This window comes from Oculina patagonica, chromosome 11, assembly GCF_052425735.1.
Source record: "Oculina patagonica isolate OP01 chromosome 11, crgOcupat, whole genome shotgun sequence".
Taxonomy (NCBI): Eukaryota; Metazoa; Cnidaria; class Anthozoa; order Scleractinia; family Oculinidae; genus Oculina; species Oculina patagonica.
Genome location: NC_135768.1, coordinates 5,486,217 through 5,774,574, shown reverse-complemented (window position 1 = coordinate 5,774,574; position 288,358 = coordinate 5,486,217). Strand labels below are relative to the sequence as shown.

The following is a 288,358-nucleotide window of genomic DNA, read 5'->3' as shown; positions in this document are numbered from 1 at the left end:
TCATGTTTTCAAGCCGCTCTCGATTTTTTCCGTTTTATTTACCCAAGCTAGTTTTTCGATAAAAGCTAAGATGAAGTGATACTTTTATTCAGAAAAATAGTTTTGACAGCCTAATCCATGTACCAGATTGACTTTTTGGCTCACGAAGTTGACCTAAATTTAGGCGTGATGCAACATGGCCGAAGCGTATAATTTTGAAAATTTGATAAAAATTCAGATTTAAATTTTATTTTGATCTGACAGCGTTAATTAACTGTTGATTGACGATTTATTAATACTGTGAACCAGCCTTTGCTGCTACGGATCAATTTTTTTATGCTCGCCTTCGAAAAAAGTGGTATTTTAGAGCCGAATTTGGCGCTTCGAGCGGCCAAATTCGCAAAGCCGTCTCGACGAAAAAAATAAAAATCGAAACAATCTCAAAGATACATTTTTGAAACAAGTTAGTAGAAGCCTTTATCCTGACAAAGTTTGAGAAAATCGATTTTTTTTTATCTTGCATAGGTACAGGCGATCCTAAGAGCAGGATGCTCTTAAAATCTTGGTGGGATGTGGGATATGATTTGTTGCACGCGTTTGTCTGACCATGTTGACGTATCCCTCGCGAGTTCGCGTGTCACGCATTGATATCACGAAAGAAAAGCATGTCATGTAGTGTATTATTAAAAACCATCGTTTTGGATGTTCTAATTACAAGGCTTACGAAATTAATCCCTTCATATACAAAGACTGCAATCGTAACCTTTCATTAACACCATAGATTGATGTCTGATTTCTCTTTACTATTTCGTAGCAGATATAGGAATGCTTGCCGTGAGAACACAGGAACTGATTCTCACATTTGAATAATTTGCCTGATTTGTAACGAAACTGAAATTCTTTCACAAAGAGTTGTAGAAAATGTGGAAAACAGTTTGGGGAAATTGAAGTTGAACTTGTACCGTGATTAGAAACAAAAAATAAAGCAAGGTCAACACGAAACAAAGTCTTGTGAACCTTTTTACTAAGGGAAGGACCATTAGAAATAACCGGAGGGGGGGGGGGGTAACTTCTCCCCAAAAAAAATCCTGCATGGGAAACTTGACTAAAAAAAATTCCTGCAAGAGGTTGTGGCTTAAGAGAATATTCGTGCAAAGGAGAAAAAAATTCCTGCAGACAAGTAGGACTTAAAAACAGAATTCCTGCACCAAAAATGTTTTATTCTCCTCCCCTCCGGCAATTTCTAATGGTCTATACCTAAATCGAGCTATTCATGGAAAGTTGTTTTTATAATACAAGGGTGTTGATTGCTCCTGATTCCCAAAATTTGACCCTGTAAACAGCTTATACTAAGTAAGCAGTCTGCTCGGCGCTTCAGAATTATTGTATTCTGCCTCAGAAGCACGCAGAGAGCTGCAAACAGAAAGAATCCTCAAGAGAGGAGAAAGGACTGTGATCGAAATTGGTAGATCGGACTATTTTACACGTACAATACCTTCCTTTTTATGAGTACGGTAATCAGTCAAAAAATAAAATAGACCTGCACTGGTGTTGTTGCGATACACGACGCTGAAATGTTACAAATGCATTAATAAGCATTCGACGTAAGTGGAAAGTATAAGTCAGCTATTCCGCTCCCCTGCAAAATCAGGGGAAGCTACATAGGTTTTATCAACAAAGTTGTGCAGGAATCGATATAAAATGAATTATTGAACTAGCTTTTTCAGTTCGTAGTGAAAATCATTTGCGACTTGTTTGCAAGTTTATGGATCTCACCTTTGGCTAGACTACCAGCAGCTCTCAAATCTCCGACGAGTGGAACTGAAAACACCCCAGCGCGCGAGAAAATCTCTTCGCACAAGGACACGCGACACGCGACGCGCGTGTATTCTCGTGCGAAGGTATTGTCCCGCGCGCTATCGTGTTTACCCTGAGAACAAAAAGTCTAATAACAAGTTTAATAACATCTATTTTTAACATTTAAATATAAACAAAAGATTTGGTTCCCGAGAAACAATGTACACTCGAAGCCTCAAGCAGCTCCACTCTTAACTCACAGCTTTTGTTCATACACATCAAAGCAAATGAAGAATTGTTTCATTTCAAAAGCAATTCATAAGTATCCATTATGGCTGACATTCGTTTTCTACAAAATGTTTTATTCTTACAGCGGCTAGATTAAATGATACTACAAAAATGTAGATGTCTGATTTGAGAGGAATATATAAAAGCCAAAAAACACTGTACGAAATAAAGAGGAGATCTAGGCCCAACTGTAGTTAAAGGGACTGTGTCACGGCTGATTGAAGTTCATTTTATTTAGTTTTGCCAAATACTCGCTATGAATCCTACTGTTTGCAAAGGAATTACTTCTATGTATCTAAATGACAAAACCATAGCTTCATTGTCTCCAACTTTGTCTCCCGGGCAATAAAATTTAAAGTTACAATCAAACGAGATTAACATTGAAAACTGTTCCGCCGGACCATTTTTCAAAAACCCATATCGCAATCCGTTTCAATCTTCGTCATTTCTGGCCATCCGTACCTTCTTTTGTATTTACTGTGCTATCGAAATGTCCCTTCACGATTTTAAGAGGTTATTTTTATATTTCACTAAACTTGAAGGTCATTTTCCCATGCCTTAATTTGGCAAAAAATTCGTGACACAGCCCCTTTAACAATACTGTTTTTGTTTTTAAACAAAATTAACTCTTCAACCGAGAAGGAAGTCAGTTAGTAAGTTAATAAAAGGATTGACTGTACTACATGTTTTCTCCTATCAATCACCTTATCAAATCTAAAACAAACATATTACAAAAAGATCGTATAGATAACTAAAGAAACTTATCTGGTATTTTTCAACAATAAAAAGTACTTTTCTTTCTAAAAAAATTGTCTTGAAAGTTTAGAAAAGTGCAAGTCTCTAAACGAAAATAATGTTGCTTTCAATTTGAGTAAGACTGAGGTTCTACTTTTCAACAATTTACCCGGCATTATGTTATATTTTATTACATTTTTGAGCACGTATAAAAACTATTACTTAACAATGACAATAAAATGACTATATATACTACACCATCCACATGCAAGAGTTTCAAATTTGCTTCGCCACATCAACGTTCATTCAAAAAACTTGGCCGGATAGAATAATCTTCACTCGAAAATCTGAATACGATTGTAGTTATAATCAGACACAGCAATACGACCATTACTAAGAACTGCTACAGACAGCGGGGAATTAAATTCTCCTAATTTACTGCCATTTGTTCCAAACTTGCCGACAAACTTTCCATTCAGTTCAAATACTTGTATTCTATCATTACGTGTATCACAGACCATCAGGTGTCCTAACTTGTTCACTGACAAAAAATGGGGATATTTAAAATCACCCTTCCCTTTACCACGTTTTCCAAACTTGTATACAAAGTTTCCATTCCTGTCGAAAACCTTAATACAATGGTCAGCAACAGACTGACTTGCTTTAGTTTGTTGCAGTATTTTCAAAGTTCCAATTTCTTCAGTGTTGACAGTCTCCAACATCCTATAATTTTCCCACGACAGCAAAACTTTAAATACCTTTTAGTTGAGCTCAGCTTCAACAACTCAAGTCTTCCAAGATTGTTTTAACGATTTTTTATCAATTGAACGACTTCAGGTCACTTCAGGGTTTATACTTCATGTTAAAAGTTTATCAGTTTTATCCAACGATCGATAATTTGAATACCTAAATTTCACGCTTGATCTCAGCGTTTTGCGTTGCCTTTTTGACATTCAAGTGATTTCTTTGTTTGCTTTTCCACCGCTGCAAAAGTTGTTTGCTTCTTTGCTTCAACAACTGCAATTTAAGTTGTCAGCAATCCTTTGAACGTCTCTCTTTACGTCTTCGCCTTGTTGTATCAGCTAAGCAAAGTCTTCATCAAGTTGACTAACAGCCGTTCATCTAATTAAATTGCGACTTTGTGTTCCCACAATTATCAATTTCTTCCAGTCTAAAACTTTTGTACTACGCGCTCTAAAGCGTGACCAGAACGATCTATCAAAACACAAGTTTGGCAAACTGACGCCAAAAACTTTATCGGGCTTTTCTCAGTTTCGGCAATTGCTGAGCGAAGATCGTTTTGGTCGTCACTCGTTACTTCACAGTATGTAAATTCAATCCCCGAAGTAACAAGGAGTCTTGTAACTTGTATAGAAAACCACTTCCTGATGTATATGTATGATACATACGAACCAAGCATGAAAGCAGACCCCTGATGCGCCCAGTTAAGCTCGCTAATAGATGTCACTCAACCAGTAAAAACAACGTAGACATTCTACAAAACAATTTTAAACACCTCAAAACAAATGACTTTTTAATTGTTCATGAATTGTATTGGGTTGAGGTAGGGGGGTGCTTCATAGAGATGGGAGACTAATTAAAAAATTGGATTTGAAGGCGGGAGGCTCATTTATAGAGAGTGGCGAATATTGGGGGGGGGGTGCTTGTCCGTCCTTAAAAGTGACGGGGGGGTAATTTATCCAAACAAGAAGTGTTACTGTGTTAGCACAGAAATTGCAAGATTGTACACTTGCGATTTCAGGGACCGCGCAGAGGGAGGGGCCAGGGGGGCTTAAAAATAAATAAATAAAATAAAACAAAAAATAATAACAAAAAATAAAAAAGGAAAAGAATTGCAAAAAAAATCGTAATTCGTTAGGGACAAAAGTTACTGGCAAAGTAACGCGCAGATGAATTAACAACAGACATTGTCATAATTATTTAGATATGTGGGGCGATAATTATCAAATTATTTTTCAATTTTAACCTTGTGCTAGTACAGGTTTATGTTTTTTAAATGGCTTCATTCTGCAAGTAGACCTCTCAGGAAAACGTTTAATTTCGTCATTGGTTAATTTAGATCCCAACTCGTGACTGGGTTAAGTTTTTAACGTGATTCCCAAACAAATTGTTCGGTTGTCGAGTCCAGTTAATAATGGTACGATTTTATGCCGCCATTATGTCCTAGCTTTTCATCACGGTATGCAAACTCGTACTGGTAAATCTGGCAACCAGTGCAGCTGGTAAAAGATCGTTTTCGACTGCCCGGAGATTAAAAACATGGCTTCTTTCAACAATAACCCAAGAGCTATTTGGCAATCTAACGATTTTAAACAGTCACAAAGAAAGAACAGACAGACTTCCTCTTCTTGACAATTAATTGCAAACGAATTTCTGGTCCCAGATGTTCAAAGGGTGGGTAACGCTATCCACCGGATAAATCGCTACAGTAAATATCAGCCACTGTCTAATTACTTCACCGTTTTGTTTTACTTTTTTACACCGTTGACTTCACGGCAGCTCAGGTACAATCGTTGGATCTGGGTTATTTATAGTAATTAAAGGTTGATTTGAGTAGTACAACAATTTAATATTTCAATCTTTCGATAGTGAATTTAAAGATCCGACAGCAACACAGCAACAGCACTGAACTTTTGGGAACTAACATTTAGTTTGCTCCATATGAATGCATTTCCAGTCATTTTAGATGTATTAAAATCGTAATTTTGAAGCCTGCCCCTCCCCCCCAATTTTGCTTACGCGTTCGTCTTTAGCCCCCCCCCCCCCCCCCCCCCAGTCAAAAACTTGCTGCGCGGTCCCTGGATTTTCGTCTGCTGGAGTTTGTTGGGTTTTACAAGAGCTTGATCATAGCATGGTGCACAAGTTTTTCAGCTGATAGCAACTTAACTATGGCCTTCTAAAAAGTCAGCCTTTATAACCTTGTAAGCTTGACCAAGCTTGCTGTTTCTTCAAGCTCGAGAAATAATAGACGCCTGTAAGGACTGGGCTACGTCAAAATCAGCCTAAAACAACACGCGAAGTCCAAAAACTTTGCATTCAGTCTACATTTGAACTCTTCTAAGAATCAAATGTGGGTTTTTCCGATACAAAGCTTTGGGTTTTGCTTAATAATATAATAATAATAATAATGATAATAATAATAATAATAATAATAATAATAATAATAAAGATTTACATAGCGCCATATCCATGGCTCATGGCGCTTTACAATAAAAATGTTATTAAAAAGTGAAATTTACTTAAAAAATTTACATCAGTGATAAAAGGAAAAACTAACAAATAAAATAGCTAAGCTGTAAAAATGGAAATAAAAACTAAGAATCATTAAAACCTTTAAATGAAAAACTAACTCATTAACTAACTAACTTAACTAATTAACTGAGTGACTAACTAACTGTCTGACTAAACTATCTAATTTGTTTAACTGACTAACTAAAAGTCTAATTGTAAAATTTGTTAAAAAGGTATGTCTTTATACAAGTCTTAAAATCTGATAGCGAGCCGCTCTCTCTTATATAGTTCGGGAGAGAGTTCCATAGGCTAGGTGCTACAAAAGAGTGTTGTAACAAAAATCATTATTAATGAACAAATCTAGCTCATAATTTACGTATGACTGCATCCATGTGAGCGACTCAGAAAAGTGAAAAGACAACATAGAAGGCTGACGACTCTTATAGAGAAGTTGAAAAGCCTGTGAGCACGGCCGTGTTCAAACAATGTGAACTGTCTCGTCATTCCCCTTTCCTTAGTATCAAAACGAAAGACTAAGAAACCAAGGGTTTTGTATAAAGAGGGTTCGAAGAACCGGTCGACTACATTCAGTGATTTGAAAGGGCGTAATTTGTAACTTTAATTTATTTTATGAGATTTTGTGAAGCATATACATGCAAAAATAATCGTAAAAATGTCCACGTTCCGGCATCTTCTTGACACCATTCTCAAGACTAAAATAAAAAAAATTAAATATGCAATATCCTTAAAGAGTTTCAAATTTGCATAAAGCAAAAATTCTTACGTGAAAACGTTTGCACGGACAGAGTCCGTTTGCTCTCTTTAAGGATATTGCATACTGATTTAATTTTTTAATTTATTTTATCCTTATGCATCCTCGGAGACCCAGGGGCAGTTAGTGGGGCGAAACGAAGGAATAAACCGGGCAGAAATCGCTACGATTTCTGCCCGGTTTATTCCTTCGTTTCGCCCCACTAACTGCCCCTGGGTCTCCGAGGATGATCCTTATGTATTATCCAGGTATATTTGAACTTCACTGTCTATAAATGAACCAAGTAGCCTTTTTTTAAAGATGTTCCAAAGAAATCGACGATTGAACTCAGAAAGTAGCTAAAAAGTTCTAAACAGCTTGCCGTGTGTTACTCTGAAAGTTTAGAAAAAAAAAATTGCCAAGACCTTTTTCCACCTCTCCACACATGATCGTCGGCGTTAATGTCATATAGGAGAGTATTTTAATGAACTGAAAAGTTGAATTGTTACTTTCTTTGAAACAAGTCGAAGTAATGAAAATGACTACACTACAACTGGAGGAGAACCGCACCCAACTAAAGGGAGGGGAACATAAAATACTTCAATACCTCAAAGCATCAAACAACTGCATTTAACTTAAACTTTGTTTATTCGCATTATCAAAGTAAATGATCACTTCACAATTATTTTACATAAAAGCTTTCTAATGCTGTTCACTATCACTTACGTTTCTTTTCAACAAAACTTTTCATTCTTTAAGCGGCTTAATTATATTTTTAATAAACTCCAGCTATCAATGACCCCCCCCCCCCACCCCCAAAAAAGACATAATTTACAGATACAGTTAAACTTCGTTTATGTAGACACCACAGAGACCAAAAAGTGTCTGTATTACCGAACTCTCCTTGTTAGTTGTTAAAGTGGATAAATTTTAGGAAAAATTTATCAGTGAACTACGGACCAACGCCACTTTCCGCAACAACGAGGTGTCCGTATAAGGAGGGAGGCTCGACTATAGAACTGTAACTAAGAAATAGTGATCAATAGTGCTATTGAGTTCAAGAAAAAAATTAAAAATCTTCAACCCATAAGTTAGTAAGTTTTAATAAGTAGTGGTACTTCTTTATATTTTCTTTTCCATAACTTGATACCAATAATCTGCTTAGCTCTAAAACAGATTTGTGCCAAATATATCTTCAACATAACTTAATGTCCAAGAAAACTGGTTATCTTGTGTTCTTTCAATAAGAAACAACACTTTTCTGGCTTAAACTGAGAAAAGACTTAAAAGCTCAAAGAAAAGGGCGAAAATGCCTTAAAAGGCACCAACTTTGGTACTGCCAGGCTTCTACATAAAATTCAAAACATATAAAAAAATTAATGTTCTTTCTCTTGTCACTATTTTTCCTTCATAATGTAGAGGTTCTTTTTTTTTAAAAAAAAATTCATTATGTTCTTGCTAATTACTTCTTAGTTTTCAACACATTTGTACCTAAGTCTAGAGATTTACTTATCCATTCCAATCACCTGCAAGAATTCCAATTTATCCTCTACAACCCCACCTCAACCCTCCACCACCCCTTCCACAGAAAACAATATTCAAAATTTTAACACACATAAACTACTGGCTTTATATCAAGTCATCTGCATGAGAACTACCTTTTAGACTGTTAATGTTTGCAAGATACAGAATCTAACAAATTATACAAATTGAAAACTACAATAAATTTTTGAAACTATTTAGAAAAATTTGACAATAACTACTTTTCTGTTTGTTTTAAAAGAAATTTTTACTCTGAACTCTGAATTCGATGGTTTCTCCACTCAGACACAACAATTCGGCCATTACTTAAAACTGCAGCAGAGCGTGGGGAAGTAAATTCTCCTAAATTGCTACCTTGTGTACCAAACTTTCCAACAAATTTTCCATTCAGCTCAAATACTTGTATTCTATGATTTCCTGAATCACAGACCATCAGGTGTCCTGACTTGTTCACTGACAAACAACTTGGATTTTTAAGCTCCCCGTCCCCTCCACCCTGCTTTCCAAACTTGTACTGAAAGTTTCCATCCCTTTCGAACACTTTAATGCAGTGTTCATCAGAGTCTGATACTATGAGATATCTATCACACTGAACGCAGTGAATAGGAGAGGTGAAAGAGCCCTGCCCACCTATCTTCATTAGAAACTTGCCATCAGGAGAAAAAATCTTTATCAGTTTGTTACCACCATCAGCAACAATAATATTCCCATAACTGTCTACAGATAACCCCCGGGGATGAATGAGCTGCCCATCGAGGCTTCCTTTCCCATCAAACATACCTACGTACTTACCCTCCCCACTGAAAATCTGTATCCTATGATTTAGATTGTCTGCTACAAAAATATTTCCATTTTTATGAAAAGTTATTCCTGTAGGATGGTAAAATTCTCCCGCTTTGTCACCTTTCCGACCAAAGGATCTCAAGTAATTTCCATTACTGTTGAAAATTTGAACTCTGTGGTTGGACCATTCAGTTACAGCTATCTCGTCCTTAGGATTTACTGCCACACCCCAGGGAAAGTTAAACATTCCAGCGGAAGAACCTTCTTTTCCGAAAGATAAAACGGGTTTTAACTGAAATGATTTTACTCGAATTTTACCTGACAAGAAAATGGACTATCACGAACATGCTGTCCGTTTACCTTTACAGTCACTTTGTATCTACCTTCATCTCTGAGAGAATAGCTGATGTTGTAGCTTCCATCCTTATTGTCATTTATTCGCATTTCCGTCGCGCATTCTCGTCCTTGTTCGTCCGTGATCTCCACCGTTACACGGTCATGTTTATTGTAACACTGTCTTCCTTCACAGTTTCTTGTGGTCAGTACAAATTGTGCTTCACCTCCAACAGTTCCTTCTTCGAGTCCTTTGCCTTCAGCAACAGACTGACTTGCTTTTGTTTGCTGCAGTATTTCCAAGGTTCCAATTTCCTCAGTGTTTACAGTTTCCAACATCCTTTGATTTTCCACGAAAACCAATTTTGGAAGACATTTCAGGTCACGGTCAGTTGGCTCGGTTTGATCAACTCCTTCCAAGATGGTTTCTAATGATTTCTTCAGTTGGATGACTTCAACATTTGTACTGCGTGTCAAAACTCTATCAGCTTTTTCCAGCGATGATTTGATCGCCTCTATTTGCTGCTTGATCTCATTTTTTTGCGCTGTTAGGCTTTCAAGGGATTTCTTTGTTTCCGTTTCCACCGCTGCAAAAATATTTTGCTTCTGCGCTTCAAGGGTGGTAATTAAATTGTCAACAATTCTTTGAACATCTTGCTTCACGTCTTCGCCTTGTTGTATCTGCTTCGCGAAGTCTTCATCCAGTTGACTAACAGCGCTCATCTTTGCTTGTAGAATACGCTTGTGTTCTTCAATCATTGATTTCATCTCGATCTTCTGCCTTTCAGCTTCTTCTTCAATGTGATTGAATGAGTGACCACTGTGGTCAACGGTAACACAAGTTTGGCAAACTGCCATTTCGCAGTTCTTGCAAAAATATTTAAGTTCTTCTTTCTCGTGCCGTTGCTTTGCACAAAACACGGGTCGCTTTAACACATCTTCGTAGTCCTTGTCTTGAAAGTCTTTGAGCGCCAGAACCCTGTGATTGTTACTGTTTTTCATGATGTTGTGCGCCGTCACGCATTCTTGACAATACAATATGCAGCACTGGAAACAGTACGAACTGTCGGAGCTTTTCTTGTCGCAATTTCCACATCTTACTTGGCTGCTTTTGCACTCTTTAATGGCGAGCACATCAATCAAGCCGTTCAGATAAAAACTGGTTGGAAGATCTTTCAGATCGCCACTTTCAGGTATTCTGCTAACGGCTTGGCAGTTTGGACATCTAATCGTGTCTCGGCCATGGCTCCTCCGTAAAAACTAAAATCTTAAACTAAGATGATTGGCATCTTACATAAGATAACCACCATCTACAAAGAAGACTAAAGTGATCTTAGTTTAAGATAATACATCTTAACTTAAGACAAGTAAAGTCTTACGTATTTGTAAGATTCAAATCCATCTTAATATAAGTTTTTGAATGGGTCTTAAAATAAGACTGGTCCGTTTTATAATAAGATTGTGTCCTCTCATCGAAGATTGCTACTTCTTACTTTAAGATTGCAGACTCTTAACTTTCTCATTTAAAGAGAAAGAACATCTTAAATTAAGAAGGTCGTTCGACTTAAATAAATTTTAAGATGATTTCAAGATCGGTAAGATGGTGTCATCTTAACTAAGTCATGTTACGTCTTAAATTAAGAAAGTGGGCATCGAAGTCAATGTGGAGGATATAACCGTCTGTACATGCAGTCATGTGTGCAAAGGATTTTATGGCATGTAAGGTCGAAATGTAAAAATTTTGGTGCCGTAAATTTATCACGGCCAAGAACCAGAATTCAAGTGATATCATACCGACAAAGCCGAAACTTCCAAAAGAAACGGTATGAACATTTGCGACTTTCCGTTTCAACCTTTTTAAGAGGACAACTTCAGCATTTTTCGTAATTATCTAATTTCCGGAAAGTTGATGTTTCTTATCAAAATAATTAAGCGGGATTTTCCGTCGCATGAAGGAGAACGTTTTACTGACCGCCATTGCTCTTTTACGTAAGGAGGACCTCTCGGGAAACAGTACAATTTTTTGATTGGTTTATTTCGATCCAAAATGGCGTCAGCTATATAAACAGCGCTACTCATGTTCCTTACATTTTATTACGGCTGGTATGTTTTGTCCTTGACGAAGATATGTTTTCACACTTGGAGGAATTTCCAGAGCTGATAGAAAAGAAGGAAAATTTCTGGAGTTAGAATTGGTTAAACGACTGTGTGAGGGTGAACTGAAGCAGATTTGAATTCACAACAGCACTCGGCACAGATGTAAGCTCCAACTACGTTCGGCCGTCAAACGAAAACAGCTAAGGTCTACATCTTCCTTTTTGTCTTTTTCTCTGTGTATGTTTTTGCTTGAATTATATATATACGCTTAATAAAGTGTTTGCTACTATATTTGTTGTGCTTGTATTTTTGTATGGTTTATCGAAAAACTGTGTGTTAAGCAAGCCAGGTTTGTTCCACCTTGGTTCGCTCGGTCACTCCGACGCGCGTATTCTAACAAGTCGGAGTGACCGTTATTTTTGAAATCACCAGGCAGTTGCATTGGACCTTAATCTTAAATTAAGACAAGGAACATCTTGTAAGAAAGATATGTTTGAATCTTAAAATAAGACGAAAATGAATCTTATCTAGGCACTTCGTATTTAAGACGTTATGAAACTGAAATTAAGACATAAAAAATCTTACTTTAAGACTGCCGTTCTTAAATTATATCCTTCCAACCCAACTCCTGCTTAAGTAGTTATTATCTTAATTTAAGACGATTTTTAATCTTGATTAAGATGAAGCGTCTTAAATTAAGTAAAAATTCCCGTCTTATCTAGGCACCAGTCGCTAAGATGAAAAAACGTCTTAATTTAAGATTTTAGTTTTTACGGAGTCGTTCTGTGCCATTGTTTCAAGCAATGCAGGCAGAAACTGTGTAAGCAAAGAAGATGCTTTGGATCCGTAAAAATGTCCGAACACACCGAACAAGACACTTCTTCACGGAGATTATAAAGCAACGTTTTGATATCCATGTCGTCTTCAGAAACAAGCGAGCAAAGGAACGATTTCGCGGAACTCAACACGAAACAATGGAGTCTTGTGACTTTCCTTTTTTAAGCGATGACGTATAAGCGGTGACGTCATCGCTTTATGCCATCGAACGACCGATCGGATCTTTTTGTCCTTTTGTCTTTTTGTCTTTTTGTCGTTTTTGCGCGATCGAACAGAAATCAAGTTAACTTAACAAGAAATCACCGCGTAAAATACAAAAGCAAATATTCCGGTGCCGTTAGAAAGGAACACTACAGTGTATAAACGAAAGAGACTTATTATATTCGATGAGTTCTAGTAGATTTAGAAGACAGACATTTTTAAATTCGACCACACAGGGCCGCGTGAGCGAGATACCGTTTGACCTTAAGCTTGCTGGCGTGTATCGTATGTTGTTTATTGGCGTCACGCTACAGTATAACGCGCGATCGAACAGAAATCAAGTTTAACTTAACAAGAAATCGCCGCGTAAAACACAAAAGCAAAATATTCCTGTGCAGTTAGAAGGGAAAACTACAGCGTATAAACGAAAGAGACTAATTATATTCGATAAGTTCTAGTAGTTTAAGAAGACAGACATTTCTAAATTGCCGCTGTGATCGAAATACCGCGTGTATCGTATGTTGTTTATCGCCGTCACGCTACAATACAACGTAAGCTTGGTCAAGGCAACAAAGGGAAATGTAAAAATAAAAAAAATAAAATAAAAATAAAATATTACTGTTGGTCAATTGAGCAAATCTACGTCAGTTCTCTGTTGTCTGTTGCAACACATTTATCATTGTTTATCGTGTGTAAATAAAAGCACGATCGACAGGAATTGATGTCACGTGGGTCAAGTCTTGGCTCACATGCTTTGCGACCGCCATTTTAGGTGTCTTAGGTGGCTGCGAGAAAGTGTGGTTTTCTGCTTCAACGGAAATCTGCTGTCTGTTGTGATTGCCGTACGTCAGGTATCAGAAAATTTTGCGCCCACTTACAAACACGTATAAAGAGATCATCGTACATACATACTGATACAATTCGATAAACACGCATTCGCGCAAGGGTCCATATCAAATTGTCGTTTGTTTACGCCTTGTAAGCGCTGTTCCGGCTGGACCTCTGCCTGTCATTGAAATGACACTGAAAGAGTACTGTAAGAGCACTGAAAAGACACTGAAATATTTGTCAGATTTGTCAGACCTGAAACAGCTGAAATATCTGGTGACTTTAGTGACTTATTGACTGTCGTGACTGCTGCATGATCCTGTACGAGAAAGCAACCGTAAGAGATTGAAAAGGTGAGCTATCTGAAAATTTTGTTTTGCATGAACGTTTATTGATACCGTTTATCATGGTGTCTTTAATGCGATATAGAGCAGCCGTGGGGCTACATTATATTCGTTTGAAAGCTAAAGAACATTCAGATCGTATGAGAGGGAAATTCTGGTGTACGCTGTTGTTTTTGTTTTACATGGAAACGCTATATCTGCCAACATTAAAAAGAGTAATCCGCTCGTGGCAAATGACTTATTACGCAAGGCTTTGGTTGACTCAAATGTGTTTGTATCGTTTCTATATTCCACTGTTGATTCGACTTGCAAATGATGTGGAAATGAATCCTGGGCCTTTCCAAGTTGTAGATCCGTCAAAAACTGTCACGGCTGATTATCATCAAGGTGATGTTTCACTGTTTGGACCAAATGCTGGAAAACAGTGTGTCGCGATGTGCTTAACTGCTGTTGTTTACAGTTTCAAAAGTAAAGCATCATGGAGTAGGGATATGCTTAATGAAATACTCATTCAAGGCAATGTACTTTATTCTCATATTAGTAATTCAATAGGAAAAGACTTTTTGTTGCTATCTGAAATTCCTTCGGCTTTGTCAATTAATGACGAAGACTTTTCCATTAATTTTAGTAGCAGTTTTGCTGGTGATTTACACATGTCTGATGTTAGAGACTGTTATGTACCATTGCAACATGCATTAAATATGTTAATAAAAGACTATGATGCCTTTCTGTTGACAATTGAAATCAATACAGTTGCTATTGTTATTGACAACAAAGGTCATTATAGAATTTTTGATTCTCATTCACGAGATACCCATGGTAATTTTGCAGTAAATGGAACAGCCATAGTGTTGGAATTTAATGATATAGAGGAAATGGTTCGGCACCTTCAAAACTTTTACAAAGAGAAGAGTTTAGTCCCATTTGAAGTCCTGGGTGTTAAAGTTAAAAATTTATCAAGTAATCAGAGCTGTAGGTACAGCAATTCTTCTAGTCTGTCATTTATGTCAATAGGCAATGCTATAAGGTGCAATGGGTCACATTATCAAGTATCAGATTTTCACCATGTGCCAGATGAAAATGGTAATCATAAAAGAGCTTTAGAGCAAGCAAGAGTTACACGTAATGAGTATGCTACATCAGAGCAAAGTCAGTGTCACAATTTACTTGAATTGGAAACAGAAAGTGAGTCACTATAAAATGTAGGTAATGATATCAGGAAGAGGAAACAAACTCAGTCAATAGAACACAAAGAAGGCCCACTTAGGATGAGAGAGAAAAAAATTAGAAAAGAAGGAGTTAAAACTGAAGGTAAAAATAAAAAAAGAACATGTATGTCACAAAAGTACAGAAAAAGGTATGAAAAGTGGAAAAAAAGTGAAACCAAGGAGCAGAGAGAGAATAGATTAAGAAACTGTCAAGAACAGAGAACTAAAAAAAAAGAAACTGAGAGCAAGCAACAGAGAGAAAATAGGTTAAGAAAGTATATGGAACAAAGAATTAGGAAAAAGGAAACTGAAAGCAAAGAACAAAAAGTGTTAAGGTTAAGGAAGGCTCGGGAACAAATGAGAAAAAAGCAAGAAACTGAAACCAAACAGCAGAGAGAAGATAGGTTAAAGAAGGATAGAGAACAAAAAAGAGAAAAACGTCAGCAAATTGAGAGCAAAGAACAAAAAGTGTTAAGGTTAAGGGAGGCTCGCGAACAAATGAGAAAAAAGCAAGAAACTGAAACCAAACAGCAGAGAGAAGATAGGTTAAAGAAGGATAGAGAACGAAAAAGAGAAAAACGTCAGCAAACTGAGAGCAAAGAACAGAAAGTGGTAAGGTTAAGAAAGGCTCGGGAACAAATGAGAAAAAAGCAAGAAACTGAAACCAAACAGCAGAGAGAGGATAGGTTAAAGAAGGATAGAGAACAAAAAAGAGAAAAACGTCAACAAATTGAGAGCAAAGAACAAAAAGTGGTAAGGTTAAGGAAGGCTCGGGAACAAATCAGAAAAAAGCAAGAAACTGAAACCAAACAGCAGAGAGAAGATAGGTTAAAGAAGGATAGAGAACAAAAAAGAGAAAAACGTCAGCAAACTGAGAGCCAAGAACAAAAAGTGGTAAGGTTAAGAAAGGCTCGGGAACAAATCAGAAAAAAGCAAGAAACTGAAACCAAACAGCAGAGAAAAGATAGGTTAAAGAAGGATAGAGAACGAAAAAAGAAAAAAACGTCAGCAAACTGAGAGCAAAGAACAAAAAGTGGTAAGGTTAAGAAAGGCTCGGGAACAAATCAGAAAAAACCAAGAAACTGAAACCAAACAGCAGAGAGAAGATAGGTTAAAGAAGGATAGAGAACGAAAAAGAGAAAAACGTCAGCAAACTGAGAGCAAAGAACAAAAAGATAGGAGATTAAAAATACGTCGGGAATCTGAAAGAAGAGTAAAGAAAACTGAAACTAAACGACAGAAAGAAGAGCGGTTAAGTAAAAGGAGAGAAGCTCATTTAAGGAGAAAACAATCTGAAAGTGGCAAAGTTCAGAATATTGGAGGTGACTTAAAGCAAACATCTTATGATCAGCTAATCGTTAATTTTCACAAACTTGTTGCTACAGGGCCAACACTTGTCTGCACATGTTGTGATCAATTGTGGTACAAACACAGCCTTGTCAGAGTTGAAACTGTGCTGAAACTTGATAATGAAGCTGTGTTGAGATGCATAGAGGACAAAAGAGCACTGTTGTACAGTTCAATGGGTTTGCCATACTTGTTATAATCACCTAAAGCAGAATAAAGTCCCTGTATGTGCAGTCCAAAATAAAATGAGTTTTCCATGTAAAACTGACCATTTAGACTTAACAGAATTAGAGTGGAGACTTGTATCACCACGATTAATCTTTCAAAAGATACACGAAGCAGCTAGAGGAAAGCAGTTTAAAATTCATGGCAACATTGTGAATGTTCCTGCTGATGTCATTAACACTGTGAATATTTTGCCAAGGCTATCAACTGAAACAGACACTATTAAAGTGCAACTTAAGAGAAAATTAAAATACAAGAACTATGTCCTATCTCAAAACGTAAGATCTTCCAAAGTTTTTGAAGCAGCTAAGTGGCTGACTGAAAATGGTGTACTGTATCAACAAGAAAGCATCAAACTGAACCCAGATTGGAATGATTTGTTCACAGGATGTAAAGAAAATGACATATGTAATGATAGTGCTTGCAGCAGTTCAAGCAACATTAGGGAAGTGTGTGTGCCTTCAAATAAGTCAGTGAATACTACTGTACAATCATTTTCAGAAAATGGTGAATTGTTTTCATTGCAACGTGATAACGTTTTTATTTGCCTTGACTGTGAAGAAGTTTTAATAGATGTAATGAGTTTAGAAAATCATATTTTGTATGATCATGGAGTAGAAACTGATAGTGAGTGTTATGAGCAGAGTAACTGCAGTCCAATTTTTCATCAAAATGATTGTGATAGTAATGAAGTGGTGTTTTTTTGTTCCTTGTGTAGTGCCTGGGAAAAAGAGCAATCACTTTTTAGTATGCACATGGCCATTGTACATGATTTACCACCACTGAAAGATGACGAGTCATCTCCTGAATTCCGTGAAGCAACAGGAAATGTAAGTACTTCCGCTGTGGTCAAACTTTTCAGATATAAAATTCTTGACCCCAAAAATGTTGTTCTTGTGGAAGTGTGTTCAAAAGGGTATGGACCAGCAAACACTATCTCTCTTAAAGCATTAGTAGGTATACCAGTGACTCTAAATATGTCGAGATGCTCAGGTAGTGGACAAGATTTGCATTTTCCTAGTAGAGATCTTTCTAAGGATTCGCGTCCTACTGAAGAAGAAATCGAAGATTCTTGGAATGAGCTGGATGAATCAGAAATGTGTGCTGGTACTTTGGATACAATGTTAACATCCCCAGACTTTATAGAAGATTATGAACGTGAAAAGGTTTTGAACATTGCACCAGGTGAAAGCAATCATCCAATGAGTGTGTTTAAAGACCAATATTGTGAAGAGCTAGCATATCCTGGTATATTCTGTGGTCAAGCAAGAGCGGATAATAAGGATAGAAATGTGCCAGTGTATTATAGTGACATTTGCAAATCAGAGTTAAGGCGTTCTGATCGTAGAGTTGCTCAGTGTATTGAAAATATTTTCTTTAAACTAAAAAAGCTACAAATGAAAATAATCTTAGGCAAGTGCCAGATTGCATTACGAAAGCACAAAACAAAAGGAAAGAGACTGACAGCAGGGGAGTTAAAGAAGGAAGGTGCTTTAGACAAATTAGTTCATTTTGATGAAGGCTATCGATTTCTAAGAGCTCTTCGTGGTTCCCCGCCATACTTTGAGAAAGCTAAAAAGGATTTATTTGCCATGATAAGACAACTTGGAACTGCAACACTTTTCTGTAGCTATTCTGCAGCTGAAACAAAGTGGAATCATCTGTTAAGGATGTTAGGTGAATTGACTGATCATAGAATATACAGTGATGATGAATTAAATGCATTGTCGTGGGAGGAAAAATCAAGGCTAATTCAAAGTGATCCTGTCACATGTGCAAGACATTTTGATTTTCAAGTTCAGCAGTTGATTGTAAAATTTTTGCAAAGTGACTGTGCGCCTCTTGGAAAAATAGCAGATTGGTTTTATCGAGTTGAATTTCAGCAACGTGGCTCACCACACATTCATATGCTTTTATGGATTGAAGGTGCACCAAAGTTTGGTAAAGATTCGGATGAAAAAGTCTGTTATTTTGTTGACAAAATAATCTCTTGTTCAAAACCTGCAGGTATTTGTGAATTAGGTGAATTGGTTTCTCGTCAGGAACATAAACATTCATTTACCTGTAAAAAGAAGTTCCAGAAACAATGCAGATTTAATTTCCCACAGCCTCCAATGAAAAGTACTCAGATTTTGTATCCTTTGAGTGATGTTAAAGAGATGGGGGGGGGGCCAAAAAGCAAATAATGGGGTTTTTTTTCCCCTAATTTTTTGAAAGGCAAAAGCCGGAAAAACCGCCCCAAACCGATTACCATCACACCCCTAGAGATTAGTCTTTCGAACCAGCACAAAGCAACTTGGAAAGAAATCAGTGAGCAACTTAATGATATGAAGGAAGGAGACAATATTTCATTTGAAGAACTTCTTGCAAAGCTTGGTGTCAAAGAAGAAGAATATATTCTTGCCATTAGATCTTCCTTAACTAGGGCAACCATATTTTTGAAACGAAAGCCAAATGAACTGAGAATCAATAATTATAACAACCACTGTCTGCTTGCATGGAGAGCTAATATGGATGTTCAGTTCATCCTAGATATCTACTCTTGTGCAATGTATGTTGTTTCCTACATATCAAAGGCACAAAGAGGTATGAGTGAACTTTTAAGAAAAGCATGTGAGGAAGCCAGAGAAGGAAATTTGGGTATTAAACAGCAAGTACGTGACATAGGTAACAAGTTTTTAAATAGCGTTGAAGTAAGTGCACAAGAGGCAGTGTATATTGTACTTCAGTTACCAATGCGGCGCTCTTCTCATGAAGTGGTGTTTATCAATACGGCTTTACCAGATGAAAGAGTTTGTCTTTTGAAATCAATTGATGACATTCAGCAGCTAGAAGATGAGTCTGAAGATATTGAATCAGGTGGCTTGATAAAAAGGTATACTAAAAGGCCATCTTGTCTAGAGAATGTGACATTAGCTGATTGGGCAGCCTGGTATGACAATAGGAAATCAAGTATTAAAAATTCACAGAAATCCAAGAATACTGATGTTGATGGTTTGCCATTAGAAATATTTGATGATGACAACAACGAAGATTATGTTAGTACAGATATTACTTGTATTAATGAGTTGAAATCAAACAAGAACCAAAAAGAAACTCAGAAGCGGTCAAAGGCTAGGGTAATAAGGTGTGTTTGGTTTAATAAAGAAAGTCATCCTGAAAAGCACTATCGTGAGCTGCTCATGTTATTTACTGCTTGGAGAAATGAAAATACTGATTTGCTAGGAGACTGTGAGAGTTACCAGAAGCGATGTCAAATATTAAAAGAACAGATAAATGATCAAATGGCTCAGTATGCACCGTATAGTGAGCAGCTGGACCAAGTATTAGATGATGTACAAACTATAGAATGCAGTGATGATATGTGGGATTGTGTAGCTCCAAACACACAACATGTAGAACTGAATCACCTTGCAGAAACTGAATGCGAACGTGTATGCAACACAGAAGAAGTTAGGAACTATGATCTTTCTGAAGATCTTGGGATTCCTTCGAATACTGAGAGTTGTGAACGTAATATCTCGTTTGATGAATTGCCAGATGAAGAGTACAGGGAAGCTGTTCGTTCTCTTAATGTTGATCAAATGAAATTTTTCTATCATGTTTTACACCTTGTGAAGACAACTAATGAACCCTTTTATTTGTTTCTGTCTGGTGGTGCTGGAGTCGGAAAATCTCACTTGACTAAAGTGCTGTTTCAAGCAGTTTACAAATACTTAAACACAAGAGCTGGTGAAGATTTTCATCAAATTAAAGCTATTCTTGTTGCTCCAACCGGTAAAGCTGCTTACAATATTCAAGGAAGTACAATCCATACTGCATTGTCAGTGCCTGCAAACCAGTCCTTGAAGGTTTATAAGAAGCTTGATGCTAGTCGTCTGAACTCCTTAAGATGTAAATTTGCTAGTGTGAAGATAATTTTTATTGACGAGGTATCAATGGTAGGAAATTCTATGTTTAATATTCAGATTAATAAAAGACTGCAGGATGTCATAGGTACAGCTCATGATTTTAGAGGAGTGAGTATTATAGCAATCGGAGATTTGTTTCAACTCCAACCTGTATTTGATGGGTATGTCTTTGAAGATTTGGAAAGTGATTATGCTCCTTTAGCAGTTAATCTGTGGCAGAAACATTTTCAGATGTTTGAATTGCATGAAATTATGCGTCAAAGGGAGAGTCGTCAGTTTGCAGAAATTCTTAATCGGCTACGTGAGGGTATTCACACTGAGAATGACTTGAATGTACTGAGAGCAAGAGTCATTGAAGATCCTGAAGTGAACTATCCCAGACATGCTCCACACTTATTCATTCAAAACGACAGGGTTGACGAGTTTAACAGGGCAGTTTACAATTCTGCAGCTGGTAGAAAATATATTGTAAAGGCAGTTGATAGTGTCATTGGTGCTCAATCTGAGGAATTGAAGGCACGGTTACTGAGACAGGTTCCAGATGATCCACGAAAAACTATGCAATTAGTCACTCGTCTTGCAATTGCAGAAAATGAAAGGATTGAAGTCTGTCAAAACATCAGATTAGATGATGGGCTTACAAATGGTAGTGCAGGTTTAGTGAGATTTATTTGTCTGCTAACTTCTGAACGCCCCGATGGAGTTGTTTGGGTTGAATTTGATCATGCTAAAGTTGGAGAGAAAACTCGAAATGAAAATAGAAGTCTTTACAGTGATAATATCCAACAGAATTGGACACCAATAAAACCAGTTTGTGTAACATTTTTTGTAGGGAGAAGTAAAGCTGCTCAAATCGTTCGAAAACAGTTTCCTTTACGGCCATCAGCAGGAAAAACTATTCATCGTTCTCAGGGTGACACTGAAACCGAGGTTGTAGTTGATCTTACTTCAAGACGAGCTATTCCTCACATTCATTATGTTGCATTAAGCAGAGTAACCACAATTGATGGATTGCATATAAAGAATCTCAATGAAAAAAAGATAACTGTGAGTAACAAAGTTAAAAAAGAGATGGAGAGATTGAGAACAGCAGCTTATCTTCGACCACCCTTATTATCTCTCAGAGACATCAGTGATGATTTTGTCAAGATTGTCTTTCTTAATGTACGTTCCTTACACAAACACATATCAGATGTGAGAAATGATATTAATGTAAAGGCAGCAGATGTAAATGTCTTTGTTGAAACTAGGTTGTGGGTGTTTGACCAAAATGTTGAATATGATATCAATGACTTCTCTTTGTTTAGAAATGACGCATTTTTTGATAGGCAATTGCATACACAAAGACCATTCTATGGTACTGCAGTTTATAGCAGAGCTCAATGTAACGATGAATATCCTAAATGTCAAAATATGTATGGAGTTGAAATTACAATCATAAAAGTTAAATACCTGCCAGATGTTGTTATTGCTGGGATTTATAGATCGCCAAAAGTGCCAATGAGATGCCTACTTCAAGCATTGAGAGAACTTCATTCCATTATATCAACAGAACGTTTTCATATAATACTTGGTGATTTTAACATTGATGTTAATAACGAGGTACAAAACAGTAGTTTATATCATCAAATGATTGTATCATATGGATACAAACAACATATTTCAGGCTTCACCACTGATAACAGAACTACAATCGATCACATTTACACAAATATAAATGAATCAAGGGTCCAAACTGGTGTTCTTGAGACATACTTCAGTGACCATAAAGCTGTGTGGATAGCAACCAAAAGAGAGTAGATATATTTTTGTAGGCTATAATGACTCTAGTAACTGATTAAAGGAAGTAATTTGAAAGTATGTGCCCAGAAAGAAAGAAAACTTAAATGAATTAAGTGTTTTACTTGAGTCCCATTATAGTGTTCTAGTTGTTAATCTCAGTGTCTGATCCAATACATGTTAAGGCTTCCTTTGAGCCCTTTGTGACCCTTTGGGTCACAAACTCTTAATAATTTCATTGCATATTAGGTAAGTATAGATGTTAATCTTTTGTTCTGGTCCACTATACTGTACGTGCATGTTACACGTGTATGTTCACATCTAGTTGTAATTATATAGTTCAGTATATTCTATTTTGTAATAATTTTAAATGTGTTACTACATAATCAGTATAACACTGTGTATAAATTATAAGTTAGTTTTACTAAATTTGTAATAACGATTGATATCCTCTTTTATTCTTTTTATACAACAGAAATGCAAACCAATAAGAAAATGTACAAGATATGGTCTTCAAAGTATTCACTGACTGCCATGTGCTGACCTACTTGCTTCAACATATTCACTCTGCACACTGTCAAGAGACACTATGTATGTGTGTTAGTGCCCACAGAAATGTAACTGGTTACAACGTTACATATTCAGCATTGCAGCCCTTATGATCAGTGCCAAATATATTCAAACAAGACAGAGGAAATACAATGTGGCAATACCATCCAAGTCAAAGAATCTATGCTTTAACAACTCCTCGTTTACCAAAATACACTTCAATGTACAGCCACCACTGGTTATATCAACTTTTCTTTACTGCACTCTACTTGTACTGTGTGTATTGCAGAAAAATGATAACAACATTTTGGACTTACATGTTTGGACTTACTGGACATATTTTGCATCAGAGATCATACAGTCATTGTAGTCAAGTAATAGCTGCGTTTAAACAAGACACAATCAAATTATGTGTACATACATGTACATTATTTCAACACAGTACAACCAGAGTTATGGCAGCTTTCCTGGTTGTATAGTACACTTGAAAAAACCACGCTGCATTTTTAACTGTATAAAATCGTCTTAAATGAAATTTGGGGAGAATTGTACAAGTGAAGTACCAATGTTGTGATCAAAGCAACTCATTATCTGTGTTTTATGAATTAATAGTGGTTAGAAACTAAACTTCTAACTTCAATAAAGAAAACCATCCTTAAAACAACTAATTTGAGAAATTATATTTACCTGACCACTCCTCTTCCCCCTTTATAACAAATAAGTATGCATGTGCTGTAAACAATCTATACCAGTTTGCAGAGAAATTTTATTCTCTCATTTGTAAACTAAAATCTCGCTTTTATTAACGACACCAATGTCAGCATTAAATAACTGAGGCGTCCAGTGGCTTCTAAACTTATTTGCTCCTTCCTATAAAGCTGGCTATCAAGTAGTATGGGCAGATAATAACCCTTACCGTACCCGAATAACGCCTAAAAACAGTAAGCAGCCAGGGTTCAAAACATGTCTAAAGGTCGGGACACACTAGGCGACAAGTCGCAGTGACAGGTCTCTGCGACCAGTCGCATATTAGAAGCTTCAAGCAGAAGCTGTGAGAACTATACCCGTCCTTTAACTCTTTTTCTTTTAAAAATCCCATATTGAAACGTCATCGCTTCTGCACGCATTGCGTGCCGTTTATTAGCTCTTCTTGGAATCGGCTGCACGAACCAATCATGGAACGTTGCTTGAGGGGCATATTTGTCATTATGTCTTGGATACTGATTCCCAGGAATTTGACCCTGACGAATCCAGTTAAAAGCTCGCTGATATTAAAGACCTGATAGATGTCACTCAAACACTTATCAGACTAAAAATATAAGATATAACTGTTTGTTACTCTTTATTTGAACTTTTTTTCTTTATCAATAAATATGATAAAAAAACTTCACTCTGTTGTTTTTTAACATCAAGCGATACGGCTTTGAACATAGGGATGGCGGGATGCGGGATGGAGCTTAAAATCCAGGCGGGATGTGGGACATGAATTGTAGCACGCGCTTGTCGGACAAACACAGCGTCTCAAAATAATACTTGACCTTGTTGAAGAATATAATCTCTCGCGAGTTCGCGTGTCACGCACTGCTATCACGAAAGAATTAAAACCATTGTTTTGGATGTTTTAGTAACAGGGCTTACGAAATTAATATCTTTATACGTCTTATACCCTCTTGAACTATTTTTTTTAGTTCGTATTGGGACTCATTTGCAACTTTTTTGCAAGTTTATCGACCTCACCTCCGGGCCTCACCTTCGGCTAGACAACCAACAGTGCTCATTAAAAGTGGAACTGAAAACACGCGAGCGCGCAAAAAAATCCCTCAACTTCGCACAAGCACACGCGACGTGCGTGTATCCTCCTGCGAAGATATTTTCCCGCGCACTCTCGTGTTTTTTTCATCCCTGAAAACAATGAAGTCTAACCTTCTGCTCGCAAGTCCAATAACAATTTGTTTGTTTTTTTACATTCACAAGGTTTGGTTTGCCGATAAGCAATGTAACATCAAAGTATAATAATTTATAATAATAATTTATTAATTTATATTGCGCTTTTTAACATATAAATGAGCAAAAGCGCATTACAATATTAAAACTTAAAAATATTAAAATATACTAACTATATACATTACAATATTAAAACATAACAATATTAAAATATACTAACTATATACACATTATTGACTAGATCTAAAAGTTAAAAAAAGCTAATTACATCCATTTCCTTAAGTCACTGATACATCTCTCCATGGTACACACGGCCTCCGATTGATCTGTTGGACTATTGGGATTGAATGACAGGTAGAGCTGAGTGTCATCAGCGAAACAGTGGGCGTCGGGCAGGTGGGCTTGTACTATCTCGAAGAGCTTGGAGGCGTAAACCACAAACAGAAGCGGACCTAAGCAGCTCCCCTGTGGAACACCGAAGCGCAGATCGAAATTGTCTGATGTAACCCCATCGAACAAAATGCGCTGGCTACGCCCTGACAAGTACGATGAGAACCACGCCAGAGCCTTTCCACGTATACCGAAGCTCATAGTCAAGCGTCGTAGCAAAATCTCGTGATACACTGTGTCAAACGCAGCACTTAAATCCAAAAGGACGAGTAGCGTGACGCGCTGCGAGTTCATATTCAAGTGAATGTCATTAGCAACTTTGACTAACGCTGTCTCCGTACTATGATACTGACGATATGCGGACTGCAACTGCGGATAAAGACCCGACCGGACTAGGTGGTCGTATGTCTGATTGAATACAGCGCGCTCAGTGAGCTTTGAAATGTAGGCTAAATTGCTCTCGGGACGCAAGTTCTTAAACATTGAATCTAAGCCCGATTTCTTCAACAACGGTATGACCACGGCTTCTTTCCATTTCTCAGGAAAAATTCCTGACTCCAAAGAGATGTTTATTATCCTAGTTATCACTGGAATAAGAGGCTCAATGCAGGACTTTAGTAGTGGCGTTGGAATAGATCAAGGCAACATGATGTAGATTTAGAGTTTGCAATGAGCATGCGCACATCATCCTCGCTAAGCGGCGCAAATGCTTCAATAACTGGTGGAATCGGTAAGTTACTATTGGTACCACTATCGCTATTGGTATCAAGCAGCGTAACTCTTATCATTGTCTTATGGTCTTAACTCGCACTTAAGGTTATTCACATTATCAAAGTAAATGAAAATTTTACAATTCACTATCGTCCATTATCACTGACATGTCTTTTCTACAAAATGGTTTATTCTTAAAGCGGCTAGTATAAATGATACTACAAAAATGTATATGTATTTGAGAGGAAAATATAATAGCCAAAAACCACTGTACGAAATAAAGAGTCCCGACTGTAGTTAACAATACTGTTTTTGATTTTTATTTAAACAAAATTTACTTTTCAACGAAGGACGTCAGTCAGTAAGACAATAAAAAGGATCGACTGTCCTACATGTTTCTCCTATCAATCACCTTAAAAAATGGAAACCAAACGTATTACAAAAAATCGCAATAAGAAGTACTTTTCTTTCTAAAAAAATTGTCTTGAAAGTTTAGAAAAGTGTAAGTTCCTAAACGAAAATAATGTTGCTTTTAATTTGAGTAAGACTGAAGTTTTACTTTTTAACAATTTACCCATTATGTTTTAATTTAGTACACTTTTTTGGCACGTATAAAAACTATTACTTAACAACTATACCATCCACAGGCAAGAGTTTCAAATTTGCTTCGCCACATCAACGTTCATTCAAAAAACTTGGCCGGATAGAATAATTTTCACTCGAAAATCTGAATTCGATTGTAGCAGGGTCGTAACCAGGTATATGGGATCAGGGATCACAGCCTTGGGATCGGGATCACAGCCCCGGGATCGGGATCATGGACCCGGGATCCCGGATCACAAGTCATGGGATCCGGATCGGCCAATCAGATGGGATCAGAATGGAATCAGGGATCAAATGTTGCCACATTTTGGGGATCAGGGATCAAAATTTAGAGCTAAAATTTGGGATCAGCGATGAAAAAATATACCTGGTTACGACCCTGATTGTAGTTATAATCAGACACAACAATACGACCATTACTAAGAACTGCTACAGACAGCAGGGAATAAAATTCTCCTAATTTACTACCATTTGTTCCAAACTTGCCAACAAACTTTCCATTCAGTTCAAATACTTGTATTCTATCATTACGTGAATCACAGACCATCAGGTGTCCTGACTTGTTCACTGACAAACAATGGGCATATTTAAAATCACCCTTTCCTTTACCCCGTTTTTCAAACTTGTAAACAAAGTTTCCATTCCTGTCGAAAACCTTTATACAATGTTCACCTCTGTCTGACACTATAAGATATCTAAAACCACACTGAATACAGTGGATAGGAAAAGTAAGAGAACCCTTCCCGCCTTTCTTCATTAAAAACTCGCCATTTGTAGAAAATGTTTTAATGAATTTGTCACCGGTATCAGCAACAATAATATTTCCATCACTGTCTACAGATAAACCCCAGGGATTTAAAAGCTGACTATCGGGGGTCCCTTTGCCTTCAGCAACAGACTGACTTGCTTTAGTTTGTTGCATTTTTCAAAGTTCCAATTTCTTCAGTATTGACAGTCTCCAACATCTTATAATTTTCCCACGACAGCAAAAAAGTAAATACGTTTCAGTTCAGCTCGGCTTCAACAACGAGCAACGCGAGTCCTCCAAGATTGTTTAAACGACTGTTTATCAATTGAACGACTTCAGGTTACTTCAGGGTTTATACTTCATGTTAAAAGTTTATCAGCTTTGTCCAACGATCGATAATTTGATTACCTCTATTTCACGCTTGATCTAAGCGTTTTGCGTCGCCTTTTTGACATTCAAGTGATTTCTTTGTTTGCTTTTCCACCGCTGCAGAAGTTGTTTGCTTCTTTGCTTCAACAACTGCAATTTAAGTTGTCAACAATCCTTTCAACGTCTATCTCCACGTCTTTGCCTTGTTGTATCAGCTTAGCGTAGTCTTCATCAAGTTGACTAACAGCGTTCATCTAATTAAATTGCGACTTTGTGTTCCCCCAATTATTTATTTCTTCCAGTCTAAATCTTTTGTAATACGCGCTCTAAAGCGTGACCAGAACGATATATCAAAACACAAGTTTGACAAACTACCGCAAAAAAATTAATCGGGCTTTTCTCAGTCCAATTTGCTGGTTGAAGATCGTCTTGGTCGCCACTCGTTACTTCACAGTATGTTAATTCAATCGCCGAAATAAAAATGAATCTTGTAATTTGTATAGAAAACCACTTCCTGATGTATATGTATGATACATACGAACCAAGCATGAGAGCAGACCCCTGATGCGCCCAGTTAAGCTCGCTAATAAATGTCACTCAACCAGTAAAAACAACGTAGACATTCTACAAAACAATTTTAAACACCTCAAAACAAATGTCTTTTTAATTGTTCATGAAATGTATTGGGTTGAGGCAGGGGATGCTTCATAGAGAAGGGAGACTAATTAAAAAAAATTGAATTTGCAGGCGGGAGGGTCATTAGAAATTGGAGAGTGGGTGGGGTGGGGGTCTTTTTCAAGCTTAAAAGAAACAGGAGTACTTGATATATCCACAAAGTGTTGACAAAAAAATTGCAAAATTGCAAACTTGCGATTATTTGGTGTTGGTTTTTGCAATTGGTGATGTTTAAACTAAAGAGAGAGAGAGAGAGTAAACTATTTGAAAAATGGGATTTGTAGGCGGGAAGCTTATTAGAGTGTGGCGGAGATGAGAGCAGGGGGGTCCGAGCTTAAAAGAGACGAGAGGACTTAACGGGGGGGATTTGCTTAATGAATCCAAACAAAAATGGTTAGCACAGAAATTACGAGATTCTACACTTGCAATCATTGGAGTGTTAGTCTTTGGATTTTACAGGATGCTTGATCATGATAAACATGGTGTTTAAGACATGTGTTTCAAGATCGTGAGTTGAAAGCAACTGTTGTCTAGTTCTATAAAGCCATACCTTAGCATCAAACACACCTGATAATTTTGAAAAATCTTGCTGTTTCTTCGAGCTCGAGAATCAATGGATGCCTGTAAGGACTGGGCTACGTCAAAATCAACGTAAAACAACGCGCGAAGTCTTAAGACTTTGCATTCAGTCTATACATGTGAACTCTTCTAAGAATCAAATGCGGGTTTTTCCGATGCAAAACTTTGGGTTTTACTCAACAAAATGCAATGTAGAACAAAATCATTATCAATGAACAACTCTAGCTTAAAATGTACGTATGACTGCATCAAGCGACTCAGAAAAGTGAACAGACAGCATTGACCAGGGCCGTACCTAGGATTTTTTGTCTGCGGGGGCAAGTTTTCCTGGCGGGGGCCACTGTTTTTTTAGTTTAGCTTTTTATCTTTGATTCTAAGTTTTTAGTTTGCCTGGCGGGAGCAGCTTCCCCCCGCGCTAGGTACGGTTCTGTTGACTCTTATAGAGAAGTTGAGAGGCCTGTGAGCACGGACGTGTTCAAACAATAGTGTGAGCTGTCTCGCCAGTCCCCTCTCCTTAGTATCAAAACAAGAGACTAAGAAACCAAGGATTTTGCATCAAGAGGGTTCAAGGAACCGGTCGACTACATGCAGTGATTTGAAAGGGTGTAATTTGTGACTTTAATTTATTTTATCTTTATGTATTATCCACGTAAATTTGAACTTCACTGTCTATGACCGAGTAGAACCAAGTAGTCTTACAGATGTTCCAAAGAAAACGACGATTGAACTCAGAAAGTGGCTAAAAAGCGCTAAACAGGTTGCCGCGTGTTACCCTGAAAGTATAGAAAATATTTTGCTGAGACCTTTTTCCACCTCTTCACACATGATCGTCGCCGTTTATGTCATATAGGAGAGTATTTTAATGACAGAAAAATTGTATTGTTATTTTCTTTGAAACTAGTCGAAGTAGTGAACATAACTACACTTATTAGTTTATTTTTACAAACGCAAAACTAAAGGAAAACCACACCCAACTTAAGGGAGAGGAAAATAAAACACTTCACGAACACAACGCATCAAGCAACTTCATTTAACTCACACTTAGTTTATTCACATTATCAAACTAAATGAAGATTTTACAGTCATTTCAAATAATAAGCTATTTATTATTATTCATTACCATTACGTCTACAAAACATTTCATTCTTAAAGCGGCTAAATTAAATTTAATTCCAATAAACTCAAGCAATAAATGAATTCTCAAAAAAGTACACGATTTACCGTAACAAACAAACTCTTTTTATACAGACGTCTCGGGAAGCTCTTCGTGTTAAAGCGGTTTAATTTAAAGAAAAAAATTATCAGTTAACTACGGACCAAAGCTACTTTCCACGATATAAACGAGAGGCTGTATTAAGGAGGCACGACTGTAGAACTGTAACTAATAAACAGTGCTTTCGAATTTAAGCAAAATTAAAAAAACTTCAACCCGTAAGTCACTAAGTTAATTACAGCAATGTTCACTGTACTATATATTTTTGTTTGCATAACTAGCTGCCAATTATCTGCTTAACTCTGAAACTGAGTTGTTCCAAATATAACATTCAGATAATATTAAAGGACCAAGAAATTTGATTAATAAATATACTTGTCATAAGAAACAGCATTTTTCGCTTTAAAATAAAAAGAGCCTTTAATTAAAACCTCAAATGGTTGCTGCTAAGCTTCTACATTATCGGTTCAAAACAAACATGTATTTTTTCTCTTCTTACTATTTAACCTTCAAAATGTTAAGGTTCTTTTAATTTTATCAACAATAAATCCAATTTGTCCTTATAATTTCTTAGTTTTCTTAATCACTTCCACGTTAAGAAGCTATTGTTAAAGCAACATAAAGTTGTTTATAGTGTTAACAGGTCTATATCTTATTTATATTACTATACTAGTCTAGAGATGGACATATCCCACAATCACCTGCAAGAATTCTAATTTACCCTCTACAGCCCCACCCCAACCCACCCCCCCCCCCCGCCTCACCCCTAAAAAGAATTAAACAAAGATAAACAAACCAAAACCACTGGCTTAATTTCAAGTCATCTGCATGTGAACTGCCGTAATTATTGATTGTTACTGTTTGCAAGATACAGAATTGAACAAAGTTTACAAATTGAAAACTACAATAAAATTTTGAACATGTTAAGAAAAATCTGACAATTACCAAAAGAAAGAAGAAAGAACAATTTTTACTCTAAAACCAGAATTCGGTGGTTACTCCAGTCACACACAACAATTCGGCCATTACTTAAAATTGCTACAGCCTGGGGAAAATTAAATTCTCCTAAATTGTCGCCCTTTGTTCCAAACTTGCCAACAAACTTTCCATTCAGTTCAAATACTTGTATTCTATGATTACGTGAATCACAGACCATCAGGTGTCCTGACTTGTTCACTGACAAACAATGGGGATATTTAAAATCACCCTTTCCTTTACCCCGTTTTCCAAACTTGTAAACAAAGTTTCCATTCCTGTCGAAAACCTTTATACAATGTTCATCTCTGTCTGACACTATAAGATATCTAAAACCACACTGAATACAGTGGATAGGAAAAGTAAGAGAACCCTTCCCGCCTATCTTCATTAAAAACTCACCATTTGGAGAAAATGTTTTAATGAATTTGTCACCGGTATCAGCAACAATAATATTCCCATCACTGTTTACAGATAAACCCCAGGGATTATAGAGCTGACTATCGGGGGTCCCTTTCCCATCAAACATACCTAAGTACTCACCCTCCCCACTGAAAATCTGGATCCTACCGTTACCTTCATCTGCTACGAAAATATTGCCGTTTTTATGAAACGCTATTCCTCTAGGATAATTCAATTCTCCAGCTTTATTACCTTGCTGACCAAAGCCTTTTAAGTTATCTCCACAACTGTTGAAGATTTGAACTCTGTGATTAAGACTATCAATTACAGCTATCTCGTCCCTGTCATTCACTGCCAACCCCCAAGGACCCTGTAACATTCCATCAGACGAACCTGATTTTCCAAAAGATAAAACAGGTCTGTACTGAAATAACTTAAACAGTGCTTCACCTCCAACAGTTCCTTCGTGGAGTCCTTTGCCTTCAGCAACAGACGGACTTGCTTTAGTTTGCTGCAGTATTTTCAAAGTTCCAATTTCTTCAGTGTTAACAGTCTTCAACATCCTATAATTTTCCCACGACAGCAAAAATTTAAATACCTTTTAATTCAAGACGGATTCAACAACTCAAGTCCTCCAAGATTGTTTTAACGACTTTTTATCAATTGAACGACTTCAGGTTACTTCAGGGTTTATACTTTATGTTATAACTTTATCAGCTTTGTCCAACGATTAATAATTTGAATACCTCTATTTTACGCTTGATCTCAGCGTTTTGCGTTGCCTTTTTGACATTCAAGTGTTTTGTTTGTTTGCTTTTTCACCGCCGCAAAAGTTGTTTGCTTCTTTGCTTCAACAACTGCAATTCAAGCTGTCAACAAACCTTTGAACGTCTCTCTTCACGTCTTCGCCTTGTTGTATCAGCGAAGTCTTCATCAAGTTGACTAACAGCGTTCATCTAATTAAATTGCGACTTTGTGTTCCCACAATTATCAATTTCTTCCACTGTCTAAATCTTTTGAATTACGCACTCTAAAGCGTGACCAGAACGATCTATCAAAACACAAGTTTGACAAACTGTCGCAACAAAGTTCATCGAGCATTTCTCAGTACAATTTGGTGGTTGAAAATTGTTTTGGTCGCCACTTGTTACTTCACAGTATGTAAATTCAATCCCCTAAATAACAAGGAGTCTTGTAACTTGTAATAGAAAACCACTTCCTGATGTATATGTATGATACATACGAACCAAGCATGAAAGCTGACCCCTGATGCGCCTGGTTAAGCTCGCTAATAGATGTCACTCAACCAGTAAAAACAACGTAGACATTCTACAAAACAATTTTAAACACCTCAAAACAAATGTCTTTTTAATTGTTCATGAATTGTATTGGGCTGAGATAGGGGGTGCCTAAAAGAGAAGGGACTAATTAGAAAAATTGGATTTGCAGGCGGGAGGGTTATTAGAGAGTGAAGAGGGGGTAGGGTCCTTCCAAAGCTTAAAAGAGACGGGAGTACTTGATACATCTACAAAATGTTAGCACAGAAACTGGTAGATTGTACACTTGCGATCATTGAAGTGTTACTCTATGGGTTTTAGGGACCATAAATTAGAGGGGGGAGGGCTGGTGCAAACATGAGGGCCACTGTTTTTCATGCAAGCACAAAAGGGAGGGTCAAACAATTTGGTACATGTCATTAAGCGGGGGCTATGCAACGTTGCTGGGATCATGGAGTCAATCTAGAATTCTTCTGAAGTCACAGTCAATCTTCTGTAAATATGATATAGAACACATTCTTTATTTGATGACTGTAGAATATTAACATGAGTTTTTAATAACTTGATACATCTACAAAATGTTAGCACAGAAACTGGTAGATTGTACACTTGCGATCATTAAAGTGTTACTCTATGGGTTTTAGGGACCATAAATTAGAGGGGGGAGGGCTGGTGCAAACATGGGGAGGGCCACTGTTTTTCATGCAAGCACAAAAGGGAGGGTCAAACAATTTGGTGCATGTCATTAAGCGGGGGCTATGCAACGTTGCTGGGATCATGGAGTCAATCTAGAATTCTTCTGAAGTCACAGTCAATCTTCTGTTAATATGATATAGAACACATTCTTTATTTGATGACTGTAGAATATTAACATGAGTTTTTAATAACGGACTTATTGGTCCTATGTCTAGATTCTCTCTTGAGTTGAAAAAACAGTAAATTAAAATAATTGTAATACAGTTATGTAAACTAGTCACTAGGGGGGAGCATGATAAATAATGCAAACTATTTTGGAGGGCCAACAGTTTTTCTGCACCTGGAATGGGGAGTGCCCCTCCAAAACTGGTAGGCCAAAATTAAAAATGCATCAGCCCTCCCTCCCCCCTTCTATTTTATGACCGGTCCCTTATAGGGGTTTCCACAAGTTGCTCGGCAACTTTTTGGCAACTTTTCATATTTCGAGCAACTTTTTCCCCTTCGAGCAACTTTTTTCCTCTCGAGCAACTTGTTGCATTTTGAGCAATTTCCAGACCGAAGATCTCCGAAGATTATCTGAGTGTTGTTCAAAGGCCATACGAACGTTTCCGAAGATTTTCGAGGAACATCTGAAGACGTTTCAACTTTCGGCTCATTCTGCATTAAAACATTAGAAAACTTGTCACGAAACATGATGTCATCGATATCTTCACGATTTTCCTCAGTTAAAGAAAACCTTGTTACTTAACATATTTTCGCCTTAATATGTTATTTAGATACTTCTTTTGCTGTAAAATTGCAGAAAACGGCTTAGAAATCTATCCCTCAAAGGGAAATTAGCATAGATTTTGAGAAGTTCTCTTGATTAGAAGCAGCGTTTTGGATTTTTTGGAGCAACCTTCGAGCAACTTTTATTATCAGAAGCAACTTTTTTTGGATTTTTGCGGCAACTTTTGAGCAACTTTTTAAGAAATTACGGGCAACTTTTTGGGAAATCTCGAGCAACTCGTGGAAAGCCCTAGTCCCTTACAAGATGCCTGATTTTACCTTGGTGATCAAGTTCTTAAGCTCACAGCAACTTTTGTCTTCTAATAAAACACATTATCAAATACACCCGATAACCCTGTTTTCGCTTTGCGCTCGAGAACTATTATGGATGCCCATAAGCCGGACTGGGGATGGCTAAGCTTGGTTGAATTGATCTACGTCAAATTCGGCATAAAACAACGAAGACCTGGGTCTCTCTAGTCAGAAGTATTTCTTTTAAACTCTTCTGGCAACTAAATGCGACGTTTTCCGATACAAAAATTTGGGTTTTGCTGAATATGATATAATAAAATGCAACAAGACCTAAGAGCAAACAAACATTGCATGGTGTAAACTGTCTCGCCATTGCCCTTTCCTTAGTATGAAAACGAGAGAATGGAGAACCAAGTATTTTGTTTAAAAGAAGTTTGACTTCGATGAACTGGCCGACCACATTTTCCTCGACGGGCCACAAGTTGTGTGTTTTGTATTATTCACTTATCTGAACTTCGCTACGACCGCAGAGAACCAAGTAAACTGAAAAATGTTGCACAAAAAACGGCAATTTATATCAAAACTTCGAAATGAGAAAATAGCAAAAAAGCGCTATACAGCTTGCGGCGTGTTGCCGTACGTCATGTAGGAAAATTTTCTGCAGAGAGTTTTCTCCACTTACGTCATATACTTACGGGAGAGTATCTTGATAAAAAGAAATATTGTATTGTTACTGTCTTTGAAACTAGTCGAAGCAATAATGTTTTTGGCACTCTTGGGTTTCTTTTTTAAAACGGGAAGCGAGAGGAGAACTACACCCAAGTAAAGGAAGAGGAACACGCAACACTTCAAGAACTTTAAGCATCAAACAACTTCACTTAACTCACACTTTGTTTATTCACATTATCAAAGTAAATGATATTTAAGAACAAAACCTGTTCATTATCACTGACGTTTCTTTTCTACAAAACGTTTCATATTCTTAAAGCGGCTAAATTATAGTTCCAATAAACTCAAGCCATAAATGAATACTTAAAAACCTATTTATTTACAGATACAGTTGAACTCCACAGGGCCAACAAATAAAGTGTTCATATTACCGAGCTTTTCGTGTTTTAAAAGCGGATTAAATTTAACAAAAAAATTATCAGTGAACTAGGAACCGAAACCACTGTCCGCGGTAACGAGGTGTCTTAATAAAGGAAGGAGGCTCGACTGTAGAACTGTAACTAAGAAATAGTGCTATTGAGTTTAAGCAAAATTTATAAATCTTCAACCCGTAAATTACTGAGTTAATTAAAGCAATGTTCACTGTACTATATATTTTCGATTGCATAAGTAGATTCCAATTATCTTCTTAGCTCTAAAACAGACTTGTTCCAAATATATCGTTAAGATAACTAAAGGTCCAAGAAATTTGGTTATCTTGTATTCTTTTAATAAGAAACAGCACTTCTCTGCCTTAAAACTTAGAAAAGCCTTTAATAAAAGCTCAAAGAAAAGAGCGAAAATGCCCAAAACGCCACCAAATTGGTACTGCTAAGCTTCAAAATAATATTCTTAACATACATCTATACTTAACTTTATCACTATTTTTCCTTTGTGACATACAGATTATTTTTATCAACAATTAATCCATTCTGTTCGTTATTACTTCTTAGTTTTCTAATTAGCTACTGGTATAAAGCAACATAAATATAAAATAATACTGTTAAAGGAGCTACGTCACAAAGATTTTGCAGATTTTTGGTCTAAACTGTTCTGAAATTAGTGGTAGGCAACATTACCCTTGAGAAACATTATCTTTGAACATCTAAAGGTAGAAATAACCTTAATTTGCGGATAGAAATCACACTACGGCTATATATATCGATTTTATTTGGAAGGTGCGCGGAAACTAGAAAAGGTAAGCCTTAATTTTTCTTATCTAGTTGCAATCAATTTCCATCCGAGCCAAAGATGCTCGTTAACAGCTTCAGTGCTCTAATATAGCAATTTTTTAATAAAAATGGACTAATGTTTTTAAGTTTCATGCGACACAAATACAAATTTTGGCTGTTCAAAAATCTGGTAAAATCAGTGACAAAGCCCCTTTAGTAGGTTCCTATCTAAATTTATATTTCAAATCTACAGATGTTCTTACCAAGTCACATCGCCTGAAAAAAAAATCTAAAATTGCCATTTACAACCCCGCCCCAACCATACTGAAAAGTCAAAGTTACGAAAACCACTGGCATAATTTCAAGTCATCTGCATAAAAAAACTGCCCTCGTTTTAGACTGTTACTGTGTACAAAATACAAAATCAAACAAATTTTACAAATTGAAAACTGCAATAAAATTAAAGCGGCTTTTCTGTTTGTTTTGAAAGAACAATGTTTACTCTAACATCTGAATTCGATGGTTATTGAACTCAGACACAACAATTTGGCCATTACTTAAAACTGCTGCAGAACGTAGGGACTTAAATTCTCCTAAATTGCCGCCCTCTGTTCCAAACTTGCCAACAAACTTTCCATTCAGTTCAAATACTTGTATTCTATGATTATCTCTATCACAGACCATCAGGTGTCCTGACTTGTTCACTGACAAACAACTAGGACTTTTAAACTCCCCGTCCCCTCCACCCTGCTTTCCAAACTTGTACTGAAAGTTTCCATTCCTGTTGAAAACTTTTACACAATGTTCATTAATGTCTGACACTATGAGATATCTATCACACTGAATACAGTGGATAGGATAAGAAAAATAGCCCTGCCCACCTATCTTCATTAGAAACTTGCCATCAGGAGAAAAGATCTTAATCAGTTTGTTACCTGTATCAGCAACAATAATATTCCCATCACTGTCTACAGATAAACCACAAGGATTAGAGAGCTGACTATCGAGGCTTCCTTCCCCACCAAACATACCTAAGTACTCACCCTTCCCACTGAAAATCTGGATTCTATGGTTATTCCAGTCTGCTACAAAAATATTTCCTTTTTCATGAAAAGTTATTCCTGTAGGATAGTTAAATTCTCCCGCTTTGTTGCCTTCCCGACCAAAGGATCGTAAGTAAATTCCATTACTGTCAAAGATTTGAACTCTATGATTCCTATGATCACTTACAGCTATCTCGTCCTTAGAATTTACTGCTACCCCCCAGGGATGATTTAAAAACATTCCCGAAGACGAACCAAATTTTCCAAAAGATAAAACAGGTTTTAACTGAAATGATTTTACCAGACAAGAAAAAGGACTATCACGAACATGTTGTCCGTTTACCTTTACAGTCACTTTGTATCTGCCTTGATCTCTGAGAGAATAGCTGATCTTGTAGCTTCCATTCTTATTGTCATTTATTTGCACTTCCGTCGCGCATTCTCGTCCTTGTTCGTCCCTGATCTCCACCGTTACATGGTCATGTTTATTGTAACACTGTCTTCCTTCACAGTTTCTTGTGGTCAACACAAACTGTGTTTCACCTCCAACAGTTCTTTCTTTGAGTCCTTTGCCTTCAGCAACAGACTGACTTGCTTTAGTTTGCTGCAGTATTTCCAAAGTTCCAAATTCTTCAGTGTTGACAGTCTCCAACATCTTTTGATTTTCCACGAAAACCAATTTTGGAAGACATTTCGGGTCACGGTCGGTTGGCTCGGTTTGATCAACTTCTTTCAAGATTGTTTCTAATGATTTCTTTAGTTGAACGACTTCAGCGTTTGTACTTCGTGTCAAAACTCTATCAGCTTTTTCCAGCGATGATTTGATCACCTCTATTTGTTGCTCGATCTTGGTCTTTTGCGCTGTTAGGCTTTCAAGGGATTTCTTTGTTTCTGTTTCCACCGCTGCAAAGATATTTTGCTTCTGCGCTTCAAGGGTGGTGATTAAATTGTCAACAATTCTTTGAACATCTTGCTTCAGGTCTTCGCCTTGTTGTATCTGCCTCGCGAAGTCTTCATCAAGTTGACTAACAGTGCTCATCTTTGCTTGTAGAATACGCTTGTGTTCTTCAATCATTGATTTCATCTCAATCTTTTGCCTTTCAGCTTCTTCTTCGATGTGTTCTAAGGCGTGACCAGGATGATCCATCAAAACACAAGTTTGGCAAACTGCCGTCTCACAGTTCTTGCAAAAATATTTTAGTTCTTCTTTCTCGTGCCGTTGCTTTGCACAGAACACTGGTCGCTTTAACACATCTTCGTAGTCCTTGTCTTGAAACTCTTTGAGCGCCAGAACCCTGTGATTGTTACTGTTTTTCATGATGTTGTGCGCCGTTTCGCATTCTTGACAATAAAATATGCAGCACTGGAAACAATATGAAGTCTCAGAGCTTTTCTTGTCGCAATTTCCACATCTTACTTGGCTATTTTTGCATTCTTTGATTGCAAGCACATCAATCAAGCCGTTCAGGTAAAAACTGGTTGGAAGATCTTTCAGATCGCCACTTTCAGGGACTCTGCTAACGGCTTGGCATTTCGGACATCTAATCGTGTCTCGGCCATGGCTCGTTCTGTGCCATTGTTTCAAGCAATGCAGACAGAAACTGTGTAAGCAAGGAAGATGTTTTGGATCCGTAAATATGTCCGAACACACCGAACAAGACACTTCTTCACGGAGATTGTAAAGCAACGTTTTGATATCCATGTCGTCTTCAGAAACAAGCGAGCGAAGGGACGTTTTCGCGGAACTCAACACGAAACAATGAAATCTTGTGACTTGCTTTTTTTAGCTCTTCTAGGAATCGGCTGTTTGTTATAATAATTCTTTCTGTTGCACGAACCAATCATGGAACATTGCTTGAGGGGCATATTTATTATTTCGTCTTGGGTACTGATTCCCAGGAATTTGACCCTGACGAACCCAGTTGAAAGCTCGCTGATAAGACCTGATAGATGTCACTCAAACACTTATCAGACTAAAAATATAACTGTTTGTAACTCTTAATTTGAAACTTTTTTCTTTATCAATAAATGGGATAAATAAAGAATACTCTGTTGTTGTTCAACATCAAGCGATACGGCTTTGAACATAGATTTGGCGGGATGCGGGATGGGGCTTAAAATCTAGGCGGCATGTGGGACATAAATTGTAGCACGCGCTTGTCTGGCAAACACAGCGTCTCTAAATAATCTTTGACCTTGTTGACGAATATATTCTCTCGCGAGTTCGCGTGTCACAAATTGCTATCACAAAAGAAAAGCGTGTCGAGTAGTGCATTACAACCATCGTTTTAGATGTTGTAATAACAGGGCTAACGAAATTTATCTCTTTTTATACCATGGCATAGAAAATACAGCCAATCTGAATTCAGGTAAGCCGTTTTATAATCGACGGTATTCAACTCAACCTTCCCACCGTGCGCTGCGATCTTATTCTTGACGAAATTTAGTCGGCGTATTTTCTATGGCATGATCGGGCATGATATCAAATAGTTACACAACAATTTCTCGTGGTATACTATGGAATATCCCACTTGTCACTTGTATTTTCTTGGTATACACACTCGCCTAAAGGCTCGTGTGTATACCGAGAAAATTCAAGTGACTCGTGGGATATTCCGTAGTATACCACTCGAAATTGTTGCATATAAACTAGTATATATCCTCTTGAACTATATTTTTAGTTCGTATTGGGACTCATTTGCAACTTTTTTGCAAGTTTATCGACCTCACCTCCGGGCCTTTCCTTCGGCCAGACAACCATCAGTGCTCATTTAAAGTGGAACTGAAAACACGCAAACGCGCAAAAAAAATCCCTCAACTTTGAACTCTTCGATTATAGAGCTGACTATCGGGGGTCCTTTTCCGGCCCATCAAACATACCTAAGTACTTGCCCTCTCCACTGAAAATCTGGATCCTACGGTTTCCTTCATCCGCTATGAAAATATTGCCGTTTTTATGAAACGCTATTCCTCTAGGATAATTAAATTCTCCCGCTTTATAACCTTGCCGATTACGGTTGGCAACCCTTTTGAATCTTTCTTGACAATAAACTTCACTCTTTTGGATTCACGGACATGCGATAGTCTAAAAGTGCTTCTCAAAGCTAAAGGTGTCGTTAACTACCAACAGACTACAACACCATATTGTAGCGCAAGTATGTCGGGGCAAACACAGCCTCCCGGGCGAGTGATCCTTGATGCATTCCTCGCGAGTTTGCACGTTCCGCATTTGTAGCTCTGATAAAAACAAAATGCTTGTATATGTAATGGATAGTTATTTTGGATTTTCAATAACAAGGGTCAGGAAATTAATCCCCTCATATACACACCCACACTACAGTGATTACTGTGTAATTCTCTTTACTGTTTCATGGCAAATGTAAGAATACAGGTTTTGAGAATATAGGAACTGATCTTAACACTGGTGAAGAGTTTTGGCAAAAAAAGGAATTTTCCCAAAAAGAATTGTAGAAAATGTATGAAAACGGCGAGGAGAAAATTAATGTCGATCTCACCCTTAGGAAAGTGAATAAACGGCACGCAACGCATGCAGAGGCGATGACGTTTCCGAGGGGAATCTTAAAAAATTTCAGGAAATTTGTCAAAAAATTAACGTTAATAAAAATTGCTGACGACTTCTGTGTTGAACGATTATTCAACAAAGTTGCGCTTGATATCGAAAAACGATATACGATACAGTTCTAGCGAGAGGCATAGGTCAAGGGCTGTTTCGTAATTGTTTACATGACACAGACCGACAACACAGGCCCATTGTATTAATAAACGTAGAGATGTGATCATGTCTGTTGACTGAATTCAATAGAACTCCTCAAATATAAAATTTATCTCTTTCGTTTATACTTTGTAACAGTCCTTTCTAACTTTCCAGAATTATTTTACTTCGTGTTTTCGCGGCGATTTCTTGTTAACTTGATCTCCGTTCGCGTGACATTAATTCCTATTGTGCGTTCTCATTCCCATTTGGTTCTCTTGATCGGTCGACCGCGACAGAAAGTGGTGCAGATTCCCCCCCCAAGGCCTCTACGTAAGGCTTGACTGACGTCATCGCCTAAAAATCCTTCGTTTTCGACGCGACTGTAATTTGTAACAGCTAGCTGAGTTCAGTTTAGAGGATATTGTAAACTCGCCTTAGGTCTTGAGTACTGATTCCCAGGAATTTGACCCTAACACACCCAGTGTAAGCTCGCTGATACATGTCACTGAAACCACTAATCAAAACAAAAGATTAGTTTTTGAAACTTTTTATTTCAAATACTTATTTTTTCTTAATAAATAAAATTCACTCCGTTAAGTTTTCGCACAAAAGACTGGCACTCTTTATATTTAAAAAAAAAAAAAAAAAAAAGTTAAACTTTTTGGGGCTTTTGAAATGAAACTCGATAGAGCAAGAGCAGAGCAAAGTCCTTTGAGGGGTTAAGACTGCTATGCCACCGAGAATAAAAACACAGCCGCTGAAACGATATAAATATACAATCGACTATTTACAATAAAAGTGCAATTGCGCAACCGTAACTTGGATTGTCACGAAACACCTCTCGCACTACGTGTTGCGTGACATTGAAAAACTAATTCAGTTTCTGCAGTTGGTACTTTTGTACTGAAGTCTTTCAAAATTGCAATTCTACACAGATGACGTCACTCGTCCAGTTGACAAAGTAGAGCCACCCCGCGAGTAATCCAGTAGTCCGCTGGCTGTACAGACGGCAGATTCACAGACGTGACATAGTTTGTGGTGTGACCAGTGGACGTGAGAGAGCTGGCGCGAAGAGAAGTTCTGTACAGCGGACAGTCGTACCAGTCCATTTCTTCTTCTTTGTCTTCTTTTCCTTTCGCGTCAGGTGTTGTTGATGAGGTTTGCTGAAAATTGGCAAGAAAAAGAAAAAGTTATTTATTGAAAGTAACTGTTCGGACCTGGCGAAAAGAAAGCAAATTGGTGCGGAAACATTGTTCTAGAAACAAATAGCGCCATCAAAATCTCACGAGAAGTTATCTTTTTAAAACGATTCAAAATCAAGCAAATTCTTGTATCCGACAAGCACGAATTTCCAGCGAGCTGAACAGGTATCTCACGCGCCTTAAAGAAACCTAGTCAGCCACGCCTTTGTTTCTGTTTACATACGAAAATTTCTGCATTATATTTTTTCGCGGAGCGTGTCTAAAGGAAAGAGATCACATTAAACTGCCAAAAGTAATTAAACGGACTTAAAGTGCAATAAGATTTTGCTTTGCCATACAGTTTTTAAAATTTCGATGGCATCGAAAATGGCGGAGGCTTACTAGGATCATTTACGTTCAACTGATAACTTTCACTCTAAACAAACAAAAGAATAGAATAACTAGCCAAAAATAAACACCGATAATTTTGAAACGCATTTGTAGCAGTTTAAGACCTCAATAAAGCAAACGCACAAGGATGGACGAGGATTTCTTTTTAACATACCAAATGTCCGAATATAGATGGCAGAGAAAATGGCGGAGGCTGACTAGGATCCTTTAACACGAAAGCGATTGTTTATTAAATTATTTCTCCTTTAATCAAGCTCTTGGAATTTGCAGGTTCAAACGTAACATTTATCCACAGAAAACTCAGTGGAAATAGGAAATGGACCGTTACAGTATAAGATAAATACAAATAAATACTAAATACTAGATGGATGATCCGGCCGTTTTCAAAGAATTTGCGAGGAATTGCTCTGCTCCAATTTTTTTCTAATAAGAGAAAACATCACCTGTGTTGGAGTGACAAGCACTTCCGGCAGAGGGTAAAACCGCTGGCCAGAGAGAGACTCTTGTAAGCAGCCCTGTGAGGTATCCCATGATGCTCCATCCAGATAAAGACCAAAAATTACAGAACCTTCTTCCGGGGGAGTACCCTGGGGAAAAATGTAGAGATTACTGATTTGATGTTCTATGTTAGATGAGAGCAGCAATAAAAATCTTTTGATGACAACAAAGAGGCCTTTTGAAAGCCTTGTGAAAGGTAGAGATTATATTTAACTCTAAGCTAGACTGTCGTCTGTGACCATTCAAATGAAAGCTTTTGAGCAGTACTTTCATGTGGTACTGTTTATTATGCTGTACAAGGTGGTTCTAACTTTATAGTCTGTGGATGAAACCCTAGAGTGTGACCACTGAAATGAAAGCTATTGAGCAGTTCTTTCATGAAGTACAGTGTATTATGCTATACAAGGTGGTTATGACTTTAAACTCCCTAGTTTGTGACAATTCAAATAACTTATTGACATTTGTTTTCCGTAGTACAGTGTACTAGAGTTCATTTCCAACCGATGATTACTTTTAATTAATTATCAATGCCTTTCGTCTGTTTAAGAGTTAAGCCAGATTATAAGCCTCGGAACGAGGTTGGGTACATTTGAGAAATGTTCTCACCTGGAAGGCGACTTTTTTAAAATCAACATTGCCTTCACTGTGAACTCTTTCGTCATTTGTCCACTTTTCTTTCAATACTTGGTAACAGAAGCTCAAAGAGTCAACTGGGACGTTGCGCTCACGAGCATGCGTCTGTAATATGGCTGTGAGAAAACCTGGTAAAGAACGAAAAAACAATGAATGTTTTGCTACTGAAATAACTGAGCCCGAAATATAATTTGTACTAGAAATCTTTGTTTTCATTGCCATTTACCTTTTTGTTTTTGTTTTTTTTTTGTTGGGGGGGGGGGGGGTATAAACTATTATAAAGACGGCAAGGAAATATTTCAGGAAGTATGCCATTTTTTCGCACCAAAGTTATAACGTTGATTCTGTTTAGTTTGCTATTATCTTAATTCAAAATTGAGAAAAAAAAAACATTATTTTTTATTACTGTGTTCAGAACAAATGTAAAAGTGTTCACTTTCAAGTCAAACAATAAACGAATTTCTTTCTTTCTTTTTCAATTTCTTTTATGAACCAAACAGAAACAAGAAAGGCAAAGATTTGAGCGAAGATTAAACTTGAAAAATTCAGGCTAATTTTTTTCTCAAGATGATGTAACTGGCATTTACGCTACCTTGTGGGAAAAAGAAAGCAGGCAACCAGAATGCATTAGGGTGATCACGTGTTTGAGAGACGGACATCGATGATTGGCTGGACGTTGGTGTTGACGTCACTCCAGGTTCACGTGACATCCGGGACTTGGACGTTTTTTCTTGTCTGACCAAGTCAAGCCAACCGCTGAAAAAGTCCACTCTTTTGGCCAGATTGTCTACCCAGGCTCCCAGCGGTTTGCATGATTCATACGCTGCTTGCTTAATAAAGGGAAATTATACATATTTATTATCTAAAAGCGTAGAGCAAATAAACTTATTATTGTTTTAGTAGACTTCTAACTTATTTTCCTTCAAATAAAGATTCACAATAATGTTTCTGCATATGAAGTAGTATAAAGCTTCAAACTTTTGCGTAATCGCGCACGGACTCAATAGTCATTTGAAACTTTCGGTTTTTACACGCGCTCATCAGTTTATTCAACATTTTCGAATGTTTTAGCCGCGTAACAGTGACTGTTTTCTTGGGAATTGAATCATTTAGTAATGTTTCTTAACCTCCTCCGTAACTCCAGAGAAACGTAAAAAAGTTCGTCCCACGTTGTAAACGACCTCCAATTAAAAATTAACCGTGAACCCGATGTTTCTAATAGCGAATAGTCTCATTGTTTTAGTGGAAACCTAGGAACAAAACGGAACAACACAAACACTACGAAAGTGATAGTTATCTGGTACCTTTGTTTTATCGTTGGTGACGTCTGAGCAATTGTGCACATGCGAATCCTCTCGAAATGAGTAGCTCCGGTAAGAAGAGAGAATCGATCAATCGATCTGACTGACTTTCTCACGGCCGCATGTGATCTCCAAAACTACCATGTTTACTATCAATTCTAATGCCTTGAAAACTATCTCTTAAAAAAAAAATCTGCCCAAAAGCCTTGGTAGTCAATTTGCAAAATTCCCAGTGTTTTAAATATCCAGGACTTGGAGTGATTTCTTTTGAATGAGGGAAAATTTTATTCAGCAAACACCGCCATGTTTACTTGCCTAGATGGCAAAGGTTGCATGACTTAGAAGCCAAGCCTCGAGATGTTATATTCACCGCCTAGCGCGGTGAATATAGTGTCATAAACCGAGCTTCTCGACCAATCAGAATCTCCCATTCTTGAATTCACCTTTAGAAATTATACTAATGACTGATAGTGTACGATAGCTCAGCACATCAGATTGCAGAATTTGCATTATAATAAAAGAATAATTCTTCTTATAGGCAATGGTCAAGTTGTCTTTGGTGTTATTTAATTTCGCTTGTAAAATTCATTAACTATTCATGAGGGTGCAAACCAATCCCAGGACTGTATTCAGATCACATGTACACAACTATAAACCCCAATACAAATCAAACAGTAGAATTAACTTTTGATACAGACTCCTGCTCAGCTAATTAGTTTTCATTAACTTTTGATACAGATCTCTACTGATTCGCATAACAAAACTTTGCATTCAATTTATTGTTTTCATTTCACAAGTAGAATAAAATATTCGCGTCCGATCTGTATTGGCGTTTACAATGGCTCGCCTATCGGCTCGCCATTGTAAACGCCCATACAGATCTCCCGCTCATATTTTATCTACTACATAAAACGGAAACCGAAAAAAGAACTTTTGTATGAAACCTGGTCTGGCTACCACTGATTTAATAAACGTCGAGTTGTGTAATACGTATGTGTAAGGTGATAGATACTTCAAAGAAAATGCAAAGCAAAAAAAGAGTTAATATCGTAAAAAATGTTGTGGTTAATCATCGTTGTAGAGTACAATAATAATAAAATATTTTTCGTTTGTCTCACGACGTAGTCACTTGTGATGTTGATCGCGACGTTTCGACTGCACACTGCTAGTCTTCATCAGGCGATAAAGTCGTCTGGTCGGGTGTAACCTTATAATGCACGCTGCTGTGCTGTGATTGGTTGGTTTTCAACAGCTGTGATTGGTGCATTTCGATCCCTTAGCGGTCCGCTGTCGTTCAGTTCCCCTGAAGACTAGCAGTGTGCTGTCGAAACGTCCCGATCTTCATCACAAGTGACTACTTAGTGAGACAAACGAAAAATACTTTATAATTATTCTAAAAAGAGTTATTTCGGTAGAATCGAGCGACAGCGAAAAAATGTTTCATGCAAACACTTGAAACACTTTCTAAGACAAAGGACATTTTTGTAGTTACATACCTCCCAAGCCTTAGGAACACGGTTGCTAAGTAACGCATTGTACGCTTCCTCTAGCTGTTCAGACATGAGCACTTCACCCTTAACTGCCAATCGCAATGATGAGAGTGACGTGTAAATAATTCCCAACAACCGGTCAAACCGGTTTATTTCCTGCCTCAAGACTGTGACGTAAACTGACTGATCGGCGTGATCAGCCAAAGGATCCTGGGATAGTTTCTTTTGACTCATCTGCTTCAGGCGATCTGGAGAAATAGACCCGAGCCTTGGGTCCATCAGACCAGCGGTAACTCCATCGGAGGTAGAGTCCACGCGTTGGGGAAGGTACTTTAAAGTGTCACTTACAAGTTCTAAGACAATGTCATCATTCGTTTTGTTTGAACTGTTATAGAAATGAGAAATAAAACAAGTTAAGCGCATCTTCTTAGGGACGGGAGAGAAATGACTAATTAGTGGTGGCCGCTTAACTCGGACATCCGAAGTGTGACGAGGAGTCCCACTACACAATACACATCAAGTGATAAGCAGTTTGGTTTTGCATTACAACACTTAATGATTGGTCTATAAAACCCGCGTGTGTCTCTCTCTCTCTCTCTCAACAATTTAGAAATAAAATCTTAACCAATCGTGACTTGCTCACACACGTTTTTCCGCGCTTTGTGCAGGCTACATGTTTTTGCTTTGAGTTTTAATTGGTTCACTGGATTGTCTGTGTTCTTCGCTGGTACCCATTTATACTCCTGGGTCAAGAGAGGCGCTGTGAGAGTTAAGTGCCTTGCCAAAGAACACAACCTTACGACCCCGGTGAGACTTGAACCAGGACTTATCGTTCCGAAGTCCAAAGCACTAACGATGAAGGCATTTCCGCCGCACACTGAACGGATTAAAAATGCTTTGTTCAATGAACGTTTTCGTGTACGTTAAATACTAGACTTGCTCCAAGTCACTAGTTTTTTTTTTCTTTTTATAAAAAAGAGTTATTTGAATAAATCGCTTACAATAAAAATAATATAAAATCGAGCATTGAAGACCACGCGGAATCTATTTGTTTGTTTGAGTGCGTTAGCGCGCGAAACTCTTTAAATCCACGAATGGCTCGTTTAACGCGTTTCACTATCAGCCGCCATTTTATTAAGCAGTCTCTTGCGAAGCAAACAAGCGACTTCAAGCAAATCTAGCTAAACACAAACTGCGTACCCTACAGCTGCCGTGAGCCTTGGTTGAGCTGCCAGCAGGTCGGCCGTGAGAGCTCTGCCCTGATTGGCAAGAAAAGCTGTGTCAGCATTATGGTCCATCCCGAATAGTTCGGGAGCGTCGACAGTAGGCAGGCTTTCAATGTACTCACAACATACTGACAATGATATTTCAGGGGGTGGTGGACGATACACCTGTATAAAAGACAGTAGCGATTGTGAGTGGTAGGCTAAATCAAGTTCTTTTATTCTTTGCAAGGGGATACCTGGTAAAATCTGTTATCTCTCACCTGATTGGTTTTGGTTTACTGGATGCGATTTTGTTCAAAAAGTGGGGTCCAGTTAAACACCAGTAACATTAAAAATAATTTTCTCCAGTTCAATCAAATTAAATCATATTATTACAGAATGATAGGCAAAAGTTTTCCTAAAGTTTCATAGACATCGCGTCAAAGCCGAAACAGTTATGACACAAAGTTTGACATGGACGAGTGCGCCTGGAATAACCACGGAGCCACCTCATGTTTCGGCGGCGAGTGTTCACGCTTAGATGCAAGCGACGGTAGTTATGCTCATGTGCGGTGTTATTCCAACGATTTTCCTTAAAAGTGCTCTTGTTTCAGAGTCATAAACTACAAAGAAATCGACGCAGATAGCACAACAAACACTCACATAGTCCACTGTGTAACCATAGCTCTCTTGTAAAGCCATTGGAGAGTAAAACTTTCCCAGAATGCTTTGCAGGCAGCGTTGGTCCCAGTGGTCTGTAACCCGACCGCCATATACAATCTCTCCAGTAAGGTATTTGATGGCTTTCCAAGGTACTTCGTGGTGCTCTGTTAGTAGCATATGCAGCATCAAAATTGATACCTATAGCATAAAGAGTAAAAGTCAAGTCGGCTTTTAAGCCTACTAGATTTCTGAAGTATAGAGTGTGTTCATGGCGGCCATATTGAGGAGTGAAACAATAAAATGATTTTCCTTTGGGGAAAAAATCATTTTTATGCAAATATATTTTATTGTTTGGCTGCCATGAAAACACTCCACAAAGTAACCAGGAGTATTCAACTACTGACTCATAAGCTGGAGGAATTAAGGAAAAATGTAACGCTTTGTGTTATTGCTTAGTATGTGAGGTGACACTAACAATACTAGCTCAAAAAATTAAATGCTAATTCGCTGATTTTGATATACTGAATGCGACGAGGTTTATTCCACGGCTTCTTCGACGTGTCCGTTTAACCATAACACTTAGCAAGGAAACTAAACTCAAGTGCATGAGGATTTTTTTGTTAGCGTAACGCTAAACTAATTAATGTACTGTCAAAATATTTCATGAAACTATTTGTTGAAACCGTAACCTATTTAATGGAACTCTATTAAAACTGTTTTTGTCCGGCCTCAAGAGTCCTTATGGGCCCGATGAGGATAGGTGAGTAAGTATTAAAACTGTTTGATGTGACGTTAAAATTGAATAATTACGGTACTTGACTGATTATTTTTGAAATACAGCCAACTCTCTCTGTCCGCTCTGTAGAGAGTCGAAGTAACACGACACCAGTAATTCTGAGATAATAAAGCTTAACCTTTGCACAATGCAACAAACCTTTGCTTACTGCAACAAGACTAAAATAATAAAAGGCCCGTATTTGCTTGTTAAAGCAAAAGTTGAGAGCTTCTACGCAAACTGTAAAACTGTAAGTAGAAAACGACCTCTTTAGTGCCCATACACGTAAGCAGAAAAGCAATGTTTTTGGTTAGTAAGCTTGGTATACACGTATCCTTAGGTTGCTGACTTTTCTTTTAGGTCAATACGAAGTTTGGAAGTATTTTCACTAATAATACATGATAAAAAAAACACTTCTCAAGTGTCCGTTAATGATTTCAAAGTGTCCATTGTCCGTCTTAGAGAGGTGTCCGTCTTATAGGGAGTTTGGTTACAGTAAAATGACTGAAAAACGGCAGGGACCGTCACCAGGTGTCCGTCTTATGGAGGTGTCCGTTAAGAGAGAGTCGACTGTACCGCCATACATAAGTTATTTAAAGACCCGGGGGGGGGGGGGGTACCCAAAAAAGTTTTGTACGGGGAGGCTCCGCCCCGAGCTCTTACCCCTTACCCTTTTATATACCATTTTGCCAGAAATTGTTCCCCTTTCGTATACCTTTTAATGAAAAAAGGTACCCCTTTCATATACCTGAAAGTCATGGTATAGAGTTAAAACATGACGTTTTCTTGTCATTTTTAAGTAGCGCTTTATAAATTGAAATAATACAGCCATAAATTGCATCTGTTCGAAATATTTTAATTGAAGGCCCTTTCAAAAACCTAAATGACAGATTTCCATACCCTTTTGTATACCTAAACTTGTGGAATCCCTACCCCTTTTTATACCTGAAGCCTGAAAAAGGTACCCCTTTCGGGCGGAGCCTCCCCGTATAGGCCATTATAGGGAGTAACCCCCCCCCCCCCCTGGGTTTAAAGAAATGACCAGCAAATACCTCCAGATCCGAAGCTGTGAACTCATACGGGATATTCCATCCCAGGGCTCCAAACTTCTTTCTCTCATGCACGACTGCATTGAAAAAACACAAACCAAACAGAAGTCTCTTCCAAGCGGGCCCAGGACCCGAGTCCTCCCAGACAGACTCGGTCACCACCCCGCCCACTCCCCCCAGGGAGCGGAGCAGGTTGGCTTTCATGCCTGGGGGAGGCTCGACTGTCATCTACGAAAAATAAAAATCATTTGTGAGCAACATCTTGAAGACTTATGTAAAATACTTTCTTGATGTTATTAAATTCTCCTAACTAATTCTGGACAAAATGTATGAGGGCAAGTTGAGAAAGAACTCATGTGTTAATCACAACAGATGGCATAAAAGTTAAACAACAGTAAACACCTTAAGTCCAGCCTGTAAGATGGAGACTGGAAAAGAAGGATCTGGTTTGGAGCTCAGCCACATTCGAAAGTTTGGATCCACTTCTGTTTCTGGACGCAATATTCTGAAAATTACCAAAACAAAACTCTTACATCAAACTGCTCTGAGCAGCCTTGTTAGTAATAAGAAAGTGATTAACCTCCAAAAGTAGGTTAGAGTCTGCATTCGAGCCTAGTGATCCATCAGGCCAGAGCTTATCCCGATCTCAGTAGCATTAAGCGACTAGGAGTATTGCTACTCCCCCCTGGATGAGATGCTATTCCATCGCAGGGTTACCTCCAGCAGTAAATTCGCCAGTACCTATTTATACACCTGGGTGGAGACAGGCACAGTGAAAGTAAAGTGCCTTGCCCAAAAACACAACGCATAACCCCTACCAGGGCTTGAACCCGGACACCTCGACCCGGCGTTCTGCACGCTAACCATTAGACCACTGCGCCTCCCAATTCCGCTCCAAAATTATTTTCTGTTTAAACAATTCGGTCCTACTTGAGAAAAATAACGACAGTATATAGTTTTGCTTCTCAGATACCATTCTATCTGTATTCAGCCTTTATATGCAATGATTTTACAAACATCTAAAGTGTCGATAAGGTGCAGATTGACAAACTGACAAAAAATTCTAGTATGCAAGGTGTTGAACGTTTTATAAAGCGAGGTATCACAATATTCTTACTCTCCGCTCCTCTTACCTTCGCACAATCATCTGAAGACGACACAAAAATGATACAGCATCTTACTCTTCCCTCCCCTCAACTTAAACAATTCAACTCAACTTAACAATTCTTACTCTACCCTCCCCTCAACTTTTCACAATCATGTGAAGACGAGACACAAATAATAAAGCATCATGACAATTCCTACTCTACCCCTCCCCTCACCTTCTCACAATCATCTGAAGACGCGGCATAAATGAAGCAGCGTGATGACAATTCTGTAAGAAGACCCACTTTCCTTTCTGTTGGTATGCCTTGGTGATAGCTTCCTCAGCTCTCGGCCCCTGACCCCTCCCTAGTGAAATCATGTCCAAATGTAGTGTACTTCCTCGAGTCTCTCTGGCAAACCGCATAAGCTGTGACGTAGGATCTGAGCCTGCGAACAGGACAGAACGTAGCTTGTCAGGTTGCTGATTGGTTTTCAGTTCCGCGCGAAAGTTTGGAACCGAGAAACAACCAATCAGACGTACTACACAAATTTTTGTTGAGCTACGACATCACTATGACATTTTTCAGGTGGAATCTTTATAATTAATAACAAAAATAAGCGAAAAAATGACGTTTCGGTGTCATCCTGGCACCATTATCAAGTAGAAAATGTGCGAAAGTATTTATTTAGGCTTTCAACAGACAATGCACTCATAACCAGTGTTTGTCACCTCACTGGAATGAACATGAACATGAACGCTGAACAGTTAGTATTTTAATCTTAATTAATTTATTCATTTTCGCACCTCCATAAATTAGTTTCTTTTCGAACATTTTTTCTACTTGATAATGGTGCCAGGATGACACCGAAACGTCGTTTTCGTTTATTTTTGTTATTAATTGTATTTCCAAATGTAATCTTATAGGAATCTTTATACTTGGACTAATACTTCTATGGGATAGTCCTTTTCCAAGAAGAAGGACTTTCTTATTCTTGTTTTCCAAGCAATACAACAGGAGCTTAAAACACAAATGTCAAGTAACGACGTAAACTTAACGGAAAACGCGAAGTGGATTTATTCTAAGGGAAAAGTTTTTTTTTCGGTCTTTTTACCAGTACTAGACAACAAAAACGTAACAATAGCCACAAAAACCGTTCGACGAAATTTGCGTCACATATAACGGGTCTAAACCTTTTTTCCTTGAGTTGAAAAGAGGTAAAACCTTCACTAGTCGACTGGCTAACAAATGAATTATGACTTTTACTTCTCTTAGTCTATTACAGTGCAACACTCACTAAACAGATTACCCAAAACTCTTGTTTGAACGTTCATTTTGGAGTTAAGTATAGCTGCTTGACGCAATCATCTGCCATTTGATATTTATACATTACGTATGTGATTGTTGTGTTATGCCAAACAAGTCTTAAGATGTAACTTGCATTAAAGCTCAACAAAACAAGATGTGGATTAATAACCTAACTAGAAGTAATTTCAACTTTCCAGAGAAACGAAGCTCCAACTTAGCAAATTCACATTAAAACAATTACCTGGAGACAGGATAAAGATGAGTGGTTTCCGATTGTTAGACTCTTCAAAAATCTCCTGCAGATCAAACCCAACACTCGTGACAAATTTGGAGCCCATTTGCTCTTTAACAAACAACCTAACAGACTCCACCAGGCATTCAGGCCGTAACACTTTGACGATAATAAGACGCTGGAAACTTGTAAGAATGGAGGCATCCCAGCCAAGGTGAGGAGATTGACGGTCTTTACCTGTGAAACGAAAAAAAAAACTATAACTAGGGATTTCATTTCATACAAAAGAAAGAATGTTTCGTGTAATTATTCCCGCAGAAATACCAGAACTATGCGCGTAAATAAATACTATGCGTCTCTCATACAACTGTTTTCGTTTTGAAAGATTCACAAAAAGCTCATAGGATGTTTGCTTCCATTGGCAAACTTCTTTAAGTAACAACAAGAAAACAGTATACTTATAACTTTTTTTTCTCAAATTTACTTTATCGTCTTCTAATTTTGTACCAATTCCAACAAATGTCTTTGCACATGCGATGTAGTCGTAAACCATTTGTATTTTTTATACTACAATACAGTTGAAACTCCTGTGAGCGAACAACCACAACCACCAACAACCACCTACAACCACCACTTAATTCTATCCCCAGGGTAGCCTTTATGGAAAAGTTCAACTGCACGTGACACAGTAAGTTGACATTGCGTGACATCTGAAATTGCGTGACAACTGTGGTTTTCGTATTTGTTTGACCCTAGGGTAACGTTGTGGAAGTAAATAGTGTGTCACAACACTACGTACCGTCTGTCTGTGTAGATCTATCATCCGTGAGCCTTGGTTCATTTTCGAGAAATGCAAACGGATTCTCGCTTGTGGAAAACTTGCTCCAAAAGGCGCCATTGACAGCGATGTTACTACAGAGGCCAGAAAACGCAGGAATCGACGCTGACAGCTGAAGACATTCCTTCCACGTGGATTCGTTGATCCACTTGGCAGGTGACTTGTTCATTTTAGACATGTACTGACCCATCGTCCCTGCTGCTTTCATTTGATATGCTGCAAAACAAATTCAAGAGTCACCATCACACAACGGGTATCTAATGAGGAAACCTAAAGGAGGCGAGGAGTGGGGGGAGGGGGGGGAGGGGGTGCTCCGCTGGGGTCCAGAAAACCTATCTCGTGTCCAAAAGGCACCCCCACTAGTAGTTAAGTAGTAGCAAAGTGTATACCTCATCTCCGAGCGGAGGTGGAGAGGAGTTACTTATTTTTTAAAACGTCTATCCGAGATGTAACCACTGGACAAAGCGCACAAAAAACCGATTCTGACCTGCCAGATTTTCATTAATATGAAACTGACTTTTTCATGGCATATTGTACATTCAAAAGCTCTGTAAACTTTAATCTAAACCTGATTAGGCAACGAAATCCCGGGTTCTTTAACAATCGAAATATCTATCATGATGAAAATTTAGAGTCGGTGGGTGCAAGCGCCGGTGGCATGGACGTCTAGGGAGGTCCGGAGATATTTTTTCCGGGAAAATTTTTGAAAAATCATGTTGTTGAAGTCCACATTTCCTGCATTATATTAATCGGCATTTTATAAATTGGTAACTGGGTAATTTCTTTAATTTCAGAGCAAGATGTTTTCGCTTTATAGATGATCACAACCCTTACCCTCGTGACTTCCGTTATTAAATTTGTTATAAGTTAAGGAAAGCAAGGAATTTATCGCACTCCAACCTGTTTTAGTCACTGATCCTCTTTCAAACTCCTCTTCATTCTCGAGCCTGTCCGTAATAGCAGCGACCGCTGATCCACGAAGAAACCAGTTCCACTCTGCCTCGTGAATAGCTGCATCACGTGACTTCACCATATCGTGACGCACAATACCCACGCACAGCATGAAAGAAAACGTCAGTTTGTGACGCGCGAAAAGCGCGTACGAAACGACGCGGTACACGCTTTCCGTTAAAAGCTCTACTAAAGCCTGGAGATACTCGGGTAAGGCGTTTGCATCTTTTGGCCGAATGACGGTTTGCTTTCGTTTGAAGCCAGGTCGGTTCACTGTTGACACCTGAAGCTTGTCCTTCCGGATTGGTCGAAGAGTTCCCGCGCTGCCGGGCGCGATAGGTGACTCGCTTCGTTGCGCCTGAGCAGGGTCTTGAGCTGATTCGATGCAGTTTTCAAACAGGTCTGTGAACCAGGGGAGAGAGAACTGGTACATAATATCCACGTATGCTAGATCCGTGAGGACAAAGTACAAAACCGCCCCGCGGGTGGCCACGGGAAGGTACTTCTCTCGGCTCTGGTTGATCTTCTCCTCGGTGTCTTCTGATTGGACGACGCGCAAGTGAATGACATCGGCCATTTTCTTGCTCTCGTCCAGGGTCGTGATCAGGTCTTCGTCGTCCAGGATGTTTCCACGTGATGAGTGAAGCAAGGACAAACATCGATCTTCCAATTCTCTCAACTTGTAGCGATCCGTGACCAAGCCGTGTAGCAGCTCCTTTCTGCTCTCCTCCAGCTGAGGTCTCTCTTTCTGCACCACGCGTGACAGCAGCTGGTCTTGCAGTCCATCGAGCGTGACGGTGAAGTTGATGACCGAGACTTTAATGCACACTTCCGGTAGGAAGTGCGGGTTGGCCAAGGGCGTGGTCATGTATAACCGGAAGTTGCTGTTATATTCGATCTCGGTGTCACCAATCAACATGATGGCTTGATTGCCTCGCTGTATCGTGTTTTTACCCAGGATTGGGTTGAGCGACGGATCTAAGTTTTCACTCAAATCCTGAAAAGAAAGAAACAAAACATCAAGAGAATAAATGATATACTGAGGCCATTTTAGAACAGTCGAACCTCTTTAATACGGACACCAAACGGACAGGGAAGAGTGTCCGTATTATGAAGGTGTCCGTAGTGCAGGGGTAGAGTTTATATGAATTTTGGTCTCTTTCAGACCAGGCTCACTGTCCGTAATAGGGAGGTTTACGTATTATAGAAGTAGCCGTTAGAAGGGGTTCGACTATAATAGGATGTCAGCATTACAGAGGTAGAGTTTATATCAGTTTTGGTCTCTTTCGGACCAGGCGAATCGTCCCGCAATAGGGAGGTGTCCGTATTATTAAGGTGTCCGCAGAGGAAAGCTTCGACTCTATTGTGGGATAGCATCTCCTTCGCAGCATGGATCATAGACCGTTTTACAGATATTGATTTTGCCCCCAGCGCATCCTATAATATATATTTTTTTCTTTTATTATTGTAACTGCAGAATTATCACAATAAAAGAATAAATCATTTCAATAAGCATTATAGGATACCAAGGGGGCAAAATCAGTATGGTCGCCGTATACGTAAAACTGCCTATTCTAAGGCAACCAAGCCAAAGCCCATCTTCAGGCGCCCATAGTAACAAGCCAGGAACCAATGTGTGAAAGATATACCTACCAATGAATAAATACTTTTAAAAATGGGAGGGTGGGAGGGCAAATAAGCGATCAAGAAAAACAGTGGATAAAAAAGCACATGACATCGCCCCTTGACCTCTTCTCCAAACAAATACAGTCTTACTTCTCCTAATGGACACCTCTGCAATACGGAAACCTCTCTATTACCGGAAGTTTACCTAGCCCAAAAGAGACAAAAATTCATATAAACTCTACGAGTCCTGTAAATCGGGCACCTTCATAATACGGACGCTCTTTTTTGTCCCTTAAGTGTCCGCATTAAAGAGGTTCGACTGCACAAGATTATGCACCGAACACTCATGAGATTAAACTCACCTCGACCAAAACAGGTTGGCCTAAGGGAATAGCGCTCTCTAACGTCCTGAGGTAACTCGGATCTGAGGCCTTGACAATCTTGAGCCCGTTATCCTTTTCGGTCTGCGTGATCCACTTAGACGCTTGCTCTTGCGGGTCAATCAAGAGCGGCCAGCGGCGGCAGTGCTTAATGAGTGTGGCATTCTCGATGGAATGTTTATCGTGTGGTAAACCCTTATTGAGCCATTTCTGTATCTCAATTGGCTCCGAAAGAAATTCGGTCAGTTCAAAGTTGTCGGATACTGGGATATTCTCTGTTTTACAGAGCTGCAGCCAGTTAGAGAGAAGACGGTGTCGGTAGGATGAGGTGAAAGCTCCAAGGTAGGCCACAGCCGCTGATGAAACCAGCGTGTCACCGATCAGTCCTTGTGCATGGTCCTCTTCAGAGCTCACTGAGTTGCTCCAGCGAACCTGTGAAAAAAACTTTAATTAAGTACACGTACTTTCTGAATTTGTTCACGAACTTCTGCCGTGGTGGAACTTCAACCTTAGTTACAATGTTGGTGCACAATTCGTTGAGTCAGGTAACAGCTCTCGCGAGGTCCTACGTGAATGATGACTCGCTACCCTTTTGAGAGACCAATAGAACAAACAACAGAAACAATGATCCTAGTCCCAAAATCAGTAGCAACTGCTACACAAAAGGACCAGAGAATTACAAGCTTACGAGAGCTGTTACAATAGTTAGGGGCGGGAGAAAAAAAAAAAGGGGGGGGAGGGGGGGGGGGGTAAAAGGGGGGGAAAAAAAAGAGGGAAAAGGGGGGCTAAAAAAGAAAGAGGGGGGAAAAAGTAAATATCCTGGGCCCCCGAATTAAGGAAGAGGGGTTATTTTGGCTTTTGAGCGTGTTTTCCCTAGTGGGAAAACTGCCTTTGTTTCATATTGTCTCCTTCTCTCTTGCACTTTTCAATGTTACCTAGAATAATATGCGTACAAGCCAAAAAGTGCGTGCTCATTGTGCTGACGAACAGTGAATCAGAGAAAAGCGGGATATCAAAAACAGTGTCCCAGATAATGAGCTACTAAGCAAGACAACAATTAGCTACCCCTCCCTCCACCGTACCTGCTCTTCGGCTAAGGCCGCCGTCAGCACTGAAGCCCTCTGCAGCCTGATAATGGTAAGCTCCTTCTTCTGTTTCAGCTCCTCAAGCTGCGCTACGCTGTCGTCATACTGCTGCTGTAGCAACTGAAGCTGTTCTTGAATCTTCAGCAGACTTGACTACAAGACAAAATATCAGCCTCAAAGTTCTCCTTACTTCTGTCAATACGTTCCTTATGATTCATCTTGAGAGAATTTCTTATTGCATCAACCTTTTAACTCTTTTATTCATCCAAACAACTTTTTGAATCTTTTATTCATCCTAAGGGAATTTGTTATTGTATTAACCTTTTAACTCTTTTAATCATGTTGAGAGATTTTGATATCGTATCAACTTTTTTACTCTTTAATTCATCTTGGGTGAATTTCAACTTTTCAACATTTTCATTCTCGTAACTTTCACAGCGGTTTTTTTTTTTATAACTAACGCTGACTGAAACCAAAACAAAGGAATCACGTGTGACCAATCACAACGCATTTGCATACCGCCGAAACCAGTGCTCACAGTAAGATGTACCAACCATTTAGGAACCCATTTCACGCTTTACGCTCGTATTGTTTAGGAGAAGGTGCAAGGTTAACAAACGAAAAGCTACAGTGACAGTTTCAAGCCATGCAAGAACGGAAAAACACGCGTACCGAAAAAGATGGCGACTGGTACATAAACCTATAATTCCTAGCGCATGAAAACCCTAAAACGCTCATACAAACGCACAGGAAACTTAAAAAAACTTCAAACTCTACATTAACAATGTTGTTAGTACAAGGCCGAATTTCGCAGAAACGTCGCTGTCTTTGTACCCTAGTGGCTGTGTTAGGTTCGCAGGGTATTGTGGTAAAATGTACAGTCGCCATCTTTTTCCGTACGGTGGATTGGCTTTCCTTTTACTCTGATTGTGATTAGGAAGAGCAATAACAGTGCGGAGCAAACCTACACCAACTAAAGAAAGGTAATTACTTACAAGAAAAACTCTTTACAACACAATACTGTAAGCAAAAACTTTAAAATCACTCTTCACCCTGAGAGTAACAAATGCACCCCCTTGCACTTGAATTATCATTTATACCTGTTTTTGTTGCAAGTTTTCTTTGGCGATCGCAAGAGCAACCTGCGCCTCTTCACATCGCCTCTGTTTGGGTTGAACGATCTTGTACACCTCAGCATAATTCTCCAGCGCTAATACCCACTGACACATGGACTTACAAGCCACTGATATTTTGCCAACTGCCTCTGGGTTGAACTCTGGATGTTGAGTGTACCGCTTTAAACGGGTGAATACCTGGAATAACGAAGGAATCAAGTTCAAGCAACAGGAAAAATGGTTATTATTGACCGCAACAGGAAACATGGTTGTTACTGACCAAGTGTGAAGTCCAACTGTTGAAATACTAACCAGGTTATTTTTCGTTTTGCTCGCTTTAAAAATCAGGAGTTAATAATATTGACGGCAGCGAAAAACGTAATCGTTAGTTAGGTTTGGAATTCACAGGCGCAGAAATTCTCTTTTAAAAGAAACCATCGCGAATTACTTATCCGGTGCATTTCAACAGATTAATTATCAAACTCAGAAATAACGGCACGAAAACTTACCGCTTCTTTGGCACAACTGACCAAGCAATGATCGTTGTATTGGCTTGGTACCGTACTAGTGACCTACAATGCTATAAGCCTCTTGAAAATTTGCTGAAAACTTCTAAATCAGAAATAATTAAAAACTCACGAAGTACTTGTGTACTCATCAACATAAACTCCTTTCAAAGCTCTTATTTGTAACATTTTTTATATGTTCTTTCGTTGAAAGTTTGTTTTGCAAACCGAAATATCGGGCAAATATATTCTACAATTCTTTTATTTTATTTTGGTCTCAATCTCTTTTCCTTGAGATAGGGGTCAGCTTTCTGTTTTTTACTAATCCAGGTCTTCAAAAGATACGGCACTTTTCATTGAGTTTGTCGTTGTGGACTTGCCTATATTTGAGTTTTTACACTCCTTACAGGACACTTCACAAATCAGTCATATGAGGTACTCACCTTATCAGGGACACTGTTCTTGTCATAACTAACAAGCTTCTTCAAAAATCCCTGATCACCCAACAGCAGTTTAGCCGAGTTCCAATCCGGCTTCTGCTGGAGCAGAACACACACTGCAGACAGCACTGTCATGACCATAGTGGGGGGCTTGGTGTACACGCGGATCTCGGATATGTCGGATTTGTCCAACGCGTCCAGCGCGGCAATGGCTGCCTCTAGCTGTGGTAAGGCTCCCTCTAGGTCCCTCTGAGCTTCATCCGCTATCGCCTGGACTCTCGTGGCTTCTTCGTTCATGATTTCTTCTTCTTTTTGTACCACACTGTGTACCTGGTCTACGGCTTCTTGGTCGCTGGCTAGTTGTTCCAGGAGCTTTTCTGTGTCCTGTATGTGACAAGTGAAAGGGGCTGAATGAAAAAGACATCTGGACAAATGAAAGTGCAGAGTAGACTACCAAAAAAGATGGTAGACTGTCCCCTATTGTTTCGTGAAATCGTAGAGGTCAATCGTTGAATTGGACGGGCCGCCATCTTGGTTTCTAAAGACGAGCGAAAACTGGGCCAGGGAAGAGTGCAAAATGCCCGTGGGTAGGGGCGCTGAATGTTAATAGCGTGGGGGTGGAGGAGCGCCCCCAGCACCCTTACTCACTGGCATTTTGCACTCTCCCCTGCTTTAACTCGTCTTTAGAAACCAAGATGGTGGCCCTTCGAACTCAACGATCGACCTCCACAACTCACCTGAAAAAATAGGGGACTGTGAACAGTCTAAAAAGATGGCGACTTGTACATTTACCCATAATTCTTAGTTTGCGAAAACCCTAAATAGCTTATTAAAACGTACGTGAAAGTTCTAACAACTTCAAACCTGGCATTAACAATGTTGTTAGTACAAGTACAAAGGCAAATTTCGGGGAAAAAATATGGCTTGTCTATAGTACCTATTGGCTGTGTTAGGTTCACAAGGTATTGTGGTAAAATGTACAGCTGCCACCTTTTTCCTTACGGTGGACTGGAAGAAAATTTGTGAGTAAAACAGTAAAAGTGCACGGAAAAGGAACGAAAAACGTCGAGTTTCAAGGTAATCATTGACGTAATATATCAAACACAAGAGACAGTGTTTCATCAGGATATCCAAACATCGAGAAGAGAGTTGAAAATACGACGCGCAGCGGAGTATTTTAGACGACATTCGAGGTGTTTAGATATCCCGATGAAACACTGTCTCTAGTGTTTGATATATCTTCTCAATCGGAAAAATAAAATCGTAAAATCTATGCTAATTAAGACCGGGTATCAAAACCTCCTTCACGGTTATGATTTTCTTTGTTTTAACTTGACGAATTATTAATGAGTTTGCGAAGCACCAAATATTAAGTAACGGCAACTTCTAAACTGCATACCTTAGCCTTTTGTTCAAGTTTAGGTCCCAGTTGTAGCAACTCTGTCTTCATTGTGGCGACCAAGGCATTTGACTCTGAAAGCTTCTGCAGCCCCGTACACAGTCTCTCTCGGTTGAAACTAATCTCAGCTCGCTTCTCGTTCAACTTGGACAGATAAAGACGAACAAACTCCAGGTAGCTGGTTGGAGTGGTGTAATACCTGGTAGGAGTGGTGTAATCCAAAGGATAATTTAGAAATGGTTTTGCACGCATTAATTACCAGTAGAATTGATTATTCTTTATGGACTCCCAGATTGTGAAATAGCTAAACTGCAGAGAGTGCAGAACGCCGCGGCTAACTTCGAGTCGCGCAAACATGCTCATATCTCGCCCGTTTCACACGAGTTACACTGGCTACCTGTTAGATATAGAATCCATTTTAAAATTTTACTTTTAACTTTAAAGGCTCTCGATAGCATGGCGCCAGCTTATATTAGTGTAAAATTAATGTAAGAAAGCACGCACGCTATTCACTGCGCTCTATAAAGTCAGGCACGCTTTAATTGCACCCAGCAGGGAAAATGAAAGTCTTTTGGTGACAGGTCTTTCAGTGTATCTGCGCCTACACTTTGGAATGCGCTTCTACCTAGCCTGCGAAATATTAGCTTTTTTATATATCTCGTCTTAAAACATCTTTTTAAATTAGCTTTTAACCTTTAGATCTTTTCAATAATATGTAGATATTTATTATATTTTATTATTTTATGTACATTTTAATATTTTAAGGTTTTAATATTGTAATGCGCTTTTGATCATTTTTTTATGTTAAAAATTCATAAATTCATAAATTATTATTATTATTATTATTACCTCCTGCGCAGTTCATCGTAGAATTTCTGAGTTTCTTCCTCTACGCTCTGGAAAGCTTCAACGAAGACTTTGGAGACACTTGCTATTAAGGCACTGTTCGACTCAGGATCTTTACCTAATTCGGAGGTCTCCAAAAAAGACACTGCGACCGATTGAAGAGCGTCGAGAGGCCACTTGTCAAACCAGTCGATTGTACAGCAGTTTATCAGGGGTGGGTACAGTCGACAGCGTCGGCGGAAACTTGATCCCGCAGGGGTGGTGGAGAGGACCATGTGTAGATTTTCTTTGACGCGTTGTAGAAAGAATTGAAAGATTCCTTCCTTGGTATCTTGCACGCCTTGACGGATGGCTTCTTTCTTAAGATCCAGGGAAATGCGCTCAAGGTCCTCATGATCGAAAAGACTGGATATTTCACCTCCGCTAAGGAAACTTGTGACATCTTCAAGGAATTCATCCTAAAAGAAGAACGATACTTAGATCCCTCCCATGCAGTGAAAACAATCAGAAAACATATTCCAATAGAACAGGTTGCTTTTTAAAGCGTGGGTTAGTTTATTACGGAATCACCGAACACAAATCCATTTATTGATAGAGAGAGTGCTTGGAATGTTTTCGCAACAATGTTTCCCAGTTTAGGCAGGCCTGAAGGAAGGCATATGTTTTGCTGTCCGGGTGGCCAAACTTGGAAACACTGTTGCGGAAACATTGTTTCTTGTTATGTTTCCTAGGTGGCTAAATTAGCGGGAAGCAAAAAAAAAATGTTTTGCTTCCCGGGTGGCTAATTGAGGAAACAATGTTCCAGGAACAAACTGTCACGCATGCGCACAAACTAGTCAACATTGCTTCCATGGTGGCTAAACTGGGCAACATATGATTTGGAGGCACAATTTGTGTCCGGGAAGCAAAATGTTTTTGAGCTGAGGCAGAAACATTTTTTGTTTCCGTGAAGCAATATTTGTTTCCGTAACATATGTTTCCCGTGTGGCTAAACTGAAAAACATTTGTCTCCGCAGCAATGTTTCCTAGTTTAGCCAGGCCTTTATCAGTACTAACCTTAACCAAATTGTCTGTTAGGAACAGCACGGTGTGGTGTCCTTTCACTCCAGCCCTTACAAATCCCTTTTTAAGATCGTCCCTGAACTCCATCAAGTAATACGTGCGTGATACGTAAGGTCGTAAAAACACGCAGTCTTCAATAAACGCGGCTAGCTTAGCGACCGTGGCCTTGCCTGTACCACCTATCCCTACCATCTGCATGTGCTTCCCGGGCTGACGGAAAACACGTGCCGCTCGTGTCACGTGCTGGATTGCCATGTCGAAGAATACAAAACGGTGCTCTACACTACCCCCTGACAGGTTGGCTTTGTCGTAGTATTCCTGGATAGGAATTGAAGAGTAAAATCGATTATTCAATCGTCTGCGTGTCTAAGATTAGCAAGAAAATGGATATTGTCTTTCCCCTCTAATCCATTCCTCAAATGGACAGGTTACAGTGTAAATGTTTAAGTTCATAAAAGTCCGAATTTAATGATGACCTCGAACAAACCAAGTCAAGTTAAGAATTAATAAAGAACACAAAAAGAGATTTTAAAAAAAATCGCCTCAAAAATCTAAGGGGAATCAATCATACCGCCTAGTTCCCTAATCCACCCTTGCACTGCTCAAACGATAAGTAGCCAATTAAGCTTTAATTTTGCGGCCAAACTAAACTTGACTGGATTCGAGGACAGTTTTTTAAAAAACTTGAGAACTCACCTTAAAAATCTGAAACAATCAATAATACTGCCTAGTTTAAGTTCAATCTATAACCCAAGCGAAATGTCTTTGAACATGCCACCTTTTTGGAAACAGATGGTCTTTGTAGTCACCTCCCCCTCCCAACTCCCCACACAATGTTGAGAATGATCTCTCCAAGCCAGGCCCAATATTCTAACGTTGCTTTGTGGGGGGAGGGGGCGTGACAGAAAATAACAACAGAGGTTAAGATTTGAAAACAAACAAACAACACCAACAAAGATAACGAATACCAACCTCTAAAATCTGGGGCAGTCGATCGTACTGTCTTACAAAGCGATACGCTCGAGCGCCATGACCAGAACCTGCATCCAGAAAGTCTCCAAAGATCAGCGGAGTCTTCTCCAGCTCCTCTGCAGTCCAGCGTGTTTTAAACCCATTGTGGAGCTGCTCTGACAGCAGTTGGTAGAAGTATCGGCGGTCGGCGTCGTTCGTGAGTCGATCGTGTAACACTCGGGAGGCTTCGTGACCGAGAAGCTGGGCGCAGTGGTCACGTGATGTGATGACGGATGGATGAGCCTGAAGTAAGCCTTCTATTACCTGAAAAAAAAGAAACGACACGATTCTAAGAGTAAGTAGGTGAAAGAAATTAACTTTGCAAAATTTTAAAGCTACATTGTTGTTCACAAAGAAGTTATTGGAGGAAAGAATATTTAGAAAACTTTTTAAATGTGCCCGCCATTTTCAGCTTTTGTAGGCGAAAAACTCGAGATATCGTTCAAAAGATGTTGTTGCTTACATTCCGATACTGTAGAAGAATTATGAATTATGAAAACTGTACGGCGAAGGGAAACCTTATTGCATTGCTGTCAGTTGTGTTACCGGAAGTCTGTTAAACAACCTTAATCAGTTTCACAGTGATCTCTTCCGTTTAGACACGCACCGCAAAACCTGTATTACCGAAACTCTCGTGTGGAAACAAAGGCGTGGCTGGCTAGGATCCTTAAAGTTTTCGGCATCATTTTCTGTAAAGCCATGTCATAGTCCAAGAGTAAATTTAGGGATAGATGTAAAAAAAACGTCAGCCTGCTTGCTTGCTTTCTGGCTAGTCTTTTTGCGTTGCGTCTTTAGGTGACACATTCTTTTATCGCAAATCAATAAAATGTTTTAAGAAAACGTGACCAGGTGCTGAGGCTTATGCGGTTTTCAGTGATATGCGAACTCTGAAATTCAATCCTCGACCAACGGTTTACGCTTTTTGCTGCAGTCAATCATCTTAGCGGACCTCTCGGGAAACAGCCGTTCACTGCAACACGGTCAAAAGGTCTTGTCTCTTGGTTGTGATTGGTAGATCTCGATCCATTTTGTTTGTTTCTGTTTTTCATGGTTCGTTAGCTGCTGCCATAATTATGACTGACGGCGGCAAAAAACGCAATCGTTAGTTGGATTTTCAATTTCAGAGTTTGCATATCACTAAAAACCGCAATAACACGTCCTGCCCTTATGTTATGTTTGTACTCATTTACCTTGTTTAGATCTCGCAGATTAAAGGTATAATGAGATTTAGCCGGGGTGGGGAGGAGGTTCGCGCTCAGTTCGAAGTACAGTCCCATAGCAGTAGAGACCAGGTCTTGACAAGCGTCCCGCACCTCGGGTGTGAAGTCTACTTTCTCCAAGAAGCGTCCTAGCTGTGTGGTGTAAATGTGATGCAGCCACTTAGAGGATGGATGTGGAAGATAGAGCACACTGGAAGGCAAGAAAAAGGGACATTCTAATCGGCAGAATTTATTTAACAGTCACTAGCTGGGAATGTGTAGGTAACCCTAGGAAATTTGTAGGTCACCCGTGGGAAATTTGTATTTCACCCGTGGGAAATGTATAGGTTGTCTGAAAGCGATGTTTAGGTTACCCGTGGGGAATGTGCAGGTTACCCGAGGGGAATGTGTCGGTCACCCGTGGCGAATGTGTAGGTTACCTGTGGGAAATGTGTACGTCACACTTGGGAAATAAAAGATAGTTTCATTCAAGAAGACTTTGACGTAGACATTGTATTCCGTCCGCCAAACGTTCAGAACTTTTGCGTAGACTACAGAATTTTCGCTAAATGTAAAGTACAGTCCACCCGCTTGCTAGCAGGGTCTCTGCTCGACGATTAGATAGAAGGATAGAAAAGTAAAGGAGAACTCTTCTTATCTGTCTTCCTTTCCCTTTCTAATCCCCAAGCGGAGTACCTGCCGACAGACTAACAGCACAACCTAAGTTGCCTCACACCTACGTTTACAAAAAAAATCAAAACCAAAGTAATCACTCTGGCCAGTCACAAAGGACATAGACAATCCAGTAAACCAATCAAAACTCAAAGCAAACGGGTGGAGCCAATATAAAGCGCGGGAAAACGTGCGCGAGCGAGCCACGGTTGGTTTAGATTTCACTTCTGATTGGATGAGAAATTGGCGCGACATTTTTAAACCAATTACTAAGCGTCACAATAAAAAACCAAAGCAAACGCGAATTACTTTCGACAATCAAGTGAAAACCGCTCTAACTGACCGTTGAATACAAGTTAAAAGCAACAACATCAAAATACGCTACTGTGAAGGAATTTCGTAAAAGGCGCCCATGTTCGCAAAAGAGAGGTGGCCCCTGCAGTAATTTAAAGTTACTTATCTGGGATATTCATACTGATTGCCGAATAGAGAGTGACTGCTTCACACAGCTCTGTCTCTGTTCTGCTACATGTGTATAATCGTTGAACTAAGATCTGTGTAGAGTCGAATTTTGGGACAACTTTCTTACCTGAAATGCCTTAGGAGTCGATCATTGATAGTACTTCTCCCACCCCCTGGGGGAGCACAAGCAGCTAGAAGTGTGACGTCATGGACCTCCTTCCACTGAAGCTTGTTCGAGTCGTAGAATCCTCTGGCGTCCAGGAACTGACGGAGCAACTCGAGAGGGGGCTGGGAATGGTATGGATCAGGTTGAGGCATATTGAGGTCGTCAACAAAGAGAAGAACCTGTACGAACAAAACAAATGGATTGACTCATATTTCTATTTGTTCAAAAGGCTTTTAAGTGGACTTATTTTGGGGTTGGGAAGGGGGGATTTATTAAATTATGTAATACAACTGCTGGGACTAACCCTTGTAAGAGTATTCCGGAGGAGTGAGAGAACTTAGGCAGTACTTTTAGTAAACAAAACACTTTATCTAAGACCAAGGCAATAAAGTAAGGTAAATGCAAAAAGACTTTCTCTCCGACCAGTTCGCGTGTGTGTAAGTCATGTGACCAAATACTATCGGAGCGGGGTTAGCCGTATTATCGAAAGGAATTTTGCTTTTTTAAAAGTATTTCGGTTTATAACTGCAACGGATATTACGTGTGAAAAATATTATTTGTGTACAGGAATACCGCATGGTAAAACCCTTTACATTCTCGTCCCATAGCCCTTTTCTTTTCTCCTAGCCAGCGGGGCCTCGGCACGAGAAACGAAGGGCTGGGGGACATAGGATTTTTGATTTGATTGATTTGAATTGTTTTGATATTCGTTTGAAACAAAGAAATGAAATCTTGAATGGAAGTCAAAAACGACATGACTCTCTCACACTGTGTATAGAAACATCGCGACTGCATACAGGAAGACCGGAAGTCATACAATTTAGGACTAGAAAACCTGCGTCTCCAGAGCCCTTCGTTTCTCGTTCCAAGGCCCCGCGGGCTAAGAGAAACGAAAGGGCTATGGGGACGAGAATGAGACAAACCTTCTTTCCTGGTCTTGGTCCCAGTACATCTCTCCCTCTCTTTACCAGTTTCGACTCGATGAACTTCCGTGCCTTGGCAGAGCTTGTGTAAGCTGAGAAATGCATGGAGTTAAAAACAACCTCAGAGGAACGTGCTTCTTCTCTTACTCCTTCACTCGATGTCATATCAATAATGCTGTCAACCAGATTTTTCTTGCCTGTTCTGAAAACCGCTCCTAGGATCGTTCCGGTACTCGTGCCAGTCCCACCCGCTTGAGACAGCCGGACTAACGTGTCCTGGATCAAGGCACTCTTTCCTACACCGGTTTCTCCGGTTAGCAAAACCGGTTGTCCGTTCAATGACATCAAGGCGACCAGAAAAGCGTAGCGAACAGTGTCAACGGTCGGGACAAGGGAACGATCGATTTCTAGTTGATTTTTCAGTGGCGGTGGATCGTCGAGAGTGTTCAGAGTATCCGAGATGGCAAACTGGTTGGAAACCGCTTTTGCTATCAGTGCCCGAGTGGAAGGTACTAAATTGCTCCACAAGGCAAACTGCCCGCTCTCCATGTCAATGTAATAGTTGGCCATACTTTCGTTCCCTGGAGGTAATCGCACTCCTAACGGGGAGTCGATATCAAACAGGTCACGGACTAAAGTGTCAAACATTTGCCACACTGGCGGAGGACCATCATTCGCAAAACTATCTCCAACTTCATCATCGTCTATGACAGGTTGAGAATGAAGATTACCACCGAACGCCCACGTGTATGCGAACACAAACACCTTTCCTAAAAAGCTCAAAAGCTGCGAAGGATTACGCTGGATAAATGACAATTTTTTGGTGTGGCCATCCTGCTCGGAGTCGTCGGCAAATGTGACGGTTTTAGCCGAAGTTGTTTCCGATATTTCTCCGCCATCTTCGGCAGTGTTCGGGGCTCCGCTTACGGTGATTCCGCCCTGACGGTTGATGATTTCCACGAAGCCACTGATTATGTTACACAGAGTGGAAACGATGCTGAGATTTGGCGCTGTGATGTATTGGAGCTTGTTGTAGGTCGAAAGAAAGCGAAGTCCTAAGTCAATACTGTGTTCAAACAACTGGAGAAGATGGTCGAACGCTTCTGGAGGGAACTATGAGAAAAAGAAAAAGCAATAACACATTTAGTGACTTTCAGGGTTTATCAAATATGGTGACAAATCAAGAAACAACTAAAAGAAGGAAAAAAAGGAATAATACATTCAGTGACTCTCAGGGTTCATCGAAAATGGTGATAAATCAATGCAAGAGACTACCACAACGTCTATTTCCTTGTGTGATTTGATATGAGATGATTGCCCACATTTGTATTGGGACACTGCGGAATACTTTAAACGTAAGCCCGTCTTCTGGAGAATTTTAACCAAATATTTAACAGTCAATCAATTCCAGCAGGGGAATGCTTTTAAAGCATTCCGACTCACACGGTGAGTTAGCTCAGGGGCACCCAACGGGAAAATTTTAATATAGGTGTCGGAACACCGTTTTTACGTTATAAGTGTCCTTTTGTAAACGCTAAGAAAAGTGTGTCTTTTCGGATAAACTTTCAAACCACAGAAAATTTTAGGGAACGAAACATTATTACCCGAATTTACTAGCCGCTGTTGCCTTCTCGGAAATCGTAGCTGGCCTTTTTTCGTGCCCAAAACGACATTTTTCTCTCGCCGAAAACAACAGCCATTACTTTCCCCCATGTCACGAAAGTTTGAGCTGTACAAATCTCCAGTTTTTCATCACACTTCCGAAAAATCGTAGGCGAATATAGGCGAACAGATATTCACCGAAACGGTCTGTTGGGTGCCCCTGTTAGCTCAAACTGGAACGTACACACCATTTTTAATAACTTAAAAGCTCAATGAAGTATACTAAAGTAAGGTAGTGTTCTCTAAAATTCCTTCGACAATGTTGCAGGTGAGAATTTACTAAACCACTAAAACACCTTTTCCATTCGCTTTTGTTGGATATGAGGCGCATGCCCTTTACTTGGAGCTGCGCCCTTCGTTGGTTATTTTCTCACTGCATACAAAACGTGTACTCTTGGAATAACTTTTAATTATACTAGTAAGAAGTTATTATTGGTGTGAAGTCTTCGTACCTTTGTTTGTTCCTTTAGTCTTTGAATCCATGTTTTAACATATGGTCTCCAACCGAGATCTTCAGGCTCCTACAGACAGATGAAAACAGCAATGAATTACGAAGAGACTACAGTCAACGCTCTCTTAACGGACACCTCTCTAAGACGGACTCCTGGTGTTGGTCCCGTCCCTGCCGTTTTTCAGTCATTTTACGGTAACTAAACTCCCTATAAGACGGACACCTCTCTAAGACGGACAGTTGGAGCCGGTCCTGACGGTGTCCGTTTTAGAGAGAGTTGACTGTACACTAAAATATCAGGAACATAAAATAACACCTCCTTACAAGTCAAATCTATTCATGTGAACAAACTATTTCAGACGAAATTGGATTACTGGACAATGTGTTACCTCTTTCTATCTTGTTTGTTACCTTATTGTTACCTATTTTCGCGGGAACTTAATTTCGCGAAAATGGAACGGGCGTATTTCGCGGGACTTTATTTTCGCGATTTGGTCAAAAATGCGTAATTAGCATAAAAAATACAATAAAAAACTTTAAAATAAATTTTCGCGGGTCTTTAATTTCGCGATTATTTGAAAATCGCGAAAATTAAGTCCCGCGAAAATAAGTAACAATAAGGTACCAGTATTCATATCAGTCAAAAGTCAAAGCAAAGCACAATTGGCCGCTGTGAACTCCACACAGTGTGCCGATATTTCGTATGATATTCACGAAACAGGCAAAAAACTTAGAAAATTGTACAAATCGTACTGCACAGTAGCTTACCATGTACACCATTCCACAACGACTGACAGTAGCTGGAGACGCCATCGCCAGGTTATCAACCTCAAACAAGATCCGCATTCCGTGACCCATTCCTATCCGCTCCCCATTAGCAAGGCACAACACCTGTCACGCAACAACGAAAATACAGTGTAACGCAATTCATTTTAAATGTCACGCATACATAAAACAAATATTCCAAGGAGCTTTTTGACGAAAAATTTTGTCATGTTTTGGGTGCTCAAAATTAGCTGTAACGCGGAGGACAACTCAAAAAGACTTAACTCATGTAAAGAAATATCAAACAATTCACCGTACCTTGGTATCATCCAAAACAGTGTTCAGGTTCTCAATCCAGAGTGTGTCCACTGGTCCGTCCAAAACAATCCAGTTCCACGACACTGGTGTTTCCTCTCTGTTGATAGTACTGGCTTCTTCCACCACAGTAGCTGTTTCAACTGAAGTGTAGACAAGAACTTATTTTATTTTTTCTATTTTATTTCGTCTGTTAAAAATTAAGCAGTTTAATGTCGTTTTACGGACGATTTCCGACCAGGAGTTGTCAAAGATTTCCGAAACTTCATGTTCCTCTCATAAAAAAAGTGCTAAATAGCTTTCATTAAATGAATGGTTACACACTAGGGTTTCATCGACAAACTCAAAAGTTAGAACCACCTTGTACAGCATAATAAACAGTACCACATGAAAGTACTGCTCAACAGCTTTCATTTGAAAGGTCACACACTAGGGTTTCATCCCAAACTTAAAAGTCAGAACCAACGAAATAATTTGCAAGGTCCTTTTAAATACCTAACTGACAGTTGTCCCTACCCTTTTGTATACTCAAACTCGTGAAATCCTTATCCTTCTTTATACCTGCAGCCTGAAAACGGAACCCTTTCTGGGCAGTGCCTACCCATATGGCCCACTGTAGGGAGTACCTAGGGTTGTCCCTAAGATACTCGGCAACTTTCGAGCAACTTTTTGCAATTTCTAGACCGAAGTTTTCTGAAATTGTCCTAGTGTTGTTCGAAGGCCATATGAACATTTCTGAACATTTTTCGAACTTCAGAAGACGTTCAGGACGTTCAGAAGATGCTTCAACTTTCGAATCATTTAGCATTAAAAATTCGTCAGCAAACACGATCATGATGTCATCGGTATCTTTACGATTGTTATTAGCAAAAGAAATCCTTGCAATTCAACAAATTTTGGCCTTTAAATGGTTTTTTAGATATTCCTTAGCATGAAAATGCTTAGAAATTTTACCTTCAAAGGGAAATTAGGAGAATTTTCTTATTTAAAAGCAACGTTTTGAATTTTTTGGAGCAACTTCCGGGCAATTTTTTAAGAAGTTTTGAGCAACTTTTTGGGAAATGTGAGCATCTTTAGGACAGCCCAAGGACAATCTCGTCCCCAGAGGCTGCGATCTTTTTGGTCTGCGCCAGAGATCGGGACCTCTGGTCTAATCTGAAAGCCCGTCGCCAAGGCGACCAAATCTGATTGGCTGATGAAAACTTGTTCGTTTCATCACAATCTCCGGTGCACACGCACAAACAAACTGGAACCAGGATTTCCTGCTTTTTTTTAGCCCAGAGCCGTTGAGTTTCCCGACCACTAGTCAAGGGGAATGCAGGATCTAGGAACGAGATTGCTTTAGGATTACCTCATCTCACGTTCAAAGACTCCCGTCTATGCGTGCACAACAAAACAAACTCAAACAATGAAAACACCACAAAAAAATCATTCTACGCGAGCTCTCACCTTCACTGTTCTCCTCCATACTCATAGCTGACACAGTTGTGACAATAGACTTCCCAGACTTAGCTGACGAGTTCCTTGACATCCTGGGAGTGGTAGGCACGGGAGTGTTTGACTGTTTCCGCCTGGCCCCCCGTATGACCCCTCTGGTGCTCTTGGCATATTTACGGTATATGTGGGACAACAGACCATCAGTCCACTCCATGGTGGTCGGGTTGACTTCACCATACAGCTCTCCCACTGTTACACATTTGGGATTCAAAGTAGAAACGTGGACAGAGCCACGCCTAGCTTTGGCGCCTCGCTGTGTTGAAAGAAAGCAAAGATCATTACACCTTTTTAGCTCCTATGCTTGTAGTAAACCTCCGACAATGCCCTCGAGAATGAGTTCTTTCAAATTCAAACAAATCCACTTGGAGGTGAATGAATATTTAACAATTATTCCACGAGCGCGTGTTGGATATGAGTTGGTTGGCTATAACGATCTCATATCCAACAAGCGCGAGTGGAATAATTGTTTTATTAAAAACGCCCAAAGAATTGCAAATTTTAGCTCCCCAGCGGTTTTCGTTGACGTGTACCGGGTACCATTGTGGTCAATGGTATTTGAGCTAATATACCATTGCCTGTAAACCAATCAAAACGCAGGATTTGCAATATACCATTGCTTAAGTTTTTAATAATTCCAGATAGAGAACGGAGCATACTCTAGAGAGAATCACAAACGAAGCTAAAGGGGTCAATTTCTTCCGTGTTCAGGTTGTTGACACTTAGCCTTTCGCCTTTTGTGACAGTCTCTGTTTTGCAGTGGAATCTATTTCTATAGCCTTCTTTATTGCATAATGCTCTCGCTTTCTAATTGAGACGTAGCTAGGTTAACGCCCTCGTAGAAAACGAGAACGTGTAGAAATCAACTTGCTGTATTACACAAAAATATAACAGAGGAATTGATAATATGCGTGCAAAAGTTGTCCGTCGGCATGGATTCGCCACAGAGCACGGTAAGTTTCTACGATTTGTGCACAATCTCCTCTAATCAACAAAGATCAAAGACACTGATCGAGAAAAAAGAAAGAAAAGTAGACAGACAAGGCCCGGTTCAAACGTCAAACTTCTCATGTACCGAACCTAATAGCCGCAACTAAGCACATGAAGAGATCGACGGTTGAATCAATTTAATTGGACAGATGTAATTTGGGTCGACCCATGAATTAAGTTCGACATGGCCAGTCGGTCAGATCGACTGTTGAGCGACTCCGATTCAAACGTCGAACTTTTCATGTACCGAACCTAGTTCGATGTTTGAACCGGGCCTAAGAAACACGACCCCATTTACCTCTACTACATTACTATTACATAAATTAAAGACAAATGTAAGTAACGCTCTTACCACGTGCGAAAGGGCAGTCTTTGACGATCCAGTTTCCTCAGGGTAATCCCCAGTCCCTAACGGTTGCTGTTGTTCCCGCGCTTGAATGGTCGGCAGCACGACAAGCGCGCGCTTGAGGATCTGACGCGTGGTGGTTTTCCCGCCACCAGCCGGCCCTACGAGCATGACGCCATGACGGACTTGTAATGTGCTGTTAAGTTGGATCACCTTGTCGATCTGTGAAGGCCAGTACTGAATAGACAACTCGCCTAATGCAGTCTTGGCAGCTTTCTGGAATTAGAAAAGGTAAAGACATCAAGTATTTTAGGTAATTCTATTTAGTTTCGTTAATAAATAGCCCTAAACTTTAAATTTGCAGAGCAAAAGTCTTTAATTGGCAAAATCACGGCCACATAACAAACAAGGATGATTTTCGAGCATTGTAAATGACACTTTCATACAAATTGAGATAAACTTGAAAAAAGTCAGGTTAACTTTTTTAAAGTTTGACCGAACGCAATCCGTTTTAATCTTCTCGAATTTTGCCCATCCATGCCCCTTTATGGCCTTTCTGTGTTTTTTTTTAGTTCTTCTACAATTTTAAGCCGTTATTATGATATTTCAGTTACTTCTATGAAAAGTTGGTCAGTGCTAAAATTGTCTAAAATTGCGTGACATAGCCCCTTTAATACAAAGGAAAACTCACGGTTTGAAAATAGTACTTCCCAAACTCATTATCAATTCATGCAAGTTAAAACACTGAAAATCATAACCACGAAAGAGGTTTTAATACCCGGTCTTAATTAGCATAGATATTTACCATTTTATTTCTCCGTTTACTCCGTAGTTTTTGTTTCGATTGAGAAGATATATCAAATACTCGAGACAACGTTTCATCGGCTAACCAAAGATCTCGCATCTCGTCAAAAATACTCCGCTGCACGTCGTATTGTCAACTCTCTCCTCGGTGCATGTTTTGTATCCCGATGAAACACTGTCTCTCGTGTTTGATATATTACTTCTTGATTGGGATAGATTTTAAGAACTTTGTTTTTCCGTCTACTCCATATTACAGTTTCGTTTTAGGAGATACATGATCACATTTTATCACATTTCCAAACACCTAAAAGTTCGCAAAAAATACTCCGCTACGCGTCGTAGTTTCAACGTTCTTCTCGCTGTTATATCAATTCTCGTGTTTGATATATTACATCGAACTGTTATGTTTAGAGAGTGTTTTATCACATTTTCAAATACCGCGAAGAAGGTTGAAATAAGACGCACAGCGGAGTATTTTTGACGAACTTGTGATTTCCTTTGTTTTAAAGGAGCTACGTTATTTTCGGGTTTCTATTACTCCTTTGGTGTTTTTCTACTTTAGAAAACTATTATTTTGAGCTTTCCTTTAATTTGAGAGTAATCAGAAAAATGACTAAAAATATCGTGACATTGCTCCTCTAATTTAATGGATTACTAATGAGTTTGAGAAGTATCACGTCAGGGATCACCTTCAGTAGTTTGTTATCCTGAGCGGGTGGGTCCATACCAGGAAACAAGTCAGCTAGGATACTCTTAAACAGCGGCAGGTCCTCAGCTACAAACTTTGGAATGTTCGCGTCTTTCACAGCATTTATGATGAGGTGTGATTCCTCCTCTTCTAGCGACTCAGATTCCATGTTAAGACTGAAGAAAAAAAAAACAGAGAAAGCAAAGCACAGTCATGAAACAGTAAACCTTATCCTTTTGGTTACTTCTGAATTACACAGATACATGTCATAAACATTAACCTTAGTCACGAAGCATTAGACAGGTAAAACAAACTTCTGTTTTCGTTCTTCAATCTAATAATTCATGGCGGTCACACAAAGAAAATCCTAACTGTGGCGGTGGTTTGAATATCTGATAAGCCAAGATTTTTACGATTTTATTGCTCCATTTTTAATGTTGTTGTTTCAGTTAGCAAGATTTATCAAACACTTGAGAAAGTGTTTCGTCGCATTCCAAAACTTCAAGTTTAGCCGAAAATATCCCACTCTTTTCTCGGTGTTTGGAAAAATTTTTTTTCAGATTTGGAAATGGGAGACAGCACTGTCTCTTGTGTTTCCTGTATAACATAAATTTATACTTTAAACGCTCTTAGCCTTAGTGACGATGTTACCCTGCAGAGGCAGAAATAGAACCTGTCCTAGGCAACACAATTTTCTATGTTACTTTTTTCGTACATTTTAAGCCTCATCGCGCCAGTGTCTGGTACCTCTCTTTGAGTTGAAGCATAATATGGCACCCTTTTTTGGAATTTCTACTTAACACATGTTATTATTACCTTGCAGCCCGTCTTCGCTGTCCAGCCATAAGAAGAACTGATTTGATAGCTCTCAGTCCAAAATCATAGTGATCCTGAATATAAGAATTTTTAACAACCATTTAGCACATTTGTACTGTAAAAAAGAAAAATCTGGATTAAGGTGGCTCGAACCTTTAAGTCTGTGAACAAAAACCAAGTGTGTGGCCATGCACAGAACGAAAGTCACTGAATAGTACTTTCACAAGGTAGTGATAACCCTGTTCTTGTACGTTACGACGAAAGTCGAGGGTTATCTTATAAGTGTACCTGTTGAGAGAGCTGTTTGCTTGCCAGTTGATAAAGATTAACAACTTTTCTTGATAACAGTGCAGCGGCAGTGAATCCCTCAGAGAACAGGATGATCTCAGCAATTAAAGCATAATCAGGGACCATCATGGCGACAGGGCGGAACAATGATTTCAAATTGTCTGGGAGTTCAACGCGACCTGCATATCTGTTAAGGTAAAAAAATAACAAGTTAAAATGCAAAGTAACCTATTTGGCAATTGTTAGAGCTTGCAGGTTTTCTTAGTCGGGGGATTATAGCTTGTCTTTAAACAATGCAAAGAAAGTGAGGAAAAAGAGAAGGGAAATGAAGAGAAAGGGAGGGAAGGGAAGGGAGGGGAGGGGAGGAAATAATCCATAAATATCACCTTAATTCTTCATCTTCTTGACATGAGCTGCTACCTTAGCCAGATTTCGAAACGTCAGCCTTACAATCAATGCTTACCCTGGGTTCATTGTTATGAACATTCCACAGTTGGGATTAAGCTTGATGTCTCGTCCCTCAAACAAAAACCTAACATGCAAAAAAAAAAGTTATAACCAAAAAAGTGACATGACCAGGAAATGAAAATACGCCAGAAAACCAAAATGCTAGTACAGCTAAAACAAGTTATGTACAACTAAATCAACGTCTATATAGTCAGGCCTTTTCAACGTGGAGGGTTTGTGTTGTTGGTCTTACAATTATTTACCATTGTAACAAGTTGACAGGTTGATACAGACATTTCCAATATGATTGAAACTTGCCCCTGATGGCAAATTAACCGGCACATTTTTACTTTGAAGGTCACCAAACGTTAAGTTGAACTTACACAATAGTTACTCAATTTCAAGTCCGCCATGATTTTGTAGCATGCAACATTGCACGGTTTCCATATTGTCAGAGAGCAATAAGAATTGTGCTACATACTACAAGGCTCGGGCAACAACTGGTGTCATAAGGTCTATATTGAGGGCGTTTATGACATTTAAATCCAAAATGATTGGTATCATTGTTTTCCAAAACTGAATACCTTTTTCATTTTTTTTACTAGCAATTTGATGGCATTTTCTTCCAAAGGTGAAGAATTCTTTCAAGAAATAACGAAAATTGAAAAGTAATTTCTCACCTAGAAACTCCGTTGTCTTTAGCTGTTTTAATGGAATGCAACTGTTGAGCAATAACTGATAACACTTCAACATCAATGCGGTTGAACTCATCAAAGCAGAACCACGAGCCAGACTGAGCCAAACCTGAGAAAAACTTGCCCATCATCTGTTACAGAGACAAATGATAAACATAGTCACAATAAATGAATATTTGGTTTTTACGTTTATGTTTTTATCTTGTACTATGAGCCCTTTGCAAAACATTGTCACTTAACCTTCAATGTAAATCACAGAAAAAGGTGGAAGTACAGAATGGGTGTCAGAAATGGCAAGAGCCTGAAGAAATTAATAATATTGCCATTGTAAGGACAAACGTTATTGGATGGCACTTGTTATTGCACGTTTGTGCTTTCACGCAGACATGACAATATCCAGACTAGCTGTTTTGCGGTAGTATTTGCTCAATACATAATCAGTATAGTTCTGGTTACCTTGTAATCAAGTCCTTCTGAACAGTTGAACACTAGGCATTGTTTACCCATGGCCTTAAAGACAATACATGATATTTCAGTTACAAATCTGGAGAGAAATGATTGTTTAGTATTTAGGCAGATTAAAAAAAGGACTCTGCCATCAACTACTTCTTATCCCTGGACAGAAACAGTGTCCAGCAACTCCCCAATCGACAAAGACTTCATAAAAAGAGCTACAAAATTTACCATCTTTATTATTTATTAAAAGGCTACAAGTTTACAAATTATACTTCACAAAAGAGCTGGAGCAGAATCGTTTGTCCAGCATTTCCCAACTGTATAGACTCTGACACGAAAGAGCTGTTTTGGCAATTGCCTTCTCACTACCACTGTACAGAATCAATTGTCCAGCATTTACCTATTTCTCAGAAACTGACACAAGAGCTGGCTTGGCCATCGACTTTTTTGCCAGCAACAGGACAAAATCGATTGTCCAGCATCTCCCTACTGTAGAAAAACTGATACAAAAGAGCTGTTTTTGCCACTGATTCCTTGCTACCACTGGACAGAAACGGTTCTCCAGTATTCCCTACTAAACAGAAACTGATATAAAAGCCTGATTTTTTGCCATCGACTCCTTACCTTGGCAAGATCTTTCACAGTCTCTGTTTTACCAGTACCAGCAGGTCCTGCAGGAGCGCCATTGAGATGAAGGTTAAGTGCCCCAGTCAGAGTTAGATAACATCTGTCTGTCAGGGGGGTGATGACAAGTCGTGGAGAACACCCCAGGTATTCATAGCCATATTCAAACACTGCATTGCTGTGACGGACCATGCAGGCATGGCGATCATCGTTCCACTCATAACGCAATTGCCTGCAAAATAAAATAGTATTTAGGTACAGTGAGTCATTTTTAGTTGCCAATGCTAACTAACTAGCTGGGTCTCTTCTTCTCAGCCTTCACAATTCGGTGGTACATCAAGACAATATAGCTTTTGAAGATCAAGTGTTCAACATGACACGAGCGTGGGACAAAGGAAAAATCTGACTCCCCGACGGGAATCGAACCCATGGCCTCCCAGATACCGGTTGGGCGCTCTAACCAACTGAGCTACGAGAGACTTGTGGTGAGCTGTGCCATTTTACTTTTTTGATGTGACACGCGTCCTGCATACTGCTAGGATCAGCAAAAAGGATCAGGATCAGTAAAGGTCGTTTGCTAGGATCAGTAAAGTGTGTGTCACTTCATCTTCATTATTTATCACCAAGCTTACAATTTGCCATCTTTATTTACTAATACAGGTTTTAGTTGACAATTGCAATTAATCATCCTAAACGACAATTTTTTTTACGCAAAGAATCGTCAAGAAGCTGAAATGGTTGTTGGTTTTAACTTACTTGGCTCTTAGTGGCAGAAATCTGCAAACGAAACCTCAGAGTGCGACCATTCAAATGAAAGCTTCTGAGCAGTGCGTTCATGTGGTGCTGTTTATTATGCTGTACAAGGTGGTTCTAACTTTTACGTCTGTGGATGAAACCCTAGTGTGTGACCATTCAAATGAAACTATTGGGCAGTACTTTCTTCCATACGGTGCTGTTATTTGGGCTGTAAAAGACGCTTTAACACTTGAGTCTTTGGATAAACCCCCAGTGTGTTATTATTCAACTGAAAGCTAATAAACTGTTCTCTAAGGTGGTTTAGGTATTCAATATTTACGACTTTTGTTTAATTTTTGATTAATTTGAGTCTTAGCCCTTTCGCGAGTAAATGGCTTGTTCATCTACCTGGTCCATTGGAAATCCTCCATCTGGTAAACCTGATTAGCAATCATGGAGTCCAGTACATCACGAGCATGTACATCAATTGTTAACAGGGCCTCTAGAGTCTGATGCTGATGAGGGACTAGTGATGACGTCACCAACTGTGAGAGACTGTGGAGGACTGATACTAGCTTTTCCCTCTTGCCTTGAAGCGCATCTTTGGGTCTTGTATTACGGAAACAGCTAAGTACATCACGGTTAAACACAACTTGGGACTGAAACGAAACGAGAGTTCAGTCTACCAATTAAATTTAAAGTGCATTTGAATTGAGAATTTTGATTTCTTTCACTAGCAAGGTCATGGCCCAAATCCAAAAATATAACTGAAAATGAAAAAAGTTCTTCATTCAGTACCTTACGACGACATTTCAGCTCAAAAGCGGCTATTTTTTTTCAGGGGGTGGCGATGTGAAATAAAAGCGTGTACGTTTATGTCTGGACGCGTACGACTCTATTGTTTTTATCTTATTTCTGAATCAGCTTGTACTGTCTAGGCAGAGTTGATGGCTTCCCTCTCCAAGACAACAAACAAAAACATTAGAAAGTCCTCTGTTACTTACAACAGTCAATACAGCTTGGCCTGGATGAGCTAACACCCACTCAGAATATTCCCTGGTACCATAGTCCAGTAAGCACTTCTTCAGGTGCCTGTTGAGTGGAAAATGCTTTGTGAACATACGTTTTGTATTCCTGCATTCTATCATACAGTTTGAATTCTGTACCTAACCTTGATTGATAATAACGCGATGTGTTATTAGATTATATAAAAAAGAAAAGCGTGTTTCTTGTTTTGCACCCATTAAATCGATGTCCGTTTATTCTTTCTTTGTTAAAATATCATTTTATTGTGTGGAGAAATTCGTTCTGGAAACGAAGCAACATTGAACGTTGGTTTGCTGAGAAGAGCTTATTTTAAGGTGGGTCAAATAATGCATAGTAGTATAAATTCAGGACAACAGAAGCATATTTACTCAAAACAGCCGTATCAAAAAAGATACCTAAAGTGTAAACTATAACTGAGCCATTTATTGTGACAATTAAGTATACAATGACAGGGAGGCGGCATTGTTTAAAGAAACATTATTATTCTAATTAAAGCCCTCCAATTGCAATGGAAACTCGCTGTGTTTAACTTACATTTTAACAGTCTCATACATGGCTAGTTCAACATTGTACAGCCACGACTCCACAGTTCCCCGTGCTCTTAAAGTTCTGTTAGAAGCAAACAAAGAATTGTTTTGTAAAGGAAACTATTTCGCCGCTGTATCAGTAGTTAGTTTAAGCAAAAAAAACGGTTTACTTTCAACTTGGACTTGACAGGTTAACTGCCACGTACATTTTGTTTTGTGAGACAGTATATATGGAACAAATATTTAACAATTATTCCATGAGCGCACGTTGGATATGAGATAGTAGATAGCCACAAGGCATGTAGCTCTTATATCCAACAAGCGTAAGTGGAAAAAATTGTTTTACTAGAAATACCCAAATAATTGCACCCCGGCTGTTCAGCGCTGTTCTTACTGACACGTACTCCTACCCTATTTGTGGTCCATGGTATATAAGCTCATATACCATTGGCCTATAAACCAATCAAAACTCACAAATTGTAATATACCAATTGGCAGAAGCTGATCAGCTGGCTATAAACAAAAGCATGGAGGAGTTGGCCGGATGACGGAACATAATCCTGCTTATGGCTGGGATTTCTTATTCCTTACTTAGACAGCTGTACACTTTTTTTTTCTTACTTGGGCAGTTGTACACTTTCTCCTTCCTCTGAGATCATGTACTGAATTTGTGCTGGGGAGTGAGCTTGACGGAATATGCCAAGTTGATGAATGTTACCAAAGCACTTTCTCAAATGGGGCTGAAAGAGAAGCAGACAACAGAAGTGACAAAGCCCCATAATAGCTAAAATCTTGCTCAGAAGATCCATGGCCACACAAGCAGTTGGTTCTCTAACTCCACGGTCCGTAGCATTAAGTGAATATTACTCACTTGACTGAGAGGTACTGTTAGTAATCAAACACTATATGCTGTTGTCAAGGTTTCAAATTCTAAACCTATTCCTGCTGCACATACCGGCAACCCTACCTTTATGTAACTGATTCAATTAAAGAACCTCAGAAATCAGTTGCCCGTTAGAACTTGCAGTTGGTGCCTGGGTATTAATCACAAACAAGACAATTTGCTGTTTCAATTGCCTTTCTTTGCCCCAGTACATAAATGATAGACAAACCGTGACTGGTCCAGATGTGCACAAAAATAGAAGTGGAGTGAAAATGGCTCACTTTGTGCTAAAAAGAGGGGGAGATAGTGTAAATGGAACTTTTCTTTCTCAAAAAGGAAAGAAAGATGAGTGTCTTTTAGGACAAACAGGAAGAGGCCCCTCTCCCTCTACCCTAGATCCACCACAGTTGGAAAGTGTTGGCTCAACCTGACAGATATCAGTGGCAGAGTAAGTTGCAATTGACGGACTTTTCATTTTGTGCTATAGCAACAATACTTAGCCTGGAACGAAGAGGATTAAGGTTTATACGAACCTGGACAGCATCAGGGTTTTTGCTATTTGCCAGGATATCAAGTAAGTCTTCATTGCTTAGGAAGTAGAATCTTGCAAACACCAGTCTCTTTGTTTCAAGATAGTCCTTTACAAAAAAACCATTACAAACATTAAATAAGGCTTATATAAAGAACATGGACTACCGTATTTACTCAAATAAGCGCCGCCCCCGAATAAGCGCCGCCCTCGAATAAGCGCCGCATTCGGGACAAAAAAGTTAATAAGCGCCGCCCCCGAATAAGCGCCGCAGTCCCGATGCGGCGCTTACTCGAGGAATTCCGTATAACCAAGAATTGCACTACAAAGAAACTCTAAAACAGCCTTGTATATTCCTTTTCATGAAGAGCGATGTTTCGCAGTTCAAAGTTATTATGTTTTACCGCTCGCCTATTATTTTTTTCTATCCAGAATTCTAACAATACGCAGTTCTGTTAACGTTGTGAAGGCCGTGAGCTTTGTCGGGACAGCAAGCGAAAATAACTCTCTTCCGTAAGAGACGAATCCTGACAATCAAAAGACCCTTCTTTAGGTTACTGTAGAAGTTTCGTTTAGATTAGATTCTTTGCGACGCTCAAATTTTAAATAAGCGCCGCTCTCGAATAAGCGCCGCACTTGTGGCGCGAGTAAAATTATTCGAGTAATAACTGTGGCTATAAGCCACAAAACTCGGAAAATGTATTTGGAAACAAGAATCGACCAACAAACTGACAAATAAAGATTTGCCAAAACGAATTATGCTAAACATTCTACACTTCAGTTCACTTCACTTAGCTTGATTTTCATCTAGCTGCTCATCAAGAGCAGGCCGAAAGGACAAGAGATAGAGTTCCCATCCGTTGCAAATTGTTTTCTTTCTCTTCATTTTTCCTTTTTGATTTTTGAAGGTTAGGCAAAATATTGGAAAAATTAAGCTTTGGTCTATTTCAAGTAAACTGACATTAAAACAATGCTTCGGCTGGCAATTAAGCATGTTAATATTATGTAATTTAACTAGAAAAGTAAGTAATCAGAGAACAGGTCTGATTCTCTAGAGGCCTTAAAACACTTGCACGCATTGCGTGCCTATGTCTAACAGGAAACGAGTGAAGGAGGGAAGGAGTGAAATTCACTTCGCTAACTACAACTCTTTCCGAGTTAAAAACGGTGTTTGCTTTTATAAAATGCAATTACGATATTCAAGCTAAGTCAGTAATGGACACCAGGGCGCGCAGCAGACTCAAGTTCTAACGTGAAATGGTTAGAATCTATAACTATGAAACACCTGCAGCAATGGGTCTGGACCAACTCAAACGAAATAAAGTTTATTAATGTGTCTCTTCTTTGGTTTATGAAGCTATTGTGATGTTTGTGGTGCCATGCAGCATTTTACACCTTCACCATTTCTGAAAACATTTTTGTGCTTGAAAATAAAACACCTTAATCTTTCTGTTGCTGTAGTTATGAAATTTATTTTGCTCTGCATCTGTTAAAAAAACAGGCTTCATTCCATGCTTTACATTGCAGGCTTCTTCTCTTGGCCTGTTGAGCGTCTACTGCTGAATAGCAGAGTGGCAAAATTAAATTCACTTTTAAAGTGAGACTGCTAGACAACCCTTTTTGACATAAAATTGATTGGCAATACTGACTTTACTGAGGGGCTCACCTCTAAACATCTGTGTATTTTCTCTAAATGAGAATTACTACCTTGTAACACTTCCAGAACTCCTAAAGCAGGAAAAATATCAATGCATTTTAGTAATCTCTCTGTTAATGACAGTTAAGTCACTAAATTCTCAAAGAAATTGTGAGAAAAGACCCACAATCATGTAGATTTCTGCATGATGTTACTTGCATGTTTTCTTTCCCTGTCTACAAGCCCTGTAAGTGTTTTTAAACAAATCTTCCTTTCCAAATTCTGACACAGGCTCCTCTGATGCGGCAATTACATTTGGCATATATAACATGGTATTAACACTAGTATTTAATCTTGGATAATAGCCACTTCCTAGTAAATTTACAAAAGCAACACACTAGCAGCAGCAGCCTGTTGTTACCCAGGGAGGTGGCATTTGCCCTTCATCTTGCCTAAATCTGCCAGCATGTTTGACTATATGGTTTTGCAGCAATGATAATATAAGGTGTGTCTATGGGCTTAACGATAAGCAAAACATAACTGGTATGTCGGGTGGGAACAGTGTTATGATAAACTCAAACAACAATGTGTAAGTAGTATGAGGTGTGTTAATGGGCCTTATGATAAACAGTAATATGTAAGTAGTTTGTGGAGTGTGTTTAGGATTTTTAATAAACAACGATGCGTAAGTTAACAAAGATGTATAAAGTAGTATGTGGGGCATGATTACGTTTTATGATAAACAATGATGTGTAAGTAGTAATTGGGGTGTGTTTATATTTTTCATCAACAATGTTGTGTGTAAGTAGTATGTGGGGTGTGTTTAGGTTTTATGGTAAACAACGTTATGTAAGTAGTATGTGGGGTGTGCTTAGGACTTTTGAGAAACAATGATGTGTACGTAGTATGTGGGGTATGTTTACGTCTTTTTGATAAACAACACCATGAAAGAAGTATGTGGGGTGTGAATCGGTTTTATAATAAACAACGATGTGTAAGTAGTATGTGGGTTGTCTTTTGGTTTTTTGATAACCAATGATGCGTGGGTGTGCTGAGGTTTTTTTTGATAAACAACGATACATGGCAAAGTAACTAGTATGTAAGGTATATATGGGTTTTATGAGAACACAGTTTTCTCACCTGCAGCTGTTGCAGCCTTCAATGCATTTGGTTTATCAATAGTTCTTCTCATGATGTCTTTCCATGATTTGTCAACTTGAGCAAACAGGCGAGCTTCATTTGGTAGCTGCCTATAAAGGAAAAGCAGTTAAAATTAAATACGGTGGATGCTGCAGAACTTAACCACTTCACAGAGTCAAGATTTTTTTATTATTTTTCATAGACACATCAAAGCCTCGTAGAGGTTTTGAACCATCTGGTTCAGCTATGCACTTTAGTTGTTCCTTGATCTCAACGATAGCAGTTGCCACGTGTATAGCTAAAGCAGCATTATAGAGGCTGCATTATTAGCATACAGGTTCAGTGAAGAACAATTGATAGCACAAGTCTACCACATCAATTACATGGATCAGTCTGAGTGGTTCGAAGATTGAGTTGCTTAAAATGAAACTAGTTTTGTTTTTATAATGAATCTTAAAAAGCTAATAATTTATTACCTTTGAATATCAGCAGCTGAAAAGATGGTTTCCAGGTAAAGCCAGTTTCGCTGACAGAGAAGCCATTCATCTAATGTTCTTGCAAACAGTTTGAGTTTTCTATCCCAGTCCTCAACTAAAGCCTTCAAAACAAGACAACAGTTATTCGAAACACCCTGAGAGTCCTAAGTAGTACTTGTTAAACTAGAGGAAGCTTTTTAGGTATTTTATAATCAATACAGTACATAAGCCGTTATATGAAGAAATGTCTCTTTCTTGCCAGGCCACTATACCTTCTCATTGGGGATTTGGATTAAAGTAAGAGTTTTTTCCTGACAGATTATCAGGTACTTTGTTGTACTTTGGTATTGCCATGAAAAGGTACTAAATGGAAACAACGTCAGGATTGCTGCTGGGGATGAAGGCATTACCCTACGATAGACAAGCATCCCATCCAGAGGGAGTAGCAATACTTCTAGCCTATTTATGCAACAAAACCAGGGTTAAATACCCATAGTTGAGCCACAATAGGCTCAAAAAATGCTTTCCTTTGATTTAGTTGTGAGAACAATGTTTGGGAAACATTTAGTTGAACCCATGACCTTCCAAACACCAGTCTGATGTTTTATCGCAGTGAAAGTCCTGGCGAGTTAGGCGTGAAATTTCACTATAAGCCGAGGGAAACGTTTCAGAACGTGCTGATGAGATGTTCCAGTACAGGTTATTTGACACCCTTTTTATTAGTTGGAACATCTGCATACCTTTATGGGTGTGACAAAGCGTGACCCTCTGATGTTAGACAGTGTGACCTGACTCTCTTCCACGGAGGTTATGATATCATCGGCTCCTGTGATGATAGCAATGTCCCGACTAGTATGGGCAGACAACTGGAAATCTGTGTGGTTCCAAAAATCCATAACCTGGAAAACAAACAGTGAAGAGGCATTGTCAATAAGTGTTAGCAAAGCACCGAAAATGCTTCCTGTGGAATAAACTACATCATGATGTAAGGAATCCATAACCTGGAAGACAAACAGTGAAAAGGCACTGTCAATAATTATTTGCTTAAGGGCCTGAAGGGGTAAAATGGGAACTGGGATTTGGGCAAAATTTCACCGAGAAATGGAATTTGGGTCACTGGGACTGGGAATCACAAACTAACAAACAATTGAACTGGGACTGGAATTTGGATAATCGGGCAAAAAATAGGCTGGAAAATGGGACTTGGGCAACATTTCGCTGGGAAATGGAATTTTGTACCCCCACCCCTTGCAGGAACCTCTTAGCTAAGCACAGAAAATGTTTTCCATCAAAAAAATGATGTAATGAGTTAGAAATTTAAGCCAAACTTGAAAACGTACATATTTTCTTAAAAGGATCCATAGATTGTCATCCATTTGCACCCTTGCAATGTTGGCTATTTCGTCTTTTTATTGGATTTCGGAAATTTGACAAGTGCTATTCTACAAACTCAAATTATTACAGTGTTGCGCTCCCTGAATCATGTTTAATATGTGGTAGTTTTCTATCATGTTAGACCAAAACCTCTTGCTGAAGGAGACACTTTTCCTCGACCACCATGCTACACAAAATTCGACAGTTGTGTTTACCTTTTGCAGCATTTGTTCCAGGGTTGCTTCATTACTAGCCTGGGAAGAGATGTCAGTAATTTTCTCCTTGTGTTGAAAAACCTGAAAATAGTTCAAAACCACACTTGCTTAAAAACCTGAGTACTTCAACGTCTAAACCCTTCGTTTTTTAAAATAACGTGTAAGCATAGATTTAAGTATCAAGTTAAGGCACCAGCAGTACAGTTTACCGATCCCTCAGGCACCAAGACTTTCTTAGGGCATGAAAGGTTCCCGCATAAGAGCAGTTAATTTGATTTACAGGTACAGAAACTCCGACACCCTCTTTCAGTATCAGATTGAAGGGCCTTTTCCATTAGTCAGAGTTGGCCGGCCAGACCGGTATATACAAGAATTCCATTATTAGTCACATTTTTCCTGTCAAATCAGTCAATACATAAATATTATACACTGTTGTGTCGGATTGTGGGGAAATATTGTGGAAAAGGTCCACTTCACATTTAAAACTTCTGGACCGGCCTGCCAGTTCTGACTAATTGAAAGCGCCCTAAGATTCATTTTTGTTAGAGTGACAGATAACAGGAATGAAGAAAATTTTCATCTGTGGGCAATTGTCTTGGTGTATCATCAAGGCAAGCTCCGCACCGTCTATAAAAGAAATCTATGGAAATATGTACATTACATTGTAAGACACATCAGGCATCAATCACCTTAAGTTGCAGAAGGTGTCCAAGTGTGAAATACTTGTCCCGAACTAAACGTGTTCCAATAACATTCTGTATTGCCTCCCAATGCCTCGGTCTCAGTGCAGCATTCCTCAGGCTCGTAATAACAGGCATGCCTTGTTTAAAGCTCATCACTTTCTGCTTTAGTTTTGGCACAACCTTGTTGGGTGGAAGACCTGAAAGGAGGAGTATCACTTAAGACGGTTTCTGCTCAACATTCGAGCAATAAAGTTACCAAAAAGACGTCATAGCATGGGCACAGTTTTTGTTATGTTAGGGACTGGTCAATAAGTAGAGGGGGGGTGGGCCGGAGCAGAAAGGGGGTGGGTCATCAGTTTTTGAGCACTCGAAAAGGGGTGGGTTATGTAGTTTTGATCTACACCTAGGGGGTAGGTCATCTTATTTATATCAGTATAAATTGATAAATTTCTCGAAGTGAGCAGTTTTAAATGATTTTCTAGCGATTTCAGGAGGCCCAAATATAAAAATTTCCGGGGGAGCATGCCCCCTGACCCCCCTAGATGGCTTGTGATTACAGTTTTGCCTGTCTGTCTTCAGCCTCTGTAGATTCACTCTGCGCTTTAGGCTTTCACCAGTAAACTCTTCTCTCAAACACTTTGCAATTATGAATTATAGACAGTGGTTGAAGATAGTGTTTCTGTATTCTTGAATAATTGTTTATGAATTAATGTTACGTACTTTTCTAGTTTTCTCATATGTTTGTGTCTAAATTTTCCCATGGACTTAACACACAAATATGTGGAAAAGTTAAAAAAACAAGTATACCAAATTTTTTCCTCTTTGGTGTGCTAAGAAATGGAAAAAGAGGTATACCGAACAGCAGTGTTCATCAGGGAAAATTAGGGTGGTGCATGTAGGGAATCACACTTTCAAAGCCGATATCAAATCAAAAACCTACAACCCCTTACAGAATAATGAACTTTTTGAGCAAAGGGGGTGGGTCATGTAATTTTCAACCCCCTATCAGGGGTGGGTCAGTCAGTTTTGAGCCAGAAGAAAGGGGTGGGTCACAAATTTTCAAGCCACCACTTATCCAATTGCTCCGGCCCACCCCCCCCCCCCCCTGGTACTTATTGACCAGTCCCTTAAGAAGAACTTATCCAATTTTTAGCTCTAAAGCTGACCACGCGAGCGAAAAACGAATTTGAAGTTCTCCATATTTTAGTTAAAAAGGATGTTTCAGGTCGGTTCAATACAAAAATAACATGCGTTATAAGCTTTTTTACGAAGTTTGACATTTACTTTCTCAAGAATGCTTTAGAATTTAATAGCGGGGTCAATTAGAGAAAACAAATTACAGTGAGATGTTTCAAACAGTGTACAAAATGTAACCGTGCTATGAGTAGATTTTTTGTAATTAATTTTTGCACTTATTACTCAAACTTTCAATGGAATCCGTCTTAATGGCCTTTTCATATCCTAAGTGTCATCCAATTAAAAACCACTAACAAACAAAAGCGTAGAAGACTGTGATCAAAATTTGATTAAATAAATCCAATTACGGGAAGTAGAATTCAGGCAAAATTACTTTCAACCAAAGGATGTATATACACAATGCAACGATCAGTCACTAAACATTTTGTGAAATTCTTCTAAATGACACAGCATGTGGACGCGTATTATTTTTCTTTGTCCAGCGCTCATGACATGACATAACATCTTTTTCAGCATGACAAATCTCTGTCAAACATACTCCAGATGACATTTTTTATTACCATACTTCTACGATGTCTAGAGAATCGTTTTTAACATTTCCAACTTTTCCAACCATCCAGAACTCTGAACAAGCCCTGAAAATGTAATTTATTTACTCACGTTAAGACGTGTACATGCATCCAAGATCGGATTGGAATTTGGGGTGTTGGTTTTTGTGAAGGGAGGAAAACCGGAGAAAAACTCTCAGATCAAGGACAAGAACCAACATCAAACTCGACCCACATGTGGCACCAGGCCCGCATCTAACCCGGGCCACATTGGTGGGAGGACAGCACTCTCACTGCGCCACCCCTGCTCCCCAGGAGAGCCATAAGTACCATACCTTTCTCGAGTAAGAACACTGTCTGAATGAACCTTGTGACATCTTGTTGTACATCATCAATCTTCAGGATCTCAAATGGTGTGGCCTCCCACTGGTCGACCAATCCCTGCCACTCTTGCAGGGACTCCCATAAAAGGCACCTCAGAGTCAGGTCCTTTTCTACTTCTGTTACCTCAGTCTGTAAAGAAGAGGCCTGGGGACTAGCTTGACCTACCTTGCTGAGGATAGCACCCCTGTAAAAAGAAAAGAACAAAGAAAGGCAGATTTATCCTGCTTCTAACATGTGGAATGACACCATGTATTAAAGCAGTATCCTGTTCAGAGTAAAAAGTAGTTTACATTTGCTTTGGATTTGCAATACTACACTTAGTGATTGGTTTGAAACACTCATACTACTTTCTCAACTTAACCAACTGCCTCGTGTATATGGAGGATGGGTGCCTGGGATATCCCGGGGGCCTCCACTATGTCCCCCCCCTCCCCAGAAAGAATAAGCTGCCAAGGCTGGCCATCCCAAAAAAGAACTATTTCCACATGTTTTCCCATGCTTCGTGCCAGCTACACGTATTTGCTTCAAGTTTTGGTTGGATCACTGGATTGTCTATGTCCTTTATTATTGGCCAGAGCAATAACTTTGGCTTTGTTTCGACTGGCAGTTGCCATAAAACATTTTTCAACAACAGGCCTGAACAGTATTTCAGGTACTGTATTTACTCGAATAAGCGCTGCGACGCTTATTTAATTTTTTGTGCCTCAAGTGCGGCGTTTATTCGAGGGCGGCGCTTATTTAAAATTTGGACGCCACAAAGAACTTATCTTTTTCAGTTATTGAGTATAGCGTCTTTTCATTGTCAGTATTCGTCTCTTGCTGAGGAGAGAATTGGCACTAGCTGTCCTGGCAAAGTTCGCAGCATTCACAACATTTACAGAACTACATATTGTAAGAATGTTTGGATAGAAAAACTAATGGGCGAGCGGTAAAACAATCACTTTGAACTGCAAAACATCGCTTTTGATGGAAAGAAATGTCCAAGTTTGTCTTAGAGTTGCTTTATAGTGCTGTTTTAAGTTAAACGGAATTCCTCGAATAAGCACCACATCGGGACTGCGGCGCTTATTCAGGGGCGGCGCTTATTTCCTTTTTTGTCCCGAATGCGGGCTTATTTGAGGGCAGCGCTTATTCGAGGGGCGGGGCTTATTCGAGTAAATACGGTAGTACCATGGGTAGAAACATCATCTCTTGTTACGCAAGCATGCCCATGCCCATAAGAGCAATGCCTCACATTCAAGTTGAAAAGCTCGACATCAACAGCACAGCACTATAGCGCTCTGGTATAGTGGTCTGCACCATATTGCCACTGATGTTTAAATTTCCACCCATGTGGTCAAAGCTATCTGTTTTTGTCAGGCTACAAATATTTTTGCTACGAAGTCAGTAGCATAAGGAACACAGTTGTGTAACAAAAACTGTTTATTCATCATGCTGAAAGATAGGAAAAATTTATGTTTAATCATTTGTCTCATGAAGGCATTGCTTTGAGTTGTTAATCCAATGTTTCGACTGCAATAATGCTAGTTTGAAGACTAGTCTTTATCACCTGATGAAGTCTAGTCTTATTGCAGTCAAAACATTGCGATCAACGACTCAAAGTGATTCCATCGTGAGCCAAACAAATAAACGTTCATCTTTCCTAGAAAAAACTCACTCTGTCATGGCCTTCTTTTGCAATGAAGATGACATTGAACTCCCAAAGCGATCCTGATAAGTTGCATAATTGTGTGCCTTGGTAGACAGGTTAGCTAAGTCTTCCTTCAGCAGCTTCAGCTTCTCAGTGGCCACTTGAGGGATATTGTCAGCATCAAGCAAAGCAGGTGAGCACACCTTGTTTTTTATGATGACCAGCTCACGTCGCACTGTGGTGATCAGATCATCAAGGGCTCTGCTGTATCGTTGGATGTTTTCATCTTTCTTTGCCTCACAGTATAAAATGGTTGACTGGGAGAAGAACAAACATAGGGAGTGGTTGGAGTGGCGGACTTATAGGGACTGTGTCACGGCTGAGGTAAGTTTATCTCATAAAGTTTTGCCAAATACTCGCTATGAAACATAATGTTTGCAAAGTAATTACTTCTATGAATCTGAGTGACAAAACCGTAGCTTAATTACAGCCAAATGTGTCTTTCGGGCATTATAATTTAAAGCAAACAAGATAAACTTTGAAAACTGTTCAGCCCGATGGTATTTCAATAGCCTATATCGCAATCGGTTTCAATCTTCTTCACTTTTACCCATCCGTTCTTTTGTATTTGCTGTGTTATTGAAATGTTCCTTCACTGCTTTAAGCGGTTATTCTTATATGTCACCAAATTTGATGGCCATTTCCCATGTTTAAATTTGGCTAAACTCCGTGACACAGGCTCTTTAAGATATAAAAAAAGGATGCCAGTTATAGTCCAGCCAAAGATTTTGGCCAATCAAATTAGAGACAATCTGGCTAAAAAGGAGGTTTCCACCACAAACACTGACTTCAAACCAAAAAGAAACTTTGCAATGTATATTTAAAATCCCTGGACTTGTTCACTTTAAACAACCACCGTGTTTGTAATGAAAAGAAAATTGTTTCTGTCAGTTGAAATTGCTCATCAACCCCTGTCCACTTCCTTCATGCCAGAAGACCATATACTATATATTATATATCAAGTTAGCAATAGTGAATTTCTTGGAAAACCTACTGAATACGTTAAACCCGTTACAAAAAAGTAAATACTTCTTGTATTATAACAGAACTGAAGCCTTGTTTCTTAAACTATACCTTCAGATGCTGGAAGCTTGGCATCAATGTCTGATAAAGTGCTAGCTCCTCATCTGATATGGGCATTTCAAAGTTGCGTGCAATGCTGTACATGCGTGTTACGATGTTGTACTCTTTCTCTAAGGCAGTGATCTCATTAGTCATACGTGATAAGAAGATGAGATGTTCCACAAAGGCTTCTACAGTGTCGGCCATTTTGTCAAGCTTCCTGGAAGCATGCTATTGGAAAGAAATTTTTTTGTTAGCGACATGAGACATTACAGAGGTTTCTGTTTGTAGCTTGAAACAACTAGGGGTGGAAATGAGCTGAAACACTGTATTTAAGAGGAAATCCGCGGAGGATTTCGAGTAGTTATTGGACAAAATTATGTACCAAAACTATTTACACCTGATTGCAAGCTTTTGTGTTACTGCTTCAAATATCTTACCGAAAGAAATCTTTTCTAACAACACCAAACATCGAAAACAAATTTCGAAGTTCCACTGAACTCCCATGAATCGCTTAAAAGATGTGAGCTTTTGCCCATAGCTTGTGAACTTTGAATATCATTTTCTCAGACTCTGATAAGAAATTGTTGTACCAGAATTATTTCCACCTTATTGCAAACTTTTTTGTTACTGCTTCAAATATCTTATCAAAAGAAATCTTTTCTAACAACACCAAACATCGAAAACAAATTTCGAAGTTCCGCTGAATTCCACTGAATCGCTTAAGACGAATTTACAAAATGGCTACACGTGAGATTTTGCCTATACCTTGTGAACTTTGAATTTCATTTTCTCAGACTCTGATAAGAAATTGTTGTTGGTGTTATCACGGATAATTACTTACATCTTTACCTTTTATTAAGGGTAGGAAATAACGCAATAGGATTTAAATTATTCTGGTACTTGATTTTTGTCCAACTTTAATAAATATTACTCGACTTTCTAGTGGATTCCGTCTTAATGTTTGATAGAAATTCTCAGTCAAATGAAACACTAGGGAGTAACAGTCCCCTCTATTAGTACACCAAGGAAGGTGCAGTGGACAATTGGTTAGTGTGCTGGATTCCAGATCAAGTGGTCCACCTTCAAGCCCTGGCCAGTGCACTGCACTGTGTTTTTAGCCAAGACTCCATGTACTCTCACCGTACCTCTCTCTACCCAGGTGTATGGATCAGGGTACTGGCGAATTTAATGCTGGGGGTTAATGCTGCGATGGACTAGCATCAAATACAGTGAAGGAGTAGAAAATACTCCTAGTCGCTTCATGCTACAGAAACCGGGATAAGCTCGACTAGGCTTGACGCACTAGACTTGACGCAGACTTTACTTTACCATTAGTAGATCATTACCTTTATGACATTTAGCAGGACATCATTTCTCTTGGCAGCAATAACAGGGAGATGTCGACCTACTGCTTCGAGAACCTTCTCAGGGTAGGGAAGACAATCTTTGTTATATCCAGTGATGTCGACATGAAACAGACCCACCCTTTTATGCAATGTCATCTTTGTCATCTCAAGTACCTATTAACAATAAATAATTATTAATAAAAATAAATTTAAAGACCTAAGGTAATCGTCTCTTGAGATGGCTGAACAAGGAGAGCTTTGCAGTTTTTGCAGCTTTGGGATTGTGGTCAAGTTTCTAAAAACAGTAATGGCGACACTTGAAAATTAATGAAATGATATGCTTTTATGTGTTCAAGTTTCAGAGTTTTTGGTCTGAATGCTGCGCATGTTTTGACTTTTCAAAATATAAGAGATTTGTAGAAAAAAAAACACCTGACCACGTTTTTATAGTTTTCACAATATATACACACATATTATCTGTTATTTCCCATTAGATAAGAAATCAATATTCTTACATTCCCATACAGGACTAAGTCTTTTTAGCTTGATTTTTAAATTAGAGAGAATTAATTCTGATGGGGAAATGTTTCTTCTGGGCATCAAAACATAAGGACCACCATTTTAGACAATGCATTTCCTCCACTGCCTCAAAAACAAGCACTTGATCCCTGGCAAAATGTCACATGGGTTTAAAATCTGTAATAGAAACTTTTTTACTAGTAATTCAAATAATTTCCTCAACATTCAAAAAATAGTTCACAGAAAACAGCTTGAATGATAATCCTACTTGTTAGTTAAAAACAAAGCTATTACGTCTGTAAGTACAATATTCCTTGTTGGGGAATTCGCCAAAGTGTCGGTTGTTTCTTACTAAAAACTTTGCTAAATCTGGACAAAAAAGTTATTGTCAATTGCTAGCTGTTTATTGGAGCTGCTTGAATGTGTGAATACTGCTTGAATGATAAATCCAGATGAAAAATTGCAGTGCATGAAACGAAATCTAGAATGTCTTATAACAAAAAAAAAAAAAAAAAAAAAAGAAACCTTTAAAAAGGTTACTCCAACTTTAAAAAAAATTAAAAAAGGGCAAAGAAAAGAAAAAGTCGCTAAAAGCCTTACAGTGTACCTAAAATGGAAGTTAAAAAGGTGTGTTGGTTAACCATCTTGTTGACATTACCTGTAATAGAGTATCTTACAAATTTCATGTGGGCCTTTGGGGATAAAAGAGCAAATTATGCAAGGTTTGGGAAATCCATTCTGTATTTGGTCTAAATTGGTACACACTATACTACTTTAATTTGAGTGTTTTGACCTGCTCTGTATGCTGGTTAAGGACAGCGTAAAACTCTTCAGTGTCCCACTCTCTTTCTTTAAGGGAGCCATCAACATCTACTCTGCGTGACTTGTCCACCATAACACAAAATCTTTTAAATGTCTGATAAGCAATAAAAATATACAATGTTGACTGTGAATCAAGTTATATACTATTCTTAAATTCTAAAAACACTGAAAAGGGGCAGCAGATGAGGAGACAAGGAACAACAATCACCACAGGGAACCAAAGCATCAAAGCATGTTAAAGATTTATGCAACAGCGGATGGTCTGAAGACCATGTGGCAGCGGATGGTAGAGAAGGAAATAGAGCAGATGGGTAAGACCAGGAGCAGCATTCAAGTAGTGAAGAAGGACGGGCAGATGTGGAGGGATCGGGTTGCTGCCATACATGCCACCTGGCATAGAGGGCATGAGTGACTGAGTGAGTAATGAAGTACTGTAAAAGAGCAATCACAAGTGACATGCAATGAAAGCCTGAAGGCAAAAGGAAGCTATCACAAAATTATGGATCATCAGCTATTAATATATTAAAAAACCAAAGTTGAAACCCATTTCAGACAATACTGTAAGTTATTGACATGCCCATTTCAAGAGAATAGTACCTTTGAATAATTAAGGACATTATCCACTTCATCTTTGATCTGGTGAAATATCTGACCAACATCATTCTGATAATCAGGATCCTGACCAAACAAAAGCTCGGAGTCTGGCCAAGGAATCTTCTTGGCTTTCTCTTCTTCATCTATGTCACGCGATAAGGCATACACAACATCGCTGGCAGGAGGAGTAACATACACTGACAACTCTGGGTCACGGACCAGACTTTTGAATGATGCCGCAGTTTGCTCAAATCCATAAATGATGTTGTAAAGGGCTGTTTCAAATTCCTGAGGAAATGATTGATAGCCAAAGAGAATTAAAATCTCCTGACTTTCCAGCACTCATCTACAACTGCAGGGTGCAAAGAAATTGAATTTTCCAGCTTGGCCTTCAGGCTAGCTGTAGCTAGGATGTACTAGCCTCAAAGACATTTTTACTAGCCCCCCCAAAAAAAAAAAAAAAACAAATTCTACCTGGCCTGTTACAAAAGGAGTACTGAAGGTCCACTCTGCCAGGATTCACAAAACCCTGGGAGTTCTTTATTCTATATGTAGGTCTCTAGTGGAATGCTACACCAACCCTTGGAGTTGGTCTACTTAGCCTGGTATGCATAAGTGATGCAAGTACAAAGACAAGGATAACATCATCTGTCTGTCTGTATGTCTGTCTGTCTGTCTGTCTGTCTGTCTGTCTTCCTAATATGGTAACCAGTTAGCTTGTTGCAAAACTTGGAAAATTTCAAATTCAACAGCAACACTACCTGTTCTGTGGGTTTGAGAGAAATAAAAGACCTAGTTGTCTGTGAGGTTTGACTGCTTGCTGACATGACTGAAGGCTCTTTTCCAGATGTGACTGTCATTGTGTCATCAATAAATGATGTCCCTTCAGCAGTATAAAGTGTAGACCTTTCTCCAGTCTCTGGCCGTCGAGGAGAGTGGACATCAAATGTGACTGTTTTCTTGTCAACTGAAAAACAAAGTAACACATCTTACTACAAATATGCGACTTTCAGGAGCTCACAGGAGGATAGGGGTCTCAAGTTCTGCTGACAGTCTTTTTTTTCTCAGTACTAGTCAAACAGTTCTTTTCTGGTTGTCTGGAAGGAGTAGACTATCTTGCTGAGCAAGTAAATTTTCATGCATACTTGCCAAAAAAAAAAAAAAAAAAAACACCCCCCCCCCCCCCTTTATATTTTTCCTATTGTGTGCTAGAACCATTCACTCAAACTTACCACCATCTTCCAAGGTTGGAACATTTAAGACCAGCTCCACCTTTAAAAGTTCTACAGCCTTTTGATCCTCCTCGTCATCTGTACCAAATGCAGCACCATCTGGTTTAGCCTTGTCGTCAAGCATTGGCTCCATTAGACTTAGATGAACAATGGACCCTGAATAGAATTACCAAAAATTGTATGCTCAAAAAATAGTACACTCAACTGCTGTTGAAAATCCTCACAGAATGAGGATCTTTCGAGATCTTCAAAGACCTGCCAAACTACCCCACTTCTCTGGAAATTCCAAGTTAGCTTCATGCTTTTCTTTAAAACTTTGTAGATGTGACTGGCAAATTAATGTTGGGGGTAACCCTGCACAATGGACTAGTATCCCAGGTCTATAAATGGGTACCGGCAAATTAATGCTGCCAGGGTAACCCTGCAATGGACTAGCATCCCATCCAGGAAGGAGTAGAAATACCCCTAGTTGCTTATGCTATGGAAACTGGGATAAACTTTGGCTTGATGAAACACAGACTTTAATAGTTTTGTCTGGGACAGGGTAGAGAAATTTATCAGAGTTTGGGTCAACAATAGAGTATCATTCACTGGGAAAGTGCTCATTGGTATAAAGAATTTCATGTAGACTAGAAATTTATACTTGGAGTTGAAAGAACCTAGGGAAATGAAAACAGAAATCATTAATAACGGTGTCTATAAAAGCAACTGACTGTGATACTGATAACATTTCTGACCAGTCTGGTAGGGATTTGTGGCATCTAATCTACAATCATTGACAAAAGTCAAATGTTGGATAGTACAATATGCCTAAACTCCCCGTGCAGTGCGTTTCAGTTTGTGAGCAAAAGTAACCAGCAATTGAAAGCATTATTTTTTTGCATGCTATGCAACATTGCAAAGGGCAAGAGGGGAAATAACTTAACTTTTTCATGTTCCAAGAAAGCCAAAACAGCAACTGCACCAAGGTTTTGTCAATGATTGTAGAACAGAATAGGGTAAAGGGTTATAGAGTACCAGCAGCACTCACACCCCACCAAAAATCCCAGGGTACTTCCTGGGGGTAGTGTTCACACACAGTACAACAAGTAGTGTCAGTAATCAAGTTTGATATGTACCCTGCACAGAAGAAGCCTTCACTTGAGCCAAAAGTGTCCTCAAAGCTGCAAGCACTAGTCTCCTCAAAAGTTCCATTACAAGAAAGTCAATCATTCTAATAAAACACGTCAAACGATGAAGGACACCTCTCCACTGAGACATTTGGGTAAAGGTTGGCTGTCCATCCCCGTCCTTGGCTAAAAAGATATGGAAAAGTCAGTTTTGCAAGTTTAGTATTGAAAGTTTTTCATGAAAACATTAATATGAGAAAGAGAAATCATCTGGTGCAGCTGTACAGAAAGTTATGCAGTTAATTAGAAAGCTCAAGAAAACAGATTTAGGCTTGACTTGTATGAAAAAGAATCACAAGCAAAAAGTACATATAGCTTATCATCTTAACTACATGTAGAAATTACCTTTCTTTTTCTTTCCATCTGCTTTTGCAACTTTCTTTTTCTTCTGTGGTTCTTTCTTTCTTTCAGGGTGAACCCATTCTGTGAGCCCTTCCTCCTCTGTAATTTTCTAACATGAGAAAATTGACAAATTACTGCAGGGATTTAGCAGCTAGGACAACTTTCTGGGGGGGGGGGGGGAGAAGACAAGCACCCCTGTCCCTTTCATGTACAACCGTCTAAGTTAACTTTTTTCCTTAGTGGCCATTTGGCAACTATCTATTTAGGTGAAGTTGCCAATAGAAAATTTTGGTCACCAAAATATTACTATCTGTTAATCTATGTGACAAAAAGCGTCACCGACAAATTTTTTCCTGGAAAACTCGATGAAAGCAACACTACTATGCTTATCAGTTGAGTATGCACCGAGGGAAGTTTCGCGCCCAAGTTTTACCGTTAAAATTCTGCTGTTGTCAGGGGCGACAGAACTAGTTTCCATTGGAAACATCTCGTGCTATTGACGTCAGCAGTCCCGTTCGCGCGAAAGTTGATTCACTGACAAGTGCGAAAAACATGGAGAGGTTAAATTCGAAAGGCAGAACCTTTATAAAGGGCTGTGCACTTTCGCGTGATCTACGAACATCGTTAGTAGATGAAATAGTTAGGAATGGTGGCGATATTAATACCGGCTACTTTCCTGGTAAATTTTCGGATGTGGCAAACGCTTTCAAAGTCAGTAAAAATACTGTGAAAAACGTGTGGCAGCGTCTACACACTGAACGTACCATTGAACCACGGCGGCATGGAGGAGGAAACACCTCTAATTTAACTCAAGGTGACTTGCAGTTTATTGAGACTGTCAAAAGAGAAAGGCCGACTTCATCACTAAGGGAAATTTACGACGGTTTGAACGAATTTGGTGACATTCCAAATGGAACTTCCATTTCTGCGATTTCGCGTGCATTGAACAACAATATGTTGTCTGGTTTGAAATATTCAAGGAAAAAAATTAGCACTGTTGCCCAAGAAAGATTTAGTGTAGAAAATATGGCATACACTCAAATGTTCATTGATTACCTTCATACCAAAGATCCCTTTAAGCTCAAGTTCTTCGACGAATGTGGTTTAAAATTACCTTTCCACGGTAAGCGATTGTATGGTCACGCACCAGTTGGAGAAAGATGCATAGAACTCTTGCGTTATCACGATTCACCTAATATAACAGTTAATCTTTTAGCTGGATTACACGGGGTAGAATATATGAATACAGTGCAAGGTGCATCGGATACCATCGAATTTCTTCGGTTTTTCGGTGAGGCTGGAAACGCAGCCAACATGGAAACAGGAAGACCGGCGCTTGAAGTAGGAGACATACTCGTGATGGACAACTGTGCTACTCACCATTTTGCAGGTGGGGAAGCATTACAGGAGTGGCTGAATGATCGAAACATTGAACTTGTCTACACCCCAACATACTCTCCTGATTTTAATCCAGTTGAGTTTGTTTTTAACAAAATGAGGACCGTGATGCGTTATGACCTTTGGGAAGTCACAAACGAAAACATTCAACTTGCTGCATTCGAAGCAGCACAAGACTACATAACTTCAAATGACATGGTAAATTTTTTCAGATATACTTCATACATTAATATTTAGTTTTTGACTGTTTCCGCAGAGTTGCTAGTCACAAAACTGTAATCCATTGATTTCATTTTAGTGCCGTTTATTGTCAACCCTGAAATTTACTGTATTTTAAGAACAGATGTCACAGGATTTAATTTCCCAAGTGATGTCTCAGTTAGTAAAAGGGTTAATAAATGATGTGAAAACTGTCTGTAATCAATGTTTTTCCTTTTTGAAATGAGTTCCATTCGTGTAATAATAATTACACATGTATCTTACAACAACAACTTAATTCAAACCTTCAAAAAGTGGATTAAATATTTCTGATAAGAACTCAACATTTTGTAAACAAGAGGTATTTTTAGCGACAACTTTATTACCGAAAATTCTTATTTCATTGTTTCCGTAAATTCGCCGATTGAAGTACTCGCCAAATTTATAACTTTTGTCAGTAGAAAGCAAGGAAAGCTGATTAAAAGCGTCTTCTTTCTTCAGGCTGTCGGCGAATCGGTTCCAAAACAAGTTGTCGCTAAAAATAGTAACAGAAACCATTCGGTCTTCTATGTGAAAAAGTTTGTTTTGATAAACACGGTTTTGGGTCCTTGAATTACTGTGAATTAACTTAATTAATTTTAATTTTTAAAGATTGAAACTGTTGTTACAAATAAAAACGCAAACGTTCACACATCTGGATGTTGTACTACAAGATATATTAAATTCCCGATAAACCGCGACGGGAATGTAAACAATCGGAAGCAATGTGAACAAATTCCGACCAACAAAACGAGAACGTAACCTGACAGCTGACCTGAACATTTATAACGATTTAACATAGGCTAGGGTTTCACAAATAATGCATGTTAAGGTCAATATTCTTGCACATCATTTGTTTTTTCGTTGAAGTTCTATGAGGGCATTCGCCGCATCCTCTTCTCTCTGAGATGATTCGGGTTCGACAGTAGGTGATTTCCAGCCCTGAGCGGGTACATACATGCCAGAGTAATCATTTTCTCTACAGGGGGATACAAAATCAGCTGTCGCCAATACATCGCTTGATTGTTCGTTATTGAATTCCTCTTGCAGACGAACTGCTAGTCTGAAATCAGATTCTTCCATCTCTGACAAAAATGGCGAACTTAAAAACGTGGAGGAAGTATTTGCAGCCGATGAACTGCGTCGAGGAAATTTGATGGAATATTCTTCCTCCAAAACTCGCTTCTTTGGGTTCACAAATCTTTCCCTGTTGTGAGGTTGGTGTGACGATTTCATTTCGTGTTCTTGGACTGCTTCTCTCAATAACTGCGTTATACTGTGCCTTGGAGGTAGCTTTCCGTTGCATTTCTTCTGAAGTAGCGCTATGTGTTTATTGAGAAGCGCCCAGTTTTTTACACCGTTAACAATGTATCTATCTGGCTCAGAAGCGACGATATCAGCCTCAATCTTTCTAGCAAAGGAATCTTCAACACATTTGTAAGCTTTAAGTTTGTTGTTGTAGTCGCTTTGGAGATTTGCTAATTCAGTCTCGCATTTAGTTACCTGCTGTGATAACTTTCGTCTTGCAGCTTTGTCAGTGGGATGCTTATCAATAATTCCACACAACATTACGGATGAACAATCGTCTCCATCACAGTTTCTCCTAGTGTGACCTATCTTCAAATGGCATTTCCCACAGACGGAAAGAGGACCGGAGTTATGTAACTCTGCTTTTGATAATTCCCTTTCAAAGTTGTCCTTTTGGACTTTGGCATTTTCTAACGCCTTTGTCGCACTTTCAACACTTGCAAGTTTTTTCGATAGCATCCGATCCACAGGGTTAAGGTCTGTGCCTGACAGCGCAGCGTTTTGTGCAGGAATAGTGTTTACAAACTTGAAACTGTTCCCTGTACATGTTTCAGCAGCAGGTGACGGCATGAATGAAGATGTGCTCGTATCATACCGGACTTTAGTGCTTGATGAACTCGCTCGAGACGGGCCAGCTTGAACTGGGGAACCGAGAACCCCAGCCTTCAGTTTAATTCTTTTAAATTCTCTTTCTGGAACAGTTCTTGCGCTCTGCCAAAATTCCTGAAAGCCTCGCTCGTCGTTGTTGTTTAGATTGATCCAATTATCCTCGTCGTCTAAGTACCGGATTCTCATATTATATTCATTTAGGAAGTTCAGACTTGGGCATCGACCCGTTATGTCTTGCACCAGTGTCTGAAAAGAGTAATGGCCTGAGTTCACAAAAGCTGTTGGCACCATAAAACTGATCCATTTTTGTTCTTCCGATCTTTGTGCTCCAGTATATTCCACTTTCACCTGATACTCCGCCATCTTTCTCGAATCTGGAAGTTCGGTTTCGCGCGCACAGCAGACTGATGACGTCAATAGCACGAGATGTTTCCAATGGAAACTAGTTCTGTCGCCCCTGACAACAGCAGAGTTTTAACGGTAAAACTTGGGCGCGAAACTTCCCTCGGTGCATACTCAACTGATAAGCGTAGTAAGAGTAAAAAGATCAGTTTACATTAAACCCAGAAATGTTGTGGTACTGGTCCCAAGTAGGTTTTTATAGCAGAAAAACTGATTTTTCAAAGTGAATCCATAACGTACTGAGAAGTTTTTAGTTCGGACGATAGTTTGCTTAAGCTCTGGAGCTGTCCTCTTGTAGTTGCCAGGATGGCGAATTTTCCTTTTTTCTACCTTTTTTTCAATTTTTTTTTTTTTATTAATATATAACTAATGTAAATACCGCAAAGACTTGTGTATAAGCCGCACCTTTTTGTTCAAATTTAGGATTCAAAATTGTGGGTGCGGCTTATCTACGAGACTATTGCTTTCAAGAGCTGTAAACCCCCATCTTGTTCACCAGTAAGCCGTTTATTTAATCTTCGCTTGAGCTGCAAAACAGTATTCGGGAGAACTCACAGGGCAAATGGCCGAGCGTTTCATTGCTCTTTACTTCTTGCATAGTGTTTGTTAAACTGTCATTTTGTGACAAACTTTTCTCCCATTGATGGCTTTCATACCCCTTTTCTAGCACTGTTTTCATGTGCAGCTGATAGGAAATCGAACTTCTACGTTGTTTACTGAACGTGACTGGTGTCCAGACTTCTCTCTTTACAGTACTGCATGGTTACTAAGCAATTGCTTCGTGTCCTTCATGATCCTCTGCATTTGTTGTACCTCAGCGCTTTCTCAATTTTTTTTTCAAAATCAACCTTGAAAGTTGGTGGTGCGGCTTATCTACGAGTGCGGCTTATACATGAGTCTTTACGGTATATAAAAAAAAATTTCATGTTCTATTGTTCACTGAAAAACCTTTTTAGGGGTGTGAAATAAAATTTTATCTTATCTCATTCTACAGTTTAGTCACCAGTTCCAAAATTCTAGTCACCATGGTGACTAAAATGGTCGCAACTTGGAGGGTTGATGCAGGGTAAGACATAAAGAAGGGCATGGTGGAGAACTGTTTTAAAACGGCCTTGAAAGTTAGAGTACTACGCAATGCATAACAGAGTCATGCTCCTACCTCACAAGCCTCTTTGACAATTTCTAGGACCTTTACTCTTAATGCGGACAGTTTCTCCTTTGCCTCTTGTGCTTGTTTAGACTGTGACTCTTCAAATGCTCTCAGTGTGAAGGTTTTCTGAGGATCAGAGTAAAGCAGACAAATGCCATCCTCTCTATCACCGACTCCTGTTATGCTGCTACAGGCTTTCTCACAAAGGGACCTCACAAGAAGTATGGCTTGTTGTGTGGCTTTCGTTGCCGAGAAGAGTGAACTGTGAACTTCAGATCTGAAAAAAACATTTATAACACTCTTATAAAATTCTTAGTTAAAAGATAAATTATTAAAAATTGATTATTAAATTTTCAAAAGCTTAACATAACTCCTGTACAGTAAAGTGGAGGTATTAAGGGCAGTCTCAGTGTAGTATTTGTGGGGCGCATGGCCTAATAGCTAATACCCTGTTAGTTAATTTTACCAGGTTTGTGGGTACCAGCAAATTTAGCACTGGGGGGGGGGGGATAGTCACCTCGTGAAACATAAACTGGGATAAACTCTACCAGTATGAGACACTTCTTTGCCTTTACCTTCTATAAGTTCGAGCCCAGTTTCATCACAGAGAAAAAAAAACATTGTGCTGCCAATGCACTCACCTACTACTACAATTCTTTTGAAATCTGACATTGTTCTTCCAACATGTGTAGCCTTTCCACAATCTAAGAAATAAGCAGTACAGTTGAGGTTTTGCATTCCAACATAACGTTTTACAAAGTTACTTAACTACTTATAATATGTTAGACTAAGCACCTTTAAATTTCATACTGATCTTAGAAATTGTATTTAGCAGGGCCCCTCTGGATACCAGCCACTGTGCTGAATGGGCCACCCTGCATAAATAAAGTTATCCTTACCTTACCTTATCTAGTATGCAAAGCAGATGGACTGAATCTTTGTCAAATAATTATTTCCTTGGAATACACTTTTTTGATAGGAGTATTTTAAACAGTAAAAGGAAACCTTAGTCATGTTTAATACTTGCCTGAACTTGGCAAAGGTTGATACACCAAATATTAGATTAAATATCTTCCTTTCATAAAGCCACCTCTTCAGCGGGGTGAGCTCTGAATCAAATCCTTCTCTGACCTGAAAGCAATACATGCTTTTTAAATTATTTATTCCAGTAAGACCGATTATTTTTCACTTCAGTTTCAAAAGCAATTTGCATTTGCTTTAGTTCAAAAAACCTCCACTACTTTCAAATAATCAGAAGTTAAACCAAAGCCAATTGTGCCATGTTGCATGTATTTGCTTTGTGTTTTCATTGTAGCACTACTAGATTGTTTGCATCCTTTGTGACTAACCATATCATGGTTGCCACAAACATAAGCTTTTAAAATCCGCTGACTTTTCCCTGACTTTTCAATGATAAGAATTTTCCTTGTATGACCAAATAAATTCAAAATGTCAGATATAGTAGCAGTCTCCAGCCCCCATTTCCAAGGAAAAGACATATCGCTGAGATTACATTGACCTGAAATGTTTCTTCCAGCCATCAATTTATTGTGTGAAATCAGTGGCGTTTTATTCCAATTTTCCCTGACGTTTCTTAAAAAGGTCAATTTTTCCCGACTCAAAATAAATTTCCCTGACTTTTTCCTGACCTTAAGCTTGAAGAATTTTATTTTTCCCTGACAATTTCCTGACCTGTGGCAACCCTGCAGAGTGTCTTTGGTTTTTGTTTTACGACACACAATTGAAAACTGCTCACAAAACTTTATTAATCAAGGGCAAGCTAAGGGCTGTACTGGGAGAATATTTCAACACTAGCGCTTGACAGTAAAAATTGAACACAGCGAGCTCGAGATCCATACAAAAATGGCGCTTTTGATAAGCACTAATGGGCAATGAAAAGCATCAGCTACTTTGCTGTACTTTGGCTCAAAGAAGTTGGCTACTTTTTTCGTGAAATTGAAGTACGGTAATAAAAGAGAGATTCTTTCAAGCAGTCGGTTACTCTTTTAAAACCAACTTATCACTTCAGTTTTTATTGAAAAGACCTGGGAGGGTAGAACCATTACCCAGTTCAATATTCAGAATATTCTCAAATACACTTCTCCCGTGTTCTTAAAAATTCCCCCATGCTTAATAATTATATAACTCAGCAATACACTCAGGCCAATTAACATTCCCTTTATAACATTCAGGTAGTTTTGAGACTCATGAAAAACGGTATGTTATAAAACGTTCTCTACACTAGTTAACACACCTGTGTAACAGCAGAAGCAGTTACAGTAAAATACTGTGCACAAGACTGGGCTTCCTGTGACGTCACACAGATCAAGTCATAAGGATTGTACCGCGCAGCTCTCTCTGCTCGATTCTTCGGCAGGCAGTACAGGAATTTCCCATCATCTTCTTTAATGTATAACCGGTTTATATTGTTCTCATCCTCATCCGGGTCCTCCCCATTGGCAATAGCATCCAAATCTGTGCTCATGTTTAGCCGTTGACGTAGCTTCTTTATAACATCTGCTACATCTAAGCCGTTAAATTCTTCATCTCCTGGAGTTCCTTGAGTCGAAGGCTTTACCAGATTTGCATTGAAATCCGGTCTTTGGCTTCTAGCTGGAGGAGGCTGTGCCTTCCCAGATGAAACACGAGATTTATAGGAGCTGGGTCTACTGTGTGAGGTTTCACTTGATACAAAGGAGCGGGATTCATTGGCACTTTTACCAAGGGATCCAACAGATGGTGCCTGGAATGGAAAAGCATGATAACAATTTTTTAATTAATAGTGACCCCTCTAGACCCGGGGCAGGGGGTACTCCCTAAAATTTACTACAGGGCGTGGATCTGAGTCTCTGAGACTCTGGACCTGTTACAGAGAAAAAAAAGCTGAATTTGCAACCCCGTTCCAGACAAACATTGGAAAAATAGGTTCCCTGTTTCAGAGAAAATGCAAAATGGAAGAAAATATTTATAGATATAAAGTAACAAGGGGAGCTGAGTTTCTTAGCTCAACTTAATCATGCTTAATAAGGATTATGGGGAAAAATTGACCCTGATCTAGAGTCAAACCAGATGAGAAATGGTGTTTTTTATACCCTGTTCCAGAGTCAGAGGCAAAAAGCATACGCTGTTGAGCGGCACATACCCACATAGCCCTCCCCCCCACCCCGCCGGCTTCTAGACAAGTATTCATCATTCACATCGAAACAACATCCTCTGTTGTAGCTTAAAAAACAAACCCATTTGAATAAAGTTTTTGGAAGCTTTGATGGACACTTTTACAAATGACTGTATGTTATGCTTCGAACTTGTAAAATTAATGGATATATTGTAATCAATCACAGACAACTCAAAACTGTGTACTGTTTCATCATCGGTATAGAGTTTTCTGGCAAGCTTTAGAGTTCTTCTTGGGGACTATAAAAAGCGCCAAATATGAGATACCTGTTTTCAAACCTACCTTTCTCTTTGAATAAGTTGATTATGTGTTGTTCTAGAAAATAACTATAGCTCTTCCACCGAAGGTTTTTTGGTTTAAACCCCACATCCATCAGAAAATTCCAGTTTAGCTCTTCTTTTCTTTAAAAATATTAACTTTTGACCCCCCCCCCCCCAACTTGGAATTTCAAATGACCTTCAATGGGGTTGGTATGGATATTTCCTGGAAGTATAAAATTAGAGAGGACATAAGAAAATACAACTGATAATATTTACCTGGCCAACTGATCTTCCAGCATCAGAAAATGCACTCATCTGTTCCAAGTTTAAGTTTCCCAAGCCATCGGACACAGCAGCTCCTTGCTCTACTGGAGCAGCACCATTTGCAACTGTCAAATGATGCGAGTCCAATCGCTCTTTTTCCAGAGGGTTTGGGATGATTTCTTTCTCAAGTGGCACAGTTCCCTGCTTCACTGGGACAGGTTCCTTAGGGAAACCCTGGTTTCGCTGAGCTTGCAACCTGTTAAAGTCTCTTCGGAACATTGTGGTCCTATAGTTCCCCATTGTAGACCTGGGACCACCCTTTGAAGGGGGATGAGGAGCTCCCTGTTGATGAAGCAGAAAGGACGTTTTCGTGGACTCATGTTGATTTTCCAAGAAATAGCCAATCATAGCAACTTGTATGTTATAGATATTTTCTCAAACTGTCAAACCCATCTTAAATCACTGACACCTGCATTATTTGTTCTTGGTAGTCAATAGTATTGGTCAAGTGTGCTATGTTCTATTAACAGCATTTGTTTCTTTAGAGCCATTTTCATGAGAATCGAAAGTAATTTGGATTTGCTTTGGTTTTGCATTACTATACTTAATGATTGGTTTAAAAAAGCTTGCGGCAATTTCTCATGCAATCAAAAGTAAAACCAAAACCAATCGTGATTCACATCCTTTGTTTTCCCACACTTCTCGCCAGTTACATGTATTTGGGGGCGGGGGGGGGGGGAGGGTTGAATGGTCCTTGAAAAAATATGCATCTCACATTTCAGGGGTCTTGTTGTCTCGAATTTGGGACACCTCAGAGTCTCAATTTTTTTTTTCTGCAAGAGGCCAAAAAGGTCTCCGGCTACCAGAAAAGATATCAGTCTCATCCTCTCACTAAGACTCAAATTTTGCATTTGACACCCTTGTATTTGCTTTTTGATTGATTCACTGCATAGACCAATTCGGCTAACGTGTTTACATCGTTGTTGCCACCCAATTCAGATCATGTGATGATTCCTTTGGGAGGTTACAATTGTTCTGTTCGTTCATACTCCCATGCGCTCAGTTACGTGTGACAAATTGCACAATTGTAACCTCCCAAAGGAATCATCACATGGTCTGAATTGGGTGGCAACAACGATGTAAACACGTTAGCCGAATTTGTCTATTGTCTTTGCCTTTGGTGACTGCTACTCAGAGTGATAAGGGTACTTTTGTTTTGGTTTTACGGCACTCAATAATGAAAACCGCTCTATTTACCCTTTCCTCAATTAGTACAACAGTGGCCTTAGTTTGGCCATGCCTCGTCTCCAGTCACTTGCAACAGAATCCGCACTCAATCAGCCTTGGAAAAGCCTGTGGAGGAGGCTGAGTTTGGACTACAAAGAAGGTGCCCCCCCCCCCTCCGCCCCCCTGGGCCACTCCCCTAGATCCATGACTGCTTTGGCATCTAACCCTTTAGACACCCCTCCATTCTAGCTTCAAGGGCGCCCTCATTTAACTTTGAATTTACACATATACCCCTCTACGTAGCTGAAGGGTCACCCTGCCTCCACATAAACAGGCCCTCAATCAGTTAATGTAAAATAACATGGTTTAAAAGTACACATGTTATTTCTGATAAAAAGACTTTCAAGAATCGTTAAGTCTTTGGGTAATTCTGCTAGTATTTTTCTGAAACCGCATGTAGATTTCTCCAGGAATTTGGCGTCTGGCATGTTTCCATGACACCATTATCCTTAATGTACATTTCCCGCTAAATTTCGAATAACTGAATCAAAAATTGAATCGTTAGATCACAAATTGCTAGTAGTAGCTATGAAGCGTTCGCATGTGAGAAAATTTTCCCAACGAACGCGTCACAGCTACGAAACGTAAGCTTATATCATTTGTACATAGCTTACCGGAGCTGATTGTCCTAAGGATGGCGGAACAGGTCGAAGAATTGCTCGAAAAACCTCGGAGTTTTCAGGCCTGTCATATAGCCGCGACTTTAAAGAATCGATTGCAGCCCTTCCATCATTGACGTCCTTTTTCACGGGTAGTTTTTGTCGAAATACGAGGTCATCTCGACGTACTCTGCGAGAGAAACCCCTGTCTCCGGTCGGAGATGTATGCAAACGACAATCTTCAGCAGAATTATGCGGCACGACGGGATTTGGCTCGTCCGGGTCGTTTTCCATTTTCCTATGTTTTGGTCGTCATTCTCTTTCAGTTTTCCGGGAAGTTTTAATTTCATCCATTCTTCCCAAGACTGTATCTAAGGCCATGGAAATGACTTTTCGCTCTTCAAGAAACTTTCTGTTTACCATTGCCCACAACACTTTTCTGGCTGCAAAAAGGCCGTAAAAATGTTATTTCTAACGAGCTCATTCATTGGCTTATTCAGAAATCCCGCTTCTTGTTATTACAGTCTCTGTTATTGGCTGTTTTGTTAATAAATTGGTACCCAGGGATACTCGTGCACATAACCAAAATGAAAAATACGTACTGTTGTTTCTCTTTTATTTTGTTTATTTCATTTTACCTTCTCTTATTTCATACATACAAGGAAACGCGGTATTAGATTTGATGAAACATGAGTTTAATCACTTTTTTTCAAAACTTGCAGGGATCGAAACCTGACATTCCTGATTCATTTTTTTGCCATGGCTGGTGTATAATATTTCTGGGCACCTGTGTGAGGACTCCATGAGGGTCTCAATGGGGTGGTGGCTTTTACGGTTAACCGGTTAAAATTTTGGCTTTTTTATGGCTAACGATTAATTTATTTCCATAACGGTTAACAGAAGTTAACAGTTAATTTTCATTGTTTTAAAAAGTTAAAAATTAATTTCCATTATTGAAAAACATATTTTAGGTCTCAGGGCCATTCTGGCACGATAAGGTGAATTAGTTCAGTTTATTTATAATTACTGACCGATTTTTTACGGTTAACATATTTTACGGCTAATGGTCAAAATTTTCCAATTTTTACGCCTAACGGCTAAATTTTTGGCCGTTTTACAGCTAACGGTTAACCCCATTGAGACCCTCCTCCATGAAAACCAAAATCCTTCGAGCTTTAAATACAAGCCCACTACAAGTGGAGCAATAATCTGCACAAGTCAAGAAGTACATTTAAGGGTTGGTTTGCCAATTTGCTCCTGATGGCTGGAGGTCATGAAAATTTAGCCTGCAGAACAGGAACAGGCGGATTATTTTTGGGGGCGATTTTGCGCGTCGCGCAACTCGCCCCGAAAAATAATCCGCCTGTTCTGCAGGAAATGATTCCAGATAAGCCCCACAATTTTGAGCCTCACAATTAATATTCCTTACACTTACATGTATATGTAGCTAGTAAAAAACCCCTTAAAATAAAAAAAAATACTCACGACCCTACAACCAAGACCATTTCTAAGATCAGCCAATGCAAGCTTTTTTAAATTCACTCTTGTTTTAGTTTTGGCCAAACTGTAGAATACTGGGCCACTTATTTGCATCTCACTGAATTTGAATGGTCCCTTTTGTTTCTACATGCTTCGTTCTAAAAAGCGTTCAGAGATATTGTAAATAAGTGGCCCGGTATTCTAAAATCACCAATGGTCTTTTGTCGCTAATTACAAGTGAAACTAATTAACACATCTGCCAAACATCTGACAGCGATTCGATTCGGCCCAGAAGATAAAGATGATGAAACAATCAAGTTTAAAATCAAACAACCATGAAGTCAAGCTGCAAACAGGCAATGTTCAAATGATCATCTTCCCACAATTATATCGTCACCAAAACAAAAAGAGCCGCCACCAGCGGCTAAGTAAGGTCCTGTGTCTGTTCCAAGGGTGGTTCGAGCTTTAAAATAGATTTTCCGCTTCGTAAAACAGGAAAATCATGAAAATTTACAAAGGAAAAATGCTTCTGTCTGAATTTCAATATGACAGCGTGGTTCAATGAGCTTGGCAGCCTGGCTTTCAAAATGCGAGTTCTGGAGTTAACGAGCGCTGTGATTGGCTAATCAGACAATAAACGTCGATCAGAAATCACATGACCTCAGCAGGCTTGCGATGCTCGGTAATGGCGACGTGAATCCAGTGTGGCGATATGATTAGTTTTCCTTTTGGCTTGTCGTCGCGATATTTTCCCCAAAATCTAACTTTTACCGGGAGCATACCCTCCCACAAAAGCCACACTGGCAGTTTTGATGAGTAATAGGAAATATCCGAGGCTAGCGGACGGGTTAGTAGGGGTTAAACTGACAACTTCAGAGTCATGCGAGGCCGCCATGTTTTTTGTTAATAAACTCGCTGATAGCCGCTATAAAGTTGATCACAGGGCATAGCGCTTTTAGGGATTTCTCTCGTTATTCGTATAATAAGTCACAATAACTCTTTTTTTTCTTTCCTAGGTATCATGACCGGAGTCAGTATCATCCATATCAGGTTTGTATTGGAGTTTAATTTTTGGAGGTAGTCAACTACAATCTAGACTTCATTCGTGAAGTTTGAGATTTGTTTCACAATGAAAACATTTCCATTAGTAGGTTACAGCGTTTTAGACTTGATTGGTTATGGGGTATCATTCTAAAGAAGCCCTTCGTTTGGTGATTTTGTTGTATTTTTAGGCAAATACCAAGTTCTCGTCGAAAAGTCACTCAAACTGCAATTCGGAGAGTAGTCGAGATCGAGAGAGGGAAAGATCACCGGTCACTTCTTCAAATAGTCGAGGAAGCTCACCGTACTCTCGCTATTCAAACTTCTCACCCCGTTCCCACCGTTCAAAGTCCTACAGTCGATCACGAGAGAGCAACAAGAGAGGTTGGTATTACTTTAATAACTGTGATCAATTGACTTATAAATTAATGAAAATATAGACTTCAACAGCAGCTTACAAATTAGAAAGCAAGGATGCGTAAAAACGTTGGTGAAGAGGATTCAACTCAAGCTACGAACTGCAAAGTTTTAGTTCATAGACAGGAAGGTTAACAGAAAGAAGGAAGCACTTGTTTTCTACGAATAAAGGGAAAACAATGTCAACAAACGCAACCTAACATGTTTATTTTCGGCCCAGGTTATAGACAACAAAGCTGGAGGTTCCAGGTGTCATAAGAACCTGCTAGTTCCAATTTCCTGGTCTTTTTGCACTATTTTAGCCCTAAATTTAGCCTATTGTCCTGTTACTGAATGTGCCTTCTTATACAGGATTAATGATGAAATACAGGGAAAGAAAACAATAGAACCAAGTTCTCTAATTACTTTATTGTGTGCCTATACTTAGCTTCTTAAACATTGAAGTCATTTTTCCAAATAAATTAGATTCAAGTTCATTAAAATAGCTGCTGAAAGCAGTTAAAAAATAAAGGAAAAGATGTCTGAGTCTTGTTATGACAGCAGTTAATGCAAATCAGAGAAAAAAATAGGGACATCAATTGCCAAAATTTGATGGAAACTTTTTATAGCAATGCCAGGAACAAAAAAACATCTCTGCAGAGTATTTTGCCTTTTACTTGCATAAACCTGTCAAGTTGCTTGTATTGGGCCTTCTTAAGAAACAAGAAAAGAAAGTGAAAGCAAAAATGCCGCAATTTAGATCTGCAGAGTTTCCAATAATTTTCATAAAATTACGATCTGCAAGCCTGATGTTATTTTATCCAATGTCTTTTATACAAGCATCGAAATCAAGCAAAGCCAAAACTACAAGAATGAAGTCTTTTTCAAGAAAAAATTTTTGAACAAAAATTTAACCATCGCATTACCAAAAATGTCCTGGACTGAATGCTGATACTAAGCCCAGGGCTGCAAATAACAGTCGGTCATCGGACATTGGCCGACCAAAAATTGCTCATGTCCGATGAAATACCAAGTGTGGTTGGACATGATGTCCAGACAATTTTTTTATTTTACGGCAACAATGAATAAATTTCAACCTTTTGTTTTTGGTGATGTCCGGCCAAAATTTTGTTTTGTCTGACCAAGATGATGTCTTAGAAGGACATATGTCCTTTCAAGTGAAAAAAATTATTTGCAGCCCTGTAAGCCTGCATATGTTGCAGAACACTGGAATGGTAATGTCTTTTAGACATTTTGCGGGATCCAAGGGATCAATATATTTCAGTCATGCAGTCATCCAAGAAAACTAAAACTTGTGTGGGCAGGTAGAACAACTCAAAAACATCTCTTTTGGACAAGTTAAGTTTGACTCGTCCATAATAAGACCTTTCAGCAAATGGAAAATAATTTATGAGGTTTCTTTTGTAATGAAGTCACATATTTTGGGAACCGACTTTGATGATGCAGTATTTTACATGAATATAATGATGCTGTCAACTGCTGGTGTTTCTCTGATGCACCCAAGTGCTAAAAACATTATTTAGCTGATGGTTAATACAAGATGAGGCAAAATTTTGTTGGTGTGTTGTCATGTCCAGGTAAGAAGACAAGGCAAAGCTTCTGAAAAACAAGTGAAGTATGAGCAGGAAGAATGAAAGTGTTCCTTCCTTTCTTTCAGATATTCCAGGCAATTCTGCAGGATGATTGTTAAATATTGCTTTTATTTTGGCAAATTAAAATGTTATGATTGGTGACTGGCTTAAAATGAAAAAGTTGTAAAATTTGGATTAGTGTTGAGCAGCAAATTTCTCAGGACTCGTTCTGTGTTTTGATATTTTTCCACCAAATAAAAAACTCTCAAATCAACCACATTTTTCCATGACCTACACTATTAAACTCATTATTATTATGTGCCACAGGTGGGTGGTTTCATTGCCAAAATCTGCCATAATGAAGATTAGTTTTCTCAGGACACCAAAAAATTTACCAACAAAGTAGAGAGAAAATCAGATAAAAAATGCATGCGCACATGACAAAGATCTCCTTAAGTATCTGCTTTTTTCTGCTTGAAGCTGGCAAGTTTGTTGGACATCTCACCACCAATGGTCTGACTGACATTTTGCAACTCTCAGGTTTCAGTTACTTGGAAAAAGCAACAATCGCTAAAGTTTGCTTGTAATGTACTACAGGGTGCAAAGAAATTTAATTTTCCACCTTGCCCCGATGAAGTAGCCTGAAAGTCATTTCCACTAGCCCAAAAAAGTCCCTATAAGCGTGATTAATTTCTTCAGAAATTTCCCCAAAAACTTTCACTGGGTGAAGGATAAAATTCACTAGCTCCAGGCCATTGGACATGCACTTCTTTGCTTGTTGGATTACGTAATTTTCAGGGTCTGGACTCGTTGACTACAGCTCTTACCAAAGAATGCTCTCAGTTATTGTAAAACATTTACTGATCACAATCTTCAGCACCTTTGGCATTGACATGGTAATACCATATAAAACATGAAAGAGCATTTCGTCTCATTTACAAGCAGAAAAGGGAATTAGAAATACAATGTACAGCAGAATATTTGTAACAAACATTGAGGTGTTTGGAAATGCGATGAAACGCCCTCTTGAGTGTTTAAGCAATTTTCACTTGAGCATCGAAAGTAATTCATGTTTGCTTTAATTTTGCATTACTATGCTAAGTGACTGGTCTAAGAAACTTGCACAACTTTCTCAACCAATCAGCAGTAAAACAAAGACCAAACTTGAGTCACCCCCCCCCCCCTTTTTTACCACAATTCTTGCTGGCTACATGTAATTACTTCAAGTTTTGATTGGCTCACTGGATTGCTTGCATCTTGTGTGAATGGCCAGAGCAATTACTTTGGTTTTGCAACACTCAATCCAAATCTTGACTATTTTCTTAATAGAAACTAAAACTCAAAGGTAAACAGAGAAATAAAATCATATAGATCTAGGCTAACTAATTTGATGAATTATTAATTAGTTTGCTAAGATGACAATAATGATGACCTTACAGTTACTGGGTGATAGTGAGGAAAATAGCTTGTTATAACCAGTATTTCTTGTAAAACAGGTTCTAGCAAGTCTCCAACTGATGCACACAGTCATCATACCCTTCCTAACAGTAACTCACATGGCAATGACCGTCACAGCAAACCCAATCATGTTAACAGTGATGAGGTAAGATGGTTGATCTTTTTTTTGAATTCAAAACCGAACATTACTGTTAATGCTCCTCAGAAGTGCAGTCAACTCTCTCTTAACAGACACCTTTATAAAATGGACACCTGGTGTTGATCCCATCCCTGCCGTTTTTCAGTCATTTCACTGTACCTATACTCCCTATCTAAGACAGCCAGTTGAAGCTGGTCCTGATCATGACGGTGTCCATTTTAGAGAAAGTTGACTGTTAAAAAAACATGACATGGACGTGTAATGTATAAAAATGTTCTTCCCAAGTAACAGTTACTTTTCCTAATTGATTGAAATCCCAGTTCCCTTGCATATCAGCCAAAGCAACCCAATCACAGTTTATAATTCACTCAGGTTTTATTGTTTTAATCAGTGATTTTCCATTACCCCACTTGGCCATATGCTAACTAGTAGGTTAGAAATTTGCATTCACTCACTCATCCTCTTCACTCCTATTAGTGGAGCATAAGGCTACCCAGCAACGTCACGGTCTTTTGCTCGATGTTCCACCTCATTCCAGCTAGTCCAACCCAGGTCTTTATGCTCGCCTTTTACAGTTCGCCTCCACAAAATAACAAATTTACATAAGTAGTGTGAAAACTTATGTGCAGAATGGTATCACAGTATACCAGAAACCCATAAGGGTTGAGACGTGCAACTCCCTATGATTCATTTTGTACGGAGCATTTGCGCATGTATTCGTTTCCCTATTTAGAAAATCACAAGAAAATTAACCAATAAAAATTGCAACAATTGGATAAAATTCATAGCATGTGCTAGCTCGTGCTTGATGGTGCAATCTTGTTTTAGAACAAGCTTGGATGAATAAAGTTAAATTTGGTTAAATTCTCCTGTTTTATTGTCGTTTAGTAGTCTAAAAAACCTTACTTCATACACTTAATGAATTACTTTAGTTTCTGTAAGAAATTTATGGCGCTTAGGTCAGAAATTTGTTCAGAATAGTGTTGCCTGTGTTGTTACGTGTGTAAAGCATTGGCGTACAAACTCTTCGTGGTTCCAAATGTGGTACTTGGCAAAATTGAATATTCAAATGCTGTAAACCTGCATTACACGTTTCAACCCTTATGAGTTTCTGAGTATACTCAGATGAAAGGCAGTCATATTTAGTGTTCTGAATAAAAGAAGTTGACAAAGTTATTAAAAAATGATTCAATTTAAAATTTACATTTGTTTTGTAGACTTTTGTTTGGTCTCAGCACACCAGCTCTTCAGGAAAGGTGTACTATTACAACTGTAAAACAGAGAAGTCCCAGTGGGAGAAACCAAAGGAATGGATTGAACGGTAATAACTATTAGATTACTTGATGTACTGCTGCTTTTAAATAAATTATGTGCTTAGAAAAATTTAAAGATGAAGGTCCATTATTTTTAGGAAGCTTGAGCTAACAGTGGCGATGTTGTATCTGGGGTTGTAAACAACTGGAATTGATATTGCCATGAATTTCAAGCAACATGTCTTGTTTCTCCTCAACTAGTAAACTTGCAAAGTTCATTGGGGCCAAAGTAAAGTTGGGAATTTTGTATTGAAGTTCACAATTTGATTCGCTAACTCTCAATGTAATTGGCAACTTTGTAACAAAGTTTTCTTTTTCTCAACAAACTTCGCAAAGCAGCCAGCCAAAGTAAACTGAAATCAACTCTAAATTATGTTTTTTGTAATGTTAGCAGCTGCTTTTGTGCAAAGAAATGAGCAGAATTGTTTTCCTTGAACTCAAAGCTATTTGAGCTTTAGTTAAAGTTATTGTAAAATGAAGTAACTAATAAAAATATTATTTTTCCCACACAGAGAGAGAAGAGAGAAGGAGAGGAAAGACAAAGAAAAAAGGGATTTTGTGGGAATCAAAGATGGACGAGACAATCGAGGAGATCCCATTCTTCACCGAGAACACCTGGCTTCCTCCAAACCAAGCAAATGTGAGTTTTCTGCAGTTTAATATTGTTTACCACTCTGCAATTAGTCAATGGCTTGCTTTTGCTTTGGAGAAATCTAATCTCACTATCTGATGCTAAGCAGACAAATCTTAAGAACAAAGCAAGTCATAAGCAAGTCAGAGCATGTTCTTTTAATATATTCTCAAAGGAAACATTGAAGAAATCTATGCAAATCATTGAGGAGAATTCATGTTTTGAGTTTGGCACTAAAAGCCAAAGGAAAAACTTATCTGTAAGGCTACTAAAACTATAACAAAATGTTTTTGTTAATGCACTGAAATACAAAATTTCTCGGACGTTTCGAGACTTCTGTCTCTTCATCAGCGTAGAAATCTGCGCTGATGAAGAGACAGAAGTCTCGAAACGTCTGAGAAAATAGGAAAGCGTGCGAGTGACATCACGACTCAGACAAACAAACCGAAATGGCGAACGATTTTCCTAAAACACTTTCTAAAGCAGCCGGCATTCCTAAAACTAAAAACATAAACCAAAAAATTCGCCTAGATTCCTTCTATTTTTCTCAGAACACACCGATGTTTTTGAGCCTCGTGGCGGTTATACTCATAAATGCATTCTATTTTTAGACCTTGCACTCTTCGCTATTTTGTATTTCAGTGCATAAACAAAAAATTTTGTTTAATTTTTGTCATGTGATACATGTGCTACACAGTTTTTTGCCTGATTTGTGTTTACTAAAACTATATCTTGTCTATATATGTTTATTTCAACGGTTTCTTCAAAGTTTTCTGTTGGTCAAAATATAAAAGGACGTGAAAATTGCACCTGCTCTCAGTGATACATGTATAATGCCTATCTTTCGACATTCATCTTTCTACATATAAGCTTAGGCAGATCGAAATCCACCAAACACAGTCCACTATCACAACCTTCTGAACTTGTGGGATCGTTTGCATTAAACAAACACTACTGTATGCATTGTTTTTGATTGGCTCATTTCAAACAGCATGTTGAAAGATGGATGTCAAAAGATAGTTGCACAGAAAGCGGCTATAAAAGTTACACTAGTTAGAAGCTAATTTTGGTTCTCCCATTCATAACAATTTCAGACCTGTCCCCTTCAAAGATTACTCACAGAGAGTATCATAGCTCTGGTGATAAACGAGATGGAAACCATACAGACGTTAGAAATTTGTCCAGCGATCAGAAAAAAGACATGCAGAGACTCAGCGAATCTAGTGACAGAGGACCTCAGGTGGTCAAGACATGTTCAGTGCATACAACAGCGCTTCCAACAGTTGTGTATAGGTTAGTGGCAATTATTGTGTACTTTGGTGACTCTAACATGTCAGCTTTGCAGATCGAAAAGTACGACAAAATTCCCTTTGCTGCCATCAAGATCTCTACACTCTGGATCTCCAACACACTTCAGGGTTCGTACAGGTCATGAAAAACCTGGAAAGTCATAGAATTTTAGAAGTCATGGAATTTATATGTGGGACATTGAAAGTCATGGAAAATGGTATTGATTGTACAAAATAGATTAGGCAGGTTAGTTTTTGTGAGAAAAAGGTAAAAATGTACCTGAAATCAAGATATATTTTTGGTCATGAAAAACTTTGAAAAGTCATGGGAAAGGTCATGGAAAGTCATGGAATTTCAAATGCTCAAATGAGTATGAACCCTGGCACTTACAACGGCAAGTAAATCAGTTGAAATGCATTTAAATACTAAAATCTTATTTAACTTTGTTGCTGAAAGCCGACTTGTGCTTGTAGTTTTGCCTTCCCAGACAGGTTCCCTTGAAACCATAACCAATGTCTGCTTATGGGAGGTTGTTCTTGGAAAAAGTGCTATAGTTGTGCTTAGAAAAAGTGCAGTTATTTCATGGAGGATCTAACTACACTTGCTATGTTGTTAATTTCTTGCAATCTTTTTGTCAGGCCTACTCCTGTTGTGGCAAATTTTGGAGGAGAGACAGCAGGTATGGTATCTAACTGATTTTCAGTAATTTTTACAATCGCTGTGCAAGTTTGTTTCTATTAGTTCATTAACATTTCTGTTCTGTTTCAGTTTCACCAGAAGGAAGCTTGCAAGATGTTTCGCCACCAACCACTCCATCTTCTCGCCCCAACATGTACGACCAGTCTTCGCACACACCATCACCAAATATAATCACTGCCGTATCACCACAAGTTCCCCAGCACCATGGAGTACCATCTCCTCAACTTCAGTTCCCCCCTCAGCCGTCACCTCAGTTTCCCCCCAGACATGGGGTACCACTAGCTCAAAATTTATTCCCGCAGGTGCCGGTCACAGGAGCTCCAAGAGCGCCACAGCAATACCCGTTTGCACCACACCAGTATGTTGTACCACAGCAAGCCGTTCAGCAAGTTCAGCCTCAAATGAATGATTATAGACAGTATGTTCATGTGAACAATAGTGGCCCACCTCTACCACAAGTAGCACAGCAAGTCAGCGCTGCACCTTTACCGCCTGCAGCACAAGCTCCATCGCCGCAGCCAGTGATGTTTAACAGGCAGGTTTCCCCTCAACCTGTTCTTCATCCTCTTCAGCAGGCTACACTTGTGCTCCAGCAACGAAAGATGTCAGAGGTTTGGAATATTTTTATTAGGGTTCTTGTGTTTGTATGTCAGACTTGTAACCAGTTGCTATTTACATGAGAGAAGATTGGATAAGAGGGTGGATTGAGGCTTGCAGGTGGGTCAAGTGGAACACACAGGGAGTTATGGTAAGAGGCTAAGGGAAAATAGCTGTGAACCTTCCCATGACACCCTGTGCACCTCAGTTCGAGTCTGGGTTCGAGCCTGTTTGTATGTAAATAATAAGGGACTACAAGACTGCAAGAAAAAAAGAGATACAAAAGCTTAAGATCCCTTGAAGTTGGAAACAAATACTTCATGTATTAAGTATTTTCTTGTTGATCTCTGTTCGCTGATGAGCAAAATTCTGATGGAAGCCCAGTCTACCATTCAGTCCCATCTTGTGTGCTGAATGCTAAGATAACCTTCCTTGAAATAGTTGTATATTGATTTTAAGGAAAATATGTGTACATGTAAGCAGAAAACTTGGATGTATTGAACAGTGCAGTGATCCTGGCATTGCAGTTAATGAACTGTAAATTCTTTTTTGTTCCATCATTAGGCACAAGCTGCAGCAGCTGCAGCGGTAAACATTCAGCAACCATATTCAGTAGGTAAGTAGTTGTTGGTTGTAATACCAAACTGTGCACTTAAATAATTATTGGTCCTTACACTGTTTCCATTGTATTCTTTACTGGAGTACCTTATTGGTACTTAATTTCGCAGGGGGTGGTGGTGTGTGGGGGGGGGGGAGGGGGTGCACTTATTGCAGTAAATTGGATCTTGGGTGGTGTAAGCTCTATTTTTGATCAGAATCTTCCAAGCCATGTTGTATACACTGAAGAGTTTACACAGGATTGTTATAATTAAACCAGGTTTAACAAAGTGAAAATTAGCAGCAGAAAGCTGAAAGAGTGAATTTTTCATAGGGTTCAAGTATACTCTAACTTGTTCTTTCATTGTACTAAATTTATTGTTGAGGAACATCAGTAAGCAATTTCAACAACGTATACAATTATAAACCATGTTTACTAAACAGCTTTTAAACATGGTTCAACTTTGAGTGTAAATGAGGTGTTAGTAAAGTAAATTTTCCTAGTTCCGCACTAGTCAATGTCAGATGTCAGGGTATCTATTAGGTAATCTGACATGAATGCTGTTGCTTAAGTATAATAATTTTTTCTCTTTTTTCCTTCAGCATCAGCGGCCACTCCACATCCAGCAACTGCAGGTCTCCCACAGCAAGCTGTGTCGCCCATCACAGTTGGTTTACACCGGAAGGATGAAAGGCCCCACCACAGCTCGCCTGGGTCCCCTGTGATCTTTTCACAGCAGCCATCACTAAATGAGCACACCCCACACCACTCTTCACAGCATCTTCCTCCCTTATCAGTAGCTTCCACCAGCTTAGTGTCATCTAGTCCTCTTTCTCACTCCTCGAATGCATCGAGTCCAGTCCCGGTTCCTCAACCTTCAGTTCCTACAGTTAACCTTCAGGCAATAGCAAAATATGTGGATAAAAATCTCACGTCCCATTTGTCATCCTGGCCTACAGAAGCTGTAGATAGACAGGTAAGAACTTAACTGTGCCGATCTTTTCTTTTGTGGACTTTATTTTGAACAACCATTATTCTTTATATGAGGCACAGTTGCCTAATGGTTAGTAGAGACAGACTCTAACTCTTCTCTGCTATGCTCTTGGTTGGAGCCCTGACCAGTCATTGTGTTGTGTTCTCAAGCAACACAGTTTATTCTCACAATGCCTATCTCCAGGCAGAAGTATAATTAAATAGGTGTATTAAGGGTGGGGGGAGCTCCGCTATGGACAAGCATCCCATCCAGGTGGGAGTAGAAAATATCGTGTTGCTACCGAAACCCTAACTTAAGTGGAAGCCACATGAGCTGCTAGGATCCAATCTGCTACTGATTTTAAGTAATTCAAGGAAATTAAAGGTTGTTTTTCTCCGTTTCAGCTGCAGAAACTTTGGGAAGAAAGTAGTTCTTATTCAAATGACAGTGATAAAGCCAAAATAGAACAGATTCAATTGCAGTCAGAAGTAGGTTTTATGGAAATGAGGCTAGAGACGGCAAGTAGAAGGTGAGAAATCCCACTTCACTGCAGTATATGATATTTTAGACTGGAAGTACAGCACCCTTTTTACGGTCAGCACCCTTGTTGGCGGTTAGGTGTTAAGAGAGCTACAAGTAGCCATAAACGGGCTAAAAAACCTGAGCATTATTTAGGCAACTAGTGGAGTAAAGCAGACTGCACTCTGGTTAGCTTGATTAGTGCTCAGGTTAGCCTCTTTACAGTTACAGTAGCTCTCATTGACGGTAAATGGGTGATTCGTTTTGATGTACTGATTTTGGATGTTTCGTCTTGGTGGTTTCACTCAATTTGGTTGTTTCATCTCAGTAGTTTCACTTTTTTAGTCATCTTGTTTCAGTGTTTTCATTTTGTTTAGAGTTTAAGTACAGCCCCCTCCCCCCTTTTTAACTCGTACTGATTTCCTTCATTACTCGATAACTGATCCAGTGACAAGCAAATATAGCAAAATCACCAAGAGTTGCTTAACTAAACTGTGGTGTTTCCTCCATACAGAATTTCGTCACTTAAAGGAATGACTAGGACTTTAGAAGCCCTCCTTGCTGAATCAGATGCTAAATTCTTGTCATAGAAGTGATTTGTAAGGAGTATAGTCAAGTTCGGCTAGCGACATTCTGTGATGAGGTCAAATGGGAGAAAACCACTCAGTTGAGTAAACAGCAAAGAAGCGGAGAGCTTAAAGTTTCACTGAAAAAAACAAGTAAATGCTCTCAACTGGTCAGTCATGCTGTGAAGTGAGCACAATGTACAGTTAGTCCAAATGCTGCTGGGCCTATGTCCTGGCATTATTGTTGAAGAGTAAGACTTGAACAATCACGCAAGCCAGTCTTTCCTTGGTTTTGTCGCAGTAGAGCCAAATGGTAATAAATTGGTAGTTTTGTATTTTAAGTTCCTATTGAAGACAATTTCCTCTCCGGGAAATGTGTTGATTGTTAGGTAGATATGTACTTGGCAAAGCCAGGCCTATCTGTTTTTGTTGAGGATTCTTAGACTTCCCACCCCCTCACATAAAAATTTCCTTAATCCCCTCCCTCCCCTCCCTTCCCAGTGAGCGGCAATACCGTAATACTGTTATAAAAGGCACACGAGCCGTTGTAAAATAAAAACACTTGACTGGTGAAGAAGTAAAGAATTTATTTACTTTCTAAATGTCATTTTGAGTATTTGTACGAAATATGCCGTCAAATGACTTAAATAATAAAGTTTTTTGTTGTGGTGTGAGGTGTGTGATAATTCTCCTTTGTTTGACTTGGCATTTGTGAAGTGCTCGCAATACCCTGCTCTTCTCAGTGTATTTGAGCAATCTCGTCCCAGAGTCTTCTTGGCCATTCAAATCAGCCAAGACCCTGAGGGCGAGCTTTACCAGTACTCATGCAGATGTGTCTGGCAGTCACCATGAACGTTGCAATATATAAGCTACGTAAACTGCTTGTTACTGTGGAATTAGACGTCTTATTTTGGCCTTAAAGAGGCTGCGAGGAAATTGGGGCGGTTGACCATTACCAAAAAATTCCGGAATTTCGGTTGGGATAAAAATGGTAAGACCAATTTGGTTTGTATGAACGGAAAATTTCCGAAATATACGGAAGGTCTTGAAAAGTTGTCCAAACTTCCCAACCAGAAATACTGTATAATATGCTTACCATCAACCTTGTACCCAGGGCCATCTCTGCTCCGCTTTCAAGATGGCGGGGATGGCCCTGGGGATCTGTCGCCATATACCAGTTCCAGGCCTTTTCGACCCGTATACGTGGCTCTCAGCTCAGTTCGAGACGCTCAGAGTAAATTTTGGTCCTGTTCTTTTCTTTCCCATGGTTCCTCGCACTTCGCGCTAGTTGTCCGTTATTTGTCCGCAGCAAAAGTGCGAAGTGCCTGAGGAGGAGGAGACTAAAAAAGGAACAAAAATCAGGGGATTGGAGTAGATCGAGGTCGGCTAGCATGGCAATGTTCACGGGCAGAGGAAACGCTAACATTTATATTTCTGGAGGGGGGAGGGGTATGTTTGGAGAGGTGCATAATTTTAAAAAAAAAGTTTGCAGTTCCTCCAGGAAATAATGGTCCGTCCTAAGTGGTGCGAGGGAGATTATCTTTCTTCCTAAAATTGCTCTAAGGCTTGAGTTTGAAACTGGCCATGGAGGATGTCGCAACTTTGTAACCCAACAATTAATTAGCGCGCGCTCTCACTGGACAAAATGTCGTCTTTACAACTGATTTTCACACTGCTTATACGGAAAATCTCTAATAATTATGTTGGTGTTCAAAAGTCGATTCGCAGACTGGGGGCGCGCTTGCCTTCTTGCAGCCGTCTCCTATTTCCTCCTGCATTTTCGTGCTCTGACTCGCAAAATAAAAAAGAACCAGCGTGATGCGCGCGTCAACTGAGTAACGACCGACAAAAATTTCCAGCCACTTCACTGAGAAACAACCAATAACCCCGCAAGACGCAAAATTTGAAAAGTTTAGGATAACGTCACTTTTCGCTGATTCACTTGACGCGAAAAGGCTGGGTCACGTGACGCGTTCTAAGCAAACGGCGCGAGAAGAAAAGCCCGAATATTTTGCTGAATTATAACGATTATAACAATGATTATAATGATTTTCTTCTACCCTTTCCCACGCCCCGGCTGTAATTTAACGTTCTAAACCATTCTTATTCCTATCAGTATAGGATCAATGAGATGCCTTTTCCGTTCAGCCGAAAACTAAATTTTATGCAACGCCCGGGGGGGGGGGGGAGCAGGGGTACTCGACATAATCTCGGGTATGGAGGTGCGGCCCGGCCTCCTAAACCCTAACCCTGTTTAAGACGCGAACCTCTGATTTTCCTACCCAATTTTTGATACCCCGTCTAATACATAAACAAGTACCTCACTGGCTTTGTTGTAATCGTGAATTAAGCTAAGTATCAGTGCCGAATTTGTGAAATCTGCTTGTCGCTCAGTTTGTATAAATTTACACCTCTAGATCTGCAGGCATATAAGCCTATCCTGTTTGACATTGGTCCATGTAAGGATACCCCGTTGAAGACAGAAAACGTTGAAATATATACCCCGTTGAAGACAAAAAAAGCCTGAAAACCAAACCCAATCGGGTCGAACGTCCGCGAGTACCCCCCCCCCCCCCACCACCACCACCACCACCCGGATTCAAAATCGCACTCGGAAGATCGCACGTAATTGTCACAGAGTTTACCAGAAATCTAACGGCCGCCGACATACCGCGCAGAGATCATGGACACTGCTATGGATAAGCCGATATCAGGTTTCCCGAGAAGGCAAAACACAGCAGAGATATTGTTATCAGGCATTTGTACGTTCAGATAAACATTATCAGCGGTGATGTTACTGTGATGTCCGATTATCGGATCATTGCATTTAGTAGACCCCGGGAATTTACAGTGGCTTCATGATCGTTGCCTTAGATTTCGTGTGAGCAGTTTCGGATCATTTGGATTTAGATTCGAACTGTACCTACTGTAGGCCTACAGATAGGACAATGAATCAATAAATTATTGGAGGACCTGAAGGTTCTCACGATCGAGGGTTTATGTCAACTTCTTCGCTGAGGTGGTCCGGCTTTCGAAGCCGCAAAAACGGATATATTGATCGTCGGGATTTTTTTTTTGTGAATGGGCGCCAAAAGAAGCGACATTTAACGGAATGTCTTGTCACCGACCAATGAAACCTGGCCTAAAACGATCCAAAAAACGTCTGATCACCGAAAACATGACAGCCTTGACTATAAAAAAATGACTTCATAATTGAAGTAGAATGATCTGTGTAACATGCGGTTGCACAGACCTCGATAACAAGGAAGACACAATACTTTAATCTTAGACGTTTGGTCGGTTAAAAGACATTTTATTATCCTTTAATTATATTGTTTCTTATTGTGGTTTCACTAATCTGCACGAATGTCCCTTAATCGTTTTTATCGGTGCTGCTAGAGGGTTCTGTGGATGATCTATATCTTGGAACCGTTTTGTCAAGATCTAAAAACTCCATTTAAAAAAATAAAATGTTCAAAAAGAAGCTGCCTTTTATACCTGCAAAGTGCACATCTAACTTCACGAGGTTGGGCGTTGCCATCAGAAACACTAAAGCCGTTTCATGATTTTCCAGGGATCGGGGGAGACATACCCCCTCTCCCCTGAGAAATTTTCGGCATATTTAGAGTCTCGGAAATGCCCTTTCACCCTGATTATACAGAGATGATTAAATATCGTGAAGGTTTACTGACCGAAGGAGCTTTTAACTTGACCAAAGCAAGATTACTACAAAACCTTTTTAACAGGCGTCTTTTTTTTCAGTCACACAAACTGAATACAGCATCTGGCTGCCTGGCTATTAAACTGCGTGTGTAGGAAATGGCAAGGACTGAAGTTCGGTTCAATTTGCCTTTTGCTGTCGATGCTTTGAATATCGGGAAAGCAGAAGTGTGTGCAAGGGAGGGAGTGGGCGGGGTAAGCGTGGCTAGGAGGCCAGTACAGTGTGCACGGTGTGGCCTAACTTGCGTGTAATTCTGTAACTTATGCCGATCACTTCCGGCTTCAGTTCAAACTGATCTTAGGGGCTAGCTGTACTGAAAGATTAATACTCCACTAGTCCACAAACCTGACCCCGAAGGACTCCATCGGTAACTAATTTAATCTACTGGCTATCCGCCAGTCTTAGTTCGCTTTAATAGTTTTATCTTTAGTTGGGTTCTTTGCTTTTTATCATTGCGAAACAACCTGACTTACGGCAAGCATAACGGCAGGCAAGCACGTGCGCACCTCAGAAAATGACCAAGCAAGATCATATTAAAATAAAAAAGCAAGTAAGCAATAGGAGTGCTGAAAAACAAAGAAATCCACAATCCTTTACATCTTCGAAAAATTTCAGGGGAAAAAATCACCACGTCAACCCAAACATCATCAAGAGTTTGCTGGGAAGAAGGATAAAAGATCTTTTCTGTGGGCATAAGCATTGACTGCACTTCTACCCGTACTTCTGGCGCTACAAAGGTGTATTTTACATTGTTCCAGAATCTTACTTGAAGTATGTAAGATCTAAAAATGTCCGCGTACCTTTTAATTGCGAGAGAACTGGACGCCAACACACAACACTTCACCCCTCGTGCTTCGAGCTTGCACTCACGCTCGCTTCATTCGCTTTTTCTATCGCGTTCTTTTGCGTTGAAAAATAGAGGCTGTGAACATTCTATTATTAGTTAAGAAGAAGAGTGACAAAACGATACATAAAACAAACAAGAAACAACTATAAGTTTTCTTATAAAGGACTTTATCTATTTTTAGCATCGTTCTAATATATTGTTCTAGAAGTACCGGAAATCTAAAACATACCTAAAACGAACAATAATGTCTGATTTTGAGTTGTCGAAACAATGTTGGAACAATATTCGACAAATGACAGGAACATGTCGGGGGAAGTTCTGCGAGGATAAACACGCGGAAACACGAGATTCACGTTTTTAAAGGAGTCACATTTTGATGTACATATTTCTGGCAAATTAAAGGAAACTCTTAAAGTGCTACTGCGATGAAATTCGCCTGTTTCCTTTCGTGGCCGTTTTGAAATATTATCAAGAACTCTATATGAGAAGAAAAATGCCGTTTACAGTTTTCAAATATCTCTTTTCTTTCCAGAGATATTCAAGTTGTTAAAATATGCAAATTAGCAAAGTTGTGACGTCATAGACTCAACCAAATTTTGATCAAATATGAAGATAGTGATATCTCAGCCAATTTGTATCGAAACTCTCTGATTTTTAGCAGTAACACTTTGCTAGGTGTGTTTCACAATATGAACTTAACAATTTGGTTGCCATGGCAACAAACTAGGTTCCAGATCCCTCGATGCTAAAGGCTTTTCTGGCCAATTCTGGCATTTCTTTTCGATATTTGCCGATGATACTTTACATGCGTGCTCTGGTAAGCATATGAATGGATTAGGCAGGCGTCTTGGCTGGGTTTCATTTATCCAAACTAATAAATTCTAAAAAAATAAAAGCAAATTGGTGGGAACTGGAAAAGAGTTAGTTGCCATGGTAACATAATTTTATTGAGTGTGTAAGTGTATTACCTGCAGAACTATTAGTCTGCCAAGTTTCATTGGTCTCTGCAGAAAAATGACCGAGATAACTCAATTTTTGTACTTGCAATAAAATTGGGTTGAGTAGATGACGTCATCGATCCTCTAATTTGCATATTTTACGATTTTTTTAAGCTTAAATATCTCAGGAACTAAAAGAGATATTTGAAAACGGAAAACGCCATTTTGAATCTTTCGTTAAATACTCTATGAAACACCTAAAATTTCAAGGGGTGAAAATTTGATCATAGTAGCACTAAAGAAATACCCCAAAGGAGTAATTATTAAACTAAAATGAACTTTAAAAAGGTCAATTTTTTTAAGTTGTTCAATTCGTGACCTATTTTTTTTTTAGGTTTGGCTCAGATTTAAAAGATTGTACAAAGATATTTTGGCATCACAAAAAGGAAATGGAATTTCAGTTTCGAGATGTCTAGTTTACGGTTGGAATTTCTGTAAAAATTGCCCAGGAAGTCGGAAACTTTGGAAAAATTTGTTACAAATTTTAAAGTTTTGATTTCATAATACATTGTTGAAATCCACTCTGGAAGGCTTTTTCGTAAAAAGCAATCAAACTGAACATGAAGTGATATTTGTAACCGGAAGTATCTCGAGTGTGTACGGCGTATATTTCAGTCAACCGGAAGTCGAGGCTGATGACAAGCAATGAATAGCCTCACGATGCACTTCCACTTCCAGAATTTTCTGGCTGTTTCTTCTATTCAAAGGTTGTTTTATTACCAATCGTATACCTATATTGATTTTACCATAATGTCAATTTTACGTGCTAACAAAATTTTACCCAGAATTCTACTGTGCCTTTTTGTTGCATGACGTCACCGGTATGTAAGGCTTGGCTTTCCCACAATGCCATTCGCGGTGCATCGGCCATATTTCCGATTTTGCTTCGAGAGCATATGATGCATTGTTTTTGCGTAGGAACATCGGTCGAAGATTGGTTAAAAGTACGAACTTTAGTCAGTTTATGATATCTTTGAAGGCCAGGATTTCCAAACGGGGGCTTAGCTTCAGGAAATTGCTTTGACGTCCAGGCGCAAAAGGAATCTGTCGACGCTGGTGCGAGTTCAGTATGCCGTAAAACTCTGGAAGCGGCGTAAAATTTCGTGTGAATATGCTGTAGTCCGCCCTACTAGATCACTTGCTAATTGCCTAAAGGACAATAGAAATCATGGCTTCTGAAGCAGCTGAGGAAAGACTGAAGCAACTTGAGAGTCTTTTCGCTCATGGAAGCAAAGAGAAAGGATCTTACAGCGTTGAGACTTTATTAGACGTACTTCTTCTGCTATACGACGAATGTTGCAACTCAACTTTACGGCGAGACAAGAACGTCAGTGAATTTATTGAGCATGGTGAGAAGAATTTATACGTGAAAGGGTAGAAGGTTTTTCTGCGCTCTTACTAAAGAATGTCTCGATTTATTTTCAGCCAAACCTGTGGCTTCGAAAATAAAGGACCTTCGACTGCGGCGAGAGGACTTCGATCCGCTCAATTTGATCGGCAAAGGGGCTTTCGGAGAGGTATAAGCTTTATAAGAAGTGTCATTTGTCGAAAATGGTCTTCTATAAATGCGTTTACACCTGAAACTTTCTGTTTCCCCTCTGTTCCTTCTTTTAGGTTACTGTGGTTCGGATGAAATCGAATGACAGTATATACGCGATGAAGACTTTGAACAAATGGGAGATGTTGAAAAGAGCCGAGGTAAGAGTTGCAAGTAGCTAACCAGCTAAAATAATTCGGTTCATTCATCTCTTTATTGAAGCGTTGTTTAGACTTTTCGGACGTATCCGATCTTTCATTGGCTCCGCTTCGGCCTTGTGGAAATTAAATGAGATGAAATTGCATGGTTGTCGTGTTGGCTGGCAAGTTTAGACACGGCTACATTTCAGATCTTTCTGACATTCTTAGTTTACCAAACGACTTTACTATTGATCAAATGTTGATTTTTCGACAAACTTCATCTTTCGAATCTGTTTGCGAAACAGGGGGGTTCAGTTTTTAATCCTTTGGTAAGTCGAATGTCGAACGAGCGATAGTATCTGTTGTGCAGGTAATCATAATTTTTGCCTGCTTGTGGGCTTGCTCGGTTGTGGAATGCATACAGGCGAAAAATATATACACGTAATGTCAAACCTATTTTAACAAGAGTTTACACAGCCCAGAATATTAAGCAGTGTTTATTTTGCAAGATTTGTTCATGATACAAAAGTCGGTTTTCTCTAAAGCTCTTTGGTTTAGTTCTTACCGCTGTTTAGATCTAGAAAAGACCATGCAGGGTTCGATACCATCTCACTTGAGCATAAAATTCCTGTGCTTTCATTCGTGAAATAAGTCTTCTTTTGTGTGTGTATACATGTTAATGTGCGATTATTTTTGGATCCAACCGCTCAACAGCGGGAGAGTTTCAAAGAAATCGAAGATCAGAGCAAAATTTTCGTTACAATCTTGTGTCAGAGGTTATATATTCGAGAACACGATAAATCTTGCTCGAATATAATTCCACGAGCTTCTAAACCGACAAATCTGTTGCTCAAGTGAAGTTGTTCTTTCCTCTCGGTAGTAATTGTTTTGTATCAAATTCAATGATATTGGAATGGCCTAAATACAGCTGAAATTATGTTTCTCATGGCTTTTAAAAAAGGGTCATCACCATTATTTCCGCATGTACACCCTTGTTCATTTCATGTACATTGCTAACATTGCTTGTAAGTGGAGGGAAATTAGTATTCACAAGAGAGGTGTTGAGTTTTGTAGATGGCAGGTCAAGTCGGAACAAGACTGTTGTCTATTTGCACTACATAAATGATACAACTATACCCCAATTTGGGTACAAAGTTAGTAAATGTAAGAATATCTTGAAATAAATATTACTCAAAAGCACTTTAGAAGTTGTTGCAGCAGTAAAATCTGCTGCTTTGTCCAATACTTATTATTTGGAATTTTCCGAGAATATGATTAAGCATATTATCATTTGTCACAGTCATGCACTTCAAAGCATGTCGATAATGTGTAGTTATAGGCATTGAGGAGCTGCTTTAACATTTTGCTTGACCTGCAGTCTGGGAATAAGGGATTGTATTCTCCACGGCGTGAATCCCAGGGTGCAACCATGATCACAATGAACTTCATGTTTTCCCTTTGTGTAAACAGTATAAGATTGCAAGATCAACTTTGACAGCTCCTAAGATTTTGATCATTTTTAATTTCCTGCCTTTTTGTTACAACAGATCGTTGAAAGTGTTTCTGGTATTTGCAACTATTGTTATCATATTAAGATATTCAAAAATATTAAATTATAGTTTGTGCTTATCTCTTGGGGTGCCTTGCAATTAGCTTACAGAACAGTATCCTTATCAATCATTACAACATCAGTTAATGTTTATTCAACAAACCTGGTTTTGATATGAAAACACCATAGTGTTAGTTACAAGGTGTTAAATTTTTTAATAATAATTAAGATCAACAAGGGTCTTGTAATGAAAATATGCAAGTAAATGAAGTAGTAAAATATTTGAAATAGAATGATTCAGATCTCGCTCACGTTAAGTGATTCTGAGAAAGTCGCATTTGCATTATAATCATAATTAATGATCTCCTAGGTGATATGACTCATACTGTAGTTTTAAATATAATAATTAATATAAGTATTTATTTAGTGCTAATTTTAATACGTAGACAGAGTGTGTTTTTCATTCCTACGTCCAAAAGCTTAATTAACAAGCAACCAAAAGGTCATATTCTAGAATGAACATTCTAGTAAATTTAGATCAAAACTGGTGTTGTATGCAGTAGATTAAGTAAACGAGAAAGTGGAAGTATTTTTAATTTGTCTAGATTTAATGTGGTTTTTGTTTTTTTTTTATTATTTATTTTAAAAGGGGGGGAAAAAAGAAAAAAAAAAAACCAATCTCCTTCTCCCCAAATTGGCACCAAGTATTAGTTAAAAATTTGCTTGTCTTATTAACAAAATTAAGATTGCCATGCTTTTTTATCATTTAATGTTTGTGTGCATTCTTTTAGTTTGTGGTATTTACAGGGCATATTGCATGCTAGTGTAAACTGAAGATTATATTTATCTACGGCTTTGCTCTTTTATGTAGGGATTGTGTGATATATCTTGTAAATTAATTAGCTGATTAATTAGTGTCCACAGAAAATGTGATAACTGTGATAGGAAACATCTTGAAAATAATTTGTTCAACAGTATTGCAGACAGATTTCGCAGATCAGATTCCTACGTAACCCACTTTGTCAATGAAGTCAAGAGATTTTATGTTGTGTCTGCAGGAGTAGACATCTTTTAGGTAGAAGGATTGGGTCTGGGAATTTCTCCCACTGTTGGTTATTAAAAAAAAATAAGCAGCTTTAGAAATATGATATGTACAGTAGCCTACTTTCTTGATAATTTCTGTTCAATTCTCCTTAAACTGCTTCAGGTAGTAATTATTATCTTTCAATATCCACTGGAAACCCTTGCTATGCAAGTAAAGGCTATGATACACGAAGCAATTTTTCCTGCAACTTGCAACCCAACAAACGTTGCATTGCAAGTTGCGAAAAAAATTGCACATGTTACACCCCATTTTCGCAACCTTCAGTGCAATAAAATGTTGCGTTGCAAATTGCAGGAAAGTTGAACTATCCTCTACTTTTCGCAATGTTGCGAGACGAGTTGCTTACTGTAACATATCAAGTGTAACCTGCAACACAATTCTATTGGAATCAGCCAATCAGAGCATGTTTAAGGGAGTGGTTACCGCTGAGATTTTAATATCACCGGCACATGCGTGCGAGCAGAATTGCGCGTGTGTGACACTCCTCTGCAACTTGCATGGTTTTTTTAGTTGTCATTTTGCGTTGCAGTTGCGGTTGCTGACTGGCCTTAAACTCTGCTGACTGTACTGTCCTGAAGTGTGATCAGAGAAGGACAGTACTGCTAGACGTGTGACCATTACTACCAAGCTTGTGACTTTGCCACACTGGAGTCATGATCTCGTGCCCCAGGAAAATAAATTGGTTTGAAATGTCAGGGAGATTGGGAATTTGGAATTAAAATTGCAGTGTTCACCAGAGTGCAACAAACCATGAGAAGCAATTTCTGGTTTAAGTTATCGGAAGTTTTTAGAAATTGAAGCTTCTAGAAATCAGAAATGTCCTTCATTTTATTAACCCACTCTTACCAAACTGATATCAGGGCTAGACATCTCTTATCTCATCAATAGGAAAATAGAAATTAATAACCACTTGTAAATGCACCAGTCCAACCACTTGTGTCCAGCCAATATGCATAATGTTTGCTGATCAAAAGTAAGATAAAGTCGATGGCCAAAAAATATGACATATGCTAAGCTGGGCAGAAAGATATTGAAAACTATCCGATGATAAAATATTCATTCAGTGATACAAACTTCTCAGAAATAGAATTCTGAGTTCTTCTGACAGGAGTCAAACTCTTGATCCACTTGACTACACACCAGTCAGATGCTCTACCACTGCGCTACAGGAGCCTTATTAGAGCTTGCCAATATAATTCAGTTCAAATGTGGCAAACTTACAGCATACTGCTATGATTAGTATTTGAACATTTTTGTTAGTCACAGTACAGCTAACTAAGGCCTATTTTTTGTTTTTAAATTACAGCCCTAGGCTAGCAAATAATTACCCAAGAATTGAAAAGATTTCAAATCTTGGTCTACTGCACACGGAAGCTTTCAATTGTTATCGTTGTATTTTGTATATTTTCTAATTTAAATGAGCTTCACACAATGTCATATTGTTTCCACGTGATCTCTGCTTCAGTATTATAATGATAATGATAAAAAGCACTTAACTGATGGTGCAAATTCTTCGTCCATTTTCAGTTGTGCTGTACCATTTTGTAAAAGTCCTACAATGTATCCCCAAGAGTAGCAAGAATCTCAGGATGTTTTAAAAATGAATTCATCATTTTGTCTCAATCTGACTATAACTGAAGCAAGTTGGCAATATATTAAATGAACTCAATCATCTTTATACTCACTACTGTATCACAGGGATATTTTCTAAAAACAACAATATATTCAATAGCTATTAGCCCAAGTCTAACAAAATGATGGAAAGTTATTCTTTGCTGCAGTGAGATATGTTTGGAGTGAAAGGATTCTGTGTTGGTTATGACTTTTGTCAATATTGCATTCCATTTTGATCAAAGCCATTGTTGATCGTTGTTCTATGAAATCAAACCATCTTTAGACTATGTAGAAAAGAAATGGTGTTGATAGATTGTCTTTGAAATAATCAGCTTTCGTGTCCACTCAATCTCGGTCAAAGTATGCTTTTCCTTTCTTGTGCAGACCCCAAGTTAATGCACACTGCATGTTGTTAACTTCAGTGTTGATATTATCTAATGTTTGTTGCTCTTCAGACTGCATGTTTCAAAGAAGAAAGAGATGTCCTTGTGTACGGAGATAAGAAATGGATTACTACATTGCATTATGCATTTCAAGATGCTGATTACTTGGTAAGTAGTTGCTGGTTTAGTTTCCTCTTTTTGAAGTGGTAAAGAAGCTAAGGGGCACAGTGTTTTGTCAATTAGCGTGCATGTTGGATGTTATGGGAGGGATGGTGGCCTAATGGTAAGTGCACTCAGAATTCTCCCCATGGCGACTAAAATTTTGGAGTTGGCGACTAAATTGGAACCGAAGTCACCAGTCTGGCAACTTAAATTGAGAAGAAGGATTGAAAGCGTGAGCTTAATTTGGCGATCTAAAATCTTTTCACTGGCGACCAAACTTGGACAGGCGGTACTAAGGAAAAAATAAACTTGGAGGGTTGCACTGCACTCTGGATTGAGTGGTTCGGGTTCGAGCCCTGGTCGGGGTCATTGTGTTCTTGGGCAAGACGCTTTTACTCTCTTAGTGCCTCTCTCCACCCAGGAGTCTAAAGAAGTAGCAGTGAATTTACTGTTGGGGGTAACCCTGCAAATGGACTAGCGTCCCATCCAGGGGGAGTAGAAATACTCCTAGAGTCGCTTTGTGATATGGAAACCAGGATAAGCTTTCATCTGATGGTGGTAACCCTGTGATGGAGTAGCTTCCAATCCAAGGGGGGGGGGGGTGGAAATACTCTAAGTCACTCAGTGCTATGGAAACTGGGATAAGCTAAGCTAAGCCACTAGGCATGAACCTAGCCTTATCCTTATGTATTCTTAGTGGCAAATTATTAAGAAACTCGATAAAAGGCTGGGATATGCTGTGATTGGCTAGTGCCCTACTCAAAGAGAGTTGTAGAAAACACCTGTTACTATCTAGAATGTTCAGACATGAGTGAAGGTCAAAAGTCTGTTTAAATTCTGGGGGTCCACACCCAAGGAACTGGAAAGTTTATTAGTTCTATCACTAATGGCAATTTTTGGCAATCTGTACAAATAGTAAATATTTTTCAGCTTACTGCTTAGGAATAAAAGCATACATTTGTTTAACAAGTTTTTTTTTTATTTTCTTGCAGTATTTTGTCATGGATTATTATAGTGGTGGTGATCTTCTGACACTGTTAAGTAAATATGAAGATCATTTACCTGAGGAAATGGCCAAGTTTTATCTGGCTGAGGTGGTTTTGGCCGTTAATTCTATCCATAAAATGGATTATGTGCACAGGTGGGTGATTTAAAAAAAAATAATTGGACATAAGACAATGTGAAATAAACAATGATGTCTAGGCTTAATGGCTATGCCGTTTAGTTCTGCCTTAGAGGCTTTCCAGCAACTCATGCATAGAAATTGGGACTTACATGTTGGTAGGGATGAAGCTAAGAAAACACTAAGTAGAAAGCCAGCTCAACAACGAGCCCAACTGGCTTTTCTGGTCTTGGCAACTCTAAAAGTTGACCTTAGTCTTTCTTTTCATGGGAAATATCAGCTGGATTTTAGTTCTCTTTCAGCCGGTGAAATTAGTCGGCAACCGGCCCTTAGCAACATCCCAGCCTAGGTTGCATGTTTTATAAGATCTTATGTCAGATATTATTCTAACAATTGTTGTTATATTAGTTAATAAGTTATTTTTTTTATAATATTTATCAATGGTTTTTGTAATTTTTGTGTAATTTATTCAAGTTACAAGTTTTGCACAAGGTGTTAATTAATAAATTATTATTAATACATTAATTTCACAAATTATTCATTTGAATAATTTTTTTACAGGGATGTGAAGCCTGACAATGTTCTTCTTGATGTCAGTGGACACATTAGACTGGCAGACTTTGGTTCTTGTTCAAAACTTGGCAAAAATGGCACTGTAAGTGGGTTTTTTCTTTAATGGAAATTACCTTCTGCTGGTTTAACAGCTGCTAAAACAAAATTATAATCAGGGTATTTAACCAATGTTATGATATTGATCTTTTTTTGCAGGTTAGGTCATCTGTTGCTGTGGGCACCCCTGACTACATCTCTCCTGAAATCCTGCAGGTGTGTTGAATGAACAAATACTCTTGGAGCAACTGCTTACTAGAATAATGAAATGTTATTAATCACTTATGTGAAAGATCATCTCAAAAACAATTGCAAACTTGTCCATTTTGGAATGTTTGTTGAATAGGTCATAAATGTTAGGATTCTGCCTAATAGACATCACTGTTGTTTAATATACCGTACCAATTCTGGTTATAAGCTCCCCTGGTTATAGGCCCATCTACCTGGAAACCAAAAGATACATCTGGTTATAAGCCCCCCAGATATAAGACCCCCTCTGCTGGATGACAGTACAGAACAGGGATAAATGTTGCTTTATTATGACTTTTTTAACGTAGAGAAACTCATTTTGATCAACATTGCTGTGACTCCTTTCAAAATGTTTTTTTACCCTTAGAAGCCCCCCTGGATATAAGCTTTCCCGTTTATAAGCCCACCCGAAACCACTTACGAAGTTGTATAAGCCCAGGGCTTATAACCAGAATTTTATGGTGCATGTTAAAACGAAAAAACCTTTTACATGCTTGTTTGTGATTTTGTGGAATTTACATATTAAATATTTGTAGCTTGCTAGCTTTTCTTCTAAACAAGCTGGAACTTTTCTGCACACAGGCCATGGAAGACGGGAGAGGCAGATATGGAGTAGAATGCGATTGGTGGTCACTGGGTGTCTGCATGTATGAGATGCTTTTTGGTGAAACGCCTTTTTATGCTGAATCACTGGTGGAAACATACAGCAAAATCATGAGCCACACTGTAAGTTTCACAAAAACTTTATGGTTTGTCGCTAGATCACACTTAGAGTTACAGTACCGCTCAAATGTAAGTTGACAGTCCCTCGAGCCTCGATCCTCGATCCTCGATCCTCGAGACTTGATCCTCGAGCCTCGAGACTCGATCGTTTGCCGTCTACAGAATTTTTACAACTGAAATTTAAGAACCGGTTTCATTTACGGAAACTCTTGTCTGAATTTCAGTAGCGACCAGAAAGAGACTTCTGAAACTTGGTTGAAAACATGCACTTACGGAGTTACGACGGGTTGAAACATTGACAAGGGAGAGCACAAGTTTGAACTGCAGGTTCTTTTCACGTCTTTTTCTAAATTTAATTCGTCGGTCACGGCTTTCAAGGACGAGTTTGTGTCAGTACTTTTAGATAAGTAAACTGAATTGAGATCCGCGCGAATATATCGTACTGCCGAATGTTGCATGTCGGGGAAGGTTTATATTTCATGCGCTGAAGGTGGACGCGAAACACTTGTCAACTTGTACATGAGGTGCGAGCGGCTTTTATTCTTTCCTCGAGAAATAAATCGTTTCCTCGAAAGCCTTTCGAGTTAGGAATATTCGAGACCGCCTTGTTTCTCGATCCTCGAGACTCGATACTCGAGACTCGAGACTCGATCCTCGAGACTCGAAACTCGATAATTTCGAGTTTCGAGTCTCGAGTATCGAGTCTCGAGGATCGAGTCGAGACTGTCAACTTACATTTGAGCGGTACTGTAGTTGAACATACAATGATCAGGGTTGTCAAAACAACCCGCTGACTGCTGAAATTCTGCCGGCAAATTGATTAATATATATTGCCGTTACTCTGGTCATAGCAATCAGCTTGTCATTGTAAATCATTTTATGGCAACGATCATGGGATGAATAAAAATCTGTCTGACTACAATTTTGTTTTGTCCGACCAAGATGGTGTCTAAGAAGGACATGTGTCCTTTCAAGTGAAAATAATATTTGCTGCCCTGATATAATGTTTTGAAAAAACCCCATTCACTTTTGGAGAAGTTTGGTTTTGTTATTAAATTGTGTTATATTTTAACTACAACAGTGAACAGTTATTTGACTTTCTACATTTCTTACCTGAATGCATGTATTATTTTGTTGCAGGGCAAGTTTAATTTTCCTTCTGATGTTGAAGTGTCAAATAATGCAAGAGATCTAATGCAGAGGTTAGTTTGTCACGAATGAGCCTTTATTTGATTTAAGTAGCCCTTTTCTTGCTTTTTTTCTTTCGGTATTATAATTCAAGGAAATGAACCTATTTCTATACTCTTGCATTTGCAGACTGTGCTGTAAAATGGAACAAAGACTGGGTCAAAATGGAATTGATGATTTTAGAAATCACCCTTTCTTTGAGGGAATTGATTGGGACAACATTGGTGATAGTAAGTTGTCATTAATACTTCACTAATTAATATTTTAATGAAGGACCTGCTAGGACATCATGTTTCATTGCCTAACTGTTTCCTTCGGTAATAATCTAAATCGAACAAAAAAAAAGTGCATGCAAATTTCGCCATTACCACTGTTGATAACGGTATGGTCGAAAACGTTCATTTTAGCCTTAATTATACATACTACTACCTCGATTTATAACATACTGTGTTTAGCATAAATTTGAGTCATTCTGGTATTAAGATTATGCGTTGCTATTCAACGTTTCGATTTTTGAGAACTGCATTTAAATCAACTGCTAAATAAGGTGATAAAGTCCTAAACCGATTAAAACCATTTTTCCCCAGTAGAATGCACATAGACCAACCCAATCAACATGGAGTGGTACAGTTGAATCTCGATAACTCAAACCTCCCACTAACTTGAACCTTTTCCGATTCCCCTCCAGCTTGTTTTCCTACTAATTCAACCCTTGATAACTTAAACTCTCGCTATTTTGAACCTTTTTCAATTTCCCTTGAAGGTTCAAGTTATCGGGATTCAACTGTAGATGCCAATAGATCACTTCCATATTGTTTTAGGCTTTGATTTAGTTAGGTAGTTAATGATATTATTGTTAATGTTTCAGCTACCCCTCCTTATATTCCTGAAGTCAGTAGTCCATCAGATACTTCAAATTTTGATGTGGACATCGACGAATCAAGAGCAAATGTATGTGGGGTGAACTTCCTTATTATCATTCTTAATGCTTAATACAAACTGTAAACATGCAGAAGTATTTTTCAGTGACCTAAGGATTTGAATGCTGACCCTGGATAGCGTCGTGAAGTAGTGACGTGAATTTAAACTTGATTAAAATACTTTGTTATAGGATGCAGTGAGACCATCTTCTGTGTCACCTTTCACTGGACATCATTTACCGTTTATTGGATTTTCATTTACTGAGAACAGGTGTGTGATATTGCAGCAACTTACAATGGTTGAACATTTCTTCCTGATCATGAAGTAGCATGATTTTTATGTTATACATGTAAGCCTTAGGCTATTTGGCTAAAAATGAAGATGTCAGATTAAAGAGACCATGTCACAGATTTTAACCAGTCTTGGGCATAGGAAATTACCATCAAATTCGTTTAAATATATAAAATAACCTCTTAAAACAGTGAAGGAATATTTAAATAACACACCAAATGCAAAAGAAGGTACGGATGGCCTAAAGTGTTGAAGATTGAAATGGATTGCGATATGGGTTTTTAAAATATGGTCCGACGGAACAGTTTTCAAAGTTAATCTTGTCTACTTGTAACTTTATTAAAATTATAATGCCCAGGAGACACATTTGGCTTCAATGAAGCTACGGTTTTGTCATTCAGTGAAGGAATATTTAAATAACACACCAAATGCAAAAGAAGGTACGGATGGCCTAAAGTGTTGAAGATTGAAATGGATTGCGATATGGGTTTTTAAAATATGGTCCGACGGAACAGTTTTCAAAGTTAATCTTGTCTACTTGTAACTTTATTAAAATTATTATGCCCAGGAGACACATTTGGCTTCAATGAAGCTACAGTTTTGTCATTTAGAATCATAGAATTAATTTCTTTGCAAACATTGACAAAATTTAAGAACATAAAATTAACTTCTGAAGCCGCTTTAAGCTCCATGGTGTTGAATAATCCTAACTTTTCTTTCCTTTTGCACTAGCCGGCTGTCTGATAAAGCTCATTCTCTAATCAAGCAAGGTGGAAATATCACTTTGGAACCAGTTGCCAACAATGGTAAATACTTGATTCTTGTAAGCCCTAGTGAAACAGCGCAATATTTTCTGCAATCCTTGCATATTCCATGTGTTACTTAGCATATTAGTGGTGAAGATTCAAAATTTGTAATTGGACAGGAACGATGCATTCATTTTTGGTTTACAATATATGAAATTATTGTTCGATGTTATGTGCATTTGTTCATGTACCACAAGTCGAAACAATTTTGACCCATTGTTGCAAGATAAAATCAGTAATTAATTAAAAGCAACTTCAGCCATTGAGACAAAAACAGACCAGTTATGACATTGTGGCAGTCAGATTAACTCTTTACTACTGTCCAGGCCTGTTGGATAATGTTAAGATGTTGTTTGATTGTTTGAGTCAATATGCCCGAAAAACATTTCACGTCCAGTCAAAATATTCTAAGGCACTGAGACCAAATATCATTCCTATATCAATGCGAAGTATTTGAAATTGAATTCCTTGTTGTAATCCTTTGCCAGTATCCTGTTTGGTAATGTTAAGATGTTGTTTGATTGTATGAATTGAGTCAATGTGCCCAAAAAACATTTTGCATCCAGTCAAAATATTCTTACCCACTGAGACAAAATAACATGAATTCCTATATCAATTCAAAGTATTTGAAATTGAATTCCCTGTTGTAATCTTTTACAAGTGGTGACCTGTTAGGTTATGTTAAGATGTTGTTTGAATTGAGTCAATGTGCCCCCAAAAAACATTTCGCATCCAGTCAAAATATTCTGACCCACTGAGACAAAATATCATTCCAGCCTATATCAATGCAAAGTATTTGAAATTGAATTCCTTGTTGTACTACTTTGTGGTACCTTGTTCAATCTCAGCAGTAATTTAATTTAATTTAATTTGTTAGTCCCCAGCTCACTATCTGTTGAAGCTTATGAAAGAAGAATACAAAGACTGGAGAGAGAAAAAACAGAACTGGTCAGAAAACTTCAAGGTATGTGAGCTTCTCTGTTTCTTTTATACCCAATAGGTCAAACATATTGGGAGGAAATACCAACTGAATGTCATCTTCTCAAACTCGTATAAAATTCATCAAGCTGAAACAAAAGAAACTGTAACCATGACACTGATTTGAAAATCTAATCTTTTTTACAATTTTTTATTTCTCCCTTATTCCTTTGTTTTTGTTTTAGTTTAGACGATTTATCAAACAGTTAAGAAAGTGTTTTCTCACATTTCCAAACACCTCAAAGTTTGTCAAAAATACTCTGCGTAGTATTTTCAACTTTCTTCTTGGTGTTTGGATATCCCGATGAAAAACTCTCTCTCAAATATTTTGTATCAAAGAACTGCAGCTCAGTTGCTTTTATTTGAATGGCTTTAATCCAAAGAACCATGCAGCCACTCAACTAATGTTCTCCCTGATAACTTTCACTGAATGGTAACACATGTACCAGGGTGTTTTCCTCAGACTCACATGTTAGGACCAACTTGAACATGCCGTAAGCATGGTTTAATCGAGCTAGCTATATACAGGCCACACAAATAACTGTATGTCTGAACACGGCTGGAACAGCAAGCATGATGCCCCACAGACCCAATCGGCGTGACTTCCGCAATGCCCCACTGACCAGCATTGGTTTAAGTCTACTACTACTTACTCATCCTCATTGGGCCCATGAGGACTCTTGAGGCCGGTGGTTTAAGTCTAACTTTGCCTTAATTCCATTTAGCCACATAAAAGCTGTTCAGACTAGCTTTCAATGGAATAGTCACATACTAAGGTATCCCGACATGCTACTTAGTCTGATCTGCTGTTCCTTTGATCATGTCTTCTAAACTGCTTTACTGTGCTGACACAGAATCAACAAAGGCATTACAAGATCAAGTACTATCAGTGGATGGTCCCAAAACTGACCTCATTGATTCAGTGGAAATGAAGAGATTGAAAGATGAAATGACATCAATGAAGAAAAAAATAATGGGTTGGTGGAATTCTGGTTTAGGTCATTGTTTTGTCCTGAAGTTTAGTTTTATCAGCAAGGTGGTCTTTAACTGTCCAATTTAACTCTCTTGTAAGTCCTGAAGGAAAAATGGAAATTCTAGCAAGGTATTGCTGAAGAAAATAAATTTTGACATCACTGTCTGATGGAAGTGGTGAAGACTTGTTTTCATATAACTAGGAATGAAAAACAAGTAAACCGGGATCTTGACGAAGAATTGAAAAACGTTCCCTGGCCAAAAGCTTTAAAATTACAAGCTTTTGACTGTCCGAACTGCAGCCCTGGATCTGTTTGATGTGCGTTTTGTCCTGAAATTATGTGGATAAAATAAATATATTGTGGACCACTGTTAGTTATAAGCATAAGTAATTAATAATTGTTAAAGATTTTTACTGTGATTTGTTAAAACAAAAAAAATCCTAGTATCATATCTGCAGTGCATCACTGAAGGTGCTTGACAGAAGGCCAGGCTGGCCAAAAAACAGTGAGTCTAATTTATATTTGCACATGTATGTATAACAGATTTTGTTTTGATTCAACAGAGTACGAAGCTCAATCTGCAGATTTGGAAAAAGAGCTGCAGGATGCTTTAACATCAAGAAAAGACCTGGAGTCAAACAATGAAGGTATGCTAAGCTTTCCATGTATGACATTTGAACTTCAGCTTTGTTTGGGTCAAGTAGCAGCTCTTTCACATAAAAAAAACCTCGCTACCCATGCCTCCCCATGAAGAGATCAACAAAAGACAACAACAACAGGAACAATATCCCTACCGCCACCCCCACCCAAATGATAACAACAGCTACACTACAAAGCAAAGAAAAGTGACATTTTAATTACAGCTGAGTGATAAGGAATAAGGCAGTTAGTGCATTAAGCTTATGACAACACTTGACCAAGGTCATTAAGTTGGGTTCTTAGACAAGACACGTTGTAGTGCATATGGCAAACTGTTGGAAAACATGACAGATGCTACTCCCCCCCCCCCCAAAAAAAAAAAAAATCTGGGAGTAGTAGTATTGTAATGACCTTTTTAAGCTAGAGAGACCACACAATGTAGTTGCATGTTGTTTGCTGTCTTCATAATGTGTGCTGTTGTCCTGAAGCTGTCTTGTCTTATTTCTTCTAGAAATGAGTTCCAAAATGAGGTCTTTGGACAGGGAGGTCAGAGGGTTGAAAATGGAGAAGGAGGACATCGAAAGAGTAAGTTTTATTTCTCCAGTTGAACTACCTATTAAACCACATTAGTTTACTTGACTCCAGAGGAAGGCTCAGCCATGGTCAGGGAAGAGACCTGCCTGCGTCTTCACCCGCGACCAATGCATCAGGGACTGCCATTCCCACATGGGCCTTCACAGTTACAAGACACCCAAGCCACAACTTCATAATCTTCTGGGATTGGTTCAACATATGCCTATTACTACTAGTTTACTTAAAGCTTGACTCTAGGAGTGAACCTGAGATTAAAGACTTTTATCAGTTCCTGACTTTTTTCACTGTTTGATATTTTTAGGTCCTCCAAGAGGCAAATGAAAAAATCGCTGCGCAGCAAAAGGAATTGAAAGAAGCACACAGCCAACGCAAACTTGCCATGGCAGAGTTCAGTGAATTAAACGACAAACTGGCAGATATAAGATCACAAAAAACCAAGGTGTCAAGAATGCTTCGAGAAAAAGAAGAAGAAATGGGTAAGAACTTGCTGATTTTCTAATTACCGGTAGCTGCAGCAGGCTTTTACTGATAACCCTTTTTATGATTGTGTTACAGAATCCACATTACAAAAGCTGGATGGTCTCAGACAGGAAGTGCGAAATGCTGATAGAAAGAAAAGAGAAGTGAGTTGTAACTGAATTTTTTTTTACTATTTTGTTCAGTTTTCATGTAATCTGTTTTCTAAATATGTACATGTACTTTTAACTCTTCTTGGTAGTTTCAGTCCAAATAATAACTTAGGGAGTAGTGGGAAGTTTGTGTTTCTATTTTTCAAACAAATTTATGAAGCAGTCAAGAAATACACACAGTTTTGTGTTCGAAAAACATGTTTTAGATGATCTACATCCATCTTTAGTTTTGTTGTATTTATATCAAAATGACAAGCCATCTTATTGTTGTCGCAACTAAAAAAAGTTTCAGGTCATTCAAAACCATTTTCAGACTTAATGTTCAAGGTGAAAATGGTTTCTTTCTTTTTTTTCTCAGATTGCAGCTCAAGTTGAGGAAATGTCAGCTGAAGCTAACAAGGAAAGAAAACTCAGAGCCAGGAGTGACCAGGTTAATCTTTGAAATAGCTTGTTAGATTTACTGTGAATTGATCAGATCTAAACTACTGGTCCTTCGCAAGTGTTCTTATTCAAGACAACTACAATATGAATGCAGTGGAATTCCAATTTTTTTTTTAACCTCAAGGGGAACAGTAATTGGTTTGATAAATCAGGGAGTTTGAGAAATAAAAAAATTGCAATGTTTGATTGAAGAAACAGAAACAACTTTTGGTTCCAGTTTTCTGGAAGGTTTGAAAAATTGGGGGTTTGAGAAATTGGTATTCCACTGTACGGCTGGTAAAAGCAGCGGAATTCATAGAATCCAAAACAAAAGCCTATTTACATTTCAGTCCTTCTCTTAGTATCGTTCACAGACACTGTAGGGAACCTTTTACTGTTTGCTATGCACACTGTTACTTATCGAAAATAACCTTGTAAACTTTTCTTGCAGAATGCAAAACAACTTGAGGAGGAAATTGAGTACTTGAAGGTAAAATTTTCTACACGTTTTACGTGAACATGGCTTGTGGAAAACGTCATTAATGTATTTTTCTCTTGTTACCTAAGGCTAAACAGAGAAGTTTGGGAAGACCTTTTGCTACAGACACAACAGCAGAAGAGCAACAGCAGGAAATCACAAGGTACTGTGTAGTGCTTGTAATGAAGTGAATCCTGAAATCTGATTGGTTCAGAACTATCTGATTACCCATGATTATTGCAATGAGAGCTGTTTGTCAAAGAATGAGAAAGTTTAACAAGACATACTATTAGTTTATAACTAAAAAAATAAACAACTTTTCTTTACCCTCGGTAACTGATTTAGCACAAGCCCTAATTGGGCGGAGCATTTAAACATTAGAAACAAATACTACAAATGAAATGAAACAAGGTTAAAAATCCCAACAAGCAGGAGGCAAACTAGTTGGCTTTTTACAAGCGTGGCTGAGGAGTTGTTCTCGGGTCTACTGGGAAACAACTCTAGGTAGTGATCAGAATGGGACTTGAACCTGGGAACTCCGGATTACAAGTTGGGCACCCTAACCACTAGGCCATATTGCCTCCTATAACTTATCTCTTTCATTTACAGTAGTTTAGCTTGATGTTTTATGTGAAAGAAATTTATGGTAGACCAGAAAATGTGTAATTAATTTTTGGCAATATTGTGGTTGCTTGCTTGATCACAGACTTAAAGCAGAGGTAGAGAAGCTCAAACTGGAATATGAGGAATCTACAACACAAGAACAACAAAAACACTCAAATGAGATCAAGGTAATTTAATCTTTTGTGTCTGTTATTTTGACAATGTATATAGTACATGCAGGATTGATTGATTAAAACTTTGCATGTTTGCTAAATGAAGGTTGCAATGGCACAATACTTAAGTGTTTCAGTCTCACTGACTGTTCTTGACTTGATCCGTGTGTTTTTTTAAAATCCTTCTTGCATAGTGCAGAGCAACGAAAGATGTGGTGCTACTTCGTTGCACCCCCTCCCCTCCCCTTATCATAATATTCTTGATTTACTGTACATTTGCATTTTGTTTCAGGAACTAACAGAGAAGCTTCTTGATGTGGAGTCCAGCAGAGTGGCATTGAAAAATGAGGTAACTTAAAAAGTGTACTCCTACCATGTTTCTGTGTTAACATCAAAAAGAGGAACCTTTCACTTGTTTCGTCAAGCAATTGGTACTTTACAAGATTGTGATCTTAGTTCTCATAAAAGTGTATTGTAAGAAAAGGAGGCTGGTTCTTGTGTACAGTCTATTTCATTTCAAGTGTGGTCATGCACTTTTGGTGAAGGGGTCCCTTACTCGTATTCTAAAGAAGAATGGCAATTTTTCAGGTCTCTGCATTAACTGCCAAGGTGAACGAAGCAAGAATGGACAGGTACGTAGTGATAAGTTTAATAGTGCTTCTTGTGTTTTGTCAGTGGTAGTAAACAGTACCATGTAAAAGTACTGCTCAACAGCTTTCATTTGAATGGTTACATGCTCTAGGGATTCATCTACAGACTTAAAATTAGAACCACCTTGTACTGCATAATAAACAGTACCACATGAAAGTTGTGCTCAACAGCTTTCATCTGAATGGTCACACACTAGAGTCTCATCCACAGACTGAAAAGTTAGAACCACCAAACAGTACCACATGAAAGTACTGCTCAGTAGCTTTCATCTGAATTGTTACACACTAGGGTCTCATCCACAGACTGAAAAGTTAGAACCACCTTAAGTAGCCCTGGCAAACTTTGCTATAATTGGTAGGTAAAAAAATGTTTTTCTAAAAGCTAGCCTGTCTTTTTTACAGTCATAGAGAACATCAAGAGGCTGTGGAAGAACTGAAGAGGAAAAGTGAGAGAAACAAGACACTTCTTGAAGAGGAGAACAAGAAACTTCAAGGCGAAGTCGACAAGGTTTATATCAATTTAACTAATCCTATAAGCAAATGTTTTATTTTCTTGTTACCAAGACAACAAAGTTTTATTTTACTCACTGAATGGTGGTTAAGGCATCTTATCAAAACATCGGTTAAAAATAATCTAATGAGACACTTGACACTCACTCACCTTTGTTTTTCTTGATGAGTGACTGAAACATAAAATATATAACGATGAGGAACCTGCTTTTATCATCTCTGTTGCCTTGTGAAAATCTATTGAAACCCCTGGATACTGATAACAGTGATTAATCTTTTTAGCTCACTGGAACACTAGAACGCACTGTCTCTGCTCATCGCAAACTTGAAGAAGAAATGAGGGATAGCAATGAAAAGAAAGATGCTGTTGCTCATTGGGAAGCCCAGATTGCTGAAATCATACAGTGGTATGTCTTCCATACTAGTTTTTTTGTGCCATTTAAGAACGTGCATACTGAAATAGAATTACTGGTATGCTTTTTGCTGTGGTCAGTCATCATTACTTTTACAATCAAAAATATATATAAAAAAAGAAGATGAATCATAGTCTACCAGTTGCAACCCACAGACATGAGCTTTTGAACATGTTGAAGTGAACCTCTGTTTCCTGAGAAGTCTGCTAAGATGATTAACATGAGCAAAACATGCCACCATGGATTAAGCTGATTTTGTGTCAGTGGAAGTCGTAATAAAATTTTCAGTTAAAGGCTCATAGTGCTTTTGAGAGAAGGTCAAGGAAAAAGTTACGATACAAACCATAAACCCATTTGAAATTGCATTAGCAATTTTTTGATATCAATCTAAGTGCGCTGTGTTCTAACTCAGGGTGAGTGATGAGAAAGAGGCTAGAGGTTATCTCCAGGCCTTAGCAAGTAAGATGACTGAAGAATTAGAAGGTCTCAAGTCATCTGGATATGCGACAATACCACGGGTATGTATGGTGGCTTTCCCTAAAAATAGTTGTATCGTAAATGTCATTTTAGGCTGGCCATAAAACAACTGGTGTGTTGGACTATTTATCAATTGGTCCTGGTTCGGGCACCAGGCAAGACATTTAACCCTCCCATCATGTTGCTCCAAAAATATCTGATCTTCTCCTACAGAGAGCTTTTTAGCCTGAACCCCGACCCTCGTGGAAATTTCAGGGAGTTTCATACTGATGTTCAAAAGTTTTGCCTTTTGAGTTCCATATTCCCATCCGAATTTCCAGTGACCCTCTGTGGGGTGGGTAGGAATATTTTTTAAAACCACACCCTACTTTTCTCCCCCCCCCCCCCCGCCACCCCCGAAAGTGGGCACCAGTGATCTGCTAGGGCAATAAAACAAAATGTTGTTATTTTTTATTTATTTATTAATTTTTTTTTGGGGGGGGGGGAAATCCTGCAGTGTCCCACCCAGGTGGAATAACAAAATTCAGCCTTGGCACTGATGAGCTGGCCACCTAGTTTCTTTGATCCTTAGGTTCAAAATGGACCTAATATTACCTTTTTTATAGGCATGCCTGTAGGACGTTTTTGGAGGTAGAACTTATATTTTGCACATTTGGTATCTTACAGGGTGAGAAGAATCAGTGGCAGATGAGAAGGTCACAGAAAGTGGACAAGCAAGAGATATTAACCCTGCAGGCAAATCTACAAGCTGAGATCCAAGCCAAGCAGCATCTGTCAGAGGAAATGAACAAAATTAAAGCTGCAAATGTGGCAAATGAGAGGTAAAAGAAATCATTGCGGTTTTCAGTGAAATGTGAACTCTGAAATTCAAAATCCAACTAGGATTGCGTTTTTTGCTGCCGTCAATCATAATTATGGCGACTGCCAACGAACCATGACAAACAGAAGCCAACAAAATGGATCCAAATCTACCAATCACAACTGACAGTCATGACCTTTTGACCTGGTTGAAGTGAACTTATGTTTCCTGAGAGGTCTCCTAAGATGATTGACGGCAGCAAAAAGCGTAAAGCGTTGATTCAGGATTGATTTTCAGAGTTCGCATTTCACTGAAAACTGCAATAAATGTATGCAACTGAAGCGGAGTTGTAAGTTATTTTGTTCAGTTGTAAATGTGAGTGTTAAATGTTGTTAATGCTTTTGTTATTGGTTTCAGGAAATTGGGTGAATCTGAAGCTCAGTGTAATACTCTTCGTGAGGAAGTCAAGCAGCTTAAAGCCGAAATTGAGCAATTGAAAGTTGGCGGCAAGTCTGCAAGTATGTTTTGAACTAAACTTTTTGTTTTAAGGCTTGAACTGGAAAGAACAAAAGCCTCTTGTCTAAGTTAGCAGAATGGTAGACATTGATTTCCATACTGTGTCATTCAGCTCTTGTAAAACAATAGTCACACACCGTCATTGCTGTTGTTGCAAAACTGTGTCTTAGTTAACAGCCCCTGCGTTTTGTTGAATTATTCTGCATGGTTTTAGATCTAGAATTAAAAAAATTGCTTGTTTCACAGATGGCTTCCCTCTCTTATACATGAAGGAGTCTTCAAGGGACTCAAGACTGGATAGTCTTTCTGAGGTAATACATAAATTCCCTGTCGTTCAATCCATCAGTTTGTCTTTGTGAGTGACAAATCTGGAACTAATTTAATTTTCAGTGTGGCTCAAGCTTTTTAGCACCCTCAAAAGATACCATCAACACAGTGTGACAGCATTTATATTCCATTTATTATATGCAACACTAAAAGAGACCTTGTTGGCTAAAAATACTTGGCATTTTGTCCTGAATGCCGTAAATGAGAGCAGAATCCACAATTTACACCATTGAGCAAGACGATGAGCATTCCCATGCCTTGCATATGTGAGCCCCCCTCCCCCACCTGGCCACCAAATTTGTCCCATCCAAGTTTCTTGAGTGTTAGTTTTCAATTGCAACAAAGCAGCATGACATTTTCTATGAAACAACATGTATCACTTACAGTCAACTCTCGTTATAGCGGACACGCTCGGGGCGTCGTTTAGTGTCCGTAATAGCGAGAGTCCATAATAGCAGGATTCATTTCCAGTCAAACCTTATTCGCCGGGGATCTGGATTTTGTCCGTAATAGCGAGTGTCCGCAATAGCGGGGTGTCCGCAAGGCGAGAGTTGACTGTATTTACATGATGTAACTGTTAGAAAATTTATTCTGTTCAACAGGAAACAGAGAGTCAGGCTGGTGATCGTGGTGTGCCAGTTGGTGCTGATGTAAGTTCTGTGTTGGTCTTACCCCTGTCACATTAATTCCAAAAATTCAACATTGTTCATCCATTTTCATTAAAAGAAGCTTTTAAATCATAACAGGCTGACATTTTTGCTTTTGTGTTCTTTTTTGTTAGTCCGTTTCAATCAGATCATCTATTTCATCAGTGTCATCCATTGCTCCGCCACAGGTGATTAAACTGCATAAATTATTTTGTCATAAAAGTAAATTGTATTTTAAGTTAAAGCATGAGTGAATAATTAAACATTCATGTCTCCTTTCACACTCGTACTCTTTCGTATCTAAGATTCTACCTGAACAAAGTTCCTATAATTAATGGAAACATACCATAACAATCATTTCATGCCAATACATATATCCAGCACCCCACCCTCCCCACGTAGAAGCTTTGATGGTTGCAGACCTATCTTCCAATGAAAAACATATTATGATTTCAATGCCCTTTCTGGTAATAACCCCTTCGTCATCAAGAAGAATGGACCAAGAATGGAAAAAGCTGTGCTGAAAAATTCTAAAAAAACTCTGGCCCAAGCGCTTGTAGATCGCCATGCTTATATTGATATCGCTAACTGGAATTACCGGTACCAGCCATTGTTTGTTGTTAACTTTGTTTAATTGTATTCAACAGCATTTACAGCCCCGTGTCCACAAATTCCATGTAAGGACTTTCACCACGCCCACAAAATGTAACCAATGTACGTCACTTATGGTTGGATTAGTTAGACAAGGCTCGATATGTGAAGGTAAGTTTAAAGTTCTTTCCGTTCCTGGAGACTTCTTTTATGCTTTAGACACAGTATTTAGTTAAAATAACAGTGCTGAATGCAAAATTCTTCAGTATTGGAACAGTGGTGCTTCTCTCTTCTTATCAAACATCTTAAAGGAGCTACACTACAGCATTTCTAGACAAAATTGGCCATTACCTGTGTTGTGTCACATGTCAAAACATGTGCACAAGAAGCATTGTAGCGTTTCTGCACACACTTCGATAAGATTATTGTCTTATGTTGTTTATTATTATGTTGTTGTTGTTGTTACTTTTTTTGAATACCAATCCTATAAGATTACTTGGTAGGTTTGGTATTTGATTGTTTCCTTGATAAGATTATTGACTTATTTTGGCGAGTTAATCAAATGACAAACCCAGATCATTATCGTTCTTTCAGTGAGATTCTGGCCTTTGTGACAGAACTCAAGCTTGTGTGAAAAGAGTCTGAAAAGCTCTTTAGCCATCCATTATTTTTTCTGAATATGATACGGTGCTAATATTTTGTACCTAACCATTTTATTTAACCTGAGAAACAGGACTACACATCCACTGGCCTACCATTATGCTAACCTTTGTTGCTTGTTTGTTATTATAGTGTGTCAATACGCATGTCACGTGTCATGTACGGATCAAGCACCACCTGTTTGCCCAATACCTCACAGCCAAAGTAAGACTTTCTTTTGGTTGGTTTGCCTGTACTGCACTTTAAATTAAAATCTATGAGCAGCAAGGATAGGATGTGAAATTTTTTTCTTTTAATTTCTTATGAAAACTCTCAAATAGGTTTTAATTGTTAACCAACGAAAATTGCTAGAGAAGTAGAAAGCACTCTGGAAGTCCTCGCATTAGCTTAACTTATTCTTAGCTTGTTATGACAAGACTGCGTTACGTAGCAGTGTCTCTTTTTTGTTTGTGATTCCCATTCCCACTGATCCAAATCCCATTTTCCCAGTGAAAAAGTTGTCCAAATCCCAGTTCCCATTTTAAGCCCCTCTTTAGTGCACACAGGTGTTTTTGTCGTTGTTCTGTGCTTGACAAAGTGTCTGTGTCCTTTTATTTCAGTGAGCAGAAGACCTCTTGGAATCGACCCAGAAAGAGGCATTGGAACTGCTTATGAAGGAATTGTTAGGGTGAGCAGAATATATTACACGCTTTTTTCTGCTAATAAAGCTTTTTAATGGAGTACGTTTTTCTTCACAAATTCACACACACTGATTTGATAGTTGTTGTAGTTCTTTTATGCGAAGATTTTTTACTAAAACTCATTACAAGTAAATATTTCAGTATTACATTAGTCAGCAGTAAAGCTATATGCCCATACTTATTACGATTTTCTTTTTAGATTCCAAAACCAGGAGGTATCAAGAAAGGTTGGCTTCGACAATTCGCTGTCATCTGTGACTTCAAATTATTCCTTTTCGATGTTACTGGCGACAAACCTCCGCAAATAAGCCAGTCAGCAACACAAGTTATTGATATGAGGTAAGAGCTGCTAGAACTAAAACTAACCTTTTGTCTTCCACGATTGCCACGATTGATGATATGGAGGTTTTAAACATCGTTTCTATCTTCGCGACAGAGATGAAGAGTTCTCGGTCAGTGGAGTGCTTGCTGCAGACGTCATACACGCAAACAGGAAAGACTTGCAGTGTATTTTTAGGGTATGTTCAGTTATGTTGTTAATATGTATACCATCCCACTCTTATTATAAGTCAGAACTTTTCTTTAATTAAAATGACACATTAGCTTATGCGTTGTTTTTAAATAAAAACGGCACATAAGCCAGTAAACCATTAAGTACGCAGCAAAATATATATCTTCTGTCTTGAACCCTCAAAGGAGCTTTTCTGCAGATTTTAACAGATTTTTGAAAAGCCTAAATTTTAATTTGTGTCGTTGGAAACCTAAAAATAAAAGTCCATTTTTTCGACTTTTTTTGCTTGTTTACAAGCAAAAAGAAGGAGAATAGCGTTTACCTGGGCTAAAATCTGAACCGGAAGGGATTGCATTCTTGTTAACTCTCAAGGGACTGTTTTAATTTCTCAAGGGAATACTTTCCGCTGTGGGTGATCAAAGCGCGTGACTTGTAAAGTGTCACTCTATAGTTGTGCTTCAGCACTTCCGTTCTTGTAGAAAAAACGTGACTTGTCAAATTTACAAACATACTGTAAGGTATATAAGAATCAAAAACGTGAGTAGCCCAAATCTTACGTCACATAACCAATTAAGAATGTAAGGGGTTCTGCGCTCGAAAGCAGCGAAGTTTAAAACGATTAAGAACGCAATTTTTACTAGTACAAGTCTTAAGGCGCTAATATTAATTTAACCTAAAATCACATAGCGAAAACAAAGACCGCTTGGACATGTCCAAGGTATTTAAAACTACCACTACGTCAGACCCATGTCACGCGATCTCTCGCTTGTAGCTATAAATAATCATTCACCTATTTTCAGTTTGAATACTCTGCGCTCTGTTTGTGTGAAATATTTATTGTTGTGTTACTCAAGCGTTTGGCTCGGAGCGAGTACAAGTCGTACAATTTACCCGGAACGTGTTAAATATTGCAAAACAACGACTTATTTTCTGGATATCCCAATTTTTGTTTTGAGTTTACGGTATTTTGAGAATCGAAACGTTATCGAAACGTAAGTTGCAAGCTCAGCAAGAATGTGTCAAAGCACGGGATACACGTCATCGCGCCAGGGGAATTACCAAAAGCTTGTCGGAAGACGCTAAACGGAGAAACACAATGGGATAGCCTTTATAGTCTACTCTTTATTTTGGCGTGATTTGGCTTTCTTTTAAATGAACTGGTTTGGGTTATTTTATTGAACATTCGGAACAAAATAAATATTTGCATGCGTAAGCAGGCATTTTTCCGGCTAGGCATGTGGTCTTAAAAAGCAAAAGATGACGTGGTAAAGGAAATTCATGTCACGTTCACTCCGTGTGTGACTAACGCAAACACGACTTGTGTGTTTCTCAAGTGACTGCTTTTCTAAAGATTTTACTGTGCGGCGCCGTGCCTTTAATTTAGCCAAAGCACTGAAAGAGGTCAGGAGGTCAAACATTACCCGCACGAACACACTAAAACGTTGCTAATAGTTAACCAAAGGGAACTCATTTCGTGACAATTGATTATTTCTGCTGAGTTGCACAATTTAGAATTGCAACATCATCTACCCTAGCAAAGCGCACTATTACTAAAAATAGATTTCGCCACATGATACCCCCCCCCCCCCCCCTGCGTGAGTCGGACAACAATTTTAGTTTTAGCAAAGGCTTTGTATGGAGGGGACGCATTCTTGACAAGAAAAAAAGGGCGAGAAAGGCACAATTTGAGGCCGAGATTCTCGAAAGGCTCTAAAAATGATAGATTTCAAACATTTTTGCTTTAGTAAGTGAAAAACAGATTGAAGGTATCCAAAAAATGGCCCAAAATTGAATTTATTAGTCGAAGATCCGGTAATGACACCTTGATTTCCACTGCAAAATTATTCAGGCTGCCGAGAAATTTAAGCGGCGGATAGCGAATTACTATCGAATTATATATTTGCGAAGGATAGCACTTGTATGTTTGCTTCATTTAGGCACCGGAAAGATCGTCGGTTGCAAGAAGTTCAGAATTCTTCCCGAATTTGACGGCACTGATCGCCGGCCATCCGATCTGTTTCGACACATGATAGATAGAGGGCGAAAATATTATGCTATTCAAACGCCTTTCTAATGGAATTGACGGCGGGTTTGATTTAAATAAAGCTATTATTTATCCCCATTACTATTACAGACTGAAGCTACAGCTGCCGAGCTCGAACAGTGTATATTAAATAGTATCTGCCGCGACAATTGTGTAACGAAATTGACCTCTTTAAATATTCGGGTCAGGCAAGGGGACCGATCGGACGAGCGTTTCTTTGTGTAATTTTGTGGTGGCATAAATCTGAGGTTAGCTCTGTTGTGTTGCAAAATGTGCCACTAAGAACAGTGTAAACGTTTTGCATTTCTCATAAAAATAAATGTTTTTTTTCAGCAAATCCCGGCAGCAAATCGGGCCTTTATAATCCATTCAATAACTGAGAGTAAAACATTTTACACATTTATTGAATAATTGCTCTGTTTGACAAACCTTTTTTTTCAAACCACGATTTGAGCTTTCTACGTTGGACAGGTAAGGCTTTCCGAAGTCCGAGCCAATCTGGCCATGGTTTTGTGAAACAATCGCTAAATATGCCTCCAAAGTGCCCGCCAACCATACATTGCTCTTACAGAGCGGTTTGTTTGTCCGAATTTTGACTCACACCGGGGGTCAAATTCTGTGACGTCATTAGTGCGCTTCGCTAATTGCAACATCATTAAATGTGTTAAGTGATATTTATAAGTGTTTTTGTAGCCTGTTGTGAAATTACTTCCGGTGGAAGCAGTAAACGTTAAACGTTTCTTCCGTTCAGAAGTTAATGCATCGCCATTAGAAAAATAAACAGCAACTGTTTTGCTGGAAATGTAGTCGTTAGAAATGGGATGTGTAGCTGTAAGGTAAAGAATAACGAGGAGAAGCGGCGTTTGGTAATATCCAAACGAAAATTTACTTCTCAATGTCGGGTTAAGATTGCGTGACGAGACAAAAGGTAACTCTGTCGCGCGTAACCTAACCTGCGATCAGGCGTTATTTTTCTGCATTAAGCCGAGTAGAAATCTTTCTAACTCGAAAGGAAACAACTATTTCGATTAAACATGTTGAAGGCAAACGTCAAAGTTTACCTTTTTTAACCAAGCCAAAGTATATGAGTCGCAAAGCACCCAGCCGTCGCGACTGACAAGTACAGCATTTACTCCGCGAAAATAAAAAAATGCTTGAACTGAAAGACGTTTGAATTCTTCCATGATATGTTCGAACAACAATGCCCAGGATAAACCTCCTACTCATACTAACTTCATGCAAAAAAAGTCGATATCTCGAAGAGATCTTTGATTGTTAAAAATGGCTTAATTAGAGCACTGAAACTGTTCACAAGCGTCTTTGGCTGTAGATGGCTAGGATGGAAATGGATTTCAACTTGAAAAATTAAGGCTAAACGTTTCAAGTTGTTTCCGCGCGTCTTCCAAAAATTGATATTTAAAGGTCTAGAGTTCTTGAAGTATAACTTGCGTTTTTATGGCAGGTCACGGCATCTCAGATGAATCCTCCAGGTGAATCGTTAACACAATTGATACTAACAGAGAGTGAAAGCGACCGGGTCAAATGGGTGAACGCTCTACAACAGCTACACAAAGTTCTCAAGGAAAATAAGCAGACCTCTAAAACGGTGAGTTATTTGAACGGAAAGGGTTCCCCTTCCGATTTGAGAATTGCTCAAAGTCATTTTAGACATTAATTTTGTTTTAACTTTCAGTTTGTTTAAGACATGCCATCGTGTTTCCTGTAGGTTTTAGCTCTTGGCTTGCGTGCGTTTTCGTTTCGGATTTGAGCAAACAGGTTTACTAACGGTTTTTCGTTTGGTACTTCATGTCTTATGTACAGCAAGTGTACCAGGCCAAGGAGGTCATTGAGTCAAATGTACAAATCAAGCAAGCACTTTGTGCGACGATCATCGACACTGACCGTGTGTGCCTGGGTACAGAGGATGGATTGTTCTGTATCGAGCTCATGAAAGAAAGTAAGTTGAAGCTAGAATCATTCAATCTTATAAAAGTTAAAAAGGGTCAAGAAGAGTCAATCTGACAAAATCTTTCGTTTGACTGCCAGCTTTCCAGCGCTGCCGTCGAATTTTAACCTGCTCGAGTGAGTGATTGTTGAATTTGCTCGAGTGAGTGAGTTTTGCTTGTAAGAACGTTTTCACTGAGAGATCTGGACAATCATGCCCACTAGATGTATTTTTCTTTCATGACATGTGTCAACAAAAGCGTCCACTTTATCAGTCACTTTTTGATCAGGCTTGTAAAAGTCTTTGAGAGTTGAGGGAAACTTATTGAAAATGGCCTTTCGTTTTTAGGCATTTGTCGGTGATAAACAGAATTCAAGCGGCATTTTAAACCCGGATTTTGCGGAGTTGTAACTCTATTCGAGATGTTTGGCGTGCCATCTCAAATTTTCGAATTTTTGCTCTGTTGTTAATTAATTTTTTTGCAGAAATAGGTGGCCATTATGCGACAAATGCAACGTCCTGTTAAAATGAAGCGTTGTTGAAGGTCTTTCACCGCAGCGCTTACTTATTTTGTTGGTTTTCCATTTTAAGGTATGTCTCGCATTGGCGACAATAAAAAGGTCTCACAGATAGAAATGTTACCAGACGAACAACTTCTTGTCCTGATTTCAGGTAAGGAATCATACATTAAACAGAAATACGACATGTTTTTTTGCTTATTGTTATTTATTGACGCGCTCAAAGCAACTGTATTTTGTATTATAATGTAAAACAAAAGGGATCATGAAGCCAGTCGGACGCGAAGCAACAACGTGCAACCGGCGTTAAAGGCGGGAAACTGTGTTAAAGGGCGGGAAAACGTGAGGATAGTAAGCGCGGGGAAGCACGTTACTAGGCTTTTGTACATTATGCTTTTATTTCCCCACTAAAATGCTCCAACTTAATGCTCAATTTTTCCCACTAAAATGCTCGGTCTCCCCCCAAAAAAGTCACTAAAATGCTCGGATGATGCTCATGATACAAACGTTTTTTTAAAATTAATTTCAAAGTTTTTATCATGGTGTTAACTGTTAACACTTACAAAAACATAAAAGTAACAACAACGACATTTACAAGTTCATAAATACAGTCAAAAATCATAATCCTTGAAATCATCTACGAGGCTAAGTACAGAAAGTAGTTTACTATCTCTAGAAAGCTATTTGTTGTTGAATTTTGAGTGTTAGTCTTCATTTTCTCTAAAAAATAATTTCTTTTTTATCTTCTGGGAAAAAAATCAATTTTCCGGAAAAATGGCACTAAAATGCTCGAATAATGCTCCATGCTTTTGCCTCACTAAAATGCTCGAAAAAATGCTAGCATAATGTACAAAAGCCTACACGAAACTGGCAATCTCGAGCCCAGAGTCCATCTAGTCGGTCAGCGGTATGGGATGGACTCTGGGAAACTGGAATTGATCAGATCAATTTCAGGTCGATTTCAGGTAGAACCTTGGTCTTCCGGTTTTTATTGCGCATGCTTTTAGGTCTAAGCGGAAGTAAATTTCCCAGAAAGGAAGTAAATCGAGAAAGATGAACTATTTCTAACACAGTATCGACAACAAAAGCAAAAGTAACAACAACGTTCTGCAGTTAACAAATGAGAGAGTTAAAAAAGAGCGTCTGGTGTTTTGATTTCCTTTAGTCGCATTCTTGAGCATACTGCTATATTTGTTTTAAATCAAAGGTCTTGTTCGCCTTCCAGAATTCTGTCTGTGAAGACTGTGCGCGTGTGTCCCGGCGTTGTTGTTTTGCAGTGACGGCTAAGAAATTTACATAATGCCCAACGCATGGGCAAGCTATTGTTCTATTGTAAAAATTTTTGTTTGGCGACTCTCGTATATTTCAGAGGCTTCTCGGTGACAGCGCATCTTCTCGGGATAGATTGCATGTTTTCGAGCAAATAATTTTTTCCTCGTCGAATAGCGGTAATGTTAATAAAGACGAAAAGGCCACACCGGTCAACGCTATTCAAAAGGTGTAATTAGAATTTCGGCGACTCAGCACGTGCACACAATTCACGTGCACACAATTGTACAATTCTTTTTCTTCAGCAAAACAACAACGCGTAATGTTCAAATTCTGCGTTATTAGTTGTTGTTTTGAATCGAGCACAGTCTGCGATATTCAGTTTTTCAACCGAAACGGAGATGTGAATGAAAACAGTAGTTCTAGCGAGATTTGTAAGTCAACTATAAATTGAGTTTTCAATCGACCTTACCTTGCTGACGCCGTCGTTGTTGTTTTAAAACTCCGTTCAGGATTGACGTTTAAAGGAAATCCTTTTTTAATCATGGTATCTTTCGAGTTCAATGAGAAGGGTAGAATTAGATAATACTTCATTTATTTAGCGGCATATCACGAGTTATTAGGTGTTTTAATTACAAAATTAAGGTGATACTTCTGAACATTTGACCATGGAAAACAAAAAATGTTTTCCAGGATTTCCGGTTTGGTTTACTTCCGGGAAGATTTTCAGACTTCCGTGTTGATTTCTATTATTCTGCGAGGACCAATAGAAGAAGAGAAATACATTTCAGTTTCCCAGAGTGTGTACCGGCGACCCTACCGCTGACCAACCGCTGACGGACCGCGGAGCCGGGAGACACTCTGGGCTCGAGATTGCGTAACTGGTGGTACGCGCGGGGAAACTTGAACGAATTTGCTGCAGACCTTTCTTGCTTCTATTATTTAGCGTAAGGTTCTCACGTTAACTAAATCAATGTACTTTTGTATTTCAGGAAGAAATCGTCAAATCAGACTCTATCCATTGTCCGCCGTTGACGGCCACGAGACGGAACCCATTAAAATCGCCGAAGCTAAAAACTGTCAGATGTTTGCCACTGGCAGTATCCATAACAACACTGCAACATGCCTTTGTGCGGCAGTCAAGCGCCATATCTATGTCTACGAACTCAACAGAACAAAGTACAGACATTTGAGGATCAAGGTAAATGGGGTCAAAGTTTGCGCGGTGGGGGGGGGGGGAGTCACAGTGACTTAGTGACGATAAAGAAGCCAATTATCCCTGGTTTGAATTTTCAGCTAATTTTTTGGGGGGTGTGGGGGGTTGGGAAGGAGGCAAATGGACAGAATCTTTGAAAGTATCTTCTGACGCACGCATCAGACTGAGAAAACATTGACCATTGAAACATGTAGAAGATTTTTTACCACTTAAGATATTTTTGTTTGTCTTTTTAGGAAATAGAAACGAAATTTGGCAACATTCAGTGGTTAGGTGTTTCCTTTGGAAAACTCCTCGTTGGTTACGCTTCTGGATTTTCTATTTTCAGTCTAACAGGAGAAGGAAGACCTCAGAGTAAGTTTGTGACTTGAACCTACAGTCCAACCGGATGTTCTTTTTATGGGGACTCTGCAATGTTGTGCCCCAGTGTTCCAATATTGATTGACTTGACAGTTTGATTGAAGCAACTTGCAACTTTCAATTCAAATTTGGTCGAGCGATTTGCTAAGTTCCCGTTTCATTTTGCCGTATTAAACGATGTAATAGTACCCCCACCACCTCTGTTTCATAGAAGTCTTGCTTAAAGTCAGTGATAACATAATTCACTTTTTCATTCGTAGAGTGATTTGCTTTTCTTTTGGTTTTTATAGAACTTGTTAATTCAGATGACCCAACTCTCAATTTCATCACCAACAATCCGCTTGAAGCATTGCTGGCTGTGGAAATTGAACCGGACAAGGAGTTTCTCTTATGTTTTAATTGTAAGTACGACTACTGTTGACGAATATACGACGTAGTTACGTTTTCTTGTTATTTTCACAACTTGTGTTTTCTTTTACAGTAAACTGAGGAGAAGTATTAAGCTACTTCTTTAAAGTAAATGTTTCTATATAATAACTGACCATGCTGCGTTATTTTGTTTCAGTACTCGGCATCTTTGTTGAATCCAGTGGATATCGATCCAGACGCTACGAGCTCATGTGGCCGTCGCCTCCTACAAATGTTGGTGAGTTAATTAAAATAGAAATCATTTTAATACTTCTCTTCCAAAGAAAAAAGTATCTACACTTTTAACAGTACACCAGGCTTGTTTCCGACTAGGAACTGCAAGGGGGTGGTTCTTCTAGCGCTAACCAATTAAATTTGCTTTGTGCGCGTACGTCTCTCAGTGGCGTGAAAATGTTTTTGGCAGGAAATTGTTTTGTTTTGGCTGCTGATGGCGGGAAAATTTCGTTATACTGTTTTGTCATCTGAATTGCAACTTCTGCAATTGTAACAAAATTGAAGATGAAACTCACTTTTTGTTAGATTGCCCAGCTTATACTCAGATACGAGGGACATATTCTTCTCTGAAAATAGAATCCAAACTTCCATTACTACGATTACTACCACGCGAAACCCTATTATCACATCTTATGAATTCCACTGACTACTTTGTAAACATTAAGCTGATCTCATATATCTCAGCATGCTTTGAATTGAGAGACAATCTCGTTACAATGATCACCACTTCGAATAGTTAAATGAACAATTATTGTTAGTAATTCTTTCTTAGATTATTGTTATTATTATTATTTTTTTTTTCTTTGTTATGTTATGTTATTTCCATCTTAACTAATTATCCTAGTTAATGAAATTATATGTAATTAAATTCAAGTAGCTTTCGCAATACTACCAAATTTCTACGTAGTCATGCAAATAAAGCTTGTTGTTGTTGTTGTTGAATGGGGATGGTCAGGCTAAAACGAACGCATCTTAGATTTGAACTCGGGAGAGGCTTGCGGAGAGAGGAAAAAAGCGTCCTAGGGAGTAGGAGTGAGGCTGAATCAAGAGCGTGGGAAGCAGAGAAATAAAATTGAAATATGAAGCTTTTGATTGTTTGTCTGATTTATTTTTGTGCGTGTGTTTTGCAGCGTATTCTCATCCGTACGTAATCTCGTTCAGCGAGAGAGCTGTCGATGTTTTCGATTCAAGCACGGCAGAATGGCTTCAGACCATTCCCATCAAGAGGGTAAGATTTAACTACAGGACCAATGTCGCTTTTGAGCGTTTTACACTTAGAGACCGATTAATTTTACGGCTTATTTGTTGGTTGCTAAATTGTTCTATTTTCCAAAACAATGCAAAGGTTGCGTAAGGCAGTCGCTCGTACTTTCTTTTGAATGGCCAAAAATACAGCTTATCATTTTTTCTTTATTCAATTGTTCACTGTAACTTATGCCTATGAAAACTGCAGTTAACTATTAGAGTAAAAGAAAACGCCTTGACTTGGAATGATAATCAAACAATAGGATCGTTTTTCAGTTTGTTGGACAAGGGCACCGTTTCGTTCATTGAATTTTAATTAAATTGCCAGCCCCAAAAAGGTTTTGGCCGTCTGTATTTCACATTCCGGTATTCCAACCTTAAATTTAAACTAAACTGACAACTGTCCTATTTTCTTACAGTGTCAAGCTTTAATCAACGATGGATCGCTTGCCCTGTGCACCGCCTCGGAACAATTCAATTTAATTTACCTGAAGAATAAATTATTCGAGGGTGAGTAATCTTGTTTGTTACCTCGCTTTGTCCGCCTAAAAGTAAAAAAGAAATGCCGGAACTGGAGGGCTTAGCCAGCGCGGGTTCTCACCAAAAACAGATTCCTTTGCACTCAGTTTTTAAGCGTCATGATGGATAAACAAAAGAGACAAATCATATTTATGAGTTCCCTAAGATTATGTTAGCAGAAATTTCTGCATTCTTTTAATACATGACCGGTGTAAACAGTATTACGAGACAATGTTTGACCTCTCTGCAAGAGATCGTATACGGAATGCACGCTACAATTTTGTTGAACACTTATTCAACAAGAGGTTTCAGCTACCTTTATTTCCGTTAATTTTTAACAAATTTCCTGACTGTTCGGATCCCCTTGTGACGTCATTGCTTCTGCTGCGTGCCGTTTACTTGGCTCATGGGGAGAAGTCTTGTGTGGCGACTCAGCCAACGCTTGTGGAGGAGACTGTGCCAAGGAGAGTGATTCATTTCGTAAGATGTAAATGAATGGTGACATGGTTTTCCTTTTGGTGTTTATTTGCAGAGGAAGAGCTTATCATCCCTGATCCCAACAAAGGAAAGAAAGCTCTCGCTGCCATGTTAAGACTGAAAAGCAAAAGAAGGTTTGTTTTGCTTTTGTCAGTAACATTGCACTGTGAGGCTATATGACCACAATTCTTAGAACTAAGTAAATGAAATTGTACCGATCTATTGCCAAAAAAAAAAAAAAACCAAAGAAAACCCCCAAAAAAAAAAAACGAGAGGCCGCAAAAAGAGGACTGTAGGGATCTAATCCTACAATCCTACAAGTCAAGGAACACACGGACCACCTAGCTACCTACCTACCTACCTACCTACCTACCTACCTACCTACCCACCCACCCACCTACCTACCTACCTACCTACCTACCTACCTAACTACCTACCTACCAAAACAACCACCTACCTACCTACCTACCTACCTACCTACCTACCTACCTACCTACCTACCTACCTACCTACCTACCTACCTACCAAAACAACCACCCACCCACCCTTCTCCCTCACACCCTCCAAATGACTCACTCCTCTTTTGTTTTTCCTCCTTTCTCTCTACAGTAGCTCCTATCGATTCGGGTTCAAAGTTAAAGAGGGTGGCCTGGCGGATATGGACGCTGATATTCGCTCGAAGCTTATCTCGGCCCCAACCAACTTCAACCATATCTCACATATGGGGCCTGGGGATGGATTCCAGATCATAAAAGACTTGCCGATGGTAAGTATGTTAATAAAGAGTCCACAATGTCACAACAGTAACTCACAAAACTACTACACTGTATGAAAATGGGTGTCACAGATTTGAGATCAAAACGGGGTACGTGGCTCAGACGAGGGTCTAGCAGCCGGTTTTTCTCGGGGTTCCTGGTTTCCTCCCTCCACAAAACAAACACTTCTAAGTTCCAATTCGACCTGGATATAGTGAATGAAGAGCCACTCTGTGGATATGCCACTGCAAATTGCTTGTTTTATATTTCTGTTATACTTTGGAAATTTATATATTTGTCTTAAAGCTCAATGCATTTATTTACTAGTGGTAACATCGAGATCCTGTTATTGAAAACATAAAGACTTATGACATATATTGTGGCTTCCTCGCTATTTTGAATAGGTCTAGGATTGGCTCAAACAACTCTCTTTCCCTTCGGGCTTGTGTTATTCATAATTGCATGCTTTATTGTTTTAGGGTCAGCGTGGTGTTGAAGAAGAACCTCCTCCAGGTATGGGCATAGTAAACAGTAATGGGGGGGGGGGGGAGGTAAGTAACAACGCAGTTTTACTTGCAGGGTTGAATCTCCTATCTGCAAACGTGATACTGGTGTTAGAAGATTTTCATATGATGTCTTGCAAAGTGATTCTTGGGTTCACAGCAGAGTCACATTTACCAGACTCCTTTAGAACGTACTTGGAGAAATTGAAATTTGAGGTGTCTGTATCCAAACAAGGAACTATAAAACTCGAAAATACGTTGAATCTGCGTATGAAGGTTATCAGTGCTATTGATCAAATGTAATGCTGTTCTGTGATTCCAAGTGAAGACAAGGAAAACAGTGGAATTTTTTTTATGGTTGTCGCAACAATAGCGCAGTTTTGGTTAGCTCTGAAAATGACGTAAAAATTGAAATTATGAAAAGAAGCAGTTAAGTTTAGTTTATTCTACCTCTCGACAAAATTAAGTCCGATAATTAAATAGCATTCCTCTAATTTTGTCTGTGTTGTTTAATCCAGTGGTACCACGCAACACTTCAGTGGGTCCCAGGTCCAAGCGTGCGGTCACGGCCAATCCCAGTCTCATGCAACGGCCGAACATACCAGCGAAGGGACTGAAACCAGCTGGGCCAGGACAAGGAATGCTAAACGGCCGATCAGTTTCCACGAATGTTGTAAATAGGTATTTGGCTTTCTTTCCTTTTTGTTTGTTTGTTTGTTTGTTTGTATCTATCTGTTTGATTGGTTTGCTTTTTTTACAGTTCTCTTTTTACATTTTTATCTCGTTGATTTTCTCCTCAGTTCCGCTGACGCCTCCCCACCAGTCCCGAGACCTCGGTCATCATCGACGCGGTCAGCAGAAGATGTTTCAAATGACGGCCATGTCACGAATGGCTCTAACCGCCTCTCCGCTGACCTCGATAATTACGCACAGGTGATTCATATGTTATATAAATTTTCAAAGGATGCAAAACATTCAGGGTTGAATATTCTTTCTGTGGTAAAAGTGTAGCTTTTTACGAAGCTTCAAGAGGTTTTAATTTTTCTATTGTCTCTCTGGGGGGAGAAGATCGGTACTCGTGAGTCTTGATTCTTAGACACGTCAGGTAGTCGTTCTTTCGCTTGTCACGCAATCTTCTTACCTATTCGGTGTAGGTCAGGGAAAACGTTACTTGACAAGCCAAAGAATGATTGATTTTCCTACACAAAAAGATTGTCATGAGATTTTTTTTGTAAAGAACTTCAAGTTTCTTATTGGGGAGCTTGTACGTCACGTTTTTCCGCTCAGCTTTTGTGTTGTTGGTTTTTCTGTGCAAACTATTGCTTCCCTTACTCTGGTGCAGTACACGGTCTAATCATCTCAGCAAACACAGCCAAATTCTCCTACTGAGAATATAGAGAATTTATTGAAGCAGTAAGGGAGAATATCGCTGCTGATGTTAGCGCTGTTTTCTTGTCTAGTACATCAATACCATGAGACCAAAAAGTCTAGCAGAAGAGCAGAGACAGTTGGCTTTGGCTCTTGAGTTGAGCAAAAGGCAGGCGGCGGCTGCAGCTGAACTTACAAAAGGCGGCGGCGGCAGAGATTCACGGGTCGGCATTCAATAGTAACTTTCTTTCATCTCATGATTTCACGGAGAAAGCTGAGGCAGCAACCCAAGTCACGGTTTTAAAGATTTTTCGAAGTAACACGAGGATTTTCTGACATAGCCCGAAGATAATCCGAGCATTTCCGATTACAGTCGATGGTTAGTCGAGCTTTTTGTCACGCTCAACTCAGTCGTCTGGTATTGCGTTCCAATGCAACTAACTATTTCAAGCTTTCACCAAGTAACATTTTACAAGTTACGCTGATGCATAAGTGATACTTTTGAATAAATTTTCCGTTCTTATCTTTCACTAGTTCTTAGCTGTTCGTCGATGATCAGTCACACTGGATTCTCGCCTTCCTGAATTTTCAGTTGACCCTTCTCATTGCCTTATTCAGCTACTGATGTAAATGGTCAATATATTTGCAATTCTTTCTTCTGACGGGAATAAATTTCGCTGTCTCATACGGCTTATTCTACTATTTCTGTCGTTTTGTTTGTTAGACTGTCGCTTATAATAATAGTGAGACATTATCCCTTTAAATAGTTATCTCAGGTTTAAATATAAGTTTGCACTGGAAATTTATTTAAGTATTTGTGTGTCTAATGATCTAACCATTTTAACAATTCTTTATTTCTTTTTTTTTTTTGGCTGTTAACGTGTGTAAACATTCTGTCAAATTTCATCTTGTCGTAAACACGTAACCAAGCTAAACGGCTCTGTTTCTAACCAGATAACTGATCTGTTTTCCGTGGCTGTAAAGTTCACGTTGTTTCCGTTAATAACTCGGTTTGTTGTCTCAGCTTGACCATGTTTCTTTTGCACCTTTTTTTTATCAACGGCACTTTTAGCACAAATTAGTTCCACTTGATACCTAATGGCTTGTTGTTCAGCCTATTATGATATTCGCACCCAGCCACTGCACCAAGTCACTGCAGATTACAATAGCGACCTTTAGATTTGACTACTAGTGCGACTTTGGAATTTCGAGAAAAATGTATCCCCCAAACTATAACTATTTTCCTGTTGCTGACTAACAAATATTAAATAAACGTTAGGGATGAGATTGGTGCGATAAGCGATTATAGCGAGCCACAGTGATCCTAATTGATCGTACTCGTACTCAATCTCGTACTTGTAGCCCAATCTAAAGGTCGCTTATATGGTTGTCATTAGTTTTTTTCATTGGCATTACTGGATTTTTATAAGTGGTTATGTCAGCCAGCAACACAAATGCAATGTTCAAGACGACGGCATTAATTGCTTCTAATGGCTTTAAAATGAGACAATATTAGCTCCTAGAAATTGTATCTTTGATGCACAAAGGATTAAAAGTTTCGTGCTAGCGGCGTTTTTACTTACAGACTATTTATCTTGTTTTGTAGGATCTTCTAAATCTTCCTGAAAGTGATTCACCAAGACATTCGACAGGTTTGTGAAGATCGTTTTCTTTATCAGAACTGCCTTAACAATTGAGTTTTTTGTTTAAATGTGATTAATGCTGAGTGGACGCGGATCATAAGCTGTTCAGGTCATCAATTTGTCTCCTTAGAATATCAGTACAAAAAGGAAGCATTAAGTTTAAACATGTTAAACCATTTGATGTTCCAAACGAACACTAAAAGAAACTCAAGGCAAAGATTTAAGTTTAGCCTTTCTGTTACACGTTCTCAATCAGTTTCTCTAACATTCAATGATTGATCAGATCTGAACCTGTGTTCACATTGTATTAATAAAATGACCCATGCATGAAAGCAAAGCAGGTTTCTATCTGGGGTATTTGAGGGGTAGAACCCCCCCCTCTTCCCCCTCCTCCTAGGATCCCCCTTGGAAGATCATGGCATTCGGCCACTCAGGACTCCCCCCCCCCCCAACAATAAACCCCAGATAGAACCTTGCAAAGTCTTAATCGACACCAAATTCTCCCCAAAAGGGTATATGATATATACAAAAGCGGTAAAGAGAGCTTTATAACTGATTTAAAGAGCATTTCCAACAGGTTCAGGTTCAAGCTCAGGCCTGAGCGTATCACCACTGGGAAGTCAAGAGGAAGGTGTGACGTCACCCGACTGGTAGGTACCAGGCTCTTGTTGGTTGTGACGGGAAACTTTTATAACGATTGAAATTTTGCAAACTTCTTATGCGTTTCGTTTCATTTGACCAGTCAGAATCTTTCAAGCCTTGGGGGGCGGATTTTGACGCGGCTATATGCCTTTGGCGGGAAATGTAACGTTTACACGTCAGCTCCATGCCTACACTTCAGAGATTTCTATTGGTCTAATCAAACAGAACCCATTTTAAAGTTGTCAAAAATGTCAACAATATTAATATGAATCTAAAGGATTTGTTGAAAAAAAGTTCCTGAGTTTACTCTGGCAGCTTTTCCGGTACCTCACCTTTCCTGAGTTTTCGTACCAATTCCGGTCCGAAAATATTCTCAGTCTGTATTTACACGAGAAGTGTAATTTCAGCTTAGTTTCAAAATCATTTACCTGCGAAGCGTTTTGATGAAAAAAGCTACTATAATGCGCCCTCTGCTATATTGTGTGGTCGTTCTACATAGGACTAGGAAAATGTCGAGTAGTCTTGATTTTTCAGTCTCCCAAACGTTTTCAACTCGCACACTAGTTTGGCATATCATGAACGCAAAGCCACCAAGCGCGCTACCTTCTCCCGCCAAGATCACCGATGTCACCCTTTCACGTTCTCTTTGCTTAGTTTGTTAGCTACAATAGTCTCCTTTTGCTGCCGTTTTTTGGGGATGTCACGCTCACTTTGGGAGAGCGTTGCGTGACATCCCAATAAACGGCTGCGAAGGAGACTGGTAGCCGAAAAAGGAAGAGTGCGTGAAGTATATAAGAGTAAACAACTGCAGCTGGCTCATGGACATTGTTTTGAGATTGGAATTTTATACCCAAGGACGAAATATACCTTGGAAACTAAAGGATTTATAAGGCCTTTGCGTGCTTTTTTTTTTGGCCAAATATCGAGCCGCCATTCGCCGCAGAAGACTTTTCGGTCAATTTTTTCGACGCTCTGGACCAAGAGGCTATCGTGATTTGGCATCTTTCCTGCGTTTCATTGTTGCGTTGAATCTTGATGTCGTCCCGGACCAGTTGAATGAGGCATTTCATGTTGGTTTACAAGAAGATAAATTATTTTTGTTAGTATCAATTTTTTTGTTGCTGCACTCCATTATGATAAGTGTCTTGCTAAATGAAATTAAAATATATTTTTACAAACGGGAACGTAAGAAGTTAACTGCGAAGTGAAAATGACCATTGTTCCTCTCAATGTTAAAAATATTAAAATAATAAATTTGACCATTTTAAACCTATTGTTTATATGATAAAAGAATTTTTCTAACTCCCTCTGCAGAATCGTTTTACTACTATAATAGGCAGCATAATTTGCTCAAACTTAAAGCTTAAACGCGTGTTAAGAAAGGTTTTTAAACTTATTAGTTCGCGAGCTGTGTGTAATATAAAATGTTTTTCTGAATTTTCTTGTGATGAACTTTCAAGACTGTGCCTGACTTAAACTTCCCTTGAAGAATAAACTTGCATGTTTTTTTTTTTTCTTCTTTAATTTTTGATCTGTAACATTTGCATTAACAAAGTGCTTTAACACCTTTGTGTTTCTTTGCCCTTTTGGTATGATAAGCTTAGTTATTTCAACGTCTACACTTATACCTACGTCTACACCATTCGTTTGACAGAATTAAGAGTAGACGTTGCGGTTTTAACGTTTTTAGGGGATTGAAACGCTAATCCGTGCAAAAAGTTGTAGTCATAAAAGTGTTCTTAACCCAATTAATTTCACTTTTCGTTACTCCTTTGGAATACTTAACATATAGTTTTTATGCCTTAATTTTTTACTAACCCAATTAGTATACTAATGCTATAATGTAATGTTCTTACGTGTACTCACTTTGATATATTCCAGTTGATTTGGTTTTTGCTATTCTTTAACCCCCAACACTAATTAATTCTTTTTCTGCCCTATTTGTTTAACTTTGATACGCATGATTTAAACTTGATTCTCCTGAAAGTTAACGTCGGGAGAATATCGTCAACAACTATTGTGGAATTCTCCGAAAATGACTAAAATAAATGCCTTAAAGCATTTGGGAGAATTTTGATCTTGAATTAAGTTCAAAGGTTAAACAGTTATTTTTTTCTGATTTTCCCCACAGAATGAAGAAAGCTGTGTCAGTTGTCGAAGGCTTCAGTTGCTGAATTAATGATTAACAAACTGATGAATTTTTACTTAAAAAAATACTTTTCTACTCTGCCAAAAGGCTAATTGAAGAATTTACGCTTAAAAACCTTAAATGACTTGTTATTAAATGGAAAAACTTAAAAGTTAATATACTATTTTACTTTAAATAAAGGCAACTCAACTTCATGCCGTTATTTAGGCCGTCGCGCAATGTTTCTAGGTCGTGACGCGTTGCGTGACACCCTTACAACGGTTGTAAAGGAGACTAATTATAGGCAAGCGCGAAAAGAAAGCTATAGTTTTTGACGGTTGTTAAACAAAGAAGACGGATAAAGATGTAATGTTTTGAATCTAGGAAATAATGTTCTAAAATAATTTTGTTTTGAATCTAGAAAATAATGTTCTATATTTCATATCGCTTGTTATAGGTGTTACAAATTTTCATATTAATTATTTTGTCCAAAGACAATTTTGGGTTGTTGTATATCAGTTTTTTTACGGTGAAAGTGCGTTGTGGTGTGTATATCGTCAGATTTAAAAGGATTGTTTCTTTTTCCTATTGTCGGGTTAGTTCAATTTTCATGCCAAGTTTTGGCGGGAATAGGGCGCCGTGCTCCAACCACGTGACTGTGGCTGGCTGGCTTCTCATTGGCTGATACGTAAATGTTACGAAATCGGAGATTCGTTGAATTGTAAAAAACAACTAAATAATAAAGTGTTTACAATAACTAAGGTGGTCATTAAAATTTGTGGTATTTTCGACGTTTTTCTCTTGTCATTCCCAACGCCTTTGGCCCAATCTCTTAAAGGGAGTGTGTCACGGATTTAAGCCAAATTTGGGCATGGGAAATGGCCATCAAATTCGGTGAAATATAAAAAATAACCTCTTAAAACAGTGAAGTAGCATTTCAATAACACAGCAAAAACAAAGGAAGGTACGGATGGCCAAAAGTGGTAAAATAAACTTAACTCAGCCGTGACGCAGTCCCTTTAATTAAACGCCTGTTTTCTCTCCCTTCATGTTGCCGTTTTCTCCATACTCTAGATGTTATGGAAAGGAAAGTAATGTAATAAAAATTTCCTTTAAAAACGGTCTTTCACAAGACTATTTTACGGCAGCTAAGGCCGTAACCTCAATGTAAATACCGAACTTGAAAATTCAAAAGCAAATATTGCACACGCAAGTAAGATTCTCGTAATCCTGCCACTCGCTGCAGACGTGGAGGAATAAGGCAACATTATATTTTTTCGTTTCATTTTCTGAGTCTTGGAGCCTTGTTTTAAGTAAAATCAAAAGTGGTATATTCCAGATTTAGGTTTGTGAAAACTAAAATTCTTTGAAAACCTTAGTTGTTCTAGCCTTATTATTTTTTAAAATAAAAGTTGATTGGTCTGGAGGTACAGTGTTGGTTATTTGCGAATAAAAGCAGTTGCCTCATTTTACCATTCGTAACAGTCAAATGCCAGAAAGGCTTACACGAATAACATCGCGGATAGTTTTATTTTTAACTGCTTTTCCTTAGATAACTTGTACTTTTTCTATCGGTAAAAGGATTTAAAAAAAAAAATAAAATACAAGTCACGCTATACTGAGTTCGAATTTTACTAGTAACGACAACAACAAATTTTGCCTTTATAATGTAATATTCCGGTTATGAGCCCCCAAGGTATAGGCCCATCTACCTGCAAACAAAATATTAATCCGTTGTAGCCCCCCCCCCCCCCCCCCACGGTTATATGCCCCCTTCGCTGGGCCGTGGCTCGTTTCGAAACAGTTTTTTTTTTTATTCGGTATATAAGTTCCCCCCCCCTTCCCCCCTTCACCCAAAACCCTTACGAATTGTATAAGCCCAGAGCTTATAACCGGAATTTTATGGTAATAACCTAACCATCACAAGGGAGCGAGTTGATGAGACCTGTTTTTCTTTATCAAACCTGTACGTTCCTAGCGGACCTACCTTTATACCTTTCCCGTCCGACATCGCTTCAGTGATACTAACACCCTTGTAGTGTCCAATTGAATTTTTCAGATACGACGAGATTCTGATGGAACTGCTAAGCAGTACAGGTAATTTGCGATTCACTTTCATCGCTTTTTGATTTGTCTTTCGAGCCAACCTGATCCAAATTCTCGATGCCGTTGGAGTAGAAGGATTTGAACACTTCTTACCGGAAGTAACGTGACTTGAGCTCGTCTATTTCGGCAACAGTACTGCTTTCCTAGTGTTGATACTATTGGGCTTCCGTAGGTACATTGATTTCGTGAAATTGTAAAGTTGAACCCGTGCAGAAACAATGCCAAATTAGTAAGCAAACTAACGTTTGGGGTACTGAATCTGTTGGAGAGTAAAGAAGTGGCTATGGTTCAAACTCCAAAATAAAGTAAAAACCCGCTAGTAAGAACCCGCATTTTCCCAAGTTAGCCTAAACAGGTTCTTGCATAATGGTAATTAGCTCAAATTTAGGCTATTTAGGTTCTTAATATAGGTTCTTATTTTCTGAAGAAGTATAGTTTTCAGTGGAATACAGTCTTTTCCTTTAACGGTATTTTCATTTTGTGATTGTATCAATGATATTTTATGATTTTCAACATGGCATTTACACCACTGGAGTGATAAGGCTCCTAGGTGTCTCCAAAGAGGATCCAGAATGTCGACTTATCTTATTTCCCCAAAAGTAAACATTTTCAATCGATTTTAGAAAATAAGAACCTATTTTCCATTTTTGGCTAAAGAGTTTCTTATAAAGAGGGTGTCTAACTGGTAAATTTTAGCCTAACAGGTTCTTTAAAACTAGTTTCTTACTCGCGTGTTTTTTTACTATAATTATACATTATCTTACATTTTCCGAACGCCTTCCTTGATTTGCTGCCAGAGCGTACCAAAAAGAAACAATTAGGTGTTAACGCTGTAACCGAAATTGGTCTGAAGCTTGGGCAATGTGTGAAAGCTCACTAAATGGATAATACATAAGTTTTCTTGTGGTGGAAACACGGGCCCAGTCCAGTTTTATTCTTTGAATAATTTAAATGAACAGTAAAGCAGTGCAATTCGACAACCTCGTTCCCGGGTCTCTTCCCGCCCCCAGAGCGAGAGGGGCCGAGAGACCCTGGGAACGAGGTTGTACAATTGAACTTGCTATGTCAAATCTAACTGTTATTTTATTTTTATTTTTTCCCCGCAGGATGCAGTACTTTAAACGTGTTTTAAGTCATTATTAATACCCGCCACGGTTTGTGGTCTTCAAATTGGTTTGGAGAAGATTTAAATTGATGATTAAGTGACTTCGCGTCGCGCACAACACGGAGTGTGCGCACCAGCTTGCATGGTCTGGAACCATGGCAGCACGTGATAATCATGCAGTTATCACATGTAATTAACCGGCAGGGCTGGTTTATAAGCTTGATTGCAAACTTATCCTTATATGGAAATGTTAGGATTCCTGTAAAATGCAGGCAACCGTTCAGTTATTCGTAAAATAAGTAGACTTGAAAAAGTGCTGGTAGAATTTTGTAGAAGGAAACTGAACGAGCAAGGATGAGATTTGTTGAAAGCCTTTTTATATAATAATTAATCTGGGAGTTGTAAATGTTTTAACAGTAAACTCATTTGGGTCAAGCCATCCCTTAGCGCTTAGTTAACCAAAACCGCTGGTTGAAAAAATGAATCTGTACAGTCAGTCGGAATTAAAACATGGACTGTTTAGAACCCAATAGAGATTAAGGGGGCTCCCATTTGTCATAGCTGGCCGGCCGGACCGGTGTATTTGAGAACAGAATTACGTTGTTATGTCAAATCAGTCAATACATAAATATTATACATTGTCGTTGTGAAAAAGACCCATTTCACATTCAAAACCACCGGACCAGCCGGCCGTTCTGACTATGGAAAGCGCGCTAAGCTGTCAGATTCTTCTCGTGTTTTTGTTCAGGTAACCCGGAACAAGATTATTGATTCTTTACTTCTTTCATTTGGAATTAAGTAAGTAGGTCACTGAAACTAAGGACCTGATCGTTAACTTCTCAGTTTCTCACAAGTAGGCAGACTGTCTCATATAGTTCACTGGCTTAAGGTGTTAGTGGAATCACCATAATACATGTATATCAGGTTAAACCTTGATGTCTGAGAAAGATGCGTAATTGTATGAGCAAAATGAGCTTATCATAAACCCTTAATAGTTACTGTGTCAAGATCTTTCGAATTCAGAGTTTTAGAAAGAAAGAGTTTTGCGTAGTCTACCAATTCTTTCAGTTCCTCGTGATTCATAGCCAGTTTGGCTTTCAGTACGGCCTACAATTGTAAATTAACTTAAAACTTAAGAATTGGCCTCTACTTGCTTAAAGTAATTTTAACTGTAATTCAAAGGGGAAGCACATTATAATAAAAGTATCCCTTAGACAGAAATGTCGAGAAATGTAGTCTTTGAAAAATTGTTGTGTAGAAATAGAAATGTTATTGTTCTTTTAGGTTAGTTTTTAATACTTATGATCGCTAGCAATCGCTGGATTTTTTGCTTGTTTGTCTGTTTGCATCAAATTTGTTAACAGTTACTTCTCATTTTCTGAATGCGATTGTTATTGTAAATTGTAAATGTATGATTATAATTGTTTTGCATTTAGCTTCGAGAAAGCTTATTTCTAGACTTTCTAGGCATTCCACTCAAACAGCCAAAACAAATATTACATGGTTCTGGCGGAGGCAGACCAGTTAGTTATTTACAATGCGGGACTGAGTTCACTTGTGTCAAGTTTTCAAAATCTCCGCTATCTTGCGCGGTTGCTAACGATCATCCTTTATTCAAAGAGAGTAAAGAAATGTATTGTGTATTCAGTGTTCGCATTATGACTACAAATGATATTTTGAGTAGTAATACGTTCTGTAATATGTTGTTGCCAGGCCGTATAATTGTATTCAAATTCAAATTCAAGGTTTTATCTATTTTATGTACATTAGTAGATTGATTATAGCCTTTTTGACAGCATTTTAAATAATGAACACATGGCCATGTGCAAAAGTAGCAGATTAAATTCAACCTTTTGCAGTGGAAAATTGCAGTGGTTTTTGTTCGAGGTTGGGTGAATGGTTAATTAACCTGTCCAAAACGTTGAATGAGATCGCCAAATACATGAATCTGTACTCTACAAGATTACGTATTTCCTTGTATAAAAAACAACTACTACTACCAGTCAACTTTACTGTTTGGAGTCGTCGTTTGTCCCGGGTTACCTTATTATAGGAAATTAACGCTTGTTTTAATAAAGGTATTTGAAATTAACGCGACTTAAATTAACGCGAATTGAAGGAAAAATTACTTCTCAACGAAGGAAATCAGCGCGAAGGAGGTGTTGACATTTCAAAATGAAGGCAATTAACGCGAAGTACACAACAGTAACAAGTTTATTTCACACTTGTAGACGTAAAATGTTAACCGCAAACAATGTTCATGGTACTTTCCGGGAAACGTGTGTTCTTCACAGTATCAGTGACACGCAGATTTCCGCCCTGATAAAATAAGACTTTTTCCTAGGAGTCAAGAACGACTGGACTGTATCGAGAAATTGAGGCCAAAATAATGGAAATTAAGGTCATGGAAATTAACGCTCCACTTAATTAACGGCGCAGAAATAAACGTTAACAAAAATTAACGCGAATATTTGAAATTCGCGTTAATTTTATTAAGCGTTAATTTCCTATATTAATGAGGTAGTCTAGGTATTTCAAAGATGATATAATACTCCTTGCAAAGTTAGAGACGGGTTTCGTGACAGTTGTACCTTGTGTAAAAAGACTTGTTGTGTGAGGGTCCTGAAGGGGTAAAATGGGAGCTGGGATTTGCCTCTTTTTGGGCTGGGAAAATGGGATTCGTGCACTGGGACTGGGATTTTACCACTGGGAATGGGAAAAAACACTTTGGAAAATGAGAATGGGATTTCACTTCTTTGTGAAAATAGCGTAAAAAAACAGGTGTGCACGGACTCCCCATGTGCCTTGTGGTTGCCGGCGTCGCATTAGCGCCTTCAAATTATATTTTTCCTCTCTCAAGCATGTATTTAAAGGATTTACCTTTTTTAAAAAAAGAGTTGATCGGAGGGTTTTTTTTAAAATTTGTTTTCAGCAAAGGCAGGAGCCCATGTCATGGGCTCCAGGCAAAGGTTAATTTTGTATAAGGCTCCAATGCTCTCATTTAATTCAACAAAATTGTCAGCTCAGACATGTCAAGGTCGTAGTTTTCGTCACTGGCACAATCATTGTCTTTGGTGGTGCGATGTTGTGATAATCTTCCATAACCGGCGGAGCAGGGGGGCAGGGGAGCTGTAGCCCCCCGAAACGAAAATTTGGCGGGGGCGCGCAGCCCCCCCCCCCACATTTTGGTGTGGAAAATATCGCAAGTACAGCGTAAAATTGGTTTGTCAAGCTATTCCGTCTCGTGAGTGAGTTTAAACATCTTCGAAACTTCCTTCGACGTCTTTGGAAAACTTCATTTACCTTCATAAAAGTTCGAAAATGATTGGAAACGTTCGTATGGCCTTCGAACAACAATCGGAGAATCTTCGGAAATCTGCGGTGTAGAAAAAGCTCAAAAAACAAAAGGTTGATAGAACGAAGAAAAGTTGCTCCAATATTAAAACCTGCCGAGTATTTTTGGGACAGTCTCAGCCCCCCCCTCCCACCCACATTCCAAAACGCTCCGCTCCACCGCCTCTGTCGTCGACACCACTGTTTAGAGGTTTTGTGCCTGCAGAGAGTCGTGAACGACAAATATTTCTGCAACTTTTTACAGTGGCTGCAACAGTACTGGTGGTTTCGACTCTTCGCAATTCTCTTCAGCTGTTGAGGTAGAGATGTGTTTTCAATTCTGTTCCTGGCAGTAGAATGTTTTGTGACCTTTTTATACATAGACCGTTAGGGTTGAGGATCGAATGTGCATCCTTTAAAAACATACACCGGCGACCACAAGGCACATGGGGAGTCCGTGCGGACCTGTCTTTTTTTGTTTGTTTATGAACTGGGATTTCGATCAAAATTAGCCTGGGAACTGGGATTTGAAGCCTGGGAACTGGGATTTGGACCAAAATTGGGCTGGGAACTGGGATTTAGAACCCCCCTTCAGGACCCTCTTGTGTAGCAGCTCTCGTGTCGTAAGCGTGCAGTTCTTCTGGTTCTCTAGTGTAGCAGTTGCTATGGTTGTCATTGTTTTGAGAGGATCTGTTATACTCTGGCGGCCTGAGCCATTTTTGAGTGGCGGTCTGCGGGAAAATTCGTTTTAAACTGGCGGTCTACGGTCAAAAAATATTTACGCGGTCTCGGAAAATCATAACTTTTCCTGGTGGTTTTCGGCTTTTGCGTGTTTTTTAGGGTACTCACTACTAGGGAACTCAAACTTGGGATCCTTTCCAAGTTATACAGTCAACTCTCGCCTTGCGGACACCCTGATGTTACGGTAGGCATTTCCCGAAAATAATGGTAAAACTAGCATTTTATGCTCCTAGCAGTGCTCGTTTTTGGCCCAAAAAATGCTCAAATTATGCTCATTTTTCAAAAATATGCTCTTTTGGTTTGAAAAATACTATTTAAAGGAAATACAAAATAGACAAAACGGAAGTCACTAGGGAGCTCACCAGGAAACTCAAAAAGGAATTCACTACTAGGGAACTCATTACTAGGGTACTCACTAGGGAACTCGCTACTTGGGAACTTACTAAGGAACTCGCTACTTGGGAACTCACTTCTAGGGAACTCACTAAGGAACTAACTACTTGGGAACTCACTAAGGAACTCACTACTAGGGAACTCACTTCTAGGGAACTCACTACTAGGGTACTCACTTCTTGGGAACTCACTACTAGGGAACGCACTACTAGGGAACTCACTTCTAGGGAACTCATTACTAGGGAACTCACTTCTAGGGAACTCACTAAGGAACTCACTACTAGGGAACTCACTACTAGGGAACTCACTTTTAGGGAACTCACTACTAGGGAACTCACTTCTAGGGAACTCACTAAGGAACTCACTACTAGGGAACTCACTACTAGGGAACTCACTTCTAGGGAACTCACTAAGGAACTCACTACTAGGGAACTCACTACTAGGGAACTCACTTCTAGGGAACTCACTACTAGGGAACTGACTACTAAAGAACTCACTACTATGGAACTCACTACTAAGGAACTCACTACTATGGAACTCACTACAAAGGAACTCACTACTAGGGAACTCGCTACTAGGGAACTGGCTACTAGGGAACTCACTACTATGGAACTCACTACTAGGGAACTCACTACTAAGGACCTCACTACTAGGGAACTCACTACTAGGGAACTCACTACTAAGGAACTCACTACTATGGAACTCACTACTAAGGAACTCACTACTATGGAACTCACTACTAGGGAACTCACTACTTGTGAACTCACTACTAGGGAACTCACTACTAGGGAACTCACTACTATGGAACTCACTACTATGGAACTCACTACTAGGGAACTCACTACTAAGGACCTCACTACTAGGGAACTCACTACTAGGGAACTCACTACTAAGGAACTCACTACTAAGGAACTCACTACTATGGAACTCACTACTAAGGAACTCACTACTAGGGAACTCACTACTATGGAACTCACTACTAAGGAACTCACTACTAGGGAACTCACTACTTGGGAACTCACTACTAGGGAACTCACTACTATGGAACTCACTACTATGGAACTCACTACTATGGAACTCACTACTAGGGAACTCACTACTATGGAACTCACTACTAAGGAACTCACTACTAGGGAACTCACTACTTGGGAACTCACTACTATGGAACTCACTACTAAGGAACTCACTACTAGGGAACTCACTACTAAGGAACTCACTACTATGGAACTCACTACAAAGGAACTCACTACTAGGGAACTCACTACTATGGAACTCACTACAAAGGAACTCACTACTAGGGAACTCACTACTAAGGAACTCACTACTAGGGAACTCACTACTATGGAACTCACTACTATGGAACTCACTACTAAGGAACTCACTACTAGGGAACTCACTACTAGGGAACTCACTACTATGGAACTCACTACAAAGGAACTCACTACTAGGGAACTCACTACTAAGGAACTCACTACTAGGGAACTCACTACTAGGGAACTCACTACTAGCGAACTCGCTAAGGAAAGGCAGAGCAGGGCGAAGATTAAATCGGCGAGCGAAGCGAGCTCAGGCCACGCTCGGCTCGTTTTCGCCGCCGTTTTGTTTTTCGCCGCCGTTTGGTGGTCAAACTTGACGTCTTACGTTCGTAAAAAGAAGAAAGCGCCCCGATTAACTTAACGAGGCGTGTTCATTCTTGTCAAAAAAATATGAAAAAATGAAAGTAAAGATAGTGTTTCTTAGACAACAATAAATTGTCGAGGAAATAATGGACAGAAACCCTCAGATACTGTGTTCAGCCCTGTTTGGGAGGCCAATTAGAACCAAGCTACCAAACCCTGTCGTCGCAACAAGTGGTGAGAGTCATGACCCTGTAACCATGCGTGAGAGAGATGCTCAACAGAAACTTACAATCAAGAGCCGTGCTGAGTCAAGAAGAACCATCAAAGATTGTGACATTCAGGTTGGAGACACAGTCCTAGTGAAACAACCTAAACGACATAAGCTGTCAACGCCATACCACCCAACCCCATTGACGGTCACTAAGAAGCATCACAGTATGCTAACCGCGGAAAGTGTCGACCGAAAGGTTACACGTAATTCATCTTTCTTCAAGAAGCTTCTGGCTGATGACCCGACGTTCAGAGCCAGTCAAGCGTTTGAGGGAGAGACAGTTGACCTAGACCCTGAGAGCAGCCCTCCTGTCCCTTTTCCAGTCTCGATTCAGGAGTCCACAGACTTACCAGTGGACCCCAGTGGAAGTGCTGAACCTGTGCTTCGAAGGTCTACACGTGTGTCCATACCCCCAAGGAGACTCATCCAAGAAATTTGATTAAGGATGATTAACCGATGTTAAACATTTGAACATTTATTTGATGAATGCTCTGTTCGTGACTGTTTTTAAATAACTGGAGAAGTGATTTACAGACATTGTTTGTGATTTATGAACTTTCAATCTTTTGGAACATTTAGTGATTGAACTTTTAGATTGAGAACTTTGCACAGGACTACATTACCCCCTGTTCAAGCTTGTTTGCATAGTCTACGCCACCATAGTTCTGTTACATAGTGTTTATTGTTGTTGTTTCTTATTTCACATTGTTTTACTTTGATTGTGTGATTCTCAACTGAAGGAAAGGAGAAATGTAATGTTTAGCGTTACATTGTTGCGTGACACGCCTACACGCCTAGCCTCATGTAACAAAGCATGCCGGGATTAAAAAGTAATTTTACATGTGCTTTCAATATGGCCGGTGTGTTGACTGTAGTTTGACTGTGTGTTAGCTTGTGTGATTAACACCCGTGTTCTGAACATTACACTTTGTTGGTCTTTATACTGAACTGCTTGGTGAAGGATAATCTGAATCATAAGCCGAGTGCTCGGCTGAATATTAAACACAACTGGAAATGGATCCAGTGGTTGCCGAAGCACTGAGAGTGAAGCATTCCGGACTGAACGTTAAAACTGCTTCGACTGAGATATTGCAATGGGCACATAAAAGTACACTGCACGCGCACTGAGAGATATAATAATAGGATAGAGCGGTTTTCATTTGAGTGTCGAAAGTAAATTGCGTTTACTTTGTTTTTGCATTACTACGCTTAGCGATTGGCTTAAAAATCTCGCGCCACTTTCTCAGCCAATCAGAACTAAAACCAAAACCAATCCTGACTTGCTCGCGCACGTTTCCCCACGCTTCGTGCCAGCTACATGTATTTGCTCCGAGTTTTGATTGGTTCACTGGATTGACTGTGTCCTTTGTGATTGGCCAGAGTAATTACTTTGGTTTTGGTTTTACGACACTCAGTTGAAAACTGCTCTATATCAGAAATACAAGGTTTCTGAATATCCCGTAAATGTATCGATTTGGGTCTGTTAGTACTGATCAGTACTGCCCTATCGTCAAGTGATATGCTGCGTTCCAAACTCGGGAAATGAGGCTTTTGTCACGTAGGCGGCTCTTTGAACGACCCGGTCACATGGTACAAAATCAGCCATGCTGGGAGGCAAGTTACACAGTGGGACATCCCCTGAACATCCAAAACAAATGAAACTGAAGCTTGACTGGTGTGAATGGTTTTGTTCTGAATGTCCCACCACGTGACTTGCGTCCCAGCATGGCTGATTTTGTACCGTGTGACCGGGTCGTGCAAAGGATTGTATAATGTGGCGAGACCAACGCCCGACAAAAAATCCTTTTTTGTGGTAGTACTTTCGGACCTTTCGCAGCGAGTACTCGATTTTAATTAGTGCAGAGTTATATGGCTCGCAGTTGACGTTTACTGTTGGGTCCTGTTGTTATCGGGGGTTATTTCGTTATAACCTCGATTAAAAACATTTTAAATCAGAAATTCGTACTCGTCATTCCATGAAGTCCGCCTGTTATACTAACTATCGTAAACGTAACATATACCAGTAACTTGCACCCGCCTGTCAATGTAACATTTTTGCTTTTCACTCCAGACTGAACACTGTCCGAGAGGACAAAAGAAAGAAATATTGCAACAATGTCGGTCATTTTGTGAAAGTTTGCCACCTGCTTCTAACCTGCGACCAGGCGTTCATTTCTTCTAGGAATATACTCGTCACAACCTGTCATGTGGGTAACAGCAAAAACTAAGCAAACTTCGTAAACCAAATTGAAAACTGGACAAAATTTAAATAAAAATTTTATTATTCTAATGTACATTTCGTACTAATAAAATTGCCATTAAACATCTGACTCTAAAATTCCGTTTTAGGATGATGCAACTTAGCACGGTAAGAGCGTACACTAGAATGGTTCATCCACTACGTGAGAGCGGAGGGGCTTGATAAAATGACTACGCTGGGTGAACGCCTTGTTACATTGTGCTCATTAATGTTGCTTTTCACCTGTGTGAGTACGGAGGTGCGTGGTCAGATGACTAGACGTGTTAAACGCCTTGTTACATCGTGTACACCGATATGGCTTTTCACCTGTGTGAGTACGGAGGTGCCTGGTCAGATGACTAGACGTGTTAAACGCCTTGTTACATTGTGTACACTGATATGGCTTTTCACCTGTGTGAGTACGGAGGTGCGTGGTCAGATCACCAGACTGGTTAAACGCCTTGTTACATCGTGTACACTGATATGGCTTTTCACCTGTGTGAGTACGGAGGTGCGTGGTCAGATTACTAGAGTCGTTAAACGCCTTGGTACATTGTGTACACTGATATGGCTTTTCACCTGTGTGAGTACGGAGGTGCGTGGTCAGAACACCAGACCGATTAAACGCCTTGTTACATTGTGTACACTTATATGGCTTTTCACCTGTGTGAGTACGGAGGTGCCTGGTCAGATTACTAGACTGGTTAAACGCCTTGTTACATTGTGAACACTGATATGGCTTTTCACCTGTGTGAGTACGGAGGTGCTTGGTCAGATCACTACAATGAACGAACGCTTTGCCACATTGCATTCACCAGTACGGAGGTGCTTGGTCAGATCCAAACACTGGCTAAATGTCTTGCCACATCGTGTACACTGGTATTGCTTTTCAACAGCATGAACCTGACGTATGTGGCTGTTAAGACTATTCACGGATTTGAATTTTTCGCTGCATTTCTCACATTCCCAAGTGTTCTTAAATGTCCTAGACGAACAGTGTTTCTTGTGTCTTTGTAGAAAGTTTATCGAGGTGTACATCCTTTGACAACTCTCACATGTGTAAGCATTGCCTAAGAAGAAAAGAAGACTTGTAAAGTTTTTAGCTAAGCGTAAGTTAAAATGAAATTATCGCTAACAATATGTACCCCCCCCCCTCCTGTTTTTCATTTTAAAGAGATTCCTATCAAAATCTCAATTATATCACCTTTGCTTTTATCCACCAAATTCCAAATACGTTGTTTGGCCATTATTTCCGAGTAACTATTATTTAGCGAAACACGTGAATCAGGCCAGAAAACCCCGGACCACGAAAAACAATTTATACGGTTTTGCCGAAAACGGCTTTAACTTCGGCAAATGATGCTAATGAAAACATTTTTCAATTAACTTTCTGCCGTCGCTGTCACAGGTTATCATATACGAGGTCTACGTCTCTACGAGCGATGATCCAAGATGGCTCAAAATCGAAACTTAATTTTCCTCCTTCTCTCCTTTGCGTTTCAGGACTGGCAAAACATTAATTTTGGATGTGAACAACTGCCTAAAACATTCAACATTGTTAATTTACCTTTTCTTTTGTTTTCAACATTATTGTCAAGGAGGGATATTCCTAAATCTTTGGCGTAACTCTCTCCATACCACACCAGCAGTTCTTTCCCTGGATTTACTGGCTTGTAAGTGCGGTAGTAAATCTCGCCTCGAAACTGATAAGCTACCAAGTTCTGCTCGTCCTCGCAGCGAGAACAATTTACAAACCGCATCCAGTTACTATGACTTTCATCTCGACCGTCCAAGAAATGACTGAACTTGCCATCTTTTACAATCTACAAAAGTAAAATGGGATACACGTTTTGATAGCAAATAAGCATCCTCAAATCCATCATTTTCTTATTTATTTTTAAAATGTTCTGATGCTTTATGGCCAAGCAAACAAAGATTGATGTTATTGTTGCTGGCTTTAAATTTTTAATTTAATACATATGATGTTTTTCTTGCAACACCTCTGTCGAAGACAAGCCCTAAACCTTTGCGAGTTTATATGCGCCAGTCGGATATACCTGAGGATATTTTCTTGGGTTTTCTTTTACGTCGCCCGTCTAGAAAAGCACGATGGACGAATACGAATAAGATCATAGCGACAGATCAAAATGCTCTTTGAAAATTCCGTTACATTGGGAATGTTGTAAATTTTTATTTTACACTACCTCCCACATATAACTTGTATTTGTTTCATCTGTGATGTGCTCCCATCCTGTCTTTTTTCCTTTATAAGGACCAAATCGTACTCCCTTTGGAATCTCAGACGTACTGAAAACGCCTAAACCAGCTCCAGGAATGGATGACTGGCTAATTTTAAGGGCTGATGGTAGAGAGGCCACTGCAGATGAAAAGTTGGAATTTCCCTTCTCAGCTCTGTCGTTTATAATTTGCAAAGGGCCATGCACTGGACAATCGCCATAATGGAGATCTTGACACTCTTCACAAACTAGATGGTGTAGTAAAATAATAACAACGTAAACCAATAATCATCAAAACCAAAATTATTTTGCAAGGCAAAGGGGAAAAATAGTGTTTTTGTAATGGTCGATCAAAGTAGGACTGAGAAGGTTCTTCCACCCTGATCATGGAAGCCGGAACGTTTCGTGCTCGTTGTCTTTCTTTCAATTTGTGCTTGTTTCAATTTTTGAGCTATTGAATGTTTTACTACATGGAATTTGGCATGAAAACCTCATGATATTGATGATAATGTCACAACTGCAGTGACATACGCGGAACTTGGCTTGACTCGGCCAGCGTAATCAAAAGATGTACTTTGCAAGATGTCGGACAAGCCTTCTTATGTTTTTTTTTTTCAAACATCGCAAGTAACACGATGCCCATTTATGATCACAGAATCATCCATACGTAACAAATATCCCTCCGCGATATATACATTGTTTGTCAAGATTCGTCACAAGGCTTGTGAAGGGCTGAAAAATATTTTTCATTGAAAATTATTTAAATAAAGTTAATAAAATTAAAATTTGTTAAATAATAAAATAATACACATCTCAAAAGCCCAGTAAGATAAAGAAAGAACAATGGGGGATTATTCTACTCACAAATGTAGTGATCGTCATCTGGAACTTCGGGTTCACAGTACGAATGCTTTATTCCACGAGTTGCATAATGAGTACGTTTCTCGGGTAGTTGCTCATTCACACTTTTCACCCGTTTCCTTTGCTTTTCGGAAACAGCTACATTTTCTTCTGGTATAAAATCAATTTTTTCACCCCATCGACCAAGGTCATCAAATGCGCTTGAGTCATTCTCTTCATTCTCCACCTGCAAGTATCGTAGAGGAAAAGTAGACATTAAGTGCATTTGCCGTGTCTTTGAATAGTCATTTGCACTGATACTGCCTGGTGAACAACCAACATAACTAGGTACCTGAGATACGGTATTGTTTACATATTCTCCGCGAATGGTTTACTATAAAGCTTTTGGCATACTTGACACAAGGCCGTGAGCAGCGGGGTGCGATGGGTGCATCCGCACCCACCCACGGGCCACAAAGGTCCGCCTAATCGGGGAGTGAAGGTTAAAATGACTCTCGCGAGGAGAATACCCCCGCAACCCCCGAGACGCTCACGCCTCTGGCGCTCGCACCCACCCATACAAGATCCTGCTTCGGCCCTATAAACCTTTCTTGTACATGAAACCACAGGCGGCCCAGGCTCTCTCGGTAATTATTTTTTAATTATTTGCAACGGTCGTTGTCGGTTCGACTCAAGCGATCGAAAAATATGATCCATAAATGGACGATTGGATCTTTCGTTCCTAAATACAATAAACTGTAAGCCATATAAATAAAGATCACTACCTATTGTTGTTTGTCTGTTTTGTGTGATTTTGAGGGGTTTTGGGACGTTTATTCCTCACTCCGCTGCGCCCCCTACTAATACCAAAGAAAAAATAGGGGGCGTCAGCGGCAGTGGATAACGTCCCAAACCCTCAAAATCACACAAAACAGACAAAAAAATAGGTAAGTGAATTTATAAGGCTTACAGTTTATGTAAGAGGATTATCCATTTATGGATCATATTTTTCGTCGCTTGAGTCGCCGAGGTTGCAAATATAAAAATAATACCGAGAGACCTGGGCCCTGTGATGAAACAAGGATTTTTTTTTACCACTTTTCTAGGCTCTCTTCTGTCTTTCAGGACAGGAACGATCTGCGGCTTCGGTCTAAAGTCTGTAAGAAATGACAACAATAATTTAAAACTTCACAAAAATGTGTTCCATTATTTGAAATTTTACATCGCCTTTCTGTTAGCATATCTTTAAGAAAAAGAAAAACACTTAACTACCTGGAATGAATGTTTTTATCATCTTCTTTCGTCTTCGAACTTCTTCTGATCCTGGAACCCAATCTTCATCACTATCGTCGCTACTTTCACTTGAACTTTCGCCATCTTGAGTCTGAACAGATGATGTTTTACGTTTCTTAGCAGGTGTTTTACGGGGACGACTTGGGAGTCCAGCCGGGATGGCAGGAACAGGAAGTCCTATCAGTAAAGATGAGGCAAGGAAAACAGTTGGTCTTTGTCGTTTCGGTTATGGAAGGTTATGGAAGCAAATGCATACTAACCAGTAAAGTAAACTAGCGCACGTTCAGAACTATCCCCAAAGCAGTTTTATTTTTATAAAAGATTTTATATAAGCTTATTCTGCATTGTGTAAAGAATCGTGCGCCAAGCGGCGAAAAAAAAAACACTAAAGAACTAACTATAAACCTATCAAAGCGATTTTATATGTAGTTTGTAATAAACCATCCAAACACCGCTTTTAAAATAAAAGAGACTGTCGGTAGGACGAGTATGAAGATCCAAGAAGTTCTAATTTTCGACCCTGCGAGAAAAGCCTCTTTAAACTTCCCTGCGGCTGGGATTTGGGAAGAAAAATAGTGTATCAGTGGAAACTGGTGGAAAACTTAAAGAAAGGGCTCTGCTCGCACAGTGTATAAAATTCCCAAACATTTCCAACACAGAGGAGAGTACAGTGTGGGGCCCAGTTCTCGGCCACTTTTAACGTAAACTTGTATTTCTTTCCTCAGAAGAACCGCAGGAACTTGAAATTTCGCCCAGAGCTAACTACATTATTCAGCTTTTTGTTGTAAAGCTATCGACCGGTCAATAATTAATTTGCCCGAGCAATAATGAAAATAAAAGCTCCGTTTGTGGACCCAGTTCTCGGCCACCCGGACCCAGTTTTCGGCCACCAAAAAGCTTGTGCGTAATTTTCTGTATAAAAAGGCTCAATTAATTTCCACAGTCATAAAATCACTCTGAAAACTTATTTATGTTATGTCGATCCCAAATTATTTTATGAGACTTTGTTTTACTTTGGAAAAGAAGGTTTTAAACGCGCCTAGTTGCTTGCCTATGTGCAGGGTCTGGCAAACCCGCAGAACATACGTTGTGTGACCAATGCATTTAGATGGTTTATTTTGCAGTGAAAAGGTCTTGAAAGAGTGAGGTGTTGTAGAAATAATAGAAAAGACAAAAGTCAGCTCAAAACTTAGATATTTCATTGAACTTTATTTTTAAAACATTTCTTTCTTTCATTATTGCTGCAGCAGATGAAATTATATTAAAAACAAAAGCACTAAACTGTGATAGCGAGCAGGGTGGCCGAGAACTGGCAAATACGCAAAAGTCGCACGAAAAAATTCGAAGTAAATTAAGACCAAAATATACAGCGGTTCAACAAAAAGTTAACTTAAGTAAAAAGCTGAATTATTCTAAGTTTTATATGCCAAAAATTAGCTCGTTTGGTAGGGGCTCACGGACAAAATACAAATTTAACTACATCCATGAAATTTAAGGAGCCGTAAACAAACAAGTTTTCGAAAAAAAAGCAAATTCACCTACCTTCGCATAAACTCGACGTGTGAGCTTTCTATAGCGAGTTGAAAGATCAAACGCAAGATACTAAGATCACAAGAATCAGTCTATCGTTTGAAGGAAAAAAAATTTTCTTTTAATTCAACTGTGGCGTGAAAAAACGCGTTGAACACAAAGTGGCCGAGAACTGGACCCGGCTGAGAACTGGGCCCCATACTGTACTGTACTTAAAAGTTCTTGCCTTCCTTTTTATATGAAACACGCTACAAGTTAAGTACGATAAAAAACTTTCATTTTATTTCAAAATAGTTCAATACTCACCCAGACTTTTCATGAACTCATGATTCCTCTTGATATTTCTTAGCCGCAAAAGCTCGTACTCTGATAGTGTGCCACTCATTTTAGCGATCTAAAAGTGATCGATGCTTTCTGCATTGTGAACAAAACACATTTTTTAAAGCTTAACTAACAAAGCATGACAACTTGAGAAGAATTCTTTTCTTACAGAAGTTACCATCGAAGAAAATTTAAAACTGAAAACTCTGAGGAATGCTTTCTAGTAGAAAACCATTTTTTCTGAAAGGTTTTTTTTGACATCTCGGTCACTACAAGACCCAGTACAAATCATTTTATGGGTGAAAAATTACCTACCTTTATTTTTCGGCGCTTCAAACTTACAGTGTCCAAAGCCCAGAGGTATTCCAGCAGTCTCCTAATTGAATTCACGATATGTAACACGAACAACTCACAATTTGAGCGATATTTTACAGAAAAAACGTTCATAAAAACGCAGAGCTGAAAATTCTCCAAATTCAACCTGAAAAAAAAGTTTTGCTCCCAGAACGTCATCAGCTACAAAGCATTTGATTGGTCAGAGTCTGACGGGAAGAGGAAAAACGCGCGAAAATAAAACGCGGGTTGCGCATGTGACATTTTTTTTCTTTCTAGGGCAGGGTAGGATGAAGGGATGTGACATCGGACCATCTCATTTGTTCTCTTTATCCGATTTTGTTCATGTAGATAAGCTCTTGGAAAGTCGACTTTGCATGCAAGAAAAATGATAGAAATAGAAAATATCTTTTTAGGAACTTCTTTTGAGCGGATAGGCTGTATGTCGCCTTGCGTTACCCCCCCCCCCCAAAAAAAAATAAATAAATAAATAAATAAAAAAAAAATGGACTGCAAATTTAAAAGGTCACAATAAACATAGAAAAATTTTGTCATGGCATTGGAGAAAGGTTGAGTCAGGTTCGATTAATGTCAATTTTTTTCGGTCAAAGGCTAGCCTGCGTAGCTGGCGGTATTGTTGGGTTTTTAAGTTAAGTGTTACGTTCACTAGCAAGCGGCGAAGCCGCGACAACGAGCACTTAAAAACGTAACAATACCGCCAGCTACGCAGGCTAGTCAAAGGCTTATTTTTCGCATTTTGGTCCCTCCCCACCGTACCCTAGTGGGGACGCGCAACAAGTTATACCCACAAGCCCTTTCGTCATATCTCAAAAGAAAGATGGCGGACAAAACTGTGGATGACATTTTGGCTCTTCTTTGTAGTCACGTCAAACTAGAAAGAGACAGAGGACTTCAAGCTTTAGAGGACAAGTTGAAAGACTCTTCACATTTCACTTCAGATGTTAAAAAAGTGGAGGATTTGCAAAACTCTTTAACCGAGTTCGTGACGTCAAGCGATCGAGGCTGGGAAACGAAGCAAGGAGGTTTACTGGGATCCAAGGCTGTTATTTTGAACAATCTTGGGTCTGACGATTTCAGTGAGACCCTTAGAAATCAGGCGCTACAATTAATGCACGATGACGAAGCCAGAGTAAGGATTGCTTCAGGTAAAATAAGCTTCAGATTATAAAATTGTTCAATATCTTAGTGTTAACCTGTCAAAATACCATTTTGTGAGCCCTGCTCAGGGTGATCTCCCCATAATTTACCTAATTCTTATTCTTAATTTTTATGAGGGTTGGAGGTAGTGGGGAAAGCTTTAGAAATAATACCATTGTATACGTTTTGCTGTCTTTATGTCATTTTGCCCCCAAGATGGCGTCAAATATAAGAAGAGGGTTAGTAATGATGCAGATAGCCTTATATATTATTTTTTTATGAAGCGCAATCTAGTGGGCCATTTGCTTGTGTGAGGTATCTGCACATGTATTAGAGAATTGCCTGGGTTCCCTTGGATGTTACCAATACATTAATAATATGTACTTTTTTCTATAAAAACAAAAAATACTTAGCAGAATTTCAGCTTAAAAAAGGAAATATCCCCATTATTTTCTTGGTTATTCTGAAAAATGTACATGCGTGCCCTTGGTTGGAGGGAGAGTCAATCTGAGAACAAAGTCTTGTGCTCAAAGACACAGCATAAGGTTGCTTTTCTTGTTACAGAACGTACCGTATTTTCACTATCCGTTAGTCCACCTTGCCCCTACAGCAAAGAAAAAGTAATTCTTAAACAAAACATTAACCTTGAATAATTGATTTCCTATGTCTGCTTTAAATAACAGGAGAGGTGCTTGGAGCTCTGTGTGCAACAAAAGGTCCAGAAGTGTTTGTATTCTGCCGTGATGAAATCTTGAAAGATGTCAGCGAAAATCTTGAGAGAAAACTACCTGATCCTTCTGACGTAGATGAGGGACTTGTTCATAAGTTAACTGGCATTGAAAAGGACACAGCACAAGAGACGGTAAGTAGTTTTATTTATATAAGAAGTTGTTGATTGTCCATGAGTGGGGTTTATTTAATACCCGGGGGGGAGGGGGGAACTTCCTATAAATGGGCTAATGGGGATGTGCCGCTGGATGGGGTCGCATTTTCTCGACTGGACTGACTATAATGGGGTCGCCATTTCAAGCATTTTTTATAGGGTGACTAGAATGGGGTCACACTTTTCCGGGATTTTGAGAATGCAAAAATCTTGCAAGTTGTGATTTATTAACGGAAATATTCACCAAAAAAATGTTACCGTATTTAATGCTGTTGTTCAATATTTGACAAACAGCTCCCAGAAAGTGACTAAGTTGGGGTCGTAAAAATCAAATTTACCCAAAAGTGACTAAGATGGGGTCTATAATTGGCCATAGAATAATACTATAATGGGGTAGGGGTTCTGAGAGGCCAGCGGCACACACCCAACAAAAATTTACTCAAGTACCCCCCCCCGGGATTTAATAGCTGCTACGTGCCATGTATCCTTACCAACTTAAATTTGATCATAATTTTGTTTAAAACTTAGTTTAATTTGGCAGACCAGACCACCCATAAGACTTCTAATTTCTTTTCAGTCTCCTCCTCACTTTGCTTTGTAAATCCTGAATTTTTGAACCCTTGTCCTCTTGAAATTACCAACTTCTTAAAACAAATTTTCATTTCCCTTACATAGCACTTCTCTGTAATTCACTCCCAATATCTTGAACTTCCTGAGTTTTTGAAGCAATTATTTTCTTTTTCTCTGCAGTTTGTCTTAGCAGCTTGCCAATACACAATTATTTTTATTTTATACACCTGGGTGGTAAAAGACATTGTGAGAGTGAAATGTTTTGTCTGGTTGTTCGAAGGATAGATAATGACAACTACTAAAGATAAATATCCAGTTAATAGAGCAGTTGACACTTATCCACAAAATAGTGATTGATCTGGTGGAAAGTGGTATCTACCCTTTAAACAACTGGGCCCTGGAATGATTGTTCTGCTGCAAGCATGTCCTTGTCGTCACTTGAAGCTCGTAAAATTATAATAATAATAAAAAATCTGCTTGGTAATTTTGAATAAAAACCTGCATAATCCATTCGAACATTCTTTGTATTTGTACGTTGAAAGGATTTGCCATATGACTTGGTTCATTGTCTTTTTATGTAAACTAGTTAAGAATATTAAAAAAATCTAAATGTTGCTACAACTTCCTAGCACAAGAAAGCTGATGCAGCTCAGATATTCCATGACACAGCAGGCTGGAAGCATCTGGAGACAAGCATGAGGTCAGAAACACACTCTTTACCAAGGCTGTGCTCTAAGAAAAATTACAAGGAGCCCAAAGGTTCCAAACTAAGAGATCCAGGGTGCCCAGCATAAAGCTTATAATGACAGAAATAAGATTATTTGGTCGCCCAAAGACAAAAGTTAGTCGCCTGAGGCACCCGGGCACCCTTAGAGCAAAGCCCTGTTTACAAAATTGAGCTACAGCTGTATAGAAAACATTGTCCCTGTTGCTGTCTCGTTTTGGAAACACAACTAAAATTTTAAAAGAACAAGAAATGCTCTGGTAACAAAACATTAGGGGAGTGTTTCTGAGGAATTTTAAAGTTCCCCCAAACTTTCATAGGTGTTGTTATAAGTTAATACAAACTTATTTCATTATTAATTAATTAATGTGGATACTGTACTTGGAGGGAAGAAATATTTAAATAACAAGGTTCGTACAGGTCATAGAAAACCTAGTCTCCCTCGCAGCCGTTTTTAGTGTCGTCACGCAACAAAAATTCCTCCCCACAAGAAATTTTTTTTGTGTGACGACACTAAAATCGGCTGCGAGGCAGACTATAGAAAACCTGGAAAGTCATAGAATTTTAGAATTTCATTTTCCAGGCCTGGAAAGTCATGGAATTTAAGTGTGGGTCGTGGAAATGGTATAAATTGTAAGGCAGGGTATGTCTTTTATGTGAGGAAAAGAGTAGAAACGTTCCCGAAATCAAGATAAGTTTTGAACATTTCCAAGAAAAATGAATAAACTTAGTTCGTTGAAAACTTTCAAAAAGTCATGGAAAAGGTCATGGAAAGTCATGGAATTTCAAAAGGTCAAAAGAGTACGAACCCTGTATAATTAACTAATTAGAAGACATTTTTTCTTTAGATGTCTCCAGTCAGTAATAGAAGGATGTGGCAAAGCCTTTAATGAGCACATCACACAGAATCTTCTAGACCTCATATTCCAGGCCTTGAATCACACAAACAGATTTGTGAGAGAGACTGGTTATCAACTTTGTGCATCGCTTGTTCGATTGGGGCGAAAGCAAGGTAGGAATCCAAAGTTTTTCATTGGTGATAAGTATGTACCTTTTCCCTATACAAGCACAGGTTTTTTTACACTATGAAGCAAAAGTAAGGCAAATAAAGGAAATAAGTGAAATCAACAATGTTCCACATAAGAGAGCGATCTTAGGTCAAAAACCCGACAAAATGAATTATTCAGAAACTTTTAATGATTTGTTGTTCCTTAGCATTGGGAATTTGACCAATTGACATTTCTTGTTGATGTTGTGGTTAAATTTAATTTATTTGATTTATATTTTTTTCAAACCAGTTTAATTTTATTTTTATTGTCTCAGTAATAAAAATTATTATGATAATCATAATTTTTGAAACAATTTAAATGAAATAAAATTCAAACTTGTTTGAAAATTGTTAAACCAAAGATAAAATTAAACCACAACACTGGCATGCATCCTACCTTGAAAACGTATGAGGACATATGAATCAGTTAAGCTTGTGGACTGTAGGAGGGCTGGAGGAAACAGTCTTTGGATCAAGGTTATGTTATGGTGTGCAGACCAAGTCAGGAGTGTAGCATTTGTGTTTTTGTTCATGATAATTTTTTACAGGTCTGCCTCTGAGAACTGTTATTTTTCATCAGTCAAGTGAAACAAACTAAAAGTGAAAAGTGGGGAGCAGGGATGGCGTATTGGTGAGAGTGCCTCCCTCCCACCAATGTGGCCCAGGTTCGATTCCAGGACTTGCCATCATACAGGTTGTGTTTGTTGTTGCTTCTTGTCCTTGCTCCGAGGGTTTTTCTTCAGGTTTTCTGGTTTTCCTCCCTCCACAATAAACAACACTTCTTAATTCCAAATTGCTCAGTAATCTGAGGGTCACAGGGTTTTTAGGAAATAATTATGATTTAGTTGTTTTCTCATACATTTATTCGTTGTTCCTTTTAGATGAATTCTCAGAAGCAGCAGAGACAGTGGTAGTTAACATAGAGAATAATGCTATTCTTAAGCATGGAGAACAATTTGCAGATTATCTGAAGAAAGGACTGTCTGATAACTGGAGCCAAGTAAGATACTCCAAAGTTGTATAAATACTCCCAAATTAATACCAATGACTGTATGTTTTCTCTCTAATGTTATGCCATTACATTTTTAGTAAAATTTTATGTTGAGATGTTGCTTTATTCCTTTTTAATTATGATGCAAAATACCTGTCAATGAAAAAGTCCCTGATTTTGCATGTTAAATGGTTTTGTTACTGTTTAGGTTCGGCTTACAGCATCTATGGCTACAAGACAATTCTTGCAGACTTTACCAAACAGTGAATCTAGAGAAAGATTTTATCCTAAGGTTTTACCAGCCATGTGTCTTAACAGGTAAGAACTGAAACATTGTTGTTGAATACAGCCACATTATTACGTGAAATTTTCGCGACATGTTCATTCACAGGGGGCCCAGGCTCATGCTTTGACAACTCGGTCAAAATGGCAGAGTTGAAATTATAAAGATTTGTATGAAACATTATAGGAAAAAATCATATCTAAAGAAAAATAATCTACTAGTAAAGTTCACATTTCACACCATATGTTGTCTATGTGACGTTTCTTGACTGTTCTAAAGCATTTAAACCCTATGTAACCGATATTTTTAATTTTAGTTTACTCTTACCTAAATATATGCAAGGGTGAACACTTCTGACGCTAGATAAACACCACTGTTTGACACAAATAAGCCAAAAATTGCTTTTAATTTGATCCACTCACCCCAAAACTTCGCATCAGCATAGTTCGAAGACCATTCTTTTACTGCAGCAAATTTTTGATTCACCTGCCACTCTCCGCGATTTAATTTTTTTGATTTTTTCCTATAATGTTTCAAATAATCCAGGGTTCTAGTTATCAAGGGTAAAATAAGTAAGAAAATGACCTGAAAAGAATCAAAAAGTTCAAGTTAGCGGGAGGTTTGAGTTATTGAGGGCTTGATTCAACTGTATTTTAAATATCTTCCAGTACTTATCATTGATCTGAGTTACAGTAATGAACTGTGTGGATCAGTAAAATGGCTTTTGACAAATTGTTTGCAGGTATTATGTGGCAGAAGGTGTGAGAATATACTCCCAGCAGAGTTGGAAAACGATTGTAGGAACAGAAGGAAAGCACATGGTGGAGAAATACATTACTGAAACAGTGAGTAAAAAAAGTTTGTTTTATGACTGATACATATAGCCTACAGCCGATTTCAATCAGTGCACTGTGTAGACCAAGTTTTTTCAAAACATCATTTACCCCTCAATTATTTGCCCAAGTGTACTGGCAATAATTAAAATAAATTTCATTTCCTGGCCACAACTCGTTACAGTATTTTTTACTGGCAATAATTTAATTTCCAAGAAATGGGCTTGAATTGGAATAAAACATCATGAGCTTTAACTTACTGTACAATAAATGGTACAGAATGCAGATATGTTCAGGATTAAACGCTAATGAGATGCACATTCCTCATGACAGGCATCACAAAGTGTCCTCATTAATAAAAATTCACTAATATAAAACACAAAAATCTGTCAAAATGAAGTAATATGGAAATGTCAAATTACACAGTCAAACATGAAGTACTCATTAAATAATGCTTGGGTTCAATCCTGGACGTAAGTGCTTTGTGGTGTCTCGAGTTGCTCATATCAACATTGAAAAAGAGTGTCCAGACTGTGAATGGTGACAGTTTGTAATTGAATCATGTGAAACAGCTTGGAAAAAAATTTAATGGGAGACTACAACGACTTAACATCAAAATAGAAGCACAAGTAGAACTATTAAAATATAATATAATGTTTTATCAAAAACACAGTTTGTCTTTTGGTAATCGTGATGTGGATTAATTTTCTGCTTGCCTGATACAGGTGGAATTTTATATAAGTCAAACAAAAGCAGATAACCATGCTGTCAGAGAGGCTGCCTGTGCCTGCATAGCTGAACTAGGAACTAAGGTTAGTTAATGGTAAAATCATGTGGTAACTTTTGTAAAGAATTTTGTTCTGAATGTTGTTGTATTTGTGGTTGCCTAAGTTGAATGTTGGTTTGAACCAGCCACAGTAAGATTAGATACAGTTGAATCTTGAAACTTGAACCCACGATAACTCAAACCTCTGGCTAACTTGAACCTTTTTTGATTCCTCTCCAGGTCACTTTCTTACTTATTTTACCCTTGGTAACTGAACTCCTAATACCTCAAACCTTTTTCGATTTCCCTTGAAGGTTTGATTTATCGGGATTTGTCTGTAGTAAACTTATGACATACAGTACACATACATTGTACTTCTGTCAAAGGATAACACAACATTGTGAGTACTTTTTTAATTCAAATTTTTAGGTGAACCCAGACTGTTTACGATCACATGTATCAGATCTTCTTCAGGCTTTGGTTTGTTGTTTCAAAGATGACAGCTGGCCGGTTAGGGATGGTGAGTTTTGAAGCTGCATTTTCTATAAGAAATGTCACCTAATTAGTCAGAGCTCTTCACCTGTGACAATGAAGACCTTCATCCTCTTAACTTTTTTGCAAACCTTTTGTGTTAGATGGAAGTTAGACGTTAACAAATTGTAATTCCAGCATGTAAAGGCTGCTTTTTTTTCTATTTTTTTTTCTAGCTGCTTGTGTCGCCTGTGGAAATTTTGTTCTCTGCTTTCCTCAAGAATGCAGGTAAGTTTAAATATTGAAATAAAGTTGAAATGAATGGGAGAATGGTGATCCAATGAAACCTTAGGGTGTCAGACTTGCAATCCAGAAGGCAAATGGCCTTGTGTTATGTTCATGGGCAATACACTAAATCTCAATGCAAATGGCTAGTCAGCGGTCTGAAAAAAATGGAAATCTTCTGACAGGTTTTTAATTGTTTTTTACATTCTGTATCAAATAATATTGTCTAATTCACTGCTCTAGGTTTGTGATTCCAGTCATTGTATTTACTGAAAAAAATTATGAAATGTTTCATAAAAAGTATAAAGAAGAGTCACCTAAAGTAAGCATTTTCTTCAAATCAGTGTTTGCAAACCTTTTAAATTGTTGGGGCACCCTGTCCTAAATGCAGGGGTAGTGGGGAAGGGGGGGGGGGTGAGGTGGGGTGAGCAGGAAGTGGGGAATCAGAAGTAGTTCTTGTCCCATTCAAGGGAACTAGTGATACTCCTACATGTAGTTGCTTTTTGCTGCAGATACAGGGGCCCAACCTGATGTGACACTGTAAGCTCAATGCACACCAGGTCCCAGTTTTTATCATGAGTAAATTAGCTACATGTCTTATTTCTTATGGCAGTTTGTCTTTAGTTCCAGCATGGATGAGCTGTATTCACTCTTTTTTGAGAATCTGTCAGACAGTATCCCATCAGTCAGACAGGGTGCAGCCATGTCACTTGGAAATGTTGTAAAAGCTTATGGTAGGTAGAAGAGGAATTAACTGAGGGAGACATACATGCATACATACATAGACTTTATTTTCATTCAAATTTTAGAGTAGCTTTAAATATAATATTTATATTGTAGCTGATATCTTTGAGAAAAATAAGTAGTAGATAAAATATGAGCGGGAGATCTGTATGGGCGTATACAATGGCGAGCCGATAGGCGAGCCATTGTAGACGCCCATACAGATCGGACGCAAATATTTTATTCTACTTGTGAAATGAAAACAATAAATTGAATGCGAAGTTTTGTTATGCGAATCAGTAGAGATCTGTATCAAAAGTTAATGAATACTAATTAGCTGAGCAGGAGTCTGTATCAAAAGTTAATTCTATTGTTTGATTTGTATTGGGGTTTATAGTTGTGTACATGTGATCTGAATACAGTGCTGGGATTGTTTTGCACCCTCATGAATATTTAATGAATTTTACAAATAATAATAATAATAATAAAAAAAATGAAAATGTAAAATGCAAAATGTGAAAAAAAAGTAAATGCAACTAAACAAAAGTCATAATTTCCCTGAATGTTCCTTTTAAACTCTGTAAAGTCACATGTTCTAATACAGTCAGGTAATGCATTCCATTGTTTAGCTGAGAAGTATGAAATTGAATGAAGGCCAAAGCTCGTTGTTCTAGGCTTACAAAGGGACAAAATGTTATTGCCGAGTAGATCGTAATAGGAGGACCGAAGTGAGAACATATTTTTCATGTAAACTGGAAAATGGGGAAAAAACAGGCTTTTATACAATAATATTAGGAAATTTTGAACATGTTTATTAGCTAATGAGGTGGAATTGACTTTCTTGAGAAGACTGCTGTAAGGGGACGAGTAATCCCCAAGTATGAATCTAAGGATTCTCTTATTTAGTGCTTCTCTTATTTAGTGCCCCTGGGTATAAGTTTTCGAAAGCGCAGCATAACATGTAATTGATTATTGATCTTTTTGCACACATTTGATAATTTATATGACTAGAAATCAAGCTTTTTATCGATAAATTTCCATTCCAAAAATCTCTAACGTTTCCTGAACTGGGAAGGAAAAACTAAAATCCGTTTCACCCAGGACTAGACCCTGGTGCTTGCTCTCTTTAACTAGCATTCCATTCTCCTGATACCACTGATTTGCCACTCTGACATTGTGCGATACGCATGCCTCTAGAACCCCAGGATCGTTATGGGAGTAGTACACCTGATGATCGTCAGCATAAGCGTTCAACTTGGCCGTCTTGACGTGAAAGAAGAGATCGTTGATGAATTACCGGAAACGGACCTTGAGAAAGTCTAACCATAAAGGCAATCAGCATTGATAATTCTGTGTGACAAGAAAAACCTCAAACTTAAATCTTAAACAGTTTTTTTTGCTTACCTATTTGTTTTCAGGTGAGAGTGCTCTGAGTATTGCGATCAAGAAAGCAACAGAAGGTCTGCAAGGAGTAGAGAAACAGGAAGCTACCACAGAAAAGTAATGTTTATTAAATATTCTCAAATGAATGTTACTATACAAATAATTTTTTAATGTATCTGAGATTATTGATCAGCAAAGGCAGATTATTTCCTGACTTCTTTTGTGATTATTATTACTACCGGTATCTAATTCTCAGGTATGCAGCAATTGAAAAGGGTCCTGCCACATTTGGGGTGATAAAAAGATTGAGAGACAATGACATGGACCTACATACAGATAGACAGGTATTGCCTTACCTACCCATAAAATGGTTAGCGGTACATGAAAGTTAGAATAATTTTATATCAGTTTATAGCGTGTAGTTTTGTGCATTATTTTAAACATTTTGCTGTCGTGAAACACTGCACACAAGTGTAAACGGTTCAATATGGTTACTGTAGTATATTAATTTATTTGTTTATCATTTGGTCAGATGTACTCCTGTGGGTCTCTTGCTCCTAAAATGAGAAGAGGTGGCGGCTGTGCAGATCACATGTTTAGAAGACCTGCTGAACCATGGGAAAAGGCTGATGGGTGAGTATTGTCTTCTAAATATGACTGGAAAGTCTTTATATCTGTAATATCATCCAAGAACAGAAGACATTACAGAGATTGGAGATAAGGCCTTATAAACCGTAAAGAGGAGACACAAGATTTTGCTACACTTAATGGTTTACAATGTCAAGGTTGTGAGTTCTTTTTCATACTTATCTATGTGAAAGATTCTTTGCTCTCTACATGCAACGTTTCAATTTTGTTTAGAGCTGGTATCCAATTTCCTTTTTTTTCACGGGAGTGATGACAGCCTGAAAGAAGTATATATAGAGAAAATACGTTTTGTTTTTCTTCTCTAGGTGTGTGGACTTAGTCGCTGAACTTTCAACAAATCCCAAGGCTCAAAAAGAAGTAATAACCTTAATCCCACTTGTGGCACAGGCTGCCCATTTTAAACATTACACACAACATCTGCATCTACTGGAAACTGTGTGTACTCAGGTAATCGAAATGTGTTACTGTGATCAGAGCACAGATACCACAGGCAAATAAAATGCCAAATAAAATTATTGAAGGCCAGGGAAAACTCAGGGAATTTTATCTTGAGTCAGGGAAAGTTACTTTTGAAGAAATACCAGGGAAAGTTAAAATTAGGACAGCTTTGATTAAACACCACTGAAAGCGCTAAGAAACATTTTAGGTCAATGTCATCTCAGCAATGTTTTTTTGGAAGCAGAGGGTGGAGGTAGCTACTTTTATTGGATATTTACATACCAATATTTAGTTGGTCAGGGAAATTGTATTTTTATCAGGGAAAAACCAGAAATTGGAAACTGTTGTCTGTGGTAAAAAATACAAGGGAGTCATCCTTCCCATGATGATATACAAAACTATTTAAATGGCTGCTTGTTTGTTTTGTTGGTGATTTTAATGTTGAAAGGAAAGAGTTGAGATGTTAAACCAAAGGATGGTTTTGCTTTTTTTAAAAAATATATTTTCCCAGGGTATATCATCAATGGCTTGTAAGTTTACATTTCTAAATGGACAACTGTCAAGAAAATGTCTTGAAGTATTTTGTGTGATTTCTGTTTTGTTTAGTTGCCAGTCATAGCCAAAGGAATTGGAAAGAATCAGTTTAAAAGACACTTGGAGCTGTTTATTGACATAATATTCTACAGCCTGGTAAGCAAATGTAAAAATTCCTATAAGACTTGGTATTCTTATGTGTGTCAAAGCATTATTCCTAGGTAAATATATTATATTTTTGAGGAAGGTGCAAATTTAGTTTCGACAGGCATGGAAAAATTTAATGAGTATCATATGGGAGTCATACCCATTTTCCTCAGCAATACTGCTTATGCTCTAACCTTTAGGGCTACATCAAGACTGGTTGCAAGCTGGGTCATTTGCTAGGTTCATGCCATGTTTCTGGGTCAGGTAGTAACTTTCACAAGCTGTCACATGAAATAAATGGCCTGCTATCTTTTAAGAGAATAAATAGAGGATATTACATGGTTGCGCTGAGATATAAAATTTATCTTCGAGTGTTCAAATATTCTGTTTATTATATAAACCTACTAATGACAATGTTTTTGACGATTTTCCGAAGATTTCCGAAGATTTTCAAAATGTTGTCCGAAGGTCGTACGAATGTTTCCGAACATTTTCGAAAATTTTCCGAAAATTTTCCGAAGATATCCGAAGATTGCCGAGGAAGATCCAAGGATGTTTTGACTTAATATCGATTTTCTTTGGCTTATTCAGCATTGAAACAGGGCAAACTTGTCAAAAAATGTTCCGAAATCGATATCTTCACATGTGAAAATAATATGTTATTTTCACGTGTAAAGATATGATTTTTTCGTGCAAAAGATTTCCTGGTATTTCACTGATGTTTATATAATAATAGAACAAACAACAGGGTCAATGCCCCTGTTATAGCAAATGCTACACTAGTCTAGGTGACCAGTAGAATTACAAGCTTACAAGAGATGCTATGCTACTAATGCTTTTTACATAACTGTCTTCCTCTTAAATGCTTGTATGTATATTTTGCTTGAGGCTTTCCACTATTAAATTATTTCAAATCTTCTTATTTTCACAGAAAAGTGATAACGCCCTTACATCAACAGCTGCTTCTGAGTGTCTTTCTCAGTTTAGTACATTATTAGGACCATCAATATTGAGAGGACGAGTAGAAATGTACAACCCAAGGTACATACCTGCTTACATTATCATGTGGCAAAATTTGATAATATGTTAAACGCATGGCCTGATTTCTTGCAGAAAATATTTATCATGAGGCTAGTACATGTAAACACAAAATGTGGGAGGTGCAGTGGCCTAATGGATAGTGGGCTAGACTCCAGATTGAATGGTCTTGGTTCATACCCTCCTTGGGTAACTGTGTTGTGTTCTTGGGCAAGACACTTTACTCTCATTGTGCCTTTCTCCACCAATAATGCTGTGGAGGGGGAGGGGGGGGGTAACCCTGCAATAGACTAGCATCCCATTGGGGGGGGGGGGCTAGAAATACTTCTAACTGTTTAATGCTACAGAAACCATGATAAGCTCCTGCAAGTATGGGTCACTTGGCTTAAGAATTTACTTTACCTGTGGTGTAAACACAATAAGATGTATCATTGCATTTGTAGGACCCAAAATCACAACTGCTTGGATATCTAATTTATTGTCTATATTTCTTTTTTTTTCAGTTATCTTGACCTTTTGCCTCACAGTCCTCCAGGGCCTTTCTAACTTTGAGCGGTCAAGGCTATGACAGTTATATAAACAGATTGTATAATTTCAGAGAATCTGTTTTCATTTTATATAGTTTGGCAATATTTTGATTTTCATTACAAAAGATACTCGTGACCTGATTTAACAGCACTTGCATTCCACTCATGTTTCATACAAAACACTTATAAGCTACAATAATTGTTCAATACCGTAGATTGTGTTCTTGGAGTGCATAGAGAGTTTAAAAACCAAATGTTTCAGGGAAACTCCTTCATCAGTGTAAATCGGAACGCTTGAGCCCAGTGTAACTATTGAGTGCTATGCAGCAAAAACTATCTTTTTGACACTAACTAGAAGCCGATTAATAAAAATTAAAGCATTGATCATTCATTGTTTATAATGCTGATCAGTCATGCAATATTGAATGTCACATATTTTGCATCAGAATGATACAATGCCATGCTCAGTACATCTATATGCAAAAAGACTTATATATAATAAAAATGTACAGTCAAATAAAATACTTTTTTTACCATGCAGAACACCTTGCCAAACACACTGAAACAACCGAGAAAAACAAGTTTCAGTTTCCTTTTTTTGGACCATGTGTGGCACATAGAAACATGTGTATAAAGGTTGCCTAGCTAGAACACAACCATATCATGAATGGGATTTGTAATTATACAATGTAGCAAAAATAGTCAAAGGCCAAACTGGCTCACCTAACTATTAAAATCCTTTGTTTGTTTGTTTTTTTTTTCAAGCAGCCCTGAAAAAGAACAATGTTCCACAGTTGATCATTTTCTTGATTTTTATTATCTGTTTGCTTGACAATTGATTGTCATTGAGGGGAGAAATCGTACATTTATCACACTTGTGGGACCTAAAGGAGTTTTAGATAAATGACGTAACTCAGAAAGAGTTACAAAATATATACAATAAACAGAAAAAAGTCTAATAATAAACTAAAGCCATTTATTTTATTTGTTATTACATAATTTAAAGTGTTCTAATAAAGTAACATTTTACAGCAGTCTTGTTTTGGTTCTTTTAATTTCTTCAGAAACTTATAATAAATAATTAATTTTTATTCTTTATAGAATATAACACAAAGCAATTTACAGAGGCAAATGCTAAAAGACACTACATTAAATATATATTGCCCAATAGGCCTCCCAAATGTCTTCCTAAAATATGCCCTCCCAAAATACAGCGATTTATAGCTCTTGAAGAAAGATGTTAACTTTTTCACTATTGTTTTGTATTTAACTTGTCAGAGAATGCTCAAAGTGACTCTAGGACTTGTTTTAGGTGTTATACTATAAAAGAAGTTTTACTTTACTTTAAAAAGAGTTTTACTTCATTTATGTGTTATTCTTGTATTCATCAAACAATTTCAGTCACCATATCCCATTCAAAATAAACCCAAAGATTTTTGAAACACAATTTCCATCTAAAAATAGGCCCACCCAAAAGGAAAGTCGAGAACATAATTATACACCCTGGCAGTAATAATGTTTCGTTATTTTATGGTATACTGTTTGTTACACAGAATATTCTGAACACAAATGAATGAAAGCCAAAAGAAACAACTTTTTGAAAAGATTTATGTCTAACAGTGACTCTCCTGCTGAGAAGTATTTTATTTGTTAGAATATCACAGATAAATTATTTTATAGACATATGACCAGCATTTTCAGGAATGTAAATAAAGTTAAATAATACTCAGTCTTTTAGCTTGTAATAATCTTGAAAAGCACAGCATGGCGCAGGCATCATTATTATTAACTAAAGATTTATCTGGGCCTTCTTGTCAAATTCCTCCCCAACTACAAGATCATTTTCCCAGCATACTGGCACTTTACAATTTATATAATACATTTTGACAAAATCTAAATTACAGTATTGCCAATTTTAGCTCATCTATTCTTCTCATTCACGGTTTTGTAAGTTTTTTTGTTGTTTTTGTTGTTTGAATGTGCAAAATTCAAACAAAAAATTCAAAAAAGCACAGTAAAAAAAATAAAAAATGGACTTCAAACAGGGTACAGTTTACATACATGTATGTTACAACCACACAACAATTTTGAGTCGTGTTTCTGGAATTTGTTTATATTTATAAGACAGAAGAAAGCTAAAACTCTGTCTGTATGAGGCAAACATACATACGCACATAGATTGATTGATCATAAAAAAGTTATTTTATAATATCGGAGTTATAAGTACAGCTATATATGACAAAGGCTTTCAAAAATAAAATACCTTTTTAAAAAATGTACCCTGAAGTAACATATACACTGAACTTGTAAACCAAAATAAAAATCACTTGATGACCCAAAACCTGCTTCAACAGCACAGAACATTGAGAGCAAGCGACAGGAGATACTTTGGGCACTGGCTGGGAATTTTGTGGTGCAGGTTTCACTTCTGTAGGACAATTAAATCCACTATAATTATAGCACACTTCTTGACAAGAAGGGCATATCAACACCCCATTATATTCCCAATCTTTATATTGTACAGAAATATTGATTTGTTGCCCTTTGTAAAAACATTTAAATTTATAACCTACAATGTCAATCTTTAGTGAGTCTGGCTCACATAAATATTTGTAACAACCACTGCCCCAGTTGGTTGCTGTCCAGCGTACACCACATTTCCTTTTAGTCCATTTTCCAAGTTGTTCAAAACATTTGGCGTTATCGCCATAAGATTCCAAAGCATAGTTTTTCTCCTGTTCAGGATTGTTGTGGGGTGAAATGCATGAAGAAGACCTGATATCTTTGCCTTTTGTAGTCCAAGTGAATGCCTGGTAATATGGACAGAAGTCTGCTAAAACTACAGCTCCACCATATTTGGCTTCTGATCCAGCTACTCCTGAAATAGAACCACTTAAAAAATTCTGAAACTCGTCAGGTAGCTTTTCTTCATACTCGACTAAGTTGCAAGTTGCAACAGATGTCCTGTCCACAGAACAACCAGTTCTTGAATTGCTGTATTTCTTGAGATTGTTGCAGAATGGAGCGATAGTCTTGCCAGCATCTTTTTGTGCTTTCATCCAAGCACCGCAGCTGTTTTTAGCGAACAGACACCCCAAGTTCTTTCCCCACTGTAACGGCTCTGCCATGTCGTAGTTCACTTTATACCAACCTGTGTCCTCCATCAGGGCTAGCGTCAACCTGGAGAATGCAGAGTTTTGTGTAAAGACACCAGTCATACCTTCATTTTCAAACAGGCGTTTTTCCCAATGTGCCAAAGCTGTCCCTTCTCCCCCCTGATTTTCAAGTTCAGCACCTTCCAGTGTTGAGCAGTTAAAGTGTCTCTGTGCTTCTTGCTTGACTTTAGGTGTTACCATTATATGAACATTGTGCTGCACTGAACCTGTCGCTGTTAACCAGTCAGTCCTTGTCACTTCCTTAACAGTCTAAAATGAAAACAAAAATTTCGAAAAAATAATTATATAATATCACGCCATTTTTTCGGTTGTGTATTTAAAAAAGTAATCTTATGATAAATTTGATTATCATAGCTCCACAAAACGTCAAGGAATTAAGGAATTACCTTGAGGTTCTTCTTAGTACTAAGTTTTTTTTCAGTTTTGCAATAACCACCATCATGAACAATTAATTTTTCCTGTGACCAACCAACCAAAGGTGCATAATGCAGCTGGGAAAAAGCCATGAATAATGTTCAACAGACCTCTGGGATCAGTAGTAAAACAGACCACAGAACGTACAGAGTTTATATCCAACACTAAATAGCTTTGTGGGGGGCACAGCACTCTACAGCCTTGCAATTGTTGACTGACACACCTGTGACCCATAGTAGCAATTACCAGATGATCCTACAATCCTGACCAGGATTCAAAGGATCCTACAAGATTTATTTGAATTTGAATCCCAGCTATATGAACTAGTGTACTGTATCATCTTCCCAGCGTATCAAAATCAAGCTAAAAATCAATCAAACCCAATCAAACACCAATCGTTCGATTGGGTTTGATAATCAAACGTCTGTTTTGCTGTGAGTTCGATTTTTGAACTAATCAAACACAATCAAATTTAATCTGACTCTATTTTGTTTGGAATCTGTCTCTTGATAAGTAAAACATGCAGGACTAACAGAGGGGAACGGTGCACCGTCCAAATGTCCGCAATATAAACAAACAGGAGTTCTAGTAGTTCGTATAGTGTGATCGTCTGGGTGAGAGTAGTTCTGAGAAGAACTGTTGTTGGTGACTGAGGACTGGGTTCAAACCATTTACTGTAAAACAAGAGTTGTGTTATAGAACGTTCAATTGAGTACGATTGTCCACAGTTCGGTAATTGAATGCTCCATTTTGTTCGATTGTCAACTGTTCAGTAATCGAACGTTCGATTTTGTTCCATTGACCAAATTTCATTGTGAGGTTGATTATGTTTGATTACCGAACCCAATCGAACGCCAATCGTTACGAGTGGGTTCCATTACCGGACATTCAATTGGATATGCCAGGCATCTTACAGGATTTAAACATTGACTGACTGACTGACTGACTGACTGACTGACTGGTTATTCACCACTGATGAAGGGCTTGGCCTGAAACGTTTGCTCTTCAAATAACTCTTTTGGCACTTTTATACTTTTTAACATTTTTTACTTTGAATGACTGACTGATTGATTGATCACTTGATGCATATGACTCTCATGATAAGTCCTAGCATGTTAGAGTTGTTATCATTCTCTCACCTCTTCACTCCATTTATAGCGTTTGAGAACTGCATCATATTGTGGCAGCCCATCTTTCATTCGCGGTGTCAGCGGATCTCCACTTTGATTACGATAAAATGCGTACAGTGATGGTGCAAAACCTAAAGCGTGAAATATTTCATGTTTTATCGTGGCAAGCACCTCAATGTAGCTGGTTTTAAGTTCACTTGCGGTGACCTTTTCCGGGCATATGTTGATAAATCCCACAACTGGTCGATCGAGGGCGCTTTCTTGTTGGCAAGAAGAACCATAAGCTAATGTGCTAATACTATTACAATTCCCATGAGGAACTGCTGTCACGTACAGTACAAAATCAGTATTGTTGTGTCCCTCACCGGCAGTAAATCCTTCACGTGTGTCGTTTTTACAATGTTGACCATTCTGATCACATGTTCTACACTGATCTAAATCATGTTCTGGGATCTTGCTTGGTCCGCATAACATTCTAGTGATATTGCACGCTTCGTGACAAAATCGAACGTTTCCAGGGCCAGTTCCATCGGCGCTTTTCATGAAAAATGACTTGTCGGAGCAGCTTCTTTGAAGAAGAATCTTGGATGTGGTCCTTCGAACCTTCAAAGTTTTCCTAAAATACTCTTTCGCCTCTTGTAAAATATCCTTTACGACCTTCGGGTTTTCTAGCTTGCTGATATCGAGAAAATCCAGTGAAATCCGTAATGGCTGGTCTATACTGCGTCTTTTTACGATGTGTGGTGGTTCAAGTAAAACATGACGGATCTTTTCGTCGTGTTCACGGATCGGTTCATTGGATGGCGAGCAAAAGGCAAGCAAAGTTAAAAGGATCGTACATTGAAAGAGCACACCTTCAGCCGCCATGTTATTGTTCTACAATCGGAGGGGGATCTGGGACGACTTTTCCATTTCCGACCTCTCGGTGAGTTTGCACGTTGTGAGGGGAGGGGTGAGTGGGCACATTATTTTGAGCGATAAAAAGGTAGTCTAGTGTGAGGGTTTCTCCAGCTCTTTGATAATGATGGGTGATTGTCGAGAAAATAAAATTGAATTCTGCTTAAAATATTTTACAGAACCTTCATTAATTTTTTACGTCCCCGGGTGCACAAATGGGTCTTGGGAACGGTAAACAGTTTGAGAGCGAAATTCAAAATTTCTTCATCATCAAAGCGCTCTTAAAAGAATTTAGGTTTTATCTCCTTTTCTTAAAGGATTTTTTAACGAAATTTTATTTAATATAGACGTGCTTAGTGTTTTACTAAATTTAAAATTTCCTCCCAGTCTTCCTCAAGAGGACCCTGAAGGGAAATAATGTCACTGGCGCATCCCGCGGTTTATTTTCCCGCCCTTTTCGTCTGCTCGTCAAATGCTGACCAATCAGATGCTCTGAGCTGATGACGTTAATCGAGAAGAAAAATTTTATTTCGGAGGATTTTTTTTTCTGTGCGTTTATGGCGAAATTCGTTCTCAAAAAAACCTAACAATTTTGCGCTATTTTGGTGCAAAAAGTCATAATATAGGGAAGAAGAAAAGTGAAACTTTGCCAAGTTTTGGACATAAGCATTTTTTGAACGAAGCAACTGAAGAGAGGTGAGTTTAGTTAACCTGCTAAGGAGATTTCTGAGCCGCAATGCATTTGTTTTTCTATCAGTTAAAGGCCCGGCAAAACGGGGAAACATGCCGCGAAACACGAAATGTTTCTGCCGTGTAGCAGAAGCAAATTTTGCTTTTTGGAAACAAAATTGACGATGGAAACATTTGCTTTTCTTTTTCGTATTGAGATAAAGGCAGTGTAGTATTCACCTTCAAAAAGAAAACGGAAAAGAAGACTTGCCTTATAGTTTAGAAAATGAAAACATATAAAGAGCTAAAGTTTCAACGAACTAATGTATTTATAAAAACTCAAATAAGCTTCAAATTATGCTTTAATATGCTATAAAAAGTCTCGCACAAGAAGCTTTAAAATTGCGATAATGAATATCTTCTAAAGTTCCATTAGTTTTATTTTGATATATTTTAATTTCGTTTTCCAAATCAAGTCAGCCTTTTACCGGTATGTAAACAAAATATTTTATTTCATTCAAATCCATCTTCTAAACAGCTGTGGTTTTTCTTCGCAGTTTGGAAACAAATTAGCAGAGATGTCTGGATCTTTATCGGAGTACGAGCTTCTTCGACTGCGAAACATAAAGAGGAACCATGAATTCTTGAAAAGTTTGGGTAAGTGCTATAGAGCTGTTGTAAAGTTAAATGATTTTATACCTGAGTTTAGTATAATTTCCAGAGGTGAATTCAATTCTGATTGGTCGAGAAGCTCGGACTATGTCGCATTATTATTCAACAGATGCGCGCGCTGCCCATATATGGTCAAAATGTTAACGATATCTGTCATCCGTACATAACAGATATCCTGCGATATTCGTAGGTTGCGAAGATTCGTCCGAAATCTTGTAAAGCGCTGCATAATTATAGTTTTTCTACGTGCAAAATGTGTTTTGTTGACAACTTGTTGAATAATAAAACAATTATCCTGCTCAATCTTGCGGAATATCGTCTGATTTTAGCCAACTCGGCCTACGGCCTCGTCGGCTAAGTATCAGGCGATATTCCGCGCGATTTCGCAGGATAATTGTTAAATATTCACCGCGCTAGGCGGTGAATATTGCATCTGAAGGTTTGGCTACTAAGCCATGCCACGTTTGCCATCAAGGCCAGTGAACATGGCGGCATTTGCTGAATGAAAATTTCTCTCATTTTGAAGAAATCACTCCAAATCCTGGATATTTGAAGCATTGGGAATTTTGCAAATTTACTACCAAGGCTTTTGGACCGAAAATATTTTCAAGAGATGGTTTTCAAGGCGTTAGAATTGATCGTAAACATGGTGGTTTTGGAAATTGCACACGGCCATGTACTCAGTCAGATCGACTGTCAAAACATTATTTAGTTCTCTTCTCTTCTGCTAGTAATTTGGAGAGGATTCGCACAATTGCTCAGAAGTCACCAACAATTAAACAAAGGTACCAGATATCTATCTTTTTCGTAGTGTTTATTTTGTTCCGTTTTATTGCTAAAACTTGAGTGTAAATTATGATTTCATTCGATTAATTAAACTGGTTTACACGTATGCAAGCGAGCTTTTCTGTTTGTTGTTTTCGTGTTTTCGATTGTTATTTTGCAGTTTTTGATATTCACCTCTGAAAATTATACTAAAACAATTATTCGCCTCAGGCTCAGTGATTATTGTTGAATAATCCCCTCGACTTCGTCTCGGGGATTATTGCCCCCGCAGGGTTTTGGCCCAGAGGCCAAAACCCGAGGAGGCATCATTATGGTCCGCGCGTATATAGAGTATATATGGTATTACCAGACAAAATCTCGACTTGGCCAAAGTGCGACCGCAAGTAGTATCGGTAGGTGTGATAAAATGCCCGCAAGTAGTATCGGTAGGTGTGATAAAATTGCCTGTACGGTGATTGGTCAGTGATGACGCAAGTAAACGATGATTGGATGATGATGACAACCCAAAGCGTGAGCACGTGCACAGATGACAACAAGTAAACAAACGAAGCTTGTAAAGGTTGATTGCAGTTGGGCAGAATTTTGAAAAAGATGATTTGAGGTTTTATTCGAGGCCTATTCATTTCACAATGTCTAAAAGCAGAAAGCAATGCAATTGTTGAAAAGACTTCGCGATAATTAACTAAGTAACTCGCAGAGAAGTAAGAAAATCCACATTTTTTTTACATATGAGTGGCCGAAGAAGAAATATGTCTAGGAACACGTACGAACATATCAAGCCATATCTTCAAATTTGTCTGCGATTTACGATAAGCAAGCCTTAGTCCAAAACCGCGATTTACCAAGCGCAAACTACTTGAACGGAGAAAAGCCTTGATCAGTCTATCTCCGGACGAGATTTACAAGAAATTTAAAAAAAGATCTCGAGATAATTGTTTAAGACTCGCGGCAAGCGAAACCGGAAACAAGAAGCGAGCGACTTTTAGAAAGTCAAGCGTTTTCATTGTCAAAGGTGAGAAATTCTTTCGGTATCCTTTCCTTTTAAAAAGTTGATCGTTGTCATGAAGCGTGATTTACGATAAGAAAGCCTTTGTCCAACTGACCGTGATTTACCAGGCACAAACTACTTGAATGGAGAAAACTTCAGAAGTCTTGATCGGTCCACTTCCGGACGAAATTTTAATTTTACAAGATGATATGCGGCATCAAGAAAAGAAATTCAAAAGAGATCTCGAGATGCATTGTGATTATTTAAAACTCGCGGCAGGCGTTTGCTTTGACAGAGGTAAGAAATTCTTTCGACATCCTTTTCTTTCTAAAGATTGATCATTCTCATGTCATTCTTCATGCTCGGGCTCTCAGCCCATATATTTATAAAACAATTGGGCCGGCTCAAATGGTAATTTTAAAACGTTGTGCTGTGAGATCAAGACTTTACCACAGTGAAGTGAGTTCGATTCGAGCCCGCAAAGCGGCCCATTCAAAGCGACGAAGTCGCGAAAACGAGCCACGCAAGTCGCGATAGGTCGACCGTCCCGGCGTGTTAAATTAATAAAGACGACGGACTTTTTCTAAAGTCTAGCTTGAGTCTAGCTGAGATCCCCCACCACAGCAAAACATGACAAAATGATGTCAAGATGCTGTTGCGTTCTTGTAATTAAATGATTTACCGTATCATAATTAATAATCATCCAAAATAGAAAATTAATTTCCAATCAAATGTCTGAATTGTAGAAAAGGATGAACAGCAAAGAAAAACCGATAAACATCGTCAAAACTTCGGGGGCAACCTAGTGTCAGCTATTTCTAGTTCAACAATAATCACTTCGCCTTCGGCGAATAATTGTTAAATAAAAACTGAGCAGTCTCATCTTATAAACTAAGTCACTTGCGGCAACTTTTTTTGCAAGAAAAGACTTTTCTTTGCCAGACTCCATTCTGCACATTTTTGAGCAGGGAAGTTTTGTCTTCAATTCGCTCCCATCCCATTTTGAGCACCTCTAGATTTAGTTTGTTACTTGGCTGTCAAATTAATGAATAAATGTTTGTCGGTTTATTTGTTATTCTGTTGACTTTCACATATTTGGCATTTCAAATATTTCTGTACACGTTTTCAATATTTGCCATTGTGTGAAGCTAAAAAAGTGGTAATAGATTGATCTAATTCATTTTGCGGCTTCAGGCTGTTTTCGCTGTTTGATCAAAAGTGGCAACGAAGAAACATTTTAGTCTCTTAGTATAGTCAAACACACAGGCGGCGGAGCAAAAAAAAAATATGGGGAAGCTCAGCCGCCCCCACCCCCCATATTTTAGTGCCGAAAACATCGCATGCACAGCATAAAATGAATTTTCAGTCTCGTGATCTTTTTCAAATCGTTTCGTCAGGATCGCGCTTGGCGGTGTATGAATTTCAACGAAACTCTTTTTCCCCGAAACACCGCAATCTGTTAAGACTGTGGCATCGGTGACTTCAGAGCGTGCATTATGTGCCCTTCAATGACTAAAGATGTCACCAAAAAGTACCAAGAACTGCCTATTTATGCATTGTTACAAATCGATTTCAGACACAACAGTCACTGTAAAAGATATTTTGGGAAATCTGAGTAGGGGACTGCACTGACCCCCCCCCCCGGGGGGGTATACGCTTGGGTTGGAGTACGATGAGCCCCCCACGTTTCAAAACGCTCCGTCGGCTTTGAAATACATGACGAAGTTGCATTATTCGCATCCAGTGAGAACCGTTCAACTTTTCTATTACTTGCCGGGCAGTTTATCAGTTGATCCTCGGTCACTTAATTAGTTACTCTCTTTGACTCTCTTGTAGCCTGCGAGCATCTCACCTTGGGGCACGCACGAGAGTTACACGGGAGCGGCGTAAGCGAGCGGCGTCAGCCACTCGCGCGTGCCCCAAGGTATATTCGTGAGTGCCCCAAGGTGAGCCTGCTCGCAGGCTAACTCTCTTCCTTACTAACTGATTGACTTTATTACGGACTGAATGACCGACCGACCGACTGACTGACTTACTTGCTTACTGGCTGGCTTGCTGGCTGACTGGCTTGAATTGCCTGCTTACTTCAGTACTAATTTGCTTGCTTGTTTGCTTTCTTTCTTGCTTGCTTCCTGTTATACTTACTGATTGCCTTTTGTCTTGCCCCATCTTTACAGGTCTTCCTGTTCCTGCAATTCCAGCTGGACTACCAAGTCGTCCCCGTAAAACACCTGCAAAGAAACGTAAGACGTTATCTGTTCAGGCTCAAGATGGCGAAAATTCAAATGAAAGTAGCGACGATAGTGATGAAGATTGGGTTCCAGGATCAGAAGAAGTTAGGAAAAGGAAAAAGATGATAAAAAGATTTATTCCAGGTCAGATTTTCCTTCTCCATGTGACAGGTTTTTTTTTTTTTTACCCGGACCGATACTTCCCAAATGATCTGGACCTTCTTTCCTCTTTTAACATTTAAGCCTCCGGTAACGTTTGGGAAATAAAGGAATGAATTGCTAATCGAGTGTTTCAAAACATAAGACACTTCGACACTACCCTCTTTGAGACCGTTTCCGTTTCATTTTTACCTTTTTATGTCGCTGTATACTAACAATAGTCATGCTATGATTGTTATAGATTTTCGTCCAAGACCTCAGACAGTTCCTGTCCTAAAACGACGAAAGGAGCCCAGTAAAGTGGTAATATCTACAATTATTCCAGCTTAAATAGCAACCTTTATACTAGGTAACCTTGCCGGCGCACATTTAGGTCAGGCACCGAGAAGCTCGCGGCGGAACTACTTCATAATTACTTCTCGCCTGAAAGAGGGGCCTGAAAAGGTAACATTAGCCTGAAAAAAAGTTAAGAAAGAAAGAAAAGTTACAGCCTTACATTGAGGACACTGGGAGAAAATATTTTCATCTTATTGTTATTCATTAAAAAAAGAATTGGGATTTGGGCAAATTTTCACTGGGAGGATTGAATTTGGATCACTGGTGCTGGGAATCGATCACAAACAAAAAACTGTGGATCTGGGGCTCGGATTTGAAAATTCGGAACAAAAATGAGCGAGAAATGGGATTTGGGCAAAACTTGGGCTGGGAAATGGGATTTATACCCCTCTTCAGGACCCTCCTGAAATGGTCCGTGTTTTCGGTTGTTTGTTTGCTTTTTGTCTTTCTCTTTACGAATGTTGTAGGTGGAGGAAGAAGAGAACTGTACAAGCGCATTTGATGAGTTGGGCCGATTAGGGGAAGAAATGGACTTCATTACTGAAGAAAATGTAGAAATTCCTGAAAAGAAGACAAAAAAGACGAAGAATGTAAATAAACAGCTTCCCGAGCCCCGTAGACAGTATGCCACTCGCGGGAAAAAGCACTCCTACTGTGAGCCTGAAGTTCCAGATGACGACCACTACATTTGTGAGTTGAACTACAATTCACTTTTGCAGTTCTTTGTTGTTCTTAGGTCGTTATTACAGTGTGAATCGCCCAAGTAACTAGATAAAACAAAGATAAAACACTCGCTCTTAACCCTATTCCCCACATCCCCGTATATGCGTCATTTTGTGGACTATAACAAAACGATCATTTGCACGATCTGTTGTCGACAAAAGGCTTTCAATTTTGTTTCTATCCATCTAGAAAGACCTTTCTTTTGATGAAAACTAGTTTTTTAATGCTTTCAATGCTCTATTCTAGTTTGTGAAGAGTGTCAAGACCTCCATCATGGTGACTGTTCAGTGCATGGGCCTTTGCAGATTATAAACGATAGAACTGAAAACGGGAAACTCCAACCTGTCAAGCGCAGAAGCTTCGCTACCAACAGTCCTAAAAGTAAGCCAGTCGTCGATTCCCAAAGCTGGTTTGGGCGTCTTCAGTACGACTGAGCTTCCAAGGGGACTACGATTTGGTCCTTATAAAGGAAAAAAGATAGGATGGGAGCACATCACAGATGAAACAAATACGAGTTACATGTGGGAGGTAGTGTTGTATTATTTTCTCCTGGTGGTGTTTATTTAAACCTTCCTGCATATATATTGTGTTCCTCAATGTAAAACAGTTGTTTGTAAGTTAGATCAACACTAATTTTTCTAATTACTAGACGTAAATAAGGAAAACGTACAAGAATAGCACAGCTATAAGAAGAAATGTTCAAAAATGTACATATTAACACTTGAGTTGATGGAGTTTTTGGGGAAACGCAAAGGGTAGTTTAACAGTAAATATTTTTAACGAATGGTATAAAATTCATAACATATAAACGTTTTTAACTGACAAATTTATTCTTTTTTCACCTCTTACAAGGAAAAAGCATTTATTGTTGACATATCCCATTATATACATGCGTAACAACTAGTTTCCAGTCATAACACTTGCTTTAACCTTTGTAGATTGTAGAAGATGGCAAGTTCAGTCATTTCGTAGATGGTCGAGACGAAAACCAAAGCAACTGGATGCGGTTTGAAAATTGCTCTCGCTGCGAGGACGAGCAGAACTTGGTGGCTTATCAGTTTAGAGGCGAGATCTACTACCGAACGTACAAGCCAGTTAACCCAGGGAAAGAACTATTGGTGTGGTATGGAGAGAGTTACGCCAAAGATTTAGGAATATCCCTCAGTGATAATCAGGACAGAAGCAAAGCAAAAGGTAGAAGTGACTAGTAGAGTCAATTCATCCAATACTTTACAAATTTATTTACGTTTCAGCTTTAAATTAGTTTTAACATACAACCCCGTTAATAGAAACTTTTAAAACTGTTTACAGCCTCTCAATGCAATGGAACGCGAAAGAAACAGCTATTCAAAGAACATTTAATTTATTGCCAAAAACGTAAATTCCTGTTATACTTTACCTAAAATGATATGTGCGTTATCTGCAGTCTGTTTGATTTCTGGTGAAATTCAGCTTGTAATTCCACTTGCTAGGCAATAACTTTTTCTACCAATAATAACTGTAAATAATGGTAAAGAATTATGTATTTTCCATTTTAAGGTGGCGCCTACACATGCGAGGGCTGTGAAAGGATGTACACTTCCTTGAATTTTCTACAGAGACACCAAAGATATTACTGTTCAAGCAGGACAATGACAAAAATCTGGGAATGTAATACATGCAGGAAAAAATTCACATCGCTGTGTAACTTAAACAACCATATCAGTACTCACACATACGAAAAACAATACCAGCATTCACAAAGTGACGAGTCGTGTAATGAGTCCGTTCATCTGACCGAGCACCTCCGTACTCACACAGGTGAAAAGCCATATCAGTGTACACAATGTAACAAGGCGTTTAGCGTGTTTGCTAATCTGACCACGCACCTTCATACTCACACAGGTGAAAAGCCATATCAGTGTACACAATGTAACAAGGCGTTTAACCACCCGAGTCATCTGACCAAGCACCTCCGTACTCACACAGGTGAAAAGCCATATCAGTGTACACAATGTAACAAGGCGTTTAGTGAATCTCGTAATCTGACTGCGCACCTCCGTACTCACACAGGTGAAAAGCCATATCAGTGTACACAATGTAACAAGGCGTTTAGCCAGCTAAATCATCTGACCAAGCACCTCTACTCACACAGGTGAAAAACCATATCAATGTACACAATGTAACAAGGCGTTTAACAAGTGTGGTAATCTGACCAGGCATCTCCGTACTCACACAGGTGAAAAGCCATATCAGTGTGCACAATGTAACAAGGCGTTTAGCCAGCTAAATCATCTGACCAAGCACCTCTGTACTCACACAGGTGAAAAACCATATCAATGTACACAATGTAACAAGGCGTTTAACAAGTCTGGTAATCTGACCAGGCATCTCCGTACTCACACAGGTGAAAAGCCATATCAATGTACACAATGTAACAAGGCGTTTAACCAGTCTAGTGATTTAACCAAGCACCTCCGTACTCACACAGGTGAAAAGCCATATCAGTGTACACAATGTAACAAGGCGTTTAACGTCTCTTGTAATCTAACCACGCACCTTCGTACTCACACAGGTGAAAAGCCATATCAGTGTACACAATGTAACAAGACGTTTAACGCCTCTTGTAATCTGACCACGCACCTTCGTAATCACCACTCGCGCAGGTGACTAAACATGACATTAGACAATGTTAGAAACCTAGCGTTTCTTGTCTACCTTATTACATGAAATTTTCGCGACACTTTAATTTCGCGAATTTCGCGATTGCAAAAAAATCGCGAAATTAAAGTGACGCGAACAATAAGTGTCGCCAACATAACATGACGCGAAAATTAAATGACTCACATTATGTTAGCAATCAAGAAAAAATATGTTTAGTACCACTCAAGGAAAGAATTTTCAATGTTAATGGATGTTGTCGTCAATTGACTCAAGAACAATAACTTATGCACGTACAAGCATGACCTACTTGTAGACATTGCGAGAACTGCTCTGTTGTTGCTATTGCCGAGAACTATAGTCCCGGCCTTGCGTTTTTGTTAATTTTGACGCTTTTGTTTCTTTGATGAAGTCGTTTTTATTTTATTCAATGGCATGTTTGGTAATATTGCCAAGGAAATGTAAATTTTGCCTTACTCAAAAACGCGAAATTTAAGTGATTCAAAACACAAAATTTTCGCAAAATCGCGAAATTTAAGTGTCGCGAAATATGCGCACCTCAAAATCGCGAAATTAACGTGTCGCGAAAATTTCATGTAATAAGGTAGTTTACTGTATAAAATTACATTTGCAAAATTAAAACAACAACACGAAGTGTAGCTTGTGTCTATAATTATACGGAGTTTATAGTTTATCTGGCTTACTTTTTATTACAATAACTGCTACTTTTTATTACGTGGATGGATGCCAACCATTTTTTAATAACTTCACTCATCCCCTAAATGGAAATTTTTTAGTGAATAGTGTGAGATTTAAGAGAGTGAGGTTCTTTCTGAAGCCTTAAAAAATGACGAGTAAGAATGACAAATAAAAAGCCCACCTTGGTTAAACAACTTTCCGCTGGAAAAATAAAAGACAATAATGATACACTTCTTGCAAAAGTTTGTCAACGGCAGCTGTTCTACTGACCAGCACACATTCACACATGCCGCGAAAATGGAGGAGGGAGCCCAAATGACACGACTATTTTTTGTGCGAAATACTAAAAATTAAGCTACACTCTTTACAAGAATGTTCAGGCTGAAATCGAATATGCTATGAACGTTTCCAAGCTGAGATTAAAAGGTAATCATTTTTATTCAGTTCTGCATTGAGCTAAAACAACTAGTAACAACATGAATTTTCTGTCGAATTAAATTGTAGATCTCAGGCTAAATTTTCTTGTCATTCTTAACTGCGGAAGATCAGCAAAGTAATTTAAATCAGTTTTTACGTCCATCAAGAAAATGCTAAGAACGATTCAGTCTCAAAACAAAAAGGAAAATTCAGTTTCTGTTCAGCATCGGCTGAAAAATTAGTAGTCCCTTTAAAAAGAAAAGAGTGTATTCTACAGCTGCAGCTAGCTGGGTTAAAAATTTCGATCTCGGGCAGTTCGAAGGTTCTGGCTATCCTCCTTTTCCCGGTAATTTAAAGGTTGTATGGCGCTGTTCACTTCCCCGAGGGTTACTGCCGTTTATACGCTAAATGGGTATGTGTCAATGGATGGGGTCCATTTTAGACCTTCCAGGTCTGTGATGGGGTTCCTTTGAGGAATAAACGTCCCAAAACCCCTCAAAATCACACAAAAACAGACAAACAACAATAGGTAAGTGATCTTTATTTATATGGCTTACAGTTTATTGTAATTTAGGAACGAAAGATCTCAAATTCGTCCATTTATGGAGCATATTTTTCGATCGCTTGAGTCGAACCGACAACGACCGTTGCAAATAATTAACAAATAATTAACGAGAGAGCCTGGGCCGCCTGTGATTTCAGTTTAATTTTCAAGCTCGTATTTTTCGGCTGGGGACCACGCCTCAGCAAGTAAACTAAATTCTACACCGATAAGAAAATAAAATCAACCAATGATTTTTCATGAAATCAGTATGGAGCAGGGAGGTGAAAATAACCCAATGCAACCAGGTAGGGTTTCCTCAGGTCTGTTACAGAGGGGTCTTTATAAGTGAGCTGAAACCAAACCCCGCTTTAGCCATCAATAGTTTTTGCTTGCATTGCGTGCCTACTTGTGCCATTCCCGTTCCCAGACTTTGTGCGGGGCCATTCAGCTTCCCGTCATGCTTAGTAAGACGAGCTGTCAAGATGGCGGCCGACGATGGCTCTGTCGTCCTGAGAATAAAACGAAAGAGAACGGAAGATCCTTTAGATGCACTGCGTAAGTAAAAGAGCTGATTAAATCTTTTCACATTTACTTTTCTATAGTTTGTTTTTACCTCAAGAAAGTGAAATATTTATGTGCATATACCCGGCTTGTTTGAGCCGCTTTCCTCGAGGGTCCTCGAGAAACCTTTTTGGAAATAAGCTTTTTTATAAACGTGCACTATGCGATTTTTTTTGCAGTTGTTGCTCAGGTTTTAAAGAAACCCTACATTGCAAAGAACGAAGAGTGCGCAAAAGAAACAACGGATTTGAAGCACAATGATTTAACATCGACAGGTTTGTACTTAGTAAATCATATGATCAGACGTTCTGCTACACATTAATTTTTAGGATGTGGCAAAGAGTTTTACTAGTCAACAGTTATATTATGGTCTAAACTAGCTCAGTTCAACAAAGTTACAAATTATCCAGCAATGTAAGGATGTTTAAAATACACTGGTCAACAAGAAAGCCTGGTTAACACGTGCGACACAAGTCCAAATGCAAATGCAAGTGATGTTTCCCACATCGAATGCAAGTGCAAAGAATGTAAGATATGATATATAGGTGCAGTTGAGGTCTTTTTCCAAGGTGGACAAGTCACGCTTCACTTGTATGCATTTTGGCTTGCTTTTCCTTGTCACACATGCAATGTAAAAAGCAAGTGCAAATGCAAGAAAACAGACATGAAGTACTGTATAGTAAAGAAAATACAAACGCAAAAGCAAGCCAGGTGTAAGAAAATGGACAAGTCTTTATTCCTTGCGCTTGCATTCGTGTTTGCCTTTGCACTGGGGTAGTTCACGCATGTTTTTCCTTGTGTTTGTATGAAATTTGCATTTGTGTTTGCATTACCTATGTAAACTAGGCTTAACGGTGGAACCAGAATGTGGCTATGTACACTGGCTGTAGAACAGATTTTGTATTAACATTGCCTCTATTTCTGGCTGTTGAATTTATATAATTACCTGTTAGATCTAGTTATTCCGACCTGTAAAATGACTTGTTGCTTAATTTCTTAAACACAGTTGAGCGCGTTTTTAAGTTTGTGGGGAGTGTACCGCAAGGAGATGATGTCAAAAAAAAAGACTTGCTGGTATGTTGACTTAAAAGCAAATTAATATTCTTCATTGTTTATCTTTTATCCTTCATATAATCAGTGAAATGCGTGCACAGTAATGTGGCTGGATTAGATTAGGCAAACCTCAGACTTAAATGTGACTTGTGTGAGTGCTTTCCAGAGGTTTCACTGTGCTGCACTGTGCTTCTCATGTGGGAGATGCAGTGGCCTTATAATTAGCATGCTAGATTCTGTATCAAGCTGTCCAGGTTCAAGCCCTGGCTGGGGTCTTTGTGTTGTGTTCTTGGGCGAGACATTTTACTCGAATTGTAGCTTTTCTCTCCACCCAGGTGTATTTAAATGGGTACCACCAAATTTAATACGATGGACTAGAATTCCATCCAGGGGATAGTAGAAATACTCAAAGGTGCTTAATGCTACAAAAACTGAAATAAATTCTGGTTGTTTGGCCAAGTTGGTTCAACACAGGCTTTACCAACCTACCATGTTTCTCATACAAAATGTTAAGCAGTTTTAAGCTGTTTAAAACCCAGACGTAGTGGTACCCATTTGTGATCAGTGAATTTAAACATTAACTATCTTTTGTTTCTTATTGTATTTAAGGCCAAGATTCACAAGCAATCTATAAGCCATGAAAAACTGGCAAAATCGCACATCCACAATCAACAAACCATTCAAGACAGGTTGCGGCAACAGAAAAAGGTACTTGCTTCTGTCATTGGTAGCAAAATATGTTTCTCTTCTTGCAAACGTTTTTGGCCACATATTTGTGTACCAAAGTGGTATGCAGTGGCAGATCTAGGGAAGGACCTGGGGGGCCCACCTTATTTTTAGAACAAATAGAGGCCTGAAGGGCCAAGTAAGATTATTTTTGAGACCACCCCAAATGCCCTGCCCCCTATTCTACGGTCTGTATGATTGGGCCCCCCTTATCTGAAGGTCTGGATCCGCCACTGGTATGCCAAATTGAATAAGGAAGATTCAGACAAAGTTCTGTTATTTTCTGAATATTGTTTTTTCAGTAACTTGGTTGCAATTAAGAAACATCTACAATGTACAAAGTTAAATTTTGGCGGTTTGTTTCTCACCATCAATTTCTGAGTTTGTTGATGTTATTAATAATAAAAACGTAATGTAAGCCCGAAATCATGTTGTTTGGATGGAAACAATCTTTTAGCTTTTTCAATATTATTGAGTGAAAAAAGAGTCTTATTACCTTTTCTTGTCTGTAGTGTTTCTCTCTATAATTTTGAAAAGTGTCATTAATACAGCATGTGTGATATCATCTTCTTGAAACCTTTTTTCACAAGCTTCTAAATCAAGAAGCAAGATTCAAAGTCATTTCTTCAAACAGGGAAAATGAAGCAGACTTGGCTAGGTATGTTTTTTTTATCCTTCTTATTTTACCTAAGTATAAATGTTATTTATCCCTTGTGATCTAAATAATTAGCCAGATACAAATGAAGGAAGCACAATGGCGTGCGACACTAAGTTGTTGTAGTGCTGTTTGAAATTGGCAAAGTTTATCTGACTATCAAAATTTCCACCACATACTTTGACATTTACACAATAACTTCTTTATTTATAATTTACTATTATGTTACAGCCAATCTGATAGTCACAGTAGATTGACTGAGGAAGAACACAAGACAGATGCTGCATCAGAAGAAGCAGTTGATGATGTTGATTTAGAAGTGCAGAGACTGTTAAGTGTGTATGATCTTGTCAAAGATGAAGATTCAATCAAGAGGTTAGCCCATTTTACTACATTTACTGACTTATTTTTAGAATAATTTCTGTCAAAATCCTGAGAGAGGAGGGGACAAACTGAACAGATTTTAGAAGAGGGGGACAGAAAGCAGAAAGCGGGATTCCCAAGGTGGTGGGAACTGGGGGAAATTGAGAAAATTGTGCAACATTATGTAATATTTTGCAATAGAATTAGCACAAAGAGGCAGGAAGCAAATATAAGGAAAGGGTCAGGAACCAGTAGTAAAAGGTACAAAAAACGGGAGGTTCAGGCCCCTGTCCCCCCCTTTGCACTTTTTTTGGCAGGGTGTCATGCATACCCCACACCTTATTCAGGAATTTAGTTCTACCATAAGGACTGTTTCATCCCAATGGGTCTTTTGGTGCAATAATATTATTAGTAAATGCCTCGGACTAGACAAGCTGCTTCAAGCAGAATTTATTTTAATTATTTTAATTAATTTTATTCCTTATGATTTTTGAAAATATGTTAAATGCCCCTTGTGTTCATAAATTAATATGTCCTATTTCAGGTATCAGACCAGGGTCTGGTTGTTCAAAGCATTATTAAATTTTATGTTCTCCAGCTTTGATGTTGACTAATCTTAAACTTCACAAAACATCCCCAATAAATACACTTTTGCACCAGAGAAATTGAACCCTTGGTCAACTTTTAATCGTTGGTTAGTGTTAATCAGCTTTTGATCAACCTGGCTCTGGTGTCTAAAATTCATATTCTACAACAACAACAACAACAACAATCTTTAATTATTTGTACTCTCTGACCTTACTTAAATAGACAAAAAGATATTATGATCCCAGCACATGACTGTTTTTCATCCAGTACTGGAGATAATTTAATTATTTCAAGCATTGTATGATCCTCTGTCATGTGTTACATGTTTTATAAAATACAGTTGAATCTTCCACTAATGGACACGATTCCTCCTAAGTGGACACTTAGTTATGGTCCCAGCCACAATACAAACACTACATTTTCAATCTCCCTTGAGTGGACTCCTCACTTCTATGGACACTAAGTCATGGTCCCAGCCCCATTAAAAACACTACTTTTTCAATCTACCTTAAGAAGACACCTCTCCTTAGGGGACACTAAGTTATGGTCCCAGCCACATTACAAACCCTTCATTTTCAATCTCCCTTGAGTGGACTCCTCACTTCTATGGACACTAAGTCATGGTCCCAGCCCCATTAAAAACACTACTTTTTCAATCTACCTTAAGAAGACACCTCTCCTTAGGGGACACTAAGTTATGGTCCCAGCCACATTACAAACCCTTCATTTTCAATCTCCCATAAGAACACTTCTCTCCTAAGGGGACACTTTTTCTGGTCCTAACCACATGCAAACACTACTGTTTTAAGCCGCATTAGTGGACCCCTCTCCCTAGTGGACACTTCTTCTGGTCCCAAAGATGTCCACTCACAAAGGTGGAACTCTATCTTGATTAGCATGCATAGCTAAGTTTTTAGTAGACTTGTGTTTAAATGTGTTAGTTGCATCTTATTCATTGCAGTGACTCAAAACGACAGGAAAGACTAGCAAGGAAGGCTAAACAGACTGAAGATGTGAATGCAATTCTGTGCAACTCAGTGAAGATGATTCGGGAAAAGTTGACAGTCTCTGAAGGTAAAAGAGTGTTCATGCTTTAGCTTATTACAGGGATCAGGAAGCAGCTCACACAAGGTCTCACAGGAATGACTTGCTACACTTTGAGATCACATAAAACAAACGACGGGAACAATGCCCCTTGCCAAAACGTTAACTGATACACCAGAGAACCAGTAGAACTACAAGCTTATGAGAACTGCTACACTATTGAATTACAGATGTGTCAAAGCTAGCATACAGTGATCAAAATCTCCACTTGTCCATGTAGGGCTTGACAAAAAATGTGATCAGTGGCTATTGAATCTATCTAAGAGATACCTATTCCTACATTATCCAGTATACCATAAAATTCCGGTTATAAGCCCTGGGCTAATACAACTTGGTAAGGGGTTTTGGGTGGGCTTGTGAATGGAGGGGCTTATATCCTGGGGAGCTTATAAGCGGACTAAAAAAACGTTTCGAATCGAGCCACGGCATTGTTGATCCGGAAATGCGTTTTAAAGTTAAAAAGTCATAATAAAGCAACATTTAGCCCTGTTCAGTACTGTTATCCAGTAGAGGGTGACTCATAAGCGGGAGGGCTTATAACCGGAATTATTAGTGTGGTAAATGTAGTTTAAAAAATTTACAAAGCCACTTGCCCACTTGATCATGAGTTTGAAGTAAGAGTTGTTTATGCGTGATACCAATGTGTTTTCCCAGATAGCCTGCAAGCTGGCGCTTTTGTTGGGGTTAATGCACGCACGAGCAACCTGCAAAGCTGCGACAACGAGGGGCAAGGCCTAGGGAGAAGAAAGTGACTCCTTTTGTGGCTTCACGGCTTGCTTGTGCGCCGTTAACCCCAGCAAAACAGGCTACCAGATAGTTTGAAGCACTCTTTGTATTATGTGCTTTTCTGAACTTGTCAGCTCATTAACTAAGGTTTGTCTTTCAATTTACTGCAGAACCAAAAACAGATCAGAAGAAATCAGACAAAGAAGGATATGTTTATGATTTTTATTATCCAAGTGACAATTTTGGAAGACTGGGTGACATGTGAGTATTAAACAATACTGAAAAATTCTGATCATAAACCCTGGGTTTATTACTTTTAACTCTCTTAACATGTATAACATTGTGAAACAGCAAGTAAGTTCTTCAATAGGCGGTTTTAAGTATAAGTCAATTGTATTCATAAAATATTGGAATTTATACCTTTTTCAGCAAAATTGTTATTTCGCATACCATGGAAACCCTTTTTAATTGTGTCTTAGAGTACTGTGACTCTTATTGTTAGCTTGGGCTGCCTGTGGTGGGGGCAGGGGAAAGTCGAAACCACGGGAAAAAATCGGCAAAAAAAAGCTGCAGCGAAAACAAGGAGCCCCTCGGGAAAGATCCTTATCAAACCAGTTTCAAACAGTTCTCTGAATACCACCTCGTGATTGGGCAGAAAAATTCCTTTGTATTAATTTTGTAATATTCTGCCTAATTGGTGAATAGTAACTTCAGAGTCACTTTCGTGTGTTTTTACACGTCGGTTGTTGAATCGACCATACTTTCATTTAAATTAACATCATAGTCTGTAAGCCGAAAAAAAGCGGGGTAATCGTTTCGGATGTTAGAAAGAAGGGAATTTCGAGATCCACTGGGAAAGTTTCGTTTAGACCGATCATAGTTATCGTAAAGAGTGGCTTGTTTACCTGCGTGTTTCATTGGTGGCCGTTTGGTATACTACTTGTCTTTCCTGTGCACCAAAAAATACAGTGGTCAGTGCGGGGAAATTTCAGTTGTCCGAAAAAAGAAGTCCAAAAAAGAAAAAAAAAATGATATTGGCGATTGATGTGAGCTTGAAGATATCAATTTTCTGAGTGTTTACTTTTGGTTAAAAGTATCGAAAGTTCTGAGGCCTGTACGCTACAATTTAAGTTATTTCTGATATATTTCACCCATCGGCACCCCTCCCAAACGTAGGTCAAGTACTCCCCAGATTAGTCCAACCCTGCTCTGAATCCATGCTTGCGAAAAAATGTTCTTCATTCACTAATGGTTCTTATTATATAAAGTAGAGTGAATTACCAGAAGTTATCTCGCTGAGAACAATCATATCTTTACGCTGTAAAAGATATATCTTTCACATGTAAAGATATCGATTTCGTCACGTTTGCTGACGAGTTTTCCATGTTAAAATGCTCAATCAGCCAAAATTTTCTGGATATTTAGTCTAAACATCTTCGGATCTTTCTCGGCAATCTTCGTCAATTGTTGGAAAGGTTTGGAAAATGTTCGGACACATTCGTATGACCTTTGGACAACATTGTGAAAATCTTCGGAAAATCGTCAAAAACCTTGTTATTAGTTGGTTTATAAAATAAACAAAATAATACATGGTTGCTTGGGGATTTGAAATTTCTCTTCTCGTGTAATGTGTCTGTATCCTCTGCATCACTACAAAGCTCACGTGGCCTAGCTATAACTCAGCCAGTCAAATAACAGGCAGCTGTTGAGTTTTCAGTGAAACAAACAAACGACACACGTCATGACTAAATTAACGTCTTTGTTTCATGCTAATGTTAATATTTTTTAAAACCGGCAAACAACACGAACAGTGTAAATTTCATCGCGAAAACGGAAATTGGGGAAAATTGTGGAAATCGCCGCAAAACATCTAAAGGGGAGTTCTGCATGAATTATTATCTTTGCTAACTGAGGAATATCCCTTTGAGTGAAGGAAAAAGTTACGCCAGGCAAGGGAAAGGATTTCAAGCAACTAATTCAGTCTTATTCGTTAATGGCTCTTGAAAAACAAAATGTAAATGTGACTAATTTATGTTAGTTAAGTAGTAAAACACAATCCGTTCAATATTTTATCACAATATTTACAGACTTTACAGGATATCCTAGCTCTTTGTGAAAACGTTTGCCAGAAAAACCGTTCAGGGCGTTAAAAAAATATGAAGAAGTATTGTGAAGTACATGTGTTGGAGTATTTTCCTTTAATCTCCGAAGCTAAAGACTTTCGCTCGACGTACATCGCTAATTGTGTCTTTAACAGTTTTCTATGCTATAACACCGTCATATTGAACATTGTAACAATATACGCTATAGTTAAAACGCCTTCGCTGCCAAAGACTTTGAAAACATTGCTCCTGAGTCTTGCTGTTTCTGATGTTGGTGTTGGTTTATTGGGTCAACCACTTTACATCTCGCTTTTGGTAAACGGGCTACAAGAAGCAAACGCCAGCTGCAACACTTACAAGGTTTTTGACATATTGATGGGTTTGTTTCCTATAGCTTCGTTTTCTGGTGTTGTGGCTTTAAGTGTTGAGAGATTCTTGGCCATTCAGTTTCATCTCAGATATCAGGAACTTGTGACTCACAAGCGTGTTGTTGCTGTGGTGATCTTAATATGGGTGTTTAGCGTTAGTTCCTCTTTGACAACCTTGTGGGTTTCGAGGGATATCAAGTTCATAATTTTATGCGTTGGTGGAGTATTTAGCCTCCTTCTTACAACACTGGTTTACATCAGGATCTATCTAGTTGTACGGCGCCACAAGAATCAGATTCAGGCCCTGCAAGTACAGCAAATAGCACAGACAAGTGAAATGGCCAATTTTGCTAGTCTCATTAAATCTGCAGTCGGTACATTCTACGTATATCTCGTGTTTTGGATTTGTTGTTTACCTCTCTTTATCTCTATGGCTGCCATTGAAATCAATGGCCCGAGTATCGCTTTGAAGAAACTTTTTCTATTATCAGGGACTCTTGCATTTCTTAATTCTTCTTTAAACCCAGTAATTTACTGTTTGAAGATGAGACACATTCGACACGCTATCCTAGGCATACTGCGGAACATGTCTTGGCTCAGAAATTGCCCGCCGTTTCGAATAACCGGCCGTGGAATGCCATAACTCTCGCCATTCAGTGTTGGTGCGGCTGCGAACAATCTAAACTTACGCTTTATTGACACAAACGAGAGATCGTAATAAAACTCAATAACGACGGAAATTAAAATACCTTATTCTTATATTGCTAATATTCCTGCGTACTTAATTTCGCGAAAATTCGGTAGCTGAATCTCGCGAGTATTAATTTTCGCGATTGCAAGAAGAATTAGAGCAAAGAGTGTGTTAAATTTTGCGATTTTGTCAGTGTTTTATGCATCAGACGTCAAAGATCTAGACTAAGGAACTTCAAAACAAAGATCTGGCTGAATGTAACTACAAGAAGCCTGCAAACGGAAACTTTGGTGACCAAAGAGGCTTGAAAGAGGTTTTGCCGATTTACAAGCTGAAGAAAACAGTAATCAGAGGAAGGGTGCTAGTTAAAAACAAGGCGGAAAGGTATTTTTAAGGGTTGAGAGTTGCAGTTCCAAACATTTAAAATTTTTATTGTTTTGGTATATAGTATGGTACTAATTTCCGTGTGTTTTAATTTAGCGCAATGTATTTTTCGTGCGTATTAAATTTTTTTGAAATCGCGAAAATCGCGAAATTTAGTACTCTCGAAAATTAGTAAGAATAAGGTTAATGTGTGCCATATAGCAAATTAAAAGAGGCTCTGTAGGAAAGCTTTGTTTCTGTAGATTTAAAGTCAGTTTTATAATGGCAGTAAAACCTGAATAACGACGGAAATTGTCATATATCAAATTAAAAGAGGCTCTGTAGGAAAGCTTTGTTTCTGTAGATTTAAAGTCAGTTTAATAATCGCAGTAAAACCCGAATAACGACGGAAATTAAAATATATGTGTCATATATCAAATTGAAAGAGACTCTGTAGGAAAGCATTGTTTTTGTAGATTAAAAGTCAGTTGTATAATCGCAGTATGTTTTGTCTTTTCGTTGATGCGCACATGTTGAATTTGTTACTCACTACTATTCTAACTATAACCGGCCGCGTGTTTATTATAAATAGTGACTTGTTTACATGTGCGATGCATTATATTGGCGGGCCGTTCGGGCATACTTGCCTGTTCCGTACACCAAAAAAAATGTTCGTTGTGTAAGAACACACAAAAGCGACTCTAAAGAGCTAAGTTGTTCGCCGAATGAACCGAATAATACAAAGGTAATTTTTCAATTTAGGAGGCAGCATTCAGAGAGATGTTTTGAACTTGCGTGGTAAGACTCTTTCCTCAGGGGCTTCCTCGCTTTCGCTCCAATTTTTCTTCACCGTTATTTTTTTCTACAGTTTCGACTTTCCCTCACCCCTTCTAACTGCCCCTGGGTCTCCGAGAATGGTGGGCGAGTTGTCTAATTGTTTAAAAAGAAACTCTGAACGACTGTAGTCAAAATCTTACAAATTTTTGTACTTTTAAGCCAAAAATCAATAATACCGTAATTGTCCCTTCCTTTAAAGAACAACGCCCGCGCGATCGTGCAAATAGGAAATAATGAGAACCAATGAGACTCGTAAATATCCAGTAGAATACAACTGAGTTTCTACTAATCGAGGTTGTGGATTTTCAGGGCGAAATTTTTCGGCACAGTATTTTATATTTTAGCACTGAAGTTTGAATGATCACGTACAAGTGTTTTTTCCCCTCAAAATTCTTTTTTCTCGAGAGAAAAAAAGAGACGTTTTGCAATTCAACAACTTCAAACTTAAAAGCTGTTACGCCGACTCGTGTCTTTTAAAGACGACCGTATTTTCTTGTTGCTTTGAGGGTAGCATATATTAACTATAGCTTTTTTTTCTGTAGTGTCGAAGTGTTGCCTTTCGACTCGGATCTTGTTCACGAAACGCTGGAAGGAGATTTTGGTGAAATTTACGACGACGAGGATGATTCAAACGGTTGGTAGACAACATCTTATATCTTTACTACACAATTGATGATTTCGACATTGCTGATCCTAGCAGTATGCAGGACGCGTGTCACATATCAACCTAGTAAATGGCCCAGCTCACCACGAGTCTCTTGTATCTCAGTTGGTTAGAGCGCCCAACTGGTATCTGGGAGGCCATGGGTTCGATTCCCGTCGGGGACTCAGAATTTTTCTTTGTCCCATGCTCGTGTCATTGTTGAAAAATTCATCTTCATTATTTATCATCGAGCTTAAAATTTACCATCTTTATTATTTACTACACACTTGATGATCTCGACATTGCTAATCCTAGCAGTATGCAGGGCGCTTGTCACATATCAACCTAGTAAATGGCCCAGCTCACCACGAGTCTCTCGTAGCTCAGTTGGTTAGAGCGCCCAACCGGTATCTGGGAGGCCATGGGTTCGATTCCCGTCGGGTACTCAGAATTTTTCTTTGTCCCATGCTCGTGTCATTTTTGAAAAATTCATCTTCATTATTTATCGCCGAGCTTAAAATTTACCATTTGTATTATTTACTATCTTATAGTGCTTGTTGATTTGTTAAAAACGCTGTGTATTTGAACAAAACAATGAAACGTATTGTTCCTTTTTTCGTGTTATGGTATATTTTTGTCAGCTGTGACGTCTTAGTTTTTTGCGTTAATATGGGCGTTTGGAGCGGGATTTCCAATGAGTGGCGTAAAATCAAAACTCAGGCCAATCATAAAGGAAGCAAAAATCCAGTGAACTTATCAAAACTCGAAGCAAATACATTAAGCCGGAATGAAGCGCGGTAAAACGTGTGTGAGCGAATCACGATTGGTTTTGGTTTTACTTCTGATTAGTCGAGAAAGTGGCGCAAGTTTTTTTTAAAGGCAATCACATAGCGCGTTAATACAAAACCAAAGCAAACGCGAATAACATTTGACACTCAAGTGAAAATCGTTCTTAGAAGTTTGACGCATAAATCAAATCCACAAAGGAACTTCTTTCTTTTAATTAAATTTTGCAGATGAGGGAAACTGGAGAAACGATTATCCGGATGAAGATGAACAGTGGTCAGACTCGTCACAGGACAGAAAATTCTACGAAGATTACGGCTTCGATTCAGGTGAGCTCGTTTGTACAAGCTGCAGTTAAGATAATTATTTAGTTGAGCTGATGTCTGCGGTTAATGCAGTGAGCATAATAAAAGCGTTGTTCTTCCTGCGGCCAGCATTGCAGCAGCCCGAAGAGCGCAAATGAAAAGCAAAGGGGGAAGAATGAAAAGGAGAAGTTTAGTGTTAGGATGAAAATAAGTAATTTTGACTTAAGCTTCTCGCATTCCACTCGGGGAGCTTTTGGCCGGCAGATTTTTTTGTCGCTGCAGGCTTGCTTTTTTCAAAAAGCCCTCTTTCCTTTAGCATAGTTCAAGAGCCATTTTGCACTTGAATTACTAATTCTTTACTTAAACGCCTGTCTTTTATCCTAAACAGTGTGCGATACTTGGCATTGCTAGAACCCAGTCTATCGTACCATCGTATCGTACTGCTCATTAAGCGTACAACAGGGGAAGGTACTGACTCATTTCCTTTGTGCTTTCCTAGATGAAGGATATCGGAGACATGCTTTTGACGAAGATTTATCAGACGATGAGGACTAAAAAGCGTGCAAATAAAGATGGATGACTTGCAGAAAGTAACCAACACGATCCGACAGGAATAGAGAAATGCTATGATTTCTTCATGCATAACAATGAGCAAGACATCGGTACAACATCAGGACAGTAGAGAGTACGGAGGAAATGAAAGATGAGTTATTACAATTGAATAAAATGCCTCAAGGCGAAGGACGCAGCACTAGTGTGACTGAAAGGAGACTGAAATAGCACAATGTGTCAGGCAATAGTCACTTCCAGCTGTGTGGGGAGTGCAATTAAGCTAGAACAGGAAAGTTAAAACCTTGCCAGCAGTGTAAAGGAGACAATCGCTTGCTTATTGAACTGCTTGCCATAGCTTCAGCTACGCGCCTGTAAATAAATAGCGAATCGCAGAATACACAAATCGCTTAGTATGTAAAATAAACTGGAATAAACAGGCAGTTAAGAATCTATCTAGAACTAGAAATATCATCAACCGTTTGCTTTTCAGTAAAGCTAAATTAAGGGGTGTAAGGATTTGCGGTAGTCCATGCTCACTTCCAAGTTGCGCCTCAATAGTCTAGCGGGTTAGCAAAATTATCGTTACACTCCGGACAAAAGAACCAAATTTGGCACACGTAGTCTTTGAAGCATGGGCTTTAAGAAAATCCAATGCTCCAAGAACATAGATCGCGAGAAAGGACAAGTACGTCATCACAGAAATCGACAACATATTTGTTATCTTCGATCCGCCATCTTGGATTTGAAAATTTTTCCAAAACGTAAGAAAACCGCCAAAAATTACTAAAAAGTATTGAAAAACAATAAAATGGTGCAAAAAATGCCCAAAAGGTAAAAATAACTGCATTAAAGTTAATTTTCATCTATAAAAACACAAAAAATGCAAATTTGGTAAAACATGTCCCTCAAAATGCCGTTTCCATGGCAACATCAAGTCTCTGACACAACAACCTGTCATATCAAATTATTTCCAAATATATTTTAGATACAGTTGCAAAGTTTAGCAGTGTTTGGTTGAATGTTGAAAAAGGTTTAAACGTTTAAAGTCGGCGCGGGCACTTTCCGCCCCCCTGGTCTGGATAGTGTATAATTCCGCCTTGGTTATTGTCATTAATGAGATATGGAAGCACAACTCCTCCCTTCACCGCACCGCTCCAACAAGAAGACAGACCACTGTCACATCAACACTATATTTATTCCTTATTACCTCTCCAAACCTTATCCTAAATATCTCTAAACATATATAACACTCTAAACTAACTTGAAAGTGTTAAAGGCACTGCACTTTGAACTGACAATTTATTCCGGAAACGCAGTGACAAAACCTGTCAATTCATTGGTTACCTTATAGTGTTTACCCGTGTCCTTATCTAAATCCGCTAACTTTGCCGCTGGACCTGCTGGATTAAGAACCTGTTTCAACTTAATATAATGAAGGGCCGTCTTGCTAGACTTCCAGCCTACATGATCCATTATATCATTAAGAGAGACATCTGCAAGAGCCATTGAAATAGCGGCACCACTTCTAAAACCATGTAGAGTGAAACGCGTGCTCGAAAGACTCCCCTGCAACTGTTTCACGTGTGTCCAACCTAGCCTGAGCCGCAGAAGGGTCTAACGCGCAAGACGTTACCGTACCTTTTTTAGACACGGAGCGAAATAAATAACCTGAAGACAGCCGAATGTTTAACAGTCTACAAATCTTGAAATAGAACTCAATACCCCAGTGGGCAAACGATCTTATTCGAACTCCTCTTGAATGCAAAAACGTTGGCGTCTCCGTGTTTTTGTCCATACATGATTAAACAAAAAATCCAGAATTATCTGGAAAGCGCAAAATTGCCGGAGTGGAAATACCTAACAGGTCGGCTACCCGATCCGCCGAGAAAAACAGGGCCTTAAAGAAAGCTTGATCTCTGGCTAACACAAAAACCTGAATAGGATCTAAAGTAGGATCTCTTAATTTTGACTGAATATGCCGTGAAAGGATCTCAACATCTGAAAGCAGAACCGGATCTGCTTGGCGCGGGGTAATTCGTGCCCTCAACTGCTCCTCACGAACATTAGCCAAATAATCCTTCACTGACCTAGAGGAAGCAGGGTTACCTACACCTAATACAGAGTGCCATTCTGCTCCCCTACCGTGCTGGATAAAAATTGCTCTAAGTTTTCCTATTAAGGAGTCTACCGTACCAAACGCAAGTCGTTTGGGACAAGCACATTGACTTCGCTTACGCTGTAAACCAAACTCACAATTTGGCTTATGAACCAAAGTTCTTCCATCCTGATCCTTCCACACTAGAAACGCCACGACATCACACGGTAAAGCTGAACTTAAAAGTTTTCTGACACGATAAAGATAACAGGAACCGAGAAAACTCTATCTCCAAGGCTGTCTTCTGCTTCGCATATCGAGTAGTGTTACGTGTTTGTATCAACTCTTTAACTCGCGCTGCAATCTGTTCTTCATCCACCTTATGTTTAAGTTTCAAAGCATCATCCTTGTCCAATACAACTGTCTTCCTGTTGTAACCACAACTCTGGCAAAATCGAAACCCTTCATCATTTGGGTACTGGCAACGTGGGCAAGCCACCGATGGCTGGAACAACTTGGGAATTCTTGGTAGAGACTGAAGTCAAAAAGAAAACGAACAATGTTCAAGACTATATGGACAACTTCGTTGATTTGAACCATACTTTAGTTGGTTAGAATTTCGAAACTCTAAAAGCCCAAAGCTTGAAAGGACAAACCCGTGGCTTGTACCCGGACCTGTACGGGTATCTAAGGACATCCCAATCACCCTCTGAACCTAGACAAATTGCTTTCCGAGAAAGACCTGTCAAAATTGGCCACCAGAATGGTCGCGGGTAGAGTTCAGGAACCACAATTGTGAATGAAAATGTACGGGTTGGCCATAGCAGGTCCGAAATCATTAATGTCCTGAGCGAAGAAGTTCACACCCTTAGACTGAGGACTAGGACACGGGGTGAAATGCGGCAAAGGGGTTCCTCCTTTGGATAACTGTGCGTTAGAATCCAACGCCATCAAATCGAATGTATGACCACAGAGACCACCAAATGTCTGTTCAATTAACTCCCACACTCTTGGAGAAAGTGTTGAATCCAACGCAGAAAGGCATCTCGACGGGCCATCGGCCTCATTTCGATCTGACACCATATGAGACAGTTCTAACTGCATATTTTGGTTAACAACAGTGAAATAGAGTTCCTTTGTGGCTGCCGTCAGTTGAGGAGAGTTTTTACTTCCTTGGCCATTATACGTGTCAATCGCTACTTGACTGTCAACCTGTACATCTACCCGACAGTCCCGCACATGCTCCGGAGTCGACCGCGGTCAAACGACAGAAATATGCAAAAAATAAGAAAAGTACTGCAAAGATAAGGTTTTAATTTTCACAGTTCAAAGTTCGATACATTACCAGTATTCTGAGGGTTTACTAAGTTTTTTGAAGCTTTACTGAAAAAGTTCCACGTGTTTGAAAATAGCGATATGCGGACTTGTCGGCGCCATTTGTCAAAGCACTTTGGTTCGGATGCGGAACATTTAAAAAGTAAAAACACTCGTTTACCTGAGGAAATGGGATTATGCTTACACTCAGCAACTATTTTTATCTATCCTTGCTCATACTAACACTTCAATACGAACAAAAAACGCCGAAATGGAAAGAAAACCTGCCTGAGACGTTTGACCGCGGTGAAGCTCCGGAGTGGCTTTCATTGCGTTCACATCACATTGCGTGATATTCCTGGGAAACCATTAAAGAATTAGTAAAGTACAATAATCATCTGCTTTTATGTAATTTAACGATTAAAGCAAACTTCAAAGTTGGTAGAACACTTTCAAGCTACTTGCTTAATAGGAATAGAATTAGAAAAATATATTAATTCTCTGCTTTTATGTAATGTAACGCTTTAAACAAACTTCAAAGTTGGTAGAACACTTTCAAGGAAAATAACATTGCGTGATATTCATGGGAAACCATTATACCGTTTGGTTATTAGGTTTGTTATTCTTGTCTGTGTAAGTATCATTTTATCGGCATTGAATTGTAATAAATAAAGAATTAGCCAAATACAATTATCGTCAGCTGAGTTAGGAAATTTATTCACGCAAGCGTGGCGAATCACTACATGGCACGATTCAATTGACACTGAACACTGAAAATACTCGGTTAACGCATCACTAAGCGATGTTGTTTTCACATTTTCTTAACGTTTACCTAAATATTTCTTTTCCTTTTTTGGATAGTGTTTTATAACAAAATAACAATTTCTTTATTTTGTTAATAGCGACTGGAGCCGCAAAGGTATAGAATTGGTCGTTTTTACATTTCCAAAGACAGTCGTTTATTCACAGCATTTTATTTCTTTAGTTGTAAGGCAGCACTTAAGGTGGCTCGTAGTAGTTTAGACATTCCTGTCTTTGGCATTCTATTGCTGCTAAACCTGTAATGTTGAGGTTTAACTTTTAGAACATCCTTGCAAAGGTTTTACTAATAAACAAATTGGAGTCACTGTGACGTCAAAATTCGTTGCCATGGCAACTACAAAAGTGGTCAAAGCTACCTTATTTTTGACCATTTCAGGCTACTAACTCTAAAACTAGACGGTAAAAGTTTTTGTTTTTCATATAGTTTTGTCTAAAGGACAAAAGAAACAATCTGACAATTTTTAAAAAAATTCTGTCAGAAATGTTCAGAGCCACCTTAAATTTATGCAAAAATAACGTAGCTCCAAATCCTTTTGACAGATTTTTTTAAAAATTTGCAAAAATGTTTATTTTATCAGTTGGATAAAAATATGTAAAAAAGAAGAACTTTCACCGAGTAGTTTTTGAGTTATTAGCCTCGAAAGGTCCAAAATAGTGTATCTTTAACCTCATATGACGTTGCCATGGAAACAGATTTTGACGTCACTATGACCTCAAATTGTTCATTGGTAAATGTTGTTTACGTTTGTGCTAAAAGATTTTCCTTAACATTATTGGTATAGCTGTGATAGAATACCAAAGACGGGCATGTCTAATTCTGACCAAACTATTACGAGCCACCTTTTCTTCCTTGAAACAATAATCATCTGCTTTAATGTCATTCAGCGCATAAAACAAACTTTATTGCTTATATCAATTTTCGATGTAGACATGGCACGAAATACGGACCTCGAGTTTCAGGCCGTACGATATTATCTCACCCAGTCTTGTGTAGTTTTAGTCCGGGAGTTTTTGTCTTGTCTTTGAGGGGGGCACAACAATAAAATCAATGATCTCCAATCCCCACTCCAGAACATTCAGCGAGACTGAGTAACAGGCACACTGGAAAAGTGGAAATTTACAATGGACATGTAAATCTCTGTAAGATCGTTCAGATAGACAACCGGGATATTACCTGTTTTCCTGGAAAACCATTATACTACTTGCTTATTAGGAATAGAATTAGTAAAATACAATAATCATCTGCTTTTATTTAATATAACGCTTAAAACAAACTTCAAAAGTGTTAGAACACTTTCAAAGAAAATAACATTGCGTGATATTCCTAGGAAACCATTATACTGCTTGCTTATTAGGAATAGAATTAGCAAACTACAAAATCATCTGCTTTTATGTAATTTAAGGATTAAAGCAAACTTCAAAGTTGGTAGAGCACTTTCAAAGAAAATAGCATTGCGTGATATTCCTTGGAAACCATTATACTACTTGCTTATTAGGAATAGAATTAGTAAAATACAATAATCATCTGCTTTTATGTAATATAACGCTTAAAACAAACTTCAAAAGTGTTAGAACACTTTCAAAGAAAATCACATTGCGTGATATTCCTTTGAAACCATTAAAGAATTAGTAAAGTACAATAATCATCTGCTTTTATGTAATTTAACGATTAAAGCAAACTTCAAAGTTGGTAGAACACTTTCAAGCTACTTGCTTAATAGGAATAGAATTAGAAAAATACATTAATTCTCTGCTTTTATGTACTTTAAGCTTAAAACAAACTTCAAAGTTGGTAGAACACTTTCAAGGAAAATAACATTGCGTGATATTCTTGGGAAACCATTATACCGCTTGGTTATTAGGTTTGTTATTCTTGTCTGTGTAAGTATCATTTTATTGGCATTAAATTGTAATGAATAAAGAATTAGCGAAATACAATTATCGTCAGCTGTTAGGAAATTTATTCACGCAAGCGTGGCCAATCATTGTATAGCACGATTCAATTGACACTGATCACTAAAAATACTCTGTTTGACACATCACCTAGCGATGTTTTTTACATTTTTTAAACGTTTCCCTAAGTAATTTTTTCCTTTTCTCGATAGTAATTTTTATAACAGATTAAAAAGTTCTTTATTTCTTTAAGTGCAACTGGAGCCGCAAAGGTATGGAATTGGTCGTTTTGTGTTTATTCATAGCATTTCATTTCTTTAGTTGTAAAGCAGCACTTAAAAACAATTTTCTTCCTTGACAGATGTCAATTTTATATCTTATCAGTTGCTAAATGGGGCCTAGTAAAACTCCGAAAGCCACGGATCACATTCAGTTCTCCACAAAGAGCTAACCAGTAACGAATTCTTACTAAAGAAGAACAAGAAAAACTCAACGACAAAGCCACATTCTGGTGAGTCATGTCAAAAGATTAACATTTGATTAACAAAGTTGCTCGCTTTTTTGCATAATGCCAAACGAGTACACGAGGAACTTTCCTTCTGAAAGCAGTTCCTTTTCGTTTAAGAAACATACTATAAGGTTGTAAAACATATTTAATCGTAGAACGGCGAGTCACAGAAAAAGAAAGTTATTATTGTAAAATCGTTTTTCTTCAAGCTCAGTGAAAACAATTTCATACGACGTTTTCTTTTCCTTGGTCACTGTGAACAGTCTGTGAGTCACTGTGAGCAGTGAAAAACAAAGCATTTTAATTTGCGAACAACTCTTCGGTCCAAACTTTATCGAACTAGAAACGGTTCTGCTTAACTTTCCTTTTCCTCTTTATAATGAAGTTTAAGAACCCGTACCAAAGGAGACCTTGCTATAAATGTTTTAATGCTACTCGAAATAGGAAGAAGTATTCGTTTAATTACAAACAAGAGTAGTAAGGATAAAAAACAAAATTAAATCCCTAATTTTAATGTCAGACAAGTTATACTGCGGCGAGTAGCACGCAACGTTCTCTTCTATGTGTTGTTTAAGACAAAACCTTTAATTAAAAATTTTTTTAGGAATAGAAGTGTCCATGTATTCGATACTCTAATTTATCAGGTTAGCCATCAAAAGCTCCAGACGTTTTCACTGAACAAGCAAACTTCTTTCGAGTTTCTGAGGGACACAAGTTGGTTTGCCATGATCATAAACAAGAGCAGAAATTTTCAACAATGAAGATTCTTGTGGTGTTGTCCTTTGTTGTTTTGGTGATGCTCTGCTCATGCGGTAAGTCGTTCCATCGATGTTTGCCATAAAGTAACCGACTAATGGTTTACAAGTTTCCAAATTCACTTTTAACCTTTTAATTTGTGCAATGTTAATCTCTCTCTCTCTTTCTCTCTCTCTCTCTCTCTAGAGGTACGATGGGCACATTTGTAACCTCGTTCTCTCTTTCGCTTAAAAAGCCCTAGTTTTATTTTTTGAAACCCGGTTTTCACGTTTTCTGAGAATAGGCAGTGCTTTCATTGTGTTGTGCGTAAATCGTCACCAGCCATCGCCAACGAGCGTTTTTATAACTATTTAAACCGCGTTCAGGTTACTGACAAAAGTTCCCTTTGTCGTGGTAAGGCCGTATTTTTCGTAGTCACAACATTTTGGCACCATATGGTTATTTAAGAGCCAATCACGTCTCATCGTATTCGCTCTCTTGCAAACGTAAAATGTAAAGTCGTTATAGCGCGTGCAAAAATTTTAACAGTTTTTGTATACACTTTTATATAGTTAAGGTTTCCAGTTGACGAAAACGCCTTTTTGCACTACGCAAAGTTGGAAACTTTATTGTATCTTTGTAATTCAACCAAACTTTATCACATTTATGCAAACGTTAGATCTACTATAATAGTTTATGATGCTAAAATTTGGCTTTAATGTAGTGGTTGGTTAAAAAACTGTAATATTAAGAAAGTAAGAAAGGGCCCCATTTGCAACATGTTCCGTCAGCGAGAGAAGAAAGTATTTTTTCAACGAAATATCGAATGCTTTGGCGAAGAAGTAGATCAAAATAAGGGATTCTATCACTGAAAATCTCAGGGCTGGGCGTCAAGAACTATGAATCATCATTTCAGTGAGGCAAAAAACAATCCAATCGATAATACTGTCTGGTCAAATCCTTTATTCGAGATTTTCTCGCCTGTGAAAGTAGGTTCAGGTTTAATGGAGTTTTCATAATCTCTTAACGACTTTAATGCTGCTTTTCAAGATACTCAGCTGGAAGAACAAACAGAGTTTAAGTAGTTTAATGCGAAATGTTTTATTGGCATTGGTTTATTCTGCGCTTCATCGTAAGTGTGCGAAATGACGTAGCGTTGACATCATTCTTAGCAACAGATTGACAGGCAGCATTTCGTAACTGTATCCAGGCACTGCTGGTCCGATTTTATCGATGAGAAAATATCAAATGTATCCACTCCTTTTCATCCAATTAGCTTATCGACACTGAATTTGTGTAGCATGATATTACCTCCTTTTTAAGTCTTCTTTCACCAAGTTATTATCACTACCATCTTAATCAAAGTTAAAGGAGCGTGCATTTAGCCTCCCTCATTCAGCTTCCTATTTTGTCGATGTGCTATTTATCTAAAGTACAACTTAGATCTTCAAAAAAGTTTACATTAATATTTTTTTTGCAAGGAAACTTTGTGCATATACCATTGTTAATATTTTTAAAGATAGGAAATATTATGTTCGTCCAGAGGACCCCCTCTGGTTAGCACGGTTTTAACGGGTATTTCTTGTGGTTTTAAAATATCTGTGCAGGGGCAAACCGCGAGGGTAAATTATGTCAGATTAATAATAATAATTTAAAACTTGTAGTGTACAAATTATACATGTTAACAGCGAAGCACGAATATAAACTTAGCATTCGAAATATTTCTTTTGCAGTGATCGCGGGTCGTTATCAATGTCAGTTTTAATTTCGTGTATGATGGCAAAACGTTCAGCGACTGTACGTTGGAAAGTCATAACCGGGGGGGGGGGAAGAAACTTCCTTTGTTACACGACACGAAAATGCGGCACAGCGGTGCCGGGCAACCGATTGTGCGCAGTAGCTATCGAATGGTTGCTAAGAGCATAGTGAATAGCTTGACAAAGTTCTTTGTTTAGTTCGCATGTTTTGGTCTTGACCGAGTACAAAACACAATGGCTATTTGCATTTTGTTTGCTCTTTTGAAGTTTGCCGGACATCAAAACAACAAACCGTGATAACGGTGACCAGTCTGGCAAAAGTAAGGCTTGCGAATTATACTAATAAAAATAACTCCAATGATTCTGAAATGGTTTACCATTTTTTGGTTGTTAAATGTCAACCGTGACAAAATTTTCGCTTGTTATTCCACGCCGCCAAAACATTCTCAGTGACGTGAAACATCAGGTGAGAAATCTGTCTGAAAATGCAAAAAAACATCTTAGCGGAGCTTAGCAGCGTGAAACATCAAACACAAAAACCGCCACTATTCGCGTTTCACACGCATGCAGTCATTGATATTAAAGTCTTTCTGAGAAAAACGGAACTTTGGGTGACGTGTTTCTTAGCAACGGCTTGATTGACACAGACTTGCACCGTTTCCCGGCCCCGCTATGCCGTCAAAGAGGGTCCTGAAGGGGGGGTACCAAATCCCATTTCCCAGCCCAAATTTTGCCCAAATCCCATTTCCCAGCCATTTTTTGTCTAAATCCCAGTCCCAGCAGTGAAATTCCCAGTGTGTGGAAAATCTGGTCTCAAGCGCATAATTATATATGTGCTGTTTTTTATTGTCCTAAATGTAGTCCACTCCCTGAACTTTCCCTTCGGTACCCTATATAGGGATTGAACCCAGGCGCAGGAAGAGCGAGTCCAGAGTAACTTGCACTGAAATCCGTCGTCCCACCCCCCCCCCCCCCTTACAAAAAAGGGGGAAACCAAACCGTATTCCGTAGCACCTTTGGACGCACGCGCACAGAAATGATGATAAATTCAAAAATTTAGTATTTGTGGATTTAGTACCTTTTAGACAAAGGTTACAAAATTTTTCCTTGCAGATCACGGGCTTTAGTTGCATAGTTGAATTTTTCATTTTAGCGAACTATTTTTACCCTAGCGCACACGTTACATGTAAGAAACGCCACACGTCTCTGTCGTTTTTCATTGGTTTGTTTTTTAAAAGCATGTACATGCAAGTTATCCTGGACTTTCTTTTCGCACCTGGGTCGCAGAAGGGAGAGTTCAATGACTGGACTACCCAAAATCATGTTCTGCTAGTTATTATCACTAATATTGTTGAGAACATCACTTTTCATTTGTTCGTTTGTCTTGTAGAGAATAATATAAATTTTTTGAAGCTTTAACTAAAGCTATCAAGTTTTTATCCCGTACCTACCACTACCCTGACTGACAACAACTTGTTGTCACTTCTTTTAAATATTCCATATGTGCTCATACTCAGTCATAGCTGTTCCGCTGAGTAACTTAATCACTTACACGAAAATTGATCGAGACCAAGAGAGGATAAGGGGTCCCCTTATACTCTCTTGTCGAGACTTGATGGACACTCGTGCAGTGCGGTCGTTTCGTTTCAAAGTTTTTCAGCGTTTTAACTATTCAGTGCGGGACTTTAAGAACATAACATTATAGAGCCCAAAATATGCAGGTTTAGTCATGTACTGACACGCTTCCCATTCCCATTTTTTGTTTTTGAATCCCTGTCCCAGTGACCTAAATCCCATTTTCCCAGTGAAAATATAGGCAAATCCCAGTCAAAATGGGCAAATCCCAGTTCCCATTTTACCCCTTCAGGACCCTCGTCAAAGATAAGTGCCGACTTTCTTCCCCCCCCCCCGGTAATAACGGACCATGGTGTGCATAGGATAGGTAACTAGCAGGCAACAATTAGAATTTCAAGTTCAAAACATTTCTCTTGCAGTGACCGCGGAAGATTGTGTTTTTCCATTCGAGTATCGTGGTAGGACATACCATGGCTGTACCTATGGCAATCACAACAGACCGTGGTGTGCATGGGATAATCCCTACCAGTCTGGTCGGTGGAGTAATTGCGGTAAGGAACAATCGAATCTTAGCTGAGGGGAACGATTTATTTTTCAAATACAATATTTAAACCAACTGGACAGGTATAAATAGGGGACATACATCTCCTGTAACTATGCCAATCATTCGCACAGCACCGTGGTGTGTATATGATTGTTAATAACGATCAAAGCGGCGGGGATACTGTGGCAAGAAAAGAACTAAGTCGAAGAGAACAATGCAGGGCTGCAAATATAACAGTCGGTCATGGGACGTTGGCCGACCAAAATTTGCTCATGTCCGACGAAATCCCAAGCGTGGTCGGACATAATATCTGGACATTGTTTTTATCGTAAATCATTTTCTGGCAATAGTGAATAAAATTCAACCTTTTGTTTTTGGTGATGTCCGACCAAAATTTTGTTTTGTTTGACCAAGGTGTCTTATTAGTAGGACATATTTTAAGTGAAAAAAAATATTTGCATCCCTGCATGACAATGTGTTTTAAATTCAAACCAACTGATGTGTTGTCATTCGAGGTAGAGCACTCAATGATAATACATTATCTTTTTGACATTCAGTGAATTTCCTCCTACAGTCAGGGTTATTTATGCCAGGGCATTCTTAACTTTACATTTGATGATTAATATTTTTAAGATGGTGTGTCCAATTTCGGGGTCCAATTTGATTTCAGCAGTTTGCCAGGTAATATTAACACTACAAAAATGAATACTGTATATACTTCTTCTTCTGTATTTCAGCATTCATTCCTTTTTTCCTAGAGTGTAACGCATTTGAAGAAAGCAGCTTAAGCTGTCCATCGGATCGTCCATGCATCCCAGCTGCTGAAGGCTACCCCGCGTACTGTAGCCTCCCACTCGGCCCCTAAGAACGACAAGGTGGGAGGCTACGCGTACTGCTGACCTAATCCAAAGCAGTGATACATATTTGTGGGCTGAAACATGTTGTAAAGAATAAATTAAAGTGATTTATGCAAATGTTGTTTCTGCGTTAGAAGATTCAATTTTTCTTTTACAACTTAAGCTTTTCTATTATCGTCTTCTATCTTGATACCTTCTGTATTCTTAGCCACTCGCTTTCTATTTTAAGAGACTGCCTCTGTAAAAAGCACCCACTCAAATTCGCGTTCAAATTCGCGCTTATTTACTACAAACTTGATGAATTCGACATTGCTGATCCTAGCAGTATGCAGGACGCGTGTCACTTATCAACCTAGTAAATGGCCCAGCTCACAACGAGTCTCACGTAGCTCAGTTGGTTAGAGCGCCCAACCGGTATCTGGGAGGCCATGGGTTCGATTCCCGTCGGGTACTCAGAATTTTTCTTTGTCCCATGCTCGTGTCATGTTGAATACTTCATCTTCAAAAATAATCTTGCTTGAAACTCTGGCAACTTAAAAAACTTCACCTAGGCCAGAAATAAAACTGATTTGGTTTCGATGCAAAAGGATTTTCTGGCCGCGTTATGTCTCAATCTCTTTAAGATTACCTTAGCATACGTTTTTACTTCTGTGCCAAGCAATTGGATTTTGGACACTGGCATGCACATGGTGGAAAGAGCTTTGAAATTCGATTTTCAACTGAAAGTAACTTGGCAATGTATATACATTGTTCGGTTCTAGGAATAAATCCTGCTATGAAATATTCAATCAGTAGAAGAATTCCTGAAAATAACTTTTGTGTTTCATACGCAATTTAAGTTCATCTAAAGACACAGAACTTGAGACAGGCCTAGGTATTGTATTTTAATGTAAACTTAAATAATGCTTAAGTTCAAGCCTACATGACAAATACGGTAATTTCGGACCTTAGCAGTGGCGAGGGGCGTAGCCAGCTTTTTGAAGGGTTGTAGGCCTGGTCAATCGGCCGTAAGGGTCGCTTTTCGAGGGGGATGGGACGGAGGAAGTCTGCTGCGGAAATATTTTTGGATCAAGACTCTCAGAAATAAGTTCTTCAATTGTGTCAGTTTTCACTCATTCCAAAATAGACGCACTTGTCTGTTGCGGCGTATGCCATTGTGGGTTTGTCCGTCATCTCGCTAGTCTAGAAGGCCGCCGAGTTTGCACTTGCTAGATGAGCCATGATCTCATCGCGAAATGGTAATTGCGAAATATATAACGCTAATGTACGTCACAAATTGCTTTCCATTTCATCTTAACAGCGCTTCAGCCGGAATATTTTCTATCATCATACATTTTAAAAATACGATTGGGCTAAAAAATTTGTAGGCCCGGGCCTACGGGCCTATGGGCTGGCTACGCCAATCACTCACTGGCAGTGGTGAAACACTTCGACGCTTCTACTGATTTTCTATAAAAGTGGAGGACAATCGCGATTGAAATCTTTTCTTTTGCCGGCGTGAAGATGAAATAACAAGACTCAACTGGGAGACTCTTAGCCCGAAACTTGTCACGCCCCTTTGAAATATCAATAAATGCCAGTTTTTCTTTACCCTTTACTATCGTCCGACATGTGAAACCCTTATCCCTACCAATTGCAGTTAAGGATATTTTTCTATTGACAGCTAAACCGAATGATGCCGCGGACACTGTAACGAAAAAATAGGAACTGATGGGCACTGTCGCTTGCAGACAGAAACAAATTAAAATTGAGATATACGGAAAAACAAAGCGAAATGTACAAGTCAAAGCTTCCCTCCAGTAGAAAGAGAAAACACCTAAACTACTACGCAGCAAATATCTCAAGCGAGACGTTTCTTGGATTTGGAGATTTGGTTGTTACAGAAAGATTTATTAAACTTACTCGTCCCAGTACACTATCCACCACTTAATCTCCTCTTACGCATCACAAATACCACATTCACCCAACAGCTGCACAAGTGTCACTGGTGCAAAACATAAAAAAACCTGTATAAACCTGCTTGCAAGCTGGTTGTAAACCGAAACGCTAACTTGGAGAAGAGAGTATGGTAGGGCAAGTATTGAGATAAAAAAAGCCTAATGCCTATATAAGTAGTTTGCTGGACAAAACAGAATACTTTCTATGACAAGGAGGCAACAGTGCAGTTTTGTCAGTCCATCTGTAACTAGCTAGCTAACAGAGAAAGCTCTAGAACTTCATACACATAATAGATTCTGCTATTTCCCACCCATTCCAAGATCAAAAGAAACAAATTGAATTCCTTGAATTCCTGGCTAAGATTTTGACGCGAACCTTTACAAAAAGAATTATCCACCTTATGGATTTGTAATCCAACCCAAGATACATTCAGTTCTCCAGTTCCTAGTTCATAAACTATTAATAAATGATTAAAAATACTCCTCTTACAAGCCTGATTCATTTGCCTTCTCCAAAGCAGAGCTGCCTTTGATTATGATACTTATTGCCTTGTCGTAGCTTGATACATTGTACATCTCGACCAAGGGTCTCTCTCGATTAAGGCCCAGCATCTGCGCCAGGCAATACACATTCACTGCATACTTCAATGTCACTTCGTGAGTTTTGGATTTGTCTGTACCGTGAAATGTCGGAATTCTCTTGACTAACTGTTTTTTTTTTGTCCCCAATGGCCATGAATACATAGACTAGCTTGACATGCATCTTGGGTAGTAAATTCTGTCCAGTTGTTCTTGGGCAAAATCGAAGTTGCATTGTAACGCAACGTGTAACGCAATGCTACAGTTGTCACAGGTAGACACTGGGTCGTTCATTTGAGGCCACAGTGTGATACTGTTGGCTTGATGGTGACGGCTGGACAGTCGGCAGCCTGCTGCCTGGTTGATTCGGTGGATGTGTTGCTCTCCAATAACTCTCAAGAAACTCCCCTAGGTGATCACAAGCATCGTCGAGTTGCGCTTCATCCAGAACAAGATCATAAGAATCCTTTATGCAAAAGTAAACGTTCGCATGTTAGCGTGCTCATTTTTTTAAAAAAGAAACTCCCTTTGGGTTAATGCTTATCTCCAATCATTTCAAACTTTCTTATTAGCAGAAACTGAAAAATGTAATTACCACATAAAAGTACTGCTCAGTAACTTTCATTTGAATGGTCACACACACTAGGGTTTCACCCACAGACTTGAAAGTTAGAACCAGTGGATGGTATATTTTGGTCATCTTGAACTTGTTAGTTTGGAGTAATATGGACATTTACAGCGGGATTTCCAATGAGTGTCCTAAAATCAAAACCAAAGTTATCACTCTGGCTAATCATAAAGAACGCAAACAATACAGTGAACTAGTCAAAACTCGAAGCAAATACATGTAGCCGGCACGAAGCGCGAGAAAATGTGTGCTAGCAAGTCGTGATTGGTTTTTGGTTTTACTTCTGATTGGTTGAGAAAGTGGCGCAATTTTTTTTAAAGAAATGAATGAAATACTTTAGCTTAAAAAAACTAATTGGAGACACTATTTACATTAAAATATATCTAAGCTATTTAAAGTTAAACTATTTACACTTAAATTCTAAGAAAAAAAAGAACCGTACTACATAGATAAATAGATAAATAAATGAATAAATTAATAAATGACAATAGAATATAAAATTTTATAATAAAAGTAGGTGAAAGATAAAAATTGCAGTTAAGAATTAAAAATTTAAAAATGTATATCGGCTAGCTGCATATGTCACATTTACACTCAGTTTGTATAAGACGTGTGAGGTCTTTTCTCCCAATACTGTTTTTAAAACTCGTGACATTAGGTTTCCCTCTATCACTGTAGTCTAGTTTGTTCCATAGATAAGGCCCGAAATATCGTAAAGAATGTTTTCCATAATGTACTGTGCGAAAACGTGGAATATTAAAATCAGCGTTCCTCAGATTATATCGTTTCGGGGCTGTATTAAAGGCAATCACAAAGCGCGGTAAAGCAAAACCAAAGCAAACGCGAATAACATTTGACACATAAGTGAAAATCGTTCTTAGAAGTTTGACGCATAAATCAAATCCACAAAGGAACTTCTTTCTTTTAATTAAATTTTGCAGATGAGGGAAACTGGAGAAATGATTACCCAGATGAAGATGAACAGTGGTCAGACTCGTCACAGGACAGAAAATTCTACGAAGATTACGGCTTCGATTCAGGTTGGTTTATTTGTACATCAAGGCGCAGTGAAGACAATAAAAGTGTTATTTGCATGCGTTTGGCCTTTTGAATACCTAAATGACCTTCTTCCCAAGCCTCGTCCCCAGGTCAATTCGTGCTTTGCCAGTAAGTGGAGGAGGCCTGGAACCATTCGCGGCAGCGATTTCTCCCGACAAGCTTTGCGGGGACGACTGGGAACGAGGCTGCGTTTTACCTACGCTTTTGCATACTCCACACGTGAAATCCCTACCCTTTCATATACCGACAGCCTGAAAAAGGCACCTTATTCGGTCGGAATCCCCCGTATGGTCCACGACTGGAAGTACCCCCGTTAGGTTAGAACCCAGTCTTTCGCGCCATTCCACTGCACATTTAGTGCTCAAAAGAGTACAGAGGAGTGTATTGAATCTCTTTGCGCTTTCCTAGATGAAGGATATCGGAGACATGCTTTTGACGAAGATTTATCAGATGATGAGGACTAAAAAGCGTGCTAACAAAGATGGATGACTTGCAGAAAGTAACCAACACGATGCGACAGAAATAGAGAGATGCTATGATTTCTTCATGCATAACAATGAGCAAGACATCGGTACAACATCAGGGTAGTAGAGAGTGCAAAAGATGGTAAAGCCGGAGAAGCTATTACAATTGAATAAAATGCCTCAAGGTTAAGGACGCTGGACTAGTGTTACTGAAAGGAGACTGCAATAGCACAATGTGTGGGACAAAAGTCTCTTCCAGCTCTGTGGGGAGTGCAATTAAGCTAGAACAGGAAGTAAAAAACCTCGCCAGCAGTGTAAAGGAGACAATTGCTTGCTAAATGAACTGCTTGCCATAGCTTCAGCTTCGCGCCTGTAAATAAATAGGAATTTGCAGGATACACAAATTGCTTGGTTTGTAAAATAAACTGGAATAAACAGGCAGTTAAGAATCTATCTAGAACTACAAATATCATCAACTGTATGCTTTTCAGTAAAGCTAAATTGAGGGGTTTAAGTAATTGCGGTAGCCTACGCTCACTTCCAAGTTGCGGCTCAGGTGACCGTGAGATTCGACAAAGTAGCGTTTTTGACTGTCTTGAGTGCAAAGTTGCTGCTTTCATTCTACTCGCCAAGTGTCACCTTTTTTTATTTCATCAAAAGCTTCCATGCTAGGAACACTAGTTTTGGTTCGAGCCCTTGCTAATTTTACGGTATGTTTATTAATGTGTATGCAATTGCTGAGGAAAGTCCTAACAGGAGGGGATGGGTGGGGTATTGATGACAGCTATTCCCCCTCCTCTCCCCCCACACACACATGCATACACGTGACCATCAGCTAAGGTCGTGAAATAGTGACCCGCCGTATATAAATGAAGTTGTGTTTTTATTGTTACTTAAAAAAATAAGAAATATATTTTCTCACTACTTTTAGTTTACAATTGTAATTAAAATAAAATTGAATTGTGCCAAGCCTTAATTTAACTAAAGTACGCTTTAATTAAAATGTATTTACTGTACTGTTTAATGCACAAAAAAGTAACTTGATACATTAAAAATATGAAAGAGTAAGAAGGCTGCATTTTGTATTGAAAAATATAGAAATAAAATATAATCAAAAAAATATCATTGATATGTTACAAACGTGATTAATTTGCAGGATCTCTGCTTGTTTTTTTTTTTTTTCGACCTGAATGTTTTGCTGTTTGTTTCTGTTTTTGCTTTCTTTTTTTTCCTTACATTTCTTGAGTGTCGTGAACCCAAACGAAAGCATTTACATTGCTTAATGGGAGTGACCTTTCTGCACTCAGTTCATGAAGAAAGACGATTGTGAGACACCTGATGACATATTATACCACGTAATGCACTCACTCTCTATATTTCCGAGGAAAAGGAAAGAAAGCCTGGGATCGAGGTTGAAAACTCATATGACCGTCGACCAAGTTTCGATTGATTTTGGTGTTGCATTTAATTGGTTAATTAGATGATAACAATATCAAAAGCAATTCCAGATTACTTTCGACTTCCTGCAATTAAAAACCCCTTAAAATTGAAAAAAGAAATTCCGGTTTCTCCTTCTATGCAAAACAATCCCAAATTTCCGCATCATCAAGTTGTCACGGTGATACGTTAAATATTAACTGGTCTCTCCTAGAACAACCGTAGCATCAGTCAATACTGTCGGTCTTTCATTTTTTGCGTATTTTTCTTGGAGAGATGTCATAGTTGCTAACAAACAACTTGGAAAAACCAGTTAATGGGCTCCTGGAAAAACTCAGTCTTGCAGCTCGAATAAAATGGGGGTAATCGTAAATTTTTCAACACGGGTGTGACACGGCTATGCACCATGCTGTCAAACAATGTCGCAGTTGTTATTACCGTAATGTTTATGATTCTCTGTCGATGATTCTGGTTCCATGGGAATCCAAACTTGACAATCTCCACCTCCATTCGACACGTCTGTGTTTTCCTTTGTTGACTTTCTATATTCGTCGACTTTTATCCCCTTTTTGTTCGATCTGTCATATTCTTTGGCCGAAGTTAATGGCGTTCTCACACGGTACGTTTTATCAAAGGACGACAGGTCTGCCTTTTTGCCACGAGATAACGAAATGGGTCGAAGCCGCTGACCCCAAAGAATTTCCTCCGCCAAGTAAGACGTCTTGGCTTGGACAACCATGCCTGTTGATTCAACGACGCCCTCAAGAACAGCGATGATTTCCATCCGGGAATTTGCAAGTTCTTGAGCCCCGAGGTCGTACAGCGGACTACGATCGTCAATGACATGCACGACTGTCAGAGGCAAAAGAAAGAATGGTTTGATCTGTTCGCCAACCTCGGTTCCATGTTCGGTGGTGATTGGGAGTTCTTGTTGAGAGACCAAAATCTCTTCACCCGTCGCAGTGGACCGAAAACGGAAGCAATGGACGGAGATTGCCACGTCAAGCAACTGGCTTTTACGCGCGTCACCGACACGAAACATTAAAGACAAGAATCCGTCGCATGCAGCCACAACAGCATGCTTCGAGAACATCACCGTTTGGGCCCTGGGACGAGGACGGGAAAGTTTCGCGAAAATGAGACCAAGGAGGGACGTAGACAGAAAGAAACCCGTGAGAGACTGGAGTAGAAGACATACCACACCCTCTGGGCATTCTGGGGTTATCTGTAGTAAAAAAGACAGGATTTGTCATTTAAATATGAAGTTTAAATATGAAGTTTTTATCAAGTTTATCAAATGACCATACTTCAAACTTATATTTGGGACAAAGCTTTTAACTGCTGCTTTAAAATAGTATGACAGGTCGTTGCTGCTCGACTTTTTAAGGAATGAACATGAATGTTTTCTCCTGCTGCTTAAAGGAGCTCAGTCACGGACAACTCATCTTGAAAAAACTGGCAAGTTTTTTCATGTTTGTCGTTCGTAATCCGTCTTAATCTTCGTCAGTCGAAACCATCCTTAGTTATTTTACTCCTCTGTTGTTTTCCTGCATTACACAACTATTATTTCGAGGTTTCCTTCAATTTGGAAGTAATCAGAAAAATGACTTAAAATATCGTGACCATGTTCCTTTAATATTAGCTATAGCTTCAGATGTGATTCAATATTAAATAGATTTCTTTTAGACTTTCAAACGCCATGGCACTAAATGCAGACAGAAGTCGCATCATTAAAGATCTCGTGACAAATAAGTGACTTTTGTGTTGGAATGCGAAAAAAGCGTTCACTAAAACTGCACCGAACGTTACGCAGCAATTCAACGAGGAAAAAATCACCCAAAATAGCTATAATTGCATCAAGGCAATACTTTGGATAGCTGCAATAGTAACTTAAGGACTTATTAACGTCATCACGACTGATATATTCCACCTTTCAACTTCATAATGACTGTTCTTAGGAGAAATGGTATTCATCTATTGATCCTTATCTGTTTTTTTGAAATCTTTTTCTGGGATTCTAAATATGACCATTGTCTTCCACGGTTAAAACGATGAGCTCTTCAAATGTAGAAATAAAAAGTTTTGTTTAACTCTCTTCAATCAGTTTTACAACGTGACATTTCCTTTCCGCTTTTCGTGGCGGGTAAAACGAACCAATATTGTCCCAGTATTGGCGCATATTGCAGCAATATATCTATTCCTTATCTCGGTAGTTTCGCCTCAGCACTGACATGCTTAATGTCACACTTCTTGTAATATTCACTTAGTGGGCGTCTCACGTAGTAAGCACTACTCTTTTTATCTTATATCGGTATTAAATTTACTTTTTCAAAGTTTTTCAACTGCCAAACATCCGCCCATTTAAGCAGACAGTGACGAGATTTTGTCTCGCTAGAATCTTTCTTACTTTGAGTGGTTTTTACAAAATTCCGATAATTAGAGAGGGTCCTTGTATAAAATACTTGGTCTGATATTGCCTAGACTTGAAGCATGCATCAAACAAACCAAGTGTCAAAAGACTACAAAAACATCTTCGCAAAAATTGTGTAAAAGATTGTCACAAAGATTGTGTAATAAACTCAAGAGTTCTCTTGCAGTCATAATTTCCTAAATTCTGTTGGGTTGTTTGGCTTACTTCACTGGGTTTGTTAGCATACAGTGATAAATCTGGAACAACGCGTCTCAATTTTGTGCATCGAAGAACTACGCATTTTTTAACTATCTGACTGAATAAAACGTTTCAGGGTAAAATAGCAAATGCCCATTTACCTCTTCTTCTTCCTGGTTTTCACTAGCGACGCAAGCACAAGCGCAAGCACAAGAGTGATCACTCAAAAAGGACAGATTTTGATCCTTGTGCTTGTGCTTGCCGCAAGCTCAAACACAAGCATCCAAATGCAATGCACTTGTGCTTTTGCTTGAGTCGAAGCCTTTTTCACGGAGAAATAAGAGCTGTTATCCTTGCGCTTGTGCTTGCGTCGCTAGTGAAAACCAGGCTTAAGAATATACTCGCCGAGGTGAAATGAATACTTGCTATTAATACGGAAGCATTTAAATGGCTTTCAAACCCGAACAAACCCAATGAAGCTGAACAAACCTAGTGAAGTGCTCAGTAGAATGATACGACAGAAAACCCAACAAAGAACACAATAGAAATTATACCTGTCGTCCGCCATATCCAATCGTGGTCTGAGTTTCAACAGAGAATAAAAACGCTGATGTCCAAGAATCAACTTTTTCCACACAAAGTACGCCAGGGTCGTAGTTTAGCCTGAGCCAAAAGATCACAAACCATGCAGTCCCGAAGAACGACCAACTGAAGATAAAACCCGTAGAATATAACGCGATGACCCAGCGCCATTTTGCGTCGATCAACGATGTGAAGAAATCGGCCAAGAATCGTTCTCTCTTCTGAGGTACTTTGGAAGAGCGTAAATTAACTTTGCCACTCTTGCTTACCAAACGATTTCCTCTAGCTTGGGAAGGTCTGCGGCCTTTTGGAGACGAATATAAAAGTGGATTAGAAGTGATGTTAATATGCGAATTTGCCTTTTTCTCGGACATTTTCGTTAGGTAAAGGCGGTGCTCTTTCGTGAAAGCTTGCGACGTGATTGTGCTCACCCTGCAAACTGGTTATGTGCATTACTTAAGTTATATATGTCGACAAAAACTGGAGAAATACCCAATATTACCTCGATATTGCCCGCATGCAGAAATAATAGGTTTCTGATATAAAATAATTTGTAGTTTTTTGTCGGTCACTGGACCTAAACAAGTTTTTAAACTTAAGCATTTCTATTGTAACATAACGGACCCCCCCCCCCCCCCCCCATAACGAGTGCAGAAATACTGAGTTAAGCATCAAAAGCAAAAAGTTCCGTCTTAATCAACTACTATGCCTAGGGATAATTATTAATCATCAATAAACTTTTTCTTTAAACTAAATTCAGTTCGATTAGCAATAATGTGCAGTGTAATATTTATTTCATCCTAATCAAACTGTATTTTAAAAGAAGACTGAGTTTTGATGAGTTTCTTCGCCGGGCCTTCGGTTTGCTTTAAAAAGTCATCATGTAGATATAAATAATAGACTTGCATACTATTTTTAATATTATTTATTTACGGCCATTCACATCAATTACTTCTTTTTAAAATTTGACAGCTTTGATTGACGTAGTTTACAATTTGGTAAACAAATCACGTTACATTCTTTCATTTTTTCCAAAGGAAACTTCGATGTATTTACAGCATCTGTGTGCGTTCAATATGCACTAAGTATTGAATATGAATTTGAATATGTATCAGTTCATTTATTTATAATTAACACACGTTTAGAACAAACATTAACAATCGTAACACCGCGATGTTTATCAACTAAATTTTAATCGATATGTAATCTTCATCTTCAGCTTACTGATTAAGTCACCGCCGTCGCAGCCCGTCTCAAATCAAGCATGGGCACAACTTTCTAATTCTGTTGTCTCAACGCAGGGTTATCACCTATAATTGTGAGTCTAGGAAATGCGGTCCTCTCATGTCATTTAATGGCAATTATGTATCACGACAAAGATCGCTGACTCTTTCCAGTATTTTGATTGGACACCTAGAAGCCAACATCTGGGCCAAATATTAACCTAATGCTTTATTATATTCAGTTAGCGTGTTTCAGCAAATCTAAATACGTGACAATGCTGCCTTAAAAGCTTCTTCGAATACAAGATCACCGAAACAAATTAACTTCAGTGTTACAGTTCCCACTTAGGTTGGAAAAGAACTTCTGAAAGACATCGAGGTTTATCTGTCAAGACATTTTTTTTTTTAACTTAGTAAAGAATTATAGAAGTGTAACAAGAAATCGATGATTTTTGTAAGATTGCTTGGCTGCCTTTTTTATAGTACAATATTATTATTGCGCACTAACTATATTATAAGGGAAAGAAGACAAAATAATACCACACCGGCTATACGCAGTTTTCAAAGATATCTGTTGTGTCGATTTGGAGGAAACGTGAAAATCATTTTGTTCTTGGTAAATTTGGACTTGTTAAGGTAGCTATAAAAGATATTATGCGAAGGTGCCAGCTAGGTGAAAAATCGGATATTCAGTACACGAATTTGGAAGCTTGAGAGTATTGATATAGGTTTTTCAAGTAAAATCTGACGTGGAATTCACGAGTAAGGCAATACATTAACCATGAATGACATGAAATTAATGTATTACTGGTAAGTTTTCTGTGCATCCTATGTATATATTCGCGGGATATATTATACATAGTTTGCCAGGAAGCCATTTGATAGTCGAGTCAGAAGCTTCTTAATATACCACACAGCTTTATTAGCCAATCAGAATGAGAGTTTTGTGTTTGATGCTAGTCGTAAAAGACCATAGTACTTCAAACTTGTGGAGTGTACTTATAAAGTGCCGCGTTCATTCGGTATAGTATGGCTTCATACTGCTTTGACTTTCCTACTTGGTTTATCGCAAACAAAGAATTGGATTAAATCAGTATTCGCTGTTTTCACCGTTCCCATAATACATCTTGTTTACCCCCCAAAATTTTTGCATAAGCATTGTTTTCAATTTCTCTTGGGATTTACAATGACGTACAATTGTCCCAAGAGAAATTGAAAACAATGTTTTGCAAAAATTTTGGGGGGTAAACAAGATGTATTATGGGATCGTGAAAAAAGCGAATAGGAAAAATGTATACTGCTCTTCGATAAAAAGTATTTCTGTTTTGTGTGAGAGCTTGTTAAATCAAACGGCGTAAAAAAAGAACCTTATGTGTTCTTGCAGTGGACATGACGACAGCTAACAACGTCGTTTTGTTGAAGTTGTTTTGGTTTATTTTAAATCTCTGTGGCTGCAATTTCGTGAAAGTGAAAATCTGATGTCTCAAGAAGTCTGAAAAATCTCCGAGCTTTGAAACGACTGAACTGACTTACTGACAATCATGAGCTTTTATGCATGTCTTATATGCTGAATCGCGTCCTACCAACCCCAAAGTTAAAAGCGGAGCTCCCAGCGGCCCGAAGGGCCGCAGAGCAGAGCCCCATACCCATAGAAAATTAACAGAACCGATGCTTTTGGTTTTTCATGGTCATCATGGCTAGCGGCATGGTTCGCAGGCGCGTGCGCCCTAGCGACGACGACGTCGCCCCAACATGGCGGCCATACTCCAGAAATAGGTTTGAGGTTATGGTTAACGTCAGCTTACATCTTTGATATTGGGCATCCATGTCATGGTCAAATGACAGCTGTCAAAACAAGGTATCCGCTGACCAGTATCACATATAGAACTCATCGAGGTCGAATGTTTTTTAAAGTTTACCACTGACCAAGTAAGGATTTCATTAAATCGCGGGCTCAAGTGCTAAATTTTTTTTTTGTTATCGGTCAGTAAATTCAGATTTTCGAAAAGGGCGAAGTAAATAACCGCGGAGCTCCGCTTTTACGCTTGGCTAAATCTATTTAATAACATTATCGATTTGTAGTTTGTAATCGTTGTTTTACATGAGTTGTAACAAACTGCGATACCAGCTTTCCCGTGAGTTATCACATGATCTATTCAGCGTACCCCAGTTCTCGAGTTTGGATCAGTAAAAAGTTTTCTTACAAAAACATCTTCTATCAAGCTTTGTTTTTCGCAATAGTAATGGAATTGCTTTTGAACTGAACAAAAAACACTGTTTGCTTTATCAGTGAAGACCATAACAATTGCAGAAGCGATGGAGTAATTTTTAGAATTCGATGTTTGCCACGAATACGCAAATATCATTTTGTTTATTTTAGCTTTTATCATAGATTTTGTAAACCAAAGCGTTGAAATACACAAGTAAAATATTCCCATCACCTTTCTAACGACAAAAAGAACTTTTCAATGCAGTATATGGCTCTTAAAAATGCGTTGTTTTCCCACAAAAATTTAAACTCTCGACTATATCGTTGCCATTTTATCGATAAAATGATAAAGTTGTCTGCATTTAAATTAAGTTTGACTTCGTTAGCGACTTTTAGACATGTTTTAGCGGGTTAATGCACAGAAGATGTCAGGTGTTTGCAAAAATCCGTATTTTATCATGAGGTTAATTGCACGTCAACAAGTCATGTCCATTTTCTTGCCCGAGAACGCAGTTCGTCATTGGAAAGTAACTTCAATCACTAAATATATTTCATTATAGTGGACGTCGGTGGAAGCTCTATGAATCAAGAGGTTCTAGTCGCTAAAGAATGTTCTCGCATTTGACTAGACTTCAACCTTTTACCAATGGCAACAAACCTTTCAGTAGTAGCTCAAATGTTTACTGCTAATATTAATTTTATTGTTATTAAAATAAGATTTTTCTGTTAAATGATAGATTTAAACTGAAATCAAGAAGAATAAGAATTGAAAGTAACGTGTCTTGTATTGCTCCCTTTTTGAATTGTGTTCTAGAGGTCGATAAACAACTCGCGTGTTAGTTTAACGCGTAAATAACATCAATCACACACAAAAACATCACGTCACGCCAAAAATGAAACATTTTGGCATAGTTATTGAGCAACATTTTCCAACAAATTTTGGCTTGCACCTCAACAACTACGAATTGCGCTTAGATTTTGGCCGACTGAATGATTGCAGATGCTACACAATATACTAAGACTGTCACATTCTTCAATACATGGTTTGGAACCAACCACAACAATTTTATCTAATCTTTATATAAGCTTTGTACTTACTTTCTATTTGTACCTCGTCCTCAATTTCAAAAGAAGTTGGAACTTCTTCTTCAGCTTCTTGAATGTCCAGATCTGTCTCTGACATTTTTATTTGCGTGTTTGCGACCGGCGACAATGCATACAGATATATTTAATGTCCAATATGACTTTGACAAATAGACTTTTAAGCGCTTTCATCACAGGTCACGTGATGTTTATGCGACCTTTCAAGTGGGGCATCTATTCAAAGTTATTAAGGAGGCTCACAACGCACAATTTTCGTAAATTTAAGGTGGCTTTGAATGACTGAAACCGCTCCGAGGAGTTTTTTTTAACTTTGCAAAAAGTTGTTTCTTAATTTTGATCAGTACTCCAAAATAAAAAATGTGGGTCACCGAGCTCCAGCTCTGGCCCTGTAGAAGACTAGTTGACTAGTCGAAATATCGGCCAAATAAATTGTCCAATACAAGTGCCGTCGTACTAGCCGTGCATTTAAAATTACTATTTCGTTTTTTGAGTTTTAAGAACCTAAAGCGAAATTTAAGGATGTTTTATCAGCTTATACTGTTGCTATAGTAACTAGTGACGTCATAAAAATGACCACAACTTGTTCAGCTACATTTGTTTGATATCTTTATTGCAGCAGCAACTGATAAAAATTTAATTGTAGTACTGACACATCATTGTAAAGAGCTGGAAAGTACTGTAAACCGTTGTTTGCCTCCTTACTAGATAGGGAGAATCATATAACCAGGGTCTCTGATTGGATAATCAACATGTGCTATCGCAGTAGCACGTCATGTTATGTTTTGGTTGGTAATGTTTTTACGTCTTCACTGGATGTGATATAAGATCCAGAAATGATTAATCATAATTATCTCACACGGAGCCTGCAAGCAGGCTCTCTCTTCAGGGACCGTAAGCGCTTCGAAGGCAACGAACTCATAGTAATAATATACCGAAGGGATCTGAACTGGCGTGAACGCACGAAGGGCGGGGGTGTATAAAGAGAATTTTGTTTTTGCGCTCTCGATAGCTAGGAAAGTAAAGAAACGTCCATGAACTGACTATATTGGACTTGACAGCTTCCCTTCGCAATACCGCTGGTTCTTTTTTGTTCAGTCCTTTATTTTGCTTAACTTATAACAGCTTTTAACTACCCAGATGACCACACAGTATTCTCCAAAAGTCATGCATTCGCTTGCATAATTACCTCTCATCCTTTTTTAGTTACCCACTAACATTCCAGACAGTTTAAAACACTGATTCTCCTTATTGAATGTCATACGTTTCTATTAATGTTAGTTATGAGAATAGTTATGAGAACTAAGCTGTAAACGTAGAATCTGGCGTAATTTTGTAAGCTTTTCTACCGATAGGTTCGCTAAAACTTCAGACTAAAATAACCCGGTTCCATGCAACTACTATCATTGTCCACGTGAATACTCTATAATTATAACGATGGCTATAGTAATTATGATCATTATGAAGCCCAATTATGAAGCCCACGAGACGCCCATTGGATGAAACTCTTTGCAGTACTGCTGTAATTCAATCAAGCCTCCGATGAAAGTGTGAGCCCATTCACCATGCCGTGGATCACTGTAAGGAAAGAATAACAACGTAGAACAATCAAACATTGCATTGTGCTATCACAAAAAAGGCGGGAAAACAAGAATTGAGCTGGCGGCTTCCGTCACCAAAGTTGCTTGGCAACAAGGCGTATCCTAATTGCGTCATGCTGACGAGATCGCAATTTTCGGAGAACTCGCCCGTACTCGTGTTAGTTTCTGATTGGCTCCTAAGAATCGGAGCGTCTCCGAGTGTTTCAACGAGTATTTAAAACGATTGGTTTTACTACGTATCCTTACAGGCTCACTACATTTTTGCGCGTTTAGTAAAGACTGCTAGTGTTAGTGTTTCAAAATCTGCCTAAGTACGTAATGATACATGAGAGTGAAAGAAAACAATGGCCGTCAACTTGATTGCTAAATTAGTAACGTACCTTTTGAAGTCTTTAAGAACCCGGTTCGTGTAGAAAACCGCGCCATCTTTTCTGTCCCTCACAAAAATGTCAGGTTTCCCGGGCTACAAAGTAGAATAAAAAATTAGATATATCATTTATCGTGACAAAGTACGTACAGTCAAAACTTTGCTATCTGACATGCGCCTCTGAAGGCGGATGAGAAAACAACCTTGTCCCCAGGGTATTCTCCGTTTTCAAGATGGCGACGAGCTGCCATTTTGATTACGGAGAAGACCCTAATGGACGAGGTTGACAAGAATAAATAAAAGGGAACTTACCGCGCCCACCCACAGCACCGCTTCTATACCTTCACTGACTGCTGACAGATGGTTAAACTGTTTACTTCCACGGTTACGGTCACGAAAAGCCTTCAAAAAGAAATTAAACCTGATCAGAAGAAATACTGCCTTATTTCTCTCGTTCTAGGACTTCTCTAGTCTAGTCCCTGAACTCCCTCTTCCGTGCGCCCTTTATAGGGATTGAACCCAGGCGCAAGCAATCTCGTTCCCAGAGTCCACGTTCCCCTTGACCAGCGGTCGGGAAACCTCGACCGCTGGTCAAGGGGAACGTGGACTCTGGGAACGAGATTGAGGCGCAAGAAGAGTGAGTCCAGGTTAACTTGCATGCGCATGCTCAGAACTAACCAATCTTCGCCTGGGTTCAACCCCAATAAAGGGCGCGCGGCGCTGGCGGCCAACAATTGACAGAGTAGCCTGAAGTCTGGGTACGAAATCCGCGCAAAGGCCAATGCTGTACCTCGATCCCTAGCGCAGACCAGAAGGATCCTGGGCTCTGGGGACGAGAATGCTAAAACACATCCCTGGTCGTTGCCTGATCCGCAGGATACGGATAACGCGAGTCCTGGATGCGAAATTGCGCAAAAGGATGAGATCTAAAAGTGAATTTCTTTTATTACCTCAACTTCTTCTCTTAGCTGGGAAATGGGTTTTATCATTGATGCATGTTCATTCTGAAAAAAATAAAACATTAACGACAGTTAGTTTAGCATTAGTTTGCCAAAAATTACATTTCAAGCGAGTGGAGAGCGTGCGAGGCACGGCCGATAAATCGCGCGCCTGTCCCCGTTTCTCGTTTTACAATCTCTCTATCCCGTCTCCTCCTCTACTTGCTCTTTTCCTAAAATCGTATGGGCCTCTAAATAAAAAAAAACCAATCAGGCTCGACCATTTTCGTTTCTGATTGACTTTTTAATAACAGACAACACATCATTAAATTAATTCATGGGCTCCCAGCAGCCCTTTATTTCAGAGTGTGAGAGCGGTGCGTGAAAGCTTCCCGGGGGAGGGGGGGAGAGGGAGAGGGGAGCTTGTGGCGCAAGACTGATGAAACAAAAAAATATTGAGACGAGGGAACGTTAAAATATATATTCTTTTCCTTTTCTGGTCATTGTTTACCCCCTTTCGCGCCCAAGATCTTTCGTTTCACGTACGTATCTACCACGGGCAGCCGGCTGGCTTGTTCGTATCGTATCGCGTGACGTCGTTTTAAACGAGATATCGTGACCACGAAAATCGACCAATCAGAAACTGAAAGAAAAATTATCATACCATCGACACCCTAATTTAAATACCTCACATGTTTGCGAGCTACTGAATTTTACGTCGTCAAAACATAAGCCTTACAAAACAAGCCTTACTTTTGTTGGTAATTTCGTATTTGAAGCTTTTACTAGAAATACCCTCAGTGCTTGAAAGGCTTTCTTCACCAAATCAACCTAAAAATGAAGTCAACAGCGTTTAAAATGCCATCAAAATATTCTGTACATTTCAAGTCACGCAACTTTAGTCTTTGAAGTAAATTTCATACCTGGGTTTTCACATCGCCTCCCAATTCATCAGATAACTTGAAAAAGGTCTGGATCTTTCCTTTAAGAAACTACGACACATCGTTAATAAACTAGGGGAAATTTAAGTAATTATTATAATTGACCCGTAGAGTCTATAATTATAAACAGACGTTGAAGGCGCACTCCGTTGGCTACAACTTAACTTACCTCATCATAAAATTCGACAATTTTTCCAGATCCTGTCGCAAAGAAGAAAAAAAAATTGTTAGAATAGGTCTGCTACCTCCTTTTCCCCTGTTTTTAGTTTTAGAGTTAAAGCAAAGGAATCTGCGAAAAATGAAATTATGTTCACCTTCGCCACCTAAAGCAGATTGCTGTTCGAGTTTGTCGGCCGCAGTTTCAAGTCGCTCCACTAAAGCTTTTATATCTGCCGCGCTATGAGAACTTCCCTTCTTAAACGATCCCTCGACGCCCAATTTAGCCGCTACGACTTCCAAGCGAGCCAACACGGCTTCTAGGCGGCCAAGAGTGGCTTGATTTGCAGGCATTTTGAGCTGAAGTTTAAAAACAGGTGATGAATAGGCGCAAAGTCACGGTGGGGGAATTTGTTGTACTGGATAGCAGCCAATAGGCGCTCGCGCGCGAATCCCGCGATAAAAACATACTTACTTGGATTGCACATGTCGATACGAACACCCTTCTTTCTTTGTCCATGATCATTCAGATAACGCTTCGTCGATAAATAATTCAGTATCACAGCTGAAACTCGTCTTTCACTTTTGTTGGTGGTTTTATGAAAAAGGTTCAAGAAGGTCGGAAAGCGGATCAACTTTTTTCCCTTTCTGATGTGGCAAGTTGACGGATTTTCTTGTTGATCCCTTGCAGAAATCTCTGCAATATGTCCAATATACGTAAAGATGTTAAATTTAAACAGTCGTAGAAACACGCAAATGTCTTCCTAAGCAAACAAAAATTTGAAAAAAGAAGAATAGGCCTAAGTTAAACATGAAACTTGATACCTGTTTATAACCCAAAAGATGCAGGCTCTCGCCTTGTAAAACAAATGAATTTGATTTAATATTGAAATACGTGCAGCGAAACATTTTTGAGGATATTTTTTTATTTGAGGACCTTTGAGGATCTTTTTTTAGTTGAAGTCTGGGACCAACAGTGCAGCTTTTCTTGCGAAAGACTGGTACCAAAACCACCAGTCCACGTATTGCAATGATACCTGGGAAACCTGTGACGTCAGAGACCTTCTTCCTCTTTGTGTGCTAAAAGACGAGTCATCACAATCATGGTGAGAGATTGTAGAATTATATCTGAAGAAAATCATGGCTTTCTTGTTGAAAAATCTGTAATTTTAAGGCATTTTCGTAATGTATTTCTCTTGCTTTTCATTAGGTTCAATCAGCTTCTTCAACGACCGTCGGTTCCGGCCGATCGGGCTCGAAATCTGTTACCCCTCGTTCGTCCGGCGGCACACAAGTAAAGCAAAGGTAAGACTGTTCTCTTCAAAAGTACACACAGATCTAGTAATTCTACGTAGAAAATATTAAATCATCCTAGCCTGTTTGCCCTTCATTATTGGGTTTCTTGGCTTTTCATTTTATTTTTCGTGCTTCTTGGCTATTCTATACAAAGCTCACAACAATGACGTATTGAAACCAAGGCAGAGTCAACTTTGTACCGGTCCAAATTTGAAAATTGTCGTGTAAAATCTTAGCTGTTGTATGCTTTGTTACTCCTGGAGAGGGTAAAATTAAACCCTTGCTTTAGATTGTAAAAGAACAGAGTTTTTGTGTGTTCTTTATCCTTTGTGTCATAAGCTTTTATAAAAACTTTTTCAGTTCATTGTTTTTTCACAAGACTTAGAGCTGTTGCAATAAATAAAATAAATTTTACAGTATGATTGAGGAATTTCTGCCATAAATTATTATTATTTCTATTATCAAAAATTGTTTCTTTATATCAAAATTAATTTACATGGAAACTAGATATCAACTGCAGCCTTGAAAAGAACAACTCAGAATTATGAAAAAATATTTAGTAATCAAAATTACTATATGGCTAGAGTTTATAATCTTGTGCTGTGATTGGCTAATTGCTGGGCCACAGATAATATTTAGGACCAAAGTTAAGTCTGGCTGGCTGGCAAAACACTGGCCACAGTTTGGCAAACAGCCGTATAAATATCGTTCTTCAGGGATTTAGCTAAGAGCTGGCTACCTTCTAATTTCACTGGAATACAAAGACTTTGGATAATTTTGAAGATTTAAAGACCAGAAGAGCCAGCTGGGCTTTTTAATGGGCTGGCTTGGTTTTTTTGCTTCTTATTAGCTCTTACAACCTCAGAACTGTACTAGGAGAATCTTGCCCCTGGCCTTTTTTGCATGGACCGAGTAAAGCAAGGTCCATGCATGAAAGGCTGACAGCAATATTATTCCAGTACAGCCCTCGCACTCAGTTAGGTGATGCAAATATATTCTTGGCTGCAGGATTGTTTCACGTAAAGAGCCTGTAATGTTAATGGTAGTACAAGATGTAAGCCTTTCAATATCTGTTGGTGATCCTTGGTAAATTTAGATATCCTTTGGTTAGGTGGCTGAATAGGAAAAACTTTGAGTGATCTTTGATCATCTTTAATGTTGGAAGTCTTTGGGAAACCTTTGTGAACTTCAGAATACCTTTCTAGATATCTGGTAAACTTCAAAAGCTTTCGGTAATTTTTTTTAAAAGGCCTTTGGTGATGTTTGGTAATTTTCAGAAGGCTTTGAATGACCTCTGTTTGTTTTTTGTAATCAATTGGTTTATTATTATATTTCTGGTGTGTTTTTACCTCAGGATACAATCATTTTGAGAGTTCCTTTAATTTAAAAGTAATTTTGTGCATCGCACAAAATCTTAAATTAAATTTACTTAAAGTATGATGCAGTAGTCCGTGTAATGTTCTGCCAAATGTTCCGTGTAATGTTCTGTAGTGTTTGATACCCACTCACATCATGTTTTTTTTTCATGACATGTTCATGATTTGATGCAATCGACAGTAGCCTGGTTTATGTTAATCTCAGAAACCCAATGAAAAAAGAATCATAATGTATCACAATACAATATTACAATGTATGTGTACAACAGTGTGCAGGCATCATAATCTAGTAGAGGTAGTTTTGAAAGAAGAACCCCACGACGCACTTTACAATGCAAGAGGCGGATCCAGGGGAGGGGTTGAGGGGGTTGCAACCCCCCTTTGAGCAGCATTTTTTTGTTTGTTAGGCTATTCATAAATGATAATAAAATAAAATTGTCTTATATGTAGTTGTTTTACTTCCATCAATTGATTGTTTGTCAAGTTAAGAAAAGATAATGTACATTTCGCGACTGTTAAATAAGAGTACTAACTAGTATCGGTTCCCTAGCAATTCGTTAACAAAGTGTATACATCGCGGCATCATCTTGAAAACTGAGTGCTGGGTAAATAGTTTCTTCAGTTTGCGAAGATGGCAAGCTAAGTGGCAGTCAGCAAAGATGGAACTTCCAAGAAATCTTCTTCTAGCAATTGGTGTCTGTGACCAGGATGCTTTTCCAAACATCCGTCGTCTTCTCCTCATCGCATGCGCGCATCCTACTGATCAGTAGTGCGGGAGCTGTGCGGTCCTTTTTGCTCATGGATCTCTCTAGAGAGCGTTTCTCAGATCTCGCTGTTATTGGTATGCATTACTCTGAGAGATTCGAGGTAGACGAGATATGCGAGGGCTTTGTACAAGCTCATCCAAGAAGAATCTTTCAGGCTACGTTGTTCGACTTACGCAACCTCATTCCCAGGTTTAATCATGCATTATTAATTATTTTTGAATTTCTGCTTGAGAAATAAGGTGACTTCCAGATTTTATAGCTTTTATACAGTGGAACCCCGATATAACGATATGCCAAGGGGGCAGTAAAATTATATCGTTATATCGAGGAATCGTTATATCGGGGTTCCGTCCCATACATTTTACTATTGCCGGGACATAACATATTCATCGTTATATCGGGAATATCGTTATATCGAAGATCGTTATATCGGGGTTCCACTGTATATGTAATATTATGCCTCCAACAATTGCTTTTCGAGTCTCAGGAATGCTGGAAATGGCGTTTTAGAGAGTAAAATGGGAAAAATTTTCCGGGGAGCATACCCCCAGATCCCTAGCCTAGAAGCTCGTGCCAGCGGCGCTCGCCATCCACACCGATAGCGTCGAAAGTTATTAAGGTGTTCAACCCCACCTTTCAAAAATTCCTGGATCCGCCCCTGCAATGCTGGTCATCTTAAACTCTTTAAGTCCAAATAGTGATCGGCATTAAATTTCTCCTTTCATAACAAGGCATTTCTAAGCGGACAGGTGTTGAGAATAAAGAAAATCATCAACTAAGAGAATCTTGTCTTGATGTGCCACGAAACTCTCAGAACTAACATCAAAAGAATTGTATGACAGTCAGTAATGAGAAATTCTTTTTGATAACAGGAAAGGTGGAAGCAGTACACCAGCAACAAGAAACCGAGCAGCAGCAAGCAGCAGTGGAATGTGGAGATTTTACACTGAAGATTCACCTGGACTCAAAGTGTAAGTTAACCTTTACAGTAATACTTTCTTTAGAGCAGTTTTCAGTTGAGTTGTTGGAAGTTATCTGGAGTTGCCTTGGCTAAGTTGCATACAGTGCTCTGGAATAGACATTTCTGAGTAACCTTTTGCCTTTGTGTTAAAAGGGGTCCGGATAATCTGCGAGCCATTTCGGTTAGCCTAAATAGCACATTGGTTACCCTAAATAGCACTTCGGTTAGCCTACAGTTAGCTTAGGTAGCTTGCAGTTAGCCTTTTATTGGGATTAGGGATTTCTGGCTTGTATGGCTCGCGAGTCATTCAGGTTAGCCTAAATAGCACATTGGTTAGCCTACGTAGCACTCCGGTTAGCCTAAATAGTACTCTGGTTAGCCTACAGTTAGTTTAGGTAGCTTGTGGTTGGCCTTTTATTGGGATTTGGGATTTCTGGCTCACATGGCTGGCATGTTTCGCTGGCTCGCATATTATCCTATCTCTGTTAAAAGGGTCATTGCACTAAATGATTCATATAAAAAATATGTTTCACTTGCACGTCCATGGTCATGCAAATCAAAGTAGTTTTCCTTTCAAGTGTTTTGTTTGAGGAATGGTTTTGAAGCTGAGGCAAAAGGCAACTTGGAAATGGCCTACTTGGCTAATCAGCCAATCAGATTCAACAGAAAACTAACTGCAGCTTGGGTCATGCATGTTTTTGTTTGAGTTCTCATTAATTTATTATAGCACTCCGAAAGCCTTTGTGATATTTCTGATTGTTACTTATCAACATGGATCTCTACAGTGCTGCATTATCTGTCGGAATTTTTTTCAGTTTAGTTCATGGTCATAGCTCTCACAGTGATGGAAAAGAGAGTGCAATAAATAAATAAAATAAATAATAAAAAATAAATGGTGTTTATAGTGGTCATGCACTTAGCTTCATATCTCTACGAGATAGCTAGTTTACAGGCATGCCACTGAAACAGAGGAAACAAATATTTTTAAATGAACATAACAAGGTTAAAAATCCCAACTGGCAGGAGGCAGACCAGTTGGCTATATACAAAGCGTGGTCGAGGATTTGAACTCGGGACAACCGAGAAACAAATCCAGCTAGTGGCCAGGGCAGATCTTGAACCGGGGACCACCGGATTACAACACCAGCGCCCTAAACCACTCGGCCACGCTTGCCTCCTTTTTTTGGTTCAGAATTGTCTGAAAACAATGCAAATGTGTGAGCTTCACTTGTGAATATTGGTGCTTTGCACCTCCTGTCTGCTCCTGTGATTGTCACAATCTGTTGCTTAGACATGCGATAGCCTGCATCTCCAAATTATTGTTTCCAGATTAACATTAAAATGCAAGGCCTGAATATTCAATTGTTTTCTCTTCGTATACAATGTGGCTGGCTATTTTGTGCCCTTCATTTACTTCATAACTTTAACCTTGGATTTTTTGTTAACTTCATAGGGGCCCAGTACCTGTGTTGGTGATGAGTTTGCTGTTCATTGCTTCAGTCTTCATGCTTCACATTTGGGGAAAATACACACGAGGATAAGCAAGAAACAGAATTTAATTCAACTTGTAAATTCCATTTTTGGACATTACAAGATCCTCTTGTCCAATTGCCACTACAAAACTGTAATACAGACTGTGCTTGCAATTTTTATGCAAAATATCATTATTGTCAACTAGCTGCTTCTAGAATCCTTATTAAACTATAAAATTTATTTACTCACTTGGTGTCTCTTGGCTGTGTAACTGAGCTAGCTAAGCATTATTTATTTTAATATTTGCTTAGAGTGTCACAGTGAAAATAATCCCAAAATTTCTTTTAGTAAAAGTTATGGAAAAGTTGAAAACGAATATTAAAGGAAACTGTCACGGGGACTTTGCTGCTTTTCGGTAAAAAAGCACTAAATTGGTGAAGTGGTCTTGCTCGAACATAAAATGCACCTAGTACATCAATGAGGATATAAAGCAAATTGTTGTCAAAGAAAGAATGGTTAGCTGTTTTTCCAGGCCACAAGGGCAGAACTTGAAAAAATCAGCCTGACTTTTTCAAGTTAAGATCTGAAGTTTCTGATGGCAGCACAGTAATATAAATAGTTTATAGCTTCAGTAGACTGGCATAGTAATTTGTAACAAAACTGGACCACTATTCGAAAGGTTCCGTATGTTTTGAGTCTTGAATTTTTGAAGTGAAGCTCGTGATAGTGTCCCTTTAAGTAATCTTTTTTTTGGGGGGGGGGGGAGGGAAAGCATGTAGCATTTCCCCCCCCCCAAAAAAAAGGTTCTGCAACTCTATGTCAAAGTCATATTGACCTCAACTCCATCCATATATGCCGTTCTAAAGAACGTCCCCCACAAAGATTTGTAGTTCAATCTCCCACTCCCGTCCCGGTTTTCCGTCGTTGCTCGAACATCCTCGTCGGGACGAAGATTGTCTGATAGTATGAGGTCTACGACCCAACCCGACCATTAACAGGCCTCGTCGTCAGACTCGTGCTCAGGCCCTACTTATTTGTTGTCAAGGGTGATGAAAGGTGGGGGAGATGTAGATCTGATGTCATGGTGAAGTTTTACTCAAGTTGAAAAAAATATCGCGCCGAGGAATATAAAAAAGTTGTACATTATATTCAGCAATAAATGAGGAATCATTCAATACTTTTTAAATATTTTTGTTATTTTAATAATTTAAAAAATTAAAATTTCCCGCGCTTATAACAATTAGAAGAAAGATCAATGAAATTATCGCACTGGGTACGAGATCTCAAATGTCAACAATTTTGAAAATTTAAATTGCAAATTATACATGAGGTGAAATATTTTGCTGCGTTGGTTTGGTCGGACGCCGTTAATCCGTATGTCGTTCAATATTTTGGCTAGCAGAAAACTACCTTATGCCCTCACCAAGACGGCTACGAAAATGTGTCAGGTTTCGGTTTGGAGGTGCCGCTGTTTGAAGCTGTTATAGTTGTTATCAAGCAACAAGAACTTTTCTTCTGTGGAACACGTGCTTCGTAAAAACCAAAGATGTCGCAGTGAAATACCTCGCCGTGAATCTTGAGTAAACGGCTTTTCAAAACCACCTCAAGGTATTTAATTAGGACTGTACAGTACATTTATAGAGGTAGCTTAGCTTTTTTGAGCTCTTATACTCAAAAAGAGTCTTATAAAAATAGTCGGCGTACTCGGTAACTGTTCGTACTATACCAAGGCTAGTAATGTATAAAATTAATTCGATAGAGGTTTGTAGTTTGTGACAGCCAAACTACACAAAAGTGAAAATAGTTTCAATTTAAGTTCCCCCTGGAGTAAATCTGCATGTGAAAAAAGTCGTTTCTCCACAACTCAGGTCGCCGAAATTTTTTTGCACGACTTTTGTATAGTTTACACATCCCTCAATTCATGGATCGAAAGTGGTCTAAAAGAAGATTGCATGCTAAGAAAATGGGTAAAAGATAGTAAACACAAATCATCCTACTTACAAAAATTTCTTTCTTTTTTCAGGAAACAAATGATGCTAAGCCTGAGATTGCTTATTTGCCGATTGCCATCACTGACACGATGACTTCAGGTAACTAAATGCTCATTATTTATAAGTTTGGGAGTGGGCAGGCGTAAAATGTATGGAGGCGAATGTTATCTTTTTTAACGTTCAAATTTTGTTTGCTGATAGTGTGGGGACAAATGCCGAAAAATCTGATTGCCCTTTGTGTATTTTGGATAATTTAAACTTTAACATGCATAGCCTGTCAATGTTGGAGATTTTGTTTTACACTTCGTGCAGCCAGTTTGGCTTAGGGACGGACCATTATTTTTCTGGAGGGGGGGGATGAAAAATCTCCCTCTGCAAACTTTTTTTTTTATCTATGCACCTCTGCAAACAATTTTTTTCTAACGACACCTTCCTGCAAACAATTTTTTTTCCGATCTTTTTTAACCACGACCTGACACAAAAAGGAGGTTCGCTTTTGCTGCCATCAATCATTATTTAATTTAATATTTTATGGTGGCGACCAATAAACACCTGAAAATATATAAAAAGTGACAGGCCAACTGACGACTCCAGCTGGTCGCTGAATGTAAGCCTTCAGTCTGTTAACGGAGGATTTTACGCTCTCTAGAGCCGTTACAGTAATGTTTATCATGCCATTGTGTTTGCTAGCTCTGTGGCATACTTCGCTAGGTTTATCGGCTCATGTTTGTCGAGAGATTCATAATAGCCTTTAAACGAATGTTGTAGTATTTAATGTGTATCGGATCAGTGGATCTCCAACCGTCATCTTGTTTATCTGAAGTGGCGCATGGCGGTTAGTTCGCAGGATAACGTTTCGTTACCACGCGGTTGCGAGGGTCTAAGATCCGAGTCTTTTGAAGGCTACTGCTCTAAGCTTTGAGAGCGAATATTTCTTTGAGTTGTTTTTAAGCTCCCCTTAGTTTGAGTGGTTGTGATTTGCGTTCTGGGAGCTAAACTTTACCTCCATTATTTTTTATCTGTTCAGTTGTTGCGTTACTTGCATCCAACAAATAAATTTTATGGCAGTTTGATTACTGAATTTGAAGTTTCAGGATGCTGCAACGATGTCTCTTGGCAAATGTTTTATCTTAAGCAAGACTCGAGTTTCGGTCCTTCAGTGGACCTCATCAGTTGCTCCTATGTTAAAGTCTCATCGAATGATTTGGAATCATTCGATTTGCCTTTTTGTACTTGTCTGCAGGATTAAAAATTCTGTTTTCTAATTGGCTCATGTAACTGGACCAATTGTGTTAAGGTAGTTTCGATCCGTGCAGAGTTGTGTTTGTTAAGAAGGCTATTTTTCGCATTTTTGACCGTGAAAGGTTAGTTCTGATGCTAAAGTGGTTCTTTCTTAGCCCTGCGAGAGTAGTGTTCTACATAATGAAGAAGGGCTTCATTTCGTATATATATATTGCACAGCATGCGTTTGAGTGTAGCATAGATTTTTTTGCGATCAAAGATAATCTCGGACCTTAGACCCTCGCAACCGCGTGGTAACGAAACGTTATCCTGCGAACTAACCGCCATGCGCCACTTCAGATAAACAAGATGACGGTTGGAGATCCACTGATCCGATACACATTAAATACTACAACATTCTTTTAAAGCCTATTATGAATCTCTCGACAAACACGAGCGAATAAACCTAACGAAATATGCCACAGAGCTAGCAAACACAATGGCATGATAAAGATTTTACTGTAACGGCTCTAGAGAGCGTAAAATCCTCCGTTAACAGACTGAAGGCTTACATTCAGCGACCAGCGGAAGTCGTGTTTGGCATGTCACTTTTTATATATTTTCACGGGTCTCCAAGGTAGAGTTGAAAATAGACCCCTCAGGCATTTAATAATAAGCTGTAGGTATATTTGATGGATACATGTTTGTCAAAAATGATTAATTAAACCCCTTACTTAATAACACCGTTCTCAAATAATCTGCATGAGTCAAATAAATGCCGGGTCCACCAGGCCAAGTTTAAAATTAATACCCCGGGTGTTTAATTGAGAAAATACGGGTATATAGATATTTATGAAGTTAATTCAATGAAATGTAAAATACTGTTCATATTGAATTGCTGCAATATAAAGTTACTGTTTTAAGAAAAGGATCAGCTATTTACTAATTTATTAGTTGAATTTATTGCCTACATGACCACTTTGAAATTCCAATTTGGTCAAATAAAATGTTGATTGGTTTGAGACCTGTATACTGTCTGCAAACAACTACATACTTTTAGTCTTCATACTTTTAGTCTATATAAATTTAGTCTCATACTTTCATTTTTGAAAGTTTTTTTCATTGATAGATTATTACAAGTTTCCCTGACTTCTATGCAAACTATTTTTTTAATACATATGATGTTTGCAAACAATTTATTTTGTCTTTTTAGGCCCTGCAAACAATTTTTTTCAATATTTTTCATCCCCCCCCCCCCTCTAGAAAAATAATGGTCCGTCCCTTACCTTGAATGACCTTCTAGACCCGCCATTTTAGATTGTCCCATAATGCAAATTATCTGGAAAAAAACTAACATCGGGATTTTTTAACCATCCTTTGATTTTTTTTGAAATATTTTTCATGTTTTTGTAAAAGACAAACAGTTTGCGACGTTTAAAGAAAACAAAATATTTATGCTGACTCAATTATTAGACGACTTTTCAAAAAGAATTTCCCCTTTTTAATGACTACCTTTGGTAAACTTCTTGGCCAATTTGCATTAAAATATGAAAAAGAATGTGACGCTGTTGTAAATACTTTCACGTTTTCAATGCGAGCAAATTTAAATCTGTGCAATTTTGTCCATGGACACAACAACAATAATTTTCTTTCCGTATCTTTTTTTAGGTAGAATTTTTTATTTTCGATTTACTTCGATTTACAATTTTTTTTGTACGATACTCATTGAAAACAGAAAATAAACGAGGAATAAGTATTTGACATGGAATTTCTTTATTTTTTTTTTTTTACAGGTTCTCCTTGTTGAAGACCAGAGATTCTCGTGAATTTTCATGGACTCTCGTGTTGATCGACTAATGAATTCTAGTGGACGACAGAGGCCTGCTAACATGAAGTACATTTTGGATCAAGCTTGTAGGGTTCTGTTCTGCTTTAGGTAAACGACAACAATTTATATTGATACAAATATTTAAGTTTTTCAGTCAGTAGAAATTAAGAAAGAGAATTTACCTTTCAATCAAACTTTGGGACTGAAAGGGCCACCTAACTACAGACCCAGGTTTTTGCAATTCATTTGGACGGACTTTCAATTGTCATTTTACAGCGTAATCAATTTTGAAACTTGCTTTTTCGCTGTCTAAATTCAAATTCAATCTGACTAAATTACGCATCGTAAGTCTCGAGACGCTTTGCAAACGTGTTGAATTCCTTGAAAACCAAAACTGGCCATAAATTCCTTATAACGGTACCAATGTGACATTTTCTGCTTGGATTCTTATATAACATGGGTCCGCGTTTTTGTTGAAAATTTTCCGTACCAAGAATTAGAGTGGTGAAACTCTCGACACTAGACTTAAAGAAACTTTTGGCGTTCTTTTTTTCACTAGACAATAAGATATTCTTAGACACTTATTCCAATAGGTCCTTACATGGTTTTTTTTCAACTTTCGGTACTGGCCTGGTAGCGAAAATCTATCGATACTGCTGGAAAGAGCACCCTAAAACTAGTAAAAATGGACAAGTTTGAGAGTCGTACCCTGCAGAATATCGAAAATATGACTTAACAAAGTCGGGAAATTTTAGTAGTTTGAATGCTGAAGGACACAAACTTGTCCACCTGCATACAAACGACTATAAAATTCCCGATTTTGCGAAGCAATAACTTTACTATCAGTTACAAGATATGACTCTCAAACTTGGCTATTTTTACCAATTTCTAGCTGCTCGTATTGATGGATTTTCGCTGTATAGGCAGTATCAAAGTGAAACAACGGCGGAAGGGCAATTTTTGGCAACTAAATCATGAATACTTAGTTTAATTTGTTTTACGAATTATTTAAGATTACTACTGATCAAGTCAAAAGTTATTTCTTAGTTAGAACTAATTTTTGCTCCAATTTGACGCAAAAACAAAGCTGAAGAAAAGTTTGAAATTTTCTTTCAATGTTTACACTGTCTTTCTTGTAAACTCTTGAGTCTGCATTAAGTTTTAGTTTTATATTGTGCCATATATCTTCTCTTAATGTTTTTGCCCTGTAACTGAAAGCAAAAATTGTTTAATTCCAGGTTGTATTTTTTGCAAATACCTTTTCGACTTTGTTTGTTAGTCAGTGTTAATTCTTACGATGTAATGTTTTTCGGTAAAATTGTTTTTATTTTATTGGTCATTGTAATTATAACAAATATTTTTCATACTTAGAAATTCCGTTAAGCAATGTTACAACTTGTATATCATTTACTACTTTTAATAAAGATGAAATAAACAAACAATTGTAATCAATAAATGAGTCTTGTTTTATTCAAAAAATACGCGCTTTTAAAAGGGGCCTGGAAACTAGTCAAAATGTAGGCTATCTCTTTTCATATATTTTGACTATGTAGGGTTGCCGACACGAAAAAAAATTCTGCATTTTTTAAACGGAGGTCTACCATTAAATCAAAAACAAACTTGTCTTTTAGCGGGCCAAATCTAGCAAACTGCTCAGATTTTTCCCGCCAAAAGACTTAGTTTATTTTTTGACTTATTAGCAGGCTCCACTTAAAAATGCAGACCTTTTTCCCGCCAAAAGACTTAGTATATTTTTCAACCTTTGTTCCACCAAAAGACTTGCTGTATTGCTTCACTTTTTCCCGCCAAAAGAGTTAATTTTTTTTTTTGAAAAATTGACCCCTTTTAAAAGCGCGTGTAACTTTCCAGTCAAAAGATTTGGTCGTCCAACAAGCTTTTGCGTTTAAATGTATTTGCGCGGATTCTGCATGGTAAAGATTTCATCGAAGAAGTAGAGTGCTTGTTTCTTTATTTCGCATCATCTTCTTTGGCGGTTTATAGCGCGATGAACATCCTTCATTTCTGCTGATAAAGAAAACAACATCTTAGAAATAAAGGAAATGATGACTTTTGTCTCGTAAATAACGAGCTCCTACATGTAACAAATTCCCACGTGTGACGTTCTGGCACAGTTCTGGTCCTAGAAAAACGAGTTTAGTGCAGAACATACTGAACTCAAACACAACTCTGTAATTCAAATACAATGAACCTTCTCTTATACGTTGCTGAAAATATTTCTGCTTATGAGAAATCGGAAAACCTGCAAGATATCAAGCTTTTATGTTCTGTGGATTTTGAACACACCAATTTTACAAACTCTCCGAAAGCTCTCATATAAATAAAGTTGAAACGCAAATTGAATTTTTTTAAAAATGATTACTGGGATGCTGTCAAGCCGAGGCGCAAATTTCCAGCGTTCAACAACAAAAGTTTACTTCTGCCAAAAAAGAAAAGAAACAAATTATTTACAAGAGTAGGATCGTATTCCTGAAGTATGGTAAGGGGCACCCGAAATGACCATAAGGAGATAATATAGGTCGCCCAGTTTCCATTGAAGTCTTGTTAAAAAACGGTGAAGAATTCATCAGACTTTATAGGACATCGGCAAATCATCGAAGTGCATGCTGGACACCTTGTTACTCTTCTAAATAAGTCCGTCCTTGCCGATAATCAAGTTAATCAGTTCTTGCCTAGTCAACAGATGGTTTAGCGGGGCAGAGCGCGGAGAACGAGCGTTTTTTTTCGTCTCACGCTTCGTGTTCGCGCTTCGCGCTATTCCTCGCTAAACCTTCTGTTGTGCACGGGCGGAGTTCTTGCCGATGTAAAACATACGTTGTAAAGGCAGGAAAACTTACCATGGTTAGATATTCTTTTAATCACAGAAGCGGATTAGCTATCATTGACACCATGAAGCTGTAAAATAAAACAAAAAACGAGATCCGCTAATTAAAAACTCAAAACGTTCTATTCTATGAACAAAAACTTCCATTTGATGCGAAAATACGCTCCGCTCTGTCTGCGCGGACATTGTCTGTTTATAGGTTTACCATCATTGTTTACAAAGAAGTCCGAGAAATTCATAACTTTTAGCTACAAAAGGCAATTAAATACCCCTTTCCTGGCTTGGCTACCATTACGACATCAATCTTTTGAACGGGAGAGTGTTAAACATGGACAAGGTTTAATTTCATCTCTCACACACCTCACGTAAGTAATCTGTTTGACTGAAATGTGTTATCTTCTAATCTTCTTTTCTTCTTCATGGTTTTATCACAACTGCAACGGGTATGTTCAACATTGTAACTTAATTCCAATATTTTTAAGTATTTTTCCTGCTAGAATTTAGAGAAGGGTTTTCCTTATACCGGTAAATGTTAAAAACCGTGACAGTTTTCAGACCTGAATCCGCTAATCTGTTAATCTTTTACTTTTACTTACGAAAATAAGCTCATCTGAAATTAAGCACCGCCAACTCTGAGACGCAAAAATCCTTCCAAATGTAGCCCTTGGGCTTTGTATGTCTTTATGACATTTCAGAGATTACTCTCTCTCCTCCACAGAGCCTCTTTTGTGTTTCGTACGGGCTGGGAAATGGGGAGAGGTGAAAAGTAAGCGCGCGGAGCCTGGAGAGAATCGAAACGAAAGCGCGCGGGGGACACTGGGACACCGCGCTCCCCCTATTTTTCATCAGTTTTTCGTGTTTTCGCCTTCCTCCTCCCGTGTTTTTCGCCCTCCCCCACTAAAGGAGCCTCTGCGGAGGAGAGAGGAGATTACTTATGTTCATCTAACAGTTAAAAAGTTTTAAGTCCCCCCCCCCCACACACACACACCGCACGTCGTTATGCTTAAAGAGCTGTAACAGATTTTAAAGTGCTTCTAAAACTTTTCAGACGTTCAGTGAGTCCTTTACAAACATAACTCCAACAATTTTTGAACACAAAACTCCATCATATAATAAAATAAAATAAGCCCCTTCTAAAATAAGACAAACAAAAAAGCCTTTTGAACAAAAATAAGCCTAGGGATAACATCGGAATTTTACAATAGCTCAAAACGTTTTCGTGCTTTGAAAGATCCTTGCTTCCAGTGTACATCAAATAACAGAACAATACCTCTTCAAAAATTTCGGACGTTATTAAAATTCTTCCTACACTTTTTCTTAAACTTTGGTAAAAGTTTTCCCTTCATTTGATAACAAAATAGGGGTCACTTACTTATGCCTATCATGTTTATATCCTCTTAAAACTGATTTATCGTGTTACAAGATTCAATGACCTTTTAATGCCAAAATATCAAGTTAGTTGAAATTGATCATGTGGTCTCGTAGATGTCTATCAAAATCGTACCGTTGAAAGCTTCAAACCAAAACCCATTGACATTATAGAATACCACTCAACTTTACCCAGGGAACGACCTGGTGGTAGCCTGTGTTGCAGACGAACTAAACCTCGGGGTTTATTTCGTCTGCAACGCAGGCCACCTGGTGGAGACTTTAATGTATAAATGGCAGGGGTGCTCGTCCAACCTTTTAGGAGATAAAATATTATGTATCGGTACCACTTAAGAGTGTTTAAATCTAAGTTTACCGTTTGGGCCCGGCCAGAACAAAATCAAACATGGCAGGAAATACTTTTCTTGCTTTAGAAATGAAATGGTACCCCTTAGGAGTAAAGTGAATTTGAGCCGCGCCCATCAAACGAAATTCTGGTACCCTTTTAGTGGTGTATTCAAAAATTACCGAGGAACACTCCTTCATTTTCACATGGGAGTCCCTTCCCCCTCCTGAGTAGCAAAGTACCAGTCCATCACCACGTAACTGTAACTATTAACATTGGAATTGTGTTTGCAATCGTATAACACAGTACATATATCACTAACAAAGCTACTCTTTTTAAAAACACTTACCGGCAACAGTCCACACTGTGCAAACTATGCAGAGATTCACAGAATTTCCGTTGCTTGAAGTTGCAGACTTTGCCTTGTCTTGGTAATGCCTTGGTAGTGAAACAAACTCATTCATTTATATGGCGAAAAACAACAGAGTTCTACTTCGACCCAAACTATAAACTATAAACAACCACTTAGAAGCTGATGCTCACCGTTAGCAAGGTTCCAAGGTCGCAGACTGATCTATGAATGAACTGCGATAGCGATCCCATCTTTATCTTTTTATCCCTCTTCTTAATTAGCAAGCCTTAAATATAAAATATGAGAAAGGTTTAAAACTACAACCAAACAAGGCGATTTGGAATTCTAGAGCGCATTAAAAGCTCAATATTGAGAAAACAGAGGACAAGAACTTTTGAACTGACCAGGAATAGTAGTTAAGTATGTAAACTAAAGTTGCCGGCAAGCCGAGTTTTACTTCAAAGATCAATCTTACCTGTCCCGAGATTTGACACAAGGTTACAGCGAAGGATTTTATACCATTTACAGCAAGCGGTAACAGGCAGTCTATCCTCTGAAACAAAGAAAAAATAAGGAACTTTAAGTCTACAAGAGAAAAATCTGTTTGTCTCAAAGTAAACGTTAGTCAGTCGACTGAAATATTTATATGGTATTCCTCCAATTATCAAGAAACTTCAATAACTTTACCGACAGCTTTCACTGAGCAAAGAAGTTTTTCAGTGCCTCGAAATAGAGGTTAATTTTTGAAGGCACACACAAAATACAATCCAAGACCATACATTTGTTTCTATAATGAGGGGACCCTGAACACCGCAAAAAAATAAACAAACACCGTCACCGTGGTATAGTCAAGCTTAATACTTATCAATGAAAACGGCTAGGGATTGACAGCTTAAGCGTACCAATGTTTAAATACACAATATTTTACTTACTGTATTTTGTTAACATTAAACACATGGTCCTTTTCGTTCCGTAACACTGCTTATATAATTTTGTTTCACCGAACACCGTAGGTTTGAAAACGCAAACATCGCACACCGTAGGGTTTGAGATCACAGTAAAACCACATAAAAAAATTAGCAACACCACAAACCCCCACGTCCCCCTCATAATTCTACCAACCTGGACTTTAAATTAACAGCCACATTCAAACAGAACAAGCTCGAGGGCAAAGCACGTGCATCTTGTATTTTCACCAGACCATTAGTTTAGGCCAGAAGCATAGTTGGTATGTTCTGTTTAGACTGAATACGTCGTTGTTGGTGTCCAGTCGGAGCCCAGCTGTGAAGCATATCTATCAGTTTGTACTAGCATCTTATCCTTCTGTTTTACCGGCTCACTGTAGCGAAGATTTCGTTTTTGCACACTGGGCGTCACAAACGCAACAAGAACCAGCAAAGGTGATGCTTAACTGAACTTGTGATGAATAATAATCAGTGCTAATTTCTGGTATAATTTGCAATGTAAATTTGCAGCATAGAAAATAGTTTCGTGCCTGAAACAGTTTTCCTATTACTTTAAATCCTATTTTAATACTTCAATATTTTTCACTGAAAAGTTTAGTACTGTAATTGCAGGAAAAGGCGATCAACGAAACTCATTTATTTCAAATACGAGTATAATCCAGATGCATTTTAATCCTAAGAAATATTTATTTGTGGAAAAGAGGTCCACACACAAGACTTGGGAGTAACGGATCCTCCCCTCCACCACAGAATGGGGGAGTAAGGTGAGGCACTCATGGTGGAATGGAATGGAAATGCTACAAACACCGAATTTGATTAGGGGGAAGTGTTTAGAACAATTTTGATATTACCAAAATATCTTCACAGGAATGTAATGAAAAAGAAATGACCCATTTAAAAACAGGAAGGGTATACCCTGCATACCTCCATTCTACCACCCAAGTGCGCAGTGTGTTGGAAGTGCAATGATCAAAGAAAAAAACAAACTACCATGTATTCTTTTTGCAACCACCTGACAAGGCGGCCATGTTGGTGGACAAAACAATAAAATCTGTTTGCGCAGAATTTGCATGAGAGTTTAGTTCTCATTGGAGGGAATTCTTGTCCACCAGCATGGCTGTCGTGACGTCAGCTGCAAACCCCGGGAAAGGGGGGGGGACCCAAAAACGTTTTGTACGGGGAGGCTCCGCCCCGAGTTCTTACCCCTTACCCTTTCATATACCATTTTGCCAGAAATTGTACCCCTTTCGTATACCACTTAATGAAAAAAGGTACCCCTTTCATATACCTGAAAAACATGGTATGGACTTTTAAAAAACATGACGTTTTCTTGTCATTTTCAAGAAGCGCTTAAATTGCATAAATTGCATCCGTTCGAAATATTTTAATTAAACGCCCTTTCAAAAACCTAAATGACAGATTTCCATACCCTTTCGTATACCTAAACTTGTGAAATCCCTACCCTTTTATATACCTGAAGCCTGAAAAAGGTACCCCTTTCGAGCGGAGCCTCCCCGTATAGGCCATTATAGGAAGTACCCCCCCCCCCCCTGCTGCAAACCAGCAATTGTTAAAGGCCCAGTGATCATACGGTCTACATTTTGTTTCAACTTTTCTCGCAACATTGTTGCATTGCAAGTTGAATGATAGTTTTACCACCGTATTACCATCCATATTGCAAGTTGTGGCAACATGTTTCACAAAGTTGAATTCATATCTACTAGCAAGGGTGGTATAATACCAGCAAACACTTCACAACTTGCAATGCAACAATGTTGCGAGAAAAGTTGAAAGAAAATGTTGCCCGTACTACTTGGCTTGAGCAAATATGGAAAGCCGGGCAGTCGAAAATCACGTGAACAGAAAACCTAACCCCGATGCATTATTCCACAAAAACTCTTGACATAGTTAATCTCTAAGAAACAGAAGTTTAAATTTCTGTCCGCTCACAATCTAAATAGGGTTAAGCCTCTTCGTTGAGATGCCATTACATAGTCCGTGCTGGTTTGTGAACATAAAATTCAAGGAGTATTCAAGCACAAAAAAATTAATTTTCAAGGAGTATTTAAAGCAAATTTACTTGCCCTGTACTGTTTTGAAATGTTTTCCTATAGTCAATAGCTCTCCCAGACCCCCACATATAAAGGCACATAAAGAGACTCAACGACAAATGGTTTTGCAAAATCTGTCCCCGATTTTGAAATAACAATCCCATATTTTTCCCCATCCGAACAAAAATTCAAGGAGTCTTCACTATTTTTAAGCACCTTCTGCAAAAATTCTTCTTTTTTTCAAGTGCCCTTGAAATCTTAATTAAATTCCAGGGGTTTTCAAGGACTTCAAGGAGTAGCACGAACCCATTGGGCTTCTCCAGCCAGTTAGGATGCCCAACAGAGTATTTCCGGCTGTCGTTTCTCTCCGCCAAGAAACGACAGCCGGGTAGGAGCTTTGCCTCGTTCCTAAACAGTATTACTAGTCCCAGGCCTTGCCTAATTCGTCTTCGTGACGTCATCCGTAGAACGACTCCCACGTGACCCGAAAGGATCGGCTACGGTTTGACCGCGGCCTCAGTGGCAAGGTGGCGACTTTTTAGTTTCATTTGTTAAAACAAAACAAAAACAAGACAACTACATTTTGGATCATGCTACTGTTTTATTGGCGACAAGTAATTATTGACACAAATCCCGACACTATAATACCCTAAGTGTGCTACACTCTAAAACTATGATAATCCACTACAATTTCTACATTTTTAGCCTTGATTTGATCGCGGGGCTTTATGACAAACTAAACTAACATATTATTTGCATTTTACAGCCATTTTAAAAATATACTAACGGGTGATAAAAATTTCAGCCGAAAACCAAGCTCTTGGAGCAAATTCTAGCCTTGACTATGTTTCCTTTGTTTGCAATACTTTTGTCAGTCTTGCATTTGTCACTTTATAGGAGAAACATCACTTCAAACGGCTTTTACTTAAGAATGCTTTTCTGCGACAACGAACAAGGTCGCTAGCATTAAATCTAGCCTTAGCCTTGAAGCTTCATGAATGGGCAACACTTATATATAAGCAAGCAAGCATGCTGGCCACAAAAATCAAGAAATGATCACACAACATATTCTCTCCAGTACTTCCATAAATATGTATGAAAACTAGTAAAAAGAATCTGTATCTTGACATTGACTATTATTATTATTGATGCCTTAGGATTTAAGCCTAAGACTCTCCTTGCTATCACGTTAAGGCAAAAAAAAAAAACTTTGAACCTTTTAGCCACCTGAGCAAGGCTCCAGGTTTTTCTGAATTCTCATGTTTTACATACTTCTTTAGCAAGACAGAGCACTCAATCGCAGTCACGACAAATCAACTAATGATATTTTCACCTCCTACGATATGTTTCATTCTTTGATCAACATTCTTTATACCACTACAAATCATTAATTGATAAATTATTTTTTTGAATTTAATGCAAAAGCTAGAATTAGGCATCCCCAAGGCCTATTTTAAATACCACCACAATATGACTTCTATTCAAGAGCTTGGTTTCTCGAGCCATCCTTTCTCACCCATCAACATAAGTTAAAAACCCCCCAACCAAAAAAAACGAAAAACCAAAAAAAAAAATCGGAAAATGTAAACAGGCCCTTATCTACTTTTAATTTTATGCACATTGACTAATTACGTTTTGCTGCGGATAGAGCGGTTTTCACTTGAGTGTCGAAAGTAAATTGCGTTTGCTTTGGTTTTGCATTACTACGCTTAGTGATTGGCTTAAAAATCTCGCGCCACTTTCTCAGCCAATCAGAACTAAAACCAAAACCAATCGTGACTCGCTCGCGCACGTTTTCCCGCGCTTCGTGCCAGCTACATGTATTTGCTTCGAGTTTTGATTGGTTCACTGGATTGTCTGTGTCCTTTGTGATTGGCCAGAGTAATTACTTTGGTTTTGGTTTTACGACACTCAATTCAAAACTGCTCTAATTGTCTGATCTAAATAAAGTGTTCACAGAGTAAACAAAAAGTCTAACCGTATTGACAAATCTATTGAAAGTATATATACACGGGAACTCCCCCTAATGTTTGAATAATTTTTTTGTCTTATTACACGTCACAGTTTGTAGGGACAATGAAGGGAAAAAAGGATGTGTCTTTAAGTTGCCTTGCAGAGACATGTTTCTCAATGGACAAATTAAAACTATTTTTGTTTAGTGGGGCCGGCGGGGGGGCTCCCCGGGGGGGGGGCGCGGGAGCTACAGAAGAGGGGGGGGGCGGGCGGGGGGGGCGGGGGCGCCCCCCCCCCCCCCTTTCCCCACCCCCCCCCCCCACGTGGGCCCCAAGATATATTCACGCGTGCCCCAACGAGAGCCTGCTCGCAGGCTATTTTAAGTGTGGACTTGAAACTATTTTACATGGCCTGAACTTCAGGCTAGAAATGAAAATTTTGATTGAGAAGAAAATTGACAAAGATGTCACTTTTTGCTAAAAAAAAAAAAAGGCTTCCGTTTCCTAATATCAGTAGTAGGAGTAATCTGAACAGTAGGAAGAAACCTGCACTGGCGCTGAGACACGACCTTACACACACTTGTGAGAAAATGTACCTGGGATATGAACAAATGACCCTTACACATTTTCTTGTTTGAGTACTATTGCAATTTTGTCCCTGCCAAATGTCCCTTGGTTTGCCAGCACCTTTTAAAGTAAACTTAGAAAATTGCATAAATACATAATTTTAGTTCAAAGTGACCAAAACATCTACGGATAAAAAGAGAAAATGTACAAACTGAATGTTTTCCCTTGTTCTGTATATACAAGGAAAATGAGACGCAAATGGAAGTATGACGGAAAATTTCAAGACCAGGCATACATAAAAAGCACATCCTTTTCTTGTTTAATTCCCCTTATTGGGCAAACCTCAGGTTTATTTCATTACCTCAATCAAAAATCTTCTTGTCAGACGACAGTCAGTGAAGTCAAGACTGATATTTAAAAGGGTACTAGCTTTGAGTCTTAAAATTAAATCAAAACTAAGAAATGAACCTTATTACAGAAATATCCTCATCATCATCATCATCACCCTCGTCGTCGTTGTCGTATCATCATCATCATCAACTTAACTTAAGTTTCAAAATCCTTTAGCAAGCCTAATCGGGCCTACAAACATCTCCACATCAAAACTATACAAGAGTAATAGCCACACCCCCAACTGGGCACATGAAGTATTTTAAGTGAGAGAGATCTTGCAATGAGGTTCACTTCTTAATAAGATCGATTTTAAAAACTTGTGTCCCTTTTTGAACCTTTGTTCATTTTCACTACCCCACTACACAAAAGAAATTGAAATTTTTCATGTTTAGATTCTAAATAAGCAGACTAAGAACTTCTGCTGTTGTAAGTGCAATTAATGAATATTAATAGTTATTAGGCTAAAAGTTGCACTCAGTGTTCTAAAGCACACTGCAAACTTGGCTATGCTGACAAATATACTTTACACCACAACAGTAAAAACTGCTAAATTGGAGCTAAATTAAGAGTGCAACATTTTGCGCCAATAACTGTTATCATAAATGCACTTAGCTCCTACAACCTGATTGAATATTCTATTTAACATGTTTTAACCCTACTGTGAGAATGCACAAAACCAGTCATTCTCTTTAAATACTTGGCTTGATGGCACTTTCTAATGCCATTGCCGTTCTTAAAAAGTTCTTTTAGACAAACAAAACACCTAAAAAATCTGGATTGCACCAATCCAGGAGACATACTTACACCCTAAAGTTCTGAAGTCAGTTCAATTTACCCTTCTGTCAATACAAACTGTGAGGAATTGAGGATCATATCTCGGTTTGACTGAAATACAGCCTTACTGCCCTAATAGCCTGATGTTAGTTTTGACTGGAATTCTAACCTGAACCCTGTATCTATGGGCAGTATTTTACGTTAATGCTATCTCGCACCTCTCTTATCCCCATCCAAGTGTCGTTTGACCTTGCGTTGTCGTGGTAGGTAATGGATTCCCTTGAAATCCAAATCCTGAGTGAAAGTCCTCTTGATAAGGTGGCGATAAAATATCCATAGGCGGCTCCCAGCTGTGATGCTGTAAGATGACCTCCTCCAATGTTTTGTCCACTCTTCATGTATCCTACACCACCGTCGTACTCAAGAGTCGGCAGCGTGTCCTCAAAGAGAGGTGGGACAGTGACGTTGTCCCACTTCCCTCCTTGCATATTTGTCGCATATACATGGTTTTCTGAAGCTCATGGCTGTGGCAGTTCTGTCAGCGCCAAAATTTTGCATTGGACTTTGTTGCATTCCTTGTGCAGATTTCCAGTCGTATGCCTGTTGCTGCATGTTCCGGGGAACTTGCTGCTGATTCTGCTGCATCCAGTTTCCTGGAACAGCTTGCATTCCTCTGGGACTCGTCATTGGTTGTTGACCAGTAACACAACTTGAACCATACATGTCATGCCTCTCCTTCTTTTTAATTGTCGTGGAAATTAGTGCCGACTTTGAATGCATTTGTGGTGGTGGCGGCTGTGGCTGGCAATGTTGTTGCGGTTGAGAGGACACTTTCATCTGTCCCATCCCCTGCCAGGAGATGTTGACTCTTGCTGTTGAAGGATTACAATGCCCGACTGGGGAGGGGTCAGGTGTTGGCAAACCACTGGGCGACATATGCGAGGCAGGGTGCCCTGGGGATGGATATGGCGATGGACCCATTTGTGGGTTTGGTGAAAAGTGGTCGAGATTCTTAGGAGGGCTTTGTGATAATGATGGCTGACTTCCGTCGGGACTTGTTAGACTTGTGGTTTCACTTCCAAGCGATAGGCAATCGGTAGCAAGCAATAATGCTTCCTCGTAGGTCGGCGGATCCATAACTAGTAGATCACTTCCATGAACAGGGTCAAGTGGCTCAAGATGAAGATCATCTAACGTCAAATCTGATGAACGAACAAACAATCAAGTCTGAGTTTCTCTTCTGGCTGACGTTAGTATATTTTTCAAAAAATCTAGGTTATTATTTTTTTTCCTAAGTTGTTACGTGCAAGGTTACATCCCAATAACATCCTCCTACAAACAGTCTTTTTATGCAATGAGTTAGTAATGGGTTGTTATGATTGAATGATGCAAGTCAAGGTCATCTCCATTCAACAGTGACATTAGAAGTTTGTTCAATCCTTTCACTCAGACCTCGAATCAATGTTATTGTGGTTCTATTATCCACATCTACACCCATGTATGAATTACTGCCACCTGATTGTGACCATGCAGATGAAAGGTGTTGCACACGTACTTGGTCACTGGATGAAACTCAAGTTTGTGACCATTTAAATGAAAGCTATTGAGCAGTACTGTCATGTGGTACTGTTTATTATGCTGTACAAGGTGGCTCAGGGAGAAACCCAAGGTGTGACCATACAAAAGAAAGCAAAAGAGCAGTAATTTTAATTGTGCTATTTAATTAGGTGATACAACTTTTAAGTCTGTTGATGAAACCCTAGTGTGTGACCATTCAAATGAAAGCTATTGAGCAGCACTTCTATGAGGTTTATTATGCTGTACAAGGTGGTTCTTAAGTGCTTCTACAACTGATTACATAACCCCAGTGTATGACCAATTAGATGAGAACTACTACACAGAACTGTCATGAAGTGCTTATATTAGGCTTTATTAGAGGCTCTACATTTTACAAAGCTGCTCATTAAGCGCTGAAGATCAATGATTGAGAAAAAATACCGAATTAACCAAATCATTAGTAAGTGAACAACACATGCTGGTGAACAGATGAGTTAAATATTGTTATATGTATTGTTGTTTTATTAACCTTTTCACTCCCTCACAACTTCCCCCACTCATCTATGCTTAATATATTTTAGTTAATATTTTGCTGGTGAACGTATATGTGATAAAAGCAGTATTCCAATGGTCAACCACTATGACCAGAATGGGAATTGAAAACTACATGTACACAGCGAAAAAAAAACATTCTAAAAGTTGTCTTTGCTTCTGATTGGTCAAATAGACTGCTCTGACTGGCTTCAGATGTTGCATGTATGGCATTCTTGAACTGATCATTAGCAATTACTTTAATTTACATGCCATTGAAAAACTGCTTTATCCCAAATTAAATTTCTTACTTATTATTAAGGTTAACCATTATAATTTTAATTTAAAATAATATCAGAAAGTTACTCAGCATTAAAAGGGATTAACAGAACTTTAACCTATGATTGGGGTGCAGGGTGTTAACTTTAACATTACGAGTTTGCAACATAACGAAACAAGCAAACATTCTCCTCCCCAGAGCGGCTTGTCCCTCTAAGCCAGCTGAGCCTGGGGCACAAGGGACAAGTGGCTCTGGGGACACATGATTTGATTAGCTAGATTTTTAACAAAGAGAATTAAAATCTAGCTAATCAAATCAACCGTAGTAAAATCCCTAACAACAAAGGGATTTTAAAACAGTTGATTTGATTTGCCAAATTTAAATTTCCTTTATTAAAGATCTAGCCAATCAAATCATGTGTCCCCAGAGCCACTTCTTCCTCGTGCCCCAGGCTAAGCCGGCTAAGAGGGACAAGCGGCTCTGGGGACAAGAATGAGAAGCAAAGAGAAGCAAGCAGGAGGAAGCAAGAGAGAAGAGAGTGAGAGAGCAACACAAGGCCCATCTTACCTTGTGAGTCAAGAAGTGCGAAGTCTAGGTCGGGAGCCTCTTTTTCAAGCTCAGCTTGTATGTCTACACCCAGATCCAGCAAGGGTGGGGACAAGGGTGCAGAAGTACAAGAGGTAGAGCTTAAAAGAGCGTCAGGAAATGGGGACCCAGGGTGCTGTGGTGAATACAAATCGTCGGACTGCATGGGGGAAGGAGAACCTAGCAATAACAGAAAAAACAGTAAGTTCCGAGTGCGGTTTGAAAAAATGTCATGCTCTTATCTACCTTAAATAATTTGTGAAAAAAATTGCGAATTGTGTGTGTGTCACCACAGAAAAAAGTACAAAAGCCTTTAGTCTCCCATATAATGTGATGTGCAAATGTCTACTGCTGGGTTTGTTGAAGTGTGATGGATGCATTTCTCAACAATGGGCTACAAAAGGGCAAAATTGTGAGGTGATGGAATCATGGAATTACAGTGAAACCCTAAAACAGTGAATGCTAGAAACATTTTTTTGGGAATGTTTAGCACTGTTCTTTTTGGGGGGTATATTGTCTTCCTCTGTTTTTTTTTTTCCCCCCCGCCCCTTTTTTTTTTTTTTTTTGCGGGGGGGGGGGGGGCCGGGCCGGCCCCGTTTTTTGGGGATGCACAGAGTACTCTATCCTGTTTCGGGCGGCGGCCGGAGGTCTCGATCCCTGGCACAGACCAGAAGGATCGTGGTCTCTGGGAATGAGAATGAACTTGATTTTAAGGAACACAAAAAAAATTCCAGAAAAATATGTCAAGCATTCACAGTTAAACAGGTGCCACAGTAACATATTAATTTGGTTGAAAATGACCAAGGGACTCGAGGAAAGGCAAATGGGAAGGGCTTATGTGACGGCACCATCAGCAACTTTGATCCCCATTTCGCTGTTAGAAAACAGCGAGACTCAGGCAGACTGAGTGGTACGTATGGATGACGCAGCAGCACATAGCAATAAAATTTACGCTGGCAGCTTGCTGTGGACAAGAATGACGGCACATAATGCTCTGCATTTAACACATCAACAAAAACAAACATCAGCATCAAAAATGGTAATTTACAGGGTTTGTTATTTCTACTGGCTCAGTGGTCCAAGGTTTAAGCAAATGATAAAATAATAATTCTTATGCTAAGCCACACAAAGTAGCCTTCAATTTACTTTGATCAGTTAGACTGTGTAGTAAGTGTTGACCAGTAAATTTACACTTAAGTTGCTTGCCATGTAGCTTTCAATGAAGCTAAGGTCAAGGCCAGGTCAAGTCCTGTCAAGGCCAAGGCTTACTAGGCTGACGTGCACTATAGGTATCTGTAGTATGAAGCGGCTAGTAGTATTAGCTACTCCCTCTTGATGGGATGCTAGTCCATTGCAGGCTGCTGTAACAAATTGCTAGAAACCATTACTGTTAAGGGACTAGGAGAGGAACTAGTGTCTTGCCTAACTTATCCCAAGATTGACGACATTATTCTTTTCAACATACTTCTCGTTTGAGTGGGACATAAAATCAGGGAAGTGCTTGACCTTTTCTTCACCCACTAATCAGAGGGCAGTCAGGAATCTGTTGTGGATTGGGAAATAATTAAAAAACACTTCAGCTAAGCCAGGGACGTAGCTAAGAGCCGGAACTACCAGCTAATTTCACTGGCTAAAAGCCAGCTTATAACTGGCTGTAAATTTCACTAGAAAACAAAGACTTGGACTAATTTTGAAGTACAGTACAAAGGCCAGAAAAGCTGGCTGAGCTTGTTAATAAGCCTGCTTAGTTTTTTTCTTAGCTACGTCCCTGCTAAGGAAGTTCTATAACACTCAGCAGTTAAACCTAGACCCTGCTGAATATAAATAAAAATTATGAACGAGCAGCTACATGTATTTCATTCTCTTCCTTAAAAATGAACTATAGACGACAAACACTACGACTTGGTCTCAGTAATAACAGAAGTTTTTTTCACTGAGTAAATCTTCTGTAAATTATGCCAGGATTTCAGCTACTGCATGTCCGTTATGGGTGCCCGTAATAGCAATGTGCTCCAAAAGTAGGTGTTGACTTAAATGTAAACTGATTGTTTCTACTCCAAACCATTGAAGGGGCTATGTCACGCAATTTTAGGCAATTTCAGCACTGGCCAACTGGTCATAGAAATAACTGAAATATCACAATAATGCTTCAAATTGAAAATGAATTCAAAACAAACACAGAAAGGCAAAAAGAGGGATGGATGGGCAAAAGGCCAAAAGAGGGATGGATTTGTATGAAAGTGTCATTTACAATGCTCGAGGAAATCATCCTCTTTTGTTATGTGGCCGTGATTTTGCCAATAAAAGAGTTTTGCTCTGCCAATTTAAGTTTATGGCTCTTAAAGGAACGGTTAAGGCTTAAAACTAAGGCTCCTCGTTGTTTAAACTTTGCTCTTGACTTGCCAATTTTTTGTTATCCAGCATAATTTTAGTAA

General features: G+C 38.7%; 12 protein-coding genes, 1 long non-coding RNA gene and 4 pseudogenes across 26 annotated transcripts in view; 9 read left to right on the top strand and 8 right to left on the bottom strand.

Moving 5' to 3' along the window:
• Positions 1-3,070: 3,070 nt before the first annotated feature.
• On the bottom strand, positions 3,071-12,528 carry LOC144629966 (E3 ubiquitin-protein ligase TRIM45-like; annotated as a pseudogene).
• A 1,301-nt stretch (positions 12,529-13,829) lies between these two features.
• LOC144630777 (uncharacterized) lies at positions 13,830-14,966 on the top strand. The gene has a single exon (XM_078489144.1). The coding sequence runs from the start codon at positions 13,830-13,832 to the stop codon at positions 14,964-14,966; it is 1,137 nt and encodes a 378-aa protein (XP_078345270.1).
• A 1,520-nt stretch (positions 14,967-16,486) lies between these two features.
• Positions 16,487-22,258, top strand: LOC144630776 (uncharacterized). Its single transcript, XM_078489143.1, has 2 exons — positions 16,487-18,668; positions 18,765-22,258. Exons 1-2 carry the CDS (start codon positions 16,568-16,570, stop codon positions 22,256-22,258), a joined length of 5,595 nt encoding a protein of 1,864 aa, XP_078345269.1. The 5' UTR covers positions 16,487-16,567.
• Positions 22,259-30,977: 8,719 nt separating this feature from the next.
• LOC144629959 (E3 ubiquitin-protein ligase TRIM45-like) lies at positions 30,978-39,245 on the bottom strand. The gene is made up of 2 exons (XM_078488217.1): positions 37,591-39,245; positions 30,978-31,812 (listed from the first exon to the last, which is right to left on the bottom strand). Exons 1-2 carry the CDS (start codon positions 39,011-39,013, stop codon positions 30,989-30,991), a joined length of 2,247 nt encoding a protein of 748 aa, XP_078344343.1. The 5' UTR covers positions 39,014-39,245; the 3' UTR covers positions 30,978-30,988.
• A 2,312-nt stretch (positions 39,246-41,557) lies between these two features.
• On the bottom strand, positions 41,558-109,689 carry LOC144629924 (dynein axonemal heavy chain 6-like). The gene is made up of 63 exons (XM_078488175.1): positions 109,237-109,689; positions 107,348-107,677; positions 105,891-106,379; positions 104,664-104,767; positions 104,278-104,340; positions 103,646-103,913; positions 98,536-98,641; positions 98,140-98,316; positions 97,022-97,177; positions 96,551-96,756; positions 95,793-96,077; positions 95,167-95,289; positions 93,855-94,028; positions 92,518-92,736; positions 91,411-91,700; positions 89,705-89,937; positions 87,631-87,821; positions 86,942-87,022; positions 86,093-86,251; positions 85,353-85,474; positions 84,877-84,986; positions 83,767-83,828; positions 82,105-82,209; positions 81,310-81,428; positions 80,696-80,770; positions 80,119-80,206; positions 79,523-79,773; positions 78,380-78,611; positions 77,756-77,809; positions 77,285-77,430; positions 76,621-76,689; positions 76,158-76,344; positions 75,870-75,943; positions 75,055-75,229; positions 73,568-73,837; positions 72,181-72,481; positions 70,735-70,874; positions 70,420-70,542; positions 69,653-69,721; positions 67,539-68,651; positions 66,577-66,794; positions 65,307-65,526; positions 64,078-64,380; positions 63,100-63,423; positions 62,047-62,501; positions 61,198-61,396; positions 59,802-60,182; positions 58,838-59,050; positions 57,735-57,890; positions 56,635-57,084; positions 54,596-55,643; positions 53,657-53,911; positions 52,867-53,094; positions 51,555-51,765; positions 50,635-50,737; positions 50,236-50,460; positions 48,409-48,606; positions 47,741-47,931; positions 46,547-46,925; positions 44,342-44,579; positions 43,723-43,877; positions 43,062-43,205; positions 41,558-42,189 (listed from the first exon to the last, which is right to left on the bottom strand). Exons 1-63 carry the CDS (start codon positions 109,513-109,515, stop codon positions 41,968-41,970), a joined length of 14,334 nt encoding a protein of 4,777 aa, XP_078344301.1. The 5' UTR covers positions 109,516-109,689; the 3' UTR covers positions 41,558-41,967.
• Positions 109,690-111,373: 1,684 nt separating this feature from the next.
• Positions 111,374-123,182, top strand: LOC144629923 (uncharacterized). 3 transcript variants are annotated; one of them, XM_078488174.1, is made up of 13 exons: positions 111,374-111,547; positions 111,717-111,750; positions 111,933-112,125; positions 115,226-115,332; positions 116,544-116,647; positions 117,152-117,279; positions 118,365-118,563; positions 119,199-119,239; positions 119,329-119,870; positions 120,421-120,472; positions 121,063-121,430; positions 121,832-121,956; positions 122,461-123,182. In XM_078488174.1, exons 1-13 carry the CDS (start codon positions 111,513-111,515, stop codon positions 122,534-122,536), a joined length of 2,004 nt encoding a protein of 667 aa, XP_078344300.1. In that variant the 5' UTR covers positions 111,374-111,512; the 3' UTR covers positions 122,537-123,182. The 3 variants fall into 3 exon arrangements, with proteins under 3 accessions (XP_078344300.1, XP_078344299.1, XP_078344298.1); XM_078488173.1 differs by having other exon boundaries at positions 121,060-121,430; XM_078488172.1 differs by having other exon boundaries at positions 121,057-121,430.
• A 5,759-nt stretch (positions 123,183-128,941) lies between these two features.
• Positions 128,942-173,477, top strand: LOC144629920 (serine/threonine-protein kinase MRCK alpha-like). Of its 5 annotated transcripts, XM_078488164.1 has the most exons (57): positions 128,942-129,427; positions 129,504-129,595; positions 129,693-129,776; positions 134,479-134,574; positions 135,561-135,709; positions 136,253-136,346; positions 136,460-136,516; positions 137,132-137,275; positions 138,413-138,474; positions 138,590-138,690; positions 139,329-139,411; positions 139,572-139,651; positions 140,405-140,478; positions 141,356-141,442; positions 142,311-142,433; positions 142,994-143,077; positions 143,581-143,654; positions 143,965-144,139; positions 144,219-144,286; positions 144,651-144,722; positions 145,164-145,202; positions 145,280-145,353; positions 145,897-145,981; positions 146,259-146,315; positions 146,555-146,598; positions 147,019-147,124; positions 147,409-147,533; positions 147,952-148,057; positions 148,683-148,837; positions 149,233-149,333; positions 149,578-149,642; positions 150,261-150,308; positions 150,440-150,493; positions 150,953-151,067; positions 151,689-151,760; positions 152,156-152,223; positions 152,436-152,575; positions 152,673-152,754; positions 156,254-156,397; positions 156,613-156,748; positions 157,328-157,408; positions 159,516-159,724; positions 159,976-160,093; positions 160,390-160,500; positions 160,665-160,745; positions 161,653-161,750; positions 162,187-162,277; positions 162,819-162,897; positions 163,373-163,529; positions 163,998-164,031; positions 164,540-164,702; positions 164,822-164,954; positions 165,482-165,613; positions 166,996-167,041; positions 167,610-167,682; positions 171,842-171,899; positions 173,015-173,477. In XM_078488164.1, exons 1-56 carry the CDS (start codon positions 129,247-129,249, stop codon positions 171,876-171,878), a joined length of 5,439 nt encoding a protein of 1,812 aa, XP_078344290.1. In that variant the 5' UTR covers positions 128,942-129,246; the 3' UTR covers positions 171,879-171,899; positions 173,015-173,477. The 5 variants fall into 5 exon arrangements, with proteins under 5 accessions (XP_078344290.1, XP_078344293.1, XP_078344291.1 ...); XM_078488167.1 differs by lacking the exon at positions 165,482-165,613; XM_078488165.1 differs by lacking the exon at positions 171,842-171,899.
• An 8,136-nt stretch (positions 173,478-181,613) lies between these two features.
• Positions 181,614-188,313, bottom strand: LOC144629952 (histone-lysine N-methyltransferase PRDM9-like; annotated as a pseudogene). Its single transcript, XR_013566439.1, has 8 exons — positions 188,146-188,313; positions 187,816-187,919; positions 185,959-186,156; positions 185,782-185,843; positions 184,711-184,933; positions 183,814-184,094; positions 183,177-183,432; positions 181,614-182,679 (listed from the first exon to the last, which is right to left on the bottom strand). The product of XR_013566439.1 is annotated as a histone-lysine N-methyltransferase PRDM9-like (transcript).
• A 684-nt stretch (positions 188,314-188,997) lies between these two features.
• Positions 188,998-202,647, top strand: LOC144629921 (uncharacterized). The gene is made up of 18 exons (XM_078488170.1): positions 188,998-189,329; positions 190,005-190,183; positions 191,404-191,474; positions 192,347-192,510; positions 193,428-193,546; positions 193,746-193,855; positions 194,563-194,665; positions 195,379-195,465; positions 195,849-195,939; positions 196,127-196,178; positions 196,800-196,909; positions 198,317-198,398; positions 198,538-198,625; positions 198,814-198,914; positions 199,235-199,376; positions 199,974-200,057; positions 200,980-201,089; positions 201,590-202,647. The coding sequence occupies exons 1-18, from the start codon at positions 189,002-189,004 to the stop codon at positions 201,630-201,632; spliced, it is 2,064 nt and encodes a 687-aa protein (XP_078344296.1). The 5' UTR covers positions 188,998-189,001; the 3' UTR covers positions 201,633-202,647.
• A 596-nt stretch (positions 202,648-203,243) lies between these two features.
• Positions 203,244-207,217, bottom strand: LOC144629922 (leishmanolysin-like peptidase). The gene is made up of 2 exons (XM_078488171.1): positions 206,343-207,217; positions 203,244-205,038 (listed from the first exon to the last, which is right to left on the bottom strand). The coding sequence occupies exons 1-2, from the start codon at positions 207,198-207,200 to the stop codon at positions 203,881-203,883; spliced, it is 2,016 nt and encodes a 671-aa protein (XP_078344297.1). The 5' UTR covers positions 207,201-207,217; the 3' UTR covers positions 203,244-203,880.
• A 579-nt stretch (positions 207,218-207,796) lies between these two features.
• On the top strand, positions 207,797-216,513 carry LOC144629540 (uncharacterized; annotated as a pseudogene). The gene is made up of 8 exons (XR_013566393.1): positions 207,797-207,926; positions 208,457-208,556; positions 212,523-212,720; positions 212,977-213,038; positions 213,539-213,761; positions 214,041-214,322; positions 214,733-214,988; positions 215,334-216,513. The product of XR_013566393.1 is annotated as an uncharacterized LOC144629540 (transcript).
• A 2,033-nt stretch (positions 216,514-218,546) lies between these two features.
• Positions 218,547-247,799, top strand: LOC144630601 (putative RNA polymerase II nuclear localization protein SLC7A6OS). 3 transcript variants are annotated; one of them, XR_013566579.1, is made up of 12 exons: positions 218,547-218,649; positions 218,835-218,930; positions 219,662-219,729; positions 220,318-220,416; positions 221,025-221,092; positions 221,321-221,464; positions 223,002-223,114; positions 224,041-224,131; positions 228,774-228,865; positions 229,891-229,989; positions 230,465-230,957; positions 247,727-247,799. XR_013566579.1 is itself a non-coding variant. In XM_078488974.1 (11 exons), exons 1-11 carry the CDS (start codon positions 218,577-218,579, stop codon positions 247,282-247,284), a joined length of 999 nt encoding a protein of 332 aa, XP_078345100.1. In that variant the 5' UTR covers positions 218,547-218,576; the 3' UTR covers positions 247,285-247,714. The 3 variants fall into 3 exon arrangements, 2 of the variants coding, with proteins under 2 accessions (XP_078345100.1, XP_078345099.1); XM_078488974.1 differs by lacking the exons at positions 229,891-229,989; positions 230,465-230,957; positions 247,727-247,799 and adding exons at positions 246,703-246,801; positions 247,229-247,714; XM_078488973.1 differs by lacking the exon at positions 247,727-247,799 and having other exon boundaries at positions 230,465-230,965.
• On the top strand, positions 234,700-242,734 carry LOC144630631 (uncharacterized). 3 transcript variants are annotated; one of them, XR_013566584.1, is made up of 5 exons: positions 234,700-234,845; positions 237,003-237,152; positions 237,794-237,961; positions 241,636-241,767; positions 242,519-242,734. It is a non-coding gene; the product is annotated as an uncharacterized LOC144630631 (long non-coding RNA). The 3 variants fall into 3 exon arrangements; XR_013566586.1 differs by having other exon boundaries at positions 234,827-234,845; positions 237,026-237,152; XR_013566585.1 differs by lacking the exon at positions 234,700-234,845 and adding an exon at positions 236,532-236,913 and having other exon boundaries at positions 237,026-237,152.
• A 1,334-nt stretch (positions 247,800-249,133) lies between the features above and the next one.
• LOC144630775 (inward rectifier potassium channel 2-like) lies at positions 249,134-256,661 on the bottom strand. Its single transcript, XM_078489142.1, has 3 exons — positions 256,442-256,661; positions 251,884-252,215; positions 249,134-249,946 (listed from the first exon to the last, which is right to left on the bottom strand). The coding sequence occupies exons 1-3, from the start codon at positions 256,524-256,526 to the stop codon at positions 249,134-249,136; spliced, it is 1,230 nt and encodes a 409-aa protein (XP_078345268.1). The 5' UTR covers positions 256,527-256,661.
• A 1,255-nt stretch (positions 256,662-257,916) lies between these two features.
• On the bottom strand, positions 257,917-261,207 carry LOC144630607 (adenylyl cyclase-associated protein 2-like). The gene is made up of 9 exons (XM_078488983.1): positions 260,923-261,207; positions 260,606-260,807; positions 260,461-260,492; positions 260,274-260,342; positions 260,104-260,181; positions 259,363-259,416; positions 258,725-258,814; positions 258,426-258,508; positions 257,917-258,022 (listed from the first exon to the last, which is right to left on the bottom strand). The coding sequence occupies exons 1-9, from the start codon at positions 260,971-260,973 to the stop codon at positions 257,917-257,919; spliced, it is 765 nt and encodes a 254-aa protein (XP_078345109.1). The 5' UTR covers positions 260,974-261,207.
• A 281-nt stretch (positions 261,208-261,488) lies between these two features.
• On the top strand, positions 261,489-266,568 carry LOC144630632 (protein transport protein Sec61 subunit beta-like). Its single transcript, XM_078489008.1, has 4 exons — positions 261,489-261,549; positions 261,657-261,752; positions 264,759-264,857; positions 266,301-266,568. Coding segments are annotated over exons 1-4 (285 nt in total). The 5' UTR covers positions 261,489-261,547; the 3' UTR covers positions 266,389-266,568.
• A 16,508-nt stretch (positions 266,569-283,076) lies between these two features.
• The window catches only part of LOC144630569 (uncharacterized), a 21,649-nt pseudogene continuing 16,367 nt past the window's right edge, over positions 283,077-288,358 (bottom strand). The window contains exons 12-13 of the transcript XR_013566576.1: positions 285,906-286,103; positions 283,077-284,172 (exon numbers count right to left, since the gene is read on the bottom strand). The product of XR_013566576.1 is annotated as an uncharacterized LOC144630569 (transcript). The remainder of the gene's footprint in view (positions 284,173-285,905; positions 286,104-288,358) is intronic.

Bases quoted from the DNA above. Each gene is read 5' to 3' on its own strand.
- LOC144629920 (XM_078488165.1), top strand. From the start codon at position 129,247: ATGGCTTCTGAAGCAGCTGAGGAAAGACTGAAGCAACTTGAGAGTCTT. The intron at 149,643-150,260 runs GTAATACATAAA...TCTGTTCAACAG, and splicing joins GACTGGATAGTCTTTCTGAG to GAAACAGAGAGTCAGGCTGG. The intron at 152,224-152,435 runs GTGAGCAGAATA...TTTTCTTTTTAG, and splicing joins CTTATGAAGGAATTGTTAGG to ATTCCAAAACCAGGAGGTAT.
- LOC144629924 (XM_078488175.1), bottom strand. From the start codon at position 109,515: ATGGAAAACGACCCGGACGAGCCAAATCCCGTCGTGCCGCATAATTCT. The intron at 83,829-84,876 runs GTGAGAAAACTG...TTCCTGCTTTAG, and splicing joins GAAGGCTGCAACAGCTGCAG to GAGTTCTGGAAGTGTTACAA. The intron at 55,644-56,634 runs GTGAGTTTAATC...CTTTCTTTTCAG, and splicing joins GCCAACCTGTTTTGGTCGAG to GATTTGAGTGAAAACTTAGA.
- LOC144630632 (XM_078489008.1), top strand. The intron at 261,753-264,758 runs GTAAGACTGTTC...TTTTGATAACAG, and splicing joins GGCACACAAGTAAAGCAAAG to GAAAGGTGGAAGCAGTACAC. The intron at 264,858-266,300 runs GTAAGTTAACCT...TTAACTTCATAG, and splicing joins GATTCACCTGGACTCAAAGT to GGGCCCAGTACCTGTGTTGG.
- LOC144630777 (XM_078489144.1), top strand. From the start codon at position 13,830: ATGGTGTCTTTAATGCGATATAGAGCAGCCGTGGGGCTACATTATATT.
- LOC144629959 (XM_078488217.1), bottom strand. From the start codon at position 39,013: ATGGATATCAAAACGTTGCTTTACAATCTCCGTGAAGAAGTGTCTTGT. The intron at 31,813-37,590 runs CTGTTTTATCTT...TTCAGTACAGAC, and splicing joins AAAATCATTTCAGTTAAAAC to CTGTTTTATCTTTTGGAAAA.
- LOC144629921 (XM_078488170.1), top strand. From the start codon at position 189,002: ATGGCGGACAAAACTGTGGATGACATTTTGGCTCTTCTTTGTAGTCAC. The intron at 192,511-193,427 runs GTAGGAATCCAA...TGTTCCTTTTAG, and splicing joins TCGATTGGGGCGAAAGCAAG to ATGAATTCTCAGAAGCAGCA. The intron at 198,915-199,234 runs GTGAGTATTGTC...TTTCTTCTCTAG, and splicing joins CCATGGGAAAAGGCTGATGG to GTGTGTGGACTTAGTCGCTG.
- LOC144630775 (XM_078489142.1), bottom strand. From the start codon at position 256,526: ATGTCAGAGACAGATCTGGACATTCAAGAAGCTGAAGAAGAAGTTCCA. The intron at 252,216-256,441 runs GTAAGTACAAAG...CGTCTCCAAAAG, and splicing joins GGACGAGGTACAAATAGAAA to GCCGCAGACCTTCCCAAGCT. The intron at 249,947-251,883 runs GTATAATTTCTA...TTTTTACTACAG, and splicing joins TTGGATATGGCGGACGACAG to ATAACCCCAGAATGCCCAGA.
- LOC144630776 (XM_078489143.1), top strand. From the start codon at position 16,568: ATGAGTTTTCCATGTAAAACTGACCATTTAGACTTAACAGAATTAGAG. The intron at 18,669-18,764 runs GTACTCAGATTT...ATTTTTTGAAAG, and splicing joins CCCACAGCCTCCAATGAAAA to GCAAAAGCCGGAAAAACCGC.
- LOC144629923 (XM_078488172.1), top strand. From the start codon at position 111,513: ATGAGTAATAGGAAATATCCGAGGCTAGCGGACGG. The intron at 111,548-111,716 runs GTTAGTAGGGGT...TTTCTTTCCTAG, and splicing joins TATCCGAGGCTAGCGGACGG to GTATCATGACCGGAGTCAGT. The intron at 116,648-117,151 runs GTAATAACTATT...TTTCCCACACAG, and splicing joins CCAAAGGAATGGATTGAACG to AGAGAGAAGAGAGAAGGAGA.
- LOC144630607 (XM_078488983.1), bottom strand. From the start codon at position 260,973: ATGATCATGGACAAAGAAAGAAGGGTGTTCGTATCGACATGTGCAATC. The intron at 260,493-260,605 runs GTGAACATAATT...TCTTTGCGACAG, and splicing joins ATCTGCTTTAGGTGGCGAAG to GATCTGGAAAAATTGTCGAA. The intron at 259,417-260,103 runs GTAAGGCTTGTT...TATTTTTTTCAG, and splicing joins ATACGAAATTACCAACAAAA to AATGAACATGCATCAATGAT.
- LOC144629922 (XM_078488171.1), bottom strand. From the start codon at position 207,200: ATGGCGGCTGAAGGTGTGCTCTTTCAATGTACGATCCTTTTAACTTTG. The intron at 205,039-206,342 runs GTGAGAGAATGA...TTTTCATTTTAG, and splicing joins GCTATAAATGGAGTGAAGAG to ACTGTTAAGGAAGTGACAAG.
- LOC144630601 (XM_078488974.1), top strand. From the start codon at position 218,577: ATGGCGGCCGACGATGGCTCTGTCGTCCTGAGAATAAAACGAAAGAGA. The intron at 220,417-221,024 runs GTACTTGCTTCT...TTTTTTCACAAG, and splicing joins GGTTGCGGCAACAGAAAAAG to CTTCTAAATCAAGAAGCAAG. The intron at 246,802-247,228 runs GTTGGTTTATTT...GCGCTTTCCTAG, and splicing joins AGATTACGGCTTCGATTCAG to ATGAAGGATATCGGAGACAT.